At 42.8% G+C, this 288,358-nt stretch overlaps 1 protein-coding gene across 9 annotated transcripts; it reads right to left on the bottom strand.

Annotated features, from left to right (window-relative positions):
* Nucleotides 1–13,727: 13,727 nt before the first annotated feature.
* On the bottom strand, nt 13,728–182,245 carry Btrc (beta-transducin repeat containing E3 ubiquitin protein ligase). Of its 9 annotated transcripts, none has more exons than XM_069994931.1 (16): nt 181,977–182,129; nt 146,943–146,999; nt 137,901–138,008; nt 103,268–103,345; nt 83,203–83,292; nt 42,770–43,001; nt 39,059–39,245; nt 33,210–33,306; nt 32,584–32,721; nt 31,845–31,963; nt 29,170–29,419; nt 28,456–28,574; nt 25,982–26,092; nt 24,446–24,524; nt 20,161–20,353; nt 13,728–18,310 (listed from the first exon to the last, which is right to left on the bottom strand). In XM_069994931.1, the coding sequence occupies exons 1-15, from the start codon at nt 182,022–182,024 to the stop codon at nt 20,192–20,194; spliced, it is 1,875 nt and encodes a 624-aa protein (XP_069851032.1). In that variant the 5' UTR covers nt 182,025–182,129; the 3' UTR covers nt 13,728–18,310; nt 20,161–20,191. The 9 variants fall into 9 exon arrangements, with proteins under 9 accessions (XP_069851032.1, XP_069851041.1, XP_069851080.1 ...); XM_069994940.1 differs by lacking the exon at nt 181,977–182,129 and adding an exon at nt 149,212–149,404; XM_069994979.1 differs by lacking the exons at nt 146,943–146,999; nt 181,977–182,129 and adding an exon at nt 182,138–182,245.
* Nucleotides 182,246–288,358: the final 106,113 nt, after the last annotated feature.

The following is a 288,358-nucleotide window of genomic DNA, read 5'->3' on the forward strand; positions in this document are numbered from 1 at the left end:
TTGGGAGCAGAGACCAGAGGCCTGCTGGATTAAGAGGTGAGGTGAAGGAAGGGGGCTCCCTGACCAGCCCTTTGCCCTCAACCCCCTCAGCAGCCACATGCAGCCACTTGCCACGTGCAGCCTGCAGGAAGATTCTTTGTGGTGAGTAGGACCCAGAAGCAGCTGTGGTCTCTGACTGACGTCGTCGGTGCTCCTCTGCTCCTCGCAGCCCAGCCAGCTGGATGGGTGGGCCTCTTCCTCCTCCTGTGCCGAGCTAGCTGAGCTGAACGCTGGGTGGGTGTAGTAGATTTTTTTGTTTTGTTTTTTTGTCCATCGTGGGGCTTGAACTCTGGGCCTGGGCGCTGTCCCTCAGCTCTTCAGCTCAGGGCTAGCGCTCTACCACTTGAACCACAGTGCCACTTCTGGTTTTTTTTGGTGGTTTATTGGAGATGAGTCTCAGGGACTTTCCTGCCTGAGCTGGCTTTGAACCACGATCCTCAGATCTCAGCCTCCTAAGTAGCTAGGATTACAGGCATGAGCCACTGGTGCCCCGCTATCTTTTACTCATCCTCCACAGAGCCCTTCAGAGGTCAGCATGGAAATGGTTCTGCTCTTCTCTGGGCAGTAGAACCCACTCCTGCAGTCTGGTGCCACAGTTACGTGAGTCCTGGGAGGGGTATTCCTATTTCATCCAGCTCCTTTCCCCATTTACAAATGAGGAAACTGAAGGCCAAAGATGGCCAGGTGACTGGCCCAAGGCCTCCCATAGATCAGACGGGGACTATGTGGAGGCTGAATATGGTGGGGCAGAAGTCTAAGCAGTGACTCTTGCCTTTCTTTTATCTCCTCCCTTTTGAGCATGAGTGGAATCTTTGACTTTTTAAGTCATGACTCTTGTGTTATGTCACATTACATGGCAAAAAGGACATTATCTGGGTTGCATCAAGTCTAGCCACATGAGCCCTTGAAAAGCAGAGCAGATTCAGAATATAAGAACAAGAAAAGGTCAGACCCTCTCTAAGGAGCTGACAGCCAACCAAGGAAGAGCAGAAACTGTAGTCCTGCAACCACAATGAACTGAATTCTGCCAGCAACAAGAATGAACATGTAGTAGTTCTTCCCAAAAACCCCAAAGAAAAGCCCCAGCTGGCCAGGACCTTGACTTCAGCCAGTGGGGCCCTGGAGAGAGCTCAGCCTGGGTAACCATAAAATGTGTTTATATAGGGGCTGGGAAGTTGCTTCAGTGGTAGAGTGCTTGCCTCATATGCATGAGGCCCTGGGTTCAATTCCTCAACACCACTTAAGCAGAAAAAAGCTGGAAGTGGTGTTGTGGCTCAAGTGGTAGAGTGCTAGTCTTGAGCTGAAGAGCTGAGGGACAGTGCCCAGGTCCAGAGATCAGGCCCTATGACCAACAACAACAACAAAAAGATGTGTTATACAGAGTAGGAACAGGTAAACAAGGGAAAGGGGTCTTAGGCCAGAGTTTTCAAAAGTACTTTTTTCATGGGGCCCCGGTGGATGCTTTGGATTTCCACTGGGGGGCCCAGCTTGCTTAAAGGTTGGGGAAGAGCAATGAATATTATGCAGGTTGTAGGAGGAGCCTCCAGTGAGGAGCCCCAAGTTGCTATGCCGTGTGTCTGCCTTATGTGTTGGTTGAAAGCTCAGTCCAGCCCGGCTACATGTAACTCAGCCCCACACATGGCTTGTATCATGTACCCCTTTGGGTATTTGTAGGATCCCCATGTTTTACATGAGGAATGTGAGGCCCAGAAAAATTCATTCACAAGTCTTGAGGCACATAGTATGTGAAGGTCAGAGCTGGGTGTTTCCTAAGATCATAGCAGATTTCTCCGCTCCACCATGGGACTGGCTGTAGTCTGGATCTAACTGGGCTTTTTGTCCCAACCTCTCCCCCCCCCTCCTCTCCCACAGAGCTAACTCAAGGAAAGTTGAATTTCAGAGTCTGCAGCGGGATCTTGATGCTAATGTTGAAGGTCACAGTCCCTAGCCCTGGAACCTGGGTTTATGTGCTTTTTTAGACTGGGTCTTGTTCTATGTGGCCAGCTCAGTCTGGCCTCAAACTCAGAACTTTCCTGTTTCAGCCTCCCTAGTGTTGGGATTACAGATGTGTATCCCCCATGTCTGGCTCATACCTGGAGTTCTGAATCAGCATTGTCTACTGCCCTGAAATGGGATTCCCTGACCTCACCTCCTCCATTTTAGGGAGTTAGTATGTAGGGTGGGGGGGAGAACAACCCTCAGGAATTAAGCCCTGACCTTGCCAGGGGTGTGTCCAGGCTCTGTGGGTACACATACCTCTTTGTACATGCTTCACTGGTCCCTCTTCCCCTCACAGGGCCTCTGTACACACTTGGCCCCTCAGCCCCACCTCCCCTTACACACACACACACACACACCCCTGTTGTGTTTCACAGGGATTACCACAGTACTGATGATGGTGCATTGCTAGCCCGAGACATCCTCCATCTCAGGCTTAGTACGTGGGCCTTGGTTAAGTCTCTCGCCTTGCCTGCCAGCTAGACCCCAAAGTGGAAATAAATCAGCCTCCGTTGGCTTCCCTTCGTTTCAGGCTACCCAACGGGGAGAAAGTCCAGGCCCCTCAGGGTGCAGTTTTAGGGGAGAGGATCCAGAGGCTGAGCCCTGTCCCTCTGCCAGCAAACGGTCCTGGGACATTGGGCAGCCTGGCCTTCCTCCAGTGAGGAAGAGGAATCCGGGAAGCCTCCGCCGCCGCCCAAGCTAAGAGTGAATCTGGACTGCAGATCCCCCGCAGAGCCTGGCTCCCAGAGTTCAGTACTCTGTTCAGTTCCACTGTGAGCAAGTCTGGCTTTATGGCCCTCGCTCTGTCCACCCTCAAGGAACGAACAAGCCTTCGGAGTTAAGAAGAGGATGGGAGTGGGGGATGACTAGGCTGGGAAGTCCCCAGGGTGGGGAGGCCTCGGGCCAGGCCTGGCTGGGAGGAGGTGCCAGGGTGCCAGGTGCGGGGAATGGGGGGGGGGAGGGTGGAGGGGGGCTGGGGACGGGGTGGCATTGAGGCTGAGGCGCGCTTCCCGGACACTGCCAGCAGAGGGCGCCTGAGGACCGGCGAAGAGGCCGCACAGGGCCCTGAAGGCAGGTGGGGTGCAGTGGGGCCTCTGAGCGGAGGGGGTTTGGGGGAATCCCCGATCTGCAATGGGCTTGAGGGGACACCCCACCCCCACCCCCGACCCGCCGTCTCCTGGAGTTCTGGAAGCGCCCAGACCTCGCTGCCACGGCGCGGGCGTGGCGGCCGGACGGGTCCTTCCTCGGGGCGCCCGGCCGGGGAGCAGGGACTGCCGATCCGAGCCTAGTGGCCTAGCGTGCAGGATCGAGAGCGGCCCCCCCCTCCCCGGTTCACCTTCGCTTGGGACTCTGTGCCTCAGTTCCCCCTGAGGGAGTTCTGTCCAGGCTCCTGGAAGCCCGGAACTGGGGAGCGCGGTGGGTGAGCGAAACGGCAGAAACGGGCGCCGGCCCCTTGTGGGGGGAGCGTGGAGGAGTGCGCGCCGCAGGGAGAGGCCGACCGACGCCCGGAGGAAGGAGGGACACACGCAGGAGGGACCCGGCCTTCCTCCGCAGATGAGCCTGCGGCCCTCGGCGCCCCTCGCGGGCTGGGCTTTGCGATGGATCCCGGGATTCTCCGCTCCGTCCAGCGGCCATGATTTATGGCTGGGCCAGGCCTGGTGACCTTGGACGGATAACTAATGCCGAGTCAATAACGCTACAGAAAAGTGACCTGGGAAGGGTGAGAGGGGGAGGCCTTAATGAGCCTTTCCCCAGGCAGCTCCCCTCTAAATCTTGGTGCTTTTCCCTGCAGTTCACTTGCTTGGAGCCCCCAAGGCCTCCTGACAGGTTTGAGAGGTGATGGTTAACATCCGCTGAAAGGGAGTGGCAGACCATAACATCTTAGAGGGGGGGGTTCACCTGAGAATGAGGGAGGCTGGGGGGGCACGAGGAATGCATCACCTCGGGCTGAAGACAGGACAGAGTCACGCGTGGGGAAGCAAAGTCGGTGGCTCGGATTCCTGCCAGGCCGAGGCAGAGCACCGCTGGCCAAAAAGAACGAAGTGAGGTGACCCAGTGCCCTCCACTTCCCTCCACCTGGCTCCTGCCCTGGCCATGTCCTGGTGTGCTCTCCCATTCCGAGCTACCCCAGGACTGTTTTTTTTTTTTTTGGTCTTGGGGGACTCCCTCATTTGCCCCCATGGCCTTCATGTGCATGAGGTTTGTGGAAGGCAGGCCAGTATCTTAACTCCTGTGTCATCTGCTTCCTATTGGGAGTGGACCAGAGCGGCCTCCTTCTCCCCGTCTAGGGGTTACCTGAGTCATCTGGGGGCCCTAGTCTATTTTTGACAGCTGAAGGAGAAAGCGGCCTTCCATGTCTGAGTGAGTTCATCACCCTCTGCTCACAGAAGCATCCTGGAGGCAGTGCGATGCATTCCCATCTCCCAGACCCGTTCTGTGGCTGAGCAGCCGAAGGCTAGACAGGGACACAGCCGAGGGAGGTACACACCTCATATTGACACTGGTGCCTGTGTATGTACACAGGTGAACTTGTGTGTGTACATCCATCCAAGCAATTCACATATTCATTCAACAAATACGAGCCACATGAGGGAGCTTGTATTCTAGTAAAGAGAATACATGAAGTAGTTGTCCACTATGTATCAAGGGGCATCGTTGTGGGTGTCTAAACTCGTTGCAGAATAGAAAGAACCATCGGCAGAGGGTATCCAAGACTGCAGTTTAGGAAGTGGAAATCCCAGGTCTTCCCCATCGCCACACTCCTGCCTTTCATTTCCAGCCGCTCACAATCCCCCACCCTGAAACAAAGTCCCCATCTTCCATAGAAGAAGACCACCCTGGCTCCAAATGTGGCTGCATAATTCTGCAAAATAAAAAGCCAGGGCTCCTTGAATGATTGCAAGACAGAAACAACAAAGCATTAAACCAATCACGAGGTTCTTGGAAATGCAAGGCTCCATGGGATTGCCCAGGTCACATGCCAGTGAGATCAGCCCTGCATGTTGCCTTGCTCAGGCTTTACTTTCCTAAACCATGACTTCCTGCTGGACTGGCCCAGCCCTTGTGGGTCTCTCACTGGGATCTGCTGGGCTTCCTGGTCACAAATCTGGGAAATCTCATTCCCACCACGCTCACCCAACACTGTTCACCTGAGCTCCTGGCCCCTAAGATTCTTGGCCCCTCCCAACACTCCCTACACTTTCTTGGTTCCATATCTTCTGTTTAGAATTCAATTCTTCTAGAAAACCCACTCTTCCAGCCATCTATGGCTCATGCCTGCAATCCTAACTACCCAGGAGGCTGAGATCTGAGGATCATGGCTCAAAGCCAGCCGGGGGCAGATTAATCGCCAACTAACCATCAAAAAGTTGGAAGTGTAGGGATGGTTCAAGTGGTAGAGTGCCAGCCTTGAGCCAAAAAGCCAAGCAAGAGCAAAAGTCCTGAGTTCCAGCCTCAGTACAGTTTGCACATGTAGAAGGGAAAAGAGAGAGAATCCACTTTTCCATTGGTCATCTCCTCCAGGAAGATGCCTGATTTTCCACATCACAAACTATGTGTTTGGGTCAAAGCACAAATCTGCCTTCACTCATAGCTGTGCAGTAAACATAGCATTCTAGAAGAGAGGGATAGTCTCATATCATTGTAATTCCCCTGCCCCTAGCTGACACCACACGGTGAGGGCTCAGTATTTGTTGAAAGAGCTGCAGACATCTTTCATCTGTTCATGTGGCTGTGTTTGGACACCATGAGCCGGGTTCACAGAGAAGAGTGTACATGGCTTGGGTACAAGCATCTCCTGTGGGTGCACAGTTCCCCAGGAGTGCATGTGCACTGGCGTTAGGGGCATGCATGTGCACTGACCAGGGGCACTTCCCTCTTCTTTATCTGTTTTGAAGCAGGGTCTTGCCATGTAGCCCAGGCTAACCTGACCTCAACTTAACCATCTACTGCCTCAGACTCTCCCCGCTGGCATTACAGGCATGCCTCCCCAGGCCTAGCTCCTGAGTAGTTTGGGTAAGCATGGGCATGTCACAGGCATGCCTGGCTGTGGTGTGCGTGGATTTCTGGTGGTGGACGTGTACCCAGACCCAAGCTTGGCACAATGGGACCTAGATGGACGATGGGCGCAGTCCCGTGAGGTCAGGGCTGTGCCCGGGCAGGGCTGCGGGCGTGCTGTGCAGGCCGTGTGCGTGCACAGCTGCGTGGCGTGGCCCCAGGCAGGTTGGACTCCCAGGGCTCCCCCGTGTGAGCGGGGCTGCTTTGTTCCTTTGCCGCGGGCAGCCACGAGGTTCTCGGGGGCTCCCTGGCTTGGGTGTCTCGGGCCCCGCGGCGGCGATTGGTAGCCCGGGCCCCCTCCCGTTCCGAGCGCGGGGTGGGGGGGTGGGGGGGCGCGAGGCCATCCATCTTCTGTTATTACAGCGTAATGGGGCTGCTCGGGCGCCCGCCCATTTGTCATCGGCCTCGTTCGCTGATAACGGGCATTTGTCATCACTTTCCTCCGCGCCAATGTCATCAGCGCGCTGACAGCGGGGGAGTGGGGGATGCGTGCCTGCACTTGGCCTGCCCGACGCGCGCGCCGACACGCACACGCGTGCCCGCGGGACGGGGGGGGGGAACGCCGGTCCTGGGGGGTACATGTCCCCGTGTGCGCGGATCCGAGCCCCTCGGAGATGGACACACACACGCAGCTGCGGCTTGGAGCAGCCTAATCCGTCAAGCAGATATTCCCAGCTGCAGATCCTTTTTCCCAGCCAGGAAGGGGGGGGGCGTGGTTAATGGCAGCTTGTGTGCAGGTGGCTCTGTGCCAGCTCCCCGTGTGCACACGTGTGACATCCGCCGCCAACACTTATCAGGCCCCCACGGGGCTGTGTGTCCTAGTGGCAACACAGAGAGGATTGGGGGAAGAGTCCACAGGGCGGGGGGAGGGGGACGGGGGGGGGGGGGAGGAGGGTGGAATGGTGGATGCCAAGGGGATAGTAGTAGTTCCGGAAATGCCTTCCTCAAGAGTCCTCCAAAGGCCGCACGGCCCAGCTGTCAACCTAATACTCAGGCTGATCTGCAGCAAGAGGGACTTAGGAAAGACTCCAGGAAGAACTTCTCAACAGTTAAGGGTACAAGGCAGATCTGGGCATGAAGCCACTGGTAGGTAAGAGGAGGGCTCCTTTATTTCTGTCCTGTGCCCTTTGGTGGATCAGATGCCCACCGGGGACATGGCTATCTTCCCAATGTTGCTTTCTAGCATGTTTACCTCAAGATGGCAGAGGGGACTCCTTTGGCCCTTATTAAGCAGAACTCCACCCCCCCCCAACACTCCAGCACATATTAAGTGCTCAATAAGCAGCTGCTGCATGAGTAAATGACTGGACATTGGGGGGGGGGAGTGGTTCTTCCCAGTGCCTTTCACAATGGCCACTGCTGCCACTGGCCCAAATCTCATCACACACCTTCCCCCTGACTCTTCTCCTCAATCCTGCAGCCCCCCAAATTTCCCCTTCCCTGGCCTTTCCCTCCTGGGCAGAGGAGGAGGGGTGGAGGAGGGTCCCCTGGCAGAGCAGGGCTCGCTTGTTCCTTGTAAATGAAGACCATAATTAACATTAAATTAAGGTAATACAAATGAAGGCAACATAGAGGCTGACAAGATGAGCGTTTGGGGAGGCAGTGGGGAGAAGTGATTCATATTTTTAATTTACTGTACGGATGGGCCGTGTGGCTGGGGAGCGGGCGGCTCTGGTGGAGGGGGTGTCGCCCCGCGATGTTTGCTTGGGCTCTGAGCAGCACACAATGACTATTAAACTCAACTGTCCATATAATGGGACAGATTCCACAGGACGCCCACCGGGGCACCAGGAGCCCAGCCGGCCAGGCTGTAAATCCTGCCCACCTGCCTGCCTAGCTGGCCAGGCCTGGGGCCGGCACACCTAGTCCCCAAGCAGGTGGAGGGGTGTGTGTGGCCAGGGGGGGGGGAATCCTGGAGCGCTAGGGGGCCAGGCTCCTTTCCCTGCTGCACGGAAGGCTTGGGGCATGTGCTGGGGTGAGGTGGGTTCTTGTCCTCCATGCAGGTTGAGCCTCAGTGCATTCTGGGAATGGAAGATTCTAGTGTCCCATTCTAGAGAGGGAAATTAGCCCTCATTATCATCGTCCTCCTCCTCGTTGTCATCACTGCTTATTACACTTACCAAACACCTCCTCTGGACCAGCTTCTAGGCGGATCTGAGTGAGTCCTTACGTTGAGAGGATGTCAGGTGGGCGCCGGTGGCTCACACCTGTAACCTTAGCTACTCAGGAGGCTGAGATCTGAGGATCATGGTTCAAAGCTAGCCCTGGCAGGAAAGTCCATGAGATTCGTATCTCCAGTTAATCACAGAAAAAGCCAGAAGTGAAGCTCTGGCTCAAGTGGTAGAGCACTATCCTTGAGCATAAAAGCCCAGGGACAGCACCCAGACCCTGAGTTCAAGTCCCAGGCCCAACAAAAAAATAAAAACACAAAAAAGGATGTCACCATGCTTTTCACATGGAAAAATGCAAGAGACACAGGAAGCGTGTGGTCATGGAATTCGTACACATCTGGGGCCCCACTGGGTACCTCCACCCCGTCCTGGGGTGCCTTTGATCCATCCTCAACCTCCACACAAGGCATGAAGACCAGGATCACACACACCTTCCCTTTCTGGATGCTGGGGTCACAGTCTCAGAGCACTGAGGACTGGGGGGAGGTGCGGGCAAGGGTGTGGCTGTGATTACGTGCACCCCCACCCTCCCCCCTTTTCACTTCAGCCAGAAGAGAGGTGCCAAGAAATCCCTGGCGGGCAGAGGGATTCCTGCTTACTCACTCCGCAAACAGCCAAAAGATGAGCGTCCCTGGGATGAGAGACGCAAGTGTAATTTAGGTTTTGATATTATGAAAGTCTCGCTGCTCTAAAACAGCGGGGCACTCGGTGCCTCATTAATAAAGGATAAACTCGGAGTCTATTTACAAGGCGCTTTTTGGGGTTATTTACTCTCCAATATACATACGTAATGTTGCTCATACTTACCGCTAGGTACAGCTCATCCGTCCAGCCTGGGCCTCCCAGCCATCCTGGGGAGGGGTGAGGCGGCCTTTGGAGGACTGAAGGACCACTGGGGAAGAGCTGGTGCCCAGAGGCCACCCCTGGGAGCAAAGAGGCTCCATGGGCAATGCCAGGCTTCACAGGGCATCACAGAACTGGGAAGCAGAGGTATACCTCTCTGTCCCCCTCTAGTCCCTGCTCTTCCCAATACCCCATTTCTGCAGCCAGACGTGCTATCTCCAAGGCCAGCTCTCCTATGGAAGAGCACTCCTCTGCCAGACATTTGAGGTCCTCTCTGCCCATACCCATCCTGGTATCAAACCAGGGCAGCTCCGTGCCTCCTGGCACCGCCCTGGCAGGATTGGCTTATGCTAAGGAGGACTGCATTCAGTTTCTTGTCAAACAGCAAGTTCTTCTCAGAAGGATGTTCAGGGCAACACTGCAGCCATCCTACACCGGTCCCCGCTCTGCCATCCCTTTCACTCTGTGTCCAACAGTGTCTGGAGTTGGCAAGGTATTCCTCCAACCAACAAGGAGCCCGTCTTCTGGCTCCTGGTGCCCATTAGTACAGCCACAATGGGAATCATAGCCGCCCAGCGCCCCTCGTGCCCTGCAGTGGCCATTAGTCTATATTCTTCACCTAATGTGTTGATCTCAGCAGGCATCCTCTGTGTTGGGGTATTTTTCTGTTCTCATCTTCTAAGTGGCCAAAGGTCAGGGAAGTCATCCAATGTTACTGAACCAGTAAGCAGTAAGGCTCTTACCCTTAGAAGCCTCCTTGAAGTTCCTGGATCTTCACTACCAACCAGCCTGTGGCCTCAGTGAGAGGCGATTTCCTTTCATTGATGGACTCAGTTTCACTGAGACACTCAACACGCCACTGTAGCTTTGTGTCTGGGCAAGGTGTCGTAGGTGTTGTGGGAGTGTAGGCCCCTGCCTTGGTTGGAGATCCTGGTAATTCAGAGGAAAGCTGGGCCACTCGGGTTTGTGCAGCCATTTGGGAATTGTGAGACTTTCTATGCTTAGCAGGTGTATGGTCCAGGGACCCATCTAGGGAGGGTAATGGGGGTATGAATGGGCACAGTGATGCTGGGGTCAGGGTGTCTATGTGGGAATGGGGGTCTGGCCAGGAGACATCTGGTGGCCGCTAGGAGACCTGCACCCTTTCTGCGTGTGATCTAGGTTTCAGGTCTAGCTTAGGGGTCTGAGAAGACATCAACACCCATGAGTTGGAGCTCTAGGCAGCTCCAGGCCATTGTGCCTGGGTTGCAGTGGGAAGACTGCTGGTTCTTGAATCTTCCCATCCTTAAAGCCAGAGGAGAGTTGACCTGGGGGTGGTGGGGGGGAGGGGGAGGGAGGCAGAGGAGAGGTCTAGATAGAGGGAGGATGGCAAAGAGGAGAATCCGATCCATCATTGTTGGTGGACAATGAGCCGTCACCACCCTAATTAAAGACATAATTGCAGCAAATACATCCTGGGATGAGAATGACAGAGGTAGAAGGCACCTTGTGACTAGTGGCTAAGAGATGCTGCTCTTCAGAGCTGGGGAGCCCACCCCTGAGCACCCCAAGCTAGTTGCAAGGAACCCTATGTCTCCAGACAAGGAGGACTGAGACAGGAGTGGGGGGGGGGGAGTGAAGGAGCAGGGATGGGCCTGAGGTGAATGAAGGGCAGGAAGGCAGCCATGAGGCCTGGCTGAGACTGGGCTGCTGGCGTTTGGGGTGAGCAGCAGTGGGGGGGGGGGTTAGGAGTGAACATCTCTGCCAGTGAAACAGTACAAAGTAGGATTTCTGGGCACACCTGTTTGCAGGTAAACCAGGCCCTTGCCAAGGTGGCAGATGGGTGCAGGGGCTAGGCTGGGAACTTACTCTATACACACAGAATTATAACAAGGCACAGGCCATGTTAGCTTTTGGTTAGGCTTAGACTTCAGAGACCAGGACAGGATGGGGTAGGGGACTGTCCTGAAGGCTGGTGTGCCCTTTTCTGGGCATCAGGATACAGACAAATGACCCAGCACTGGAAGGCAGACAAGATGGGCTTTCCTTAGCAAGATGTTTCTTCTGCTCCTTCCTTTATCAGGAAGGTGGAGCCACCCCTTACTCTCTGGCCTCCTCGGCTATGGATACTGATGGCCCCAGAGAGTCTTGACACTTGGGGTGCTGTTTCTTCTCCTGAGGGCTCCAAGGCCTGCCTGTTTACCTGGGCCCCTGAACCCTCTTACTCACCAAGACCAGAGCACAGGGTCAGGTGTTCAGGCACAAAGGCCTGCCCTAATAGGAAGCTTGGTGGCCCTGCTTCATGGCTCCATTTGCTGTGGCGGCCCCTGGCCAGGTCCTTCAGGGTGTATGGACTGGCCCCAGGGGAGTCAGGGTGGGTGGGGAATGGTGGGGAGTCGGGAAGGCAGGCAGAGAGGGAGGGAGGGAAGGCTACTGACAGCAGAACAAATGCTTGTAATTTTATAACCAATCTCAGCGAGTCCGTGGGGGGCCGTTTGTGCCTCCACTCAGGACCAATCAGCCTGACAGAGCTATGAGTCTGCCTGAGTGAGTGTGAGCAGTTCCCCCCAATGCCACTTAACTGCAATCTCATTACCCACCCAGCCCAAGACCGGCCGGAGCTGAGGGGCTGCAGCAAGGGGGGGACCCCAGCCCAAATCAGAGCAGTGCTAAGCCTGAGCCAGACCCCTGCCAGAGTCCAACGGATGGGGGTGCCAGGGACCTAGAGACTGAGAAGAAAGGAAGCAGAATCTGAGGAAACAACACTTAGTAAGCACCATTGGGTGCTGAACGCAGGGGCACAGCCCCTGCCTGCAAAGGGCTTGCAATCTGCTCTGAGCAGCTGGAGAGTTTACAGATGAAGAGCTCCGAGGAAGGCACCGATGTAAAGAGGCAAGAAAGAAGCTGAAGGACAAGCAAGATAGGGCAAGAAGGGCGATCTAGCGTTGGGCCAGGGGCTGGAAGGAGGGAGGGACGGGGGATGAGGGTGCCGTTGAGTGCTGGAAGATACAGAGCTCGGAGGGAGGGAGATCGTCACCCACGGGAGAGTGAGGAGGGGCAGCTGGGGGGAGGGCGGCTGGCCAGCGATGGATATTACAGGCCTGCCTTGCTGGATATCTGGCTCTGGGGATGGCTGTGTGCCCATTAGTCTCTCTAATTGTCAAAAATCTAATTTAGTGTCTGGAGCCCAGGCCGGCCTCGGGTTAAATGGAGGGAGGCAGGCCTAGCTATAAATCTGCCCTTCCAGCCTGGGATGGTGCTAATTCTGCAGTTAAGTGAGTGGGTGAGGGCGGCGCTGGAGAAAGGGTGTCCTTGGTAACGCTGTGTGCCAGCCTCAGCCGGGTTCTCTGCTCCAGCAGGAGGGGCTTGGCTACCCACGGGAAGTGCCTCAAATCTAAGGACTAGTCTCTGGGGATCCATAAACCATCAATGCTCAAGGGCTGGGCGGGGGGCGGGTAAGAGGCTCTGGGTCCCATCTCCAGCACCATAAAAAGACAAAACAAAAATCAAACAGGTAAACCCATGAGCACCAACTTCATAACCCCACTCTAGGTATATGATTGATTCTACTCTCTCAAAGCTCTGGGGGGCAGTGAGGTGCCTGGGAACCTGAACAGGCCCCTCAGGGCTGCCTGTGGTGAGGGCTCTGGACCTGGGCTCCTAATGACCTCACTCCCCTCAGAGCTGCTAATTGAAAGCAAGGGGTGTGGTAGGCGCAGCGGGAGAGACTGGGAGACCAAGAGGCCTCAGCTTCCATGGAGGGAGGAAAACAATTTCTCCCAGCTTCAGCTCCATCTCACCAGCCACCACCCAGCTTTTCCTGCTGCTAACCGAGTGCCTTTAATTAGCAGCCTAATAAAATGCTCTTAATTGGCAAGAACCAATCAGGAGGAAGGGAGGTCCTTTCCCCAGTCATTGCTGATGGCACCACAGCCACAGAATTAAGGGGGAGAGGGACCCCAAGTCCAGCTCAGCATCAGGAAGGGCAGCTGAAGGGCTGTCTTCAGGTACACCGGGGACCCCCATCCCTGAGGCAGGCCAGCACTGGGTTTTCAGCGAGGCCTACCCTCCATCAGGAACTCGTAGGGTCAGGCCAAAATAACAGGTGTTGGTGACCCCAAAGTTGTTGTCTCGACTGCCCAACACCAGGGGGGTTATGAATGTGGGTCCCTTTTCTCCTGTTCATCACCTGTAAAAGGTTGGGTTTATCTAAGGGACATTTCCCCATCTTTACTCGGAGTTCTGCACAGAGCCCCATAGTGACCACAGCCTGGACTACCTTAGTCAGTCCAGGTAAGATCAGGTCCAGGCCCATGGGCTCATGGAAGACAGGGAGCCTGGTCAAGTCGATTATGAAAAGCCCAGAGGTGTAAGCAAGGACCCACAAGAGCCCCGCTTGTGATACCAGAGTGGGCAGGAAGTGGTGTCCAACTCCTGACATGGTTTAGGGGGAGCAGAGGGGCCACTCCCTCAACTCAGCCAGCACTACCTCAGATAACACTTCTGAAGGTGAGCTCGTTCATCTCTGATAGGAATGCAGAGGAAACCTTATAAAACATGACATGCATGCCAGGAACCATGCATTTCTTCCCATTATTTACGTCAGGTATGCTGGGTCAAAGAGACAAGACACTTAAAAAGTTCACTTTAATCTTATATTTGTAATTTAAGTTACTTTTTTTCTGAACAGTTAAAAAAAACAAAAACACACTCTATTACCATGATCCTAGGTTATGAACATATTGATACAATGACTACACATCACCATAACATAATCACAAAAGTCAAAGCAGTCAGTATTAAGAATCTAGAGAATGAACAGCTGAACCAGCTGAAAGCTCTCAGGGGAAGCTCACGTGTTGGCAGGCCCTTTTCCACCAGTGGAGTCCACTGAACACCCCTTACATGAGTCAGGCTGGGTTTGAGTGGTCACTGTTTTGGGAAAATGTTGGTTTCCTTGGTACACAGGAGTCTGACCTCCTGGTTGGTCTTTTCCTTCAGTGTTCAAGAATAGGAAGCTTTAGGAGGTAAGTGAAACACACGCGTGCACACACACAGACACACACAAAACCAATCGGATTAAGTCAGCTAGGCTGACTGAAGAGCACATATTTTAGAAGTCTCTTGCCTCCGGAAAATTTTAGATCATAGGCACTGGACTTCCAACAGGAGTTTCTAGTCATCAATGTAGTAGTTCTACCCGAAAGCAGGCAGCCATGGTCATACTGTTTTGGTTTCTCTCCTCAGTGCTAAGGATTCTGATATCATAAATGAAATAAAATGGTGAAAAATAACCAGAAGCAAAGCTCACTTTTATTCCCCTGAGATGGCAGTCTTTCTGGTACTGATTGAAACTGGGGGTTCTGGACTGTCAGTGATCAGATATGTGGGATGAGGCCCCGGGAGATGAACCCAGTGGGTTGTGTCCTAGTCTGTTCAATTTACCCAAGAAGATAAAGAGATCAGCAATGTGGATTAAAATTATACAGTAAACCTCATCACCAAAAACATGACAGTCTCAGAGATCAGATGTTTATCTGCAAGTACCCTGGATTACCTACTTCAGTCTAACCCTCAGGGCTGCACTGTTCTGGGTTGGACTGCTTCTACTTCTGAGCTGGAAGGTGTTACCATCTAAGGCAAAAGGAAGATGCTAAGGTCAATAATATTGAGGTATCCCAATTCTAGGAAGGAAAATGATAGCCCCAATTATTTCCAATATTCTTCACTCACTTCTTACCCCAAACCTTCTTCTACACACACACACACACACACACACACACACACACACACACACACACACACACACACACACACACACACACACACACACACACAAAATAAGCAGCAGACCAATGGCAGCTGTTCAAACAATAGTAAGGAAAGATGGCAAGGGATGAGTGCCTAGTTCTTCTCTGCAGCTTTAGATAGTAAACACACACACACACACACACACACACACACACATTTTTTTTTTTTTTGAATGATCTAGGAGTCTCAGTGACTATTCCAGTTCAGAAACAAGTTGAGGGCCAGACTTTATTACTTGTCAAGAGTCTATGTCTCCAAAGTTAGGACAAATCAGAAACAACTTAGTCAAGGAATAAGTGTTAAAAGGCCTCCCCCCATCCATAATTCACATCCACTTTCAAACTGCACTTAAGAAAGTAAAAGGATGCTTTCAGCAGTGACATACACACAGGGGCAAGGCATGCTGGTCTTGTGCAAGCAGTTAGTGTGAACTGAGAGGTCACACATGTGCCCAGCAGGTGCAGCCATGTGTACACATGCCACACCTGCTTAAAGGGTTTTCAGCCCATCTTGGGAAAGGTGTCTCTCAGGCCCTACATTGAAAAGTGGACTTTAGTGAGAAGAGACTCATCTCATAAGAGGACGCTTCATTTCAGAGCCAACAGACACTTCAGCTCCTTTTCTAACATTCCTTTAAATGCATTGAGACTTTGTTTCTTCTTTTTAAAAAGGTCAAACTTTACATTTATTCTAGCCCAGTTGGGGATTCGTGATAATCAATTCCCACTGAAATCATGCAGAGATGGTAAGTGCGGTTTACCTTCTTTGGAAATGAACTTCTACTTACCTGATTATTTCTTCTACAATCAACTGGTAAATGACCCCCAGAGCTGAGAAATGCGAACGATTCAAGTTTTTCAGACCACTTAACTTCATTCCCATTTCCAGCAGAAACAGAGGGACAACTTGGGAGGGCAATCTCAGCGAAGCTACTGGCTCCCTATCTGCAGGGTCCATCCCTGAGCTCGTCCAGTGGGCTGGATGAGCTTCACCACTGGCTTAGGGATAGTATACTTTGAGCTGAGCCTAGATGGGAGAGCAAAATCCTGGGCACCAGTGAATATTCAACAGCTCCCACTTTATTATAATTTTTTGCAACGCTAGGGACTGAATTAGGGCGTCACACAGCCAGGTAAGTGTTCTACCATTGAGCTGTATCCCTAGCCCTGCTCCCACTTTAGAATAGCAGCATATAACAGAAGGGCTACTAGTTATGGCTATCAGACAGTATTTGAAACAGCTTGAAACCCATGCCTTTTCATGTCTGACCTATATGTTTTTTAGGGCTGATATCTGCTGCAGAGTCCTTAACCAATCAAAGAGCTATTAATAGTCAACACAAGAAACAAGGAAGCCTGATAGTGGCTAAGTAGAAAACAATTCTCTGTAGCATCTGGGTAGTGGGAAAGTCAGAAAGGGAATTATACTGAGAAAATATTTCCCAGGCAACAGTGTATCATTACACTGGGAAATATTTTCTAAATGTAACTTGAGACTAAAAGCATACAAGTACTCATAAAGCAGGGAAGGAAAACTGACCCTCAATATGCAACATGGCCTAGATGTATTTTATGAAGGGAACACCTTGCAGACCAGTGATGCCTTGCTCTCCCCTCAGATGAAATAAAAAGGTGGTCTCTGGCTGTAGGCTACTTTTAACAGGCTCCCATTCTTCTGTTTTATAGCAACTGGCTAAAAAGTAGCTTTCTTAAACTCAGCTGTGTAGATTAAGAGAACAATGGGTCTGACAGCTCAGCTACCAAAGGACCTGGGAGACTGCACTGCGGCCTCAGAATTTGAGGGTGTGCCCAGTCACCGCTCGGCAGGCCCACTTATGCCCAGGGAGACAAGCTGCGTATGCAGTCACAGTGCTCCAGGCTGGTGTGGCACGTATGCCCTTGCACCTGGAGCCCGCTGGCGAGAAAGCCCACACAGCTACCTTCCAAGTGGCCAGGGCAGCCTGGCTCTTGGGCAGGTCCATTTGCTTACATTGTTTGCCAATTGTCAATGAAATTTTATTGGTTGGGGAAAGTGGAAAGTAAAAATAAGGCCAGGAGGAAGAAGAAAAGGAAAGAGAAGGCAGTGTCTGCCCTATTAGTAAACCCTGTGTGCCAAACTTCACCCTGGTACTCTCTCTGGTAGCTTTGCCTTTTTGCAAATACTGAGTTTGGGAGAAGCAGAAGGAAGGTTCTGCAATACAATGTTGGGATGGTTAGACTGACTTGTAAGAGATGACATTTACTGACCTAGACGAAAAAGAATCAGCTTGCTTTCCCAACCATTTGTTAAGCTATTCCACTTGAGATCTGGGCTTTTACCGGCTCAGATGAGGACATGGAGATAAGAGCCATGATAAGAATGCACTGAGCCACTGGCTCTGGCTATTTCAAGCCTTTCTGTAGGCCAAGCCTTGCCAGTGATTGAAGATGAAGCACAATGCTTTTTATTACACATCTAATTGTTAATGAGAGGAAATGCAATCAGCAGCTCCTTTCCACACTCTACATGGAATCGAGGAGACTGCTGAGTCCGGAGGAGATGCCCAGGCCATTTCTGTCCCCTTCCCCCATCCCCCTAGGCAGGAGGAAGAAGGACAAGGGAAGACTGGCAGATATGATGAGAGTGTCATGTCTGCAAATCCACTGCTGCCACAGAGTCACTTACAACAAAAACCTGGGCTTGAAATCATGACTGAACACACTTGACTCTTCCAAGTGTCACTTTTTATAGCAGATCCACCTCATGCAAGTTGAAGGACACTCTCTTCACAGCTTCCCAGGTTGATGTAGGGTTGAGGGGAATAGGGAAGGACAGAAACAGTTGAGGGAGGCAGCAGGCTAGGTCTTCCAGTATGTGCTTTCCTTTTCCCTCTCTTTTTCCCTTTCTCCCCAGGGTGGTACAGGGAGCCCCACAAAGTGGCCTGAGCTGCTCTGGCCAGTTGCCAGTCACTCCTGTAGTTAATGGGGGGGAAGGGGGAATCACGGGCTGTTTGCCTGGAAGCTGCTCTCCCCAGTCCCCTGGAAGTGGGCCATATGGGGAAAGTAGTTCTTCTGCTTAATGGTAAAGCAAGAGAGATTCTGGCAAAACACTAAATATATTTATAAGTCATCTTTTGTCTGGAACTCAGTGAGGGAGAAACAGGTGCAAAGGGGAAGGAGGAGGAGAGAAGAGGGGAGGGTTAAAAGTTCCAATCATTCACTCAAGATAGAAGACATCTTCTGATAGCAGCACTGAAGCAGTCGGCTATGCTGAGCAGACCATCTTGATCTGCTGCAGACCAACTGGGTCCCAACAGGAGTCTCAAAGCCCTGCTCCTCGCTGGTCCGGGGAAACCGGGTAGGAGTTTGTTTGTTGCTGTTGTTGCTCATCCTGGTCTTGGCAGATATGTTAAATACTGCAAGTTTTAATGAGTCCTGTGTGCAAACAGAGTGAAGTCCATTAGTCCTTTTTCCTATATTTCCTCACTTACTCAACGAGAAGAAAAAAGTGCTCAGCCAATTGGGAAAAAGGCTGGCCATGGGGTTGCCGGAGCTTCTGCCCGAGGCTACTTGGCTTGACTGGGACCACACACAAAGGGCACTTGTGCTCAAGCAGAGATGTCTTGAGGGTGACCCACGGTTTGGGTTAGTGTGCAGCAGCTAGGAAAGCCAGAGGGGCAGGAGCACAGTGGCATCACTGCCAACGGTAGGGAGATAGGAGAAGCTGGCCAGGATCTGACTAGAGGAACTATGTGTGGGAGCACTGGCAGTGCTCCTGGCACTTTCAAGGACAAATGAGTAGGGGGTAGCTAGAAATTAAAGTGGCTAGAGATTAAAGCTAACGCCTTGGGAAAAGACAAGGCTGACAAAGAAGGGAGCTTAGACAGAAATGCCAGAGACAGACTTTTAGGGGATGTCTGTGTTGTAGCAATGAGAGGAGAAAGGAGACATAAACAGGAAGAATAAATAGTACAAATTGAAACTGGGGTGTAGGTCACTTGTTAAGCATGTGCTATATAAGGCCCCAGGTCCAATATCTAGTAAACATCAAAACCTCAACGTCGCCGGGCGCTGGTGGCTCATACCTGTAATCCTAGCTACTCAGGAGGCTGAGATCTGAGGATCGTGGTTCAAAGCCAGCCTGGGCAGGAGAGACCTTGAGACTCTTATCTCCAATAAACCACCAGAAAACCGGAAGTGGCGCTGTAGCTCAAGTAGTAGAGCGCTCGCCTAGAGCTGAAGAGCTGAGGGACAGCGCCCAGGCCCAGAGTTCAAGCCCCACGACCAACAAAAAAACAAAAAACAAAAAAAACAACAACAACAAAAAAAACAAAACCTCAACGTCTCTAAATAAAAGGAAACATAGGCAAAGAATGGATAGGTAACATGATGATCCATAACAATGGCCAAGGGCTTATTATGTGCTAGACACCAAGAATTTTCCAACACAGTACTCTCAGAGAGAGGTAGGCCTGCGTGGTGCCTTCTGCTCCCATCATCTCATTCTTTGGGTCTGGTGAGATCAGAGGAATTGAGCAGAGGCCAGCTTCACAATCACTCTGCAGAAGCTTAGTGAATGTGTATTCCGATCGTAAGAATCCTAAGGATCGTGATGTTCCCTACTAGTGGATGCCATAGTTCCCAAATCCTCATTCACCTTATGAATTTGATGAGGCTGGACACCAGGTATCATCTGAACATGCTCTAATACACTTGGATCTGGGCATTTTAGGATATGCCTATCCTCTCTGAGGGCTTGCAGATCTGAGGGAGAGGATACAGAGTCCCCACCAACTTCAGAGCTACTGTCAAGATAAACAGGTATTCTTTTTTATGAAGGGGATGGAGAATGGGATGAGGATAAGGAAGCTCCCTTTTATATCCAATGACACTGACAAAGGAGAGCCATGAGATGTCAGCTGGAAATTTCACCAAGAGGTACTTCCATTCATGTTAGATTATCTGCTAGGTTTAAAGGGACTCTTCAGGCTATAGCCTATCACTTAGATCTCAAACTGATTCAAATCTCATTTCATTGTCATGCCATCCTGAAGGAATGGTTAGTTCTACTATACAAGGAGTCCCCAGAATCCTCTAAAATAGGGGTTGGCTGGCTTGGTGAAGGCAGTGTCCACTGGGGCAGCCCCCGCTATGTCTCACACCGTCTGTGTCACCTGTCTCACAATGGGCCAGAGGATTAGGAACCTTCTTTCTGGAACTGGAAACACCTTACAGCCAATATTCCATCACCACCCATGGTGCCGCGTCCACAATTCTTTCCATACCTGGACAAGTATGAGGTCAGTGTTTGGTTATTTATCTGGAGATGTAGGTGTATGTTCGAGATGGGGAGCGGGGAGGTTCAGCTTGGGTAGCTGGGTCATTCAGAAAGTCCCAGATGAGGATTGTGTCATCATGAGAACTACTGACAATCTGGAATTCATCAAACTGTAGTCGGAAAACTCTTCCTGAATGCTCCTGGAAAAGAAGAAAAAAAAAAAGGGTAAGAATTTCAAGGAAGTGAAAACCAAAAAGCACACAAATTCAGCAACATGTTCAGAAGAGCCTATGGAAAGGCTATCTATGGTGAGTTGCTTTCTCTCCACTATTTTGTGGATTCAAAAAACTGTCGGGCGTCAGTGGCTCATGCCTGTAATCTTAGCTACTCAGGAGGCTGAGATATGAGGATTGTAGTTCAAAGCCAGCCCAGGCAGGGAAGTCCGTGAGATTCTCTAAACCACCAGAAAACTGGAAGTGGTGCTGTGGCTTAAGTGGTAGAGTGCTGGCCTTGAGCTGAAGAACTGAGGGACAGCAACCAGGCCCAGAGTTCAAGCCCTACACTGACCCCCCCAAAAAAACAAATTAAAAAAAAAGTGAAATACTGGGTAGCTGAACAAAGTGAAGTGGTGTTATTAAGGTAAGCTAGTTGTTTCTCACTGCCAACTCTCATTGCTTAGGCTAGAGGGAAAGCATCCTTCATACCTTCCTGGTATTCTCTCTATAACTCTAAATTTCTCAAGGCCTAGGGATGGTGAGCAATAATAAGTGGTATAATGGAAAATTACTTATCAAACTTCTCCAACCATTAGCAAGGCCTCCAACTCTACTACTTGAGCCATATCTTCAGCCTTTTTTTTAGGGGGGGGGTGGGGGGGTCCGTTCATGGGCCTGAACTCTGGGCCTGGGTGCTGTCCTTCAGCTCTTCAGCTCAAGGCTAGTGCTCTACTGCTTGAGCCATAGTGCAGCTTCCGGCTTTTTTTTTCTGCTTATGTGGTGCTGAGGAATCGAACCCAGGGCCTCATGCATGCAACGCAAGCACTCTACCACTGAGTCACCTTCCCAGCCCACCCTTTTGTTTTTGTATTTGGTTTTGAGATAGGTCTTGCAAAAATTCTCAATCTTCATGCCTCTGCCTTCTAACTATCTAGAATTAGTGTGCATCCTGCCAGGGCCATTGGTAGATTTTTTTTTTTTTTTTTTTTTTTTTTGGTCAGTTTCCATCTCTGAGTTCTTTTGCTCAAGGCTACGGCTCTACCACTTTGAACCACAGCTCCACTTCTGGTTTTCTGGTGGTTAATTGGAGATTAAGAGTCTCATGGACTTTCCTGCCTGGGCTGTTTGTTTTTTTTTTTTTTGTCGGTCGTGGGGCTTGAACTCTGGGCCTGCACGCTGTCCCTCAGCTCTTCAGCTCAAGGCGAGCACTCTACCACTTGAGCTACAGCGCCACTCCCCCTGGGCTGGTTTTGAACTGCAATCCTTAGATCTCAGCCTCCTGAGTAGCTAGGATTACAAGTGTGAGCTACCAGTGCCTAAGATTTTTTTTTCAAATGGTATACAAACTCCTATTACAATTACCCATGTATAGTTAACAAACTAGCACAATTCATGGTGGCTCTTGTAAGTGTATGTGAGTCTGGTCTAGCACATCATGGGCAGTAATTGCACAGATGAAGATGTAAAATATTTCCAGCATTCTAGAAAATACTCAAAACCCGTCCTAGTCAATATACCATCCATATTAATTTTTTTCCTCTTATTTATTTATTTTTGCTGGTTCCGGGGCATGACCTCAGGGCCTAGACACTGTCCCTGAGCTTCTTCTGCTTTAAGACTAGCAATTGAATCTTGAGTCACAGCACCACTTCTGACATTTTTGGTAATTTATTGGAGATAGGAGTCTCATGCACTTTCCTGCGCAGGCTGGCTTCAAACTGCAATCCTCCTATCTCAGCCTCCTGAGTAGCTAGGATTATAGGCATGAGCCACTGGCACCCAGCCAGATTTTTCCTATTCTTGAAGTTCATGCAAATACATCCATATAGTATATATTCTTTTATGCCTGGCTTCTTTTACTCAACATTTTAACGTTCCTTTCTACTATTAATTATAAAACATTTTATTCCTGGGGCTGGGTGCTGGTGGATCATGCCTGTAACCATAGCGACTCAGGAGGCTGAGACCTGAGGATCATGCCAGCCTGGGCACAAAAGTCCATGAGACTCTTATCTCCAATAAACCCCTAGAAAACCGGAAGTGGTACTGTGGCTCAAGTGGTAGAGTGGTCGCCTTGAGCTAAAGAGCTCAGGGACAGTGCCCAGGCCCACAGTTCAAGCCCCACGACCAACAAACAAACAAAACAAAACAAAACAAAAAGACCATTTCAGGGCTGGGAAGGTGGCTCAGTGGTAGAGCGCTTGCCTTGCATGCCTGAGGCCCTGGGTTCGATTCCTCAGCACCACATAAGCAAAAACAAAAAATTCGGAAGTGGCGCTGTGGCTCAAGTGGTAGAGCACTAGCCTTGAGCTGAAGAGCTGGAAGGACAGCACCCAGGCCCAGCGTTCAAGCCCCATGACTGGACCCCCCAAAAAAGACCATTTCATTCCCTTTTTTTTTGTTGTTACTGGTTGATATTCTAACTTTCTAACATACTACTATTTATCCTCCCATTAGTGGACTTATGAGCTTTTGGCTGTTGCAAATGAAGCTGCTAAGTGGGCATGGTGACACACCTTTGAATTTAGCACTTCAGAAGGCATAGGAAGGACTGTCAGCTCAAGGCCTGCCTAAGCAACATACCAAGACTATGACCTCAAAACAAAGCAGCCAGGGGCCAGTGGCTCACACTTGTAATCCTAGCTACTTAGAAGTCTGAGATTGAAAACTGTGGTTTAAAGGCAGTTCAGGAAGGAAATACTTGACACTTTTTTTGTTGTTGCTGTTGGTCGTGGATCCTTAACTCTGGGCTTGGGTGCTGTCCCTCTTCAGCTCAAGGCTAGTGCTCTACCACCACTTGAGCCACAGCACCACTTCCAGCTTTTTCTGCTTATGTGGTGCTGAGGCATGGAACCAAGGGCTTCATGCTACGAGGCAAGCACTTGACCACTGAGCCACCTTCCCAGCACATTAACTACCAAACAGCTGGAAGGATCTGTGGCTTAAGTGGTAGAAGTCTAGCCTTGATCAAAAAAGCACAGGGACAGCACCCAGGCCCTGAATTTAAGCCCCAGAACTGTCATACACACATAATAAAGACCGGTGTGAAGCATGCAAATGAAGTATGTTTGCTACTGAAATAATGTGATTTATTTGTTTGTACTAGTACAGAGAGTTCAGGACTGTGGTCTGAACTTAGGGCCTCCTGTTCCCACTTGGCTTTTTTGCTCAAGACTGGCACTGTACCACCAGTTGAGCTACAGCTCCACTTCTGGCTTTTTGCTGGTTATTTGGAGATAAGAATGTCCCAAACTTTTCTGCCTTGCTGGTTTTCAACCAAAACCCTCATATCTCAGCCTCTAAAGTAGCTAGCATTATAGGCATGAGCCACCAGTGTGCAACTAGAGATAATGTGCTTTAAACCCAGCAAGGAAGGGCTGAGACTGCCTAAATGTTGATTCAGAATTTAAAACAACAGACTTGAAATATTTGTTCTCATATTTTCCTTGAGATTCTGTTTGGTGCACCACTTTCTATTTGACTGAAGTGGTATTTGTTAATCTGGCTAACAATATGATAAAAAATTTAGTGTTTTTGAAGGTGACATTTCTTCTAGGACTCACTTCTTTCCTCAAGTGTTCAGACAAGGGGATATACATGGAATAGCAAAGATGGGATTCAAATTGCTGGAGGCAACATCCTCTGAATGGGATGCTGAACTAAGGGCTGACTACTGGGTGCCTGGGTATTCCCACGGCACGTTTAACAGGCACAGGTGTGTTAGGTCCTCTGATTCTGGACAGTTTCCAATTTGAGTAATTACATTATCTCTCCCTTAGTACCTCCTGCTGTTTCTAGTGGATACAGAATTCTTATTTACTTCCTGTATTGCACTGTTAAGAGAGCTGCCATGCAGCTGTTAAACAGCTGCCACATTCTTTACCATATATAGTCTCTAAAGCACTTTTGGATGAAAGGCACTAAAATGTATCTTATTGTCATGTACTGGTTGCCTTTCAACTTAATAGATTTTCTGAGATGCTAACTATAAAAACCAGGTCTATATTCCATAGCACATCAACATTCAACTTCTTCCCATATACACTCTCCAACCGTCTTAAATAACGGAGCTCATACCACAAGGGTCCGTAGACAGAGAGTCCCTGCAGGAGCACGGGGGTCCAAAGCAGCCATAAGATCCCAGACTTTAATTTTTCTAAAAACCAAAAAGAGGACCACAGCCTTAGTTAAAAGCAAAATAAAGGGAATACAAGGATCTAACAGCAAAAAAGTTAGGGACATAAATATGGATGGAGAATAGAGTTCAAATGATAAAATCGAGTTCTCAAGGTGTCTTCACAAGCAAAAAAAGTGACAAGAGTCCTTCATAAGTAATACATTTTGTACTTTTTTTTTTTTTGTCGGTGTAGGGCTTTAACTCTGGGCCTGGGCACTGTCCCTGAGCTCTTCAGCTTAAGGTGATTGCTTTACCACTTGAGCTACAATGCCACTTCTGGATTTCTGGTGGTTAACTAGAGATAAGAGTCTCACACACATTCCTGTCCAGGCTGGCTTTAAACCACAATCCTCAGATCTCAGCCTCCTGAGTAGTTCCGATTATAGACGTGAGGCACCAGTACCCAGTCCAATGTACACGTCTTTTGTATTTAGTATCATTGAACATGGGATTCACTGACAACACAAATGGTGCTATCAATACTGGAAATTAAACCGAAGAAAATAAAGGACCCATTGTAAATGAAATGCTAGAAGAAATGATGAGACCTACCATTAAGAATCACTTAGAAAAGATGAATCAAATAAGTAAAATTTAAGATCTTAGTACTCATCTAAGCCGCAAAACTATTGCCCTCTAGTGTTTTCTTTTTTTTTTTTTCTTTTCTTTTTTTTTTGGTCATGGGGCTTGAACTCTGGGCCTAGGCGCTGTCTCTCAGCTCTTCAGCTCAAGACTAGCGCTCTACCACTTGAGCCACAGTGCCACTTCTGGTTTTCTGGTGGTTAACTGGAGTCTCATGGATTTTCCTGTCTGGGCTGGTTTTGATCCTTCTGAGTAACTAGGACTACAGGTGTAAGCCACTGGCACCTGTCCAGAGTTCAGTTCTCTTTCTCTATTTTTCTTCCTTTCTCCCTCCTCCTCTTCTTCTCTTTCCCTCCACTTCCCTCTCTTTACTTCTCTTCTCTTTCCATCCATCCGACCATCTGACTGTCCATCCACCCACCATCCATCCATCCATCCATCCATCCATCCATCCATCCATCTATCCATCCATCCATCCATCCAAAAATCTTACTATATATAGCCCAGGCTGGTCTGGGACTAGCTATTCTCTTGCCTCAGCATCCCAAGTAAGGGCTGGGATGACAGGTATATTCAATAACATCTGGCTAGATTTTATTTTTAATTTTGTTAGCAAGGGCTGGGAAGGTGGCTCAGTGGTAGAGCGCTTGCCTTGCATGCCTGAGGCCCTGGGTTCGATTCCTCAGCACCACATAAGCAAAAAGAAAAAAGCTGGAAGTGGTGCTGTGGCTCAAGTGGTAGAGTGCTAGCCTTGAGCTGAAGAGCTGAGGGACAGCGCCAGCGCCCAGGCCCAGAGTTCAGGCCCCACGACTGGACCCCCCACCCCCACAAAAAAAATTTGTTAGCAAACTCACCCATCATAGGCGCCACTGACTATTCTTTTGTTATCAAATCGAATACAACGCACCAATTCTTCATGGCCTTCTAACACCCGTAAACAAGCACCACATTCTATATCCCATAATCTGAAAGAGAAAATTGAGTAAGGAAAACTTTTATGTATTAATTTCTAAATGTATTTCATATAACTATGAAAAACCCTCAAAGGAGCTAGATGATGGCTCAAGTAGTAGAGAGACTGCCTGGCAAGCAGAAGGCTCTAAGTTCAAACCCTAGTACCACCAAAAATAAGTAATAATCCACAAAAATAGTATATGTTTGGGTGACAGGTATAGCAAATTTGTTAAGTCTGTAAACTTCAGCTGAATTTCCTAAGAGAAATAGAAGGCCCTATCTAAATCCATTTTATCCTTTGAAATGGTAAAAATCTGGGAACTTTTCATGTTTAGGTAAAGACAAAAGAGAGCAAGGCATGTAAGACAATATCAAGTCCAGAAGGTTGCCTGTGTTTCGGGTGGCCCTCACCCATCATACCCACCTAGAATCATTGTCTAAGTTAGATTAAGAGTTGCTTGATGACATGGCATTATACATTTTCCAAGCTTAAAAAGTACAAAAGCTACAAATGGAAACTGCCATTTTGAGTTTTTAACTCCCATTTCCTCTCTGGGGAGAAGAAAATGTTTCTTTTCCGTTTCTCTGTACTTTAAGCATATTCTACAATAAATTCTTGCTAAGACATTAAAAAGATCCACAAAGATAAAATCAATCACTACACATATTGCTTCCAGAATAATTTCCTTTTTTTGCCATACAACCTGGGCAGAAAAACATATGATTTTAGTTCAAATATATGTGGGATAGCTGAGAATGTGGCTTCGTGGTAGAGTGCTTGCCCAGCATGCATGAAGCCCTGGGTTCTAATCCTCAATATCACATAAGTAGAAAAAGCCAGAAATGGTAGAGTACTAGCCTTGAGCAAGAGAAGCTCAGGGCCCTGAGTTCAAGCCCCAGGACTGGCAAAAAAAAAAAAAAAAAAAAAAAAAAGAAAGAAAGAAAAAGAAAAAAAAATAAGTCTATAGCATACACTTTGCTTGAAAAAGAAATGACTAAGTCATGAGAAAAATGCTTTCTGAAATCACCAGTGAGAATAAGATGTATGGGTTTTGTGGCCCTCGCAAAACATTGTCATCTCTGCCATAGAAGACTCTCTGTTTTTACCCACTGTACAGGAAAGTTGTTTTCATATAACAGGAATGCAAGGCCAATTCTCAAGAAGTTTCCTGTAATAATTTAAAAAACTGTATGCTTCCAGAGCAATCGAAGTGCTTTCTAGAAATGATAATTTCCTTAGAGACGATAACAGCTTTGGTTTTTGGCAATAGGGAAGTTTGTGAACTCAGGACCTGACTAGGCAGACACTCTACTACTAAGCCCCTCTGGCCCTTAACAGTTGCTTCTTTTTGTCCTGGTACTAAGATTTGAACTCAGGGCTTCATACCTGCTTGGCTAGCATTCTGCCATTTGAATCAGGCCTCTAATCCATATTTTGCTGGTTATTTTAGGGATAGAGTTTCATGGACTTTCTTCCCCAACTAACTCTGAAGCATGATTTTCTATATATTAGCCTCTTGACTTAGGATCATAGGCATGAACCACTGATGCCCAGCAATGGCTATGTGTTTGTTTCAGATACATCTACCAAATTCTAATCTGTGATATTCGTGAAGGGATTTATGGATTAAAAAAGTCTTACAGAATATTAATTCTCTGGCCAATTGTGTAATATGAAGAAAACAGTGCTTAATTTCTAAGTAGGGACACAACTCTTTTTTTCTTTTTCTTTTTAACAATAGTGAGTAGGAGAAAAGGCTTTTATTTATTATGACTTTTCAAGTGGAGACAAAAGAAATGTAAAAAAGATGTTACTGGGCAGAGTACCAATGGTTCATGTCTGAAATTCTAGCTGTATGGAGGCTGAGATCAGGAAGACTGCTGTTTAAGGCCAATCTGGGGGAAAAAGTTTATGAGATCTTTTTCTCAACCAACAGTTGGGTTTGGAGGTATATAGCTGTCACCTATTGTAGATAAATAAAAGTGTGAGCCCAGGAAGGAAGTGTGAAAAATGGTTGAGGTATGACTTAGTGGTGAAGCATCTAGTATGCAACTCTGAGTTCAAATCCCAGTATCACCTACCCCCTCTGAAAGAAAGGAAGAAAACAAGCTCTTCAGTGCCTCCATATGGCTGTCTTCCTTACGTAAGTAGTACCTCGGATATAGATTTACAGGGTGATAAAACTATTATGGGAAGGAGAACACAAAGACTTTGTTGTGGTGCCTGTCTGAATAAGGAAAATTTTGGCTTGCAAGCTACAGAAAGGAAAAAAAAATTGATTATCAACATAGTTGAAGATCATAGGATCTGTGCACAAATAGCAAATGGGAGGGTAACAGTGATCCCTTTGGGGAAAGAGCTCCTGCTGCTCACCTGATAGTGTTGTCAGAGGAACCACTCACCACCAGCCTATCTCTGTACTGCAAACAGGCAATGCCTCGTTTGTGTCCATTTAGGGTCCTTACAAATTCACATGTACTTGTGTTCCATACCTGAGACAGAAATTGATATTACGAGGTTGATTTGGTGTTTTACCCAGCAAAATCTATGGCAACTGGAGTCCGATATGCAGAAACAGGACTGAGCAGGGATGGGGAATTTTTTTTTCTGCTCAGGGCCACTTAGATATTTGTTATGTAACTTGAGAGCCATAAGAAATTATCAGTACAGGCAGATGGCCACGGGGAGTAGATGAGAAGCATTTATTTCTGTCTCATCATGTACCAAATAATATGGTGGGTCTAATATAGTCTGCAAGCTGGACATTCCCCAACTCTGGCAGTGTCAACTTCACAAAGAGAACAAAGCAAAAGACATCAAATTAATGGCAGTATAGGGCTAATCTGAAGCTAGATGCAATGAGACTATTGAGGATAATCTGATCTTGCAGGTACATTTTATTAAACTAAAACATTTTTCTTCAGCCAAAATTGTTGCACACAGTCATCACCCTTTTACACAAACCAGACTTTGAACTTAATATTACACTATTTTATAGTGATGCTTAAATATGCAGTTGTCCTTAATCAAACTTTTACATAAACTTCCTATTCCAAGATGGAAACTTAGTGAAAACTGTCTTACTACCTTTATAGTTCTATCCCCAGATGCAGAAACAATATACTTGTCATCAAAGTCTACAACGTTGACAGCAGCTCGGTGTCCAACCAGTACCCTTCGGAGGGTGATGTCAGTTGGGGAGGCCATATCCCAAACCGCAATAGAACGATCTTTGGAGCAGGTCACCATCATACCATTATTGAAACGCAAGTGCAGAACTGCTTCACAATGGTGAATCAACGTGTTAAGCATTTCACCTGTATTTACATCCCATACTCTGGAAGAGATAGCTGAGAGTTAGATGGTATTCAAACTACACAATATGTTAACTTTATTAAGCCAAGATGTTCTCCATCTCCCTGTACTTTCACAGGAAATGTAATATTCCTTTCCTTTTGCAGCACTGAGGGGGAAATCTGATAGACCACAGAGAAGTGGTAGACAGAAAGAGGATTAGATAGGAACAGAAAGAAAAGGAAAGGGATGGGAGTGCTGTCAGGGTGGAATCCTTAAAGCTTAAAATCTGGTTAAGCTGTGGAGGCCAGGGAGAGAGTGGCAGCTACCATTATCTGACAATTTGGCCCAGACAAACAAATACTTTCATTAGTTAGTTCTAGATCAGCTTGGATAATATATCAAGATCCTGTTTCAAAAAAAAACAAAACAAAATGAAACTTGTGACATTCAATTTGACACCCAAAAGAATATATATTTTATGTATGATATATGTATATATGTATCCATGTATGTTTTTTTCTGAGACAAGGGTTTTGTTAATGCACTCAGGCTGGCTTCAAATTCCCTAGGTAACTCAGAGTGGCCCTGATCTCACAATCCTCTTGCTTCTGCCTAGATACTGTCCCTAACCTTTTTCTCTCAAGGCTGGCATTCTACCACTTGAGCCACATAAAGCTCCACTTGTGGGTTTTTTTTTTGTTGTTGTTGTTAATTGAAGAGTCTTAGGGAACTTTCCTGCCCAGGCCGGCTTCAGACTTCAATACTCAAGCCTTTTGAGTAGTTAGGGTTGAGGCTGGTTTACGGAGAAACACTATAAATGAAGAATCTGATTAATAATAATAGCATTAGTGTTCATTCTCAGGAACCAGAACTGGTAAGGACCAAGACAATTCTGTCACAGACTTACATTGTCATGACACATTTTATTTTATCTTGACTATTTTTATGTATTGATTTTGGTTTTATAACATTTTATTTCCTTCTTCCAGTTTTACTTCTGCTCCCCTTTAAAAAAATATCATTTTCTAGGTTGGGTTGTGACTAAGTGAGGTCCTGGGTTCAATCCTAGTACCATGGGGGGGAAATAATTTTCCCCTTACCCTATAAATGATGCAGGCATTTATAATGCTTCGGCTCCTGTGAGGTACTCCATAAACACTGATAAATGTTCAGTGTTGACAACTGCAAAGACCAAATTTGCTATGCCTTAAAAAAGTCAAAAGACAAGAAGTAGGGAGTTACTGTTTTTATTCACAAAGGGTAATTTATAATGGTAAACATTTAACTTCAGAGAACTTAACACAGTTAACTACTTTTTGATCCAAAGGGTTTTTTTGTCTTTTTTTTAAAGTTACTTTTGATGCATTGTTTGCTAAATCCTTTAGCTTAAGGCAAAACCTCTAACAGAGGTTTCCAGCAGTGTTGCTAGTACCCAGAATTTGAACTGCACTGGACTCCAGCAGCATAATGGCTGTGTCATCAAATCACTGAATGCATCTGGAAATTGAGGGCCCCTCCCTGAGTGAAGCATGCAATTATACACTGCAGGAATAACAGAGTCTGGAGAAGCTGGCAAAGACAGAGAGCATTGCTCACCTGTACACACTTTAAAGAGATAATGCATGCCTCTGCCAAAGTTATAACCACCTGACAGGAAGGTTTCACTCCATTCCTGTCATTTCCCCTTTGAGGTAATGTTTGTTAAGAAATGCAAGATTTACCATAAAGGCAAGTTTCTATAATGGACGATTCTCCAAATTAAAAAAACAATATAACGCCAAGCCCCAGTGGATCATGCCTGAGATCCTAGCTATTTCAGAGGCTGTGATCTGAGGATCATGGTTCAAAGCCAACCAGAGGAAGGAAAAATCTGTGATTTTTATGTCTTATTAACCACTAAAAAGGTGAAAGTGGAGCTCCAGGACTGGCCTTGAGTTCAAGCCCCAGGACTGGCAAAAATAAAAATAAAAATAAATAAATAAATAAATAGAGCCAGGCACTGTTGACTCATGCTACTCAGGAGGCTGAGATCTGAGGATTGCAGTTCAAAGCCAGCCCAGGCAGGAACATCCGTGAGACACTCATCTCCAGAGTTAACCAACAGAAAACTGGAAGAGGCACTGTGGTTCAAGTGGTAGAGCGCTAGTCTTGAGCTGAAGAGCTCAGGGACAGTGCCCAGGCCCAGAGTTCAAGCCCATGACCCACAAAAACAAAACAAAAAAGAAAAACCATAAAACATATAAAAATTGTTTCTTTATTGTGCAAAAATGTAAACTTACCTCAATTATTCCTTTATCAAGTTTACTGATCTAGATTAACAAATGGTGTGTGTATGGGAACTGATGATTAAGTCTTCTTTTGTTTCAATATTATATTCATGCATTATATATAGAATTACTATCTATGACAAAGAATAGAGCAGATCTGAGGGTTCACAATTCAAAAAATAATTTGAAATTTTCTACCTGACTGTGGAATCCGATGATCCAGTTATGATCACTCTCTCATCATACTGGAGACACAGGACAGAACCTGTGTGGCCTGTGAGAATTCGCTTGCATTCCAATGTGCTTTTATCCCAGATCTAGAATGGCAAACAAGATCCTTTTAATCACTGTGATAATGGGGTGTTGTGGAGACTTGTTTGCTCTCTTATGTGTTTGATTTCCCCAAAGCATGAAAGCCTGGAGTGGCAGTGGAGTGCATTCTTTTCTACAGATATAGTTAAGCACCTGTGTATATATAGCTTCAGTTCTAATGCAAACTTGATCCTTTTCATTAAGGTACAGGGAGAGCCTATAATTATGAGGGCCAAAGAGTAATGGTCCCCTTAGTGTACTTCAAGAAGGGAATTTAACCCTAGGACTACTATTTGTGTGTTATCCTGGTAGAAAGCAGACTCTGTCCTTCAAGAAAATTATGTTGATGGGGGGAGGGGGGAGTATGGGAAGGGATGGGAAGGGGAAACAAAGAGGAGGCAACAATGCTTGATAAGAAATGTACTCGCTATCTTGCCCATATAATTGTAACTCCTCTGTACAGTATTCTCACAATAAAAAAAGAAAAAAGAAAAAAAGAAAATTAAGGTGATTTTGGTACTTCCACCAGTATAAAAGTTTTTATTTTCTAAATGCTTGGGGTTTATGGCTCAGGCTGTTTTGTAAACATGATCAATATTGCTCCCCTCAATCAATGAGACCTCACCTTGATTGTGTTGTCCCGAAGGCCGCTTACTATTTTCTGGTCATCATACTGTAAACAGTAAACTCCTTTGCTCGTTTCACTTCGGCAATGGATTCTCTGTAAACTGTGTCTTCCACATCTCCAATTAGATTCTATTGTCTAAGAAGAAGAAAAATAGGCAGTTCATGAGGAAAGAATCTGAAGCAAAGTCTTTCTTAGGTGACATCAATGGCAACCCATGGCTCATTGTGCAAAAATGTGAACTTACCTTTAAGGTAAACTTGAAGGTTAACTAAAAATATATGTACTAAGTAAGGCTGTATACTTAGTTCTCTTTATACATATATGGTGGCCATTTCTACCAAGGAACTCCAGGGAAACTCAATTCAAAAGACAATATTAGCTTTGGAGTATAAACTTAATGGTCTTACTGCTATTGGAAGAAATCTTATGTATATATCATTAAAAACTTTCTTAAAGCTTTACAAAATTTGGCTGGCAATTTATTACTGATTCTATTCACTTGTAAAGATATTGGTTTTAACCCACAATGATAAACTAATGGTTTTCTGTAATAACACTGTAACTAAAGAATACTAATGATTCTCTATCATTTGGTAAACATCCAAAAATACATAGATTCTTACCTCAATATCTTGTATAATTTTAGGATAAAGTGCTCTGTAAAAAGAGTTGGGAGGAGCGTTCCCATCAGGGGGTTTGTTTTTGAATAAATACTGTCCCCTAAAAAGCAAAAATGTTTCCAATGAATCGTAATATCATACATTTACAAGCAGCTTCATATTTCTTCAGTGTTTCACTAATATTTCTTCTAATATCCATACTATCCTGTCTAGTCCCATGTCAAGAAGGAGTAATTTTCTGGGCTCTAAGGAATTTGACTGACAGTGATTTGCTTTTGGGTAAATCATAGTGCAGAATATAAGGTCTTCTGGGATATTATCATGTCCAGAGAGTATAAGTGCGTGAGTGCATGTGTATATCAGAATTTTTCCATTAGTCTATTAGACAGACTCTGCATAGATCCACTGGCCTATCTTCTGAAATTTTTGTTAGTAATGGTAATGCTAGGTAAACACTCAACATTGAGCTATGTCTCCAGCCTATTAGTTTTAAATGAGGACAGGCTCCAGTCTTTTACAAGTCAAGTTATGCCATGTTAGAGGAACATGGAGGGTAGTAGAGGTGCCTGTCAAAGAGATCAAGTTTCCAGGTGTTTATCAGGTGAGGTAAAGGTGTGTTGCTGTCTGTTCAGTCACTTAGGCTGTTTAAGATCAGCATGGTGGTAGTCTTTTTTTTTTTTTTTTTTTTGCCAGTCCTGGGGCTTGAACTCAGGGCCCAGGCGCTGTCCTTCAGCCGTTGTGCTCAAGGCTAGCACTCTACCAGAGCCACTTCTGGCTTTTTCTGAGTAGTTCACTGGAGATAAGAGTCTCATAGACTTTCTTGCCCAAACTGGCTTCAAACTACAATCCTCAGATCTCAGCCACCTGAGTAGCTAGGATTACAAGTGTAGCTCCATAGTAGTCTTCTAAAGGGGACAATTGAGCACACTTCAATAGAAGGATTACACAAATGTCCAGCAGCAGAAATGGAAGAAAAGAAATGCCTAAGAGCCTGTATCAAAACTATAAAACTTACTTTCACAGGTAGGTTCCCAGCTACGTACACACATACATGCATTTATTGCCTTTCCTTGATTCCACTGAGCTGCATTTGTTAGATCTCCTTCCTTATGACAGCACATTTCTGGAATACTCATATCCCAAGCTAGATCTTTGGTACCAAAAAGCCCCCAGTAAATGGCAATCACTTCCTGCTGGGTAAAAAATTTAATTCCTCATCCTGAAGTTAAGAACCCACCAAACACGGTGTGGAAGCTAGTAAACCCCACTATGGGTGTAGTAACTGCTGTTCTCACTGGCACAGTGCCTTGAAAAGTGGAGATAGGCAGAAATGCCTCTGAGTGTAATCCTGGCACCAGAGAATCATGTTTTCTCTGGGCCAACCATCCACTCCTCCTCTACAGCTCCATTAAAATATAATTAATTGTTCAATGTCTACAGGAGTGCTTCTTCCCTGCCCTCTTCCTATTATATACTTTGAAAATTAGTTGAAAAATTTTCCTATCAGGAAGACAGTGTGTTCTGACTTTTGTGATATTTTTGAAAAGAAAATCTACAATGGGTGTACCCCCCCACATGAGTGCGCGCGTGTACACACACACACACACACACACACAGAAAATCTACAATGGTGAAGTGAAAATAACAGTTTTTTCAAAGGTGACTAATGAAACATGATATACTCACATAAAGAAAAGGCCAAACAAGATACATTATCCAACAACTCTGGATTAAAGAAAGACATACTGAACAGTCATCTATTTTTTAGTTTTCAAGTATTTAAAAATTTCTAAGTTCTATGTATTTTATTTTGCAAGTGTTTAAAGTTATTGAACACTTTACATTCAAATAACAGACTTTATTTTAATTTTTGTTGGTTGTGGGGCTTGAACTTGGGGCCTGTGCACTGTCCCTGAGCTCTTTTTTGCTCAAGATAGCATTCTATCACTTTGAGCTACAGTGCTACTTCCGGTTTTCTAATAGTTAATTGAAGATAAGAATCTTACAGACTCTCTGGCCCCGGCTGGCTGTAAACTGCAATCATCAGATCTCAGCCTCCTGAGTAGCTAGGATTGCAGGCATGAGCCACCAATGCCTGACAATTAATAGATTTTAAATGGGAAGCTTGTAGACAGACCTACTCCAGAGGCTCCATTCCTAACTACGTCAAAGCCATCATTCCTGATTCCTGTCTTCCTCTCCATCTTTGGCACTCTAAGATTTCTTCATATGTAAAAATACTTGGCTAAATCCTTAGGAAACAAATCATATGAACTTCTGATATTTTTTATCATGACAATAGATTATCTGAATTTCTTCATCAAAGGTGCTACAAAAGGGATGGCTAGATATTGAAAACTTGTTTCTCACTCTGTACGTATGTTTTCAGTAAATCTTCTACAATGTAAGCTCTTGACAACAGGGACCACTTCTATGTGAAATGCAAAGTACATAGGAGAGTGGGAGTACATGATAAATGTGAAATATTAAATTCAGAATGTTATAATAAAATGTGATCTGCTGATTAAGAAAATGGACTTTTCCCAGGTGGTTTTTTATTATACTTTTAAGAGATACCATTAGAGAAGAGAGAGAAACATATTCAATATTATTCAAGGAGAAAGTGGCAAAGTTCATGCCCTAGGGAGCAGACTGTCAAATTCATCTAGGTATAAAATAAAACAGTAAAGTGGTAAGTTAAATCTTAAGAGACTCAAAAAGCTTTATTGGACAATTATATTTACTTATTTATCACTAGTTGGAAAAAATGAAAAACACTTTTAGAAACAGCATATGGGGAAAGATCTAATAGATTTTATCGACGTCATCAGGCTTCAAAAGAAAACAAGAACCCCATCATAAATAATTATTATAATTTTATATTTTAAGAAAGAAGAAGACCAAGAAATGCCTGCAATTGTAGCACTCAGGGGGCTGAGACAGGAGGACTGAGTTTGAGGCCAGTCTGGCCTATCTTTAAAAAAAAAAAAAATCTACAAAACCCATCAACAAACAAAAGGGAAGATCAATTAACACAGGAAGCAAACTGAGTGGACAGGTAAGTATTTGTGTATTCATGGGAATATATACCAAGTTAAGTGGATAAATGTGGCCAAAGACGGGAATTCAGAATTCTGAATCATAATAAAAACAGCATAGTGGATTTCTTGGTTAAAGAGGGGAAAGAGTGGTAATTACTGAATCCTGAAATATTTATATATCTTTATATTCTCTGTAAAAACACCCAAAAGCTTTAAAGATTTTTATTTGATTTATTTATTTTTTTAGTGGTGGTTACTGCCTTTGTAACTAATATAAAAGATCTTGCTGCTCAGAGTAGAGTTTATTAAGCAAACTTGTAGTCTACTTTACCTTTGGTATTTTCCCATTCACATAGCCCAAACCGTACTTATTTCTAGTTCTTCTTGCATTCTAGAAAAGACTTAATAAATTTCCAATGTCTGGTGTAGATTTACTGTCATTTACAGTCTAACTAGAAAGGACCAAACCTTTACAGCTAAGTTGTATTCTTTACAGTGCATTTTAATGTCAGTCAGTAGTTGTGTGGAAGAGAGTTCCTTGTCTTTTTCTAGAGGGCTAGAAAAAATTTCCCAGCTGCCCCTCGCTCTATTCTTTTTTTTTTTTAATCGGTTGTGGGGCCTGAACTCTGGTCCTGGGTACTATCCCTCAGCTCTTCAGCTCAAGGCTAGCATTCATTCTACCACTTGAGCCACAGTGCCACTTCCAGCTTTTTCTGCTTATGTGGTGCTGAGGAATCGAACCAAGGGCCTCAAGCATGCAAGGCAAGCACTCTACCACTGAGCCACCTTCCCAGCCCCCCCTTGCTCTATTGCCAGTGCTGTTCTTGGCACTCAGCAATACGATGAACTGTGAATGTCATGTATTTGGCTATGTATATTACAAGGGAGTTTATTTCCATAGTACAAAGTTAGTTATGTAAGATTAAATTTCTATTTTTCTACATAATGAAACAAAGTAGCAAAGACATCTGGGAAGAATAGCAATTTGAATTTATTTTTACAATTATATAGACAAAAATTATTTGTATTTTGTTTCTTTAACCTTTTGAGATAAAAGGTTTAAAAAGTCTTTCTGAAAGCCAGAATGGCTAAACCCTTAACAATGAGGTATCTTTATATTTAATGTGCTAATGAATTTCAAAGATACTAAAAAAAGACAGCTAATCATATTTTGATAAAAATTCCATGAGGAATTTTATTTTGTAGCATATATACAACTCAGGCTTGGACTTAAACTCTTGATTCTCCTGTCTTTGCCTCCCACGTGCTAGGATTATAGTGTGCAATAGCATACGGGGCAATCTTAATATTCTTAACTGTTTTGCAGTTGACAAAACTAATTTTCAAGGCTTTTACTGAGCACACTTATGCCATTTATTTTCTATCAAATATAAGACTTAATATGTCACCTTTATTTATGATCTACTCAAACTTGATCTTGTGTGTGTTGGTAATAAAGCTTGAACTCGGCCTTGAGCTCTCCCTAAGCTCTTTTATGCATAGATGGCACTCTACCACTTGAGCTATACCTCCAGTCCAGTTTTATTCCCCCACCTGGTTAACTGGAAGTAAGAGCCTCTTGGTCCAGGTGCTGATGGCTCAAGCCTATAATCTTAGCTACTCAGGAGGCTGCCTGGGCAGGAAAGTCTCTTATCTCCACTTAACCATCAAAAAACAGCTGGAAGTGATAAATACTAGCCTTGAGCAAAAAGAGCTCAGGGACAGTGCCCAGGCCTAAGTACAAGTCCCAAACTGAGCCCTCTTTTCCCCCCCAAGAGTCTCTCAGGCTTTTTTCTGCCTGACTGTGTACCTTGCACCTAGTTTCAGACTTTCTTATACATTTTGAAACAAACAAACAAAAATCTTCTAGAAGATCTAATGAAATAGTATCATTATATTAAAAGAACACCAACATTGTTGAACTCTTTTAGGCTGCTAACTACATAATACCTTATGGAATTCAGATTTCAACAAGAAAAGCTAAAGAAAATATGAGTCTTAAGAAGAAACAAAAGGCTGGGAATGTGGCTTAGTGGTAGAGTGCTTGGCTAGCATCCATGAAGCTCAGGGTTCGATTCCTCAGTACCATATAAACAGAAAAACCTAGAAGTGGCACTGTGGGCTCAAGTGGTAGAGTGCTTGCCTTATCAAAAAAAAGAAGCTCAGGGACAGTGGCCAGGCCCTGGAGGGAGGGGGAAGTGGGAGGGGGAGAGAAAGAGGAGAAAGAGGAGAGAGAGAGAGAGAGAGAGAGAGAGAGAGAGAGAGAGAGGTAAAGAAACAATGATTTATACCAAGTATCATTTTCATTCTTTTTGGTAGTTACAGTTCTTATTCTAGATGGGCATAAAAATAGTCTTTGATTACAAAGGTGATAAAATGCCATAGGCATGGAAAAAAAACATCTTCAGGAGAAAAGTCATTTGTCTTAGATTAGGAAAAAGCTAGATATGATTGCGTGTATCTGTTTCAAAGCCATCTAATTGACTAATAAATTGCCCATTATCCTCTTTGCAGAATACCAATTTGTACCCAGAGAGCAGAATGTTTTAAGCAGGGGGCAGTTAGCTTTCTATTATTATTATTTTTTTTTGCAAAGCACTATTAACATGGTACTCTGTCATTTTATGATTGATTCATCAGAAGAAAAACTGGTAAGTATATGAAGTATTCTTTTACATTTTTTAGTTACATACAAATCAGCAAAATAACCACATTAAATGATTAGTGGTCTTACTCGATCCCACCAATCTTCCCATGATTCTGAATGGCCAGGTGTGGAAACTCTAACAGGAAGAAAGTTAAAAGGCTCACCACCCTCTTCGTTCTGCCAGGCCTTTCCACAGAGAATCTGTCCTGACCATTCTCTCAATGAGCTTCTTCCATAACATGCCATCTGATGTCACGCGGTACCATTCTTTACATACAAGTTCAGCAGCACATAGTGATTTGGCATCCAAGTATGACAGAATGTTCTCAGCAATATGATCCAAACCTCGAGCTTTCAGTGGGAGGAGGGGAGAACAAAACAAAAGAAGAGAGGTGGTGAATGATTTTTTTATACTTTTTGCTGTTCTGTCATTTAAAACAGAATAGTACTCTTCAGCTATGAAGACATACTATTGTCCCTAGTGCAGTCCAGTTTCTTTTTCAAACAGAGGCTTGGGTAAAATGAGTGTCAATAATTTTTCCATAAGGTTACAGAAATGAACAGTATTTTCCATCTTCCTTTAGATAAGGAAGTTAAAGCTAACAACCAGCAAAACCCCCAAGACATTAAAAATAAAAAGGATTCCAGGAAACAATTCACATCTATCTATATGGATTTCAGCACTAGGGGATGTTCTATGGATGGCATCTCAAACTCTGTGATTCAGACTCCCCCAAATCTTGATATTAGGTCCATTTCTCATTCTGTTCCTATTACTGCTGCAGTTCCAAAGCTATTCAGTAAAAGAAATATCCTTGAAATGTACTGAGGGAGAAACACTAAGTCAGAATGTGCTGGGTTATAGAATTTTGGACATGTAGAAAGGAGAGAAGGAGGAAATGCAGACTGGTAAAGAAAAACCCTGAGAGGAAAGACATAGAGGTATCTTTTAAATTCAAGGATTTTAACTTCATGTTAAAAGAAACTATATTTGAAAATTACTACTATTACAAAATCTAAATGACAGGTGACCAAAATGAAAAAAAAAATTCTACATCAATAGATAACTTGGCTAAGCATTTCAGAGAGTATTGTGTAGGATGTGCAAAGGAAAACACTGGCAATTAGATCTTGAGCTGTGTAAAGTGAAGTTCTTCCTAATTAAAGTTCTTCACTACTCAAATCTATTCTGAGGCCTTGATGGAAAGGACACCCCTTGTAAGATAGGATAACTACACTAATAGGCTTATTTTTTTTGGCTGTTGCTCTAAGTTTACAAGTAAGGGAGACAAAAATATCTGAAGTTTTTCCTCTATGAGGAAAACTTAACAGGTTTTGTCAAGTACAAAAGGATTTCCTGGGGCTGGGAAGATGGCTCAGCGGTACAGTGTTTGCCTTGCATGCATGAGACCCTGCGCTGAAACTGGTGCTGTGGCTCAAGTGGTAGAGCACTAGCCTTGACCTGGAGAGCTGAGGGACAGTGCCCAGGCCCAGAGTTCAAGCCCCACGGCTGACAAAAGAAAAAAAAATTGACTTTGTGCTTTTCTCCTGAATTATACAAAGAGACACTTGCATGCTATTAGTAACAACACAAATATGTTTATTAAGCATAATTCTAATTATAAAAATTATATGGCTATCTGTCACATTCTCCAGCAGACAGGGAAAAGAAATGGATCTTGTTTGGCTTGCATCACATGTTCATGTTTAGGCATAAACAGATGGAGGCATCAATCACCTAATTCTTATTAAAGGAACATGACTAGAAGCCAATTAAAAATATAATAATTAGTTCTTCATGCAAAATACAATTATGGTACAATTCCTGAATCTATTGAAACTTCCTACACCATCAGAAGTTTCCAAAGGCAGTCCAATATTTTTAATGGCTGCCATCAAATTGCTCTGATCATTTACTATGTACCTGTAATAAGTTGTTGGAAGTAATTTCACCTAACACTTGAAACAAAACCATTACATTAATGCATTACAGGCATTTTTTGAAGTAGTTTGGTTTACTAAATGTAGCCAGATGGTGGAGGTTTAGAAGTGTAAATGGCCAGAAAGCATTAGACATGATTTAATACCTCATAAGAGTGGTCAGCAAATACACACTAGGGATCAGTATTAGGCAAAATACACTGGTCTAATCAAGTCCTGTTCAATTCTTAGTGGTATAAACTTGAGATAGTAGCATGTCTCAGTGATTGGGGAGAACACAGTAATAGGTACAGTCAGATTGTCTGTACAAAGAAAACTGCCTGTGGCTAAAACAAAATCCAATGTATTACAAGAGGGCAAAATCTATTCTATTAACAAAAAATACAGGTAAACTTCAGTTTTAAAATGGTTCTAAGATATAAATAAGCATTTCTTTAATTTTCAAGGACAATTTAAATTTCAAGTTTAGGAAAATAAAAAATTTTTAAAGGTGTAACGAGCAACTATTAAAAGTCACAGTATGCAGGAGGCTATTAAATTGGTATCCTTTTTAGCAGATAGTCAGCATGTACTAAAAGTTCCAAAATGTTCTAACTCTTGGGCTGGGGGGAACAGATCTGTGATATAGCAATTGTCTAGTATGTGCAAGGTTCTGCATTTAATCCCTACTACTGAAGAGAAGACAGAAGAGAGGACTGGGAAAGGAAGGAGAGAGGGGAGGGAGAGAAGAGTAGGTAGGCTGAAGGATTCATACTCTTTAATACAGTAATTTCCCTTCAGGTATTTCTCTCAGTAAGATATTTGCAAGACTAATACATATGACTATCCTCCATGGCATAGTTTATAATAGCAAAAAAAACCTCACAAAACTACTTAAAATATTCAATAAAGGGGTTAAATAATGAGTTTTAAACCATTGGGGGAATATTAAGGGAGCTAAAAAAAATCTAGATAAAATTTTAAGAAGTTTTAAAAGAGCATACTTAGGAAAAGCATGTTAATATATTTAATGAAAAGACAGGACTGGGAATGTGACTTAGTGGTAGAGTGCTTGGCTAGCATGCATGAAGCCCTGGTTCCATTCCTCAGTACCACAAAACAGAAAAAGCTGGAAGTGGCACTGTGCCTCAAGTGTTAGATGCTAGCCTTGAGCAAATGCAGCTCAGGAACAATGTCCAGGCCCTGAGCTCAAGCCTCAGGACTGGCAAAAGAAAACACATTATGAGAATACATTAAGAAAAGGAAGGGGGCGGGGAAGAAAGGAAAAACGGTTAAAAACATATCATAGCTTTGTAGGGAAATATATATATATATGTATATATATACACACATACACACATATGTATACACATACATATATGTGTATACACACACCCATACCTGAACAAAAGAGCTATATGCCAAACTACTAATTAACATTAGTAGTTCTTGGGGTGGGGGGTGGGGGAGTAAACTATTTTTTTTGGGGGGTCCGGTCGTGGGGCCTGAACTCTGGGCCTGGGCGCTGTCCCTCAGCTCTTCAGCTCAAGGCTAGCACTCTACCACTAGAACCACAGCGCCACTTCCAGCTTTTTTTCTTTTTGCTTATGTGGTGCTGGGGAATCAAACCCAGGGCCTCATGCATGTAAGGCAAGCGCTTGCTCTACCACTAAGCCACCTTCCCAGCCCCTATTTTTATAGTTTATAATTTGTTTCTTCTAAATTTCCAATAACTTCTATAATCAGGAAACAACAATCAAAAGGGAAAAGATGGGTAAAGGGGGGATATCTTTGTTTTTTAAATTTGATTTTTCTTAAACTTTTATGAACAAGGTGCAATTAAAACAATATGTAAAAGTCAAGCTAATAAAGACTTTCATAAGAGGAATATAAGGCTGAAGACCCAATGGCATTACCACTCTAGCAAACTGATTTATAGATATATCTACACATACCTGGCAGAGCAGTTATGAAGTCCCTCTGCAACATAGGTTTAAGGTATGAGTTGATGTGCCCATGTTGGTAATGACACATTTGGGATATAAGATGTTCCACAAATTCCACTTGATCAGACTCTGACCACTGCTCAAAATATTTGACACACAGTTCCTTTTCCTTCTCATAGCTTGCTGAGAGTTTCCGCTGCTTGGGCACAATCATGCTGGAAGTGCCATTGGCAAGTTTTGTCTGTGGAAAGAAGGATTGAAGAAATGCACAATAGTGACTATTAAAAATGAAGGAAATATATGTAATTTTCTAGCCTGATGTATTAAGTTGTGTCTTTATCATTTTGCCCCTCTGTTATTTTCCAGTAACTGGACATTGTGAACCACAATTACATGGAAAGCCTCAGAAATACCAGAGTAATGTACATTGCAGGAAAACTAAACATTCATTTCCAAAAGTTCACAAGAAAGCATTCTTATTCTACACAGATGAAAACTGAAAGCCAAAAGCATATTATTATTAGTAGTAAGCAAAAAAGCCAATTTGCGGGGCTGGGAAGGTGGCTCAGTGGTAGAGCGCTTGCCTTGCATGCCTGAGGCCCTGGGTTTGATTCCAGCACCACATAAGCAAAAAGAAAAAAAAGCCGGAAGTGGTGCTGTAGCTCAAGTGGTAGAGTGCTAGCCTTGAGCTGAAGAGCTGAGGGACAGCGCCCAGGCCCAGAGTTCAGGCCCCATGACCGGACCCAAAAAAAAAAAAAAAAAAGCTAATTTGCTTTGTTTATGTATAGCAATTACTGGATATTTACAAAACTACTTGCTTACAACTTATTTTTAATAGTCAAATAAGTCCCCCATGCAAAGAAGGCCAATGATTATTTTGAGACTATGCCACCTTGGAAAGTAAAGCTTAAATAACTCTTTTTTTAAAAAATCCACTTTCATAGCCATCAAAATTACAAGCCATAGTTATTAACTGATTCACTCAATAAATATTTACCAAGCATCTACAATGTGTCAAATATTATCCCTGTTGCTAGGAATAACAATGAGCAAAACCAAAAGCCTCTTATCATTTGGATTTTCTACTAAAACATAAACAACCTGGGTGCCAATGACTCACCCCTGTAATACTAGCTACTCAGGAGTCTAAGATCTGTGGATCCTGGTTTGAAGCCAGTCCAGGCAGGAAAGTCTGTAAGACTCTTCAATAAACTACTCAGAAAAAGCAGGAAGTGGTGCTGTGGTTCAAGTGGAGGCTCAGGGAAAGTGCCCAGGATCCTCAGTTCAAGACCCAGGACTGCCCTTCCCCCCCAGACATAAACAAGTAATTAGCAAATATAATCTAGATAGTGCTATGAAGTGTATGTTATCATGGTAGGCATTCTAAGATGGTCTCCCCAAGATTTCCATCATACATGTGGTTCCCCTCAATCATTCAAACAAACACTAATGTAGGTACTATTGTGGTTAAAGTAGGGGCTTCAAAACAGTTAACTTTATGATAGAATACTAAATATGGCATAGTGGTGTGTGGGCCTGTCCAAGCACGCAAGAGGCTAAGGCAAGTGGGTTGGAAGTTTAAGGCTAGCCTGGGCTATGTATACAGTCTCTAAAACGAAAAAAGAAAAAGAAAAAAGGCTTGGAGGGGGGATGGGGGAGGGTTAGGATTACTTAGGTGGGTCTGACCTAATTACATGAGGTCTTTAAACTGGAGAGGTTTTTTTCCCTCCACAATTCAATGGGTAGAAGAGGAAGGGGATAGGACATGTGGGTAAGAGGAAAATGATCAGATTCTTGGAGTTAAATGACCTGAGAGGATTTAGGAGGTTCCACATTGGGCTGGGAAGGTGGCTCAGTGGTAGAGCACTTGCCTTGCATGCTCGAGGCCCTGGGTTTGATTCCTCAGCACCACATAAGAAAAAAAAAAAGCCAGAAGTAGCGCTGTGGCTCAAGTGGTAGAGCACTAGCCTTGAGCCTGAAGAGCTGAGGGACAGCGCCCAGGCCCAGAGTTCAGGCCCCATGACCGGACCCCCCCCCAAAAAAAAAAGAATTAGACTAGCCAACATAGTGATTTAAGACTTGTGATACCCTGAGCAACAAACACAGCTAAGCTGGGCCAGACTTTCTACCTGTAGAACTCAGGGCCTCAGGCTCTCGATTGGCTTTTTGTTCAAGGCTGTAACTCTATCACTTGAGCCACAGCACCACTTCTTGTTTTTTCTTTTTTTTTTTTTTTTTGGGTCCAGTTGTGGAGCCTGAACTCTGGGCCTGGGCACTGTCCCTCAGCTCTTCAGCTCAAGGCTAGCGCTCTACCACTTGAGCCACAGCGCCTCTCCCAGCTTTTTTCTTTTTGCTTATGTGGTGCTGAGGAATCGAACCCAGGGCCTCAGGCATGCAAGGCAAGCGCTCTACCACTGAGCCATCTTCCCAGCCCCCACTTCTTGTTTTTTCGTTGTTTAATTTGAGATAAAGTTTCATAATTTTTCTGCCCAGGCTGGCTTCAAACCATGATCTTCAGATTTCAGCCATCCTGAGGATCTAAGATTGCAGGTGTGAGCATGCTTACCTGGCAGTGAGGGGAATTTTGACAGCAGAGGTCCTAGTGTGACTGGAATTGAGTGAACAAGACATAATCCGAGTTGTGTTGTCCAGGTCAATCAGTAATGGTAAATAACTTCTGGAAGTGTCTCCAAACAATTCTAGCTCCTTCTCTACACAAGTGTAGCTCTTTCCACCAGGAATGAACTTTATGGTGTCTCTGCTGACTCTGGGCTTTGACTAATAAGATATGGACACTAGATCAACCAAGTAACAAAGGTGTGGAGGATGAGAGCAGATAGGGACAATCAGAGGCATGAGATACATGTAAGCATGAAAAGACCTCTGCTGTGAGAACAAACTCAAGGGGACAGGAGTGATCCTAAGGAGGGCAACTAAGAGATTACTTATATTTCAATTTTCCACAAAAGACAAAAGAATCTTTTGGACTAGAGAGGCAGCTGTAAGGTGGAGGGAAATAACTGGGATTCAATGTATTTTGAAGGCAGATTCAATTGAATTTGTTGATGGATTGGATAAATTGAGACAATGAACATATCCAAGTTTGAAGTTGGAGGACACTTGGAGAAACAACAGAAATTTCTAATACACTGAAGAAAAATATGCTTTGAAACGTGTTGGATCTTTGGTTATTTGCCTGAGATGACTCCAATCTGGTAGGGAGATCCATGTTACTCTAGAATGCATCTCTACCTACACATTTAAGTGCAAGATATAGAAAATTTGGCTAATCCGCTATTTAAAGGTAGTTTGCCTCTTTTTATCAATATTAAGCCTTATATGCAGACCTTTTTACAAATGGTACCTGAATACACAGCAGAAATCAGTGTATTTCAAGAATAACATATAAGTTGAGCCCATGCCTGTAAGCATAGCTGCTAAAGAGGTTGAGATCTGAGGATAGATGCTCGAAACCAGCCTAGGCAGGAAAGTCTGTGAGATTCTTATCCCTGATTAACCACCAAAAAGCCAGAAGTGGTAGGGTGCTAGCCTTAAGCAAAACAAAACAACAACAAAACCTCAGGGACATTACCCAGGTGCTGAATTCAAGCCCCAGGACTGGCCAAAAAAAGAACATGTAGTCATCTGTTTATAAGGAAAGAGCTAAAACCAATAAACAACAAGCTGGGATGTGCAGCTGGAGGTTGTCTAGCATAAATGCCCATTGTCTATGAAAAAGACTTAAAATGATTGAGAAGAACTTTGTTGAACACAAGCCTTGGGGACTTCAGGGATGCTTTTTGTGTAAGGTATTTGTTTGCATCAGAGCAAAGCAAAACTCGTGAAATGTGGTGTAGTTTAGAGGGCTAACAAATATGTGAGTTTATAAGCTTGACCAAATGCCACTTACTCATCCCAACAACCAAAATCACTTTGTTTTTGTTTATGTATTTTCTCATCTTTTAAAAGGTGGAAATGGACCTGAGTTCTGTATTAAAATCTTTGCTGGTTAAAGCACAAAAATGCCAAAAGAAAGGTAATAAAAATGATTCTGCTTTTTTTTTTTGGGGGGGGGGGGTCTGGTCGTGGGGCCTGAACTCTGTCTGGGCCTGGGCGCTGTCCCTCAGCTCTTCAGCTCAAGGCTAGCGCTCTACCACTTGAGCCACTTCCGGCTTTTTTTCCCCCTGCTTATGTGGTGCTAAGGAATCGAACCCAGGGCCTCATGCATGCAAGACAAGCGCTCTACCACTGAGACACCTTCCCAGCCCGATTCTGCTTTTACTCTTAACAAACCAGGTATTTCTATAATCACAGGAAGTTATTCTTTCATCAGTGGCTCTCAGATTAAACTGCCTAAAGATTTAACAAAGTTCTTTATTTTGCTGTAAAAGCTAACCTTCATTCAAGACTTTGGTACCTTTCTTATGATTTCATAAGTAAGACATAAACGTTTGGACATTAGAAATAAAGAGTAAAATGTAATCCCATGTATTTGCCAATTATTCTAGGTGATTTTATCAACTTTATAGTCACTACCCTTCCAAAAAAAAATAAAGAGTGTCTCCTCATAAAGAAAGAAATATATTTGAGAACCCTTGTTACTTCAAATAGCTACTTCTAAACACAACCCCATACTGCGCTGTTTTAAAAGCTTTACTTCAGCAATGGAAAGACCTACTTTCAAATTCTATCTCCTCAATTTACCAGTGGTGTGACATAGAATAAATAACTTCATCTTTCAGTGTCTATTTCTCTCATCTATAAAACAGGGGATAATACTAGAATGTAGTTCATAAGATTTTTGTGAAGATCAAAAACAAACGAGCCAGGTGCTGGTGGCTCACGCCTATAATCTTAGCTACTGAGGAGGCTGAGATCTGAGGATTGAGGTTCTAAGCCAGGCTGGTCAGGAAAGTCTGTGAGATTCTTATCTCCAATTAATCACCAGAAAACTGGAAGTGGCGCTATGGCTCAAGTGGTAGAGTATTAGCCTTGAGCTGAAACGCTAAGGGACAGTGCCCAGGCCCAGAGTTCAAGCCGCACTACCCACCAAAAAACAAAAAACAACCCCCCCAAAACAGGAATGTACTGGAGTAGTCAAATGATAGAGCACCTGCTTAGTAAGTGTAAGATGCTGAGTTTAAAGTCTAGTACTACAAAATCAAAACAAAAACACAAGAAAGCAAAGAATACTTCATGAAAAGCACACTTTGCACCCCACCTAGCACACATAGAAGTGCTCAATAACTCCCAGGTCTCATGTTAGGGATCTAACCAAGTACCTCTTGCAAGATAGGCAAGCACTCTATCATTGAACTATATTCCAAAACTATAAATCTACACTATTAAAAACTTAACTCAAGGCTTCATATTTATTCGGCTGACTTGTTTAGCCAGGCACGCTGTCAGCCCAGCTTTTTGCTTGTTATTTTGGAGATGTTAACTCAGTGCCTGGGCCCTATTCCTGAGGTGTTTGTTGTTGTTGTTGTTGTTTTCTTTTGCTTAAGGCTAGCACTCTACCAACTTAAGCCACAGGTCTACTTCCAATTTTTTGGTGGGTACGTAGAGATAAAAGTCTCATGGACTTACCTGTCCAAGATGGCTTCAAGCAGAAATCCTCCAGATCCTAGCCTCCTGATTAACTAGGAATATAGGTGAGATATTGGTGATTGGCTTAACACTATTAATAATTTATGACACTGAATTAGGCTTTTCCCCTCTTTTTGCAGCTCTTGTTTCTTCTTACTATATAATATAAACTTTTCCATTTTGATTTTTATTTAAGTATAATATACACAAAAGGGCATAATGTTAAGTGTACAGCTCAATGAATTTTCATAGGTGCACATGGCCCATGTAGACAACACCCAAGTAAGATAAGGAACAGATCATCCTAAATTTCACAGTCCCTTTTCAGATCACTAAATACCTTAAGACTAAACACTGACCCATGCATTGTTGGCTCACATCTATAATCCCAGCTATTCAAGAGGTTGGGATATCTCAGGATTGTGGTTCAAAAGCCAGACCAAGCAAGAAAGTCTCTGAAATTCATATCTCATTAACTACCAAAAAGCCAGAGAAAAGCCAGAAGTGAAGCTGTAGTTCAAGTGGCAGAATACTAGCCTCAAGGGGGGGGGGGGGGGAAGTATTCATTTCACTTTTGAGACAATCATGCTGACATTAAGGTTGCAACCCTCCTCTATCTTAGCCTCCAAATGTGTGGCACAATACCTTGAGAAGGTATTTTTTAAAACCATGGCCCATAATTTATAGAACAACAAAAATAAACCAAGAAACAAATGTATAATACCTGTAGAACTATAAAACATTGTGAGGAAAATTTTAAAGAGATTTAAATGAATGGGGAGATATATTCATAAATTGGATTCAATATTGCTAAATGCTCATTCTTTCCCAATTAATTTAAAAAATTAGTATGGTATCAATCAAAGTCTCAGCAGGCAAACTGACATACTGATTCTAAAAATCTGTATAGGAATGTAGAAGGTTTGAGGGGAAAGGGCAACGAGCATGAGTACAGGAAAGGAGGAAGGGTAAGCAAACTCAGGCATTATATTTATTGTACATTATGTAAAAATTGAACTATGTAATTTGAAGGTAGGGATGGGAGGAAGAAAAATGAGGAATGATGGAAGGGTTGGTATTGTTCAAATGCATTCTACTAATACATGCCATGGAATTGTAACCTCTTTGTACAACTACTTAATAAAAACTGCAAAGGAATTACATATAGCAAACATGCTCTTGAAAAATAAGTGATAGAAGGCTCACAATACTGAATTTCAAGGTTTGTAATAGTAATCAAGACAGATTAATTTTTGTGAAAGGTCAAAGTATATTACCAATGGACCAGAACAGAAACTCTAGAAACATTCATATATGACCAGTTGATTTTTTTTTTCTTTTAATGTTTTCTCTCTCTCACTCTATAGCCTAGGCTGGCCTGCAACTTACTATGTGCCCCAGATTAGCTTTGATTTAGGATCATCCTGAGTGCTGGGATTACAGCTGTACACAATCAATCCTGGTTTCAAACCAGGACCCTTAGCCGTCAGCCTCCTGAGTAGCCAGAAGTACAGGTGTGAGTCACAACTGCCCAGCAGACAACTGACTTTTGATAAAGATGCCCATGGGGAAAGAGTTGGAAGATGCTGCTTAACATAATTTGTTTAACAGAAATTTTTTGCCACCCCTACACATCTTCACTGCTTTTTTTGTTGTTGTTGTTCTGGTCCTGGGGCTTAAATACAAGGCCTGGGAGCTGTCCCTAAGCTTTTTTTTTGCTCAAGGCTGGTTTTCTACCATTTAAGCCACAGCTCAGCTTTTTTTCTTTTCTTTCTTTTTTTGGCCAGTCCTGGGACTTGAACTCAGGACCTGGACACTGTCCCTGAACTTCTTTTGCTCAAAGCTAGCACTCTACCACTTGAGCCACAGTGCCACTTCTGGCTTTTTCTGTCTATGTGGTACTGAGGAATCAAACCCAGGGCGTCATGCATGCTAGGCAAGCACTCTACCACTAAGCCTCAGTCCCAGCCAGCCTTTTTTTCCCCCCTAAAGTGTGGTGTGGGGAAGGGGGTGAGGGTAGTTAACTGGAGAGACAAGGAATTTCATGTACTTTCCTGCCTGGGCTCGCTTTGAACTGTAATCCTCAGATTTCAGCCTCCTGAATAGCAAGAACAGCAGTGAGCCACCTGTGCCTGGTTTTCTACTGCTTTTTCTTTTATAGTTAACAATTATCTTGGGATAGAGGGATGGAAGAATGAGTGAATGATGGATGGATGGAAGAATGGGAAGGAGTGTAAGAAAATGGGAAAGAGCTGTTAAGTCAGATGATAAGCACACAAAATAAAGAGAGTTAATTATTACTAGGACTTTCTTCCAGCATAGTTCACAAAGGCTAAGAAGTAAACCCCCTCCCTCCAAAACCCAAACAAACAACAAAACCAACCACATGACATGTACTACTTAGTTTCAAAATGACCAATAATGTCCCTGTAGCTGCTGCCTAAGTCAGGAAGAGAAAGCGCACATTTGTGTATACCAACTGGCCTAATAACTACAACTGTAAAATTAAGTGTGTTGATTTTGCTGTCATGTACAGACTGGAAAATATATCACAGACTGGCTGAACTTCATGATGAAATGACAAATGTTTATAGTTTTCATGAACCCCCTGCTTTGAGAAGAAGAATGGGGTAAATAAAAAAGGACACTGTCTCAGACATAGGACACCATTTGCATCTGCATTGTAAGAACTAGATGAAGGGACTATAACAAGTGAAATACAAATGATTAAAGACATCTAGGGATTCTACTTGGCTTTCAGAAAGGTTCTGGCATTGAATACTATGGAAGGAGAAAGGGGACATTATGATTAAGGTGATGAATTGCTTCATGAATAAAGGAGCAACGGTTGTGCAAGGGATGAAGATGCTCCGAGGAGGGACAGAATAAGAATTCCCATTAAGGCTGAAACTTGGACAGTATCAATTAACCAACTACCACTTACTGAGTGACTACTCTCTATGCTGGACACTTTACCAGATGCTAGGGGGAACTTCAGTGAATAGGTACACAGTTCGTCTTCTTGGGGGAAGTTGGTGTCAAATATCGAAAAAAAATATGACAATTTCAGAAACTAATATGTATTGTGAAGAAAGAATAATAGTCCAGCCAACTTTAACTGGGACATTCAAGAAATAATGCTGAAGGAGGCAACATTTTAACTGATATCTGTATGAGAAAGGGTCAGTCTTGTAAAGACTTGGTGAAAAAGCCTTCCAGACAGAAGACTGAAGGCTACCTAGATAGTTCAAGTGAAGAGCTGCAAGAAAGCCGATGTAGTTGTTGCAGAGTAAGTAATATGGGGCAAAGTGGTAACAAATGAGGCAGCCTTGGGCTAGATCTTCTAAGACTGCTGGACCTTCATAAGGAGTCTGGGTTTCTTCTGAAGTGTAAAAGAGCTTGAGAGGTTTTTGAAGTCATTACATGTGACATTACCCTATGTGTTTCATATCAATATCTACACTAGGGCTGGAGGTATGGCTTAAGATGGGGCTGTAGGTAGGTACCAGTGGCTCATGCCTCTAATACTAGTTTCTTAGGAAGCTGAGATCTGAGGATCACAGTTCAAAGCCAGCCCAGGCAAAAAAGTCTGTGAGATGCTTATCTCCAACTAACCATCAAAAAGCCAGAAGCGGAACTGTGGCTCAAGTGGTAGAGCACTAACCTTGAGCAAAGAAGTTCAGGTCCTAGTTTATGCCCCAGGACCAGCACAAAACAAAACAAAATAACGTTATAACTTTCAGTGATCAAGGAGTACTACTTAACTGGGTGCTGTGGGCCTATAACTTTATTCCTAGGTACTTGGGAGACAAATAATAGAATGATCATGGTTTGAGGCCAGGCTGGGCATAAAAATTCTCAAGACCCCTTCTCAACCTATAGCTGGGCTCAGTGGCATGCACTATACGGGAGGCTGAGATTGGGAAGATCCAGGTTACCCTAGGCAGAAAAGTCCACCAGACTCTATCTTAAAGGAGGGATGCTAGCCTGACAGTGTAAATGCTTGCCTAGAAAGCATGAGGCTTTGAGTTAAAACTTCAGTACTGGGAAAACAAAAACAAAGACAAGTATAGTCCTTTACCTTTTGGAGGATAGGAAAGGGAGTGGGAATCCAAATAAAAAGAAATTATGGCTAAACATATAAAATGGGCCATACATTTCAGCAGAAGTAAACATCATATTTCTCAGTGGAATTATTGTATTAATATTTTAACAGCTTCTTCTAAATATGATTACATATTAGGTGAACTCATAAATATGTCAGATCTGATTAGTGAATGTGGAAGACAGGAAGGGGCAGATTTGTCAGCACAGAGAAAGTTCACATTATGAATATGACTAGTTTCTAATAACCAACAAGACAAAGCTTGCAATCATTCCAATTGTGTTAAATAAAATTCACTAAGAAATGAACTCACAATGGCCCAGTACATATATGATTATTTAAGGATGAGACACGGGCTAATCTTTTTTTTCTATCATTTTGGTTGTTTCCTAGTTTTTGATCTAGATAAATTGACAGGTTGATTCACAGTTTTAGGTTTCAAAACTGAGACTTGTTTCCTTAGTGTGTTCCCTCATGCAACTTTATAGCTTCCAGGGTGATGGGTTCTTTTGTTCTAACCCAAGAAACTCACAGCAGTTTAATTTACTGCTGCATTACTATAGCTACTAACTACACACACCTCCAAGGCTGGTAAACCCACTGATGTAGACAGTGCCACCTTAAAAGGATTTTTTTGGATGGGTCCTAGTGAAGAAAGAAAAAAAAAAGGACATAATGTTTAATTATAAGAAATGATTGAAACAGGCACAGACATACCCCGGGTGCCTCTGCACTGCAGCAAGCTCTAAACTTGTTATCGTTAATGGTTTAAATTTCACTGTGCTAATCATTTCAGGACACAAGCCTTTCTTGATAATCTAATGAATTATTCCAACATCCTTCAGCAAAAAAAAAAAAAAAAAAAAAAAATCCTCCATGACAGCACTAATTACAAGACGTTTTCCCAGTGCTTATGTAAAATATGACAGAGCAGCAGCTTAGGGAATTGCAGAAAACTGCTTCTAATTTCCACTGAGAAACTGACAAACACCTCTCTTTCATCTCTCCCAGCTCTCAAGTAAGATTTAACTTTCTCATTTAGTTAATTACCGAGTGAGGATCATCATTTCCCCGGATCGGAGCGGCACAGAGCCTTTATCGTGTTAACTTGTGAACTTGATCGATGGCTGCTGCTAAAACTTAATAACTTCACCCCCTGGCAAATTGTAAGATAAATATAATAGGAGAAACTCTGACAGTAAAAACCTGCCAGAAATGAGCGCTGTGTTTATGTTTCTTTGCAGGCAGCAAAAAAACAACCGACAGCTTATTACTGGTTGCGTGTTACTTATATTTAAAAGACTCCAGGCAGTTAACTTTCTGTGTATTGTTAAAACTTTCCTCATGAAATAGTCAAAAAACAGGGGGAAAAGTGCAGCAGACTTGGGGAAGTAAGTGATGAAAAAACAGAGAGAAGCAATACAAGGGGCCAAAGACATTACATAAGATCTTTTAAAATGTCACTGTCATATAAAATATCCAATCAGCATAAATAGGCATAATACCCTCTTAAAAATAATTCTTGCCTTATAAAACAATGCATAAACTAGAAGCAAAGCAAGAGAATTTTTGCTCACTCAAATTTTTTCAATGACCATGGGTCTATGCCTCAAGAATTCAATTAACAGCTGAATTCCTACATCTCTTTTCAAAAACCCCTGCAGCTAAAAAACCATTCACTAACTCTACCAGTTAACCCTTTAGTGAAACAAGGAGTTCCTATATCTAGGAACTGAAATAACCTAAGTCTAAGTCAATCCATTAAAAAAAAATCTAATTGTGAGCTAGGAATTCAAACATTTAACTGTGGCAGGGTTGGTATTGTGGATAAGTCTAGCATGAATTTTTTTTAAACAACAGTTCACTAAAGATAATACATAAAATGTAAAAAGGAAGCATAATAACACTAGAACTGCCTTTCACCAATACCTGTTCCTCCCACTCCCAAGACTGATCATAGTAATGAAAACAAATCTGTATATACATTGCCAAGACTATCAGACTAACCATACTCATAATATACAAATATTATGGGGAAAATTAAATTTTGGGGGAGGATAAACCCAGAGGAGGTCTTATAGGACCCCAGTTTTGTGATTGTATTTAATATCCATCATGTGCTACACCAGTACCAGTGAACTGAAGCTTAATGCTGGCAGACTAAAGGGTCCCCATTTGGAAAGTTGAGAGTATCTGGAAAACTGAACATCAAAAATAGCAAACACCTCAGGAGGCTGAAACTGGGAGGATAGCAGTTCAAGGCCAGCTCAGGCAAACAGCCCTCAAGAAACCCATCTCAACAGAAAAAGCTGTGGTGCATGCCTGTTGATGAGCAGCATAAATAGAAAGATCTCAATCCAAGATAGCCCAGGCAAAAAGCAAGACTATTTGAAAAATAACTAAAGCAAAAAGGGTGGAGGTATGGTTCAAGTGGCAGAGCACCTGAGTTCAACTCCCTTTCCTCCACTGAAAAGAAAAAACAACAATAAAAAAGTACTTCAACAAACAAAACCATAGGTGCACAATCACATCCAAAGCTGCTGCTGCTTTTTTTAGTGGCAGTACGAGGGTTTGAACTCAGAGCCTTGTGGGCTTTCTACATAAGCAGCATGCTAAGCCTAAAAGCTTCTTGAGTGAGAGGAGGTAAAGAGAAGGAAGAGAGGAAGGGATCATAGGTCTTAACGCCTGAGAAGACGTGTGGGAGTCACTGGAAGCCTTGTGTAACTGCTTAGGAAGGATCTGAGGGGAGAGATCCAGAGTGCCCTCTTATGGGGAGAAGTTGTATACAAAGAGTCTTACCCTATCACATTCAATAGAGAAACACTGATCTGAAAATAACTATTTGATTAAGAATTAGTGTTCAAGGATTGTCACATGTTTTCTCTTGATCTAAAGTAAAATACAGAATAGGTTTAGTTAGAAATTTAGTACCTTTAAAATTTTTGTTTGGCCATTTTGTGCTTTGACTTCCTGAGACAATCAATTGGCTGAACTCCTCCTATAGAAGTAATCCATGACACATTTTTTTTGTCTTTTTTTGTAAAACATAGTCATGTCCAACTTTATCTTAGAAACAAATGATCAATTCTTTAAAACAAAAAACAAAACACAATAGCCCGGCACCGGTGGCTCACGCCTGTAATCCTAGCTACTCAGGAGGCTGAGATCTGAGGATCCAGGTTCAAAGCCAGCCAGGGCAGGACAGTCCATGAGACTCTTATCTCCAATTAACCACCAGAAAATGGCAAGTGGTGCTGTGGTTCAAGCGGTAGAGCACTCACCTTGAGCTGAAGAGCTGAGGGTCAGCACCCAAGCCCAAGTTCAAGCCCCATGACCAATCAGAAAAAAAAAAAAAAAGGACAATGGATAAAATGTAACTCACTCTTCTTTGTTTTTATTTTCTTTAAATAAGAGTATAGAGGGTCAAGAGGAGATTCACTGATTTTTGTTTTGTTTTGTTTTTTGGTCCTGGGCTTACTCAGGGCCCTGGCTGCATTTCATCTTTTTCACTCAAGGTTACATACGGCCTGAGTCACAGCTCTACTTCTTTTTTTAGTGGTTAATTGTAGTAAGGAATGATAGAGGCAGGACTGGTAGAGGAAAACACATTTAAAATGCAAAAGGGTATGTAGGAAAAATAAGGAGGTGATTTTTTTTTGGGGGGGGGGGTGGGGAGAAGTGGTCCTGGGGCTTGAACTCAAGGCCTGGATGGTGTCCCTGAGCCAATTTGTGCTCAAGGCTAGCCCTCTACCACTTGAGCCAGGTGTCACTTATGGCTTTTCTGAGTTTATTGGAGATAAGAGTCTTATGAGCCAGTGGCTCACGCCTATAATCCTGGCTACTCAGAGGAGGCTGAGATCTGAGGATCTTGGTTCAAAGCCAGACTGGGCAAGGAAGTCCAATTATCTCCAATTAGCCACAAGAAAACCAGAAGTGGCATTGTGACTCAAGTGGTAGAGCACTCCCCTTGAGCTGAAGAGCTCAGGGACAGTGCCCAGGCCCAGAGTTCAAGCCCCATGATTGACAAAAACCAACAAATAAACAAAAAAAGTTTCATAAACTTTTCTGCCCAGGCTGGTTCAAACCATGATCCTTAGATCTCAGCCTCCAGAGTAGCTAGGATTACAGATGTGAGCCATCAGCACCCTGCTGAGAGTTTTAAATAATTTTAAAAAATCTCATCATGTGTGAGTTCTTGGATTTTCATGTCTTATGTAAGAAGATCTCAATGACTTAGTAAAACTTGCTCCTGAAGAACTTAACTCAAAGTCTGCCCCCTCTTTGTTTTTGGAGGGGAGGGACAGGATCTCAAGAAGCCAACTCAGCTTTCTAGAAGAAATTCAACTCTTTCCAAATGCTTGTTAATGCATGTTAAATGCAGCAAGAAATAATCCTATGAGGCAGCAGCACAGGCCTCTCTTAGCTGCAGTGAATGAAGTAAATGACTTGTAACTTCTGGAAGTCTTGGTTATCTGCAGGTAAAACTTTAATAACCCTTGGAGCATCAAGGGACTAAAGACATTTCTCTCTGGAATACTTTGGTAATTGTTTTCTTAATTTATCCAGGAAAAGCTTAGTTTGGATGTAGCATCTGTTTTTTTTTTTTAGCAGAGGTGATCAAAATAACTTGCTTAGATTCATATAAATTAGCAGAGTTCAGACTAAGTTTCAAAATGCCATTGTTATATAAGCTGTAGTTTTCCTAAAATGAAATTCTGGCTCTTTTTCTTTTTAATGACAATGTAGCTAACTCAAGATTCAGAGTAAACAAAGAAGACCAGGACTGTTTTGCATAGATGGAGAAACACATTTTCTTTTTCTTCTTCTTTTTTTTTTTTTTTTTTTTTTGGGGGGGGGGTCTAGTCCTGGAGCCTGAACTCTGGGCCTAGGCGCTGTCCCTCAGCTCTTCAGCAAAAGGCTAGCACTCTACCACTTGAGCCACAGCGCCACTTCTGGCTTTTTTCTTTTTGCTTATGTGGTGCTGAGGAATGGAACCGAGGGCCTCAGGCATGCAAGGCAAGCGCTCTACCACTGAGCCACCTTCCCAGCCCCGAGAAACAAATTTTCTACAGCCAAAAGAGGGTTACTTTAGCACCACAAATATCACACTTAAGCCAGCCCAAATGAACCTTTGGAGCTAGAGGCAAGGCTCAAAAAGAAGAGTGTCAGCCAAACAAGCTCAGCAAGCATGAGGCCCTGAATTGAATTCAAGCCCCAGAACTGGTGGGGGTGAGGGGCGCAAACAAAAATATACCAACTCACCAAATGTCTCCTTGAAGTTTGTTAATGTAAGATATTGAAACAAAACCACCATCATTGGACACCAGTGGCTCATGCTTATCATCCTAGCTACTCAGGAGGCTGAGATTTGAGGTTGAGGTTGAAAACCAGCCCAGGAGAAAAAGTCCATGAGACTCTTATCTCCAACTAATCACCAAAAACCGGAAGAGGAACTGTGGCTCTCAAGTGATAGTGTGTCAGTCTTGAGCAAAAAAGCCAGGCCAAGTTCAAGCTAAGTTCAGGAACATATACAAAGAGAAACACATCCTGCCCCCCTGAAAAAGTCCCAGCCACCATTATGATTATCCCAGCATTTCCACTTACTTGGTGTGTGATCTTGGGTAAGTCAGGCACTCTCTGTGCCTCAAATTCATTATCTGTAAAATGCTGATATTTATAATACTTAGCTAGAAGTATAAATGTTAAGATAAACATGCTTCATATAAATGCACTAAAAAGAGTACCTGATACACATAAGAGCATAGGGTGCCACTACGATTTTTAATAGGATACATTCCCCACAAAGTTGCTGGTTATAATCAGCTTAATACTTTATTTTCATAATAATTTTATGTTTAAACCTTTGCTTCCAAACTAGATTTTAAGCCATGGAGAGCTATATAAACATAGCAGCAGCTCAAAAATATCAGTAAACTGAAATTTTAATCCAAACAAAGCTAAGGCATAGATATTGCTTGGGGAGGACATATTATGAATGGGGTAAAAACATACTATGAAATTTGCCACTATCAATGCATTGATCTATTACGTATAGGTAAATCTCACCATCTATAACCCATTTGTTATAATAAGACTGTTTTTCATCTAATACAATATTTAGTATATTATTTTGCAAAAATAATTTTATTTGCATACAGTATTTGTACAATGTTAATATTTTCACACATGTACACAATATATTCTTATCAATCTCACCTCCTCTATCACTCTCCCTTAACCCAGTCTCCCTTTTTAAAAACAATTTCAACAGGCTTAGCTGCTCTATTTTCATACTTGCTAATGAACACTTCACCCATATTCATCCTTATTCACACTGTTAGCCCTCCTTCCTGTTGTTACCTACTCCCCAAAAGAAACTGCAAGAACTAGTAGTTTTTTGGTGGTATAGGGTTTGAACTCAAGAACTATGTTTCCAAGAATTCTACCACATGAGTTATGCCCTCAGCCTTTTTTGCTTTAGTTTATCAAGAGAGGATCTTGTGCTATGGGCATCAGATCAACTATCCTACCTTTGCCTCCTACTTTGATTCTTTTTTTTTTGGTCGGTTGTGGGGCTTGAACTCTGGGCCTGGGCACTGTCCCTCAGCTCTTCAGCTCAAGGCTAGTGCTCTACCACCTGAGCTATAGCACCACTTCTGGTTTTCTGGTGGTTTATTCGAGATAAGAATTTCACAGCCTTTCCTGCCTGGGCTGGCTTTGAACTGTGATCCTTGGATCTCAGCCTCCTGAGTAGCTAGGATTACAGGAGTGAGCCACTGGTGCAGCGCCCAGCCCTATTTTGATTCTTAAATTGTTTTTTTTTTTTTTATTCTTAATAATCCCATATACTCAGGAGGCAGAGACTGGGAGGATTACAGTTTAAGGCCAGGCCTGGACATGGTGGCATATGTCTGTATTCCAAGCTGGGCAAGAGGTATAGGTAGGGAACATCATGGGTCCTAAGGTTGAACCCAGATCCTATATTAAAAAAATGAAAGCATAAACAAATTAATACATAGGATAGGGGTGTGTGGTTCAAATGGTAGAGATCCTGCCTAGAAAGCAGAAGGCCCTGAGTTCAAACCCTAGTAGGTTTGCCTCTACAAAAAGTAAAATTAAACTTCCATAAGGAATGAGGATACTAGGTGAATATTCCCATGAAATTTAACTGGATAAGACAGAAAAGAGCAAAAGGAAATCTTGAAATATTTTTTTTTGCAATCTGGATTAAAAGACTTTTGCACACTGATTCTGTTTCCATAATTTTCAATCTTTCAAAACTACTGCCAAAACACATTTCCTTAACACCTAAAGTTAGTGAAGGAAGAACAGTAAAGAAACCATCCAGAATGCGAACTATACCCTCACTGCATTATTCTAATTTTAAAAAATCTACCAGAGAGCTAAGATCCTGTAAGACAAAGAATATGCTTCACTTTCTTCTGACCTCCTACTTTTAGTAATGAGCAAAGCAAAGCTAGGCCGGAAATCAGACTAAAATTCTAGCTGCCAGGAAAACCCACCCTAAGTTTATTACTCTGAGTAACAAGGGTAGGAGTGAATGGAATACACTGTAAACATGGGTGTGTGGAAATATAACAATGAAATCTCCCAAGGTATAATTAATATAATCTAATCTTAAAAAAACAACAACAAAAAAACACGACAAAACTGAGCCGAGCACCGATGGCTCAAGCTTGTAATCCTAGCTACACAGGAGGCTGAGATCTGAGGATCAAGGTTCAAAGCCAGCCCAGGCAGGAAAGTCTGAGATATTCTTATCTCCAAATAACCACCAGAAAAACGGCTCAAGTGGCAGAGTGCTAGCCTTGAGCCAAAGAGCTCAGAGACAGTGTCCAGGCTGTTCAAGCCCTGTGACTGACAAACAAAAAACCTGGCAAAACAAAACCTATTCCTTAGTTGTTAGACGATTATTTACATTCTCCCTACATGTGTGTGTGTGCGTGTATGCAGGTATGCATGCCCAAGTACAAGCACACAGCAATTCTGGGGCTTGAACTCAGGGCCTGGGCACTATCTCTGAGCTGCTTTTGCTCAAGGCTAGTGCTCTACCACTTCAGCCACAGTTCTACTTTTTGCTTTTTTGGTAGTTAATTGGGGATAAGAGTATCACACACTTTCCTAACTGAGCTGGCTTTCAACTACAATCCTCAGATCTCAGCCTCCTGGGTAGCTAGGATTGCAGCAGGAATGAGTCACCAGTGCTAGGCAATTCACTCAGCTTTAAAAAAAATTGGTTTTAGGGGCTGGGAAGGTGGCTCAGTGGTAGAGTGCTTGCCTTGCATGCATGAGGCCCTGAGTTCGATTCCTCAGCACCACATAAGCAAAAAGAAAAAAGCCGGAAGTGGTGCTGTGGCTCAAGTGGTAGAGGGCTAGCCTTGAGCTGAAGAGCTGAGGGACAGCGCCCAGGCCAAGATTTCAGGCCCCACGACCGGACCCAAAAACAAAACAAAACAAAAAACAAAAAAAATTGGTTTTAGGCTGGGACTGTGGCTTAGTGGTAGAGTGCTTGTCTAGCATGCAAGAAGCCCTGGGTTCAATTCCTCAGTAGCACATAAACAGAAAAAACTGCAAGTGGTGCTGTGGCTCAAGTAGTAGAGAGCTAGCCTTGAGCAAAAGAAGCTCAGGGACAGTTACTAGGCCCTGAGTTCAAGCTGTAGCACTGGCCACAAAATAAATAAATAAATAAATAAATAAATAAAACAAAAATTGGTTTTAATAGAGGTATCTCTGAATGTTTTACATGGGCCATCCTTGATTATTATAAACCCCCCAATCTCAGTCTCCTGAGTAGCTGAGAAGCCACCAGTGCCTGGCTTCAATTGGTCTTATTTAGGGCTACATGAAGAGTCTATACACATTTACATTAAAAAACCTATTAGTCTTCCTGACAAGTTCCAAGCTAGCCCAGACTACATAGGAGGAAGGGAGGAAGGGAGGAAAAGAGGGAGGGAAAGAGGGAAGGAAAGGAAGAAGGGAGGGAAGGCAAGTGGGAATCAAAGTGACTATATATTCAAGATGGATTTTACCCATTATAATAAGCACAGGACTTTTTTTTTATTGTGAAAATACCGTATAGAGGGGTTACAATTACATGGGCAAGATCTTTCTTGTAATTTTTAAGAATTATTTCATTGAAAGTTACAAGAATTTCTGGCATGTCCTTCTATATGGTGATAGCATTTTTTTTGATAGTGAGCAATCTAATATGCCTGCACTCTATGCAAGGAAGACTAAAGAGGTGGGCTGACAGTAGAATGAACATGAATTAGGACAGTGAAAAATGGGGGCTAGGGAAAGACAAGGACTTAAGACACTTAGAGTCTTAACAAAAACATTAAGGAGTCAGAGCATTATTTGTGGAAGAAGTAACAGTTTTCCATATGTAACCCAGGCGGGCCTCCAACTCACAATCTTCTTATCTCAGCCTCTGGAAGGCTAGAATTATAGGCACGAAATCCCATAGCTAGTGTGGTATTGAAACAATGTATATCAACAACTGAGTAGTTGTATTAGAACCTACCTATCAATCTTAACAAATGGAGCATTATTTTTGGCCTGTTGTTTGTTTGTTTTTTTTTTTTAGTAGATAAGGACTATATAGCATAGGGTGGCCTAGAATTCAACGTAGCCAAGGCTAACCTCCAACTTGTGATTCTCCTGCTTCCGACTCCCAAGTTGTGCGATTACAGGTAGTATATCTAGCAAAACTAAAGTTTTAATGGAAACTTCCTATCAATTTCCCAGGAAAGGGAATGAGTTGTAACACTTTTTTTTTTTTTGTCTGTCACGGGGCTTGAACTCTGGGCCTGGGCACTGTCCCTCAGCTCTCTAGCTCACGGCTAGCGCTCTACCAGTTGAGCCACAGCACCACTTCTGGTTTTCTGGTGGTTTATTAGAGATAAATCTCAGGGACTTACTTTCCTGCCTGGGCTGGCTTTGAACTGGGATCCTCAGCTCTCAACCTCCTGAGTAGCGAGGATTACAAGCTTAAGCACTGGCACTCACCTGAGTTGTAATGCTTTTACAATATGCTAACTTAAATGAGATTAAAGACAGAACTGAGAAAAAAGAAGAAAATTTAAGATGTGTGTTAGACGGTAAAAAGTAGTTTAACAGAACCAAGGGTCAAAGTGGACAAAATCAGTGGAAACCACAAATTTAAGTAGTGTGTGTGTGATTTTCTCTCTTCCTCCAAGCAGATTTATGCGTGAGAGCTTTCCATGTATAAACACTATACTAGACAATGCAAAGGTTATATAGAAGGGAAATACTGACAAATTGATTCTAAATATTTACAAGTAAATGTAAAATAGCCAAGAACCCAGGTAATTGTAAAGAATAACAAAGCTGCCAGGCGCTGGTGGCTCACGCCTGTAATCCTAGCTACTCAGGAGGCTGAGATCTGAGGATTGAGGTTCAAAGCCAGCCCGGGCAGGAGAGACCGTGAGCCTCCTATCTCCAATAAACCACCAGAAAACCGGAAGTGGCGCTGTAGCTCAAGTGGTAGCGCGCTTGCCTTGAGCTGAAGAGCTGTGGGACAGCGCCCAGGCCCAGAGTTCAAGCCCCACGGCGGACCAAAAAAAAAAAAAAAAAAAAAAAGAATAACAAAGCTGTAGGATTTACCAGAGCTCAAGATTTTGATAAAAAGTTCCATGTATACAGGGTCACATAATTTATGGCAAAGGAAACAATTTCATAGAATCGGAAAAACATACTTCAGTAAGTGGTGCTAAATCAATATCAAGTAGATATTACACTGAAAAAAGATCATATCTATGTCCCTTATACTACACCAACAATTAAATGGACTTTAGAGTTATATATAAAAGGCGAAACTATAATAAAGATGTAAAAAAAAAAAAAAGGAATCTCATGACTTTGTACCGCAAATTTATTTTTATGATCAGTCATGGTGCTTGAACTCTGGGCCTGGGCGCTGTCCCTCAGCTCTTCAGTTCAAGGCTAGCACCCTACCACTTGAGCCACAGCACCACTTCCAGATTTTTCTGCTTATGTGGTGCTCAGGGAGTGAACCCAAGGCCTCACGCATGCAAGGCAAGCACTCTACCACTGAGCCCATTTGCCAGCTCCCCAAATTGATTTTTAAAATTCCTTTAAATCCTTAATAAAGATATAAAACTCAAAACAAAAAAGATCAAAATGTGACTTTACAGTTAAACACCCAGTCAATATAAACAAAGATACCCGAGACCTTAGTGTTCATGCATTGTATTCATAAACCCTACATATAACTACTTATTTTTTAATTTTTAATTTTGTTTTTTTGGCCAGTCCTCAGGCTTGAACTCAGGGCCTGGGCACTGTCCCAGAGCTTCTTTTGCTCAAGGCTAGTGTTCTACAACTTGAGCCACAGCACTACTTCCAGCTTTTTCTGTTTATGTGGCACTGAGGAATCAAACCCAGGGTTCCATGCATGCTAGGCAAGCACTCTACCACTGAGCTACATTCCCAGTCCTCCACACAACTATTTAAAGATAATTTTAAAAATAAAACAGATTTAAAAAATGAAAATGCTTTAGGTAAACACACACAAAGATATCTGACTTTAAATAGATATAACAACAACAGTATAGATATACTTAATGTTACTGAACTGTATCCTTAGAAATGGTCAGATGGGCTAAAAAAGCCCAAGAACAGTACTCAGGCCCTGAGGTCAGGTCCTAGGACCAGGAAGGAAGGAGGACAAGAGGGAAGGAGGGGAGAGAAAGAAGAAAGAAAAGAAAGAAAGAAAGAAAGAAAGAAAGAAAGGAAGGAAGGAGGAAATACAAACAACACCAAGCCAAATCCTATAGTATGATATCCAATACTTGTACACACCACCAGAATGCTACAATGAAAAGGTCAGGCAATACCAGAGGTTGATTAGTGAGGAAAGGAACAATGGAACTCTTATTCTCTGTGTCAGGAGGATATTTGTATATGAGTTGAAAATCTGAGTTCTGTTCCTAACTGTGATACTCACCTTTAATGAAATACTGCATATCAATGAGAGCTAACAAATTACAAACTATAATACAACAATGTGAATGGCTTTCAAAAACACTGTATCTCATGAAGTCTCACACAAACCATATGGTTAAAACCAGACCAAACTGATATACACTGTTAGCAGTAAAGGTAATTTCTTGGCTTAAAAAAAAAATCTGGGTAGTAGTTATACAGCTATGTTTACATTGTTTACATTGTGAATATTCACTTAATTCAGAGCACTGCTATGAGAATATATTCCTAAAAAAGGAGTTAAGTCTGAAAAGTCTTGTTAGGTTACTAATAGATCAACCTACTTCATTTTCTGATAAAGGAAGCAGAGATTTCTAATAAACAATTTAAATTTTTGCCACAAAAAAAGCCTGAGCCTCTATCTTTATTTGCAACCCTGTGGCCACATACAGACAATTGTTCCCACATTCCATTGTGCTGTACAAGGTTAGAGCTCCCTCTAGCACTTTTAACTAAGGAAATCCTACAGGCCCTTACAGAGCTGACACAGTTTGGTGCTGCCCATGGTTAACTGCAATATGGCGATTTTTATTTTTAATTCGCTTTAATTGTTGCTATGATATGAATAATTAATAGACTGCCTACGCCTGTTTTGTAAAGTTCACAGTAGAGAAAGCCAGGAGAGAAATATCTACTTAGGAAGGAAGCTTAAAAATGGTTATAACTGCTATAATATTAGTGAATTCAGAATATTTATTCATGATTTGTAGCAACATTATATTCCCCCAACAAAGAAACATGCTACTAAAAGCGTTTCCTACAAAAAAATCTTCCATCTTATCTATTTTTCTCTTCATGGCTGCATAACCACTGTAACTATAATATGGTACTGTGTATAAGCAAAGTAGGTCAGTGGTAGAAGAACCTTGCTCTTTGGTATAGGAGAATAGGAAGGTCCGGCTGTAAACACAACCTTGTTACATCTATTTAAAAAACCCCTGAACAACAGAAACTATTCAACGTGAAGCTTGAATCATTTCCCCGTGTTTTGCAAACACCTTTTTTCACTGACACTTCAACCTTTGGAAATTATGACAATATCAATGCTTGTACCCAATGTCTACTCTCTATTTGGGTTAACACTAGAAAATATAATTTGAGCACAATGTTGTAATCCTACACAATTAACACAGAACATGAGCAGGTGCTAAATGTTCAATGATTATAATATATACAATCATTCTGGGAATGTAGTTGGAAATAAATGGAGATTCATTTTCTATTGTTGGATTTCCAGTCTCTCCTTTCCTGAACAAAACACTGCTTTTAACATTCTTGTTAAAATCAATTCATATAGAAAGCTGCTATTTAATAAGCTTTTTGAGTCAAGGAGCAGAAAGGATAGAAAAAATATAGTCACCTTGCATTCTCAAAATTAAGAAACAAACAAACAAAACATTTATGTGCATATATATACATGTGTCTTATGTTTGCAACAGTACTGAGGCTTGAACTTGGCTTGGACACTGTCTAGTAGTTTATTTGCTTTAGACTGGTACTCTACCTCTTGAGTCACACTTTTACTTCTGGCTTTTTGGTGGTTAACTGGAAATAGAGTCTCAGAGTCTCACAGACTTTCCTGCCTGAGCTGACCACCGATGGTAATCCTCCAATCTCAGCATGAGCATGAAACACCATCTTCTGGTGAAATTATTTTTTGAGTTATAGTATGAAACAAACATTTTTGTTTACTGAGACAGAGGCTTACTATTATGTAGATTAGCCTGGTCATAAACTTGCTTAGACCAGGCTAGCCTCAAATTCTTATTCTTAATCTTTGGAATGCTGATTGTGAACTACCATATCCAGCAAACATGTTATCATTTTTTTGGGGGGAGGGGGGTGGGTTTGGTCATGGGCCTTGAACTATGGCCTGGGCACTGTCCCTCAGCTCTTCAGCTCAAGGCGAGTGCTCTACCATTTGAGCCACAGCACCACTTCTGGTTTGCTGGTGGTTTATTGGAGATAAGAATCTCATGGACTTTCCTGCCGGGCTGGCTTTGAACTGGGATCCTCAGATCTTAGCCTCCCTGAGTAGCTAGGATTACAAGTGTGAGCCACTGACACTTGGCTTGTTATCATTTTTAAAGCATATGGATTCCTTGCAAAGTATATCCACAATGAAAGTAGGTTTTATCAATTTTCAAATGAAAGAATTTTTTTTTACAATTTTTTTTGTTTTTGGTGGGTGGGTCCAGGTGTTGCCCTGAGGTCTTTTGTGCAAGGCTAGCTAACTACTTTGAGACAGCACCACTTCTGGTTTTGTGGTGGTTAATTAGAGATAAGAATCAGAATCTTATGGACTTTTCTGCCCAGTCTAGCTTTAAACCACAAACCTCCTATCTCTTTGCCTCCTAAATAGGTAGGACTACAGGCATGAGCTACCAGCGCCAGGCACCATTTTGGTTTTTAGCATTAGAAATTAAGATTAGTACCAGTCAGTATGACTTCTATAGTGCTCTAGTTTTGGACCTGCACTCTCTGGATCTTTTTGCATATACCATTAAAGCCATGATGGAAGTTGCCACCTTAGTTTTGTGTCGTGTCTACTGGTCACATTTAGTACAGCTACACTCATTTCAAGAGCAGCTCAAAGTAGGGGTGAAATATTGTCTGAAAGCAGTTATTCATTAATCTACCGAGAGCATCAATCATGAGTTGTGTTCTTCCTAAAACAGGATTCACTATAGCTTCTTTTTCAGTTCACCTACTATCTGTTGGGAGCTGTATATCATGAATTAGAACAAGAATGACAGGTCTAAATTAACACGACAAGAAAGCAATTGGATGCTGCTTCTTGGTTTCTCCATTTCTTTCTCTTTTGCGGCAACCAAAGGCTTCAGAGCACTGGCATTAATTAAGCAACAGTTTTATTACACACAATCAAAGCCTGAAAAGAAAAGCCTAACAGACAGCAAGAGAAGATTACAAGGTTCAATTAACCACTGTAGCTTTTTTGTGGTTGCTAATTGAAGTATTTTTAATTTTTTCATCTCATATGAAATGCTGTAAAAGGAAAATACTTTGCATGCAAGAGACGAGCAAACCTACAAGGTCTTAAATGGTAATTTCATCTAACCAATTTGCATATTGATATGATTTCCAAACCTCAACTTATTGTCAATAAACAACATTTCATAGGTGCCATAGAAGTCTTTAGTTGATTCCCCTACTTACTATATAGTTAATATCTATGTTCTAAAATTCATAAGCAATGGTTAAAAGCATAAGATCATGTAGTAAGACTATCTGGTTCAAAATTTCAGCTCTACAAGCTTACAATATTACTTTGGTCAAGTTGCTTGATCTGGGTTCTAGTTTATCCATATGTAAAATGGGATGATATGAAGTGAAACCCCTAGCTCAATGCTGGCACACTATAAATATCAAAAAATGGCACAAAAAAGTTATTAAATTTGATGACAATCACTGATTTTAATACTTGAACATGTCTCACAAATTTTGTTTGAAATATATGATTAACTTCAAATATAACTTTGTTATATTTCTTTGTTAAATGAAAACTAATCCTACTTAAACCCTGCAACTTCCCTTTGTGACAATTCACCCTTCATAAGTAACTTGACTAATTTAGGTGAAGCAGGGAGTAACCGACAATCTGAATTTGAATATATTAAGAGCACTAATGACAGTTTAACATACAGCTGACTAAATAATCACAATAAAATTCTCAGTACTTATCCTTACTCCAAGTTACCATGGTAGAATGTTTAGATGACTTCTATAACACCCAAAGCAAGATGTCAAATTTACATTATATAGTGCCCAAATCCTTTAAAGCAAACCACATTAAAAAAAAAAAACTTTATTACTGTATATGGAATCTACTATAATTGGCCATGTGGTATGTGTACTTCCTCTATTTTTCAGAACAAAGTAGAAAAAATAACTGTATTCCATGGAGATAATAGATTATAGAAACCATCATTTTTGCCTTCAGTTACCCAGAGAGTTAAGGAAAACTGTTCCTTCTTGTCAATTTTAAATCTAAAATGACTTAAGTATAAAGCAAGACATTTTTTAAAGTTCCCTAATTAAACTGTCAGGTTTGTAATAACTCCAATCACAAGAATAAGAAGAGACATACAAACTGAAAATGAACCTCACACATAGATGTAAATAAAGACACTCTTTAGGTTGCCCATTAATCCACAAGTGGCATATTCATCTTATTTACAGTATTATACCCCCTGCCAAGATATTCCATTACAGAGTCACGCTACAGACTTCATAGTTAACACTGTAGGAACCATTACTTTTTAAACATGTTTCTCTCTCTGTATTTCCCTTCTGGTTTGCTCCTAGGTTAAAAAAAATAATGTATATAATTTAATTTCTTATGTTCTCAGATATTTCTAGAATATGTACTAGAGAAGTGTGGTATTTGACATATAAAACAGTTAAAATATATACCCTTCTACAAACATAGATTGTTTCAGTTCATCATAGTCTTAGTGCTCTATAGAAGCAAGTACTTTTACATACTTAAAAAAAATTCAGACCTGGGCACTGGTGGCTCACACCTGTAATCCTAGCTATTCAGGAGGCAGAGATCTGAGGATCATAGTATAAAGCCAGCACCAGCAGAAAAGTCTGTGAGACTGTTATCTCCAACTAAACACCAGAAAACTGGAAGTGGCACTGTGGTTCTAAGTGGCAGAATGCTAGCCATGAGTGAAAAAGCTTATAATAGGACAGTGCTCAGGCCCTGAGTTCAAGCCCCATGACCAAAACCCAAAAAAAATTTAGTGCAGGAAATTAATTAGCTGTCAAAAATTGCTATTTTTCCATGAGAGAATACCCAAGAATGAACACACACACACACACACACACACACACACACACACACACACACACACACACACACACACACACACACACAGAGTCTTTTTATTTTCAGAAATCAATTTATTTCAATTGGTCGTCTTTGTCTCAAGCTTTTTCACTGAAAGGATTTCAAAGTCCAATTAAATTCTGATACCCTTACCATTTCTACATAATCACCAGACTATATAGAAATATAAATAGAAATATAAAAACATTTGTTGAAATGTAATCAGACAGGCCTGAGTTTTAAAAAACTAGGGGACACTTTTTAATTGACAAATAATAAATCTTAAGTGGGAAAATAATTCTTTGGTATGAAAGGAATGATGATGTATGTTAATACTTCAAGTCTTAACAGACAAGAGGATGAGAGATGTATACCAGAACAACTCTGGAAACAATTACCAAACTGTTAGCTACCACCTTAAACTTTTCTAATAAAATATTTCATTTTCTATTCAAAATAACTTAGTATAAAGTCATGACATCATCTTAGATCCTTTAAAGACTTGTATACTATGTTTATAAATATTATTCAATGAGTAGCTAAAGCCCTTTAGTTATTGACTAGGTAGCACAGAAAAGATATAGTACATGGCCTAGATCATCTCTTCAAGATTTTATAAGCAGGGTGAGAGAGAGAAAAAAACAAACAAACAAGGAAATAACTTTTGTCAGATGTCAAAAGTACTACAGCTAAGGCATGGTGGTGTGTACCTATAATCACACAATGCGTGAGGCTGAGGCAGGATTGCAGTTTGAGGCCATAGCAACTGATTCAAAAAAAACAAAACAAAACAATACAGGGGCTGGTAAGGTGGCTCAGTGGTAGAGTGCTTGCCTTGCATGCATGAGGCCCTCGGTTCGATTCCTCAGTACCACATAGGCAGAAAAAGCCGGAAGTAGGGCGAGGCTTAAGTGGTAGAGCGCTGGTCTACAGCTAACGAGCTGGGGGACAGTGCCCAGGCCCAGAGTTCAGGCCCCACAACCAACAAACAAAACAAAACAACAACAAAAAACCAAAATATAAAAGTAGTCAGGTGCTGGTACCTCACACCTGTAATCCTAGATACTCAGGAGGCTGAGATCTGAGGATACTGGTTCAAAACCAGCACAGGCAGGAAAGTCGTGAGACTCATCTCCAATTAACCACCAGAAAACTGGAAGTGGCAGAGCGCTGGCCTTCAACTGAAGAGCTCAGGGACAGCAACCAGGCCCAGAATTCAAGCCCCCCACAACTGCCAAAAAGAAAAAAAGAAAAAAAGTAAGGTCTGACTTCTCTTAATCTTCAAGTTCCTCATCTGTAATATAGGGGTAATATTCATCCCATGAGGTTTGCTTGAGGTTTGAAACAGATTAACACACAGAACTAGCACTAATAGTGTCTAAACACTGGGGCTCAATAAATATTAATATGTTCTCTCTTCTCAAACTTTTTGGTAAGAAATCAAAAAAAAATCTGAAGGTATATGAGGAAGAAAGTGAACATTAAAAAAAAATTATCATATGGGACTGGGTATGGTGGTTGGCACCTATAATCCAGGAACACTGGAGTGAAGCTGAGATGAAAAGGTTGGAGAGTTTGAAACCAGACTGGGATACATAGTTAAGATCCTGTTACAAACAAAATAAACCGAAACCGAAACCAACTAAACAAACCCCAAACCTAATTTACATAAGAACATATCCCCCAAAAAAGTGCCAAGGAGAGGGGGCAGAAAGAAAATTTAGGATTATAATAGGTACAAAGACTGAACTGTTTCTATACAGAAGGTACAAGGGGTTACTAGGTGAACTCTAAAGGACAAATGAAAATTTCTCCAAGGTAAGCCCAGTGATTTACATTGAGATTAGTGGAATTTAAGATGATCTGGTAATTTACCCCTACCAGGAAATTACAAGGGAGTTTCTTGGTCATTTGGAATAAGTTAGACATTGAGATTATTAATATAAGTAAATAACAACCAAAAAAATGCTCTCTCAAAAATGGAACATCTACTTTTAACACTGATCTGAAGGAGCAACTCTTTCTGGAAAAAGAACCCTAGCAACAGGAACAAATATTGGCACAATCCCAAGTCAGCAGAACTACAGACTCTCAGGGCAAGAAAGAAAATGCTATTTTATTTGTGTACAAACTTGGCATAGAGTGGGAATATCATTTAAATTCATAGCCTATTTGCCTAAGCTGAAGTCATAATACAAGAATAAAATTTTGCACGTATGGATCCTGAGCTCATTGGTACTAAAGGTTCAAAAAGGGGTTCGGGTTTCACAAGCTTTGTAAGTGATCTTTTTATACCATATGACTAAGAACATATTTATTCATGGAAAGCTTATGAGCCCAGGCTTCTGAAGCTATCAGACTAGGAGAGGGGAAAATGTTTACACCCATAAACAGCCACAAAAGTCTGCAATAGCTTTAAGAATAATTTATCTTCGAGATTAAGTAATAGTGAAAAAGATCTTATAATTACAAGTGAGCTTTAAAACAGTAATATTAAAATGTGTTTGGAGGAGTCCAGATATTATTTACTAGCATGTCATTGTCCTAAAATATTAATCTGCACATTAAATTAATCAGAAAAAATCAGAAAATGAGAAAAGCTCACTGATGCTTTAAAATTTTTTTTTTGCTGTGATAGAATGCCAAGCTGTATTAAAAAAGTTTTTGTAAAGGAGGAATAGAGACACAGTACGAGGGGAAAGAGAAGTGTGAGTTTTGCATGGGATCATATTAGGGACCTTTAAGTTTCTGTGTATGCAGTATCTCACAGGTGCAAAGCTGGAGAGTTATACACTGTATGACAGGAATAATCCACATTAGTTATAAGTATGATGAAACAAGTCGAGTTATATACTGTATGACAGAAATAATCCACATTAGTTTTAAGTATGATGAAACAAGTCCTATTAACAATAATGAGAAAAATTCATCTTATATCTAACCTAAATATTTCATACTATATATATATTTTTCATATTAAGTCTATACTCAGATGGATATCTGATAACCAGCTTGTATTAAGTAAGTCAATTAACAATACTGAGAAATAAAATTTATTTTATATGTTTAGAAATTATATGAATTGCTGGGCACCGGTGTTTCATGCCTGTAATCCTAGCTATTCAGGAGGCTGAGATCTGAGGATCGAGGTTAAAAGCCAGACTGGGCAGGAAAATCAGTGAGACTCTTATCTCCAATAAACCACTCAGAAAACTGGAAGTAGTACTGTGGCTCAAGTGGTAGAGCACTAGCCCTGAGCTGAAGAGCTGAGGGACAACGCCCACTACCGACAAAAAAAGAAAAGAAAAGAAAAAGAAATTACATGAATTAATTATATACCTCATTATATTACTTGCTTTTATAATTAACTACTAAGCTTAAAGTAAGTAGCCCGCCTCACATGTCGATTTATTACATGCAATTCTGACCAAGGGTGACTAAAAAAATTTCAGTAACAAAAATTAAATTCTTAGTTGGGTGCTGGTGGTTCATGCCTGTAATTCTAGCTATTCAGGAGGCTGAGATATGAGGGTGGTAGTTCAAAGCAGCTGAGGAAGGAAAATCTGTAAGACTCTTATCTCCAATAGACTACTTAGAAAAAGAAGTGGTGCTGTGGTTCAAGTGGTAGGTAGAGCACTAGCCTTGGGCAAAACAAGCTCTGGGACAGCATCCAAGCCCTGAGTTCAAACTCCAAGACTGGCAAAAAAATAAAAATAAACAAATTCTTCACACACAGTACATAATTTCACTGATGAGTTTTCAGTCACTCATACATTATTGTCAGTTGTGATCTGCTGAATGCTTGTTTCCTTACCTTCATTAAGAAAAAGCAAACAAAAAATGCCTCCCAAAAAGAAAATGGTGCCCTCAAATCAAAGTAAATATTATAGTATTCCTCCTAGGACAAAAGGGGCATATATGTGACAAGATGAGAATTTAAGATTTATTGAAAAGCAGCATATTTTTAGTGGAAACTGGATGGCATTATGGGAGAAAGTACAATGCTGAACTCTATGCATTCAGAAAGATGAGGGTTTTCCCTCTATTGTGGTTTCCTTGGAACTACATGGAGATGTCAAAGATCTATTTTATAAAGATTAAAATACTGTGAGTGGGTCTGGGAATACGGTGGTAGAGTGCTTGACTGCCATGCAATGAAGCCCTGGGTTTGATCCTTCAGTACCACATAAACAGAAAAAACTGGAAGTGATGCTGTGGCTCAAGTGATAAGAGTGCCAGCCAAGAAACTCAGGGACAGCGCCCAAGCCCTGAGTTCAAGCCCCAGGACTGGCAAAATAAAATTAAATACTGTGAGTGCTGATGGCATCACACTCTTTCCCAAAACGATGTCGAAAACATGCACTGATTTAGTTTAAAAAGTTATTCATCAATATCTTCTATCACTTTATATCTTTTTTTCCCCCATCCTGGGGCTTGAACTCAGGGCCTGAGCACTGTTCATGAGCTTCTTTTGCTCCAAGCTAATGCTCTACCCCTTGAGCCACTAGTTCAAAAAGCCACTTCTGGCTTTTTCTAAGTAGTTTGTTAGAGATAAGAGTCTCACAGACTTTCCTGCCTGGGCTGGCTTGGAACCATGATTCTCAGATCTCAGCCTCCTGAATAGCTAAGATTACAGGTATAAGCCACCAGCATCTGGCTACCACTTTTCTATTATAAAGATGATTAACAAGGTTGCAATTTTAGCATAACTGCTCTTTAAATGGATGATTCTGCCTTTAAATGAATAGATTTTTCCCTTTTATAAACACACTTGATTGATATTCAATTCTCAATTATATGAATTGAAATAACACAGCACCAACACTGAGGAGTCAATGGCACAGGAAATTAAAAAAAAAACAGTATATTTCCTAATACACAGAATAAGGAAAGGGACACAATTTAAATATTCCATTGCTTACCACACAAATTGTATTCCTCTTTTAAATAACTCAAAGTAACAGAAGTCTTCCAAACCAGAAAACCTTCATGTTACTTGCAAGAAAAACTCTACATTGGAAAGATAATTGGAGGGTGGAAGAGGGAGAAAGATTTGACAAAGTAGAACTTTACAAAATTTAATTCCTGACTTTATAAAAATCAAAATGTAAACCCCAAAGTATAATGCTCCCCCCAAAACCCACTAGTAATCAAAATCCTAAATGATTCATGATAGAATGATAGTCCATAGATTATTAATCAACCACATTTGTGTCATTATTTTGACAAACAGGTAATATTTTTTTAACATTTGTAAAGACGCTGTAGGGTGCAAATGAAATGCCTAAACACTGCAGGAAAAGGCAACATGAAACCCATAGCTTTTCCTTTTCCTTTCAGAAACTGTGCCTGGCACTGTGCAGCTGTGGTATTGCCTTTATCATGTCCTCCATTTCCAGTCTTGCTAATTAAAAGGTTGATCACAGCACAATGCTCTTCTCATTAATTTCAGTGTTCCGATTGGGCAGGATCCCTGCTTACCCCACCTGATCTTTTCACACTGCTGAAGTTAATGTGACAGCAGCCTGAAGATGGATTACCTGCTGCCATATTGCCCATCGCCTCCAATCAGGAGCTATCTGTGTAAACTGATTGTTCTAATTTGCTCTCATTATTTTTACAATATCAGGAGAAAATAACGCACACAGCTCACTGTCAAAGTCATGAAAATCATCCATTAGTTAAACCCAGACACTGAGTGGCTTTATTAGAGGCACTGCAGTTTATTGATGTAGCTCCAGTCCAACAAGGCAGCACTTGCTCCAGTAGAAGGAAATGTTTATAGTGAAAGTAAATATTTATTATGATAATACCCATAGCAACAGGATATTTTGAAGAATCCTGTTTTTATTTTAGAAGTATGGTTTGACACAAATTATACAGCAAGGAAAGGTTGAACTGACATAAGAAAGTAGGCAACATTTAATACATGTTCAGCAGCATGAAAAATCTGTCTACAAGCTCAAATCTGTAAGCACTCTTCTTCACCTCCTATACCTTTGTATAAATAAGACACCCAATTCCATGACTATTAATGCCAACCAATAAATAATGGTAGCTCTAATCTGTGCTATAGAGGATTTCACAAAACAAATGTTGGCAAGGAATCAAAATTATTTTATAATGATCACTGAGTTTTAGATTAAAATTTTCTCGTTATACAATATTAAGTTTTTAACAATATTTGTAATACTAGACTCACAGATATTCACAATATATATTTTGAATTAGAAAACAGCACAGTAAAGCAGGCTAAGCAAACAAGCTGTGCTTAAAACCTTGTAGCAAGTAATGGTTTCTTAGAGCACAAGGCAGAACTCTACAAAGCAGGTTAGTATCCAGTGAGATACTATGTTTAAAAGGTTTGCCGTCCAAGGCATGAAGAAAAATACATTTTCGTATTACAAAGAAAATGTTAAACTTCCGAAGACATCGATTTAAACCTGGCTTTTCTAGGCTTGAGTGGCTCAGAACATTTTGTAAAAATGTTAGCTAAATGCTTCCTGAACAACATTTTAGGGAGCCAGAAAGGAGGGTATAAATAATAGAACTGATGTCTTTTAAATAAAGGAATTTAATCCACACACTTCCCCCGAATCTCCCCTCTTCATTAGAAGGGAACACAGCTTCCTTCTGTTTTCTTTCTACACTTAAGATTTCTAGGTAATGTGAAGGCAAAAGAGTATGCCCTTCTTGCTGCTTCCCTTTTAATGGCCACTTTTCTTTTTCTAAGAAACATGTGCAATGCTTTTCTCCTTAAAATTCCTGCACTAAAAGACTGCACCATACTGCACTCCGCAAAACGTGCTGATGGCGCCAATTACAAGCCCCCAGCCGAACACTCCAGCCCCCACCATTCGGGCAGATTTATGCGGACTCTTGCCGACGTTATTACAAGTCAGAGTTTATTGGGAAATTGTTACATTATGCGGAGTGTCTAACAAATTGCTTATGCTGCTATAATTGGATTACAACAGCCGCTTGCTCCCACCGGTAAGATTAGGCAAGTAGGACTCCTGCCGATCTCTGAGCGTTAGCAGTAATTTTATTTGCCTTGCCTCTCTCTTTCCTAACAACATGCCTCTCTCCCTGCCAGCTGTCTGCTGAAAAGGCACAGGCTTGTTCCTTGGCCCTAACAATGCAATTACAGCCCCGCAGATCGCACTGTTTGTGCATTAAGTACAGAGCCAAAACGAGGCGAATTGATCGTTTGACTTTTGGAGAAACCATGTGATCTCTCTGTGCGGGTGATCCGACATGCATCAGCAGGCAATACTGCAGTCATTCTTGATGAAGAACTTTCTTCTTTCACCCCTGTTGCCCCTAACCTTTCCTTTTTTTTTTTTTTTTTTTGCTGAGGAAGACACTGACTGGGCTCATCTCATGCTAATCTAGATCAATCCACAAAGACAAACTCAATCTTATTAGCTCCCTGGCTAGATAGAAAATGTGAATAGGTTCTAGAATCTTGAAATGCCTCAGTCAGATCAGTGGTTCTCAGTAGTTGAACGGCTGCTGCTAAACCAGAACAAAAAAGGTTCAGAAACAGTTCATTAAGAAAGAGTTTACAAAAACTCTTTGTAGTTCAAAAGAACTACAAAACCTTAGGTTTTATCAAACAAAATTATCTTGGAATGTCTTCATCAAAAGTTGTGTCTATCTGGGTGCCAATGGCTCATGCCTGTAATCCTAGCTACTCAGGAGGCTGAAGAGCTGAGGAGCAAGGTTCCAAGCCATCCCAAGCAAGAAAGTCCTTAAACTACCAAAAGCCAGAAGTGGATCTGTGGCTCAACTGGTAGAGTGCTAGCAAAGTATCTCAGGGCTGCGAGTTTAAACCCCAGGACTGGTCCATAAAAAAAGTTGTGTCTATATTAAGGGTAAATCAACAGCCTGCACTAAAACTTACACCCTCCTTTTCTGTACAGTTCTGGTCTGCTAGAAGATGTTACTGGGCAATGTGCATCATCAATGCCAAGTTTTTAATACATTTTGTGTACAACTTTCAGTTTCTTGTTTCTTTTATGTTTTCAACAATGAGTATCAATAGCAAGTAGACCTCTAATTCTAAGGCATTTATAAAGATTCAGGGCTAGAATCTGGACTGATTACATAACAAATACAGTCAATTCTCTGATCCATTTTTGGATTTCATATGTCTATATTCTTAAATACCACACACTTCTACAAGAAAATGTATTTATACATCCTTAACCTGACAGATGGATCTAGTCTTAATAATTCAAAGTGATCTAGCTGGGCACTGGTGGCTCATGCCTAGCTACTCAGGAGGCTGAGATCTGAGGATCGTGGGTCAAAGCCCAAGCAAGAAAGTCCAAGAGACTCTTATCTCCAATCAACCACCAGAAAACAGGAAGCTGTGGCTCAACTGGTAGAGCTCTTTGCCTTGAACTGTCAAGAGCTCAGGGACAGCAGCCAGGCCCTGAGGTTCAAGCCCCATGCGGACCAAAACAAACAAAACATAAAAAGTAACCTAGACAAAGTCAACTTGCTATATATTTCTTAAAACTTCTGAACTATTAGCACATTTAAATCCATAAGAACAGTTTCTTTCATTTAAAGATGAGAGAAAAAAAATTTACTTCTGAAAGCCGGGCGCTGGTGGCTCACACCTGTAATCCTAGCTACTCAAGAGGCTGAGATCTGAGGATCGCTGTTCAAAGCCAGCCCGGGCAGGAGAGACTGTGAGACTCCTATCTCCAATAAACTACCAGAAAACCGGAAGTGGCGCGTAGCTCAAGTGGTAGAGCGCTCGCCTTGAGCTGAAGAGCTGAGGGACAGCGCCCAGGCCCAGAGTTCAAGCCCCATGACCGACCAAAAAAAAAAATTTTTTTTACTTCTGAATATAACTCCTGGCTTCTTGAAACAGTGATAAGCCTAACACATAACATGTTACACTCTAGATTTCCCAATTTACATCAGCCTTAATGATACGGTTAAACCTCACTATATATCCCACAAAGCAAATATGTACACCTGAACAGAGGCAACTTTGAACAGACCAGCTGACACACTACTTGTGGAAAGGTATATTAAAGAAGCCTGTTAACATGTAGTCTAAAACTCAAAAGAAACTCTGAACAGCTGAAATGCCTTATAAATAGCGCAGACCCAGAGGAAGTGCAAACGTCTGCATTGTGAATTGTAGATCTTAATTACCGACAATGGCTGGTACAGCAAGTAGCAGGGAAAAAAAAGTGAAACAGTTGCACTGTTCATGGTTGGCAATAATTCTTCAGGAAAATATTTACTATCAATCAGTTATGAGAAAAGGGACTCTGTGCTCGTAAAACAGCACGTTGCTTCTCATACCAGGACCATTTTGCTTCAGCATAATCTGAATTTAAACAGCTTGTTTCCTGCGGATATAATTTTGGAAATAAATAAAACAAGTCTTCTATCAAAATCTGGAGTGAGTGAAAAGGAACATCACATTTTCCTGTCTCAGTCAGTTTGAAGCAGATTATTAGTCTCAAGTAAAAAACAATAGCAACAAACAACAACAAAACAGAACATCTACACAAGACAACTGACTGAGTTTATTTCCAAGCATAAACAGAACTACTCCTATCTAGGTCAGGTACTGAGATAGATATATTCAAGTAATTCAGTTTAAATGTAGGGACTTGTAGGGATGTTTGTAAATGTAAATTACAGAAAAGCCTAAAACCAAAAATTTTAGTAGTAATTCAATAAAATCAATAAAAATAATATAAAAAAGAACAGAGTTTTTCAGTTTTCCAGTTAGTTTTCTTTCCTAATTAAAAAACATCACGAAGGTTGACAATTAGGTACAATGTAATTATGGATTTTAAAGACTAAGTTGACAGTCAATAATGACTATCCATTTAAAGCTACAATAAATATAGAGCTCATCCTGTTACAAACACAAATCTCATAAACTACCGAGCTATAATTAGAAGAGGCTTTCAAAAAATATAAATAACATTCCAATGCTACCAATTATTACCTATATTAAATTATACTGATAAAATACCCCTCCCCATTTTTATTTCTAAATCTTTTTTTTAGGACTCTTTCTTCACTTTGGAGATTCAGCAGATTATTGTCAATTTAGGGTATCTTACAGCTTACATTTGCTCATATTCTAACAAGGTACACTTTTGTAAAGCTATTGTAAAACTAAGGTATCTGGCAAAGGAGTTATATTAATACTAAAGGGATCTGAAGATAACATTTTTGCTTTTAAGAGAATAACTGATATTAAAACTCTAAAATTCACATAAGCAATGTTCAATAAAAAGGTTTTGAACTGTAATTAAGATCTCAATCCAAACCAAAATCACTCCGATCAGAATCTGAACTTCATAGGAACAAAATGATTTGCCATCACCATGTTATAGTGTTCTTATGTGGTGAGAGCTGAACAGCCAGACCACTCTGGAGCACAATCAGAATCAACAATAATTGCTGTTATATCAAGTTTGATAGAAAAACCACTGCAATCATATCAATGTTGCAGATGAAACTGTTAAGGGCTCAAGGTGTAGAACAGGAAATAGGGAAAAACTTGCAGACCTACCAAAATAATGATCTCTTTTCAAAGGTCATGCAATAAATGAACCCAAAAGAAACAGTATGGAATTATGAGACAGATATAGTGCATTTATAAAGGAGGAGAAGAAGAGAGCTATCCCTGAGCTTTTTTGTTCAAGGCTAGCACTCTAATAGAAGCCACAGCTCAAGTGTTAGGGTTTTTTGGTGGTTAAATGGAAATAAAAATTCCAAGGACTTTCTAGACAAGGCTGGCTTTGAATCATAATCCTCAGATCTCAGCCTTCTGAGTAGCTAGGATTTCAACTATGAGCCACTGATGCCTGGCTTCAGCTATGTATTTTTATTTGCTATGGATCAATGGATTATTTGGCTCAAATTGGAAACAATGAACTGGAAGACAAAATACGGGCCAATAAAAGGAACCTGGAAGTTAGCTGTGCTCCAAATGGGAATTATAGGACTAATTCCAGGACTACAGAGTATTTACAGGATAAAGGAAGGAAATTAATATCAGACTAAAGTTAAAATACACCAGAATAGAAAGAGAAGATCATTGTTTGGGAACAAGTGAAACACTGATGAGCAGCAATGAGCAAACTTATTTCCTCACCCAAGAGCATGGAAGGAATTACACTGCTATGCCAGATGCCAAAGATCTCTAACTATGTACCACCATAGTACAGGGTGGGAGAAGAAAAACAAACCCACTCCACATCAAACAGACACACCAACAAAATTATGTAACTTAGATACTAGCTTACAAAAAAACAGGAAAAACAAAAGGAACAGATGCTCATTTGGCCAGCTCTCAATGACATTCATTAAAATTGTCACCCTGTCCCTGGATTAGCATTCATGTTAAAATTTTACCTTGTTGAGCCAGAAGTCACTGGTTGGTGCACAAAGTGAGAACATTAAGGCCCAAAAAGGGAAAAACAATAGTATTTACTTATTTATTTATTTGCCAGTCATGGGGCTTGAACTCAGGGCCTGGGCACTGTCCTTGAGTTTCTTTCGCTCAGGGCTAGCACTCCACTACTTGAGCCACAGCGCCCCTTCTGGCTTTTTCTGTTTAATGTGATACTGAGTAATTGAACCGAGGACTTCATGCATGCTAGACAAGCACTCTGCCACTAAGCCACATTCCCAGCCTGAACCAATGTTTTTTTTTTTTTTGGTTTTTTTTTTGGGTCCGGTCATGGGGCCTGAACTCTGGGCTTGGGCACTGTCCCTCAACTCTTCAGCTCAAGACTAGAGCTCTACCACTTGAGCTACAGCGACACTTCCGGCTTTTTTCTTTTTGCTTATGTGGTGCTGAGGAATCGAACCCAGGGCCTCGAGCATGCAAGGCAAGCGCTCTACCACTGAGTCACCTTCCCAGCCCATACCAATGGTTTTTAAAAGTCCCAAATAGTCACACCCCTCTCTCCACACAAATGCTAAATATAAAATAAGGTCAATTAGCAAATGCTAATCTTGACTGAAAAAAGAAACGTGTAACTTACATTAATACATTTTGTAGCAAATTAAGATACAACTGATGAATTTTATCTTTTGTAACTGTACTTGTAAACAAATTCTGGTATTTCTTATATAAATCATTACAATGATTATTTAGTGTATGACAATATTCCCAGTTAATGAATATGCAAAGACTATAGCATATTGTAAGAAACAAGATACAAATAATAAAATTACTATGGTTCATATGGTTGGAATGTTTGTACTTTCCCCCCAAAGAATCTACAAGCTCAAAGAATTCAGAAATAAAACTGGTATTTTTTTTTTTTTTTTTGGTCGGGTCATAGGGCTTAAACTCTGGGCCTGGACGCTGTCCCTCAGCTCTTCAGCTCAAGGCTAGCACTCTACCACTTGAGCCACTGTGCCACTTCCGGTTTTTTTCTTTTTTGCTTATGTGGTGCTGAGGAATCGAACCCAGGGCCTCATGCATGCAAGGCAAGCGCTCTACCACTGAGCCACCTTCCCAGCCCAAAACTGGTATTCTTAAAGCAAAGAAACAAACAAATTAACTGACTAGCTAGCAACCAACAAAATAAAATGAAATGAAATCTCAGAGAGCATGGTTGGTCCCTCCCATCATGAGACTATAGAAGAAAGGTGCTATTTATGAAGCACAGTGAGCCCTCAACTAGACAGCAAATGTCCTGGACTTTGATCTTGGACTTGCCAGCATTTAAAACTATAAGAAATAAATCACTGTTGTTCATAAACCATCTAAATTTATGGTATTTTTGCTACAACAGCCCAAAAGGACTAACACAGTTGCCCTTAGATTTTGTAGCAAAAGGTGGAAACAATATGACACCAGTTTTGGCTCCAACACTAAGAGTAAGTATGTGGCTGTGTGTATGAGCCAACAGAATCAATTAAAATGTTAGAAAAGTTGTAATGGTGAAAAATTCTTAAATGGTAATAAAGTCATTATTTTTTCAGATTAGTGAAGTAAAAGTCTAGAAGCATACCCCATATTAAACATCACTCTTGAGATAACAAAAACAGCATTCCAGATTTGATTAATAGATGAAAGCAAAAGCTCCTGATCTCTAATACTGAACATTATTTTTACGTTTACGATAGAGATATAACATGTTTATACATGAACAGGCAGCACATATGCAGCACCAAACACACTTGTCCACTCAGATCAAGAACACTAAAGGCATTATTTCTTAACATTAGCCACTCAATAAACTAGTGACCTAACGATTTTTCTGTAGTGTATTTCACATTTCTTGCAATGATATCCTCTATACTTATATTTGAAATTCTTACTTGTATTTTAAAAACATGAAAAAACTTATAAAAGCAGTTGTACATTCTTATATAGATCTTACTGGTGATAATCTATAACTAGTGTCAAACAATAAAAATGAATCTGTTTAAAGTAGGACAAGAGTACACAAATGATTCTGTTGGGAATGAAATGATAGAAAGTACAACTTGTGCTCTGTATAAAATGATGTCTTTACTCAGGAGGCTGAGATTTGAGGATCGCAGTTCAAAGCCAGACCAGGCAAGAAAGTTCGTGGAAATCTTACCTCTAATAAAACACTAGAAAACTGGAATTGGCGCTATGGTTCAAGTGGTAGAGTGCTAGCCTTGAACTGAAGAGCTCAGGGATAGCACCCAGGCCCAGAGTTCAAGCCCCAAGACCAAAAAAAAGTCTTTTTATTCTTTTCTTAAATATATAATCTTACATAGTAGTCTTTAATAGCAATAGGGAGTAAAGCAGTATAGACACAGAAATATTTTGATGTATAATATGCATTTTTGAATAATATTACTTACTTTGGCCACACAATTTTCAGTCTTCATAGCAGTGCTTGCTAGGCATACTGTTTCCTGGTTTATGCAGAGTCTGGCACAGCTGTTGTAAGTCTGTAAGGATAATTTTTTTTATTCAGATTTTTTTTCTGGATATTGAAATATTGGTATATTCAATGGTCAAATTCTGCTCTAGTTTTCAAAAGCAATACACAATATATCCTATTTATAAATTCCAGATTGATAGGAGTTGAAGGACAAGGCAAAAGGAGGGTTGTCAAAGACATTTAGAAAACCTAATGGTTTCCTCATGGTTCCCATGAGGAAGTATGTGGACTTCCTATTTCATTGTATGTATGGAAAGTGGTTATGAAGAGTCTTTTAAATCCAAGTATTAGGAACTTAGGTTTATTTAAAATAGTGATTACTGTTCTGAGATGTTCATTTTTGTTCCTTTTCCTTTAAAACAAAACAAAAAACATCAAGCCAGGCTCTAATGGCTCATACCTGTAATCCTAGCTACTCAGGAGGCTGAGGTCTGAGAATCCAGGTTCAAAGCCAGCCCAGAAACAAAAGTCTGTGAGACTTTCATCTCAATTAACCACCAGACAACTGGAAGTGGCGCTGTGGCTCAAGTGGTAGAGGGCTAGCCTTGAGCTGAAGAGATGAGGGACAGTGTCCAGGCCCAGAGTTCAAGCCCCACAAATGACAAACAAAACAAAACCAAAAATACTGAGACCTGAAAGGATGGTTTGATCTTCAGCACTGAAGGAAAAAAAAAAAAAAAAGACCAAAAAGAAAAAAAAAGGAAGAGAGTATTCATTTAGAACAGATTTAAAATGTTCAAGACAAAAAGGTATGATTGTACATGCCTATTGTCTTAGCTACTCAGGAAGCAGATACCTGAGATCAATTCAAGACCAACCTAGTCAAAGACTTAGTCAGTGAGATCTCCATCTCAACAAATACCTCAACAAATAAACTATACGTGGTGGTATGTACCTATAATCCAAGTTATGTTGGGAGTGTAGGTAAAAGAACCAAGGTCTAAGACAATCCTAAGTAAAAACACAATACGTTCCTAGAAGGAAAAAAAAAAGAAGCAAAAAATTCTAAACCAATCACAAAATATTTTAAAGAATCTCAATACAAATATATTAAGCTTTGAATTTTTTTGTGTATATGTGACAGGTCTAGGGATTGAACTTAGGGCCTCTCAAGCACTTCCTCAGCTCTCTTATTCACAACCAGTAGTCTACCACTTGAAATTGATCAGACTGGCTTTGAATCAAGACCCTCCTAGGTCTCACACTTACAAGCAGCTAGGATATTACAGATGTAATCACCAGTGCCCAGTTTAATCTTTGAATTTTTTTTTTTGCACAAAAGATATATAAAAAAATCGAGAGCTGTGCTGGCAAAGGTGACTCATGCCTATAATCCTAGCTACTCTGAAGACAGATCTGAGGATCAAGGTTTGAGGCTAATCCAGGCAAGAAACGTCTGTGAGATTCTTTATCTTCAATAAACTACCCATAAAAATCGAGAAATGGGGCTGTGGCTCAAATGGTAGAGTGCTAGATGAGTAAAAGAAGCTCAATTCCCAAGACTGGAAGAGGAGAGAGAGAAGAGAGAATGGGGGAGATGGGGAGGGGAGGAGAGGAGAGGACCTAAGAAATTAACTTGGCACTAATATAAAATACAGACCTTCTTCAAGGTTTACCAGTTCTAACACTTAAGCCAATTTTTTTTCAAAATCTAATTCAGGATACCACACTGCATTTGTCACATCTCCTTATTTTCCTTATACCTAGGACAATAATTTGTCTTTCATTACTGACACTGGGAAAGTACTAATAAATGTAGTATAGATTAACAATCTACAGTCTATTACAGTGGTAATGTACCTCAAGATATTGTGGTAAGTATTTCTGGTGATATTAACCTGATGACCTGGCTTGGGTTATGTCTGCCAAAATTCTTTTAAGTTATTATTTTTCTGTTACTATATATATATCAAAGAAAATACTTTGGGATTATAAAAATACTCTATTTCTATTTCACCCTTTGCATGCTTGTTCCAGTGTACCATTAATTGGTCTTGCCTACTGTAATCCTTATACTGTTATACTCTAACAATATACTTTTTTGTAAATTTTTTTTTTTTTTTGCTTATGTGGTGCTGAGGAATCAAAGCCAGGGCCTCATGAATGCAAAGCAAGTACTCTACCACTAAGCCACCTTCCCAGCCCCTTTTTAGACTTCTTTTTCCTTCTATATTAGGCTCCCTCTATAAGAAAGAGTTGTGCCAGGTGCTGGTGGTTCACACCTGTAATCCTAGTTACTCAGGGAAGATAGTGGTTTGAAGCCAGCCTGGGCAGGAAAGTCCATGAGACTCTTATCCCCAATAAACTACTCAGAAAAAGCCAGAAGTGGTGCCAAGTGGTGCTCAAGTGGTAGAGGGCTAGCCTTGAGCAAAAGCAGCTCAGGGACAGTGCCCAGGCCTAGAGTTCAAGCCTAGACTGGCAAAAAATAAAGAAATAACGGAAGCAAGGAAGGAGGGGAGGAAAGAAGGGAGGAAGAAAGGAAGGAAGGAAAGAAGGGAGGGAGGGAGGGAGGGAGACATCTTTCACACTTATTTATTTATTCGTTTACTTGTATCAATATGGACAAAAAGTTTAAAGAATTTGGTTTTATGGCCATCTTTTATTCCTTGGAAAAATAGATATACAAAAACAAAAATAGTTTTTCATTTATTCTCGGAATAAGACTGACGCCAGAGAATTGCTTTGAGCTTGTAAGTTCAAGGCAGGCCAACTCAAAGACAAAATTAAACCAAACTAGGCTAGGCACTAGTGGCTTATACCTATAATCCTAGCTACTCTGGAGTCTGAGATCTGAATATCATGACTGGAAAACACTCACCACACACACACACACACACACACACACACACACACACACACACACACACACACACACACACACACACACACACACACACACACACACACACACACACACACACACACACACACACACACACACACACACACACACACACACACACACACACACACACACACACACACACACAGTTCCCAGGGGCCATGAGTTTTAAATTAAGACTGGGAATGAATGTGGCTTAATGGTAAGAGTCCTTGCCTAGCATGCAGCTCTGGGTTGGATTCCTTAGGACCACATACACAGAAAGAGCCAGAAGTGGTGCTGTGGCTCAAGTGATAGAGTGCTAGCCTTGAGCAAAAGAAACTCAGGGACAGTTACTAAGCCCTGAGTTCAAACCCTAGGACTGGCCATAAATAAATAAATAAACAAACCCAAATTAAATAAAAAATATATAAGGCAGGTGCCCTTGGTTCACGTGTGTAATTCTAGCTACTTAGGAGGCTGAGATCTGAGGATCGCAGCTTGAGTCTGCCTGGACAGGAAAATTGTGAGACTCTTCTCTCCAATTAATCACAGAAAAAGCTGTAAGTGTTGCTGTGGCTCAAGTGGTAGGTAGCACCCTAGCCAGGGACAGCATGCCCAGGCCCATAGTTCAAGCCCCAGGTCTGGCAAAAAAAAATGAGAACGGAAAAAGGGTAAATTTTAGTGGAGTGACATAGCCCCCAATGGGTGCTGTAAACTTAGTTTTCCTTTTAAGTTTTTTGTTTTTGTTTTTGTTTTTTTAATGATGGCCTTATGCTTGTTAGACATGTGCTCTAATGCAGCCCTTAGGTTCCACCTTCCCCTCCATTTTTTTTGTTCCCGGTCTTAGGGCTTGAAAAATCAGGGCCTAGGCACTATCCCTGAACTGCTTTTGATCAAGGCTAGTGCTCTCAACACTTGAGCAACAGCTCTACTTTCAGAGAAAAAAGACCTCAATAGCATGGACTTTCTGCCCAAGCTGGCTTCAAACAGGGGTCCTCAGATCTCAGTCTCCTGAGTAGCTAGGATTACAGGCATGAGCTCCAACTGTCCAGCTTTATTTTTCTTTTAATTTTTTGTGCAGGTTCTAGGGCTTGAACTCAGGTCCTAGGCACTTGTCCCTGAGCTTCTTTTGCTCAAGATTAGCACTCTACCACTTGGCCACAGCTCTGCTTCCAGCTTTTTGGTAGTTTATTGCAGATGAACATCTCATGGACTTTCCTGCTTGGGTATGTAATAACAATCCTCAGATCTCAGCCTCCTGAGTAGCTAGGATTCTAGTATGAGCCACCTATACGCCCAGCAACTTTTCCTTTCAAATAATTTAGATTTCAAAACATTTATCCACTAACTTAAAAAAAAAAAAGTTTGTTTTTAGTGCCAGTCCTGAGGCTTCAACACTAGGCCTGGGTGCTGGTCCCTAGCTCTTTTGTTCAAGGATAGTGCTCTACCACTTGAGCCACAGTTCAACAGCTGTTTTTGGTTGTTGTTGTTGTTTATAGTTAACTGGAGATAGGATCTCATAAGCTTTGGTGCCTGGGCTGGCTTTGAACCCAATCCTCAGATCTCAGCCTCCTGAATAGCTATGATTACAGGCATGAGCCACTGGCAACTGGCTCCACTTAAACTTTTTGTCCTCTTATCATTCAAGTTCAAATTATTTCAACATATATGAAAAACAGAGCATTTGAAATTAAAGTAGAACATAGGGACTACTGGTACAGATAAATTCTGGGCTCAAAGTTCAGTATTTTTTTTGTAACATAAACATTTACTGTATGTAGGTACAAAACAAATGTTTTTAATAAAACACTGTTTTTAAAAATGCACTTATGGGGGCTGAGAAGTTGGCTCAGTGGTAGAGCGCTTGCCCTGCATGCCTGAGGCCTTGGGTTCAATTCCTCAGCACCACCTAAGCAAAAAAGAAAAAACCCGGAAGTGGCGCTGTGACTCAAGTGGTAGAGCGCTAGCCTTGAGCTGAAGAGCTGAGGGACAGTGCCCAGGCCCAGAGTTCAGGCCCCACAACAACAACAACAATAACAACAACAACAAAAACATATACACACAGAGAATAAGAATACAGAAAAACCCTACACACATACACACACACAGAATGAGACATACAGAAAAACCCTCCACACACCACAGTAAGATGGCAGTTCAAAAAAATAAGAATTCACCAGTTAGTGCATTTGGCACAAGATGAGTAAAATTCACAGTGAAAGCTGCAGTCCATGGCTTGAAATATCAAAGCTACAGTTCAAGATTGCCACAGTTGCTGACAATGGAAAAAAAGCCTAGAGAATCACAAGAAAAGGAGGAAGTCTCAGAAAATACATACAAATGCTCCTCAAAAGCATGGCTAACCCACAAACAACAAAAATCAAGGGAGGAACTCCAAGAATTCAAATGGAAAGCAACAGCTGGGAGATGAAGGACTTAAGCCGAGACTCCAGCTGCTGCCCATGAATGCAGACAAAAGTTCAGAATTTGATTCCTGCCAAATTAGAGAGATGTAATAAGCATCTCAAGATTTCCATTGAAACTAGCTTCAACCTCTGGCTGAAGGTAAAGAGAATGTCTTAGGACAAAGGATACCTTGGAAATGTGGGCAAAACCAAAACACTTTCAACATTATCAAATGTAACACTAATTCTCTTCAAGAACAGTAATTGGTTAGTAATTTAATGAGATGAAGATAAAAGAACTGAGGTTTTTCAATGTATCATTCATCACTATAAAATAAAGTTACCAGACTTGTCAAGCAGACAAGACCATCATAGTCAAGAGAAAAATGAATGAAGATGACCTACCTATGAAAAATTGCACTTAAAAGGCTCTAAAGCTATAATATCTTCAGTGCAATAACTTAAATAAGAATCATAGTGGGCTGGGAAGGTGGCTCAGTGGTAGAGTGCTTGCCTTGCATGCATGAGGCCCTGAGTTCGATTCCTCAGCACCACATAAGCAAAAAGAAAAAAGCTGGAAGTGGCACTGTGGCTCAAGTGGTAGAGCACTAGCCTTGAGCTGAAGAGCTGAGGGACAGTGCCCAGACCCCACCTCCCCAAAAAAGAATCATAGTAAGTAAACAAATGAGAATATTTCATTGATGGCTCAATGGTAGAATGCTTGCCTAGCATGTATGAAGCCCCAGGTTCGATTCCTCAGTACCACATAAACAGAAAAAAGCCTGAAGTGGCATTGTGACTCAAGTTGTAGAGCACTAGCCTTGAGCTAAAGCTCAGACCCAATGGCAGGCACAAAGAAGAAAGAAGGAAAGAAAGAAAGAAAGAAGGAAAAGGAGGAAAAAAGAAAGACAGACAAAGAAAGATCAAACATAAAATGAACTGAAGAGATATATAGAATTCAGAAGTATAGATTATGAGCACAGTCCTACTCAAAGAGTGTTTATATAGCATGTACAAGGCCAAGTTTGACTTCTAGTGTCATAAAAAGTACATCGATGCTGGGCGCCAGTGCTCACGCCTATAATCCTAGCTACTCAGGAGGCTGAGATATGAGGACCACAGTTCAAAGCCAGATCAGGTAGAAAAGTCCCCATGAGACTCATCTCCAATTAACCACTCAAAAACTGGAAGTGGCACTGTAGCTAAAGTGGTAAAGAGCTAGACTTGAGCAAAGGAGCTCAGGGACAGTCTCACAACCAACAAAAACAACAACAACAACAACAAAAAGTATGTTGTCTAAAATTTTAAATTTCATAGATTGGAAGAGTCAAATGGGCTGGGCCGTTGGTGGCTCACACCTGTAATCTTAGCTATTCAGAAGGCTGAGATCTAAGGATCCCAGTTCAAAGCTAACCCAGGCAATAAAGTCCATTAGACTCCTATCTCCAATGTAGTTGTGGAGATGGGAGAGAAGGGATGGGAGGTGAAAAACAACAAAGAAGCCACAATGCTTGGTAAGAAATGTACCCATTACCTTGCCCATGTGATTGTAACCCCTCTGTACAGTATTTTCACAATTAAAAAACAAAACAGAGAGCAGGAAGTGGTGGTGTGGCTCAAAGTGGTAGAGTGCTAGTGAGCCTAGAGCAGAAGAGCTCAGGGATACTGCCCAGGCCTGGAGTTCAAGCCCACAATGTTTAAAAAAAAAAAAAAAAGTGACCAAATTATTTCCCAAACCAGAAATCCCAAAGCAGATAGATTATAGAAAATTCCTAGTCCAAATATCATCAAAATGCTGAAAACCTGCAGGGCACTGGTGGCTCTCCCCTGTAATCCGAGCTACTCAGGAGGCTGAGATCTGAGGATCACGGTTTAAAGACAGCCCGGGCCGGAAAGTCCATGAGACTCTTATCTCCAATAAACCACTAGAAAACCGGAAGTGGTACTGTGGCTCAATCGGTAGAGCGCTTGCCTTGAGCTGAAGAGCACAAGGACAGCGCCCAAGCCCAGAGTTCAAGCCCCACGACCAACAAGAAAAAAAAAAAAGCTGAAAGCCAGTAGCAAGCACAAAACTCTATTTGTAACTCTAGCTAGTTACAAATAATGGCAAGCTTTTTACCATCAACAATGAAAAATGGAAGACAGATATATGACTCAAGTGCTAGAGCAACCAACCTTGAGCAAATAAGCTAAGGAAAAAGTACAAAGGCCTGAGCCCAAGCATCAGTACTGGTGTACATGTGCATATACAAGACTAAGAGCGAGAGAACATGTACAGAAGCTAGCTAACAAGGTTCTCATTAGCACACTTGAAACAATCTGATTTTCTGGTTTGTTTTTTGGAAGAACTGGGGTTTGCACTCAGGACTTGGAACCTGTTAGGTAGATGCTCTACCACTTGAGGTATGCCTACAGATTCTTTTTTTATGTTTTAGTTATTTTTCATATAGACCATTGCTTTTGCTCAGTCTGGCCTGGTCTGCAATCCTGTTTAATTCTCCCACATAGTTGGGATAACAAGTACATACCACCACACACACAGCTTTATTTACTGGCTGATATTGGGGTCAGAACTGGCCTGGAACTGTGATCCTTTTAATTTCTGCCTCTCAAGTAGCTGGGATTACAGGCATAAGCAACCATAGCTGGCTTAAAAACAAAACAAAAAACAAAACAAAACAAAAACCTAGTAGAGTTTAAACTCAGGGCCTTGGGTTTGCTAGGCTGATACTCCACTAGTGAAGGTATGAGGCATTTTCTGCTTTAATTATTTGTGAAACCCATCTCAATTTAATTGTTATATGTGTGTGTAGTAAAGTTTGGGATTATTTGTGCCATCCTTTTTTTTTTGTTTTTTGTCAGTCCTGGGGCTTGAACTCAGGGCCTAGGCACTGTCCCTGAGCTTTTTGCTCAAGGTTAGCTCTCTACCACTTGAGCCACAGTGCCACTTCTGGCTTTTCTGTTTATGTGGTACTGAGGAATCGAACCCAGGGCTTCATGCATGTTAGGCAAGCACTTACCACTAAGCCACATTCTCAGCCCTTGTGCCATACTGTCTTTCAGATTTTCTCAAATCAATTATAAGGGAACATTTAAGAAAAACCAGTTAAATGTGTGCATATAGTCTATTTCTGAACTGAAAAGGCTGTGGCTGTATATAGTGGAGTGTGTGTGTGTCTCTCTCTAGCATCCTGGCTAACCCTAATTCAAACCCCCTATTTTTGTCCAGGGCCAGCATCAGACCAATAAGATAGTAACATGTAACACTGCAATAAATGCTGAGATTTAATATAGTACTGTCCCTCTAAAACTGGGGACAAGGTGAATGTATTTTCTTACTATACCAATTTAACATTATATTGGAGGTCAAAGTCATTAAAATAAATCAAGAAAAAGAGACAAAAGACAAATAAGTTTTTAAAAAGTAGTAAACTGTCTTTACCCATAAATGTCAGGAACTGATGCCAACAGTAAAAAAAAACCTGTGTTTCTACATTTTAGTAACAAGAGAATGAAGTGAGAAATATATTAAACTAATTTTTGTACAAGCAAACACTGTTTAGGAAACTGCTTAGGAAAGCCTTTAAAAAACCAAAAATAGGGGCTGGGAAGGTGGCTCAGTGGTAGTGTTTACCCTGCATACATGAGGCCCTGGGTTCGATTCTTCAGCACCACATAAGCAGAAAAAGCTCGAAGTGGCGCTGTGGCTCAAGTGGTAGAGCACTAGCCTTGAGCTGAAGAGCTGAGGGACAGTGCCCAGGCCCAGAGTTCAGGCCCCACAACTGGCAAAAAAAAAAAAAAAAAAAAAAGGCTATGAGTCTATTTATATGACATTCTAGAAAAGACTACTATTCTAAAAATAGTGAGAGAGGGTTGACCATGAAGTAGCATTACAAGGAAAATTCAGTATCAATAGACCTGTTTAGTATTTTGATTGTAGTATAGTTATACAAGTTTATTGTCAAAACTTACAGAACTATACACTAAAATGAGACATTATTTTATGACCTTGGCTTGATTGTTTTGGTAAATACAGATTTTACTTTCACAGGCTGTCCCTCAATTTGAGTTAGTTAGATGTTTTCTTTTTAAAAAATCGTTTTTTATCTTTTGTTTTTATTAATGGATGTGCTGGATGTCTAATTTTGTTCAGATGACTGCAGAACCTGGAAAAGCTGTTGCTGCTATTGATGCATAACATACTGCTATTATTGGTCTTTTTATATAAACATAAATATATATATACATATATATAATTTGAATTTTTGGAAACTTTAGCTGTGTTGTCAACTTTGGAAAAAGTATCCCAGTTTACTGTGTTGAGTTGGCATTGTACAGAAATTAATAGCCATATTGGTCTAGAAATGTTAAACTTAATTTTTTTCCATTTGTACAGGGGTAAACGCACTGTATTAAATATGTAAGGTCTTATCTACATGGGTTTGATTAGAGAAACGAATAAAGTATTCTCTAAATAATGAAAAAAAATTGTTTTAGGGCTGGGAAGGTGGCTCAGTGTTAAGAGTGTTTGCTTTGCATGCATGAGGCCCTGGGTTCGATTACTCAGCACCACATAAGCAAAAAGAAAAAAGCCAGAAGTGGCACTGTGGCTCAAGTGGTAAAGTGCTAGCCTTGAGCTGAAGAGCTGAGGGACAGCACCCAGGCCCAGAGTTCAGGCCCCACGACCGGACCCAAAATAAATAAATAAATAAATAAATGAAGACATACTATTTACCATCAAAAAGACTCAATATTGTTAAAATGTTAACTTTAGCAAGGAATTGGTATTTTAGGACTATAATCCTAGCTACTCAGGGAGGCTGAGATCTAAGAATCACAGTTTGAAGCCAGCTCAGGCTGTGACTCTTTTCTCCAATTAACAATTAACATTCTTAGGTAAAGAAAATGATGTACATATTGATCATGTTGAGGTAGTCAAACTTCTTTTATATGATTCTTTTATTTTTTAAATAAAACATAAAAAGTATATGCAGCTAACATTTTAGGGGCAAAAGAAGTGTAGGAAATGGAGACGTGAGTTTTGTTGTTGCTGTGATGGTAGTATGTTTGTTTTTGCTTTTGGGTTGGTGAGTTTTTTGTTTGTTTGTTTGTTTAGACTGGGGGTGGTGGAAAGAACTGAAATGGAGGGAGGAAGAGTCATAGTATTTGACATGTGGGAAAAAAAAAAAAAGGATGGCACAAATAATCCCTAACTATACAACTTGTGGCAGGTCCAGGAAGGCAAAAGTAAAGGAAGGGGTGACACTGTCCAAAAAGTATCATACTCATCATTTGACTTATGAAACCCCTTAATAATGATAAAATTATCTTCTAAAAGAAAAAAAGTATAACATGGGGGGGCTGGGAAGGTGGCTCAGTGGTAGAGTGCTTGCCTTGCATGCCTGAGGCCCTGGGTTCGATTCCTCAGCACCGCATAAGCAAAAAGAAAAAAGCCAGAAGTGGTGCTGTGGCTCAAGTGGTAGAATGCTAGTCTTGAGCTGAAGAGCTGAGGGACAGCACCCAAGCCCAGAGTTCAGGCCCCACGACCGGACCCAAAAAAAAAAGTATAACATGGGCACTGGTGGCTCACATCTGCAATCCTAGCTACTAAGGAAGCTGAGATCTAGAATCATGTGGTTTGAAGCCAGCCTGGGCAGGAAAGTATGTGAAACTCTTATCTTCAATTAAAGACCAATATGTAGATACTGTGTTGTTTAGCCCCAAGGCAGCCTTGCTCCTTATGCTATATTTATGTATAATGTTTTGATGAGGCTTGGTCTCCACCAAACATGTGGCTGTGGGCTGTTGTCTTTAAAAGCTTGGTACAAACTCTGTTTGGGGCTGCAGGTCTTTGTAATAATTGGCTGTCTGCAGACCACTACTGCTCCAAGAAAGACTCCAAAATCTGACCTCTCAAAAAAAAAAAAAAAAAATAGCCCGGTGTCAGTGGTTCACATCAGTAATCAGGAGGCTGAGATCTGAGGATCGTGGGTCAAAGTCAGCCCCAGCAAGAAAGTCCAAAAGACTTATCTCCAATCAACCACCAGAAAACAGGGAGCAGAGCTGTGGTTCAAGTGGTAGAGCACTAGCCTTGAGCTGAAGAGCTGAGGGACACTGCCCAGGCCCAGAGTTCAAGCTCCACGACCAAAACCAAACCAAACCCAAACAAAACCACAAGCCAGAAGTAGAGCTGTGACTCAAGTGGTAGATGGTCACTAGCTTTGAAAACAGAAGTTTAGGGACAGTGCCCAGGCCCTGACTGCCCAGGCCCCATGAGTGATGCGTGTGTGTGTGCGCAAACGCACACCCACATACACACAATGTATAACTTATTCAGGAGAACATTACATAGATTCAGGAAACCCATTCAAGGTCTGAGAGAGTTGCCAGATTGTAAGCAGAAGCTAAGGATGTAGGCTTTTTAAAAAATCTGTAAAACGGGTCTATGTGTAGCTCATCTGTGAAGTAAGTAACAGAACTTGTCATAGTACTTTGACCACTATGGCACAAAAAAAGCTAAAATAGTCAATATTTTACTGTTTTAAGGCTCCTTTCAGCTGAATTCAAGGTAGTGAATACAATAGCTGCAGACAAGATGGGTTCTGTCCCCATGCAACATTTGTAAAGGTAGCTTCATTGCTGAACCAGAAGCATAGAGTTTTGTGTTGGAGTACTTTAATACGTTTTTATATTGCATATAAAGTACATAAGCATAAACCAGTAAGATGCCTTGCTGAAAACTACCTTCTTTGTGAAAGCAGGCTGTAATTCTGAACAAGTTTTCAATTTTCACACTGCTGCTAGGGTAAAACATTTTAAAGAGTTTAATTTTTTACAATGGAGTCAATGACATAGGATTATCTAACAAAGTAATGGCTAATCAATAGAAGGTTTAGTTGTCAGGTGAAACATATAACACACTAAAAGGGATTGATTGCCAGGCTTCTCCTTATTTACTAGAAGGTATATATTTAAAATGACACACTTGTTACCAGGCTGCATTCTTTTAACCTTGCAAAAAGCTGCTTAAGAAATCTGTTCAGCAGCCCTATAGCAAAGCAAGATATAGTATAATAAAACTAGCAAGTGAACGGGGGTGGTGTGGTAGAAACAGGGACCTTCAGATATATAGCAACATCATATCATGTCCCTAGTAAGAACGTAAGAAAAAAAACGGGACATCCAGGGAAGCTGAGACTGAGCTTTAAAAATGTCACACAGATGCTACCAAATCCTTTTCAAAAATAAGAAGCTATATATATTGATCTTGGTTCCTTATTTTGCCAAGGACAGATTTTTTTTTTTTGGACTCCAGCGTTAGGCACAGTAGGCTCCCTGCCACACACCCCCACTTCCCTTTTCTCTCTTCCTTTTTTTTTTTTAGGTGATACATACAGATTAAGCACTAAACACAAAATGAATTGGGCCCATATTGACTTTGACCAGCATATAAGCTATTTCTTTCATAATTTATTCACAGATCTCAACTCTATATGAAAATACACTTTTTATGGTCATTGCAACCCTGGAGTTCAATAATATTTTTTCTACTAAGTCAATGATTACACAATTTATCAAAGAATGATTACACCAGAATAAAAATAAAACAAAACACCAACCCCCTATACAGTCTTCTTTCCTCAAAGTAATTTTAAGAAAACTGGTTATTAAACCGCTTCTTTTTGAAGAAGGGTTTTGTAGCTAGGCACAAATTGCCAAACCATGTTTAAAAAAAAAGTTATTAGACTCTGAAGGATTCAGCAGAAGTGGGAAGTTATATAAACAAATCACTTCATCAGATTCAGAAAGATCACTTTTGTCTTACTTAAGAGACCTACATTAATTACCTTTAAGGTCTTTTACATGGACTATTTAAAATATGTACAATTTATTTATTTATTTCAAATGAGGTGCTTCTTCCAAAGTATTAAATAATGTCTAAAAATGCAAAAGCATTTTTATAAATAGGTAATTAAAACAGATGACTAAAATTAAGTCAAGCTGCAAAACATTACCCAGAATGCACTATGATTTTTTTTTTAATAAACATTTCAGGCAATTTTTTTCCCATCCAATGCCCAAAGCACTTCGGGGGGGGGGGGAGGTAGGAAGTTTCATGGGGTAAAAACACACAACACATATATAATGAAATAATGACAAACCCTAAACTAAAGTATTTACAAGATACTCCCTTAAGCACAGTTTGTCATATTGCAATTACACCTTGCCTACTGCCAAAACCAAAGTGCTTACTATTGCCACTAGAGGGAGAAGCATCTTAACACAAAGCAATGGCATACAGGGAATGGCTTTTCTTGAGCAATTATCAGAACAAAGCTCCCTTGGCTGTGTGTACCTTCTAATTACTCAATACAATTAAAATGACTAACCTAAAACAAACAGAAAAAAATGCCTGCCTGATAGCAGGGACTTCATTAAACCTTTTCCTCCCATCAATCAAATCAGAAAGAATGAAATGTCAACATATACCAACAATACAGAGCTATTTAAAAAAGAAAATTATGTGAAGTTAAATTTTTTTTTTTTTCATGGAAGAAAATGACTCTTGAAAAAAGAAGTGTCATGGTATTTACCCTTCTGGCTGCTTCTTGAAAACAAACTGTCCTCTGAAGAACAGAAATACAGAATGTTTTCTCTCAGTTCACTGGTTTATGAATGAGTTTTTGTTGTTTTGTGATTTTAATACACACTATAATGTCATTTTCTGTGTCCATGATGTGCTTTTTCCTCCCACTCATCCAACTGGAGAAAGGAGCTATACCCGTCAAGCTTCCATGCATATATTGGCTGATTTAACTTTAAGATCCTCATTGGTGGTTTTTTGTAGCTCTACTCTAAGGTGATGTTTAGAACAACAGAAATTTTTTGAGGGGAGTGGGAATCTGATAGGGTAATGGAAAACAGTCCCTTATTCCTTCTGAAAAGCTTATGGAGTTCCTTTTATAAGGCCAGGTCATTAACAGAAAATGACAACAGAGTCATTTTTCTTTCAGCTGACAATTGTGACATTTTTCCAGCAGTGTGCAAGGTGTTGAAAACCTGGCAGCTGTTACCTCCTGGGATGAAGATACTTTTTTATCCTCCCTTGACAGTTTAACTCAGTGGGTCAGCACCTTTAAAGACTGCAAAGTATCCTTGAAGAGGATGGAAGCTTGAATTACTGCTCCCTCTCTAATCAATGTAAACCCTCACTGCAGGTGAAGTCTCCATCTATAGAGGTGCATGGGGGAGGAAAATGTAATGCCCTGAGCCAGATGGTTTTTATCTTGTTTTTAAAGAATAAAGGAACAAGCTAACAAGGGAGACAGCTACTTTGTTAGCTTCTTGGCCTCTCTCATGGCTTTGCATCCCCAGGGTTCCAGCTACACAAGAGAAAGAATACAGGAAAACATAAACACTTAAAGAAATATAACTAGAGGGCTGGCATCATGCTGCTTTCAAAGAGTTGAGAAAGCTCTACTCAATGCTTTATTTATCACTGCCCACGTTCTCAGGGTGGTAAGTGGACTCATACACAAAGAGGATGGGGGATGGAAGAAGGATTAGGCAAGGGTCACAATTTACTCAATTACAGAGAAAGGCAATGCTGACAGATCCTATTAGCACCAATGTGAAGTAAAGAAAAGTTGCATGCTATAATGCTACATTTTCAGAAAGCAATGAGTACTTTCATGTATCCTCCCAGGCCTTTGCCCTCCATAACAAATATGAATAAAAGGTGGTTATGGTCTTTTTGGCTTCACATTTTAGAAGTAGAAAGAAAATTATATCTACTTTATAATACATTTTTTAAGTTCTTAAAGCTAGGAGAAAGGATTATCCCAAAACTAAGAAAATTAACTTTCTCCAAAAGGTTATGGTTCTGCTTTACCCCACTTTCTCAAAAAAAATAAATAAATAGAAGAGCAGGTTTATAAAATGATTTTGAAATACAGAGAGATGTGTTTTCTCTTCTGCTTGTTTGTAAGGTTCTGGAATTACTGTTATCATGGCCCATATAAGTCAGTAAGTATTCATCCTTCTCTATTTTCAGAAAAGGTTTGCATAGGATTGCTATTACTCCTACCAAAAAGAAATGTATTCTTTACCTGATTATGTAACTAACACCTCTGTATATCACCTTCATAGTAACAATTTAAAAAAAAACCTTATTGAATTTGCCATTAAAACCATTTTTGATAATTTAATTAAATTTTTTATTTAATAGACACAAGGCACTTAAACATTTTACCTTATGTTCACTTAGTGAGCTGAATTTTTCAAGGAATTTGTACAATTTTCAGAAAAAGTTATTTACTAATAGTCTATTATTGGTCTGTTAATACCTTTGAAAATTATAATAATGACCCTTCTTTCAGCTCCCCCAATATTTAAAGTTTTCCAAATTAACATGGGATGGCTATATCCTATAAACAATGGCAAAACTTTTAAAATAACCTATTATGTATAGTAGTTTAAAATAATCCTCAGTTTTCAGAACATAAAACTTTTTTATGATCAATGGGAAGATTTCCTAAAATCCCATTAGAAATATCTGAAAATAAATCTCAAATTAAGAGACTAGACCACACAACACAAACGCTATTTACATCAAAACTAAGTACAAGGTGGTCTTAACAGCTTTTTCTTGTCAAAAACAACCAAACAGACAAAAGAGCAAGTGGCACTTTCTTACTGTCATATGCCACAGAGAAGAGAAGTTCAAATAGCTTATATGTTATGTCCTACCTTAAAAAACAAAAACAAACAAACAACAACAAAAAAAAACAACCAGGCAGTGGGGTAATCAAGTTCAGGGCCTGGACAGCTGCCCTGTGACCTGCTTCTATTGACCTCTGTTATTCATCACTCTTTCCTGAGATTGAAAGGGCAAGCTCCTAGGGAGTGACCACCACAATAGACAGACACAAGCCAACAGAAATCTGGTTCCAGCAAAAAACCAGATGGCACTGCAATAAATTTACAAATCTGCATTCATGGGGCTGTTAAAACACCCAGAAGCTAAAAGACTGAAAGCCCCAGGAGGATCTCCCTACTTCCCTGTTTCTAAAGGCCATTTCTCTTTCCAAGAACACTGAGTTCATGCTCTTCACAAAGAGAATGGAGATAAAACCTTTTACAAAGGGGGTTGGGGGAGGAGGGGGGAGCCTTGTGACCTAATTAATCTCCAGAGCTTGGATCTCAACACTGAGTGACAGATATTAGGAAAAACATTTTGGAGCACAAGGGGGGAGGGGGAAGAGGGAGGGTTAAAATGGGGGAAGGATAGTAAAGAGAATCTGCTAAAAGTGCAATGAAAAAAACAGCATTAAATCTCTTTCAAATACTGCACACAGCAGATCTTGCAAGTAGAAAATGATTCAATAATGTATGCATTTATTTTTAAAATGAATCAGATTAGTCCCATGTGTGACCTGCTGGTCCATCTGTATGTGCTGGACTTAATAGGCACGATTCTCTCTCTTGCTTCAGTTTGAAGTATGAGAGAGATAAATTTAGTTTAATTTTCAACAGATCAGCCTATCCATTTTCCAAATGGACCATCTGGATCAGCCTATTAAAATTAATTTATAACTTTGCAGAGTGAAAATTCGTTTGTTAGCTTAAATAAAGTTGCCAAAACTTTTTGTTGTATCATTGTTTTCTGACAGTTGTTTCTGTATAGTGGGCAGAGTATTTTCATCTCTAAATTTATCTTATTCAATATTATTCTACCAACTTGGCTTTACAGATCAGGTGTTTATCTCCAAATAATTAAAACTAAAACTGTGTTAACAATTAGAGATCATTTGTTCATTTGTTTACAAAGCTTTGAGAACTGACTCAATTTTATTTAAAACAATTAGTTTTATCAACAAAGGGGAAGTCTGTAATCCTAGATACTTAGGAGACCAAAATCAGAGGAATCAAAGCCAGTTCCAACAGGGAAGTCCTTGAGACTCTTATTACCAACTAACCATTTAAAAAAAAAGGAAGTGGAAGCTGTGACTCAAATTGGTAGATCCCTAGCTTGGGATAATGACTAGTGACAAGGCCTTTATTTAGTTCAAGCCCCCAGTACTAGCACCAAAAAAAAAGGGGGGGGGGAGGGAGTTGGGGTGGATAGAAGAGTGCTGGTTGCTGGTGGCTCACATCTGTTATCCTAGCTACTCAGAAGGCTGAGATATGAGGATTCAGGTTCAAAGCCAGCCTGGGCCAAGAAAGTCCACGTGACTCTTTTTTTGTTGGGTGGAGGTGGGATGGGGTGGTCCGGTCGTGGGCCTGAACTCTGGGCCTGGGCACTATCCCCTCAGCTCTTCAGCTCAAGGTTAGCGCTCTACCAGTTGAGCCACAGCGCCACTTCTGGCTTTTTTTTCCTGCTTATGTGGTGCTGAGGAATTGAACCTCATGCATGCAAGGCAAGTGCTCTACTACTGAGCCACCTTCCCAGACCTGCATGTGACTCTTATCTCCATTAAAACACCAAAAAGCCAGAAGTGGAGCTACAGCTCAAGTGGCAAAGTGCCTTGAGCAAAAAAGCTTAGGGAATAGAGCCTGGGCCCTGAGTTCAAACCCCAGGACTGACACAAAATAGAAAAGTGAAAGTGCCTATTCAAAAAATGTTTACAGCAGGTGGCTCACGCCTATAATCCTAACTACTCAGGAGGCTAAGATCTGAGGATCCTGATTCAAGGCCAGACCAGGCAGGAAAGGCCGTGAGACTCTTTTTTTTTTTTTTTTTGGGTCCGGTCCTGGGGCCTGAACTCTGGGCCTGGGCGCTGTCCCTCAGCTCTTCAGCTCAAGGCTAGATCTCTATCACTTGAGCCACAGCGCCACTTCCGGCTTTTTTCATTTTTGCTTATGTGGTGCTGAGGAATCAAACCCAGGGCCTCAGGCATGCAAGGCAAGCACTCTACCACTGAGCCATCTTCCCAGCCCCTCGTGACACTCTTATCCCCAATAAACCACTCAGAAAACTGAAGTGGCGGGGCTGGGAAGTTGGCTCAGTGGTAGAACGCTTGCCTTGCATGCCTGAGGCCCTGGGTTCGATTCCTCAGCACCACATAAGCAAAAAGAAAAAAGCCGGAAGTGGCGCTGTGGCTCAAGTGGTAGAGCACTAGCCTTGAGCTGAAGAGCTGAGGGACAGTGCTCAGGCCCAGAGTTCAGGCCCCACAACCGGAAAAAAAAAAAATTATAAAAAAAAAACAAAAACAAAAAAAACTGAAGTGGCACTATGGCTCAAGTGGTAAAGCTTTCCCCTGGAGAGAAGAGCTGAGGGACAGCGCCCAGGCCTAGAGTTCAAGCCCATGACTAACAAAAAAAAAAAAAATAGAAGAAGTGGCGCTGTGGTTTAAATGGTAGAGCGCTCAAGAGCTCAGGGACAGCACCCAGGCCCGAAGTTCAAGTCCTACGATCGGAAAAAAAAAATTGCCAGGCACTGGTGGCTCATGCCTGTAATCCTAGCTACTCAGGAGGCTGAGATCTGAGGATCCAGTTCAAAGCCAGCCTGGGCAGGAAAGTCAATGAGAAAATCTTATCTCCAATTAGCCACCAGAAAATGGGGAGTGGCACTGTGGCTCAAGTGGTAGATCACTAGCCTTATGCTGAAAAGCTCAGGGACAGTAGCAAGGCCGAGTTCAAGACCCACAACTGACAAAAAAAGAATGTAAACACTATGCAAACTGTCAAAAGGCAGAAGTAGAAACATCTTGGCAACACAGAAGTCTAAGAAGTCTACGTCAAATCTAATCTTTTTTTAAAAATTTTTTTATAACTTTTATTGAGATTAAAGGATTACATAAATTTCACAAATTCACAGTGTTGTGTTAAAGTCACAAACACATTTTAACCTTCACAAGGCAAATTGTCATGATCTTGATCTATAATGTTTGTGAATTCTATAAGCTTTGACAATACAACTATTTCTTACACATTGGGTGATATGTACCAAATCTAACCTTTTCTAGGCTTCACTTTCTTCACCAACAACTTGAAGATAAGATTTTCTCATTCACTTTCCTGCCCAGGCTGGCTCTGAACTGGATTCTCAGATCTCAGCCTCCTGAGTAGCTAGGATTACAGGCATGAGCCACCAGTGCCCGGCAAGTTGGCAGTCATTGTGAGGATTAAATAAATATGTTCATGATGAGTGCTGAAAAAATATTAATTAATATTAATGCCTTACAGCTCCTACTCTAGAAAAATGCCTTAAGCTTATACAAGTAAATTAGAATTCTTTTTACTAGCCAGGCACCAGTGGCTCAAGCCTGTAATCCTATCCTCTCTACTCTGGAGGTTGAGATCTGACAGTCATGGTTCAAAGCCAACCACCACCAAAATGCTAGAAGTAAAGCTGTGTCTTAAGTGGTAGAGTACTGGCCTTGAGCAAACAAGCTCAGGGACAGGGCTTACTTAGGTCCTGAGTTCAAGCCTCAGGACTGGCACATACACACAAAAGAAAGCCTGAATTTATGAAGGAAAATATGGCTTAGCACCAATTATTCATTTTTCCCAAACAAGAAACTATTTTGTTTTAGTATATAGCTAATTGACTATTCTGTACTTGATACCTAGAATGTTTTTGAAATGATTAGGAAAGTGTGTTACTTGATTGAAATTGATGACTATGGCCAGAACAATTTCAGAGTATAGTACTCTTAATTTAAGCTCCAATGTTTAAAGAATAGTAAATCAAGGGTTTCCTGTATTTTGTCATTGGAAGCTTTTATTTTAAGTAAGACTGAATTTCATACCTGTCTAAGTGAATTCTTCTCTGGTATTATCTTCCTAGGGGGTTCGCCATTATTACAATCTTCTCTCTCTGAGGAATTCTGTGAAAGAAAGTAAGCTTTAATTCAGTTCTCATTATCTTCAATCTTATTCTGTGAGAGTAAATTGAATTACATTTCTAATTCTAAGCTAGAATATCATGTATATTTACTCATTTGAAGATTTATATACATACAGACATACACATATGGAAAGGGAAACATATGCCCATGTATGTAAATAAATGTATGTAGGGATCTAGGTGGTAGGTATTTCACCTACTGAAGCACTGCCTAAGATTACTACCTTCTCTTTTGAGTAATTAGTTTTTAACTATTGTCAATATTTGAGTGATAGAGATCCCCAAGTCTAGGTTCTAAAATATAAATCTTCCTTTTTTTCCCTCAAATTTGATCTCTTTTCTTCAATAAAAGCAGCATAGTTCGTTTTTGTGTATGTCTATCAGTTCCTAGATTTTGAACTCAGGACCTGGGCACTGTCCCTGCAAAGCTTTTTCTACTCAAGGCTAGTTAGTATACTACCCCTTGAGCCATAGCTTCACTTTTGGCTTTTTGGTGGTTAATTGGAGATAAAAGTCTCACAGACTTTCCTGTCAGGGATAACTGAACCATGACCCTCAGATATGAGCCTCTTGAGCAACTAGAAGGTGTGATAGGTGTGAGTTATCAACATGAGGCTCCAAGAGACTCATCTCTAACCAGCAAAAAGCAGGTAGCAGAAGTGTGGCTCAAGTGGTAAAGAACTAGCTTCACATTTTCACAATAAAAAAAAAAAGAACTAGCTTGACAAAAAGGTAAGTGTGAGGCCCCAAGTTCAAGCTCCAGTTTGACCAAAAATAAAAACAAAATACAGCACAACTGTTATATACAACAGGGGTAGGAATGTGAAAAACAAGTCAAGATACTGGAGCCAATGGACAGACGCTATCCTAACAGTGAAAGGGAGATGAGTATGAGATGAAGAGCTCTAGTTTTTTGTTTTGTTTTGTTTTGTTTTTTGGGTCCAGTCGTGGGGCCTGAACTCTGGGCCTGGGCGCTGTCCCTCAGCTCTTCAGCTCAAGGCTAGGCTAGCGCTCTACCACTTGAGCCACAGCCCCACTTCCGGCTTTTTTCTTTTTGCTTATGTGGTGCTGAGGAATCGAACCCAGGGCCTCGAGCATGCAAGGCTCTACCACTGAGCCATCTTCCCAGCCCCAAGGGGCTCTAGTTTTGAGAGTAGGAAGGAATGACGAAATATCAGCAGTCACCCCAGTGGTCTGAAAAGCCTTTCCAACCAACATCCAGGAGAACTCAGTCACACACTCATACTAATTGCATCCTTAGCTATGGGGAAACCCAATAAGCAAGGTGTGTTTAACCTGGGTTGACAGGCTAAGTTATATCCAATAAACTCTAAGGGTACAACTAGTTGAAACAAGCAAGAATTGTGGATGGATGCTAACTTAGCAGGTGAAAGCTTTACAAATAGCAAAACAGTTACATAATCTCAATATATCTTTCATTAACATATAAGAAAAAATAGAAATCTTAGAGAAACATGATGAACCTATTAATATGATATACTGAGAACAACACCCAAAATCCTACTCAAAAGAAAACATCATGGGGCTGGGAAGGTGGCTCAGTGATAGAGTGCTTGCTTTGCATGTATGAAGCCCTGGGTTTGATCCCTCAGCACCACATAAGCAGAAAAGGCTGGAAGTGGTGCTATGGCTCATGTGGTAGAGCACTAGCCTTGAGCCGAAGAGCTGAGGGACAATGCCCAAGCCCAGAGTTTAAGCCCCACAACTGGCAAAAAAAATTTTAATTAAAACAATTTTTTTTGTTTTTTGGGTCTGATTGTGGGGCCTGAACTCTGGGCCTGGGCGCTGTCCCTCAGCTCTTCAGCTCAAGGCTAGTGCTCTACCACTTGAGCCACAGCGCCACTTCCGGCTTTTTTCTTTTTGCTTATGTGGTGCTGAGGAATCGAACCCAGGGCATCATGCATGCAAAGCAAATGCTCTACCACTGAGCTACCTTCCCAGCCCTAAAACAATTTTTTAAAAAGAAAACATCAAACTAACTCAAATTGAGGGACAGCCTGTGAAAGTAAAATCTGTATTTACCAAAACAATCAAGCCAAGGTCATAAAATAATGTCTCATTTTAGTGTATAGTTCTGTAAGTTTTGACAATAAACTTGTATAACTATACTACAATCAAAATACTAAACAGGTCTATTGATACTGAATTTTCCTTGTAATGCTACTTCATGGTCAACCCTCTCTCACTATTTTTAGAATAGTAGTCTTTTCTAGAATGTCATATAAATAGACTCATAGCCTTTTTTTTTTTTTTTTTTTTTGCCAGTTGTGGGGCCTGAACTCTGGGCCTGGGCACTTTCCCTCAGCTCTTCAGCTCAAGGCTAGTGCTCTACCACTTGAGCCACAGCGTCACTTCGAGCTTTTTCTGCTTATGTGGTGCTGAGGAATCGAACCCAGGGCCTCATGTATGCAGGGTAAACACTCTACCACTGAGCCACCTTCCCAGCCCGACTCATAACCTTTTGAATTTGGACCTCTTTTTCCCCTCACTTAACCACTATTCATGTTGTTTCATGAATTAGGACCTTTTATTTTTATTGCCAAAACAGTATTCTACTGAGAGTGTGTTGCTCTATGTAATTCCCTGATTTTGATCTTTTGTATTTGTGTGTGTCAGTGCATGCACCTGTGTGTGGGGGGCAGTACTGGGTTTGAACTTGGCCTCACACTTGCTAAGCAGTTGCTCTATCTCTTGAGCCAGGGTGCCTGCCCTCTACTGTGGTGTGGCTGTTTAAGACAATGTCCTTGTTTATAGAAACATTAACAGCAAAGAGACATTATATCTGTAACTTTCAAATGGTTTAAAAAAATACATAAATGAATATATGTGGTAGTACATGTGTTTGGATAAAGATAATAAAATGTGGCAACATTAACATTTACATGAGAAGTATGAGAGGAATCTTTGTATTTTTCTTTCAATATGTCCACAAATCTAAAAGTAAGTAAAAATTAAAATTAAAAACTATAGCTGGACACTGTTGGTTTATGCCTGCAATCCTAGCTACTCAAGAGGCTAAGATGTGAGGATTGTAGTTCAAAAGCCAGTCTGGGCAAAAAAGTCTATGAAATTCTGATCTCCAATTAACTACCAAAAAGCTGGAAGTTGAACTGTAGCTCAAGCAGTTCAGTGGTAGCCTTGAGCAGAAAAGCTCAGGGACAACACCCAGGTCCTGAGTTCAAATCCCAGGACACACAATAAAAACTTAAAAGAGAATGGGGGGGACAAAGGGTGAACAAATGCAGTACAAGTCATACACACTGGACACTATGTTGAAAATCAACTATACAATTTATGGGTGGAAATGGGAGGGAAAAACTGGGAGAGAGTAAGGGAAGGGGTAACACTGTGCAAAAAGAAATGTATTCTTTAACTGACCTATGTAACTATAACCCATCAGTACATCACCTTTATAATAACAAGATTAAAAAAAAAGCTAAGTCAAATCTAGAATGAAACATTTTGAAATGAAAAAAAGTTCAATAAGTAAAAACCTCTATAAATAAGGGAGGAAACCTCTATAAAATATAACTTATATTCTATCATAACACTAAACCTTAAGGAAACTTGACTGCTACAACCAACACATACTCAACACTCAGATCAAACATTATTTTAGAATAAAATAATAAACAATATTTTAGAAAATAATTTGCTACATGTTTGTAGTCCTTGAGTAACCATGATCTAAAACAAACATTCTATTAAAATACTTTTTTTTTTTTTTTTTTTTTTGTCGGTCGTGGGGCTTGAACTCTGGGCTTGGGTGCGCTGTCCCTGTGCTTTTCAGCCGCTTGAGCCACAGCACCACTTCCTTAAAATAACTTTTGAAAAAGACTTTACATAACTTGTTACTATTTATATTCCCTCAGATAGTTTTTCTTAGCTTAGTTAAACAACTTTGAATGAAAAGGAACACAATAAAAAGTTTTTATTTCAGACAACTTTAACTTGAAACTGGAAGCTTTCAGGACATGAAGATACAGCAAAGTTTAGGGAGGTTAATGTCAAAGATGAAATACTGGTACAACACAGGCAGGACATCTCAGAAAGTCCTTCTTTTCTTTTGGCAGACTGGAGTTTTGAACTTGGGCCTTCCATTGGCTAAGTAGTGCACTCTACCAACTTGAGCTACTCCACCAGCTATTTTTGCCTTGTTTATTTTGTGAGATAAGGTCTTACTTTATGGTTAGGCTAGCCAGGACTTTGATCCTCCTATTTGTGCTTTGCTGTATAAATGGGATGATAGGCACATGCCACCCCATGAAGGCATTGATTGAGATAAGAATCTCATGAACATTTTTTGCCCAGGTTGGCCTCTAACCACAGTCACCAGATCTCTACCATCCAAGCAGCTGGGATTATAGGTTTTAAGTCTTCAGTCAGTTTTTACTCACTGCTTTTCTTTGGAGCATATCCAATTAGTTTCTAGTTTATAATTTTTCCTTCCAATTATCTACTTAATACATTTGATCCTCATCTTGCAACTTAACTGCCTGTCCTCTGGTCCAGACCTCCAATACCCCTTACTACTGTCATAAGCTTCTAACATCTTAACTTTTTATCTAAAACATTCTATATACTACTGTCATCTCTTATTGAGATGAGAGGTCTCCCTAACTTTTGCTTGGGCTGGCCTCAAACCAAGATCCTCATGTTCCACCATAGCTAGGTTTATAGGTATAGACACCATCCAGATCCAAACTAATCTTAACACAGAATACCACAATCTGGCCAATTTAATTTTGTATCAAAATCTCTGCACCATTTATATTCCAATATCTACCATTCATCAAAACAAGCACTCATCCCTGTGCTTTTAACTCTATATTTCCTTTCCCCTTCTTCCTCCTTCCTCAGTGCTAGGATTCAAGGAGTGTGCTACCTTGCATGGCTCACTTTTGCTAATTATTTTTTTTTTGAGGTGGGGGGGTCAGTCATGGGGCTTGAACTCTGGGCCTGGGTGCTTGAGCTCTTTAGCTCAAGGCAAGCGCTCTACCACTTGAGCCACAGTGCCACTTCTGGCCTTTTCTGTTTATGTGGTGCTGAGGAACCGAACCTCATATGCATGCGAGGCAAGCATTCTATCACTGAGCCACCTTCCCAGCCCCCGTTTTTGCTAATTCTTTTACCACTGATATATATTACATTAGCCTTCTTTCATAATCCCTTTATCTAGCAAAAGAGTCAACTAAAAAGATCAAAGAATTTTATTTTTTGTAAGTTGTAGACTTTGAACTCAGGGCCTGGGTACTGTCCCTGAGCTCTTTTGCTCAAGGTTAGTGCTCCACCACTTTGAACTACAGCTGTTTTTTGAGTGGTTAATTGAAGATACTCTTACAGACTTTCTTCCCAGGACAGCTTCAAACCATGATCCTCAGATCTCAGCCTCCTGAACAGCTAGGATTACAGGTGTGAGTCACCAGCACCAGCCTCCAAGTAATCTTTTTTAAGTGCCACTGACATTGTGATTTTTTTTTCCTTTAAAAAAAGTGGAGTTGGGGATTTAGCTCAGTGGAAGAGGACTTGCCTAGCAAATGCAAGGCTAAGTTCAATCCTTAGCTGGGGGGGGGGTAGGGGAGGGAAGAGAGGGGGTGACGGGGGAGAACAGGCATCACTGGCTCATGTCTATAATCCTAGCTACTTATGAGTCTGACATCTGAGGATAAAGTTCAAAAACCAGCCTGGGCAGAAAAATCCATTAAACTCTTACCTGCAATCAGCCAGTAAAAAGCCCAAAGCAGAGCTTCTACTCAAGTGGTAGAATACTAGAGCCTTGAAAAAAGCTAAGGGACAAAGTCCTTCATTCAAGCCCAGTAGTGCCACACGCACAAAGCAAAACAAAAAGCCTTAGTGGCTCTTTGAAATCAAATGTGAAGTTCTAGACTTGGTTTTCAAGGCTGCCCAGAATTTTCTGCCGTGTTTCATTGCCATTTCCCTCAACATGTGTTTTGTCTCCATGAAACAAGGTCTCTTAAAAAAAAAAAAACTCACAAAAAATGTGATCTTGAAATTAGGCTGGAAGAATCTAGTCTAGTTCACTTGACGATTTATAAACACAAGATTATTTAATTTATTCAGGTCCTATATATTCTTTAAATGATGTTCAACTGTCATCTTCTCTAAGAAACTACACAATTATTCCTCCATCTTATGATACTAGGAATTCCTTAACATTTTAGTGTCTTGATTCACAAAATCTGGCACCTTGACACATTTCTGCATTGTTATTCTCAACGAACAGTAAGAATGAAAGCTTACTGGGGAAAGTCTTATAGCTCTCTCTACCCCTCAGTACATTATGACATAACATACAAATAAAAGATGCTCAATAAATAGCTCAAAACGTGAACAGACATCATCTAGCTGGCTTAAAAGTAGTTTCCATTTCTAGTGGCGCTGTGGCTCAAGTGGTAGAGCACTAGCCTTGAGCTGACGAGCTGAGGGACAGTGCCCAGGCCCAGAGTTCAGGCCCCACGACCGGAAAAAAAAATAAAAAAGAAAAAAAAAAGTAGTTTCCATTTCAAAGAAACTTCAGTGATAGCACAACTACAACATTATCATCCTACTATTTATAATGTCACTGTGATCATTTACATGCCAAAGCAGCTGCCTTTTTTGTTTTGTTTTGTTTTTTGGTTGATCTTGGGGCTTTGAAGTCTGGGACTGGGTGCTGTCCATCAGCGCCACAGCACCACTTCTGGTTTTCTGGTCATTTATTGAAGAAAAAAGAGTCTCATGGACTTTCCTTGCCGGGGCTGGCTTTGAACGGTGAGCCTCAGATCTCAGCCCCCTGAGTAGTTAGGATTATAGGCGTGAGCCACCAGCGCCCGGCTGCAGTCACCTTTTATCTATAGCAGCCAAGGTGAGTAATCACAACAGGAGGCCTCCTCCACCCATAAAATACTTTATAGAAAAAAGGTTGCCAAATCTTGATCTAGGATGTAACATTCTTTCATGGCCAAAATACTTTTATTTCCAAAGGTTTGGGGTGGCTTTTTTTCCCCCTCAAAAAGTAAGTATTTTTATGGTAGCATTTGGCAGGGTCATAGAACAATATTCTCCAAGACTTAGAAAGTAGCTTATTTACTGTTTTCAGTTATCTATTTGAACATACAATTCCTGATACTAAGCTAATTTACTCAGTGATGTAAAAAGTCAGTCAATCATAATGGCTTAAAATAATCTTTGAATAAGCACCTGGATAGCCTATTTGAACAAATATCTGTTATAATCAGTTCCAAAACTAGGACTAACATTTTTCACCAGTATCACATTTTTCATTGGAAAAGATGGGATATTACCATTTCACCAAAACAAATAAATTGTGATAAATTATAACACTGAGTCTGAGTCCATTTTAAAAACTGAATCTAACTGCTTGTCATCATGAAGATTGACAACCATGGGAAAAAAATTGAGACTAATTTCTAATAATTAGTTGGACATAACATAAAATGAACTTTACTAGCACGTAAAGTAAACTGGATTAATCTTTTTTCCCATTAACTTAGATGACTTTAAACTAATTTTAGCCTCCAGACAAGACATAATTTGCAGTTTATAAAAATAGGAACAATTAATTTTTAGCAAAATTAAAAGATAGTTTATCTAGCTGAATAAAATCATGAAAAAAACTCTTCAATGAAAGGTGACATAAAAATACTGTGTGAATGTGTATACTTAAACAAATTTTAATTAATCCTTCTAAGATACAAAAGAAGACACTTGAATGAGTTGAAAAGCTAAAGGCCTGTTGTTCTGTTGTATTTCCATGCACAGTGCTTTTCAAGTACATTTTGTTAAGCCACAACCACATCAAAACTTCCATATATTTCTAAACTTCAACTAATCTCCCAGTTAAAGCTTTCAAGGAGTACTATTTTCTAACAATACGCTAAAGTAAGTACAGAACTAGAAACTGTACAGGATATAAAAGCATTCTCTGATACAAACAAGATTTCCATTATGACTGCCTTATTCCCTGTGACAGAAGTCAAAAAACTGCCAAGTAGGTTTTTCCCTGTTACACTGTCCAACACTAATTATAAAACACTACAGATGCAGCCTTTCTCAAAATGCAAAGGGATTGTGTGTATCTGCAAACAACTATTTTTTATGCTTCCAAATTCTTAATCCTGTTTGGAGCTGTCAGTGGGGGTTAATGGAAGCCTTGGATAGGAGAATTCCAATCTGGTTGGCAGATGGATAGGTTGGTTATAGCTGCATAACTATGTCTTGCCTGCAGGCACAATTCAGAACACTGTTAAAGCAATATAAAGTCTCTGTCAAGCTGAACCATTTGGATCAGTAGCAAGGAGAAATAATAATAAAAAAGAAGTTCATTTCTAGGCCTTGTGCATTTATGCTAGTATGCAGAAACTGATTAATTGTCATAGTGTGCTGGTCTTCTATACCTCAGATTTCTACTTCTGGAGTAGATTTTGCATGCTAATATAATCATTCTCCCTCTTGAGACATTAGCAAATAATCAAATGAAAAACAGGATCATAATTTACTGAGATTCGAGCAATTCTCTATGCAAATTTGACTTGTTATTGCTGCTGCCTCGTTAATCTGAATGCCTTTGACAAACTCCTTTGATTTATGAACTCATGACAACTCCAATGTGTATATATTTTGCTAGATTGACATTATCATTAAGAGTGGGTGGACTGAGCTCACATGAATGGCTGATTTTATTCGCTGGTGTCTGCTGCTCAACAGCTGAGCATCTCCTCCTCACAAAGCCCCTGAGCGGCAGGCTCTTCCCATCTTCCCATCCATTCATCATCTCGATGTTAATTGGCCCAGGCTTTAAGCAAATTTTCAACACGATTTAAAGGCACGATGACACTGATTACTGACCCTCTGCCATACGGTGCCTATTGATTAACCTGACAGAGATGATGAGCTTGAAGGAAACTAGGTGTGTGGGGACCTCAGGGGGGAAAATATATTGTCTATGCAGGCAAACACTTGTCATTACCTCACAAGCCAGAATTTGCACAGCACACATTCTTAAAAGATACTACTGCTCTAACACCTATAGCTAATACAAAGCACTTTCTGTGTTCAGAGATGTTATAAATGTCATGTCAAAACATATGACACATGAAGTATTTAGAATTCCCCAGATAAATGGCTACCTTTTATGTTTGTAGTGGCTGATACATACATACATAGACATACACAGACACATGCACATATATACACACATACATATATGTGGTGTATCTGTTAAAGGTTAAATTAAAAGTACTAGGTCTGGTAGTACCACACATAAAACAGTAACAACAGAGAAACCAACTAGGATCTTGAAAATAGAAGAAAGGAAAGATTAGAACTATCTGCTGCTATCCTACCATTACTTACAGTAAGCTGCCATACTAGAATTAAGAGAGATAGTCTTAAAGTATCAGCCTGATTTCACATATTTTGTTCTTTTTTTAAATACTGCTACCTGATTCCAACTGCCAAACCATTCCTAATACAGAAATTAACAATATTTTAACATAAAGCAAAACAGTATTTTAACAAACACAGCCCTTAAATTCTTGCTTACCCATATCTAATAACTATTATACAAATTGTTTACTTTGGGAAATTGTGCAGAATCTGTGACGTTAAGCTTTATAAAATCTAAATGCTTCATTATTAAAGGAAGACATAAAAGTTCATAATAATATAATAATTATTATATTAGTCAATGAACAAAAATCTGCTTTATGATACTGCTAGGTCTGCAAATTTCCACAAAGTCAGGCAGCATACCATCAAGGATCTGACAAAAACCATCTTTAGATAGAGATTACTATTATTTCAAACAAGCCAAGAAAATGCTACCACCACCCCTGGCCACATATATCACCTTGTTTACTTACGAGTCCTTGGGAGGGGGGGTGGCGAGGGGGACAGCCAATATACAGTTTTATACACGAAGACTGTGGAGTAGCACTAACTGTTATTTCAAAGGTAAAATAATAGAAAACTGTACAACAACTCAGCTATAGTCCCTATTACAGTGACATGGGCTGTTAATGTAGGAGATCAAATGTTTTTCGCATCAAAAGCATTGGTGACTGTTATACTGGAACATGTAGCTTACTCCCTAAAAGACTGCCTCCTGCTCTTTTAAGATAAACAGGCTCAACTGAGCACTGAGATGCTCTGATAAGGACAGAAGAGATGAACTGTACCAGGGAGTGACAAGGGCGGAGCATGAACGAGCAATGTTGCTTCTGTTAACTCTCAAGTCAGAAAACATCTCAATATAACATTTTAATATTTTATCATTAAAAGTGTAGCTACCTGAGAAAGACAAATTCAGCAATCAATATGGGGGAACCCTACCCCAAGCAGCTAGAACATTATGTCTGTTTTGGGAAGAGGAGCGATATCACACCATTGTCTGAACCTATTTCCTTTGTGACTTTTTTTTTTTTTTTTTTGGATCTGGTCGTGGGGCCTGAACTCTGGGCCTGGGCGCTGTCCCTCAGCACTTCAGCTCAAGGCTAGCGCTCTACCACTTGAGCCACAGCGCCACTTCCGGCTTTTTTTTCTTTTTGCTTATGTGGTGCTGAGGAATCGAACCCAGGGCCTTGAGCATGCAAGGCAAGAGCTCTACCACTGAGCCACCTTCCCAGCCCCCTTTGTGACTTCTTAATGAAAGGTTTTAACAGCAAATTAACAATGACTAAGTATATAAAAGAATTTATCATGTTAATATGTTCCACATCAGAAGCAACAGTCCATTTAATTTCTAAAGTTTTTTTTTAAGCTCTTAACTCTTGGCTTAAAAATGAAACTTACTATCTTACCAGTATGTAGATTTCCCCTCATTTTTTGTGCTTAAAATGACAATACAACAAATGGGTTACAGTTGCATATGTCAGATAAAGAATACAGTTCTTTTTGGAAAAAAAAATGACAATACAATCACCAAACTAGTAACTATTTATAGTAATATGGGCTTAACATTTTACTATCCCAAATAGGTTTACAATGTAGGCCCATATATATAAGCACTGGTTGTTGTTCTTGTCAAACTACCAGTCCTTAAAAAGTTTCTTACATGGTTATCTATTTAAACTATAACAATGCATACTGAACCAAATAAGCATAGTGAAATAAATATAAATCCACTGGGGGAGGGATTAGAACAGAAAGCAAAACAGACAACATGTGATCAAAGAAAAAAATTAGCTTCTATGTGAATGCTACCTTTCAATCTAAATATTACCCCCATGATTGTGTTCAGGACATGATTCTCTTTGCTGCCATAATTAATATTTTATCCAGTGACCATCATATTCATCCTAGTTGAATTAAGAGGCAAATATCTGCATCTACTAAGGATATCTGGTTATTTCAGTAACTCAAAGCATTATGTAGACTTTTCTGATTTCTCAGAGAAGGATGAGAGTCCAAATTCATTTTTGCTAATGAAATATTATCTTGTTATCCCTTTTTCTGAGTGTTTTCTGGGGTTTGATTTTGTTTCTTGCTAAGTGACTTTACTCATCTTGGATATCTTCCTTGCTTTGTTTTTATTTTACTTCAGTCCAAATATGTCAGAAACAGATTTCTTTAAACTGATAAATACTGTGGTCCCTAAATGTCTGCTATTTTGGAATGAAAACTGTCCTACATGAAAATATATTGTGGAAAAAGCAGACCTGGCTAGGTTAAGATTTATGTCTATATCACTATTGTTGAACTGCCCCTTAATTTAATCATTTTTTGCCTTATTAATAGTCATTTCATCATCTTGTTATTATTCTGTGGCCATAGAACCTTATATAGTCTTTTGTTGTTGGTGGTGGTGGTTGTGGGACTTAAACTCTGGGCCTGGGTGCTGTCCCTCAGCTCTTCAGCTCAAGGCTAGCACTCTACCACTTGAGCCACAGTGCCATTTCTGGTTTTTTCTGCTTATATGGTGCTAAGGAATTGAACCCAGGGCCTCATGCATGCAAGGCAAGCACTCTACCACTGAACCACCTTCCCAGCCCCCCTTATATTGTCTTTTGGCATCAGTGGCTCATACATGTAATTCTAGTTATTGGGGAGGCTGAGATCAGAGGACTACAGTTCAAAGACAGCCCAGACACTCTTATCCCCAATTAACTGCCAGAAAACCTAAAGTGGCACTGTGGCTTAAAGTGGTAGAATGCTACCCTTGAGCGAAAAAACAGGAACAGTATCGAGGCCCTGCGTTCAAGCCACACAACAGACAAATAAATAAATAGATAGATGGATGAATAAATAATATTGCCAGGTGCCAGTGGCTCACGCCTGTAATCCTAGCTACTCAGGAGACTAAGATCTGAGGATCATGGCTCAAAGCCAGCCCAGGCGGGAAAGTCTGTGAGACTCTAATAGCCAATAAACCACTCAGAAAACAGGAAGTGGAACAGTGGCTCAAGAGGTTTAAAAAATACTAGTTTCAGATGTTTACAAGGGGCTGGGAAGGTGGCTCAGTGGTAGAGTGCTTGCCTTGCATGCATGAGGCACTGGGTTCGATTCCTCAGCACCACAGAAACAGAAAAAGCTGGAAGTGGTGCTGTGGTTCAAGTGTTAGAGTGCTAGCCTTGAGCTGAAGAGCTGTGGGGCAGCACCCAGGCCCAGAGTTCAAGTCCCATGACCGACAAAAAGAAATGAAATCTACATTAGTTTCTTTTCTCAGTATTATCTCAAAAGTCTTAATGAAAGAGCAAGTTTTACCATCATTTAGTAGGAGTGGAGTGGATATTAATGATCTTTTGTTGATTAAAAAAAAACAAGTTAGAAACATTAATTCAACTGTTCCTAAATTATTCTGGTTTTCATTTTAAAGTGACCATTTAATTTAATAATCATTTTACCACAAAAAAATCAAACTGGGCTCATTTTGATCAATGGTCTGTTATTAGCTATTACCAAAATAATTTGTTGTATAGAATTTTAAAAAGTGTTCCATTAACTTCAGAATTTGATGATAAGAGGTTAATTTCAAACATTAATTTTAATACCACAGCACTTGTTCTTTTTTTTTTGGGGGGGGGTCCGGTTGTGGGGCCTGAACTCTGGGCCTGGGCGCTGTCCCCCAGCTCTTCAGCTCAAGGCTAGCACTCTACCACTTGAGTCACAGCGCCAGTTCCGGCTTTTTTCTTTTTGCTTATGTGGTGCTGAGGAATTGAACCCAGGGCCTCATGCATGCAAAGCAAACACTCTACCACTGAGCCCCTTCCCAGCCCAGCACTTGTTCTTATAGTACAAAGTTTTTCATTTCATAACAGACAATTTTGGAATTAATTTCTGTGCCAAGATTCACTCTTGTAAAAATAATGAATTATCTTTTGGTCCTGAAGACAATGGAGAAATAGTGGAATGTAAAACCAGTTACCTATCACTAACTGCTATAACAATGTATCCATTCTGAGTGGATACTGGTCAGTAAAGAAAGCCTAGACATTTCTAAATGCCAGTGGTTCCCAACATCTCCTTTTCCTCTGAGTAGAATGAAGTCTGAGAGTACTGACTGGTGGGTCATTCAACCCACCAGAGCCTTGAAAGGTTTCAAGAATAACAGAGGTCATGTAATTGCCAAAAGAGCATTAGCCACTCAATCATAATGGATAATTAAATGACCTACAGGATTCTTGAAATAGCTGCTCTATATTTGGTCTATTACTTGTGTCCCTCAAGATAAGCTAGTGTTTGGTCTGTCTTGACCTGCATAAGTCCAACCTGTGTCTGAAAACTAGCTGCAGTCTTCTCTATTGCTTTGTAACCCCCACCACACTATATTTTCAAGAGGACACACATTTTTTTAAAAAATCAATCTTGTATCCTTCTCCCCATTGTGCTCTCTAGAATACAAATTATTTAAGCAAAGAAAAAAAGTAAATTCCTAGCTCTGATCTTTGGGGGACAGAATAAAACACAAAAAGTATACAAAGGAAAGTCAAGATGACATTTTAAAACAAGTTTTGCTCATAAGCTTTCAAGGACTTTACATTTGATTATAGCTAATGTGAGATTATTATTACTATTATTATTTTGTGTTGGTGTAGCTAGTCATTAAAACTCCAATTGCCTAAACGCTTTTTTTTTTTTTAATCTTTTAAGTAGTTGTACTAGACTGCCTTTTTGATAGTGTGGGCTACTGGGCTATTAAGACTCTCCTGGTCTAAGTTTTAAGTCTATATAGAAAGCAAATTGCCTCAACAAAATGAAATGTGTGTGTGTGTGTGTGAATGTTTACATAATAGTAGCAGCAAAACGAGTAAGAACCTCACTTCAAATTTTTATCTGAATAGTTTAACAACCACACAATAATACTGGCCTGAAAAATACAACCACATAGAAGCAGCTGCATGAAATAACAAAAATATACTAGAGAATTTGCTTCTTTAGGAGAAAAGTGTCTGCCTGTGGCCCTAGAAGTAATTGTATATCTAGCAAGCACTACAGAAAGAGGCAAGGGACAAGTAACCAAACACAACCCCACAATAATGGCAAGGAACAAGGGATGTGAGGGACAAAAGAGCTCACATTTAGTATACCTTGGAGGCTTGTAGGATTTTTCTGTTTCCACAGGAAATTATGTCTTTTGAGGCTACTGACTATCATGATCTCTTACGAGTACATGAATGGCTTATTAAACCTAGAACATATCTGTTTTAGTTAACTTCTGGGCAGGGAGGGGGCTAGAAGGAGAGAAAAGAACAAAATGTACTTAAATGCTGAATCTTTTCTCCAGGCTGAATGCCTTTCATCCAATAAGACATTCAAAGCAGTGACCCAGCAAATGGATTGAAAAAGCAATCTTCCGTCCCAGTGCCACATTATCATTCCTATTCAGTATTCTCCATGAGATATCTCAATCAGCTGTGTGTAAGTGACAACGCAGCCCATTGCTGGGTTAATTAAACATTTGACTTTAACACCCTCCCCATCATTAAGCAAATAAAAACAGATAATTCAAACTGCACTTCATCCTCAGGGTACACAACACACATGTCAAAATTAAGAGAGTCCAAGGCCTCTAGGGAATTCTGCTGGGGCTATAATCAGTTTAAATCTTATCTGGTTTATCAATTATTCTATTGATTAAACCAAAGTGATTACACACAACTCCTCTGCCACATGGGATTGATGTCAGCAGAGTAAGAAAATAACTCCAGGAGGTTCCAAACTGATTTAAAAAGAGACCAACAGACAGACCAATAATAGTCGATTATTACATACCAGTGATCCATAGACTGAAGAGTTGATTCTTAGTTTCAGGCGGGTGAAGTGAACTGTTTCCAATCACTATGTTTCTCTGATATACCTTACAGTTAGCTTGAGTAAATTTATGTTGTGGAAGATCAACATATTTTCTACTGATTTAAGCAGAAGCTAACATGGTCAGCAGTTGAAATATTTTTATAGATACAAACACTTAGCTGTAACAGAAAGAAGCTAAAACATGGAAGACTAATATTTTTCTGATTTTAATACCTATATGTAGATGGCCAATAATATGTATAGAAAAAAGACAAGAAATGTTTCTCCTGAAAAGATGCACTCATGCAATCCTAAAATACCAAGTTCCTATAAAACAGAATCTAAAACATCAGAAAAGATCTTACCCCAGATAAGTCATGATTCCTTTATTAATTCCAAGGGCAAATATCTTCAAAGCCAGGCTGAAAATATAGAGCTGTACCTTCAAATGGAATGTTGATGCCCAACCATAACACATTGGAATTTCTACCAGAAAACTGTAATCACAACTTAGATATCCTCCTGCCCCATTCATTGTGTGATTTCAAATGTCTGGAATCCTTATCACCTCAACGTCAAGCATGCCCTTTCTCTCTATGAGTAAAACATTAATAAATCTACTAACGAAATCAGGAGAGGAGAGACATAAGACACACCTGAAATCTGTGTACTACTAGCCATGTTCTTCAGAAAGGCAATGTGTGCACTATTATGTTGACACCACATGTGCATTCAACCATAATTTAACTTATCTCCTTCAGATTTGTTTTCAGGCAGGCTAAGAAACCTGCATTAGCATGCTGTATTCTACACTCACCACTAGAAATACTGAGGGTGCTATTTGTAATTGTATTCTTTTTAAGAGGTTTGTTCTCTGCAGCTGTTTTCTGCTTGCAGTGTATTTTGTGTAATCAGCACATCATCATAAATACATTGGCTGTTCCCCTGAGGGTAGCTGTCAGTGTTTAATTTACAGAACAACCTGGCCAATGTGAATTTTAACACTACAGCACTATGGCAAGGAGTTACCACATTCTGTGAAAAACAAGTTTCTATGAATTTTTATATCAAAAGCTGGTCCCAGGACAATTTAGACTCCAGAAAATAGACTGTTTAAAGAAGTACTTTATACCTTATATGCAACAGACTCTCCCAATGATAAACTTAGCAGAAGCCCTAATCTATAACTCCCAAACCCCAAGTGGATACTACCAACACTGGAGACACAAAGATTAAGAATCTATTATCTAAGCCAGTGCCAGTGGCTCTCGCCTATAATCCTAGCTACTTGGGAGGCTGAGATCTAAGGATCACGGTTCTAAGTTAGCTGGGGCCAGAATGTCCATGAGACTCTTATCTACAATTAACTAACAGAAAACTGGAAATGTTACTGTGGCTGAAGTGGTAGAGTGCTTGCCTTGAGCTGAAGAGCTCAGGGACAATGCCCAGGTACAGAGTTCAAGCCCCACGACTGACACACATACTAAAAATAAATCTATTATCTACCAGCAAATATTATCCTCTTCAGAATCATCATTGCTCTCTTAAAAGGTATGTAAAGTGTCAAATACCAGCCTTGAGCCAGAGGCTCACACTTGTAATCCTAGCTATTCAGGAGACTGAGATCTAAGGATCACAGTTTAAAGCCAGCCTGGGCAGAAAAGTCCATGAGACTCTTATCTCCAATAAACCACTCAGAAAACCAGAAGTGGCACAGTGGCTCAAGTGGTAGAGTGCTAGCCTTGAGCAGAAGAGCTGAGGTACAGTATTCAGGGCCCAGAGTTCAAGGCCATGACCCCCCCCCCAAAAAAAGTCAAGCACCAGTAACTCATACATGTAATCCTAGCCACTGAGGAGGCTGAGATCTGAGGAGATTTTTTTTGGGGGGGGGGGGTGGTCCAGTTGTGGGGCCTGAACTCTGGGCCTGGGAGCTGTCCCTCAGTTCTTCAGCTCAAGGCTAGCCATCTACCAATTGAGCCACAGGGCCAGTTCCAGCTTTTTTGTTTTTGCTTATGGGGTGCTGAGCAATCGAACCCAGGGCCTCATGCATGCAAGACAAGCTCTCTACCACTGAACCACCTTCCCAGCCCTCTGAGATTTTTTTTTTTTGGGGGGGGGTCCGGTCGTGGGGCCTGAACTCTGGGCCTGGGCACTATCCCTCAGCTCTTCAGCTCAAGGCTAGCGCTCTACCACCTGAGCCACAGCGCCACTTCCGGCTTTTTTTCTTTTTGCTTATGTGGCGCTGAGGAATGGAACCCAGGGCCTCAGGCATGCAAGGCAAGCGCTTTACCACTGAGCCACCTTCCCAGCCCTCTGAGGAGATTCTTAATCAGCCATTAACCAACAAAAAAACAGAAGTGGAACTGTGGCTCAAATGGCAGAACACCAGCCTTGAGAAAAAGCTCTGCGACAGCACCAGGCCCTGAGTTCAAGCCCCAAGACTGCCACAAGAATAAATAAAATAGCCGGTGCTGGTGGCTTATGCCTATAATCCTAGCTACTCAGGAGGCCGAGATCTGAGAGATGAGGTTCAAAGTTAGCCCAGGCAGGAAAGTCCATGAGATTCCTATCTCCAACTAACCACCAGAAACCTGGAAGTGGTGCTTTTGCTCAAGTGGTAAAGTGCTAGCCATGAGCTGAAGAGCTCAGGAGATATTCAAACTTCCTCAAAATTATAGTAAAATTTAATTTTAAATGAGTAGAGATTCTTAAAACGTAATTATTTATATGTAAGATTTTCTAACATCTTTAAGCTGACTGGCCTCAATATTTTTAAACTCAGTGATCAATTTTATTACAGCTAAAATTGATATACTTTTGCATAATCAAATTTTTTTGGGTGGGGGAAGGTCTGGTTGTGGGGCCTGAACTCTGGGCCTGGGTGCTGTCCCTCAGCTCTTCAGCTCAAGGCTAGCGCTCTACCACTTGAGCCACAGCGCCACTTCCGGCTTTTTTCTTTTTGCTTATGTGGTGCTGAGGAATTGAACCCAGGGCCTCATGCATGCAAGGCCAGCGTTCTACCACTGAGCCACCTTCCCAGCCCTATAATCAAATTTTTATCTTAGCTGGGCACTGGTAGCTCACACCTATAATCCTACTCAGGAAGCTGAGCTCTGACACAGTCTGAAGCCAGTCCAGGCAGGAAAGTCTGTGAGACTCTTATCTCCAATTAATCACAGAAAAAGCCAGAAGTGGCACTGTGGTAGAGTGCTAGCCTTGAGCAACAGGAGCCCAGGCATAGCACCCAAGCCCAGAGTTCAAGCCCTGGGACCAGCTAAAATAAATAAATAAAAATAAAAATCTAATTTAGCATAATACAGAATTTCATCTAATCCAGGTTTGTTAACTGACTCAATAATGTACTAATGATGTACTCTGTAGCCTTTATTCCTGTCCATTTTGCAATCTAGTCAAGGATTGACTTCAAAATTTCTGTTAACCAGAAAGAAGCACTGCTACTTAGGAATGCAAATAAACCATGGTCAAATTCATTCTTTTAAGACATCTCAAAAGAGTAATTTTTTGCATTTATGTCACATGAAAGGCAAAGTGAAAAAGGCTAGAAAATTTTCGATCAGTTCAATATTTGTATCTTAGTCGTTCATAAAAAAACTCCATGCCTAATCAAACAAATCTCAATTTTAAATGAAGAAATGTATTACCATGCTTTATCAATTTAGAATTTCAAAAATAAATTCTAGGACCTTTTGAACTAAACTGGATGGGGTTAGACTAAGGTCATGATAGATCAGATGACTGTATTTTCTTCCCTGGAGACCATGTAGTAGTTCCATAGGCTGCCATTAGATAGCAGCACAGTACACACCATCAGTCATGCCTCTCATAATCTCTCAGTTGAAGTAGTGAGAATTACCTCAGTTACACACACACATACCACACACACACACACACACACACACACACACACACACACACACACACACACACACACACACACACACACACACACACACACACGCACGCACAGATTCTAATTCAATTAGTGCAGTCGGCAACTCCAGAAAAGAGTAATTCAATTAGTGCATTGTGGAGCTCTACAATACCTCTAAGCAGATGTTCACCATCTTCAGGAACGCAGCTAGGTTTAAAATACCTGTACCATTCAGATATGCCACTACAGTATGTCATTTGTCAAAGTGCTTACATATGCTTTACTGGCTTCAAAGAAAGGGCAAGAGAACAAACAGGCTATACTCCTAGAAATGGCTCACTATCCATATCAAATAAGCATATGCAACTTTAGGCTGCAATAATTAAATTACATTGTCCTAATAGTGTTTAAGACAAAATGTATCCTGGCACTTCAGAGGTCGGAGCAGAAGAATTTCAAATTGTTGCCAATGTAGACTATAGTAAGACACTGTCCTAAAAGGAAGAAGGTATATGCCGGTGGCTCATACCTGTACTCCCAGCTACTCAAGAGGCTGAGATCTGAGGATTGCAGTTCAAAGAAAGCCTAGTCTGGAAAAGTCTGTAGAAACTCGTATCTCCAATTAACTAGCAAAAAGCCAGAGTGGAACTGTGGCTCAAATGGTAGAATGCTAGCCCTAAGCAAAAAAAGCTCAGCAACAGCAGCAGGCCCTAAATTCAAGCCTCAGGACCACCACACACACACACACGCACACACACATGCACACATGCACACACGCACCCACGCACAGTATATTATATTATTATACACTCAGCAGCAGGTCCTAAATTCAAGCCTCAGGACCAACACACACACACACACACACACACACACACACACACACACACACACACACACACACACACACACACACACACACACACACACACACACACACACACACACACACACACACACACACACACTATTATATTATTATAAACTCAGCAGCAGGCCCTAAATTCAAGCCTCAGGACCACCACAAACACACACACACACACACACACACACACACACACACACAAAGTATATTATATTATTATACACTTTTTTTTCATACTATTAGTGCTTAAAAAAAAATTCTCCCAAGGCCAGGAGCTGGTAGCTCACGCCTGTAATCTTAACTACTGAGGAGTCAGAGATCTGAGGATACAAGTTCCAAGCCAATCCATACAAGCCCTAAGATTCTTTATCTCCAATTAACTACCAAAAAGGCTGGAAATGGGTGAACAAATACAGCAGTGGTACTCATTAGACATTATGTTGAAAATGAACTTGTGGGTGGGAGTGGAAGGGAAAAACTGAAAGAGAACAAGGGAAGGGGTGACACTGTTCAAAAATATATTCATGCTGGACGCTGGTGGCTCATGCCTATAATCCTAGCTTCTAAGGTGACTGAGATCTGAGGATCACAGTTCAAAGCCAGCCCAGACAGGAAAGGCTGTGAGATTTTTGTCTTCAATTAACCACCAGAAAACTGAAAGTGGCACTGTGACTCAAAGTGATAGAGCACTAACCTTGACCAAAAAAGCTCAGTGACAGAGCCCAGGCCCTGAGTTCAAGTCCCATGACCAAAACAACACACACACACACACACACACACACACACACACACACACACACACACACACACACGTCTATATATTTAAAATTTCTAGATTACTTATGATGTAACACAATTGTTATGTTGCTATACAATATTATTTAAGGAATAATGACAAGAAAAAGGTCTATTACAAGTGTAATTACATTTTATCTACAACTAGATAAATTCCCAACTGTGAATCCAAGGTTATAGAGGATCACCGTTATATGAAAAAGACAACAATTGCCTTATATTATTACAAAGGGCAGAAGTAGAACCAGTGAGTGAACAGAATTTGGCTTGGGCTGGAAATGTGGCTTAGTGATAAGAGTGCTTGCCTAGCATGCACGAAGCCCTGGGTCCAATTCCTCAGTACCACATATACAGAAAAGGCCAGAAGTGGCACTGTGGCTCAAGTGGTAGAATGCTAGCCTTGAGCAAAAGAAGTTCAGAGACAATGCACAGGCCCTTCGTTCAAACCCTATGACTTGCAAAAAAAAAAAAAAAAGAAAGAAAGAAAAAGAAAAAGAAAAAAAAAAGAAAAGTTTGGCTCATTCTTTTGTGTGTGTGTGTGTTTTTGTCGGTCATGGGGCTTGAACTCTGGGCCTGGGGCGCTGTCCCTCAGCTCTTCAGCTCAAGGCCCCTCAGCTCTTCAGCTCAAGGCAAGCGCTCTACCACTTGAGCCACAGCGCCACTTCTGATTTTCTAGTGGCTTATTGGAGATAGGAGTCTCACAGTCTTTCCTGCCCAGGCTGGCTTTGAACCATGATCCTCCTAAGTAGCTAGGTGAGCCACCAGTGCCTGCCTGGCAAGTTTGGCTCATTCTTTTTTTTTTTTTTTGGTCCGGTCATGGGGCCTGAACTCTGGGCCTGGGCACTGTCCCTCAGCTCTTCAGCTCAAGGCTAGCACTCTACCACTTGAGCCACAGTGCCACTTCTGGCTTTTTTCCTTTTTGCTTATGTGGTGCTGAAGAATCGAACCCACGGCCTCATGCATGCAAGGCAAGCGCTCTACCACTGAGCCACCTTCCCAGCCCCTGTTTGGCTCATTCTTAAAGGAATTATTTAAAAAAAAAAAAAAATCAAGAAGTTGAGCTCACTATAAAGGTGACTGAGCATAGATTAGATGTCCCCTGGCAAACATACTTGATAACAGATTGCTGTATTAAGAAATGTATGTGACTACATGGCCCTCTGATATACCTTTCAATGCTGAAATCCTATGGCTGTATAAACAGGCTGATTTTTGCACACGAGGTAAGCCTGTAATATAAATAATAAAGCTAATTATTATGGGGTGTTGGTAGTATAAAAGCCCATAGGTTCTGACATGTTTTCAACATAATACATTAAGAATAAATAGACCAAGAGAAAAAGAAATTTTGTAGTTTCTTCTCCATTAGATTTAGAAGATTCCATAAATGCATAAAATTTTGTCTCATTTCTTTTTTTTTTTTTTTGCCAGTCATGGTGCCTGAACTCTGGGCCTGGGCGCTGTCCCTCAGCTTTTCAGCTCAAGGCTAGTGTTCTACCACTTGAGCCACAGCACCACTTCCAGCTTTTTCTGCTTATGTGGTGCTGAGGATTCGAACCCAGGGTCTCATGCATGCAAGGCAAGCACTCTACCACTGAGCCACCTTCACAGCCCTTGTCTCATTTCTTGAATAAATACTTGCACCTGCTGGGCGCTGGTGGTTCATACCTGTAATACTAGCTACTCAGGAAGCTGAGACCTGAGGATCGCGGTTCAAAGTCAGTCTGGGCAGGAAAAGTCCATGAGCCTTTTAGACCCAATAAACCACCAGAAAACTGGTAGTGGCATTGTGGCTCAAGTGGTAGAGCACTCGCCTTGAACTGAAGAGCCGAGGGACAGCGCCCAAGCCCCGTTCAAGCCCAATGACTGACCAAAAAAAAAAAAAAAAAGATTGAAAAGAATGGTTTATTTTCATTCATCCTCTAGAAATCAATGAAAAGTCAATATCTAGAAGAATAAGTTTTTGAACACTCCCCTACTAAGCTATGACAGTGTGTTCTTATAGCTTACATGCAAACGTACATCAATATTTATGCTTTAAAACTACCGAGTAATACTTAAAAATAGTAACTAGTTCTTAATATACTCCCTTTTGTCTTACTTTCTGAGCACTGTATTTCTAAGGGAGGATGGTATATAATTCTATATGCTACATACTCCTTCCAGCATAACCACAAAGTGGAAATTAAGAAATGTCAGAAATGGGCTGGGAAGTTAGCTCAGTGGTAGAGCGCTTGCCTTGCATGCCTGAGGCCCTGGGTTCGATTCCTCAGCACCACATAAGCAAAAAAAAGAAGCTGGAAGTGGTGCTGTGCCTCAAGTGGTAGAGTGTTAGCCTTGAGCTGAAAAGCTGAGGGACAGCGCCCAGGCCCAGAGTTCAGGCCCCACAACCGGACCCAAAAAAAAAAAAAAAAAAAAGAAATGTCAGAAATTACTATCACCATTTTCCCGGTTCATTTCACTACGTGTTTGAGATACAGAAAACTCTTGATTTACACATTTGCAGAGAGGGCTAGTTGTCCAGTAAGAGTAAAGTCAAGTACCTTAAATATAAACATGTTCTACATTCCAAAAGAATTGCAATTAAAACATTACTTGCAAGTTCTATGCTTCCAAACTAAATGAAAATAAAGAATGCATTTCATAATAGTATTAAAAATATTTGTTTTTAAAATGTACCTCATTTAAAACAATCAAACAGGGCTGGGAAGGTAGCTTCATGGTAGAGTGCTTGCCTAGCAGGCATGAAGTCCTGGGCTCGATTCCTCAGTACCACATAAACAGAAAAAGCTGCAAGGGGCACTGTGGTTCTAGTGGTAGAGTGTTCACCTTGAGCAAAAGGAAGCTCAAGAACAGTGCCCAGGCCCTGAGTTCAAGTGCCAAGATGGCAAAAAAAAAAAAAAAAAAATCAAACGAAAGAAATCTCATTCTTTCCTTGAAAATATGTACCAAGAAATATAGGTAGGCTTTGTTGTTGTTTTATAGTTTGAACTCCTGGCCTCTAGCTGTCACTTGGCTTTTTTGCTCAAGGCTGGCACTCTACCACTTGAGCCACGTCCAGCTTTTCCCTGGTTAACTAACGATAAGAGTCTCTTGTAAGCTGAACGCCGGTGGCTCACGTCTATAATCCTAGCTATTGAGGAGACTGAGATCTGAGGATCACAGTTCAAAGCCAGCCTGGGTAGAAAATTCCGTGAGACTCTTTATCTCCAATAAACCACTAGAAAACTGGAAGTGGCACTGTAGCTCAAGCGGTAGAGCGCTCGCCTTGAGCTGAAGAGCACAGGGATAGCACCCAAGCCCAGAGTTCAAGCCCATGACTGACAAAAAAAAAAAGTCTCTTGCGTTTGTCTGCCTGAGCTAGCTTCAAACTTTCATTCTCAGACCTCAGCCTCCTGAGTAGGTGTGAGCTAACCAGCACAAAGCCTATGGGTGTTTTGTTTTGTTTTGACAACAAAGATTTTCTATTCATATGCCATTAAGCTGAACTATTATAAGTATATTATTCTTCCATATTACCTATTTATTCATGAACCCTCTTACTATAAATACACTTTTTAAAAATTTATTTTCCTTACTAAAATTTTACTCTTTCATAATTTGACCACCTGTCAAAAGACACTGGATAATTGGAGCAGTAAATGAAATAGCTGGAATAATTCTGATTTGACTGGCAACACTGCCATATAGTAATTGCCATATAACTAACAAATGATAGCACCACACCTGTCATCTATATTATCCACCACATCTTTCCCAATATCCTGGCTCCACAAAATGGAACTGGGACCCAAGGTGATTCTTCATAATCAAGGTTGCCTAAACCACAATATTCATGTACTAACCCAAATTTAATCTCCCTCACCCATGCCACACAGCTTGCATTTATGCTATAGTGTGAAGTTTACTTAGCTCTATTGGCACCACTTCTCTTTAACATTGTCCCTTTCCATGAATTTAAGGCAACTACTTCCAACCCTATCAATGAAAGCAGACAAATGGGGGAGAAAGGAATGAACTGCAAACACCTCAAACAAGAAAGGTTGCTTAAAAAACCAAGTGTCACATTCTGACAGTTCAATATTTCATAGCCAATACAAGGAATGTGCACCGACACTGCAACTTTAAATCTTTTCCTCTATGTCAGTCTCTCTTTCTCTCATTGTAATGCCAAAGGGAACAGCAATCAGAGTGGAGATGTTCAACGTGATAGAGGTCAGGACACCATCGGATCAACGTACCAGAAACACGACCTTGTTTATTTTTTTTCCACAGTATTATTGTTTACAGGGTGCTTTGCTCATGTACCTTGTGGTTCTTAGCTAAAAGATGAAATTACAGCCCAGGATGAAGCGCTCAGGCACACATCCAATTTGTGTTTCCATCTCAGAAAACAAAAAGCTTCTAAAGCCCTCAGGCTGCCATTCAAACTTGGAGGCTGACATTTTTAACAGCATGAACCAGAGACTGGCAGAGAGAATGATCTAATACATTTCTGACTTGTCAATCAAAGATCTCACCTCTGCTGTCTTGTAAACAGTTGGGGGCCATCTAACTACATTCATAAACCTAGGGAGAGCTTACTGCCAGCTGGGGTGCTGGAGCCACATGCACTGGCTTCTATTCACCAAAATCATGATTCAGTTTTATAATCTCACTCTAAATAGTCCACAGGCACATTTCCAGAACTACTGGAATAGAACTGGAGTAGGGAATACAAAGAGATTTGGTCAAACACTGTGGTTATTCTCAAGCTATTGGAATCTTGTACCCATTTTATCCTCATCTTTCCAATTCCTCTCAAAGGACTGCTTTATGCTATAACTGAAATGCTTAAGAAAATTAATGACCTGCCCATTAAAAAATTATAAGGGAAATATTATACTAATACTGTATATTAATAGTACACTAGAAATGTCCCTGCAGGTTTATTACCAGTAAAGAAACTGGTACTCCCCTCCCGACCCCAACAATGACTACAGCAAAAGGAAGAAACTATAATCAACAATAGAACTCTTTTTTAGTAAAGCTGATCATGAGCTTTCATTCAAATATGAAACTTCACATTCATATGCAAACTTTGTTATTTCAGAAGTGTGGAACTGTGTGTGTGTGTGTGTAACATGAGAATATAAAAATCATACTATTAAGCTGGGCGCTGGTGGCTCACACCTGTAATCCTAGCTACTCAGGATGCTGAGATGTGAGGATCGCGGTTCAAAGCCAGCCCGGGCAGGAAAGTCTGTGAGACTCTTATCTCCAATAAACCACTTGAAAACCAAAAGTGGTGCTGTGGCTCAAGTGGTAGAACACTTGCCTTGAGCTGAAGAGCGCAGGGACAGTGCCCAGGCCCAGAGTTCAAGCCCCATGACCACCAAAAAAACAAACAAACAAATAAACAAACAAAAAACATACTATTAGCTGGGTGCTGGTGGCTCAGGCCTGTAATCCTAGCTACTCAGGAGGCTGAGATCTGAGGATCAAAGTTCAAAGCCAGCCTGGGCAGAAAAGGCTGTGAGATTTTTATCTCCAATAAACCACTCAGAAAACCAGAAGTGGTGCTGTGGTTCAAGTGGTAGAGCACTAGCCTTGAGCTTAAGAGCTGAGGGACAGTGCCCAGGCCCAGAGTTCAAGACCCAGGATTGACAAAAAATGAAGAAGGAGAAGGAGAAGGAGAAGGAAAAGGAGGAGGAGGAGGAGGAGGAGGAGAAGGAGGAGAAGGAGGAGGAGGAGGAGGAGAAGGAAGAGGAGGAGGAAAAGAAGAAGGAGAAGGAGAAGAAGAAGAAGGAGAAGGAGAAGAAGAAGAAGGAGAAGAAGGAGGAGAAGAAGGAGGAGAAGAGGAAGGAGAAGAAGAAGGAGGGAGGAGGAGGAGGAGGAGGAGGAGGAGGAGGAGGAGGAGGAGGAGGAGGAGAAGGAGAAGAAGAAGAAGAAGAAAAAAAAATCATACTATTAGCTGGCTGCCAGTGGCTCACGCCTGTAATCCCAGCTATTTTGGAGACTGAGATCTAAGGATAGTGGTTCAAAGCCAGCCTGGACAGGAAAGTCCATGACACTCTCATCTCCAGTAAGTCATAATGAAAATAGAACAATAAGCCAGGCGCCTGTGGCTCACACCTATTATCCTAGCGACTCTGGAGGCTGAGATCTGAGGACCACAGTGAAAAGCCAGCAGGAGCAGGAAAGTCCCCGTGAGACGCTCATCTCTAGTTAACCACTCAAAAACTGGAAGTAGCACTGTGGCTCAAAGTAGCAAAGCATTAGCCTTGAGCAAAAGCTCAGGGACAGCCCACAACTGACAAAACAACAACAAAATGGCTCTCATCATCATCTTAACGAACTCAACAGACAGAGCAAAATGGTAGTACACATTTATAATCCCAGCTACTTGGAAAACAGAAACTGGGAGGACAGCCGAATGAGGACAGCACAGGCAAAGCATCAGCAAGAAGCAACAAGCTGGGTATAGTAGTAAATGTTTGTGATCCAAGCTACATAGAAAGCATAGGTAAGGGCTGGGAAGGTGGCTCAGTGGTAGAGTGCTTGCCTTGCATGCATGAGGCCCTGGGTTCAATTCCTCAGCATCACATAAGCAAAAAGGAAAAAAAGCCGGAAGTGGCGCTGTGGCTCAAGTGGTAGAGCGCTAGCCTTGAGCTGAAGAGCTGAGGGACAGCGCCCAGGCCCAGAGTTCAGGTACCACAACCTGATCCCCCCCCCCCTCCACAAATAAAGCATAGGTAGCCGGGCGCTGGTGGCTCACGCCTGTAATCCTAGCTACTCAGGAGGCTGAGATCTGAGGATTGCGGTTCAAAGCCAGTCCGGACAGGAGAGACCGTGAGACTCCTATCTCCAATAAACCACCAGAAAACCGGAAGTGGCGCTGTAGCTCAAGTGGTAGAGCGCTCGCCTTGAGCTGAAGAGCTGAGGGACAGCTCCCAGGCCCAGAGTTCAAGCCCCACGACCGACAAAAAAAAAAAAAAAAAAAAAAAAGCATAGGTAATAAGAACACAGTCTAACTAAATAAATAAACTTGATATCACTGTATTGCATATATTCACTAAAAAAAAAAAAAAAAGAACACAGTCTAAGGCTAGTGACAGGCAAAACCTTTCCTAAAAAATAAGTAAAGCAAAAATAGTCTTGAGATCTAGCTGAAGTGGCAGAACACCTGCCTAGCAAGCACCAGGCCTTCTTGAGTATAACATTCTGTTCTGGTTTGCAGACTGAGGCAACCTCAGGTTACCTGTATAATCATTAGGGGTATTGATGGAGTTAGGACAATGGGGTAAATGGATTATTCAACATAAAATAAATAATAAATCCTTGGTGATTTTAATGTTAGAATCACTGTGAACAATAAAACAGGAAATCACTGTCTCACAAGCAAGATAATTTACTTTAAATATTAGATGTCATGGTTGGGAATGTGGCTTAGTGGTTGAGTGCTTGCCTAGCATGCATGAAACTCTGGGTTTGATTCCTCAGTACCACATAAACAAAAAAAGCCGGAAGTGGCACTGAGGCTCAAGTGGTGAAATGCTAATAAAAAAAAGAAGTTCAGCTAGTTCAAGCCCCAAGATTGGCCAAAAAAAAAAAGATGTCATATATTAGCTTGTAAATAAACATTACTTGCATCACAGACATGTCAAAATGCACAGGAAGAGAAGAAAATATTACCAAATTTAATTAGGAGCATTAAAATAACCCAACAGGGATGGGAAGGGATGGGAAGGGGAAACAAAGGAGGCTACAATGCTTGATAAGAAATGTACTCATTATCTTGCCCATGTAATTGTAACCCCTCTGTACAGTATTTTCACAATTAAAAAAAAAAAATAACCCAACAAGTATCTAAGAATATCAGTCAGTCCCAAATGTGACTTCTCCAAATTAGACTATTTCCAAGTTAAAGTGAAATGTAGCCAATTCAGGCCATCACTATTGTTTGTATTGAAAATACATATAAACAAAATGAAAGCACTGAAGCTTAAGTTTATACTTTTTTGGGAGGGGGCCAGTTGTGGGGTTTGAACTCAGGGCCTAGGCACTGTTCTTGCCCTTTTTTTTTTCCCCCCTCATGGCTAGCACTCCACCATTTGAGCCCCAGCTTTTTCTGTTTATGTGGTGCCAAGGAATCAAACCCAGGTCTTCATGTATGCTAGGCAAGCACTCTACTGCTAAGCCACATTCCCAGCCCCTTGACTTGATTTCCAGTAATATATTTTAAGACTTGATTTCCAATAATATATTTCCAACACTCTGTACTTTAATACAGGATCTGATCAAGGCTAAAGGAGCACTAGTGTAGATAATAATTTATGTATTTTTTTCTAGCCTGCTGATATCACTCAACATTTAAATTTTCCCAGTGTCTATTCATATCTATAGAAGAAAAGTAAAATGCAAAAAAATAATTGTACAAGCATACACTGCTATGATGATAAAGAAAGGTGTTGACTTCATTGAAACTGAACTGTTAGCTGGTTGGTAGAGTCATTACTTTGAAATGTGCATTTGTATATCAACAACAGTCCAAATTCAACATACAGAATCCAATTCAGAGGAGATCATCATTCTGTGGGTGGTATGAAAGCCAAATATCAAATTTGAAGACTAATCATAAATCAGACTCAGTATTACGGGTTTTTCCCCATACAAATGTGTGGTTTTTGGAACTATGATTTCTTTCTTTCTGAATACAGAACTTCCGTCAAATATCAGGAACAAATCAATGGTTTCTCTCTTCCCATCCCCTATATGCTACTTGATAGTTTTCTTTGAATTTTATGTGTCCATTCATTAACCTTGCAAAAATATAAACACTATACTTACAAACACTAGATATAGGCAATGAATAAAACATAGTTCTACCTTCAAGGCAAACTATTACAAATACCATATTAAAATTTTGTAAAACATTTTTCAAGAGGATAGTGTCAAAATTGACTGAGCAGAGGCAAACACCAAATAGCTTTCCTGCTATTTCACAGAATATATCATGTATATATGTACTAAATAAAAATTTGGCTGATAGGGCTGGGAATGTGACTTAGTGGTTGCCTAGCATGCATGAAGTCCTGGGTTTGATTCCTCAGTACCACATAAACAGAAAAGGCCGGAAGCAGCACTATGGCTCAAGTGGTAGAGTACTAGCTTTGAGTACAGAGAGGTTCAGGGATAGACAGAACCCAGGCCCTGAGTTCAAGCCCTGAGACTGGCAAAAAAAGGAAATAAAAATTCAGCTCTGGTGGTTCCACTTGTAATCGTAGCTACTTGGGAGGTTGAGATCTGAGGATCACAGTTTGAAGCCAGCCCTGGTAGGAAAGTCTGTGAGACTCTTATCTCCAATTAACCACAGACAAGGCCAGAGTGGCTCTGTGGCTCAAGTGGTAGAATGCTAGATTAGAGCAAAAGGAGCCCAGCCCAGGGACAGCACTGAGGTCAAGTCCTAGGACGAGAGGTGGGGGGTGGGGGTGGCAAATTTGCTTTTCTATTTGTATATAAAATCAGTAATTCTCCAAGGAGTTGTGACTCTTATGTAGTGAAGAATTAAACTTTAAGGAGAAATCTGACCTTTGCACTTTGGCTACTGGGAGGAGGATTCTTGGTCCCAATAACTTCTAGCCAGAGTGTTCTTGCTTACCTAGGGATATTAGCTGCTGGATAAATGTAATCTCTATTAACAGCTTCAAACCATGTTTAATTAGTTCCAAAAGCAAGAAGAAATATAACAATTAAAGGCATTTATGTGTGTGACCTATAGAAGGGGCTGGACACTAAAGATCAGCCATGATGAGACTAAATGATTGAGCCTCAATAAATTCTCTATACACCATGGGCCTTGATAAGCTGGCAATAATGTCATATTATATAGTATATATTATATGTATACATTATATGTGTGCATATATATTATATTGTATGTATATTGTATGTATTATATATGTATATAATATATACATATACAGCCAGGCGCTGGTGGCTAACGCCTGTAATCCTAGCTACTCAGGAGGCTGAGATCTGAGGACCGTGGTTCAAAGCCAGCCCGGGGAGGAGAGACCGTGAGACTCCTATCTCAAATAAACCACCAGAAAACCAGAAGTGGCGCTGTAGCTCAAGTGATAGAGCGCTCGCCTTGAGCTGAAGAGCTGAAGGACAGCGCCCAGGCCCAGAGTTCAAGCCCCACAACCAAAAAAAATATATATATATATATATACATATACATATAATTGTCATAGGATGGCAGAATTTCATCCATGATTCTGTGGGAACAGGATGGTAGACATCTCTACATTTTACTCCTACATTTCTCTTCTTTTGACTAATTTAAACTAGAATCCTTTCTCTGTAATAAGTCATTCCTTTCAGAGAGTTCTTTAAATTCTTCCTAACATGTAATTAAACTTGAGAATGGTTATGAGAGACCCTATACTTGCCAGTGGTGTCCAAAGTGGGGATAGTCTTAAAAGGATTCTTCAGGTGGGGCTGGTGGCTCATTCCTATAATCCTAGCTACTCAGGAAGCTGAGATCTAAGGATCAAGGTTCGAAGCCAGCCTGAGCAGGAAAATCCATGAGACACTTCTATTAACCAACAAAAAGCCAGAAGTAGAGCTGAGGCTCAAGTGGCAGTGTTAGCCATGAGCTTTAAGCTCAAGGACTGAGAGCTCAGGCCCTGATTTTGAGTGCCAGAACTGAAGCAGGCGCACGAGCACGCACATACACAGACACACAGACATATAGACACACACACACACACACACACACACACACACACACACACACACACACTCACACAAGACTTCACTCAGACTGCAAATGGGCTAAAGACACTACAACTTTTAAATGGTTAAAAAAACAATAGTTCATCCAGAAATAGTGGTATACATCTGAACTACTGCATTATACAGTAGACCACTGGTATCTGTAATTCCAAGGAGTCCTCTAATGAGAAAAAAATTAAGAATGCCCCATATGTATAGTTTAAGCAAAATGACAATATATGCGTATGACAGAGTACATCTCTGCATCAACTGAGCAAATTAATGTATGTGGATGCCTTTTTATTATCTGTGACATTATTGGGGTAATAATGAATAACAACAGTAGCAGTAACAGTTATGGTAAGAACAAAAGCAGCAACCATTACCACATGTCCTTTCTATGGTTTCCATTTACAGATGTGGAAAATAAGAATTAGAAAAATTAGTAACAAAAAAAAGTATTTAAAACTTGATTTAACTATTTTTAGATTCACCATACTTTATTATATTGCATCTCAAAGTAAGCAAGGAAAATTAGTATCAAACTTTGCAAAGAAAAATGGAAAAATCATCATTAAAATAGTATCATTATAAGGACTGGGAAGGTGGCTCAGTGGTAGAGTGCTTGCCTTGCATGCATGAGGCCCTGGGTTCGATTCCTTAGCACCACATAAGCAGAAGAAAAAAATAAGCCAGAAGTGGCGCTGTGGCTCAAGTGGTAGAGTGCTAGACTTGAGCTGAAGAGCTGATGGACAGCGCCCAGGCCCAGAGTTCAGATCCCATGACTGGACCCACCCCCAAAAAATAAATAAAATAGTATAATTATTAAGACTAACAATAGACAACACTTAAAGTTCTCTGTTAAACCAAGATTGAGCCATAAGCATTCTGACACTTTAAGGTTATCTTTTAGTTTCTTCTAAATAGACTAGATTAGGTTAAAAATAAACAAGCTGGGTACAGATGGGTAATGTCTATAATCCTAGCTACTCAGGAGGCTGAGATCAGAGGATTGAGGGTTGAAGCCAGCCCAGGCACCAAAGTCCATTAAGACTCTTATCTCCAGTTAGCCAGCAAAAAGACCAAAGTAGAAGAAACATGGCTCAAGTGGCAAAGTGAAAGGCTTGAGCCTTAAACTCAGGGACAGCACCCAGTCCCTAAGTTCAAGTTCTAAGCCAAGCACAGACACAGACACACAGACATACACACACAGATACACATACAGACACATACACAGAAGCTGTAGACAATAATATTAACTTCTCTATCCCTCAGTGTCATCATCCATTAAAAGGTCTTAATAGGGCTGGGAAGGTGGCTCAGTGGTAAGAGTGCTTGCCTCGCATGCATGAGGCCCTGGGTTCAATTCCTCAGCACCACATAAGCAGAAAAACTCCGAAGTGGCACTGTGGTAGAGCACTAGCCTTGAGCTGAAGAGCTGAGGGACAGTGCCCAGGCCCCCCAGAGTTCAGACCCCAGACTAACAAAAAAAGGCGGGGGAGGTTAGTAATAGTACCCACTGAATTAAATAATGTATGTAAAGTGCTTAACACAGCTTGGCACACTGTTAAATGTTCAATAAATGTTGACAATTATTATAACAATAAGCAACTAGTACTTGCTTTGTGTTAAGTAGGTTATCATGGAGGTTAAGGGCTTGAGGTTAGGAAGTTAGATCAGCTGAGCCACTTGCCAACTTTGTAGACTTGAAAGTCATAGCCTCTTTGAGATTCAGTTTCTCATCTCTAATGGGAAAATGGTCTTTAGTTCAGAGGGTTGTTGTGAGAATTACTTAGGCTACTCAGGACCTGGGTTCAAGCTTCAGTACCAGCACAAAAGAAAAATGAAAAAAAAAAAGCAAGCACAAAATACATGCTTATAAAATGCTAAATCCAAGTTCCAAATATCTAAGGTAAATAGCTAACAATAAAACCATTATGTATATAGTACAGTCTAATCTATAAACAATGAGGGGCTGGGACAGTGGCTCAGTGGTAGAGTGCTTGCCTTGCATGCATGAGGCCCTGGGTTCTATTCCTCAGCACCACATAAGCAGAAAAAGCTGGAAATGACGCTGTGGCTCACCACTTGCGCCACAGTGAAACTTCCAGTTTTCTGGTGGCTAATTGGAAATAAGAGTCTCATGGACTTTCTGGCCCAGGCTGACTTTGAACCACGAGTCTCAGATCTCAGCCTCCTGAGTAGCTAGGATTTCAGAAAGGCATAGCCACTGGCGCCCAGCCTCTACCCAAATATCTTAAGGAACTTTCCATTTTGAAACTAGAAATGTTAATCAATATATAAATAAAACATAATTCTTATAAACATACATATTTTTATAAACATGCATCATAGTATAATAACCAAGAGACTCTTAAGAGTACTAATTTTTACTAATCAGAAGAAAAACATAAGATGATCATGCCACAGACTGCGATTAATTACATTAATTAGTTTTATAAAGTCCAGAGAAAAATATTTCATTTTGAATTGGTATTTAATGAGATTTCTTACTTTAAAAATTACTTTTACTAAATGTGAAAAACAAAAATCACATTATGCAATCTATGCCCATTGTGACAAACCAATCATGATAAAAATGTCTTAAAAGAGTAAATCAGGTGAAGGGCCAGTGATAGAGGGGATGAGATTGATTAGAATGTATTATAAACACGTATGGAAATGTCACTATGAAATCTCCTTCTATATAACTGTGTCCTAATTTTTTTTAAAGAGCAAATAAGTCTAGATCTACTTTAAAAGAATGTGGAGTGATATGAAAAACAGGCAATGATGGAAAAAGGTACATCATAAGTCAAACATAGGAAAAAAGAGGGAGGAATATTAATGAACTAGATACACACACACACACAGAGAGAGAGAGAGACAGACAGACAGACAGACAGACAGACAGACAGACAGACAGACAGATAGACAGACAGACAGAGAAAGTACCTGGAAAGCTGTGAGTGCGCCAGTCCCTGGGTTATACAGGCACCGCAGCGAAGGCATGCTGTCCGCCAGGCTGGAGCAGCCCAGCCACAGAGACCTGGGCATAGAGCACTGCAGAGAAAGGACAACTATGAGATGGGACAGTATGAGACAGAATGACACAGAATACAAGAATTTTCAAGGGTTGGCTGAATGCAATATTTCAGTTGCAGCTAGCTTTTATGACAAAAACATTTTCAAGAAACACATTACTTATTGATTCTAAACCCAGAGAGAAATTCAAAAGGAACACTAGTAGCCAAAAAGGACAAAAATCTATCAAAAACTCTAAATATTTGCAAAAGAAAAAAATTGCTCCTATTCTTCTATGTATGCATGTGAAGGAAATCTACCCCTTTACCCAAATGATCAATTATTTTCCCTTGTGTGTTTTAACTCATCTCCTATAAAGTTACCAAGGTTAGGCTGCGTGCCGGTGGCTCATGCCTGTAATCCTAGCTACTCAGGAGGCTGAGATCTGAGGATCACAGTTCAAAGCCAGCCCAGGCAGGAAAGTCCATGAGACTCTTATCTCCAATAAACCACTCAGAAAACTGGAAGTGGTGTTGTGGCTCAAGTGGTAGAGGGGTAGCCTTGAGCTGAAGAGCTGAGGGACAACACCCAGGCTGAGCTCAAGCCCCATGACAACCCCCCTCCCCCCAAAAAATGATCACAGGTGAAATATTGTACAGACTAAGCAGATAGGTGAATATTCTGTGGTAGTATTACAATATTAGGAACGGAAAATTAAAAAACAAAATAACACAAGGAAGTTGAGTGATTTTTTTTTTTTTTTTTTTTTGCCAATCCTGGAGCTTGAACTCAGGGCCAAGACACTGTCCCTGAGCTTCTTTGTGCTCAAGGCTAGCACTCTAACACTTGAACCATAGTGCCACTTGTGGCTTTTTCTATTTATGTGGTTCTGAGGAATCGAACCCAGGACTTCATGCATGCTAGGCAAGCACTCCACCATTAAGCCACATTCCCAGCCCCTGTTGAGTGTCTTTGGAAGAAAAATAATGCATCTCCAGGGTACTTATTGCAAACAACTGTAGAGTTTACATGTTTTATGTAGTTAGTCTGTTATTCATTAACCAAAATGCATGGTTACCATAGCAGCTGCCTCTTCATCTTTCCAGATGGATTAAAGGGGGAGGGAGAGGTGAAGCGAGAAACTAACCAACCAGCAGAAGAAACAAAAAAGGAAAACAAGGGCAGAAAGGGAAAGAGAACCCAAAAAGCTGTAGTGTTAAATCTTCTAAACAAATGAAAAAGTGTGTGTATAAATACATTGTATTCCATTGCAAAAAAAACAGAAAAACCAAAAAATTAGAAATCACAATTTCTAGTAACACTATTATTATTATTATTGCACTTAAGAATTTTAGAAACAGGGAAGGGGTAACACTGTCCAAAAAGAAATGTACTCATTGCCTGACTTATATAACTGTAATCCCTCTGTGTATCACCTTTAAGTAACAATAAAAAGTTTTTTAAAAAAGAACTTTAGAAGACACTACACATTAAAGAAACATTTTTGTATTGTTCATGTTTCTCTACAAGTATTCCAGGGCTGAGGTTTTGTACATCAACTCAAGTGCTGTTATAATCTAATAACTACAATATTAACCTAACATACTCAACAAATACATTTTTAATAAAGAAGCCATTTTACACAACACTAATCTTTACATTACAGACTTTGAAAATTTAATGTCATCATACTTTTTAAACACTCTAGTGAAAATTAATACTAGGAGGGAAAATATGATATTCACTGTTCACATCTATAATTGATACAATTCATGGCAAAACAAAAGATGATCTGACCTAGACTATTGTCTTCAGATCATTATCCTCATACTGAGACAAAATTAGGTATACATCTGATGTGCTCATGAATTTAGAAAATAGAGAAGTAGAGACTAAAATCCAGACCTATTGCTACCTAGGCACAGAACTTCTTCCTTCTGGCCCTGTGTTCAAGCTCCACAACCCATGGGGGGAAAGAAGATGTAGAAATTAAAAAAAAAAAAAAAAGAGTATGAAAATACAGAACAGGAAAAAGAAGGTAAAAGATAATGATAAAGTAGGAATTAGGAGACAGCTTGTTATTTCTCCCACATGCTTTCAGGGAGGTCAGTGGCTCACACTCTAAGCCATGCTGAATTATGCACAGCACAGCTGTGTCTAGAAGCTAACCAGACAGGCTTCATTCACAGACTATGGGACTCATCTTACTTCTTAAAATATACATTACTTAGCCGGGCGCTGGTGGCTCATGCCTGTAATCCTAGCTACTCAGGAGGCTGAGATCTGAGGATCGCGGTTCAAAGCCAGCCCGGGCAGGAGAGACCATGAGACTCCTATCTCCAATAAACCACCAGAAAACCGGAAGTGGCGCTGTAGCTCAAGTGGTAGAGCGCTCGCCTTGAGCTGAAGAGCTGAGGGACAGCGCCCAGGCCTGGAGTTCAAGCCCCATGACCGACAAAAAAAATATATATATATACATTACTTATTCCTATTTGTGAGTATTCTGAGGTAAGTTTTCAAGGTATTCCTCATGTGAACTGTCTCGCCCATTTTACATAATTCTTATTATGAGCTTCCTTTTTGTTATAATTCTAAGGCTTTTTCTCATTACTGCATGCCTAACCTCCATCAAAACTACTCTAACAATTAAAAATTTGAAAGGGCTTATCCTATCCCCTAAAATTAAAATTCCAAAATAAAATTTTGATCAATAATAAATCACAAAAAATTAGGGAAGCAACTAGAAAATACCAGTGTGATTTCCAAAATAGCATTAACTAGCAAACACCACACAGAGGATGCATTCCCTGGTATTACAAGACAATTGGTATGAGTATGAAAACTGCACTTGAATATAGTCAGATGTACACATTACTGTAAGATTTTATATATTATGGTTCAACTTAAAAACTAACTTTCAGGGGGAGGGGGGAGGCGGGGAAGGGAAGTGAAGGGTAAACAAAGGAGGAGGCTGCAATGCTTGGTAAGAAATGTATGCATTATCCTGCCCATGTAATTGTAGCCCCTCTGTACAGTATGTTCTCAAATAAAATAAAATACAATTAAAAAAAAAAAACTAACTTTCAAATTGGTTAGTATTGTAACAATCTTACCTATACTGGTAAATGCAACTTAAAATTTTTGGCAAAAAAATATAATTAGGCTGGGAAGGTGGCTCAGTGGTAGAGCGCTTGCCTTGCATGCCTGAGGCCCTGGGTTCAATTCCTCAGCAACACAGAAGCAGAAAAAGTCAGAAGTTGTGCTGTGGCAAAGTGGTAGAGCACTAGCCTTGAGCTGAAGAGTTGAGGGACAGTGCCCAGGTCCAGAGTTCAGGCCTTATGAACGACAAAAAAAACAAAAAACAAATAAACAAGCTAGGTGCCTGTAATCCTAGCTACTCAGGAGGCTGAGATCTGAGGATTGTGGTTCAAAGCCAGCCACGAAACTCTTATCTCCAATAAACCACCAGAAAACCGGAAGTGGCACTGTGGCTCAGATGGTAACCTTGAGCTGAAGAGCTCAGTGACAGTGCCCAGACCCAGAGTTCAAGCCCCATGACTGACAAAAAAATAATAAATAAATAAATTTTATATATATATATATATATATATATATATATATATATATATATATATAAGTAAACTATAAATTCTACTCTAGGGGGCTGGGAAGGTGGCTAAGTGGCGGAGCACTTGCCTTGCATGCTTGAGGCCCTGGGTTTGATCCCTCAGCACCACATAAGCAGAAAAAAAAAAAAGCCGAAGTGGTGCTGTGGCTCAAGTGGTAGAGCGCTAGCCTTGAGCTGAAGAGATGAGGGACAGCGCCCAGGTCCAGAGTTCAGGCCCCATGACCAGACCCCCCCCCCCAAAAAAAATTCTATTCTACCTTTTTCCCTTCAAAGTTAACAGCATTGTCACAATGAAGGGGTAAAAAATTCAAAGCAATAAGTAAGAGTGGAAAGGACTACCATTTTGGTTGCTATTCCCATATACAATCTTTTTTTTTGGGGGGGGGGGGGCTGGTCATGGGGCTTGAACCTAGGGCCTGTGCACTGTCCCTGAGCTTTTTTGCTCAAGGTTAGCACTTATCACTTTAAGTCACAGCTCCACTTCTGGTTTTCTAGTGGTGGATGATTGGAATAAGAGTTTCAAGGACTTTCTTTCCTGAGTTGGCTTTGAACCATGTCCTCCTGAGCAGCTAGGATTACAGGTATGAGCCAACCAGTGCCCAGCTACATCCTATATCTTTTACAGCCATTCTGATAGAGCAGTCTTTTTTTTTAATTTAATTTTATTTTATTTGTGAACATACTGTACAGAGGAGTTACAATTACATGGGCAGGATAATGCGTACATTTCTTACCAAGCATTGCAGCCTCCTCCTTTGTTTACCCTTCACATCCCTTCCCAGCCTCCCCCCTCCCCCCCCAATCCCAATCCTTCTCCTTCCCCCCCCCATGATAGAGCAGTCTTTTAAAAAAAAAACAAAAAAACAAAAAAACAAAAAACAAAACTTGCCCTACCTATCTTTCATCATCTAATAAACATGTCCTCTAATACAAGGAATCATAATGAAAGCTGTTGAAAGAGAAAAAAGCAATAGAAAGGGTTCTTCACAGGAGGCTGGTAGCTCACACCTGTAATTACACCTAGCTACTCAGGAGGTTGAAATTTGAGGACCAATGTGAAACTCCAGACAGGGCAGGAAAGTCTATGAGACTTTATCTCCAATTAACCATTGTAGCTCAAATGATATAGTACTAGCCTTGAGCAAAAAAAAAAAAAAGCTCATGATAGCACTCAGGCCCTGAGCTCAAACCCAGGACTGGCACCAAAAAAAAAAAGGTGTGTGTGGAGGGGCAGGGGGTAATTCTGATATACACATACACATATGCAAATACCATGTTAAAACTCCATGATACAATACATAGTTTAAAATATTAATGATAGGAAAGTAAAATAGGCTCTAGCTGGTGAATAAGGATGAATATAGTTAAAGCGGTTTGCATGTATGAAAAAACAAAAAAAGGTGTTGGAATTGTTTTAAGAAGGGAGATATGGGGCAAAGAAAAATGTGGAGAGGGTAAGTTTCATCAGCATACATTGTACACATGTGTGGAAATATAACAAACCCTCCCCATACAACTAATGTATGTTAATATATATGTCCTTAATTGATTTTGGGGGGAAGGGAGTCAGTCACAGGCTTAAACTCAGGGGCTGGGCACTATCCCTGACCTCTCTTGCTCAAGGCTACTTTGAGCCACAGTGTCACTTCCAGTTTTCTAGTGGTTAGCTGGAGATAAAGAGTCTCACGGACTGGGGCTGGGAAGGTGGCTCAGTAGTAGAGCACTTGCCTTGCATGCATGAGGCCCTGGGTTCGATTCCTCAGCACCACATAAGCAAAAAGAAAAGAGCCGGAAGTGGCTCTGTGGCTCAAGTTGTAGAGCACTAGCCTTGAGCTGAAGAGCTGAGGGACAGCGCCCAGGCCCAGAGTTCAGGCCCCACAACTGGACCCAAAAAAAAAAAAAAAGAGTCTCACAGACTTTCCTGCTTAGGCTGGCTTTGAACCACAATCCTCAGATCACAGCCTCCTGAGTAGTTAGGATTACAGCTATGAGCAACCAGTGCCTGGCCTTTTATATCTTTAAAAAGTTTGAAAAGCATAGTGTCTAATGTAAAGCTTTAAGCGTCCCTTGTTTCTCCTTGTATATTATATTTAAATTTCTAAAATCTCCCTGGACGTGGCGCAGTGGCTCAAGTGGTAGAGCACTTGCCTTGAGCTGAAGAGCTGAGGGAAAAGTGCCGAGGGAAAAGTGCCTAGGCCCAGAGTTCAAGCCCCGCAACAAAAATAAATAAATAAATAAATGAATAAATGAATAAAATCAATCTCCCTATAATTGTTTGCTTGTTAGGAAAGAGGGAATTAGGAATACAATTCAGTGTTTCATGAATGCTGGGTAGGAAAATGCTCTATTATTGAGCTACATTTTCAGCCCTCAATATTTTTTATTAAAAATAATAATAAATGGTTAAGGTATACTCCAGAACCAGCAACTAAATTCTCAGGTTTAAATAAATGTAATTTCTAACTTTTAAAGAACTTTAAGATACTCAGATGGTTCTTCTAGGCAATCTCAAAAACTACAACAAAGTATGATTAGTTTATAGGTCTCTACATAGTTTCTTCAGATCATTTTCCAACTAACCCCACCCAACTGACTCTTTTCTATAAAACTAAAGAGAGAGACTAAATAATTTGAACTGCATTTTTATCCAATTAAAAGTTCACAGGCTTGCTGGTTGGATGCTGGTGACTCACACCTTACAATCCTAGCTATTTGGGAGGCTGAAATCTGAGAACAGCAGTTTGAAGTCATACAAGTTTGTGAATACAAGTTTAAGAGACTCTTCCAATTAACCAGCAAAAAGTATAACCCCCCCAAAAAAGAAAGGACTGGGAATATGGCTTAGTGATGGAGTGCTTTTAGCATGCATGAAACTCTGGATTTGATTCCTTGGTAATATATAAACAGAAAAAGCAGAAGTGGTGCTGTAATTCGAGTGGTAGAATGTTAGCCTTGAGCTTCAAAGCTCAAGGATAGTGCCCAGGCGCTGAGTTCAAGCCCTAGAACTGGCAAAAAAAAAAAAAAAAAGACAGAGAAAAAAAAAGCATATATTACATGTATGCGTTTACATTTCTATTTCTATATTTCCAAGAATATAGTATTCAGTGTCTATCAGATTCAGTGGTACAAATTCACTTATACAAAGAACACTGAAAATCTCTACTCCTCCCCCAATACTTGACTGCCATAAGTAATGTCACAGATCCTCTTCACTGATTGAAGGCCCTACAGGCAAAGGGCTGGCCTCAGCATTTACTATATAAAAGCTGAAAGACAAAATCTCCTAAACTCAAGTCCCTTATGGTCAACTTCTAGGAGTACTAGAAGCTATAATAATCAACAATAAAAAGATTGCTGCATTGAGAGTTTATGTATCCTTAAGCCATAGAATAGAAGAATTCCCTTTTCACTACTTTATCAACTAAAAAAATCCAGGCCAAGGAAGTGGCCCTGTGGCTCAAGTGGTAGAGCGCTAGCCTTGAGCACAAAGTAGCTCAGGGACAGCTCCCAGGCCCTGAGTTCAAGCCCCATGATCGACCAAAAAAAAAAAAATCCTGGCCAAGAGAACTGCTTCTCCTGCCATGCATTCATACTCCAACCTATACAAATTCAGTAACTACCTTTTAAGAATTCCTATTCAATTCATCCCAAAACTGAAACTCTCGCCTGTCATATAGGATGAGTATATCTCACATAGAGCTACTGCACAAACTTATGTAAAACTAAATAAAGGCACAGTGGCATCATTATTTATCAAGAATAGGCTGACAAGAATATCACTTATATTTTGAAATATTCTGAGAAGACACTATAAACTAGTACCCATAAAAACAATACTTATGGGAAGGTGGCTCAGTGGTAGAGCGCTTGCCTTGCATGCATGAAGCCCTGGGTTCAATTCCCCAACACCACATAAGCAAAAAGAAAAAAAGCAGAACGTGGTGCTGTGGCTCAAGTGGCAGAGTGCTAGCCTTGAGCTGAAGAGCTGAGGGACAGAGCCCAGGCCCAGAGATCAAGCCCCATGACCAGACCCAAAAACAAAACAAAAAATCAATACTTATTTTTCATGTCTGAAGTACACAGATAAGATAGAACCAAAAACTATCAAGTAGCTGGGAGCTGGTGGCTCATGTCTGTAATCCTAGCTACTCAGGAGGCTGAGATCTAAGGATGAAGGTTCAAAGCCAGCCCAGGCAGGAAAGTCCATGAGACTCTTATCTCCAATAAAAACCACCAGAAAACTGGAAGTGGCACTGTGGCTCAAGTGGTAGAGTGCTCACCTTGAGCTGAAGAGCTTGGGGACAGCGCCCAGGCCCAGAGTTCAAATCCCATGACTGACAAAACAAAAACAAGAAAACTATCAGGCAAAAATGATTTGCCAGGCATTATGTACATTATTTATGTATACTATTTCACTTAACCATTACAATCTGAAGATTGTAATATATTAGTTTTATTGTGTTAGTTTTGTGTATTACTTTAATAGAACAAACAAATTTAGATAAGTTATATACAACACATCTCTAAAATCCATAGATTCACTATTACAAATCCCTGCTCTTAGTTATTTTTCACTCCATTTAATTTTTTTTTTCCTTTTTTGGTACTAGAAATCAAAACCATCACTATATGCTAGCTACATCCCCAGCCACAATTTGTCTTCCCAGTTTAGGGAGATAAATGAACACAAATAGTAAATACAGGAAAAAATATAATACACTAGACTGGTTTGATATAGACACTGTAATGTTAAATTATTTTACTATTAAGAAGAGTTCTACTATTAATGTTTGCCAGGCATTGGTGGCTCACACCTGTAATCCTAGCTACTTAGGAGATGAGATCTGAGGATGTGGTTCAAAGTCAATCTGGACAGGAAAATCCTGCAAAAAACTGCAAAAAAAAAAAAAGAAAAGAAAGTAGAGCTGTAGATTAAGGGATAGAGTGCTAGCCTTTGGCAAAAAAAAAAAAAAAACCCTCAGGAACAACAACATTAGCCCAAGCCCTGAATTCAAGATCCAGGACTGGCACCAAAAATAATCATAATCATAATCATAAACTTCAAAAATAGAAATTAAGAATGTACTAATGCACTAATATATTAATGTAGTCATTATATTCAATGTACATTATGTAAAAATTCAACTATATAACTTGACAAAGGAAGAGATGACACTGATCAAAATAACATTGTGCTCATAACTTTACATAGGGAATTGTAAGCTCTGTACAACTACTTAATAACAAAAAAATAGGGAAAAGAAGAATGTATTAGATTGGTTTAAGAGAAGATTATAGATATAGAGCAAGTGAGAATTCATAAACATGAAAATCAGAAAAATCACCTTGCTCTCCCTGCCTTTGAGCCCCCTCGGCATCTGGGTGTGGCACCAGGGGTCAGGCTGCAGCAGAAACAAAAAAAAGAAAAGAAAGAAAATCACTATGCTGAACCAGAGATCAAAAATGGGAAAATGACGAAGACAACCTAACATACAGAAAATCACAGAATGAACATTTAGAATCCTGTAAAGAAAAGCAGGGTGGGCAAAAGTAACTCAGGTAACCATAAAGAGATACAACCACAAGTTTTCAAAAAAGTTGATGACAATTGTGAAGTCTCTCAGCTTTTTCTACTCTGAGCTGGGACTCTTTTGTTTTTTGTTTGTTTTTGGGTCCTGTCGTGGGGCCTAAACTCTGGGCCTGGGGCACTGTCCCTCAGCTATTCAACTCAACGCTAGCGCTCTACCACTTGAGCCACAGCGCCACTTCCGGCTTTTTTTTCTTTTTGCTTATGTGGTGCTGAGGAATCAAACCCAGGCCTCATGCAAGCATGTAAGGCAAGCGCTCTACCACACAGCCACCTTCCCTGGGCTGGGACTCTTTATAGCTTGAGCCACAGCTCCATTTTTTTTTGCTGGTTTTTTTTTTTTTTTTTTTTTTTTGTGGATTTATCTGCCTGTGTTGGCTTGAAATGGCCACTGATTAGAATCAGCACCCACCTACAGAATTCCTACAAACATACAAAGCAAGCAATTTTACTGTACCTTGGCAACTGTTGTTGAGGTCATCTACTAACATTTTATCCTTTCCCTTTTCAATGTTGTGAAATAGCTCCAAGAGAACTTTTTATGTGAAGTTTTTTACTTAATGTAAAAATTTTCCTCTGGGAAATCTTCATATTCTTTTTTTATAACCAATTTCCTCACTTATTTAGGCTAATAAATTCAACTTTGCTAACTTCCTCTGAATATCTGGAGACTACCAAATGATGGCAGTATCAACATCACTGTGGTCAGCTATTTTTTCTTTGACTTCATCTTTCACTCCAACTTCAATATTTAGCCAGGCCAGTGGCTCACAACTGTAATCCTAGCTACTCAAAGGTTGAGATCTAAGGATCCCGATTCCAAGCCAGCCCAGATTTTAAAATCCATGACACTCAACACTTCTATCTCCAATAAACTATTCAGAAAAAGTTGGAAGTGGCACTGTGGCTCAAGTGGTAGAACATTAGCCTTGAGCACAAAGAGGCTCAGGAACAGCACCAGGCCCCAAGTTCAAGTTCCAGGACCAGCAAAAACAAAAACAAAACACAAGAAAACACTTCAAGTTTTGTTATTATTCTTCATCTTTAACTAATTCCCACTTTTATCTATCTATTTTTTGCAAAATATCACAGAAGGAAACAGTGAATCTAAACACTGGCATCTATATATGAACTTGATTAACAGATGTTAATCTGTTTATATCAACAGACTGGACTAACTGACTGATCACAACCTACATCTGTTTGCACATAGTGATTTGTGGACTCAGAGCTAGCAAATAAGTTTTTTCTTTACAAAGTTACAGTTAACATACTATGGCAGTTGAAAGTTGAAACATATTGGTGGAGAAAGAACTGATATTATTTAAGTGCACTGTGTTAATTGAAATCTGTGTATAGTCAAACTAAGCAAAATGAGGACATAGCATACTAAATGAGTAGGAGCTATGAATAAAAGGTTTGGCTTCCACCACAGGATATTAACTGTATCAAACTTGGCCTCACACCATAGATTAAGCCGTATATTAAGGAAACCAGATAAAATGTGTGGGGTATGGAATATGTATTTTAAAAACTGGGGACTAGCCAGGTGCTGGTGGCTCACACCTGAAAATCCTAGCTACTCAAAGGTTGAGATCTGAGGACCGCAGTTCAAAGCCAGGCCAGTCAGGAAAGACCATGAAACTTCTCCAATCAACCACCAGAACACCAGAAGTGGCTCTGTGGCTTAAGTGTTAGAGCACTAACATTGAGCTGAAGAGCTGAGGGAAAGCACCCAGGTCCAGAGTTCAAGCCCCATTAACAACAACAAAAATAAATAGGGCGAAGGAGGGGAGGAGGTGCCACTGGACCCAAGCTTCAAGTGATAGAGCATCAGCCTGTGAGCACAAACGATAGATCAAAAGTTTGAATTCCAATCTCAGACAAGGAAAAAAAAATGGACTATAAACAATGCAATCATGTAATCCCTGATGGAAGGAAACAAGATAAAAATTAAAATGTACTATATCCTTTTATATGGGGTACTTTCCAGCCTATAAAAGAGAAAAAATAATGCAGCTACTTACCAAAAGAAACAGAAGGATGGGAATGTGGCTTAGTGGTAGAGTGCTTGACGCCTAGCATGCATGAAGTCCTGTGTTGAATTCCTCAGTACCACATAAACAGAAAAAGCCAGAAGTGGTGCTCTGGCTCAAGTGGTAGAACGCTAGCCTTGAGCAAAAGAAGCTCAGGACAGTGACCAGGCCCTAAGTTCAAGCTCCAGGACTGGCAAAAAAAGAAAAAAGAAAAAAGAAACAAGAATTTATGGGGGACTAGAAGAGGTATAAAACACACACACAGGACTGGGAAGGTGACTCAGTGGTAGAGCGCTTGCCTTGCATGCATGAGGCCCGGGGTTAGATTCCTCAGCACCACGTAAGCAAAAACAAAAAAGCCAGAAGTGGTGCTGTGGCTCAAGTGGGAGAGCGCTAGCCTTGAGCTGAAGAGCTGAGGGACAGCACCCAGGCCCAGAGTTCAGGCCCCACAACAACAACAACAACAACAACAACAACAAAACATATACACACAGAGAATAAGAATACAGAAAAACCCTACACACACACACACACACACACACACACACACACACACACACACTCACACACACACACACACAGAATGAGACATACAGAAAAACCCTCCACACACCATCCAGATATATTATAAAAAGCCATCCAGATATATTGAAAAAGTACTTTATCATCAAAGTACAAAATAATCCTATGGTAGAAAATAATTGATGCAAGGAAGAATGTGAATGAAAAATGAACTCGTGCATTATTGGCAGGAATATAAAATGGTTCAGCAAAAGCAAAAAATGTTTGGCATTTCCTCAAAAAGTTAAACATAAGCCAGTGCCAGTGGCTCACTCCTGTAATCCTAGCTACTTAGAAGGCAGAGATCTGAGGATCGTGGTTCAAAGCTAGCCCCTAGGCAGGAAAGTCCATGAAACTTTTTTTTTCTTTTTTTCTTTTTTTTTTCCAGTCATGGGGCTTAAACTCTGGGGGTGGGCGCTGTCCAATGAAACTCTTTATCTTCAATAAACCACCAGTAAACTGGGAGTGGCGCTGTGGCTCAAGTAAGTGGTAGGGCGCTAGTCTTTAGCTGAAGAGCTGAGAGACAGCTCCCAGGCCCAGAGTTTAAGCCCCATGAGTGACCAAAAAAAAAAAAAAATGTTAAACATAGAATCTCCATATGAGCAGTCCAAGCAATTCTCATTCTAGGTATATTCTCAAAAGTATGTAATAGTTACTGAAATACATATAACACATATGCTTATAACATCTTTATTTAAAACAGCCAGAAATGCAAAAAATGTCAATGAACAAATTTTAGTGTACGTACAATGAAATATTAGACACAAATTCAGACACAAAAAACAAATGATACACTACAACATTCCTCCAACATGTTATGCTAAGTAATTTACGCCAGACACAAAGATCAAAGATACAACCCAAAATGTGCTTTTGTTTTTATTTTTTTGTCAGCCTTGGCGCTGTCCCTCAGCTCTTCAGCTCAAGGCTAGCGCTCTACCACTTGAGCCACAGCACCACTTCCGGCTTTTTTTCTTTTTGTTTATGTGGTGCTGAGGAAACGAACCCAGGGCCTCATGCATGCAAGGCAAGTGCTCTACCACTGAGCCACCTTTCCAGCCCCCCAAAATTTATTTGCAAACCAAAAAAGAAGAAAATTTCAACTGCCATCAACAAATTCCAATACCTAAATGATACATACATTGGAATTAACTTCAAAGATAAAGGGTTTAATGTAACTAGGACTAAGAAGTTACAATAACTAAGGGCAATATTTTTTTAAAGAAAATGTCTGGGGCTGGGAAGGTGGCTCAGTGGTAGAGCGCTTGCCTTGCATGCACGAGGCCCTGGGTTCAATTCCTCAGCACCACATAAGCAAAAAAGAAAAAACCAGAAGTGGCACCATGGCTCAAGCGGTAGAGCGCTAGCCTTGAGCTGAAGAGCTGAGGGACAGCGTCCAGGCCCAGAGTTCAGGCCCCACGACTGGACCAAAAATAAAAAATTAAAAAAAAAAAAAAAAGAAACGTTGCTTAGTGATAGAGTGGTGTCCAGTATGCATGAAGCCCTGGGTTCCATCCCTCAGTACCATATAAACAGAAAAATCTGGAGGCGGCACTGTGGCTCAAGTGGTAGAGTTGAGCAAACGAAGCTCAGGGACAATGCCCAGGCCCTGAGTTCAAGCCCCAGGACTGGCATAAAGTAAAAAGAAAAGAAAAAAAAAAGTGTCAGCAAAGACCACAAGAACTGAAAATAAGTGAATTTTTTTTTTTTTTTGGTCGGTCATGGGGCTTGAACTCTGGGCTTGGGCGCTGTCCCTCAGCTCTTCAACTCAAGGCGAGCGCTCTACCACTTGAGCTACAGCGCCACTTCCGGTTTTCTGGTGGTTTATTGGAGATAGGAGTCTCACGGTCTCTCCTGCCCGGGATGGCTTTGAACCTCGATCCTCAGATCTCAGCCTCCTGAGTAGCTAGGATTACAGGCGTGAGCCACCAGCACCCCCCTAAAATAAGTGAAATTTAAAAATTGACTGAGGAATGTAATAGAAGAATTACAAACCAAGAACCTTTGTAAAGATAAAAGCAAAAGTCTCAACAAAACCCTCAATAAAATCCACCAGCAGCCAGGCACCAGTAGCTCTAGCCATACTAGCCTATTCAGGAGCCTAAGATCTGATGATCATGGTTTGAAGCCAGCATGGGCAGGAAAGTTTGTTTAACTAATCACCAATTAAGTAACCTAAAAAATCCCAAAGTGGAGCTGTGACTCAAGTGGTAGAGCACTAGCCTTGTGCACAAAAGCTCAAGTACAGTACCCAATCTTTGAGTTCAAGTCTCAGGACCCGCACGTGTGCACACACAGTCCAGCAGCAAACGGACTATATACCAAGACCAAGTGAGATTTACCCTAGGAATACAAAGTGGCCATCTTGAATGCTAATGTTGGGCTCAGGTTCCTTGTGAGGACTGTCAGCTCCTTTAGTTCCAAGAGCTTTATCTGTATTATTAAAATGCTTGCCCCTTCTTGTTCCAAGGGAAAATGAGCCAAACCATGATCTAAAACTGTGTGTTATTGATGAAGACAGAGATATAACTCCAGAATGAATATTATCCACAAAGCAGACACCTTGGGATGCTGTAGTTATACCAAAACAAAGCCCTCAATTTTGGGAAAAAATTTTTTTAACTTTGCAAATCAAACTAGGTTAACTCTGAATATTGAAGATTATAAACTAGTAGAAAAAAGTAAAATTTAAATGCCATACATTAGCATAAATGCTACAGAATTCTAGGCAAATGAGGATTATTACTACTTTGATATTATTATTGTATGTGCATCTTACAAACACATATTGTTTTTTAACTTCTGGAAGACTAGAAGTATGCAAGAAGTCTCTAGTGAAATGAGCTGTTAGATTATTATGACAACTAAAAAAAAACGCACAGACTAATTAATCCATGAGTGCAGACTTTTCCTCAAACCAATTATATGAACTTGAGCAATTCACCTAATTCCTATGCACCTCAGGTTCAGCACTGACAAAATGGATTAACTAATTTAAGTCTATCTCTAATAACTTCTAATAAGGATTTTTAAAATAGAAATCATTGATCTCACCACACAACTTCATCTAAAGGGATGAAAATGCTGCTAAACAAGAAGGGGGAGAGAGAAAAGCTCCCAGTATATTCAGAACCATTAAAATTCAAACCTGGATGCCATCTAAAATAAATTTCATTGAATTATTAAATATACAATTAGTCAAACAGTCTGATAAACTAGAATTGTGAACAAACAAATGCTTTAAAATTCTAATAACTATGCATTAGCGGTAAATTTTTCTTACTTGAATTTCTACTGCTGTGTAGAACAAGGCTACTAAGTACATAATTACATAAGAGAGCCACCCAACTTCCAAAGGAGCCATTCCAGTGAATTGTGTAAATAATATGCTTTAAAAAAACATAACCTCCTCACATATGAATTTAGATTTGCCAGATATGGAGTAGCTGTGTACCTGTGAGACTAGAACACAGTCTTAAAAAGGCCTTCCTAATTATAAATTTACCACAGAGACTAAAATGACCCAAAGCAAATTAATATACTTTTTTTCCAACTTTCTATAAAGACATTTTCACGATTCTGCTTTAGCAAAGAAAACAAAAGGTCTTAAAAGTCATTGACATGAGTTTCAAAGAAAACCTCAGAAACATTTTAAAAAGCCTTTGATACATGAAAATATATTTTATATAAAATCTTGTGTAGCAATAAAAATTGTGTGATTACTCAAAACAAATTATACAAAATGTCTTAAATACAATTCATTATGATTTAAAAAAAAAAGTCATTGACATGAGATAATCATTACAAAGTACAAGACAACCCAGTTTTTCTAACAACAACATTCTACTTTTCTTAGTTGCCAAACACAACTGTGCTTCGTTTTGATTTTATTTGCATCAATGTAAGTTGTATCCTGGTTTATGTCTGATTTTACTATAAACTGTTGAATTTGAAAAAAAAAATTGTACCCAGGTCCTGGGGTTTGAACTTAGGGCTTGGATACTGTCCCTGGACTTTTCCCCAGCTAAAAGATTAGAGTTCTTTTTTGTTTTGTTTTTGTACAGGGGCTTGGACTCAGGGCCTGGGTGCTGTCTTTTAGGTTTTCTGCTCAAGGCTAGTGCTCTACCAGTTGAGCTACTTATGACTTTGCTGACAGTTAAATGGACATAAAGTCTCAGGCACTTTCCTGCCCTGGCTGGCTTTAAACCATGAGCCTCATATCTCAGCCTCCTGAGTAGCTAGGATTACAGGCGTGAGCCTTACTCTTTAAAGAAAAAAATTTTTACTTGTACTTTATTTGCCACATTGTTAACAATTGTGTGACGTAGATAGACTGCTGTAGTTTTGAAGTAATCTTTGGTAATGGTCGATCTTCAATTACTTCAGATTAAATTTTATAAACTCAACTGCCTCTAACTGTACTTAAAGGTCTTTTAAATCATAACACAATGGGGCTGGGAAGGTGGCTCAGTGGTAGAGTGCTTGCCTTGCATGCATGAGGCCCTCGGTTCGATTCCTCAGCACCACATAAGCAGAAAAAGCAGGAAGTAGGGCTGAGGCTCAGGTGGTAGAGCGCTGGTCTACATCTGAAGAGCTGGGGGACAGCGCCCAGGCCCACAGTTCAGGCCCCACAACCAACAAGAACAAAAAAAAAAATCATACCACAAAAAAACTATTTGTAGCCGGATACTGGTGGCTCACACCTGTAATTCTAGATACTCAGAAGGTTAAGATCTGAGGATCAATGTTCAAAGCCAGCCTGGACAGGAAACTCCACGAGAAACTTATCTCCAATTAAGTATCACAAAACTATAAGTGAGCTATCACTCAAGTGGTAGATCACTCACCTTGAGCATAAAAGCTCAGGGACAGCATGCCCAGCCCTGAGTTCAAGCCGCAGGGCCAGCGAAAAAAGGTTATACTGAAAATTCACTGCACTGAATTCATGTTAAATCCCACTGCAATAAGCTCTAAGGGACTGCCCAAATTCCTTTATTGCCTTAGGATTTATTGCACTAAATATTATTTGAAAGAAGTAGGCCACCAGCTGAGGCCTGGGAATCATGGGGTTACAACACAATTTTTGATAATGTGAACTTGGCCTCTACACAAATTTTAAATGACCACAATGCTCATTGGAAAGATTAGACATTATATATTTCTGAGAGATGAAGGATAGAAAAGGTGGGAAGGAGCAGCAAGGAGCAAACAAAACTACGTAAACTTGATTTTAACCAGAAGAGTTTTAAAAAAGTTGAAGCAGTCTTCCACTTTGGAAAAAGGTATTTGAACCATTCTTACATGTTTGGGGCAGTTGCTATAACCCACCAAAGAATAGTACCATGTTAATAATCCACATACTCATTTAGCCCTTTTATCCCTCACTTTCCAGGCAAACAGCAAAATAAGACACAGTAGCCGGGCCTATAATCCTAACTACTCAAGAGGTTGAGATCTGAGGATGGCGGTTCAAAGCCAGCCCGGGCAGGAAAGTCCATGAGACTCATCTCAAATTAACCAACCACCAGAAAACCAGAAGTGGTGCTTTGGTTCAAGTGGTAGAGAGCTTGCCTTGGGCTGAAGAGCTCAGGGACAGACAGGGCCCATGCACAGAGTTCAAGCCCCAAAACTGACAAAAAGAAAAACGCAGTAAAATCTTTTGTTAGGGAGAGAAGACAAACCCCCATACTTACAACAAATCTTCCTCTTTTATGAATATGTTTGCTCTGACAACAAGTTCAAAAGCTATTTTGTTGTTTTGTTTTTTGCCAGTCCTGGGGCTTGAACTCAGGGCCTGGACTTCTTGTGCTCATTCTAACACTTGATCCACAGCACCACTTGGGGCTTTTTCTGTTTATATGGTACTGAGGAATTGAACCCAGGGCTTCCTGCATGCTAGGCAAGCACTCTACCACTAAGCCACATTCCCAGATACCCAAAAGAATTCTTGTTGTTGTTTTGTTTGCAGTTTCTTGAGGGCATTTTTGGTGCCAGTAAAGGGGCTTAAAATTCAGGGCCTGGCCATTGTCCCTTAGCTTTTTCATTGAAGGCTAGTGCTTTACCACTTGAACCACAGCTTCACTTCTTGCCTTGTGATGGTTAATTGGAAATAAAAGTCTCAAGCATTTTCCACCAGGGCTGCCTTTGAGCAGAGATCCTCAGATCTCAGCCTCCTGTGTAGCTATGACTATAGATGTGGGCCACTGGCACCCGGCCATGAATTCTATTCTTAAGGAAAAGGAAAGCCTATTCATGGAAGGATCCCCTGATATCAAACAGTATTTCAATGGCTGCAAACCAAGTCTCCTAGGTACTCCTTAATTTAACTTTTGTGTGGGAGTAGAGAAAGGAAAAGTACTTGCTCATTAGAAGGAATAAATGCCTACATAAATAAATATAACCATATTATATCTGATTTCCTGGACAACACAAACCAACAGAGGGAAGAAATTCATTTTCAGCAGAATGTTTATTACTTCAGTATTTGCAAATCTCTGATTGGCAGCTACAATATATGAAATAAATAACTATTTCAAAGACTAAGTGTCATGTTCTCTGGTAAGTAACAAAAATGAACATTATCTACTCTCCCAATCCAGTATATGGAATTTAGCAGGAGAATAGGTTTATTGGCTATTTGACTGCTTGATATGTTGTGAGGACATTTTCTGTGATGGTCTGATTATTACTAAGGTTAAATAAAAAAAATTCTCCTCTCTCAGGACATTAATATTAAGAGTTACATATTCACAAGAAGGATCCAAAATGAGTATTTTGGAATCAAGTGAAATGTGACAAGAAATTGTGAAATGAGGAATGATGAATATACCAAATAATCTTTGTTCTTTCAGGAAAATAAAGAACATGATTTTTCCAATCCAATTTATCATAAGCCAAGATGTAAACTATATCTAAAATGCACAATGTGATACTATTGTCCACTTTTGGACTCCAATCTAAAAATCAGACATTAATGTAATACATTTTTATAGATTTACAAACTAGCTTTAATTAAAAACATGTATTCCAAGACAAGTTAAAACAAAAGATTAAATGACAGGCATCATTATGAGATATGATACAATACCAAAGCATGAGTACATAGTAAGGTTGACTGTAAATTTCCAAACTCTCAACTCATGGAGTCTTTGAGCTGTCAGCTGTGTATTGGTATCATTTGGTAGCCTAATCTTTGTGACTTACACGAGTCATATAGGATCTACCATTTGCTGTTGCAGAGGCAATTTTATTTTTCACAAATCCTTCAAAAAAGAATCACTGGGTCTCCCTCCAATCATATCTAGTTGGGTTTTTTTTTGGTTTTTTTTTTTTTGTTGTTTTTTTTTTTTGGTTGGTCATGGGGCTGTCCCTGAGCTCTTCAGCTCAAGGCGAGCTCTCTACCGCTTGAGCCACAAAGCCACTTGCAGTTTTCTAGTGGTTTTTATTGGAGATAAGAGTCTCACGGACTTTCCTGCCCGGGCTGGCTTTGAACTGTGATCCTCAGATCTCAGCCTCCTGAGTAGCTAGAATTACAGGCATGAGCCACTAGCCCCCGGCTCCTAGCTAGTCTTAAAATAAAAAATAAAAACAAAAACAAAGAAAAGATTTCTTTCCTAAACCTATATGTGAAAGAACATATTTTGGTTTGTCAGGCAATAATAAAATATAGAGGTAACTTATGTAAATCAACTTATCTGTAACAAAATCAATATTAGTATTTGGATTGAAAGAAAATGTTCAATTTCTTTCTTTAAAATACTGTCCTTATGGTTAGTATTATTTCTTATAATTGGCTTTTCTGAGGGAGAAGTAACACTAAATCTTACACAAGCTAGGCAAGCATCCTGACACAGTCACACCAATTTTCATCTACAACACAAGAACATTAAATATGAAAACTTCTCCAAAAGGGTTTAAATGCAAAAGCTCTAATAAAAAGTTAAAACTAATGGTATTCGTGTAATCACTAATGCTCATGTAATGTTCAACAACAAAATGAGAATGAAAATATGGGAATTTAGACATGAGTTTTCAGATAAAAATCTTCAGTTTTATGGAATATTTATAGCATGTGTCCATGCCCAGTCTTGCAGAACTCCATCTTCTCCCATCCCATTTGTAATATAAACTGCTCTTCAACCACTTTAATACATTGCTACTGGGATACTTCATACCTACCAAGAAGCAGATCAATACTCTAATATAGAGATGCCGAATCCATTACTACAAAAACCTGTGCAAGCAGCCAGCTGCTGAACAAAGAACACAGCTTTCATCAGGTTTATTCCAAACATGTCTCTACTCTGCTAGATGAAACATTTTGCTTTAATGGGCAAGTAGAAGTTAGAAATAAATAATGGCACTTAAAATAATATTTAAGAAGCTCTAATTACAGAGAAAGTTTGGAAGATATTGAAGATATATCTAAAATTTAATTCCTTTACACATAAAGGATGCTTATCATTTACCATCAAATCTATCTGTTCATTTGCAATCATAATGCTACACTTGATACTTCATAAATGGCCATATTAGTTTTTGTTGAATTTACCACTTAGTTCAAACATGAGCAGCAAGAAGGTTAAAAAATGAAAATGAGCACCAGTAGCTCAAGCCTGTAATCCTACTCAGGAGGCTTAGATTTAAGGGTAACAATTTAAAGCTAGCCGGGGCAGGAAAGTCTATGAAACTCTTATCTCCAATAAACCACTAGAAAACAGAAAGTGGCACTGTGGCTCAAGTGGTAGAGCACTAGCCTTGAGCTGAAGAGCTCAGAGACAGCGCCCAGGCCCAGAGTTCAAGCCCCACAAACAACAAAAAATAGAAAATGAATTCCAGGAAATGGAAAAGGGGGCTTCTTTTTTCTTTTCTGTTTTTTGGTTTTTTGTTTTGTTGGTCGTGAGGCCTGAACTCTGGGCCTGGGCGCTGTCCCTCAGCTCTTCAGCTCAAGGCTAGCGCTCTACCACTTGAGCCATAGCACCACTTCCAGCTCTTTTCTGCTTATATGGTGCTGATGAATCAAACCCAGGACCTCATGCATGCAAGGCAAGCACTCTACCACTGAGCCAAAGAGGCTCTTTTTTTGTAGCTGTTTTGATTTTTTTTGTTGTTTGTTTATATGTTTTAGGAAGGGTAACCGAGTTGTCTTGTTTGTTAGTTTACATGTCTTTGGGAGTGTAAGAGGAGGCACAGAAATGGAAGAACAAAGGGTGAAAAATGCAGCAGTGGTACTCACTAGACACTGTGCTGAAAAATGAACTATACAACTTGTGGGGGGCAGGGGTGCAGGGAAAAATGGAGAGTGAAGAAAGGGGTGTCATGGTCCAACAAGTAATGTATTCTACCTGAGTTAAATAACTGTAACCCCTCTGTACATAACCTTTATAATAACAATAAAAAATTTTAAGATGTTAATAAAAAGAATGAGAATTAAGCAGTAACTTACTGAATAAAATAAACGATGGAAAGAGGAAAGAAAGGAAAACACTTTTAAAGAAGTCATTCTGCTGGGAGCCAGTGGCTACCATTATGCCTGTAATCCTAGCTACTCAAGAGGCTGAGATCTAAGGATTATAGTTCAAAGCCAGCCTGAGCACAATAGTCGGTGAAACTCTTATCTCAATGAAGTTCCAAAGAGTCAGAAGTAAAGCTACAGACCAAGTGGTAGAATGCTATTCTTGAACACAAAAGCCAAAGGATAGCACCCAGGCCCTGAGTTATAGCCCTAAAAGCAGCGTGCGCGCGCGCGCACACACACACACACACACACACACACACACAGACACACACACACACACACACAGAGGGGAGGGGAGAGGGGATTTCTTTCTAAATGTGCTAAAATGCTAATTCATAGCATTTTCATATAGTTATTACAGTTAGCCAGGTGACACTAGCTCACTCCTGTGATCCTATTTAGGAAGGAGGCTGAGGCCTGAGGATCCCAATTCAAAGTCAGCCTTGGGCAGGAAACCCTGTGAGACTCATATCCAATCAACCACCAAAAAACCAGGAGTGGGACATTGCTCAAGTGGTAGAGTGCCAGCCTACCACTTATTATTACACTTATCTTTCCTTCATGTCACCATTATGACCTGAGGTAATAAAACTGAATTGAAATATAATTAGAAAGGACTGAGACTTGTCTATACACAATGATAATAGTAACTGTGGCACCAGAAGGACTAAACTTTTGTCTAAAACCAATTTTCTCTCTTTTTCTTATACCATTTACTTTCAATAGACTACAGCTGCACTATATCCTTTCTAGACCAGCTTCAATCATTTTCACAACTATGGTTTCTATGCCAACAGGATGCAGCTTAGCTGTGCTGTTTTCATTTTCCCCATTTGAGTTGCTGTAACAACACATCATTCTGCTTTTCTCCAATATGTAACAATTTTATATTAGGACTGTGTTCTTCAGAATACAGGATTTCTCCATAAAGAAAGAAAATATCAGAATTTAATTTTTAATTAAATGTTAATATAACTTTAAAACATTTTAGGGTCTGGGAATGTGGCTTAGTGGTAAAGTGCTTATCTAGCATGCAGGAAGCCCTGGGTTTGATTCCTCAGTACCACAGAAAAAGAAAAGGCCAGAAGTGGGGCTGTGGCTCAAGTGGTAAAGTGCTAGCCTTGAGCAAAAGAAGCCCAGGGACAACGCCAGGCCCTGAGTTCAAGTCCTAGAACTGGCAAAAAAAAATTACTGCCCTTTTACTTTTACCTTTTACTGCCCAGGCTAGCTTTGAATTGTGATCTCTACCTCCTAAATAGCTAGGATTATAGGTGTGAGCCATCAGCGGCTGGCCTAACCAGCCATGGGGTGGGGGGGGGTGGGGGTGGTAATCAGCCATGGGGCTTGAACTCAGGGCCTGGGCGCTGTTCCTGAAATCTTTTTGCTCAAAGCTAGCACTCTACCACTTTTGAGCCACAGCTCTACTTCCAGTTTTCCGGTAGCTCATTGGAGATAAGAGTCTCATGACTTACCTACCCACGCTGGCTTCCAACAGTGATCCTCAAGCCCACAGCCTCCTGAGCAGCTAGGATTACAGGCATGAGCCACCAGTGCTCTGCTCTACTTCTAGCTTTTTTATTGTTCTTGGTGGTGGTCATGGGGCTATGGCTGCTGTCCCACAGCTTTCTTACTCAAGGTTAGCAATTTACTACTTAAGTCACAGCTCTACTTCTTGCTTTTTTGGTGCTTAACTGGAAATAAAGAGTTTCACTGAGAGCTGGGAAAGAGGCTTGGTACAGTGCTTGCCTAGCATACATGAAGCCCTGTGTTTGATTCCTCAGTACCATATGCACAGAAAAAGCTGGAAGTGGCACTGTGGCTCAAGTGGTAGTGTGCGAGCCTTGAGCAAAAGCTCAGGGACAGTGCCCAGACTGAGTTCAAGCCCCAAAACTAGCCCCCCCAAAAAGTCTCACTGACTTTGCTGCCGGGCTGGCTTTGAACCACAACCCTGAGATCTTAACTCCTGGAGTAACTAGGATTACAGGCATGAGCTCAGACTTTTAGGAGTTTTCAATCTCACAATGCTTTTATGTCATTGTAACCCCTCTGTACATTCCCTTTATAACAATAATTAGATTATTACAATACTTGAGTTTGACAAAGACTTTGTGTAGGCAAAAGAATATCTCTAACAGCTTCAATCACTGTTTAGATCCTTTGTAACTTCAATTGGCTAAGAAAAAAAATTAGAAACTTTTCCCATCCTATAAATAGCCAAAGATACTTATATTTGTTGTTTACAAACAAAACAGAAATATTACTCCCCATTTAAGTAAAATTATACCCAGGTGCAGTTCGTTTATGGCTATAATCCTAGCTACTCAGGAAGCTGACATGAAAATCTCAGTTCAAAAGCCAGTTCAGGCTGTAAAATCTGTGAGACTCTTTTCTCCAAATAGTGACCAAAAAGAAAGCCAAAAGTGGAGCTGTGACTCAGGTAGTAGAATGCTGGCCTTGAGCAAAAGAGTTCAGGAACAGCGCCCAGGACCTGTGTTCAAGCCCCAGGACCGCCCCCCCCCCAAAAAAAGAGAAAGCCAAGCAAGAAAAAATATATCAGTATTACTAAATTTCCCACTGGTGCCTTAGAGGCAAATAAGATTTACAAAACTGTACTATTTTTGCAAGATAACTAATTTTGATATTAATACAACAAGACACATCTTAATTTTAATTACAATTGAGGTAATTTAATAAATGTTATAGTATGCAATCAACTGAAAAATATAATTTATTTAACCAAACCTAAGAATAAAAATATTTAAAGCTTTTGATGGCAATCAATTTCTCAATTTCATCTGTTAAAAGTCAAAAAACCCACTGGTGTTTCAAAGTATAAATAAATTTTAACTGTGGAAGTGAATGGAAGAGAAAAACAGAGCAAGGGAAGGGGTAACATTATCCAAAAAGAAATGTACTCTTTGCCTGAGTTATTAACTGTAGCCCCTCTGTATGTCACCTTTGTAACAATAAAAAAAATTGTGCATGTTAAGACTTTTTTAAGGGTTTGTAGATATTAAAAACTAAAATAGGGGCTGGGAAGGTGGCTCAGTGGTAGAGCGCTTGCCTTGCATGCATGAGGCCCTGGGTTCGATTCCTCAGCACCACATATGCAAAAAGAAAAAAGCCGGAAGTAGCGCTATAGCTCAAGTGGTAGAGCGCTAGCCTTAAGCTGAAGAGCTGAAGGACAGCGCCCAGGCCCAGAGTTCAGGCCCCACGACCGGACCCAAAAAAAAAAAAATTACTGAATCCTAATTTTTTTCTGTAGTATTTTTTTTTCTGCAGTCAGGAAAATGTAGACCTCCAAAGCAATAACTATAAAAACAAAGGAGCGTGATCAAAATAGCAGGTACACTATTTGGAGGTAAGGCTGGGAAAAAAGGAATAGCAGCACAAAGAGTATTAAAGAAAAAGCAAATAAATAGACAAGAATAATATAGACTCTGATGATAAGTGTCCTAGCTAGACCCTCAAAATAAAAGCCATCAAACCCTGATCCACTTTTTGAAAATTCTTTTACTTTGCAATGACATCTAAATTAGTGGAAGCTGGTAGGTTCTATATTGTAAGCAAGATGATGCAGTTTTATTAGAACCTAATAATGTGAATTTAGGTGATAACAATGCAGTGATACACTTTGAGAAAATCAGTAAACTGCTTGTACCTGCATGTCCCAGCATTCTTAGTAACTACTATGACTCATTCAGAACACTGCTTAACAAAGAGCCTCTAGGACTGTCTACATGAGTGGACAAGTGTTCAGATCTGTACTACTGCTGTTATAACTATGGGAATTCAGTGATCTGACATGCCTAGACAGGTATTGGCATAGGGTATTTAGGTTTTTGGGGATTTATACTTCTGCCACCCTTCTCAAGAATCTCAAGAGTGGAAATGCAAGGAGATATGACAAAGTAAACAGGACTCAAGAAACAACGGACTTCTACTTAATTTGTCCTATCATTTCAAAATGACTCCATGTTCTTGACCACATCTATGGGGGGGGAGGGGGGGAGTGTGTGTGTGTGTGTGTGTGTGTGTGTGTGTGTGTGTGTGTGTGTGTGTGTGTGTGTGTGTGTGTGTGTGCGTGCGCACACATCTGAGGGAAGCTAGGAAGAGGGCACAGAATCAGAGGGAAATGGGAAAATATACAACAGAGAGGCCAGTCAGCTGCAGTGGACATGGATGAAAACAAACTAAGCAACTTGAGGGCAGCTATGGGAGGGAGGGAATGAATGGGAAAGAGGGAACAGCTTATACTAAGCAAAAGGAAAGAAATGTACATATCACCCAATGTGGAAGAACTAGTTGTACTGTCAAAGGTTATATACTATACAAACTTTATAGACCATGATAATGACAATTTGCCTTATGAAGGTTAAAACGTGTTTGTGACTTTAACTATCACTACCCACAATACTGTGAAATTTATGTAATCACTTAATCTCGATAAAAAATTATTTAAAAAAGAATCTTCACCTATATCTTCTCTGGTCAAATGCCATCCGTGTGTTTCCCTTTTTTCCCAGTTTTTGTTTTACCAAAACAAAACTATTTTGTGGCAAGGGGTAAAAGTAGAAAAACTTCTTTTCTTTGAAACAAGATTACTGAGTCTTAAAAACTTTTATGTCAGGGGGCTGGGAAGGTGGCTCAGTGGTAGAGCGCTTGCCTTGCATGCATGAGGCCCTGGGTTCGATTCCTCAGTACCACATAAGCAAAAAGAAAAAAAGCCGGAAGTGGCTCTGTGGCTCAAGTGGTAGAGCACTAGCCTTGAGCTGAAGAGCTGAAGGACAGCGCCCAGGCCCAGAGTTCAGGCCCCACAACTGGACCAAAAAAAAAAAAACTTTTATGTCAGGAATGAACTAATGTCCCTAATAGATATGAAATCCACAAGCTAGGCAAAGTATATAATACAAAGAATAGGTCTTCAGGGATGGACTAAGAGTTCTGTATATACTTACGATACATATAATGTCCCTCACCTACCTTTATAAATACTTGTAGTACTCTAGCTACTCAGGAGGCTGAGATCTGAGGTTCACATTTAAAGCTAGCAGGGGCAGAAAAGTCTTTGAGACTCATCTCCAATTAACCACCAAAAAACTAGAAGTGGTGCTGTGGCTCAAAGTGGTAGAGCACTAGCTTTGAGCAAAAAAGCTCAGGACAGTGTCCAGGCCGAGTTCAAGCCCTATGATGGACAAAAAAAAAAAAAGTCTCATGACTTTTATGCCTGGGTTAGCACTGAACCTCAATCTTCCAGGTCTCAACCTCTTGAATAACTAGGATTACAGACATGAGCCCCTGGTATCCAACTCTGTATCAGATGTTTTGAATACCACATGTGAGTAGAAGCACACTCACTCTTTCCTTTTCTCCAGCACTAAACACTATTCTGTTTTTTTCAAGGAAACAGGCACATTCAATCTCTTACCCCAACATGAAAAGTCCACATGAACTTTCTGAAATGGCTGATTTTACAAAAGAATTTGAAATTGCTTCTAATCTTCCTTGAAGCTTTTTTCCATGCTTGCATTTCAAATAAGATGAATAAATAGGCACTCTTTCCATTCCCCCCAAAGAATAAAAGCATGCATAAGCAAAAATAAATAATTTTAAATATAATTTTATTATTATTATTAAGGTGTACAGATAGGTTATCATTTCATAAGTCAGATAATGAGTACATTTTTCTTGTTGGACAATGCTGCTCCTTCCTTGTTTTCTACTTCCATCCCTGCTTGTAACTTAGTTCCTTTTCCACAAAATGTATACTGAATAGCATGATTGTATTTGCTTGCTTATCTTCCCCTCCCTCCTTTTCTGTATCCTCCCTTTGCTCCCTCCTAAATAAACCCAAAAGCAAAAACAAACACTAACACCATAAACAATAACAACAAATATTAAAAAAAAAAAAAAAGCTGGGCAATGGTGACTCACAACTGTAATCCTAGCTACTCAGGAGGCTTAGGAAGAATCACAATTTGAGGCCAACTCAGAAAATTTCTGGAGACCTTATCTTGAACATTACCTGGAAAGAAAAAAGAACACACAGCTCAAGCCAGGCGCCAGTGGCTCACACCTGTAATCCTAGCTACTCTGGAGGCTGAAATCTGAGGATCACAATTCAAAGCCAGCCCAGGCAGGAAAGTCCATGAGACTCTTATCTCCAATTAACCAACCACCAGAAAACCACAAGTGGTGCTGTGGCTCAAGTAGTAGAGCACTTGCCTTGAGCTGAAGAGCTGACAGACAGTGCCCAGGCCAAGTTCAAGCCCCATGACCAACCAAAAAAAAAAGAACACACAGCTAGAGGTGTAGCTCAACTGGTAGAGCACCAGCCCAACAAGTGTGAGCCCTTTCAAACAATAAAGCAAACTGAGCAAAAGGTGTAGCTAAACAGCCAGACCACCTACGTAGCCAGTATGAAACCCTAACTTCAAGCTCAAGTACTAGCACGTATGCATGCAAAATAAAAACTACAAATAATCAAGATTAAAAATAGTAAGGTATGAGAACGTATTACAAAGTTATGTGGAAAAAAAAACAGTTTAGCAATAACAAAAGATGTGATGGAGATCGTACTGCAGAGAATTCCTATTCTTCTAATAAATTATATTGGAGGTCACTGGAATCCAAGGGAAAAAAAAGAGCTGGGCATGGTTGGCTCATCTATAATCCTAGCTACTCAGGAGGCTGAGAACTGAGGAACACAGTTCAAAGCAGCCCCAGCAGGAAAAATCCTTGAGATTCATTTCCAACTAACTATTGAAAGTCAGAAACGGTGCTGTGGTTCAAAGTGGTAGAACACTAGCCTTGAGCACAAAAAGCTCAAGAACAGTGTCCCAGGCCCTGAGTTCAAGCCCCAGAACCCCTCCCCTTCCCTTCCCCCCCCCACACACAATGAAATCCCTTCCTCATAACAAATCCAAAAAACAATTCTAGATAGACATGTTCTCAATGTAAAAGGCAAAACTATAAAACTTCTAGTAGAGAATGAGATGCTTAATAAGCTTAAGTAAGGAGGCCTTCCTTAAACAAGTCACCAAAGTGCACACACTGCACACTGAAGTCCACATTTGGTGGAAGAAACAACCAACCATAAACAAAACAAAAAAGTTTAAAGAGGAAGTGGCGCTGTGGCTCAAGCGGTAGAGCACTCGCCTTGAGCTAAAGAGCGCAGAGACAGCGCCTAAGCCCAGAGTTCAAGCCCCATGACCAACAACAACAAAAAAAAAGTTTAAAGAGCAGCAACCAAGCTTACACCTGTGACTTTGGATAAACTCTACAAGTCTTCAGGTCTCCAATTGCTCCTTTTCTAAAGGAAAGAATATTACATGATACTTTTTACTAATATCACATAAAAATACATAAAAATTATTTTTCCATGTAGTCTGTGATATTTACAAAGTAAATTCTAACCAAGCAAGTCTTTTTGATCAAGAGTATACTGCTCATCTAAAAGTGATCACAAACTACTTTTTCTTAAATGAGCTAACTAGATGGATAGCATTCTGTGTGCAGATACCTTAAGAGGATGCAGAAAAAGAGAAGATAAATGTTTGCAAGTCTCCCAGAACTGTAGAGTATAAATAACTGAACATGCTGACAGTGTTTAAGGTTGACCTTGATAGAATAGTCTATTTCAAATGCTCCTAGATATAAAATGCACTCACTGGGGTAAACTGACCTTGCTGGGCATTTTGCTTGGTCATACTATTTCTCTAATAAAATGCATAAAAGCAGAAGATCCTGGAAATATCACTAGCACAGGAATCAAAGAATTTAAGCATATCTATCCACATACTCCTGACAAGTAAAATTTCATCATCCTAGACAGGGATAAATTGTGGCTGCTTGCCTGAGTAGCTAGGGGAATGAAAATATTAAGAACAGGATGTTCCAGTAGGATTTTTTAATAACCACCAGCCAACTCATCTTTGTACCATTTTCTGTGACACTACCAAACAACCAACCCAACATTTCATTAGCTTCCCAATGACATTTTATGATTCTTAGACCTTACAGCCAGACCCTTATTAAGTCATAAATAGTCATATTAAAATGATAATTAACAAAGGCTTTGTAGTAACTACATTATGCAACTATCAAAAAATAAGACTAATTCAGGGAATCTTAACCTAGGCTTATACGATTCAGGGACTGCTGAATCTCTTGGAATTATGTGTAAAATACATGTACATGACTGATGGAGGATCTTATTTATTTTTTATTTTATGGGTCCGGTCGTGGGGGCCTGGGCTCTGTCCCTCAGCTCTTCAGCTCAAGGCTGGCGCTTGAGCCACAGCACCACTTCCGGCTTTTTTCTTTTTGCTTATGTGGTGCTAAGGAATTGAACCCAGGGCCTCAGGCATGCAAGGCAAGCGCTCTACCACTGAGCCACCTTCCCAGCCCTGATGGAGGATCTTATAGCACACAAAAGCTTTTTTTTTAGGGAGGTCTCTGACCCAGAAAAGTTACTGGGTACTGGTAGCTCATGTCTGTAATCCTAGCTAATCAGGTGGCTGAGATTTGAGGATCATGGTTGGAAGCCAGACAGAAACAGGAAAGTCTGTGGGACTCTTACCTCCAATTAACCACCAAAAGAGCTGGAAGTGGAGCTGTGGTTCAAGTGGTACAGTTACACCCTGGAGCAAAAAAGCTCAGAAACAATATCTCACCATAAAAAAAAATTAACTAATTAAAACTTAAATTAAAAAAAAAAAAGCCAGAAATGGAGCTGTGACTTAACTGGTTGAGCCCTAGTCTTGAGCTTTTTTTTTTTTTTTTTTTGTTATTTTAAAGGTGATATACAGAGGAGCAGCCTTGAGCTTCTTAAAAACTCAGGGACAAGCCAGGCGCGGATGGCTCATGCCTGTAATCCTAGCTACTCAGGAGGGAGATCTGAGGATCGAAGTTCAAAGCCAGCCTAGGCAGGAAAGTCCATGAGACTCTTATCTCAAATAAACCACTAGAAAACTGGAAGTGGCGCTGTGGCTCAAGAGGTAGAGTGCTCGCCTTGAGCTGAGGGACAGCGCCCAAACAGAGTTCAAGCTCCACAACCAACCCAAAAAAAAAAAACAAAAAACTCAGGGACTCAGGCCTTGAGTTCAAGCTCTAAAACTGGCACTAAAACAGAAAAAAAAAAAAAAAAAAAAAAAAAGACAAACTTACTAACAAGAACTAAAATTTACCAACTACTACTCATAAGAAATTACAGTTCTGCTGACTGGCAAGTAATTTGCAAAGCCAGATCACTTTAGCTACATAAAATAAATATCCACCTGCACTTATTAGCTAATCAGGGCATGAAATTAAACTTTTTATTTGAAAAGAAATAGCTGCTTCAAGGCTGCGATTTAGTCTGGGAAGCAAATATTAAGGTCATCCTCTTCTCAGTGATGTTTATAGTATTTCTGATAGAGGAGACAAGAAAGAAAGCCAATTGGCAAACTTATATGAAAGAAAAAATACCTGTGACATGAAAAATTTGCCACTTGCCTTTACTAATTGCAGAATCAACTGAACCAAGCTCCTGAAGAGTATAACAGAGATCACTTACATACCTGAAACGTTCCCCAAAGTAACCACTATAGATAACTACCCAATTTGGCTTAAACTGAGAGGGTCAGGTTTGTTTTTGTTATTGTTTTGTTCTGTTTCAGCCAAGTAAAGAAAATTCAACAAATATGAATGCTAAAATAGCCAGGCGCCAGTGGCTCACACCTATAATCCTAGCTATTCAGGAGGCTGAGATCTGAGGTTCACAATTCAAAGCCAGCCCAGGGAAGGAAAGTCTGTGAGACTCTTATCTTCAATTAACCAACCACCAGAAAACTGCAAGTGGTGCTATAGCTCAACTGGTAGTGCACTTGCCTTGAGCTGAAGAGCTGAGGGACAGTGCACAGGCCCAGAGTTCAAGCATAACCTTAAAAATAAAAAAGGCTGTTTTTAAACTTACTTTAGCTTTTTATTTGGGGAGGAGATGTGTCAGTTGTGGGACTTGAACTGTGGGCCAGGGTGCTCTACCACTTAGGCCATAAAGCCACTTCCGGTTTTCTGGTGGTTAATTGGAGATAAAAGTCTCATGGCCTTTCCTGACCAGGCTAGTTTTAAACCATGATCCTCAGATCTCAGCCTCTTGAATATCTAGGGTAACAGCCAACAATGCCTGGCAAAAAAGCCAATTTTGATTAGCCAGTTATCAAAATTTCCCCAACGTCTATCAAAGTCCACTAGCACAACTTCAATTTAGACTGGACCAAATAATCTATAATAAAGAATTGGCTTAAGCCACTTGGAAAGGTGGCTCAGTAGTAGAGTGTTTACCCTGCAAACATGAGGCCCTGGGTTCCATTCCTCAGCACCATAGAAGCAGAAAAAGCCGCAAGTGGCCCTGTGTGCTAGCCTTGAGCTGAAGAGCTGAGGGACAGTGCCCAGGCCCAGCGTTCAGGTCCCACGACTGACAAAAAAAGAAGAGGAAGAGGAGCAGGAGGAACACGAAGAAGAGGAGGAGGAGGAGGAGGAGGAGGAGCAAAAGGAGTCGGTAGCAGCGGCTTAAAAGCTACTCAGGAGGCTGAGATCTGAGGATCATAGTTCAAAGCCAGCCCAGGCAGGGCAGGAAAGTCCGTGAGACTCTTATCTCCAATAAACCACTCGAAAACCAGAAGTGGTGCTGTGGCTCAAGCGGTTAGAGCACTTGCCTTGAGCTGAAGAGCTGAGGGACAGCACCCAAGCAGAGTTCAAGCCCCACGACCGACCAAAAAAAAAAAAAAAAAAAAGGTATACAGTGGTTCCCAAAGTGTATGGCTGAATAATCTCATACCCCCATCCAACAACTAAAGAACGAAAATTCCAAAAGAAGCCCAAGCAGCATCTCTTCAAAAATGTTTCCCCAAGTAATACAAATACATCCGGAAAACATCTGTCTGATATAAACAAAGGAAGAAAAAGGGGCTAGAAATGTGGCTTAATGGTAGAGTGCTTGCCTAGCATGAATGAAGCCCTGGGTTCAATTCCTCAGTACCACATAAAAAGAAAAAGCTGGAAGGGACACTGTGGCTCAAGTGGAAGAGTGCTAGCCTTGAGCAAAAGAAGCTCAGAAACAGTGCCCAGGCCCTGAGTTCAGGCCCTACGACTGAGGAAAAAAGAAGAAAAAAAAAGAACAAGAAAAATATGAATAAGAAAATATGGGGGCAAATACATATAATCCCAGTCCTTAGAAGGCTGAGGCAGCAGGGTCATGAATTCAAAGCCAGCCTGGATTACACAGGGAGACCTTGTGTTATTTTATAATAGTTCTTTGAAACAAAAGTAGGTATTACCTTTGCGTTCCAATAAGGAAAGCAGAGGTTAAGCAACTTAATGTCTTAAGACTTCTAGAAAGGGGCTGGGAAGGTGGCTCAGTGGTAGAGTGCTTGCCTTGCGTGCATGAGGCCCTGGGTTCGATTCCTCAGCACCACATAAGCAGAAAAAGCTGGAAATGACGCTGTGGCTCACCACATAAACAGAAAAGGCTAGAAGTGGTTCTATGGCTCAAGCAGCAGAGTGCTAGCCTTGAGCAAAGAAGCTCAGAGACAGCACCCAGGCCCTGAGTTCAAACCCCAGGACTGGCCAAAAAAAAAAGAAAGAAAGAAAGAAAAAGGAAAAGGAAAAGAAAACATACTACTGGAGGAGGCTACAATGCTTGATAAAAAATGTACTCATTATCTTGCCCATGTAATTGTAACTGCTCTGTACAGTATTTTCACAATAAAAATAAAAATTTTTTTAAAAAGAAAGAAAACATACTACTAACAAGACCGGTGAAACTCCTATACTACTGGTTATAAACAAATCACCATTAGTCCACTCAACAACACAAAAGTCACTTGGCAGAGTTTTGATATTTTCCTTAAATACCTTTGAAAACAAGGATCAAAAATATGAACTCTTATAAAAAGAGCTTTATTGTATTTTTATAGCTTATTACATACCTTGTAACAATCATTTTGTTAAATGTGAATGTCAGTTTTATTTTCAGTCCCTTTTTTCCCTGGCTATTTACAAGCTTTGTAAGAATCATTCCTTAATTAAGTCTAAACATAGTTTTATATAAATGGATTCCTGGAAATAAAACGTTCAGACTTAAGAAATGATTGTTACAGAGACAGTAACAGGCCGTAAAAAAACGAATGCCACTTTAAACAAAGATTTCTCATTTTAATTAAAAAGATAATCATCAGAACATTCCTACACTTAACAGAAGCATTTCAAGGAGCGTCTTTGGAAAAAAAAAAAAAAAGGAATATCTTATTCAGGCTTCCATATTTAAGTCAAAGTTTCAGTTGCTCTGATAAGAATTCTAATGTACTCTACATACATTTTAGACACAGATTGATAAAGAATATGTCCAAATGAGATCAACCTTCTAATTCCATTTTTTTGTTTGTTTTGTTTTGTTTTTTGTTGACCATGGGGCTCGAACTCCGAGCCTAAGCCCTGTCCCTGAGCTCTTCAGCTCAAGGCAAATGCTCTATCACTTGAACCACAGCGCCACTTCCAGTTTTCTGGTGGTTAATTGGAAATAAGAGTCTCATAGACTTTCCTTGCCCGGAGTTGGCTTTGAACCGAAATCCTCAGATCTCAGCCTCTTAAGTAGCTAGGATTACAAGGTGTGAGCCACCAACACCCTGCCTAATTCTTAAATATGAAGAGCCTAATTTTTTTTTCTTTTTGTCAGTAATAAGGCCTGAACTCTGGACCTGAGTGCTGTCCCTCAGCTCTTCAGCTCAAGGCTAGTACTCTACCACTTGAGCCAGAGTACCACTTCCAGCTTTTTCTGTTTATGTGGTGCTGAGGAGTTGAACCCAGGGCCTCATTCATGCAATTGATACAAGCACTCTACCACTGAGCCACCTTCCCAGCCCAAATAGCCTATTTCTTAAATATGAATGCTTCCAAAAGATATCTTTCTATAAGATACTGATAAAATTCATTTAACAATACTTACTTTTTGTGCTGGTACTAGGGCTTGAACTCCAAGCCGGGGTAAGGTATCTGATCTTCTTTTTGCTCGCACTTCTTTTTGCTAGCACTCTACCTATCACTTGAGCCACAGCACCCCTTCCAGCTTTTTCTGTATATGTAGTACTAAGGAATCAAACACAGGGCTTCATGCATGCTAGGCAAGCACTCTACCACTGAGCCACATTCCCAGCCTAGGAGTTTGAACTTGGCCTGGGCACTGTCTTTTTAATTAAACTTGAGCTTTTGTGTGCTAGTACTCTACCACTTGAGCTACAACTCCACTTCTAGCTATTTTGGTAGTTTTAATGGGGATAAGAGTCTCAAGGACTTTTCTGCCAAGGCTGACTTGGAACTGCAGATCTCAGATCTCAGTGTCCTGAGTAGCTATTGGCATGAGCCACAGGAGCCCAGCTCCACTGGTTTTCTAAATGTCATGCCTAGATATGGATAGATGGTTTGAAAACTGTTAAGAGGTGTAATTCCATGAGGTTTTCAATCAACTCATTTGACATTTTTTTTTTGGGGGGGGGTCCAATCGTGGGGTCTGAACTCTGGGCCTGGGCGCTGTCCCTCAGCTCTTCAGCTCAAGGCTAGCACTCTACCACTTGAGCCACAGGGCCACTTCCAGCTTTTTTCTTTTTGCTTATGTGGTGCTAAGGAATCGAACCCAGGGCCTCGGGCATGCAAGGCAAGCACTCTACCACTGAGCCACCTTCCCAGCCCCTCATTTGACTTTTAAACTGTTTTCAACGCAAAGCATGAAAAATTTAAGCCTTCCAAGGTAACGCTACTGTAATAATGAACTGCAATGTGAAAAACAGATACACCATTTACTTAGGTCCTCTATTTAAAGTCACTTTGTTTAAATTACACTGAGCCCTAACCTGAATCACTCTACTTGACAATATTTCTGTATCAACACATAACTAAAAAATTGTTTCAAAGTAAATTATATCTACCCATGGAAAGAAATAATAATAGGGAAGCTATTTTCCAAACTTGGCAAATTAAGTACTGACACAAGACTATCCAAAGATTTAATAACTAGAACTCTACAATCATTAATGAAACTATGTCCCAACTTCATAAAATGAGAGTTACATACATATATACACACTGAAACTAAAATTGGCAAGAGAAATAAATAGGCTCTGTGTGGAGATGGGTTACTAGCAGGAGCAGGTTAGGCTAACAAGAAAGTAAGGATATATATAGTCCAAGTTCTTTGGTTCCAATCATGAAAACAAAATAATTGCTACAGAAATTGCTATAGAAAGAAGAGAGGAGAGTAAAGAAAAGTGATGAAGTGAGACTGATTGGAATACATTGTATAAAAGTATACAAATGTCACAACAAACTCCCCCCCCCCACTCTTATAAACATCTAAAAATAAGCCGGGTGCCAGTGGCTCACATCTGTAATCCTAGCTACTCAGGATCACCAGCCCAGGCAGAAAAATCCCAGAGAGACTCTTATCTCCATTATCTGCCCAAAAACCAGAGGTGGTAGCTGTGACTCAAGTGGTAGAACAGTAGCCTTGAGCACAAAGAGGCTCAGAGACAGGCACTGAATTCAAGCCCCACAACCCATCAAAAAAAAAAGAAAGAAAGAAAGAAAGAAAGAAAGAAAGAAAGAAAGAAAGAAAGAAAGAAAGAAAGAAAGAAAGAGAATGAAAAAAAAGGACATAAAAAGCATAATTCCAGGCTGGGAAGGTTGCATGCATGAGGCCCTGGGTTTAATTCCTCAGCACCATATAAAAAAAAAAAAAAAAAGCCATAAGTGGTACTATGACTCAAGTGTTGAGTACTGGCCTTGAGCTGAAGAGCCGAGGGACGTGCCCAGGCCCAGAGTTCAGGCCCCATGACCAACCAAAAAAAAAGCATAATTGCTCCATATTCATTAAACAAGTTTAACTTCTAGCTAATACCCAACTAAATAATCACTGAAACATTGAATTATCAATCATTTAAATTTACCACTTTTATAATGGTAGATGATGGATGATGAATGAAATAGACCCTAGTAAAAGGGATGGGGTATACCTCAGTGGTACAAGCACATTCTTAACATGTAATAGGCCCTTAGTTTACTTTCCTGAAATTCTCCTTTAGTTCAATTTAAAAAAAAAAAGACTGAAATATGCCAAGTGCCAGTGGCTCACACCTATAATCCTAACTACTCAGGAGTCTAAGATGTGGAAATTGTCAGCCCAAGCAGAAAACCATGAGATCTCTCCAATTAATAGCAAAAAAAAAAAAAAAAAAAAAAAAAAACTGGACTGGAAGCATGGCTTCAAGTTGTTAAGTGATAGAGGGGAAAAAAAAAAAAAAAAAAAACAAGCGAGAGCTCAAGGCCTTGAGTTCAAGAGCAGATGCAGTATAGTACACCCTTGAGTGCATCTGGTCTACAAAACATTTATCCCCCTGGTATAATTCCCAGGTATGTCTGTCTCTATGACTTTTCTATAAACCCTCAAAGTTTCTCAGACATATAAAAACTTTAGCACTAGATCTCTGTAATTTTAAATTTTGATGTAGAGACGGAATTAAAAATCTCTAATCTTGCTACCAAGGGAGTTGTTAGAGCACTAGTATCCTACTACAGTTCAAATTCTGTTACTAATGCCTTTGAAGTAACATCAATAAGACTTATCCTGCCTAAAATCAGAACACTATGATCAGCCCAACTTTTCTTTTTTTGCTAGTCCTGCAGGGCCTAGCACTCTACCACTAAGCTACCTTCTCAGCCCAAAAGGATAAAGGGTTTTGAAATGTAAGATTTTGTCTTAAGGGCTGGGAAGGCGGCTCAGCATGCATGAGGCCCTGGGTTCCATTCCCCAGCACCACATAAGCAAAAAGAAGTAGCGCTGTGGCTCAAGTGGTAGAGCACTAGCCTTGAGCTGAAGAGCTGAGGGACAGCACCCAGGCCCAGAGTTCAGGCCCCACGACTGGGAAAAAAAAAAGATTTTGTCTTAAAATGGTTTCTATTCAAGATGGAAGACACACCTCAGATTATTAGGAGGATGTAGGTATACGTGTACACACGTACACACATACACACGTATACATACACACACACACATACACACTTGTTTTTTTTTCTGGTCGATCACGGGGCCTGAACTCTTGAGCCTAGGCGCTGTGGTCTCTCAGCTCTTCAGCTCAAGGCTAGCCCTCTACCACTTGTGCTACAGCACCATTCTGGCTTTTTCTGCTTATGTGGCACTGAGGAATTGAACCCAGGGCTTCATGCATGCAAGGCAAGCACTCTACCACTGAGCCACCTTCCTAGCCCATGGGTATATATTTTGAGATTACTTGAATATGATTACTGATTTCAATGTCACCTATGTAAATAACTTTTAGTCCATTCAAACTAGCCAATCAGAAACAGACTGTGAACCTGAGCTCAACCAAACTGAGCAGAGGAGCAAGGCTTGCTGTCCTAGGGAAAGGCACCCTGCCTGCACTGTGGACTTGTTTTGCCAGATTTTTATTGGTGGCAGATCCTTCTACAGAAATACATTTTGTGTTGAGACAATTCATGTTCCTGTCTACCATTGTGATTCCAATGGTTCTTGGAAAGCATATTCATAACGTTGAGAAGTTAACCTCCAACAAGAGAAGTCTCCTTCACACATTCTTTCTGCTACTACTCATAAACTATTTGTATTTTAGGTCTGACTATCCCAGTATAAGCATAACTATAGCAGCAATTCTCTATTACATAAGCTCTCTTTAATATTAATAGAAATTATTTCCCTTCATTCCTATGTCATGTGTGGGGGGGGGGGGGAGAGGGAGAGGGAGAGAGTGTATGTCATGGGACCTGAACTCTGGGCCTGAGTGCTGTCCCTCAGCTCTTTAGCTCAAGGCTAGCTTTCTATCATTTGTGCCACAGTGCTACTTCTGGTTTTTTCTGCTTATGTGGTGCTGAGGAATCAAACCCAAGGTCTCATGCATGCGAGGCAAGCACTGTACCACTGAGCCACCTTCCCAGCCCTCAACTGGATTTGATCAAAGTGGCAGTGTGTGTGTGTGTGTGTGTGAGTGTGAGTGTGTGTGTGTGTGTGCACGCGCGCGTGCACAGGCCCATGCACTACTCCTGGGTTTGAACTCAGGGTCTGTATGCTATCCCTGAGCTTTTTATGCTAGCACTTGAGCCACTGTTTCACTACCACCTTTTAAGTGGTTAGTTGGAGTCTTTCCGGTCTTTCCTGCTTGGGCTGGCTTGCAAACAGTCCTCAGATCTGAGCCTCTTGAGTAGCTAGGTGTAAGCCACTAGAGCTTGGCCATAGTGGCATACTTGCTTTGTTTTCCTTTCTTGGACTTTCCAATCCAGGACTTAAAAAAGATTGGCAATATCTACTTCCTACTTTCTGGAAGTAGGAAGTACTCCACTACTTGCAGTACAGTCACCATGTTGGGAAAACCAAGCAACCATGGAAAGAACAGCTCATAGATAACTGAAAGACTTTTAAACCTAGCTGAATTTGCAATCAGTAGTCAGCCACATGAACCCAGTCACAGTCTGAATTCCAGCCACGTGGGCACTCCAGTCAATACCAAGTGAAGCAGAAAATCCATCAAATTTAAGAGAAATAAGACATTGATTTTTTTTTAAGCTACTAAGTTTTGGGGTGGTTTGTGTCATACTTTCTTTCTTTTTTTTTTTTTTTTTTCTTTTGGGTCTGGTCGTGGGGCCTGAACTCTGGGCCCAGGCGCTGTCCCTCAGCTCTTCAGCTCAAGGCTAGCACTCTACCACTTGAGCCACAGTGCCACTTCTGGCTTTTTTTCTTTTTGCTTATGTGGTACTGAGGAATCAAACCCAGGGCTTCATGCATGCAAGGCAAGCACTCTACCACTGAGCCACCTTCCCAGCCCCTTGTGTCATATTTTCTATACTATTTCATCTATAAAAAAAATTATCTCACCGGGCACCGGTGGCTCATGCCTGTAATCCTAGCTATTCAGAAGGCTGAGATCTGAGGATCACAGTTCAAATCCAGCCCGGGCAGGAAAGTCCGTGAGACTGATCTCCAATAAACCACTAGAAAACCGGAAATGGTGCTGTGGCTCAAGCGGAAGAGCACTCGCCTTGAGCTGAAGAGCTGAGGGACAATGCCCAAGCCCAGAGTTCAAAGCCCCACAACGGACAAAAAAAAAAAAATTATCTCTTAAGCCCAGTTGCCAGTGACTCACACCTATAATCCTACCTACTCAGGAAGCTGAGATCTGAGGATCACGGTTCAAAGCTAGCTCAGGCAGGAAAGTCTGAGATTCTTATCACTAATTCACTAATAAACTCAGAAAAAGCTGATGTGGCTCTGTGGCTAATTATTTCATACCAAAAAGGAGGCGCAGAAATGGAAGGAGAAGAAAGGTGAACAAATGCAGTCATGGTATTCAGTAGCCATTATGTAGAAAATGAACTATGAAACTTGTAGGCAGGGAAGGAAGAGAATCTGGGGAAAAGCAAAGGAAGGGGTGATATTGTCCAAAAAGAATTGTACTCAGAGCCAGGCGCCAGTGGCTCATGCCTGTAATCCTAGCTACTCAGGAGGCTGAGATCTGAGAATCAGGTTCAAAGCCAGGCCAGGCAAGGAAAGTCTGTGAGACTCCTCTCCAAATAACCACCAGAAAACTGGAAGTGGTGCTGTGGCTCAAATGATAGAGCACTCACCTTGAGCTGAAGAGCTCACGGACATCGCCCAGGCCCAGAGCTCAAACTCCACAACCAACAACAACAAAATTGGGCTGGGAAGGTGGCTCAGTGGTAGAGTGCTTGCCTTGTATGCATGAGGCCCTAGGTTCAATTCCTCAGCACCACATAAGCAGAAAAAGCTAGAAGTGGTGCTGCGGCTCAAGTGGTAGAGCGCTAGCCTTGAGCTGAAGGACAGTGCCCAGGCCTAGAGTTCAGGCTCCATGACCAACAAAAGGAAAAAAAAATTTACTTCATCCAAGTTTCAAGCATTCCCTCACTTAAGTCTTAGGACTGGTTAGACAAGAGTACATTTACTCTCCCTTAAAAAAAAAAAAAAAATCAGCCGGAAGTTGTGCTGTGGCTCAAGTGGTGGAGCACTAGCCTTGAGCTAAAGAGCTGAGGGACAGCACCCAGGCCCAGAGTTCAGGCCCCATGACCAGATCCAAAAAAAAAAATCATGGGGCTGGGAAGGTGGCTCAGTGGTAAAGTGCTTGCCTTGCATTCACGAGGCCCTGGGTTCAATTCCTCAGCACCACATAAGCAAAAGAAAAAAGCCGGAAGTGGTGCTGTGGCTCAAGTGGTAGAGCGCTAGCCCTGAGCTGAAGAGCTGAGGGACAGCGCCCAGGCCCAGAGTTCAGGCCCCCTGACCGGACCCCAAAAAAAAAATCAAATTCTTCCATATATATTTAAGGACGAAAAGACAGGCTGACTCTATAACAGAACCTATATATATATTCCCTCCATCATTTTTATTTTCCTGCTCAAATTATCTTCCAGTTCCTGCTTATAGTTCTGTTGACCAAGGAAATATTAGGAAAGGTCCTTGAGGACTTGCCAAAACTGAAGAAGAGATGTCAGTGTTCCAAGGTTATTTGTTATCAATTGTTTTTAGAAGGTAAACAATTTTCTTAAACTAATTTTCCCAATTATTTGAAAATAAGCTTTTAAGTCTATAGACTACCTGTGAATTACGGTCAACTCAGAATTGACCATTAACAGCATTTCCTTATGGACCTAGTCAAAGCTCTATATTAACATAACTAGTAGACTCAAGAGTGAAGACATTTCATATTGATTTCCTAAACAAATTTTACCTTTGACGATTTTAAAACTATGGAAATCACCATTGGTTCACATCTGTAATCCTAACTACTCTGGAAGCTGAAATCTGAGGATCAAGGTTCTAAGCTAACCAGAGCAGGAAAGTCCATAAGACTGATTTCAAATTAACCACCAAAAACAAAAAACAAAACACAATGGAGCTGAGGTTCAAGTAGTAGAGCCTTGAGCAAGAAAGCTAAAAGGATAGTGCTGAAGCCCTGAGTTCAAGCCTAAGTACCAGTTTTTTTTTTTAATCTGACTGAAAAGATAACCCTTCCATGTGTACTGTGAATGAATCATTTGATGGAAACTTAAACAATATATCTTATCACAAAATGAATGAATAAGCATACATATTATAGCAGGGTAAACGGTATCAAAAGGAAGTTGTGACTTACTCAGATTCATAATAAGGCTGCTACTGAGCTGAAAGAGAATACCAAATCTATAACTCCCCAAAAACTTGCTTCATTTATTAAGGTGTCATTCCTGGTGACTTCTTCTAGTTGGCCTTTTCTCAAACAGTTGCCACAATAGCAAGCAAGGTCATAAATTTAAATAGGTAAATCTTTTGTCATTGGCTTCTTCCTGTGAAGACTGATTCAACATTTAATAAAATGGAAGCCCCCAAACTGAAAACTACTACTTGACCATCTTCATGTCCACTTTAACTCAATCAAGATGTCATTTTTAAAACGTAACTCGCTGGTACATAGCAGAGATTAAATACTTCAGAATGTTCCTAAGCTGAGGTCTAAAAGGGAGTAATAAGGATGATCTCACAATGTCTCTTTATGATCTGTAAGCCACATTGTTCCATAAATCTGACACAGGTGTCAGGATTAAGTCAACTCTCTAAATAGGAATACAAAATAAGCAGTTGGCACTTTAATGACTTAAACCTAGAAGCTTGTAGAGAACTAAGGCAACTTTCACTTAGTTCTAACACTCCCCCCCCCCAAGAAAAATTCAAAAGTCACTTCTTAATATTTTTAAATTTCAACAATGAGAAGAAACCAAGAAATATCTTCAAGTCCAATAGAATTTTGTTAATGATACACTTGAATTTCAATCAGGTGTTTTTTGAAGGTACTTACACAAAAGTTTTTTTTTCATAAGTCTCTGAAATAATCTTTAAAAATTTGTACATATATATATTTTTTTTTTATTTTTTTTTTTTTTTTTGGTAAGTCATGGGGCTTGAACTCTGGGCCTGGGCGCTGTCCCTCAGCTCTTCGGCTCAAGGCTAGCACTCTACCACCACCACAGCACAGCACTTCCGGTTTTCTGAGTGGTTTATTGGAGGTAAGAGTCTCACGGATTTTCCTGGGCTTTCCTGCCGGGTATGGCTTTGAACTACGATCTTCAGATCTCAGACTCCTGAATAGCTAGGATTACAGGCATAAACCACCGTCGCCCAGCTAAAATATTCTTGTAAAGAGCAGTTAAAGCCTAAATTCAATAGGATTTGTATTTATATTTAATTTGCTGTTGTACTTCAGGCAAAGAAACAATATTAAAAAAGGAGTAAGTTTTAGCATGACAAGTCATAATTACTTCTGATAAAGACCTTACTACAAATAATAGCATAAAGGCCTCCTGTTAAACTGAAAGTCTGTGCATTCCATTATTTGTTAGCTGTAACCAGAGTTAATTTACACCTATCCTAGGTACAGTAGAAGCATCAGATTAAAAGCATCAAGTATCACACTAATCAAATTTGCCAAATATAACCATAGCAAAATGTAAATCATGATACAAAGTGAAAGGAACAGGATCCAAGGGGTTTAAACCTACCCACAAAATCCAATCCATGCTCACACTGTGATTCCATCTACTACTGACAGGTAACTACCAATCCTGACTTAACTCACATCTCCCCAATATTGGCATCTTTTCATCTTCTAAGTTTCTGCACTATCTCATCACTTATGGGTCTTTGCAACCCTACTTTCCATGGCTTTTCCTCTCTTACAAAGTGATACAGCACCTGGCCTTTTTTACCTCACCATTTAGGTCTAAGTTTTGTTTTGCTTGACCCTATTAAGATATTAATTTTGCCTCCAGTTTGATGTTTCCATGACCAATTAGACTCTTACTTTTGTCACTTTGTCCTTCCTACAAATAATTTAGCCTCCCTCTTCAAATTAAAGTAACTCTTCTCCAGGCATTTGTAATTCTGACTCACGGTCAAGGAGATCTTCCTCTTCCCAAGGAGACTTTCACTACAGACCTTGGTCTTCGCCCTTATCTTCCAGAGTATGCCTTCCTCCCCGAGTTTGTCAACAGTAGTTGGACTGTGGTGGGATTCTGGACTCTTCTCAGTCAACAAAACCAGAAGTCTCCCACAGCCTGGGCCTGCCCATCCACCCAGGCCTGCCCGTGCCTCCACCCCCACCCCCCGGCCTCCCATCTGGCTTCTCACTTCGCCGTGTTCCCCACCATTCCCTACTCCGGAATGCACCTCCTCTCCCAGGTTGTACCCGTAACCCTGACACGGGGAAGGCCCTGCCAGTGGCCCCTCGGCGTCTCTCCCCCGGGTTTCCTCCGTTGTTCAGTAACTGTCCCCACGCCTTCCTTCCAGGGCCCCGCGCGCTGCCGGGAGCCCCCTCCTCGAATAAGCTCCCGCTGTCACTTGGCCTCTTTTCCACAAGATGGCGGAGCTGCTCCCCACCCCCTCCCTAGGTCCCCCTCTGTAACCCTCTGCCTCCTACCCGGACCTCAGGTCTCGTCCCTTCAGCCGCCCGGCCGCCAGCCTCCGCCCGGGGTCCCGCTGCCCGCTCCTGTGGTCGGCGGACAGCCCAGGCCCGAGCCCACCCACACCACTAACGCCACCGCCTCCACTCATCCTCGGCCTACACCACATCCTTACCATAAACTTGAGCGCTTTCTCCTGCAGCACCGCCTCTGCTGGGTCCATAATCGCCGAAGCCACTGGGTCCGCTCTCTGCCGGGGCCGCCCCTTTGGTGCCAGGCCGCAGCCAACGCAGAACCCGAATCCCGCCTCCTCTTCCTTCCCCCGCCCTCTCTTACCTCTCCTTCACAGGCCGGGGGACCCACGAGGCGGACCAGCAGTTCTGCGCATCCGCGACGGGTAGCCTTACGGGATTTGTAGTTTTGAAGCGTCCCGCGGCAAGAGGCGAAGCTATGCAGGGAACCTCAACTCCCGCGGGTCACTGCGCAGGTTCGCGGCAGCCGCCAAGCCAAATCTAGACACCCCCCCCCACCACACACACACACACACACACACACACACACACACACACACACACACACACACACACACACACACACACACACACACACACACACACACACACACACACACACACACACACACACACACACACACACACACACACACACACACGCGCGCGCACGAGATGAAATGGACTGATGGGAAGTGTAGTTTACATTACAGCATCTACGGATGGAAAAGGGGGGGCGGGGGCGGGGTGTCTCCATGGTTACCGAAAGACGCTAGTGGCGGCTTGCCTGGCTTTTAATATCAAGATGGCGGCCCGTGCCTTACCTGTATACAAAATTCTGGGAGAGTATTCAAGGGTCCTCAGGCCTCTCTACCCGTGATGTTAGAGAACCAGACCCTTCCAAATTTCATATATCTGGTGCTTTCAGGAGGATTGCGACCTACAGGGCTTGAGCCAATGGACACGTGGCAGGAGCTCATACAAAACCAATGCAGGTTTCCAAGGTCCTTCTAAGTTACTGACTCATATATACATATACATATATATATATATATATATATATATATATCTTTTTTTTTGGCCAGTCCTGGGGCTTGAACTGACCTGGGCACTGTCCCTGAGCTGCTTTTGCTCAAGTCTAGCACTCTACCACTTGAGCCACAGTGCTACTTCTGGCTTTTTCTGTTTATGTGGTACTGAGGAATCAAACCCAGGGCTTCATGCATGCTAGGCAAGCACTCCACCACTGAACCACACTCCTAATCCCTGCCTCATATTTCTGAAGAGCCTTTTCTCCTCCACAGCAAGTCAGGGGCAGAAGCAACAACTTAGCTCAAGAAGTTCTCTGTGCTTAGCATTTAGAAAGCATGGCCTACTATGCTTTCTAAATCCTGCACCAAAAGTCAGACAACTACTTACATCCATTCAACGGTGGAATATAATCAACATCCAGCAAATAAAGTATGTAAACATTTTCAATGGCCTTGAAAGGACAAAATGAACTTTCTTCTGAAATTGAATGTTATTGGGTAAAAACTAGAACTGGAGCCAGTCTGCTGCTGGTGGTGAAATTCTAGTCCCAGTCTCTGATCTAAAAACAAAACAAAAACAACAACAAATTTTTGCTATTGAATTTTATTTTTTATTTTTATTTTTTAGTCAGCTGTGGGGCCTGGACTCTGGGCCTGGGCGCTGTCCCTTGGCTCTTCAGCTCAAGGCTAGTGCTCTACCACTTGAGCCACATTGCCACTTCTGACTTTTTCTGCTTATGTGGTGCTGAGGAATTGAACCCAGGGCCTCATGCATGCAGGGCAAGCACTGTACCACTGAGCCACCTTCCCAGCCCCGCTATTGAATTTTAAAGGTTAAACAATTCCACAGAAATGTACATGGAAACTTAGAGCCTATTGGTGACTATCAGAAGTGTATAAAGTTGCTTTTGCTGAAAATTACTGACTACTTATTTGACTGGGCCCAGGAGATAACTAAAAAGGAGAAAAGCTAGGCGTACCTGCCATCATTTTGTCTGCTTTAGGCATTCTGCAGTCACTTTATAATCACCTTTCCTTTAAGGAAGCACAGAACTAGTAGATAACGTCTTTATGACAATGGACAGAAACTTACAAAGCTTGCTTTAGAAATACCTTCCTATCCAGACAAGATTACTGATTTATTTGGGCCACTAATGACAGCAATTACAACTTCTCTGGAGCCTCTGCCTAAGAACTTAAATAATAATCAATTAGCCATACTTTGGCTTGAACTGTTTAAAAATATTATACATACATTTCCTTTTCTCCAATTCCTTGTCTATTTAAGGCTAAAGTTTATGTCTGTTCCCTGCAGATGGCTTAAGTGCTGTCTTCCCAATGACATGCTTGTGACATGTAATAAACCTTTTTCTGAGCCAGGTGCCTGGGCAGCTCATTCCTATAATTTTAGCTACTCAGGAGGCTGGGATTTGAGGATCATGATTTGAAGCCAGATAGGGCAAAAAAAGTTCCTAAGACTCATCTCCAATTAATCATCAAAAAAGCCAGAAGTAGGGCTGGGAAGGTGGTTCAGTGGTAGAGCGCTTGCCTTGCATGCATGAGGCCCTGGGTTCCATTCCTCAGCACCACATAGGCAGAAAAAAAAAAAAAAAGCTGGAAGTGGTGCTATGGCTAAAGTGGTAGCACGCTAGCCTTGAGCTGAAGAGCTGAGGGATAGCACCCAGGCCCAGAGTTCAGGCCCCATGGCCGGACACCCCCCCCCAAAAAAAAAAAAAAGCCAGAAGTAGCCGGGTGTTGGTGGCTCACACCTGTAATCCTAGTTACTCAGAAGACTGAGATCTGAGGGTCACGGTTCAAAGCAAGCCCAGGTAGGAAAGTCCATGAGACTCTTATCTCCAATAACCACCCAGAAAACCAGAAGTGGCACCCTGGCTCAAGTGGTAGAGCACTAGCCTTAAGCTGAAGAGCTGAGGGACAGCACCTGGGCCTAGTGTTCAAGCCCCGCGACTGACAAAATTTTAAATTTTTTTTAAAAATAAAATTTAAAAAAAAGCCAGAAGTAGAGCTGTGGCTTAAGTGGTAGATTGCCAATATCCTTGAGCAAAAAGCTCAGGGAACAGTGCCCAGATGCAGAGTTCAAGCTTCAAGACTCGCGCACGCACATGCGCGAGCACACACACACACACACACACACCTTTTTCTGCCCTTCAAAAGGGACAAGTGACTGGTCCTGCCTGACATTGGGAACTTCTGGAGTTTGAACCCTGGGTCTAAAAGCTCCAATTTCATAACCAATGTAATTACTAGTAACTAAGTTTGCTTTTGTGTATATTTTTAAAGTGTTAATATAACTTCAAACTTCCAAGAAACTTGCAAGTACAGTCACAATTCTGAAACATTTCAAAATATATTTTCAGGGCTGGGAAGGTGGCTCAGTGGTAGTGGGCTTGCCTCACATGCATGAGACCCTGGGTTCAATTTCTAAGTGTAAGGTATATTAAATAGGTAGGTTTCATTAGATAGCCGATGAAGAGAACACCATGCGCTAGTCAGCAAGACAAGAAGTTTATTTACCAAACTGCTGCCCTGGCCATGCATGGTGGTAAGGCATGGCTGAAAAGGAAGGGCCTACCCACCCCTGGGCCAGGACTTATCTAGGCCAGGGACAGGAAGAGGTGTGACAGGTGGGAGAAAGGTGTGGCCACACTGGATCCAGATGAGACTTCAGGGTCTGGGACCCTCCTAGGTCAGTTGGGAGCCATGTGTCCAGAGGTGGCCCAGGATGTGACCTAGCTGGAGGGGAAGGTGACTGCTTGCTTGTGTGCCAGTTACCTAGGTAACAAATCCTGGGCAGAAACTTAGCCAAGAGGTAGGGAGGTGTCCCTGTGTAGACCTTACACTAAGCACCACGTAAACTGAAAAAGCTGAAGTGGTGCTATGGCTCAAGTGGTAGAGCACTAGCCTTGAGCTAAAGAGTTGAGGGACAGTGCCCAGGCCCAGAGTTCAAGCCCTATAACCAAAAAAAAAAAACATATTTTTTTTTCAACTGGATATTAGAACCCCACCTACCCATACTTTACTATTTCCTATAAATCAGTACACTTCTATATTACTAGTATATTGGTATATAGCCATCAAAATTAGGAAATTAATATTGATAATTATCATTTTATCTTTAGGCTCCACTTAATTTTTTCAGTTGTCCCCATAATGTGCTTTAGAACAAAAGGATCTAGCTCAGAATCACCCATCACATTTGTTTTTCATATTTCTTTGCCTTTTTATCTTTTTTCTTTTTTTGGGGGGGGGGGGGTCCAGTCATGGGGCCTGAACTCTGGGCCTAGGCACTGTCCCTCAGCTCTTCAGCTCAAGGCTTAGCGCTCTACCACTTGAGCCACAGCACCACTTCTGGCTTTTTTCTTTTTCCTTATATGGTGCTGAGGAATCGAACCCATTGCCTCATGCATGCAAGGCAAGCACTCTACCACTGAGCCACCTTCCCAGCCCATGCTTGAACTCAGGACGTGAGCCTATCCCTGAGCTTTTTTTTTTTTTTTTTTTTTTTTGCTCAAGGCTAGTGTTTACCACTCCTTTTTTCTTGGGGGGTGGGGGGTGTTCAGTCATAGGGCCTGAACTTTGGGCCTGGTCACTGTCCCCTCAACTCTTCAGCTCAGGGCTAGCACTGTACCACTAGAGCCACAGGGCCACTTTTTTTTTTCTGCTTATATGGTACTGAGGAATCAAACCCAGAGCCTCATGCATGCAAGGTCATGCATGCAAGGCAAGCACTCTACCACTGAGCCACCTTCCCAGCCCCCTGCTCTACCACTTTGAACCACAGAACTACTTCTGGTTTTCTGGTGATTAATTGAAGATGAGAGTCTTATGGACTTTCTTTTTTCTTTTTTTTCTGCCAATCCTGGGACTTGAACTCAGGCCCTGGGCATTGTCCCTGAGCTTCTTTTGCTCAAGGTTAGCGCTCTACCACTTGAGTCACAGTGCCACTTCTGGCTTTATTCTGTTTCTGTTGTACTGAGGAATTGAACCAAGGGCTTCATGCATGCTAAGCAAGCACTCTACCACTAAGCCACATTCCCACCCTCATGAACTTTCTTTCCTGGGCTGTCTTTGAACCATGATCCTCAGATCTCAGTCTCCCAAGTAGCTAAGATTATAGGCATGAGCCACAAGTGCTCAGCCTCCCTGAGCTTTTAGTACTCAAGGATAGTGCTCTACCACTTAAGCTACAGCTATACTTCCAGCTTTTTTGTAGTTAATTGGAAAAAAGAGTCTCACAAACTTTCCTGCCCCAGCTGTTTTGAACTGCAATCCTCAGAGTTCAGTCTCCTGAGTAGCTATGATTATAAGTATCAGTCACCGGTGTCTCTTTAATTTGGAATCATTCCTCAATCTGGCTTCAACTTTTATGACCATGATACTTTTTTCTTCAAATTTAGGATCGCACTGCCTCATCCTCCTGAGTGCTAGGATTATAGATAGCAGTGTTTTACAACACTTGACAACTATGACACTTGATTTATTGTGTAAATCAGATTGATTCTGCTTCATCCTTTCAAGTGCTAGGATTACAGCCATGTACCAACAATGTGCCCTCTGAATATGACAACTTTTTTTGGGGGGGGGCAGTCATGCGTCTTGAACTCTTGTGGGTCTTGAACTTTGGGCCTGGGCACTGTCCCTCAACTCTTCAGCTTAAGGCAAGCATTCTACCTCTTGAGCCACAGCACCACTTCTGGTTTTCTGAGTAGTTTATTAGAGATGAGAGTCTCATGGAGTTTTCTGCCTGGGCTGGTTTTGAACCATGATCCTTAGAGCTCAGCTTCCTGAGTAGCAAGGATTACAGGCATGAGCCACCCGCACCGGGCTGAATAGTACAATTTTTGAAGACTGTATATAAGCCAGTTCTTTTGTAGCATGTCTCTTTTTGTTTCCTCCTCCTCCTCCTCCTCCTCCTCCTCCTCCTCCTCCTCCTCCTCCTCCTCTTCTTCTCCTCTTCCTACTCTTTCTCCTTCTTTCTTCTTCTTTTTCTTCCTCCTCCTCCTTCTTTCTTCTTCTTTTTCTTCCTCCTCCTTGCTTTCTTCCTCTTCCTCCTTTTTCATCTCTCTGCTGTCCTTCCCCTTCCCTTACCTCTCTCTTCCTCTCAGTCTCCTTATTCCCTTCTGCCTCCCTCCATTCCTCTATCCCTTTCTCTCTCTCTCTCTCTCTCTCTCTCTCCCTTTCCCTTTCCCTCCTCTATCCTTCTCCCTCTCCCTCTTCTCTTGATCTTGAACTCCTGGGCTCAAGTAAAGCTCAGTCTTCCCACTAGCTGAGACAGATGTTCCTTAGTTTGAATGTATCTTCTGTTTCTTTATTAGGTCTAGGTTATATATTTTCATTAGTTAAAAAACCCTCAAAACTTAGTAGCTTAACAGCTTAAAACAATAATAAACATTTATCTTACCTGTGTCTGAAATTCAGGCTAAGGTGAAGTTCTACCCAGTGTCTCTTGAGACTACAGTCAAGGTTGACTGGGACTGTACCCATCTGGGGCTGGAGAATCTTCTTTCAAGATCCATGTAGGATAGTTTACTCGGGCCCAAGATGGCTCAACTGATAGTCATAGTGGTTTGGACCTCTAATCCCAACACTAAAAATTGACACAGAGTTTGGAGAGTTTGAGGCCAGCTTGGGCTACATAGTAAAAGTATCTGAGGAGAGAGTACTAGGGGAAAAAAGAGACAGACAGAGAGAAAAAAGATTACTCATTTAGTTTCCAATTCAGTGCCTACTTGGCAGAATGCTTCGATTCCTTGCCATTGGAACCTCTCTGTAAGTACTACTTAAGAGTCTTCAGGCCAGGCACCAGTGGCTCACGCCTGTAATCCTAGCTACTCAGGAGGCTGATATCTGAGGATCTCAGTTTAAAGCCAGCCTGGGCAGGAAAGTCTGTGAGACTCTCATCTCCAATAAACCACTAGAAAAAAACCCAGAAGTGGCGCTGTGGCTCAAGTGGTAGAGCGCTTGCCTTGAGCTGATGAGCTGAGGGACAGTGCCCAGGCCCAGAATTCAAGACCCATGAGAGTTCAAGACCCATGACCGACAAAAAAAAAAAAGAAAGAGTCTTCAGGTTGGGCACTGGTGACTCATACCTGTAATCTTTTTTTTTTTTTGGGTCCGGTCGTGAGGCCTGAACTCTGGGCCTGGGCGCTGTCCCTCAGCTCTTCAGCTCAAGGCTAGCACTCTACCACTTGAGCCACAGCACAACTTCTTTTTTCTTTTTGCTTATATGGTGCTGAGGAATCGAACCCAGGGCCTCAGGCATGCAAGGCAAGCGCTCTACCACTGAGCCACCTTCCCAGCCCTCATACCTGTAATCTTAGCTACTCAAGAGGCCGAGCACTGAGGAAAGTCTGTGAGATTCCAATTAAGCACCAGAAAACTGGTAGTAGCCTGGAGCAAAAATGCTCAGAGACCAAGCCCTCAGTTCAAGCCCCATGACCAGCAACCAAGAATCCTCACAGCTTTGTACCATTGGCTTACACCTGCTCAGAAGGCCAAGATCTGAGAATCAGTTTGAAGCTAGCCTGGGCAAGAAAATTTGTGAGATTTTTATCTCCAGTTACACACAACACACACACACACACACACACACACACACACACACACACACACACACACACACACACACACACACACACAGATGTAGAGTTGTAGCATAAGCAGTAGAGTAACAGCTTTGAGCAAAAACGTATAGGACAGGTACCCAGGTCCTGAGTTCAAGCCCCAGTACTAGCACACACACACACACAGACACACAGACACACAGACACACACACACACACACACACAAGTGCTCACACTACATTGTCTAATATCCCCCGAAACAAGTGATCTAAGTAAGGTAGAAGCCACATTATCTTTCACATCCTAACCTTCAGGAGTTACCCTCCATCATTGCTGCAATCTTCTGGAACTAGAATTCTCTTACTGAAGAGCTTAAATGTAGTTAGTAGTGTCTCATTTATTAGAGTAGTATCCAAAAGCAGAAATTTTAGTCTAAACAGAGTAGAAGAGTGTTCACTTGGTTGATACATGATTTTCCCAGTTTGGAAGATGAATCCATTTTCAGCCTTTTGTGCTGACTAAGCTAGCTTTTCTAAAATGTCTGTACTTCATTTTGTTTGACAAGCAATATTTATCCCTTCAGTCTTCAGATTTTCATCAAAGTTTGTACAGGTTATTTCCCCTTTAACATCTTTATCAGACCTCAGCACTACCATTCCTTCAAGTTGACAATTCTTTTTATCTGGCTGCTATCACTTCTCCAACATTTACATCATCTGCAGTGATTTTTCATTTGATCCCCTGTTTCCCAAAAAATGTCATTTGAGGAAGAGATGATCAAGACTAGGATTAGTTCTATCAGAGTATTAAACACTCAATTTGTGTCTATCTTCCTGCAGATAAGTAAGAAATGAGCACTATAAGAAGCACTTTATTTTGTAGAGGAAACAACATAAATCTCTATATATGAAAAAAAAATCTCTGTATATGGCACTGTGACAACAGTGTGGGCCCCTTTCGGTCACAGAAAACCTGTAAACTTGGGCTGGGAAGGTGGCTCAGTGGTAGAGCATTTGCCTTGCATGCATGAGGCCCTGGGTTCGATTCCTCATCACCACATAAGCAGAAAAAAAGCCGAAAGTGGTACTGTGACTCAAATGGTAGAGCGCTAGCCTTGAGCTGAAGAGCTGAGGGACAGCGCCCAGGCCCAGAGTTCAGGCCCCACGACCGGACCCAAAAAAAAAAAAAAAAAAAAAAAAGGAAACCTGTAAACTTGATTAATTTGCAAAGCACTAGATTAGAGGCCTGTTTGCAGGGTCATGGGCAGGATTTAGGGATACCCTCAAGGACTAATGAATCCTCTTGAGCTAGTAACAGGCCTGGGCTAGGGGAAAAAAAATGAATCCTAAGAAGACAGCTATGGGGGATAGGGGAAACTTAAAATAGCTATGGCTTTCACAGTAACTCTGCAGGAAGGCATTTGGAAAAATCTTTTTTTCTTTTCTTTCTTTCTTTCTTTTTTTTTTTTTTCATCAGTTATGGGGTTTTAACTCAGGGCTTGGTTGCTGTCTCTGAGCTTCTGCTTTTTCTTTTCCTTTTTTCTTTTGCTAGTCCTGGGACTTTAACTCAGGGTCTGGGCACTATCCCTGAGTTTCTTTTGCTTAAGGCTAGCACTCTACCACTTGAGTCACAGCACCACTTCTGGCTTTTCTGATGTGGTACTGAAGAATCAAATCCAAGACTTCATGCATGTTAGGCAAGCACTCTGCCACTAAGCCTCATTCCTAGCCTCTTGACTCCCTCCCTCACCCCATCCCCACCCTCCACCCCCAAGGCTATCGCTTGACACTTTGAGCCACAAAACCAGTTCTAGGTTTCTGATAGTTAATTGGAGATAAGAGTCTCTTAGGGGCTGGGAAGGTGACTCAGTGGTAGACGGCTTGCCTTGCATGCATGAGGCCCTAGGTTCAATTCCTCAGCACCACATAAGCAGAAAAAAAAAGCCGGAAGTAGTGCTGTGGCTCAAGTGGTAGAGTGCTAGCCTTGAGTTGAAGAGCTGAGGGACAGCGCCCAGGCCCAAAGTTCAGGCCCCATGACCAGGAACCCCCCCCCCCCAAAAAAAAAGAGTCTCTTAGACTTTCTTGCTTTGGCTGGCTTTGAACTGCAATCCTCAGATCTCAGCTTCCTTAGTAGCCAGGATTACAGGCATAAGCCATTGGCACTCTGCTAGGAAAAAGTCTTATCACCACATTCTTTCCTGTGTGCACTGATTTTATTATTTCTCCTCCTGGCCAAAACCAAACAAAAGCCACAGGGCAAAAACCTTTTATTGTGTGTGTGCACACTTCTTTTAACCTCCTCTGGGTTATATTGGTGCAAACCTCAGATACCATAATTTTATCATAAATACATCCATCACTTCAATGTACAAGGTTATAAAATTCTGTACTGATTTCTGTTCCCTAAGCTTTGCAGAGCATGGGGTTTGCTTATTCTAATAGAATATCTTTCTACATAGTGTCCCAGACAACCACCAATCTTCATTTTATCCCCAGCTCTTGTGTTCTCTCTACTGGTTTCAGCACTGGCCTGAGGTCTGCCTCCGTTACAACCTCAGGGATTGACCATCTGGTTCAGGCTCAGTACAAATTTGACTGGGGCCAAGCTGCTGGTGACTCCTGCCTGTAATCCTAGCTACTCAGGAGGCTGAGATCTTGAGGATCATGGTTCAACACCAGCTTGGGCAGAAAAGGTCATGAGACTCTTACTGCCAATTAACCAACAACTGGAAGTGGAGTTGTTGTTCAAAGAGGTAGTGCACCAGCCTTGAGCAAAAAAGATCAAGGATAGCACCCATGCCCAGCATTCAAACCCGACAGCAGGCAAAATACCAACAACAACTATACCATCACCAAACAAATTTGACTGGGCCAGAAAGAGATGATTCATGTAGGGCCGTTTGCTCAGGCCCAGTTCTTGGTAAGGACTCCGGAAATGCTATATGGTAGTGATAATTGATGATGATGGTGGTAATGTTGATGATAAAAATGACAAGGGGCTGGGAAGGTGGCTCAGTGGTAGAGTGCTTGACTTGCATGCATGAGGCCCTGGGTTCGATTCCTCAGCACCACATAAGCAGGGGGGAAAAAGCCGGAAGTGGTGCTGTGGCTCACGTGGTAGAGCACTAGCCTTTAGCTGAAGAGCTCAGGGACAGCACCCAGGCCCAGAGTTAAAGCACCATTACTGATCAAAAAAAAAAAAAAAAAAAAAAAAGAAAGAAAGAAAGAAAGAAAGAATCCTCTCCTGAACAAAACAATGAGTAGATTAAAGAAAAAGTAAGGTGCTGGGAATGTGGCTCAGTGGTAGAGTGCTTGCCTAACATGCATGAAGCCCTGGATTCTATTCCTCAGTACCACATAAACAGAAAAAGCCAGAAGTGGTGCAGTGACTCAAGTGGTAGAGTGTTAGCCTTAAGCAAAGAAGTTCAGGGACAGTGCCCAGACCCTGAATTAAAGCCCCAGGACTGGCAAAAAAAAAAAAAAAAGTCTGTAATCCAAGTGACTTAGGAGGCTGGCAATCTTGAAGCCAGTATGCACAAATTCCAGAAACTCATATCCAATTAACCACTAAAAAGTAAGAAGTGAGTAGAGAACCAATCTTGAGGGGAAAAAGCAAGAGTACAAGGCCTTGAGTACCAGTACAAAAGGAAAAAAGGACAAGTTTTCATTTTTTCCTTTTCTCCACCTCACTAAGAATTGAAGCTTGTAGTTGAAGGATTCCACACATCCATCCCAGGGGACCACGCAGAGGCAGGCAGGCACAGGAGGAAGATTATTATTAAGTTTAATAGAGGAGCCATATTTCCCCCAAGAGGGAGTACATGGCACCTGTCCCTATCCATGTAGCAGGAGAGTCTGGGAGATAGGAAGTGAGGTAGACAGGAGTTTAGGTGGGTCTGGGTGGAAGAGGGAGAGGCCAGCTGTAAGGTGGGTACTCCAGGAATGAGAGGGGGCCCAGGTGTGGGTGGAGCTGAGGGCCAAAGGTAAGCATAATACTAACAATAGTAATGATCCAGTATTTGGTGGCATAAAACAAACGGCAGGGTGGATTGTTTCATTTAAAAGAAGGTGAACTATCTGGCACTGATGGCTCACGTCTGTAATCCTAGCTACTCAAAAAAGGCTGAATCTGAGAATTCTGGTTCAAAGCCAGCCCAGGTAGAAAAGTCCCCTCCAATTAACCACTCAAAAACTGGATGTGGTGCTGTAGTTCAAAGTGGTAAGTGCTAACCTTGAGCAAAAAGAGGACAGCACCCAGGCACTGAGTTCAAGCTTCACACCTGACCAAAAAAAAAAGAAAAACAGTGAACCAGGTAGAAAGCTGAACCTGATGGGAGGAGGCTGGAGAAAGGCCATGGAGGTCAGGGAGAAAGATTCTCCTTTGAGCTCAAGTAGGAGATCTTCCCCTGACTTTTTTTTTTAATCTAAAATGTTCTTTCCTCTATCACATCTGACTCCTCAGCTCCTAGGCATTGTTTAGGATGTGTCATTTGAAATTTGTAATTATTATTTGCTTACTTGTGTTTCATTTGTCTCCCTACAGGAGCTTGTAAGTGCCAAGAAAGCTGGAACCAGGTTTATCTTGTTTGTCATTATCTCCCCCAGCAGCTGATAAGTGCTCAGTAAATATTTGCAGATAGAAAGGGGGGGGGGGGGGAAAGAAGTGAGAAGTATTTTACGTGGGAGAAGCTTTTACTAGGAGAAATCTTTAAGGCTTGTCATGGAATTTTTGCTGCTCCTTTAAGAGATTAAAGACTAAAAATATTCTTCAGTGCTATTTAAGGTCAAATTTGTGTTTTAAACAAAAAGAGGCTCCATGCTGGCTACATTGGTGTATTCATTTGGAAAACATTCTTTGAGTATAATCTTATTATTCTGTATATATGTGGCACTTAAATAAAAATTACATTAAAAGGGGATGGTCTGGGAGTGGAGCTCAGTGATAAGAATATATATTTGGCAGGAAAAAGGCTCTGGATTCCAACCTCAGCAAAGCAAAAAGAAGAGTGAGAACTGGTATAAGTAGCTCAGGCCTGTAATCCTAGCTACATTGGAAGCTGAGATCTAAGTTTAGCAACATCTAAGAATTGATCTAATCCTTGAGTGAAAAAGCCAAAGGACAGTGCCCAGGCCTGAGTTTAAGTCCCCCCCCCAAAAAAAAAAAAAAAAAAAGAAAGAAAGGAAGGAAGGAAGGAGAGACAGAGAAGAAGACCCATTAGAACCAGCCAGGTAAAACACATATATAGGCCAGCAGTAAAGGTGTTAGCAGTGGTTACTGCTCCTGATATTCTAAATGTTCCCCAGTTCTTGTATACACTATGTAAGATTAGGGCATTACAACAGGTACAGCAAAAGAACCAAGAAGAATAAGATTATAGTAAAGAATTACCCATTAGCAAAGCAAAAATACATTTGAAGGGTAGCTTTTTGGGTTTTTTTTTTGTCGGTTGTGGGGCTTGAACTCTGGGCCTGAGTGCTGTCCCTCAGCTCTTCAGCTCAAGGCGAGCACTCTACCACTTGAGCTACAGTGCCACTTCTGGTTTTCTGGTGGTTTATTGGAGATAGGAGTCTCACGGTCTTTCCTGCCCAGGCTGGCTTTGAACTGCGATCCTCAGATGTCAGCCTCCTGAGTAGCTAGGATTACAGGCGTGAGCCACCAGCGCCCGGCGCTTTTTGGTTTTTTGTTTGTTTGCTTGATGTTGGTCTTGGGGCTTGAACTCAGGGCATGAGCATTGTCCCTAAGCTTTTTTGTGTTCAAGGCTAGCACTCTGTCACTTTAAGCCACACTGCACTTCCCATTTTTTTGGTAGCTAATTGGAGATTAGAGTCTTTTGTGCTTTCCTTCTTGAGATGGCTTTGAATCAGGATCCTCCCATCTCAGCCTTGTTAGTAGGGAGGATTACCAGAGTGAGCCACTGGTATCTGATCAGGGTAATACTTTTGTTTGTTTGCTAGTTTTTGCTGGTACTGGGGTTTGAACTCAGGACTGAGCTCTTCCTTAGCTTTTTGCTCACGGCTGGCATTCCACCATTTAGCCACAGCCCCACTTACAGCTTTTTGCTGGGAATTTGGAGATAAGAGTCTCAACCTGTCAGTGGCTCCCACCTGTAATCCTAGCTACTCAGGAGGCTGAGATCTGAGGATCACGGTTCAAAGCCAGCCTGGGCAGGAAAGTCTGTGAGACTCTTTTTTTTTTTTTGTCTGGTTGTGGGGCCTGAACTCTGGGCCTGGGCGTTGTCCCTCAGCTCTTCAGCTCAAGGCAAGCGCTCTACCACTTGAGCCACAGCGCCACTTCTGGGTTTTTTCTTTTTTGCTTATGTGGTGGTGAGGAATCGAACCCAGGGCCTCAGGCATGCAAGGCAAGCGTTCTACCACTGAGCCACCTTCCCAGCCCTCTGTGAGGTTCTTCTCTCTAATAAACCACAAGAAAACTGGAAGTGGTGCTGTGGCTTAAGCGCTAGAGTGCTCGCCTTGAGCTGAAGAGCGCAGGGACAGCGCCCAAGCCCAGAGTTCAAGCCCCATGACCGACAAAAAAAAAAAAAAAAAAAAAAAAGAATCGCGAGACTTTTCTGGTTTGGACTGGCTGGAACTGTGATAAGCAGATCTCAGTCTCCAGAGTAATTAGGATTACAAGCAAGAATCACCAGTCTCAGCCCAAGGGAGGGGTTTTATCCAATGCTGTGGTTTGAACTTTAGGTCCTACCCTTGTAACTCCTCCTTAAACAGATTGATTCAGGGCAGAGGTTGCCTGAGTATGGAAAGGCGTGTCTTGTGCATTTAATCCTCCTTGTCCTACCCAGTGTTTGGTCGCCCATAGAAGGTCACATAGCAGACACTGGCCTTTGAAGGGCACACCTAACCTTTATAAGGGAGAGAGCTTCAGGAAAATCTATGGCCTTCTAAAGTTTTAGAATGAAATCTTGTAGCCCAGGCATTTTCCCATTCCTGCCTCTGCAAACAAAAGGACAAGCTTTGGTGACAGTAGGGACTTGTGTGAATTGAAACAAAATTAGGAAGAAATGAATGAGAGAGACTACCAAGAGCTAGAGGCTTGGAGGTAAGGGCTTTCTATTGATAGTTTATAATAATGGTTCCCAATTTTATGCCTACGTATTTTTAGGAGAGTTTAATGAAAAGCAGACTTAAGAGTTCTTTTTTTTTTTTTTTTTTTTGCCGGTCGTGGGGCCAGAACTCTGGGCCTGGGCGTTGTGCCTTAGCTCTTCAGCGCCAGGCTAGCACTCTACCACTTGAGCCACAGCGCCACTTCTGGCTTTTTCTGCTTATGTGGTGCTGAGGAATTGAACCCAGGGCCTCATGCATGCAAGGCAAGTGCTCTACCACTGAGCCACCTTCCCAGCCCGACTTAAGAGTTCTATATGCAGAGATTCTTATCAAAAAGATTGGATGGGGACTGGGGATGTGGCTTTGTGGTAGAATGCTTACCTAGCATGCATGAAGCCCTGGGTTCCGCTCCTTAGTACCACATAAACAGAAAAGGCCAGAAGGTGCACTGTGGCTCAAGTGGTAGAGTGCCAGCCTTGAGCAAAAGAAGCTCAGGGACAATGCCCAGGCCCTGAGTTCAAGCTCCAGGACTGGCCAAAACAAAAGATTGGATGGGACTCACAAATCTGCATTTTAGCCAGCTCCCTAGAATTTAGATAAAGCTTATCTTCCCATTTTATATCTATCTCTAATGTAGGGCCTCATGCATGCAAGGCAAGCACTCTACCACTGAGCCATCTTCCCAGCCCCTTATTATCTATCTCTATATCCATAGATCTATCTATCTAATCTCTATAACTATACCCCTGACCTCTTCATATGATTATCGTAAGAATTAAGTGGAATATACTTTCCATAGTACTAGGCAAATAGTAAAGGGACTTTTTTTTGGTAAACTGATTATATAATGACGGTAATTGTTGTTTCTTTGAAATCCTTTCCTAGCCCAATATCCTCCTGGGTCCCCCTATACTGAGTAATACAATAAAAAAGTACTGGAGTAGTAATTTGGTTTTAGCTTTGCAGACCCAGTCCAAAACATCTTATAGCCTCCCCAAACTCTTTTTTCTCTTACAAAATACTCTATGCTGCCCCCATCCCCACATCCCTACATCCCCACCTTGTTCCAGGGCAACCAGGTGGAGAGAAAAGAAGACTGTCCTCCAGAGATCTCTATTAGCACCTGTGTGAGAGAAGACTTCTACTAAAGACCCTTCCTTGCTATTTCCTAGCTGCCCCCAGACTACACAGCTAGATCACATTGCTTTTAGGCTCTGAATTTGTGGCTCTAGATCAATGAAGGAGTTGATATAGTTGTGCCTCATAAGCATATAGTCTTATCACAAATTGTCTTCTTCAGGAAGTTGAGAAATCAGTGGAAACCAGGAAAATTCCTTGGAGGTAACCAGAAGGAAGGACTTAAGATGATCACCTCTTTTCTATTTTTTTGATTGTTATTTGTTTGTTTTTAGGAACAAGATCAGTACCATGTGCTAAGAACCTTATGAGCTGGACCTTATGAGCTGAGAATGGCCAGATGTAGAACTACTCTCCCTCCCCATGGCTGAGCTTCAGAGAGTGATCTGGCAGTTAATTCATCAATATTATTTGTTGTTAGCTTAATTGTAGGAAAATTGAAAAATATAGTACATAGCCATGAAACCCTTAAGGCTGGTTAATCTTTTTGGATTGTAACTAATGTGATTTTTATTAGCTGATCCCATCTTGATTATAATATGCAGAGTCCTAGAAAAGCTGCTGAAGGCTTCAAGTTATGCTGTGCGCAGGGAACCTACAGACTCCAGTATCTGCATTTGCTGTCAAGGAGAGAGATAAAAGATAGAGGGGGCTAGACTGAGTAATTAGGGTTTGGGATACTGTGGGGAGAGAACTATCTCTAGAATGGTTGCAGAAATAATGATGGCCATTCCATGGGTCTAAGGGTTAGGCCAAATTCCTTAGGTCCTGTGCCTTATATGCTGGGATGATCAGGCTCAGCACGTGCTGAAATTAAAATATTTAAGTAAGAGCCACAAACTCAGAATTAGGTTTCAATAGAAGAAGCTGAGGGTTGGGAATGTGGCTTAGTGGTAGAGTGCTAGCCTAGCATGCATGAAGTCCTGGGTTTGACTCCTCAGTACCACATACACAGAAGTAGCCAGAAGTAGCACTGTGGCTCAAGTGTAGAGTGCTAGCCTTGAGCAAAAGAAGCTCAGGGACAGTGCCCAGGCCCTGAGTTCAAGCCCCAGGACTGGCAAAAAAAAGAAGAAGCTGACATAAGTCTAGAAGGCCAAAGAAAGCACATTTCCTTTCCATTAACAGTGGTTTATTATTTGCTTATGATTAGTTAGGGAGGTCCTATTCTTCAATATTTTATTTTAAATAAAACGTTTTTGTTTTATATATCTATTATATATATATATATATATATATATATATTTAGTTAGTTAGTTAGTTAGCTTTAAGGAAAATCGTCCTAGGGCTATGAACTTTAGGGCCTTCCAGGACCCAAAAAAAAAAAAAAAAAGGATCTTGAATTCTTTTTGTTGTTGTTGTTGTTTTTGCCGGTTGTGGGGCCTGAACTCTGAGCCTGGGCACTGTCCCTCAGCTCTTCAGCTCAAGGTTAGCGCTCTACCACTTGAGCCACAGTGCCACTTCCACTTTTTCTGCTTACGTGGTGCTCAGGAATCGAACCCAGGGCTTCATGCATGCAAGGCAAGCACTCTACCACCAAGCCACCTTCCCAGCCGGGATCTTGAATTCTTATACATCTCTGGTTTCAGACCATTCCATCTTCCAAATCTCTCCCTTATAGTAGCTTGGATCACAGGTGTATACCACTACTCCTAGCACCCCTATTCCTCAGCTTTGTAGTTCAAACACAGTGACATCTCAAATCAGAAGTATATCTACAGTATCTCTGAGAATTTGGAATTTGTAAAGGATGAGCGTAATGGTCTCTGGTTTCCCCCTCTGGACTTTGATTTTCTGCACCAAAGAATAGGGAATAGACATTCTCATCTATTCTGCTACCCTTTTCTTGGCTGTGAAATATGAAAGGGCCTCATTTTCTGCTTTGGCATCTGCATAGAGAAGGAAAAAGCTTCACCTTCCTTTGGGTACCTCTAAATATTCAATCCAGCCATGAGCCTTTTGTGAAGATTTGAAGTTGGAATACAGGAATATTGAGATTCTGCTGACATTTGACTGATTTTTTTTTTTACCCTCAACCATACTCCCCAGCAAATGAGCCAGCGGCTTATCGCAGATAAATGGGGAGCCGAGAGGTAGCATGTGGACATTTTTTTTCTAACCCTTTATGAATATAAATATTTAGTGCATGGTGTTTTGCAGAATTAAATCTCTGAGCTTAGATTAGCCTGGTAATATTATTATGTAGATGCCAGGGATGAGATACCTGTGACTGCTGTGTATCTTCTCATTCAACGATGCCTGTGAAGACTTGATGCACTTTAATTTGCCAGGGCAATCATTAATTGCATATGAAACAGTTGGTGTTTGGCTTTAAGGGAAGCTGATTGGGTCAGTCACCCAGTGTTTGGCTCAATGATCTACAGCTGGCTCTTTGCTCCAGCAAGCCTGCTTTCTTTTCAAAAGCATTCTCACTCAGTATTTTGGGGACCCCCTGAGGAAGAGACCGCGAAACATTGGGGGTTTTAATCTGTGTTTTCCTTTGGGCATTATAGCTTTAATTTTAATATTTTGGATAATAAAGAATGATTTTAAATTAAATTTTCAAGTCTGCCATCTGTGATTGTTTGGACTTTTTTCCTCCTCTCTGGCAGTTCTTTGACTTAATTCTCCCTGAACAGGAGCTAGTGTGGAGTGTGAGGAGGAACAAGGGACAAAATGGCAGGCAGATAAGCCCCCTGGAATGTAAAGAAACAGAGGAATGCCTTGCAGGCTGGCAGAAAAAGTTAAAGCCCAGAGTCAAAAAGCACAAAAGTGATGAAAGCTGAAATTGCAGCTTCCTGTTGTCACCTCTTGATTGAATTTTGAAATGCTAATTGCCAAGGTTTTACCTCAGTTGTCCATCTGTAAGAAAATTGTTTTATTAAATTACTTTTTGGGTGGCAGTACTAGGGTTGGAACTCAAGACTGCAGTCTTGCTAGGCTCTACTACTTGAGTCACATCTCCAGCCCTCTTTGTTCTTGTTTTTGTGCCCAGACTGTGATTCTCCAATTTACACTCCAGTCATAGCTTGTATAACAGATGAATGCCACCACATCCAGATTTTTCTGTTGAGATGGGGGGGGGTGTCTCAAGAAATTTCTTTCCCCAGGCTGGTCTTGAACCATGATACTCCTGACCTGAGCCTTCCAAGTAGCTAGGAAAAACAGGCAGGATTAACACTGCCACCTGTTAACTAGAATTAACATTGGTAGATATTAGGTTTAAAAAGGAAAGAAGAAGGGGTAGTGGTGATGGAAGAGGAGGAGGAGGAGGAGGAGGAGGAAGAGGAGGAGGAGGAGGAAGAGGAGGAGGAGGTGGTGGTGATGGAAAGAGCCCTCAACACCAGCAGCACAGGTTTATGAGGAAGAAGAAAGCCTATGGAGCTTAACCCAAGTGGCTCATGCCTGTAACCCCAGCTATTCAGGAGGCTGAGAGCTGAGGACTACAGTTGGAAACAAGCTAGGCAAGAAAGATTGTGAGACTCCTATCTCCAATTAACCACCAAAAAGTCTAGAAGTGGACCTGTGGTAGAGCACTAGTCTTGAGCACAAAAGGTCAGAGACAGCATCCAGGCCCTGAGAGTTCAGCCCCAGTACTGGTGCTAGAAAAACAACAACAAAATACCTATAGAGGGGAGCCTTCAGGCAATGCTAGAGACTCACCCTCTCACTCTCAGGCTGGGGTATTTGCAGTGGGTCTGAGAAATGCTAGAGTGTGAGTTGGTACAAAAGTAACTCATGGTGAGGCATAACAATGTGTGAAATGGGTCACAGCTGGAGAAAAAGAGGAAGTAAAGTGAAGGGTCAGCACAAACCCCTCGTGTAGGGGCTGGGAAGGTGGCTCAGGGGTAGAGTGCTTGCCTCACATGCATGAGGCCCTGAGTTCCATTCCTCAGCACCACAGAAACAGAAAAGGCCGGAAGTGGCACTGTGGCTCAAGTTGTAGAGCACTACTAGCCTTGAGCTGAAGAGCTCAGGGACAGTGCCTAGGCCTAGAGTTCAAGCCCCACAACCGATCAAAAAAAAAAAAATCAAACAACAACAACAACAAAAAACTGGTGTGTTTCTAGCCAAATGGGTTACAGTCAGTTAAGAGAAAGGTGGAAGTCTTTGTAAATCAAGGCTCTAATCTAGAGCTTCAAGACAAGGATAGCTGACTATTTGGACCTAACAGCACCTGTTTTGTTTTTGTTTTTGTTTTTTGGGTCCGGTTGTGGGACCTGAACTCTGGGCCTGGACGCTGTCCCTCAGCTCTTCAGCTCAAGGCTAGCGCTCTACCACTTGAGCCACAGCACCACTTGCAGCTTTTTTCTTTTTGCTTATGTGGTGCTGAGGAATCGAACCCAGGGCTGTGAGCATGCAAGGCAAGCGCTCTACCACTGAGCCACCTTCCCAGCCCCTTGTTTTTGTTTTTGTTTTTATTTTTTGCCAGTTCTGGGGCTTGAACTCAGGACCTGGGCACTGTCCCTAAGCTTCTTTTGCTCAAGCCTACCACTCTACTACTTGAGCCACAGCAGCACTTCTGGGTTTTTCTGTTTATGTGGTACAGAAGAATGGAACCTAGGGCTTCATGCATGCTAGGCAAGCACTCTCCCAATGAGCCCCATCCCCAGTCCCCCAGTATTTATTTATTTATTTATTTTTCAGTGCTAAGAACCCATACTAGGCATGCAAAGTGTTTTTTTTTTTTTTTAAAGGACTAGCTCACTGAGATGCCCTTATAATTTCCACACAATTCTTCCTGTGAAGACACCTGCTGGAACCTAGGGCATTATCATTATCCACTGAAAGCTAAGAGCGGTCTGAGGACGTATGTGTGTTTCCAGATCTCAAATGAAATCTGAGAAGTCTCTACCTACACACATACTCTTCATGTTGTCAGTGAAACCTGGGGGTGGGGGGAGAACTTTCTACTCTTACAAGGGAAGTGAGGACATGTCATCACCACTGCAGACTGACATTAATGAGTCAGACAGACAGACAAATGCTGAGTGAATGCCAGGATAAAATGAAAAAGCACCTGCCAGCAGAGCAGCAGGGATGACAAGTGAGTAAGCGAGGGAAGGCAGGAGAATGGGATTTATACAGCCAAAGCGAAGAACTCTCCGGCCTGTTTAGTGAAGGGAGACTTCTTAGATGGTCGGGTTTTTGCATTTTGGGAAGAGAATGAGAGTTTGAGGAGCTATCCAGGCTGAAAAGAAGCCCTAGCGAGAAGAGAGCATTGTGACCAAGCCTGGGTCGGCTGAGTGAGTGGAAGGAGCTGGAGCAGGGGAGGGAGACACACATGGGGGCAGGGAGACCACCTTAAATGCTCTCTGGCACAAGAATGGGGCACCCAAAGCTGGATACTGGTAGCTTGGGCCTATAATTCTAGCTATTTAGGAGGTTGAGATCTGAGGCTCGAAGTTGGAAGCCAAGCCTGGGCAAACAAAGCCAATCTCTAACCGGCGAAAAGCTGAAAGTGGAGGCGTAAGTGGCAAAGTGCCAGCCTTGAGCAAAAAAGCTCACCAAGAACAGGAGCCCTGAATTCAAGAATGCAAGCCCGAAGCTGGGGAAGGTGGCTCAATGATACAGTGCTTGCCTTGCATGCATGAGGCCCTGGGTTCAATTTCTTAGCACCACATAAGCAGAAAAAGCTGGAAGTAATGCTGGGGCTCAAGTGGTAGAGCGCTAGCCTTGAGCTGTAGATCTGAGGGGCAGCACTCAGGCCCAGAGTTCAGGCCCCATGACCGGGGAAAAAAAGAAAAGAAAAGAAAAAAAGAATGCAAGCCTCAGTACTGGCACGTGTGTGTGTGTGTACACACATGCATCCTCCCCCCCCCCACACACACACAAGGGGCATGCAAGAAATGCTGGAATGTGCTGGAGCCTCCAGTGATGTGTTAGTAGGAGTTTTTGTTTTGTTTTCTTTTTTCTTTTCTTTTTTTTTGGGGGGGGGTCTGGTTGTGGGGCCTGAACTCTGGGCCTGGGCGCTGTCCCTCAGCTCTTCAGCTCAAGGCTAGCGCTCTACCACTTGAGCCACAGCGCCTCTTCAGGCTTTTTTCTTTTTGCTTATGTGGTGCTGAGGAATGGAACCCAGGGCCTCATGCATGCAAGGCAAGCACTCTATCACTGAGCCACCTTCCCAGCCCCTTTTGTTTTGTTCTCTGAAACAGGGTCTTGTTATATAACACATGCTGGCCTTGAACTCATGACCCTCCTATTTCAGTCTCCCTACTGCTGGGGAAACAGGTATGTGTCACCATGTCCTGTCTAGTAGATGACTTTGTTAGTAACAACGTGATTTCTCTTACCTCTGCTGACTTCCCCCAAATTCTGCTTTTATTAAATTGGGGGTACAGTTACCTCTGTACACACAGAAAGGTCAAATTCATTGCCCCACAGGTAGGTCAGAGGGCAAAGGTTCATGAAATGACCTTGAAGATCTAAGAGGCAGTATCTATGACTTTGAGTAGGATGGAAACTCAGATAAATATTTATCATATTTTCCCCCTTTTTTTGGATGGCTGAGGGGCTTGAACTCAGGGCCTAGGTACTGTTCCTGAGCTCTAGTGCTCAAGTCTAGTGCTCTACCATCTTGAGCCACAGCACTACTTCCGGTTTTCCAGGGGTTATTTGGAGATAAGAGTCTCATGGACTTTTCTGTCTGGGCTGGCTTTGAACTGACCCTCAGATCTTAACCTCCTGAGTAGCTAGGATTACAGGCATGAGCCACCACCAGCACCCAACATATTGATTATATTTTTAAGACCTCATATGACTATCCTTTGTCCTATTCGACTCCTAAACTGAGATAAGCTTGGGATCTCAATCTCTTTCACTCTTTTTCTTTTTCTATTTCTTTCTTCAGACAATACACACAGAGTCTGCCTTGCTTTTCCTCTCTAAAAATCCCTCCTTCCCTCAAGTAGATACAACCTTGGTAGCCACCCCAGCCCCCGCCCCTCCCAAGTAGAAAACAACCCCAACAAGTGCCTTGGAAAAAAAGCCTTTAAGACTCATGAATATTTAGCTCATCCTCATGTAAAATATATGACTTTGTGTAAGGATCAGGCGAACGAGGTGCATGATTTTTTTCTGATTTATGGGCCTGGAGACGGATTATTCATAGCAGAGCAGCTGTGTGGAAAGATTCATCCGCTGCAAAATGTGATTGTACATCAGGCAGTGTGTGGGAACGGAGCTATGACTAATGGCTGCTTTACATATAAATGAGAAGGTTTGTGCTAGGAACTGTAAAAAAAATACAATCACTCAGCTGACGGGCGGGCTCCTTATCGTGGGTGCAGGAGAGGGACCACAGGAAAAGGTAGATACCGGAATGCCTCCCCCTACCCCCCAACTACTCAAAAAGACTGAGCCAGGTGATGGGGAGAGACATAATGCAGGAGAAGGGTTGAGGAAGTTTGGAAAAACAGCCTCCTCCTCTGATCAGTTTGCATTTGACTCCATCTTCCAGGCTCTACTATGACCTCTGAAAGCTTGTCCTGGCAGAGGTGCAACCCAACAAAAGTGACTGAATGTTCACATATCCAAGGGCAATGACCATGCCCCAGACACTTCTGAGATTGGCTTTGGGTTGCTGAGGGTTTGGGGTCCATTTCAGAGCATTGAATGCAATGAAAAAACAAGACTATGCAAATGTGAGACTTCCCTCTGCTGCTCCTCACATCTCTCTTGCTTTTCCCTGATCATCTCTCTCCTCTCTTGTAGCTGAGACAGGCTGTCTAGACATTGCAGATGTGGACAGATGTTGGGTCTGTAATTTATAACAACGGCCTCCAGAAGGCAATTCCAATTTGTTTCGGTAAGGCTTTGAGTTACAGGCAGAAAAAATATCCTGTAAATACCGTTGACTTACATGGTAACTACACCAAGGCTTTACTTAGTGAACAATCACCAACTACAGCATAATTACACATGCCTGCAGATTACCAGAGAATTTAGTGTCACTAAGCAAGCAATGACCACCAGGCTTTGGGAGGGCCTGGAAAATAAGGGAGTTGATTCACCCGTAATAGGAGTTTATGCCTATTTCTTCAAATCATTAATTAATCTTCATTTTGAGGGCCCTTCCAGTTGTATTTACACCCTGATAACCCCTAGCCATCATACCAAACTCTAATCAGGTTCGAAACTTGTGATTGTTTCATACTGTCACAGTTTTAAAGCATGCCATATCTATGAGTACTCAAAACTCCCAGACAATCTAGGAGGCCAGGCAATTATCTTCACAATTATCATAATGGGTCACAGACTCAGCAGCAGGGCTAAGAGGCACTGAGCCATCCTCACTTTCCTGCTGATGACCGATAACTCAACAGCTGTCTAAACTAACAGTGAGGCTGACTAGCCCACCCAAGATCATGTTAATCCTTGGAATGACTCTATTTGGATCTGGTCATTATAATGGGAAATGGAAAGGTGAATTTCTAGAATACTTTTGCTAGAACTCCAGGCTGCTTCTTACTATCTAGGGGTGGTATGAGTAAAAAGAATACTGGCAGCTGAAATTAAGACCAATAGTACACAGAGAAGAGAAATAATCTATACTTGCGTAGCAGAAGCCATATTTTCACTGGGGGTCTACAATCTCTGAGAATTCTGACCAGCTGATCCCTTTGAAATTAGGGGATCAGAGTTGGCTGGCAGCTGGGAGCTCAGCTTCCCTGGATATAAAGGGTTACAGCTGAAATAGCCATCAAAGTATCACTTGTGTCAGTCCAGGCATAGGGAAAAAGAAAAGGGGGTGGGGAAGAGTAGGTAGAATAATTTGGAAATCAAACACATAGGTTGCATACTCATTTTTAATGCATTACCAACCTCTTCTAGTTCATTTGTTCTGTATAATTTCTCTTCCTCTTCTTACCTGTCCAAAGATGATCAGGAAAAACATTATATAGGTCTAGACCTCTGGGTTTACAGAAACCTAAGAAAAATGCCATATACCCCTTTAAGAATAGATGTCATCTGGAGAATGCCTGATTCTTTGTAACTGTTGTTTGTGTTCTCTGTCATTTCTCCCTCCCCTGATCATTTACTGAATCCTTTGTATCCATCCAACTTGACTGATATCTTGTTTCACCTGAAGAAGTAGATCTGGTTTAGAATGACAGCAGAGCCACAGAACTGATCACTAGCTGGAAGGGTAGAGCTTTTGAGCCAAAGGAAATGACTTAGGATTATGACCAAAACTGTATTTCTCTGGCAAACATTAGCCACTGGATCTGGCCTCAGTCCCTCATAAGAAAAAGTGCTTGTGGAAAGGGATGATAGAAAGCAATTTGTGTCTTTGAAGCTTAAGGTTTTGCATACAATGTCTAAAGGGACTCCTGAGACTTATTTTATGAGGACTTTAAAAAATATATATGAGTGAATGCTGCCTGCTAGGAATGATTGAGATTTTTTTGTCCTACTGAGAGATATGGATAATGATGGCCTGGAGCCCTCTAACCCCAGAGCTCCTTCACAGTGCTCCAAGCTTAATGCAGCTTCCTAGCAAGAGTAGGCTTTCTTGTATTTCCAACTCTAGGAGAGCTGTTGATAGAAGGTGGACCACCCTCTAGTCAGGGAGGGCAAATGAGTTATGATAATGTTAATAGCAAAAAAGCTTGAGAGATTACATCCTGCCAAGCATATATCATCTTTTTGATGATCTATCCATGGATTAGCTCTTTGATAAAGAAACTATTACTCTGGCTGGTCATGTTGGCACATGGTTATAATTCCAGTATTCAAGAGGCAGAGGTAAGAGGATCACAGTTTGAGGCTAGCCTGATCTACATGGCTACAGCCTATCAAGAAAGAAAGAAAGAAAGAAAGAAAGAAAGAAAGAAAGAAAGAAAGAAAGAAAGAAAGAAAGAAAGAAAGAAAGAAAGAAAGGGAGGGAGGGAGGAAGGGAGGGAGGAAGGGAAGGAAGAAAGAAAGAAAGAAAGAAAGAAAGAAAGAAAGAAAGAAAGAAAGAAAGAAACAAACAAACAAACAAACAAACAAACAAAGAAAGGAAGGAAGGAAGAAAGAAAGAAGGGAAGGAAGGAAGGAAGGAAGGAAGGAAGATGGGCGCTGATAGCTCACGCCTGTAATGTTAGCTACTCAGAAGACTGAGAGCTGAGGATTGCAGTTCAAAGCCAGCACAGGGAGGAGAAAGCCCATGAAACTTTTTTTTTTGTTTTTTGTTTGCTCGGTCGTGGGACCTGAACTTTGGGCCTGGGCACTGTCCCTCAGCTCTTCAGCTCAAGGCTAGAACTCTACCACTTGAGCCACAGAGCCACTTCGGGCTTTTTCTGCTTATATGGTGGTGAGGAATCAAACCCAGGGCCTCATGCATGCGAGGCAAGCACTCTATCACTGAGCCACCTTCCCAGCCCCTCCATGAGACTCTTATCTCCAATTAACCACCAGAAAACCAGAAGTGGAGCTATGGCTCAAAGTGGCAGAGTACTAGTCTTGAGTAGAAAAGCTTAGTGACAGCACCCAGCTTCTGAGTTCAAGCCCCAAAACCGACTAAAGAAGAAGGAGAAGTGGCTGGGAAAGTGGCTCAGTGGTAGAGCGCTTGCCTTGCATGCCTGAGGCCCTGGGTTCGATTCCTTAGCACCACATAAGCAGGAAAAAAAAAGCCAGAAGTGGCGCTGTGCCTCAAGTGGTAGAGCGCTAGCCTTGAGCTGAAGAGCTGAAGGACAGTACCCACGCCCAGAGTTCAGGCCCCACGACCAGACCCAAAAAAAAAGGGGGAGGGGAGGATGAGGAGGAGGAGGAAGAGGAGGAGGAGGAGGAGAAGTTGAGCTGAAGAGCTGAAGGACAGTACCCACGCCCAGAGTTCAGGCCCCACGACCAGACCCCCAAAAAAAGGGGGGGAGGAGGAGGAGGAGGAGGAAGAGGAGGAGGAGGAGAAGTTTCCCTGTTGGGGAGCAGAGATAGCCTCAAAATAAAGGGCAGTATGTATCATGTGGTCTGTGAGTATTCACTGGAGGATCAAGTATAAGTATAGTCTGTAAAAGTGAAAGATAGAAGCAAATGGAAAGGGAAGCAACAGGGACCAAGATCCATCGACACCTGTAGAAAAGCAGCTTTGGTTACGCTCAGTGCTACATCTATGGTGAGTCCATATCACTGGGCTATGAGAAAGCCAAAGAAAAGATGAAGCGTATACTTGTGTATACTTGTGTAGACATATGTACATATAACATGCACACATGGCTATATCTCATCTGGTGAGTAAACAACTTTGAATTCATGAGTGGACCAGATAACTCAGACCCAAGGGACATATTTCAAAACATGCTTGCACTGGAGGCTCAAGTGGTACAGTGCCTACAGTGTGAGGTCCTGAATTCAAACCACAGTAACACACACACACACACACACACACACACACACACACACACACACACACACATGACATGCTTGATTCTATACACATAGGACTGAGATTCCACTTACCATATAAGACTCTTTCACAGGCCTCTTGACTGGCTAACCCAAGCCTGGGGTATTGATGGAAGAGTGAGCATCAGAGAAAAGGAAAGGGCTCATTTTATGCATATTTCCTAGAGGGCTTAAGATCTGATATTCTCTAGACTCAGTCATCCTGTCTTGTCCAAGCCTGGTATCTGCGGTGTCATACATATCTGTGAGAAAGCCATAAGTGGACAAAGGGTCTAGATCATGGGACATACATATTCAGTGCCCAAAGCAGGTCTTTTATTTTTTTTATTTTTGTCAGTCATGAGGCTTGAACTCTGGGCCTGAGCGCTGTCCCTGAGCTCTTCAGCTCAAGGCAAGTGCTCTGCCACTTCCAGTTTTCTGGTGGTTAATTGGAGTTAAGAGTATTACGAGCTTTCCTGCCCGAGCTGGCTTTGAACCACAATCCTCAGATCTCAGCCTCCTGAGTAGCTAGGATTACAGGCATGAGCCACCATGCCCGGTTAACCACCTATTTTCCTTATATTGATTCTAAGGGTTGCAAACTAATGCTTGGGATAGGGTAGAAAGATGAAGAATTTGGGCCAGGGTGCAGGTGTCTCATGCCTGTAATCCTAGCTACTCAGGTGGCTGTGATCTGAGGATCACAGTTCAAAGCCAGCCCGGGCAGAAAAGTCACTGTGAGACTCTTATCTCCAATAAACTACTCAAAAGAGCCAGAAGTGGCAGCATGACTCAAGTGGTAGAATACTAGCCTTGAGCAAAAAAAAGGCTCAAGGACAGCACCCAGCCTCCTGGGATGATAGGTGTGAGCCGCCAGCATCTGGTCCTGTACTAGCTTTTGAACAAGTTATTTAAACTCAGGTAGCTAACTTCACTCTCCCCTTTTTAAGCAGGGATAATATACCTATGTATTATAGTTGTGAGAATTATGTGAAATGAGGTACTTGCACACAGTCAACATTTAATAAATTAATTCACGTTTGATAGCTGGGCACTGGTGGCTCATGCCTATAATCCTAGCTACTCAGGAGGCTGAGATCTGAGGACTGCAGTTCAAAGCCAGCCAGGGCAGGAAAGTCCCTAAGACTCTTATCTCAAATTAGCCTCTCAAAAACTGGAAGTGGAGCTGTGGCTCAAAGTGGTAGAGTGCTATCCTTGAGCAAAAGAGCTCAGGGACAGGGCCTAGGCCCTGAGTTCAAACCCCAAGACTGACAATAAAAATAAAAATAAAATAAATGTTTGATGATATTATCACTGATAATTCGAATTATAACTCTCTAACATTGCTGGCATTCCCCTCCTAAAGGTGCTAATCTGTACCTGGGAGAAATTTAGGGAGAAGTTTGTACAACCTCAGGGAAGCAACTCCTTCTTAGGTGACTCCATAGTGAGTGAAGTTGTGACTCTTCTCTGAGTGAGGCAGCACACCACAGGCTTGGCACCATGGTTATCTTCTTTGCTAACCTGTCTTTCACCAAATTGTGAGCTCTTTATGGGCTTGGACTATGTCTTTACATGTTGAGGATGGGGGCCACAGAACCTTTGACAATGCCTGAAAGACACTCTCCAGATGTTTGTGGAAGGAAGGAGTGAACCAGGCCTCTAGCACTGTCACAATTGTGCAGGAATTGTGCAGTGTGTGCTGGCAATGGAACAGGGTGGTACTGCTGCTACTGACAAGGAGAATCTTCCAACGACAGTAATCTGGTATGTACAATCCCAGTAACTCCTTTCAATACGGTCAATTCAGAAAACAGGATTAGGCCAACATGGTGGGAGCATGGTTTGCTTGGGTCTTTGGAGAGGTAGGTTTCTGTCTTTAGCTCAAAAGCAAGGCAACATCACAGCAGAGCTTTAGGTTGGGAGATGTAGTAATGACATGATCACTGCACAGCTGAGTTAAGGGGACAAGAAACACACAGGGAGACAAGGTAGGAGGGTTTTGAGTTCTCCAGACAACAGATGGGATGGCTGTGACCTTGGACTGGGATAGGAATAGGGATAAACATATATTCTAGAGTGAATTGAACAAGCTCACTGATGGTGTGGGACCTTGCACATGCAGGTAAGGGTGAAGGAGGAGGCACAGATAACTCCTCAGTTTGTTATCTACCTGCTCTTTGGTGACTTTTATGAGAGGTCTGTCTTCTCATTCACTAGCTTGTTTCTATGTGATAGCCTTCAGAGATAGAGTTCCACTTCTAGGAGCCCTGCAGAATTTGGGAGATGATGAAAGGGTCATCCCCCTCCTCCAAGCAATCCTTTGCCATTTAGGTACTCATAATCATGTCTCCTATTCAGTCAAACTCAAGCACACATACCCTCTGCCTTGTCAGACATACACTGACTTCCAAGACACTCCCCAGACCATTACATCCTGATCTGATTTATCCTCAGCTCCCCAAAGCCTGGACTTCCCACTCTTCCCCTCTCCTCCCAACCCTCTGCCCCAGCCCCTGCTTCCACTTCACCCTATTAAGAAACAACCACCCCACAGAAGCCCCTGCCCCTGGCGGCTGCTCCCTGAGCCCCGCCTGCTCTCCCTCCTCCTGCTCCTCTCCCTGACAGATGCCTCAGAGCCCCGGGCCGCAGTTAAGGTGACGAGATGCAGCAATTCTTTATGAACATTTCATTCCTGCTCGCTACACGACGTAAATTAGATGGTGTGTTACATTCGGGCAATAAGAGAGATATGTCACCACAACGCTGGCCCATTGGATGGAGAGGGTAATCCTGCCGTGAATTTCATTACTGCTTTTATATAGACAGAATTAGCTCGGTGACAGCGAGCCTGATTGTCTTTCACTAGGGGTTTGGCGAAGAGCTGAAAGGATTTCACCCTGATGTGCACACTACTGAGTGACCCCGCTTACCAGCGGCTCCGATGATTGCTTTGCACCTTGCAGAAGCCCACAATTGGCTTAGCCTCTCCCCGCCTTGCCTGCCTCACCTCCCTCCCATCCTCACCCCTCCCCGACTGGCTTTCTCTTGAAGGAAAAAAAAAACAAAAAACAGACCTAATGGAGGAGTCACAAGGTCATAAAGGGGAATGTATATGTTGGGAGGGGCAAGGTGACAGAGCTAAAAACAAAACCCCAAACAATCCCTTTCAGATCAAGCTTTCCTAGCTAGATTCTGTCCCCACTCACTCTTGCCCTCCAGAAATGGGCAAGAAAGACCATGTCCAGCAAGGTGTCAGTGCTCATGCTTATAATCCTAGCTACTCAAAAGGCTGAGCACAAAGGATCAAAGCCAGCCTCCACAGGAAAATCTGGAAGATTCTCTCTCTTTTCTCTTCTTTCTTTCCTTCCTTCCTTTCTTTCTCTCTTTTTTCTTCCTTTCTTTCTTTCTCTCTTTTTTCTTCCTTTCTTTCTTTCTTTCTTTCTTCCTTTCTTCCTTCCTTTCTTTCTTTCTTTCTTTCTTTCTTTCTTTCTTTCTTTCTTTCTTTCTTTCTTTCTTTCTTTCTTTCTTTCTTCTTTCATCTATCACAGGGACTGAACTTAGGGCCTAGGAGCTGTCTCTGAGGTTTTTTGCTCAACATTAGAGCTCTACACCAGGCATTGGTGGCTCACACCTGTAATCCTTGCTACTCAGGAGACTGAGATCTGAGGATTGGGGTTCAAAGCCAGCCTGGGCAGGAAAGTCCATGAGACAATTATCTCCAATAAACCACCAGAAAACCAGAAATGGTAAAGCACTAGCCTTGAGCTGAAGAGCTGAGGAACAGCGCCCAGACCCAGAGTTCAAGCCCCACAACCAAAAAAAAATTAGAGCTCTATCACTTTGAGGCACAGCACCACTTCTGGTTTTCTAGTGGTTAATTGGAGATAAGAGTCTCGTGGACTTTCCTGCTGGAGCTGGCTTTGAACCACAGTCCTCAGAAGTCAGCTTCCTATGAAGCTATGATTACAGGCATGAGCCACCAGCACTTAACTAGAAGACTATTATCACCAAAAAGTTTGAAGTAAGTGTCATTTCTTTAAAGCAAAAAAGCTAAGGGACAGTACCCAGGCCCTTAGTTCAAGCCGTAGTACCAGCACACAAAAAAGACCCTTTAAGGCAAGAGCTGGATTTCCCCATAAAGACATGAGTTCTGGTCCTTTGTCCTCCTGAATCTCTGGGTCCTTCAAGAATGGCGGTCATGGGGCTGGGATGTGGCTTAGTGGTAGAGTGCTTGCTTAGCATGCATGAAGCCCTGGGTTCCATTCCTCAGTACCACATAAACAGAAAAGGCCAGAAGTGATGCTCTGGCTCAAGTGGTAGAGTGCTAGCCTTTAGCAAAAGGAGCTCAGGGACAGTGCCCAGACCCTGAGTTCAAGCCCCAAGACTGGGGCGAAAATAAAGAATGGCTGTCATACTCAGCCTGTGGGTCCAGAAATTTCAACCTAAAGGCAAGAGGGCCCCTCACTCTAGTTCTCCCAAACAGCTGATCCTGTCATGCCCCCGATACACTTAGCAGTGACTTCCCTCATGTTTAATAGGCCCTAGATGGTCCAATTCTCATAGCTTGCAAACAAGCACAGACCAGCGGATTCCTTCCCCACAGTCTATGTCTGTGGGTATGTAATTTTTTTGGCGGGGGGGGGGGGGGGGGGGGGGGAGGTGGCTGGTCTAGAGACAGCCAAGGCCCTCCTTGTTTCTTGGACTCTGCTGTCACCTTGTCCATTCCCTGTTGTTCCCTTGGCCTCTGCTGAATCCTTAGCAATGGCCTTCTGCTAGACTTTTCTGAGCAAGGGGCTGGTAGGTTTAACATTGCTAGGCCCCTGTGCACCACTCTGTGGCCCTTCCCATAAGCCCTCAGTGTTCCTCTCTTAGCTTTAATAACTTGGAGACTCAGGGCATCCAGTAGACAGCATAATCTCCACAAAGCCCCTTGTCTTTTGGTCAATCCGATACATCTGTCAGGAAAGCTTCTCTCCACGGCCCACAAGAGCCAGTGCAGTAGCCTCTGTGCTGGGAGGGATTAAGGTCACAGTCTCTGTTTTCTACAGCAGTGGGGCTTCAGAGACCTTGCAGGCTCCCTGGAAATCTGGCACAGGGTCTCTGTAGTCTGATTGTCTCTAGCCAACTAAGCTTCCCTTCTCAACCTTCCAGCCCAGGATCCTCAACTCCAACTGCCTGAGCACAAGCATTTCCCTCAGTAAATGGCTCCTGTCATGAATGAAACACTGGAGTTTTATAGAATAGCCCTTCTTCATGCTTCACATTCACTCTTACCTGGCTATATGATGGCACTATGACCAGTCAGGACTTCTCCTCTCTCTGGACTTCAGTTTCCTCACTTAAAAAGTGAGAGTGCTAAGTGCCGTGGTGGGTGCCACCATGCAATGCCTTCAGAGCTGGAAGATGTTTACTCTGACTGCTGCCATTATCAACCAGCCTGTTTTGGATTTGCCACTGATAAAGAGAGCTGCTCTGCTAACCTTTACTTCTCTTTCCCAGAGCAGTCTGACTCTATGACTGGCATCATGGGCATACAATGTCCACCCACCCTCTCTCCAGTTTATGATCATTTTCTGAAGGGTCATTCCTGCTCCAGAGTTCGAGCTGGAACTTGAACTCAGGGTTTCAGGCTCTTGCCTAGCTTTTTTGCTTGAAGCTGGCACTCTACTGCTTGAGCCACCCCTCTACTTCTGGCTTTTGACTGATTAGTTGGAGATAAGAGTCTCTTGGATTAGCTAAGATTATAGGTATAAGCTACCGATGCCCAGCTAAGTCATTTTTGGGAAACCTCAGCCCAGTCCAATATCTCTCTCTGCTCAGTCTTGCTTTCTTCCAGTTCTTTCTCAGAGCAGTCCCGAATAGTTTCTGCACAGAATTCTCCATTTCAGTATGCTTCCTGATCCCCCTGAGGACATTTCCTGCCCTGCTCACCAGAGAGCCTACCACAAGGATTAAAGTATTGTGTAAAGCCTGGCACTGGTGACTCATGCCTGTAATCTTAGCTACTCAGGAGGCTGAGATCTTCAGCCCAGGCAGGAAAGTCTTAACCACCAGAAAACTGGAAGTGGGGGCTGGGAAGGTGGCTCAGCAGTAGAGTGCATACCTTGCAAGCATGAGACCCTGGGTTCGATTCCTCAGCACCACATAAACAGAAAAAGCTGGAAGTGGTACTGTGGCTCCAGTGGTAGAGCACTAGCCTTGAGCTGAAGAGCTGAGGGACAGCGCCCAGACCCAGAGTTCAGGCCCCATGACCGGCAAAAAAAAAAAAAAAAAAAGAAAACTGGAAGTGGCACTATGGCTCAAAGTGGTAGAGCCTTGAGCAAAAGAGCTCAGGGACAATGATAAGTCCCCAGGACCAGCAAAAAAAAAAAAAAAAAAGGTTGGGTAAGGTATTGTGCCATAAAAGCAATAGTGACTGTGACTGACTGCCATGTTAACATCACTTTCACCATCCTCCTTCTCTTCTCCCTCTTCCTCTTTTTTCACATTGCATATCCAAGCTGATACAATAGAATAAGCAGGGTTGGGAAGGTGGCTCAGTGATAGAGTGCTTGCCTTGCATGCATAAGGCCCTGGGTTCGATTCCTCAGCACCACATAAGCAGAAAAAGCCAAAAGTAGTGCTGTAGCTCAAGTGGAATGCTAGCCTTGAGCAGAAGAGCTGAGGGACAGCACCCAGGCCCAGAGTTCAGGCCCTACGACTGACAAAAACAACAACAACAATAAACAATAGAGTAAGCATACTTCAGCCAGACTGTGAAATAAATGTGCCCAGCTTTCTTTATTTACTCTAAAGTTGAGGTCTTTTGAATTCTGACTTTTTCTTTTCTTTTTCTGTCAGTCATGAGGTTTGAACTCAGGGCCTGGGTGCTGTCCCTGAGCTTTTCTGCACAAGGCTAGCACTCTACCACTTTGAACCCTATCTCCACTTCCAGTTTTCTGGTGGTTAATTGAAGGTTAGAGTCTCATGGCCTTTTCTGCCTGGGCTGGTTTTGAACCGCAATCCTCAGAGCTCAGTCTCCTGAGTAGCTAGGATTATAGGTGTGAGTCACCAGCTCCTGGCAAAGCTCATACTTTCTTACCATAGATCAAAGCCTCCATCCTCCCTGGAAGAGCAGAGAAACGTCCCCAGGCAGGACTGAAGGAGGAATCTTCCTCTGCTTTGAGCCAAAACATTTGGGCCTTGTGTACTGGTTCCCCAAATAAAAAGAGTCTAAGATTCCCAATCTCCTAAAGCAATAGAGAATAGTATAGCCAATGGTCTGAAATACTATTCCTCTTAAATGTGTCTACACTGTTTCATTCCCAGGCCCACAGCCTCACTGACATTTTGGAATGACATGGCAGGTGGAAGCAATCCCAGGTGAGTGAGAGCTCCAACCCAGTGCTTGTTCTTAGGCTCTGACCCCAAAGGCAATGGCTTGCCTCTCTTCCTCTGAAGCTTTCTTTTCCAGGCTACAACCACAGCACTAGAGCCTGGGAGATGGGGAAGATGGAGTTCCTCACCCCACCCCCACCTTCCTTTGATGTCATAGCCCTCACTTCTTGACACTAATTGGTTGCCTTGGAAACAAGTTCCTTAAAGTGTGTGCTGACTTGATGTATGTAGTGGGAGGCAGAGGCCTTAGGAACCAGCCCTCCACAAAGAGACCACAGAGCCCCTCAGAATCAAGCACTGTTGCTCAGAGCCCTCTTGGTTGCTGGTTTGCATACCTGGCATGCAAACAGCCATGTTTACCAGGTCAGGAAAATGCCTCAGGAATGGGCCACTCAGATATCTCAGCTTGCATATAGCCAAGACTATGTAAAGGCAATTCTCATTCACCTTGTCTACAATTTCTTAATTTATTTGGGAATATTTCTGGTCCTTCAGTGGGGGAGATCTTGCTACCAGAGTTACAGCTCAAAGCAAAATAAAGCCAGGCACTAGTGGCTCACACCTATAATCCTATAATCCTAGTGACTCAAGAGGCTGAGATCTGAGAATCAGGGTTTGAAGCTAGCCTGGGCAGGAAAGTCCATGAGACTCTTATCTTCAATTAACTCTCACAAAACCAGTGGAGCTGTAGCTCAAATGATAGAATACTAGTCTTGAGCAGAAAAGCTCAGGGACAGCAACCAGGCCCTGAATTCAAGATCAGTCATAACTGGCTAAAGAGAGACAGACAGACAGACAGACAGACAGACAGACAGACAGACAGAGAATGAAAGAGAGAAAAGAAAAGAAAAGAAAAGAACAATCAGCCAGCTACCCTGGACCAAATATATAATACGTAATCTGGCCTCTCTCTTCCAGTGCCAGATCAAAAGCTATCTCTTCTAAGAAACTGTCATTAAGTAGCTAATCTCCCATTGCTATCTACACTCACACTCACACACACACACACACACACACACACACACACACACACACACACACACTTTACCACTTATACTAGAGTTCACACATTTCACCAAAAACATACCTCTCCTATGTGGTAGATTCCTTGCCAGTCCTTAAGGGTACCTCCTGGAGCTGACAGCCTTGAACTTATGGAGCTGACAATGTACCTCATTTGTGTGTTTGTGTGTGTGTGTGTGTGTTCGCATGCACACTTGTGCAGTGTGCTTGTACTAGTGCTTGACCTCAGGACTTAGGCACTGTCCCTTCGTTTTTACCCTCAAATCTGACAATCTTCTACTTGAGCCACACCTTCACTTTTTGCTCTTTCATGGTTAATTGGATATGAATCTCATGGCTTTTTCTGCCCAGTCTGGCTTTGAACAGTTATCCTCAGGTCTCAACCTCCTGGGTAGCTAGGATTACAGATGTGAACACAATGCATATCTCATAACAAGTCCCTCTATACTCATGTTTATCTCCTTACTAAATATCTCTTTCATTCTGGTTCCTAAACCTTGCTAGCTTTTGTGGCTGTTAGGCTGAGATAAAACTTGCTTACCACCCTCTACTCATGGGGTTTCAGAGAACCTTGTATCTGTTAATGCCCATCCTTACCTGACGCTAAATTCCAAAATTTCAGCCCCCTTGGGCTGCCATATAATTGCACTGATTTTTAAATCCAAAGTACAGGAATGAGCCTTCCAAGGAGCCTAGAGTTCAAGGGTGAGGAGCAGAGAAATGTTTGGTTTTTACAGATAAAAGTAGAAAGGTGTCCTGTTATATGTCTGCTGGAGTTCATGCCTGGGTACTAGTCACATTGCCACGCTTCCATGCATCTGGGTCCTGCCCCTATACTTGTGCACATTCCTTTTTCTTTTCTATTCTTTCCTCTTCCTTCCTTCTTTCCTTTCTTTCTTTCTTCCTTTCCTTTCTTTCTTTCTTTCTTTCTTTCTTTCTTTCTTTCTTTCTTTCTTTCTTTCTTTCTTTCTTTCTTTCTTTCTCTCTCTCTCTCTCTCTCTCTCTCTCTCTCTCTCTCTCTCTCTCTTCTTTCTTTCTTTTTTCTTTTTGTTTGTACAGGTAGGGTACTGGAGCTTGAATTCAGGGCCAGGGATATTCTCCCTTAGCTTTTGTGCTCAAGGCTAGTGCTCTACCACTTGAGCCACAGTTCCACCTCCCAGCTTTTCTCTAGTTAATTGGAGATAAGAATCTCACAGACTTTTCTGCCCAGGTCTGGTTTCAAACTTTGATTTTCAGCTCTCAGCCTCTTGAGTAGCTAAGATTATAGGCATGAACCACAGGCACCGTGCTCTTATGCACATTTTTTGGACCAGAACCAGTATCTGTGACTTCTCCTAAATCGGCCAGTGAGGGGTGCAAGCATGTGTGTGATTCCACTTATGAGCGTGAGTGAGCATGTGTTCAGGATAAGGGGAACTTAGGGCTATGTCTCTGTGTTTTTTTTTTTTTTTTCCAAATGCTTGGCTTTTTTCAAAATGGCTTAGAGCACTACTGTCATTTATGGGGTTTAAAATGTCAGAACAGGGCCCGCGGGGAGGCAGGGGAGATTAAACTGCAAACAGTGAAGGTTATAGATGACGTTTCTGATAGGCTGACAGGCGGACTCAAATGATACTGCACTTTAGCAATCATTTAAACACACACATGCTCACACACACATGCACACACACCAGTTCATCTTTCCATATTTTAGTGGCATATTCAGAAAGCTAGTACCTTAAATCCCATGTCTACCATGTTTAGAAAACCACAGGTCTGCTTTTGGAACATATCCAATAACTGTGGGGTGTATGTGTATATTCAAGTGCACCTACCTAAAGCACATTTGTTTCTTTTTTCTTTTCTTTTAGTGTGTGTATTTCACCCCACTTCCACCATACTATCTTAATTGTATAAAACAAAACATATCACATCAATTAGGGTACCTGAGCAGCAGGCAGATTTGAGATGTACAAATATAAGGAACTGAAGCTCAATGAGGCTGATCGTTCTCAAGACCAACTCAAAATCTGAACATCAAATCCAGGGTCTTCTGCAACTATACATTAGAATCATCTAGGGAGGAATTAGAAGAGTGACTCAGTTGGTAGAGTGCCAACTAGAAGCAAAAGCATCAAGTACTTAGCTTGAGTCCCAATCTCAAACCAGAAAAGAATCATGTAGGGAGATTGATTTATTTCTTTTATTTGTGTCAGTCCTGGGACTTGAACTCAGAGCTTAGGCACTGTCCCTGAGCTTCTTTTTTTTTTTTGGAGGGGGGTTCCAGTCGTGGGACCTGAACTCTGGGCCTGGGCGCTGTCCCTCAGCTCTTCAGCTCAAGGCTAGCATTCTACCACTTGAGCCACAGGCCACTTCCGGCTTTTTTCTTTTTGCTTATGTGGTGCTGATGAATCGAACCCAGGCCTCATGCATGCAAGGCAAGCGCTCTACCACTGAGCTAACTTCCCAGCCCCCCTGAGCTTCTTTTGCTCAAGACTAGCATTCTACTTCTTGAGCCACAGTGCTAGTTCTAGCTTTTTCTAAGTACTTTTTTGGAGATAAGAGTCTCGTGGACTTTTTGACAGGGTTGGCTTTGAACCACAATCCTCATATCTCAGCCTCCTGAGTAGCTAGGATTATAGGCATGAGCCACCAGCACCTGGTTTTATCTGGGGAGCTTTAATGACTATCAATGGCCCTGAGATTCTCATCCAAAGATCCAATGGTTTCAGATCCAGGTTTCTGCCTGGGCTGGCTTTGAACTGCAATCCTCAGATCTTAGCCTCCTGAGTAGCTAAGATTACAGACGTGAGCCCCCAGAGTCCAGCTTTGCTGTATGTTTTAAAAGCCTATGTAACTTAGGAGGGTTGAGTTACATGGCTTGGAGACCAGACTCAACATCACCTCGCTGTGAATATAAATTCTAGCTTCATTCCTCCTCAAGATGTTTCTCTGTATCTCCTGCCTCACAGACTTTTTCCCAGAAGGATCAGATCTTTGGTTTCTTCTGCCCTGCTTCAAAGACTGTTCACTCAGTTCAGGCTGGCCACGAAGCATCTACTGGCCAGCTGCCACACAGTGTGGCCACCCCCATGTATAAGACTTTGTTGTCTTTCCTACGAGAGAGTAAAGAGGGAAGGGGAAGAGCTGAATACATGGAAGTTTGCCCTGACCATCTAGCTGCTAAAGCTCATATCTTGCTTGGAGTTCTGCTTGACAGGCAATATAGCACAGGCTGGGTAGTGACCTATCCAGGCTTTGTATGTGGGGGGATGGGTGGGGGGGTTGTGGGACTTGAACTCTGGGCCTGGGTGCTGTCCCTCAGCTCTTCAGCTCAAGGCTAGCGCTCTACCACTTGAGCCACAGTGCCACCCCCAGTTTTCTGGTGGTTTACTGGAGATAAGAGTATCATGGACTTTCCTGCCAGGGCTGGCTTTCAATTATGATCCTCAGATCTCATCCTCCTGAGTAGCTAGGATTACAGGCGTGAGCCACTGGCACCTGGACTATCCAGCTTGAATCCTGGTTTCTGCTTACTAGATATGTGAGTTTGGGCAAGTACTTAATAACACTGGGCCTGAGTTTCCTTATCTTTAAAATAGCGATGCTGATGATGATAATGATGATAATACCAGCCTCAGAGTCTCTGGAAGGATTCAAAAGTTCATGTAAAGCCCCTAAACTGTTGTAAGTATTCCAAGGGAGTTAATCTTTATTATTCTGCATAATTTGATGCTCTTATATTCTCCCTTCATGCCAGGTGCTGGTGGCTCACACCTAGAATCCTAGCTACTCAGGAGGAAGAGATCTCAGGATCAAGGTTTGAAGCCAGCCCAGGCAGAAGAGGACTCTGCATAAGATACTTATTTCCAACTAACGATCAAAGAGCTAGAAGTGGTAAAGCACCAGCCTTGAGTGAAAAAGCTAAGGTTTAGTACCCAGGCTCTGAGTTCAAGCCCCAGTACCAGCATAAACACACAGAAGTTCTCTCTTCATACTCCCTCTTTTACTCCATAATGGCCTGCTTCCCTGTCTTCATTTTTGAGAACATTCCTTCTCAGTATCTTTTACAGGCTCTATTCCTCTGCCCTCCCCTGATTCCATATAAGATTCAGTTGGTTTATTGGAGGGCCCAGACACTGTTGTTTTTCATGTCCCCAGATGATCCTGATACACTGCCATAGTTGAGAGCTAATCTGGGTGTTGCTGCTCCTGAGGCTCTACTTAACCTCTTTGTCTTTCCTAAGTAACCAACTTCCTTCATATGACCTTCATTATCATCCATATTTCAGAGATAGGACAGTTAGATGAGGCGACAAGAAAGTTTAAAATAATAGGAGCTGGGTAAAACTAGAAGTGGCGCTATGGCTCAAGTGGTAGAGCATGAACCTTGAGCTGAATTGCTCAGGGACAGCTCCCAGGCCTAGAGCTCAAGCCCCACGACTGACCAAAAGAGAGAGAGAGAGAGAGAGAGAGAGAGAGAGAGAGAGAGAGAGAGAGAGAGAGAGAGAGAGAGAGAGAGAGAGAGAGAGAGAGAGATCTTTCATGCGGTTGTTTCTAACAAATTTATAAGATTATTTCTTTGTTGCTTTGTATGTCCCTCCCCCATGGTATAACCCCTGCTTTCACTATATATGATGTTGGTGGAGGGGAAGGGAAAAAAACAAATCATTAAAACAGGGATACAGGAGGACCTATTGCAACAATGAGATGTACAAGTCCTTATCTCGAAAAACGAACTTTACAACTTTGGTGGAGGGACAAGGGGGAGGATGGGAAGGAATGGGAAGAGGAAACAAAGGAGGAGGCTGCAATGCTTGATAAGAAATGTACTCATTATCTTGCACATGTAATTGTAACCCCTCTGTACAGTATTTTCACAATAAAAAAATATGTTTATAAAAAAATAGTAGCTGGATGCCGGTGGCTCACAGTAGCTACCAAGGAGGCTCAGATCTGAGGATCATGGTTCAAAGCCAGGCTGGACAGGAAAATTCATGAAACTCTGATCTCGAATTAACAAGCAAAAAGCCAGAAGTGGAGCTGTGACTCAAGTGGTAGAGAACTAGCCTTGAACAAAAAAGCTCAGGGACAGGATCCAGGCTCTGATTTCAAACCTTAGAATGGGGACACACATTTAAAAAAATTCAGGCTAGGAATGTGGCTTAGTGGTAAAGTGCTTGCCTAGCATGCATGAAACCCTAGGTTTGAGTCCTCAGTACCATATACACAGAAAACCAGAAGTGGTGCTGTGGCTCAAGTGTGTTGATCTTATGTTTCTGTGATTTTTCACTGAAATTGGAAGCTGAGGAAATACTCTTATTCAGTGATACTTTGGTAACTCCCAAATCTATATACAGAAAAAAAGAAAAACATTTCTCTTTTGAACATCATATAACTATTTTCAGCTCTCTATTGGACATCCTCTAAAAGTATAGAGATAAAGTTGTTCTAATGTTCTTTTAAACTCCTGAATATCTTTAATTGGAGATGAGCGCCTCAGAGCAACTTTTCTGTGCAGGCTGGCTTCAAACCTCAAATCTCAGCCTCCTGAGTAGCTAGGATTAAAGGTGAGAGCCACCAGTGCCCAGCCTTGAATATCTTTATTGAAATGTACCCTAGCCATTCCTCAGTCAGGTGTATATCCCAATCAGTAGTAAGCCACTTACACCAGCTTTTTTGTTTTTTCCCGGTTGTGGGACTTGAACTCTGGGCCTGGGTACTGTCCCTGGGCTCTTCAGCACAAGGCAAGTGCTCTATCACTTGAGCCACAGTGTCACTTCCAGTCTTCGGGTGGTTAATTGGAGATAAGAGTCTCACAGACTTTCCTGCCCAGGTTGGCTTTGAACCGTGATCCTCAGATCTCAGCCTCCTGAATAGCTAGGATTACAGGCGTGAGCCATCAGCACCTAGCTTACACCCAGCTTTTTCTTTTTTTCTTTTTTTTGTTGGTCATGGGACTTGAACTCTGGGCTTGGGCGCTGTCCCTCAGCTCTTCAGCTCAAGGCGAGTGCTCTACCGCTTGAGCCACAGCACCACTTCCGGTTTTCTAGTGGTTTATTGGAGATGAGAGTCTCACGGAGTTTCCTGCACGGGCTGGCTTTAAACCGAGATCCTCAGATCTCAGCCTCCTGAGTAGCTAGGATTACAGGCGTGAGCCACCAGTGCCCGGCACCCAGCTTTTATAGATAGTATTCTTCCACCACACTTGCTCTCCCTCCCCACCTGGCTCTCTAGATCCAATGGACCACTCTCTCCTTTGGTACCCCTTCTCCTGAACCCTGTAGTTATCCATAACATGACTCTCACTTGATTCTGACTTATCTGTGTCATTCCTATCTCCCTCCTGGAAGGCCTGGACAATTTCTTACTCTTGGAGCAGAGGAACAAGGAGCAAAGAGGAGACCGGACTTGAGTAGTGAGTTTCCCAGTAGTTCTGCTCCCTTGCTGAAGCACTTGGGTAAGAATGATTTTGCTGCTACAAAGTGGCGCTGTGGCTCAAGTGGCAGAGCGCTCGCCTTGAGCTGAAGAGCGAAAGGACAGGGCCCAAGCCCAGAGTTCAAGCCTCACAACCGACCAAAAAAAAAAAAAAAAATCAAAAACAAAACAAAAAAAACCCAAACAAACAAGAAATTCTTCAGGGGGCTGGGAGGTGGCTCAGTGGTACAGCGCTTGCCTTGCCTGCCTGAGGCCCTGAGTTCGATTCCTCAGCACCACATAAGCAAAAAGAAAAAAGCTGGAAGTGGTGCTGTGGCTCAAGTGGTAGAACGCTAGCCTCGAGCTGAAGAGCTGAGGGACAAAGCGCCCAGGCCCAGAGTTCAGGCCCCACGACCGGACCCCCCCCACAAAAAAAGAATGATTTGGCTGCTGGGTGCTTGGTGGCTCATGCCTATAATCTTACCTACTCAGGACGCTGAGATCTAGAGGATGGAAGTTTGAAGCCATCTCAGGCAGAAAAGTTTTATTAGCAAAAAGTGGGGCTAAAGGCTTTGCTCTCAAGTGGAAGAACACTAGTTTAGCAAGTACAAGGCTCTGAGTTCAAATTCCAATAACACACACACACACACACACACACACACACACACACACACACACACACACACACACACAGTAGCCAAGGCAGACAGGCCAATTATGAAGGCAGAGACTCAGATTAGCCTCTGGTCAGACATTGTACCCCTAGGTCTATCTCAGTGATGTTGGCTTCCCAGTTCCCCAGGTCTGTTTTACAATAATCACAATACTCAAGGCTGGTTCTCAGCTGGACTGAGACAAGGAGAACTTTTCTTATACAAGATCAAGTTGGAAAATTTCCAAGGAATCTCTCTCTTTTTTTTTTTTTTTTGTCAGTCATGGGGCTTGAACTCTAGGCCTGGTTACTGTCCCTGAGCTCTTCAGCTCAAGGCTAGCACTCTACCACTCGAGCCACAGCACTACTTCTGGCCTTTTCTGTAGTGCTGAGGAATTGAACCCAGGGCCTCATGCATGTGAGGCAATCACTCTAATGCTGAGCCACCTTCCCAGCCCTGGCTCCAAGGAATTTTTAGAGAAAATAAAAGAAAATAAAAGAGGTAAAAAGCAAGCAAATATTTAGGTTCTTTTTTTTTCTTTCTTTCTTTCTTTTTTTTTGGGTCCGGTCGTGGGGCCTGAACTCTGGGCCTGGGCGCTGTCCCTCAGGTCTTCAGCTCAAGGCTAGAGCTCTACTACTTGAGCCACAGCGCCACTTCTGGATTTTTTCTTTTTGCTTATGTGGTGCTGAGGACTCGAACCCAGGGCCTCATGTGGTGCTGAGGACTCGAACCCAGGGCCTCATGCATGCAAGGCAAGCACTCTACCGCTGAGCCACCTTCCCATCCCCTCTTTCTTTCTTTTCTTTTTCTTTCTTTTTTTTTTTTTTCCACCGAGTCCTAGGCTTGAACTCAGGGCCTGGGCAGTGTCCCTGAGCTGCTTTTGCTTAAGGCTTGCACTCTACCACTTGAGCCACAGCTCCACTTCCGACTTTTTCTGTTTATGTGGTACTGAGAGCTTCATGCATGCTAGGCAAGCACTCTACCGCTCAGCCACATTCCCAGCCCACAAGCAAATATTTAGAAATATAGAACAGATAGAATGAAGATTTGGATTCTAATCACCTCGGCTTAAGAGAGGACATCCAAGAACTCAGGGCCTAACATTCAATTTGACTTTTTTGCTCAAGATTATTGCTCTACCATTTGAGCTACACCCCAGCTTTCTGGTTTTGCTGGTTAATTGGAGATGAGATAAATCTCTCAGATTTATAAACCAACCCAGGCTGGTTTAGAAAACCACAATCTTTAGATCTCAGCCTCTTGAGTAGCTTACCGGCATGAGCTACCGGTGTCTAGCTCATCTTCTAAGCTGAACACAGTGGCATGCACCTGTAGTATCAGCTACTATGGAGGCTGAAATGAGAGGAAAGCTTGAGTAGTGAAGTTCAGGAACAGATTGGGCAACAGAGTGAAACTCCATCTCCAAAACACAATCACCTTCTAGACATTGTCACCCATACCTAACAGAGCACATTCAGGAGTTATCTTCTCTCATGACCCAGGGAAGAGACGGGACAGGAATCTTCATTTTACCCCATGAAAGCAGATAATGGAAAAAAGTATGATTCTTTCAGTTAGAGAAGCTGAAGCAAGTCCTCATCCTGCATAGGAATAAAGGTCAAGGCCACCAATGAACTAGAGCAACACAGAAAAAAATCAGGGCCTAAACCTTAACCCACAGAATGTGATCTCTAGGATACCAGGGCAATGTTTGCCTCTTTTGCTGCTGGATCTATAGGCTGACCTTTACTTGCTAATATTCCTAGAGCTGGGTTCTGGTGGCTCACACCTGTCATCCTAGCTACTCAGGAGGAGATCTGAGGCTCATAGTTCAAAGCCAGCCGGGGCAGGAAAGTCTGTGAGACTCATATCTCCAACTGACCACCAGAAACCCCAAAGTGGTGCTGTGGCTCAAAATGGTAGAACATAGCCTTGAGCAAAAAGCTCAGAGACAGTACCCAGGCCCTGAGTTCAAGCTCCATGACTGACAAAAAAAAAAAGGAAGGAAGAAAGAAATCAGTGCAATACCAAGCTCTAGAGTAGTCTAAGTAATCCCCACAGTAACCCTCTGAACTAGAGACCATTTAGTATTCCCCTTAGAGATGAGAAACTGAATCTCAAAGAGACTGTGACTTCCCTAATTCCACAAAGTTGTCCTGTGACTCAGCTGATCTAACTTCCTAACCTCAAGCCCTTAACCTTCATGCTATCCTGCTTTAACACAAAGCAAGTGATTGTTCAATGTTTGCTGATAGTAATATTAATCCTCAACACTCTCTGAGCATGTAACAATGTGCCAGGCTCTGTGTTAAGCATTTTATTTTTTTCAGTGGGTAGATACTATTATTCAGACCTTTTTGTGGCTGATGACACTGAGGGGTAGAGAAGCTTAAGGTTATTCTCTTATGTCTCTAATCTAATAATTGAAACAAATACAATGGCAGGAGTACAGATAAATGAATGACCAAACCAAAACACTCACCCATCAGCATGACTACCAACCTGGAGAATACCCACAGAGGAAGGAGAAGCCTTCTCCAGGAGTTAATAAGGTACCATGACATCGATCAAGGTTCTACAGGCTTTTTATCAACATATCCTGCCAAAGTCAGCTCTAGCCTGGGCCGCGGTGCCAGGCTCTGGACTGAGCTGGACTCAGAAGAAATCCTAAAGGGCTGAGTTAGTTCTCCCCACCCTTTTCCTAGGCCTCTCCAGAGCGCCCTTCCCTTGGCTCTATTTACTCATAATACTCTAATATTGGGAATTTGATTGAGTTTCTCCCCCCCCCCCATATCTAGAAAGTCAGAGACCCTCAGGACTTTCTCCTAAACAGAAATGCTTCAAATCTCCCTAGCTGGATCCTTGGGTTCCTGGGGTTCCTGCTCTGGCATTTGTGATGTACATCTTTGCAGAGCTATCCTGTTACCTAAGGGAAGAGAGAGGGAGGAGACAGAAGAGAAAGAAAAAGAAAAAGCCATCATAGCCTCCCCTCCCCTTCCCATCTCCTCACCTTCTCCAGATGCTTAGCAGGCCACCCCCCACACCCATCAGCAGACTCTCACCTTCAGGCAAAGGCAGATGATGGCAGAGCTGGGGAGCAGAACTTAAAGGAACCCTGGGGGCACAGCAAATCTCCGCCATTAGTATTTAGGAATGTGAGTCCCAGAGGTAGAGAGAGAGAGAGAGAGAGAGAGAGAGAGAGAGACAGAGACAGAGACAGAGACAGAGACAGAGAGACAGAGAGAGAGAGAGAGAGAGAGAGAGAGAGAGAGAGAGAGAGAGAGAGAGACTAGAAGAGGAAGATGGAAATGTTCAGAGTAGCAGAGATAGAGAGATGGAGACTGTTACCGGGAGGGGTTGAGCAGAGACACAGGGAGGAGGCAATGAGGGAAGAAAAAAAAAAAAAAGGAGAGAGGAGGGTGGGAGAGAGGCAGAGAAAGGGAGAGGAAGGAGGGAGGCAGAAAGAGCCAGTTGCTTTATTCATGGCTGGTGATATTATAGACTGAGTGAAAATCACATTATCGTAATGGGAAAGTTAGAGTTGCTGAGATGATGCCCTGAAGCCTCAGCGCTGATTGGGGTGTGATTGCTATCTGTATTTATATGTAGAAAGCAAAGTTCACTGCCAGTTCAAGATGGTGGCGGCTGCTTTATGCAACATAATTCTTCAGTAGGGAGACGCCCCAAGCAAGCCGAGCAACCCGGCTAGGGAGTGAGAACACTAACCCAATGGGAGCCCAATGGGAGTGAAAGCCTGGGCAGACGCTACCAGAACAGGCACTGGAGCCTGGGGTGGAGCAGAAAAGAGCTTGAGGACAGACCGAAGACAGAGGAGTCGGGGCTGGTGGCCTGGAGTAGTTAGGCCTGAGTTTAGGGCCTAATAGATAAACAAGGAACAGCTCCCAACTTTGGAACCCCCTATATCCCTGCCCCCCTCCCTGAGTTTGGCCTTCCCTAAGGGAAAGGTGCTAGAGCTGTGGCTCCAAGGTAGGTTCTCAGCCTTGCGATGGTGGCTCACACTTGTATTTTTAGCTACTCAGGAGGCCAAGATCTGATGATCACGGTTTAAAACCAGCCCAAGCAGAAAAGTCCTGTTTCCAGCTAGCCACCAGAAACCCAGAAGTGGAGGCTGTGGTCCAAAGTGATAGAGCACAAGGGACAGTGCCCAGGCTCTGAGTTCAATCCCTATGACCAACAAGAAAGAAAGAAAGAAGGAAAGAAAGAAAAGAAGGAAGGAAGGAAGGAAAGAAGGAAGAAGGAAGGAAGGAAGGAAGGAAAGAAGGAAGGAAGGAAGGAAGGAAGGGAGAAAAAAGAAGTCCTAACCTTAAGTAAGTTTTACTCTTGACCCCCCCCTCCCCCACACCCCACACACACACTGTGGAATTCACTACTACAAGCAAGGTCTTGGGAGTTTTAATTGTTTTTCATGACCGCTGTTTGATACTTTTTTTTTTTTACATTTCCAATTTCTTGATTTTAATTTTACATTTCTTTTCCAGGGATCTCTGTTAAGCTAGTGACCCACTTATGGTCTGTTCTGTCTCTTAAGGGTCAATCATTGTTGATGTGGGCATGATCTCTGGTTTTCTCAGTGGGAAAGTAGGGAACTGAGTGAGGGTTTGCACCTAGAATCCCACTCCCAGCCCGACTTTACTCAGGAAGGGAGAAAGGGGCTTCAGGGACAGCCTGAGTGATCGAATGAAGCTCACAGCATCTCTTATTTGGGTATTTTTCTCAAGTCTTGGGGAGATGGGCAGGGGTATGCCTGCCTGTGACTCTATTCTAGAAGTACCAGACAAAATATAAGACTATTTGGATTTCAGATAAACGAAAAAAAAAATTTTTTTTTGTCAGTCCTGGGGCTTGAACTCTGGCCCTGGCCATTGTCTCTGAGCTCTTTTATTTATTTATTTTTTGTTGTTGTTGATCCTGGGGCTTGAACTCTAGGCCTGGGCACTGTCTCTCAGCTCTTCAGCTCAAGGCTAGCGCTCTACCACTTGAGCCACAGAGCCACTTCTGGTTTTCTGGTGGTTTACTGGAGATAGTTTCACTGACTTTCCTGCCTGGACTGGCTTTAAACCGAGATCCTCAGATCTCAGCCTTCTGAGTAGCTAGGATTACAGGCCTGAGCCACTAGCGCCAGCTTCTGAGCTCCTTTTTGCTCAAGCTTAGCACTCTAACACTGGAGCCACAGCACCACTTCCCACTTTTTCTGGTGGTTAATTGGACATAAGGGTTTCATGGTCTTTCCTGTCCTGTCTGGCTTCAAATGGTGATCCTTAGATTTCAGCCTCCTGAGTAGGTAGGATTACAGGTGTGAGCCACCAATATTTGACTTAATGCATGTTTTGTCTGTCAGGGGTTGGCTTTAAAATTCCTCAGCTCTCAGCCTCTTCAGTAACTAGGATTACAAATGTGAGCCACTGGCGCCTAGCCAAATGCAAAATTTTGGTACAAGTAGCTAGACACCAGTGGCTCACACCTGTAATCCTAGCTACTCAGGAGGCTGAGATCTGAGGATCTCTGTTCAAAGCCTGCCCGTGCAAGAAAATCCATAAGACTCTTATCTCCAATTAACCATCAGAAAAACAGAAGTGGCACTGTGGCTCAAGTGGTAGAGTGCTAACCTTGAGCTGAAGAGTTCAAGGACGGCACCCAGACCCAAAGTTCAAGCCTCACAACTGTTAAAAAAAATAGTACAAGTACATAGCATGCATTATGGATCCTTTTCTAAAACCTGTGTATTTGAATTTCAAGTTTAAGTAAACATCTTTTATTTTTAAATTTGTTAAATCTGAAACTCCTGCTCATTGATTTCACATGGATTTACTGAGAAAAGCAGTGGCCCTGATTTAAATTTGCCACTTAATAGCTATGTGGCTTTGAAGCAGCTTTTAACCTGCTAGAACTTTGAATACTAGGAGATAATAATACCCACCTCACTGGATGGCTGTAAACGTTTAATGAGCTGTAGTGTGTAAAATGCCTAGTCTGGGATGGGAGTGTAGTTCAATGGTAGAATGCTTGCCTAGCATAAGGCTCTAGGTTCCATCCCACCATTGGAGAGTTGAGAATGGGGAAGTCTGCTACCTGGCACAAAATATAAAATTCAATAAACATTGACTCATATAGTCCCTCTAAGTCACCCTTGCTTCCCTTCCCATCTCTTGGCTTTTGGAAAGTCAAATAAAAGGGTTGAATCAAGATTTCTGGCAGCTACTGCCTGATGGGGTCATACCAGGAACAAATCTGGTCTCAGTATTGAACCCTTTCTGGTGGAGGTCTGATCTTACAAGGTTGGCTGAGAGTTTTGGGAAGCTAATTGAAAGAATGAAATCAACACTAAGAATAAGCCTATTGTTTTGCATTTCACTCTATTTCTATCTCTTTTTTTCTATCTTTTTTTATTTTTGAAACAGGTCATCCAGGTTGCCCTCTTACTCTGAATCCTCCTGTCTATACCTTTTGAGTGCCAGGATTATAGTTGTATACCATCACACCCCACTTCCCAGCTACTTCTAGAACAAAATAGACTTACCTTCCTTTGGGTTGCCAAGATGGGCAGAATGAAAGCCTACCTACCTGCTTACCTGGAGACCCCACAATGAGCCATTCTAGCAACCAGTATGCCCAATAGCCATTCCATGGTGGTCAAAATTTGTCAAGTCAAATCCCTCTCCATCAAAAAAAAATCATAGCTTCAGGAAAATTATATAAATATAAAGAAGACAGTGAAATGCAATAAGGAATGGTAGAGTCTGTGACTATATCTCAAAAACACAGCTGTCGGGGCTGGGAAGGTGGCTCAGTGGTAGAGCGCTTGCCTTGCAAGCCTGAGGCCCTGGGTTCGATTCCTCAGCACCATATAGCAAAAAGAAAAAAGCCGGAAGTGGCGCTGTGGTTCAAGTGGTAGAACGCTAGCCTTGAGCTGAAGAGCTGAGGGACAACACCCAGGACCAGAGTTCAGGCCCCACAACCGGACCCAAAAAAAAAAAAAAACAGGTGTCTCTCCAAGGCATTCAGTTTCCTATTCGTTTTCTATTCCACACAATGCTTTTGAGGTTCCGACAAGAAGGCCATTACCAGCCAGACACTGGTGATTTACACCTGTAATCCTAGCTACTCAGGAGGCTGAGATATGAGGATCCTAACTTGAAGTCAGCCTGGGCAGGGAATTCTGTGAGACTATTCTTTTCTTTCCTGCAGATCCTAGGGCTTGAAGTCTGGACCTGGCCCCTGTCCCTGAGCTTCTTTTGCTCAAGACTAGCACTCTACCACTTGAACCCCAGCACCACATCTGGCTTTTTCTGAGTAGTTTATTGAAGATAAGAGTCTCATGGAGGGGGCTGGGAAGGTGGCTCAGTGGTAGAGCGCTTGCCTCGCATGCCTGAGGCCCTGGGTTCGATTCCTCAACACACATAAGCAAAAAGAAAAAAGCCAAAAGTGGTGCTGTGGCTCAAGTGGTAGAGCGCTAGCCTTGAGCTGAAGAGCTGAGGGACAGCACCCAAGCCCAGAGTTCAAGCTCCACGACCAAAAAAAAAAAAAAAAAAAGACTTCTGTCTTGTTCTGTCTTGTCTTGGTTATTAAGTCTTTGAGGATGCTTTTTAGACATTCCCAGTGGTAGGAGATTTGACTGGCCACTCAATTATTCAGATTCTTTCTTCCTCCTCCCCCCGCTGCCCCCGCCCCAGAGTTGCCATTCTGAGCATTAATTCTTTTTTCTAAATTTTATTTTAATTATTTTATTGTTGTTTTAAAGGTTATATACAGTGGGGTTACTTTTATATATGTCAGGTAGTAAGTACATTTCCTTCCTTTTGCATAGTATCATCTGTTCCCTCATTCTCTCCCATTCCCTCCTCCCATCTCTGTCCATGAGTTGTATGGTTCACTTTTATCAATGTCCAGTTCAGCCAGTGGGCTACACTTTTTCACCCATTTCCCACTGATTCTGTGCCCTCCCCCAACCTTCCCTTAGCTGTGCTCGTGTGTACACTGTATATAAGGTAAAGAATACAGAGTCATCTGAAAACAAAAGGACAAATTAAGAAAAGGTCTTTTGCTTCCTTATCTTTTTGTTGTTGTTGTTGATGATGATCATGGAGCTTGAACTCCACAGCCTGGGCGCTGTCCCTGAGCTCTTCAGCTCAAGGTGAGTACTCTACCACTTAAGCCACAGTGCCAATTCCAGTTTTCTGGTGGTTAATTGGAGATAAGAATCTCACAGACCTTCCTGCTCAGGCTGGCTTTGAATTTCGATCCTCAGATATCAGCCTCCTGAGTAGCTAGGATTACAGGCGTGAGCCACTGGTGCCTGGCTTGTTTCCTTATCTTTAAAGTTCGTTTCGGTATATATATTATTTTATATACATATGAAGAGGCGCTTGGGTATTACAAGTTGGTGATTTTCTCCTCAGACTATCCTCTTTTAGTCTCACTGTATATGGGTGTCTAGAATCCTGTATAATTTGTCATATCCCATTGCGTTTTAAATCTAACTTCTGTATATCAGGGAGAACATATGTCATTTGTCTCTCTGATCTTGTCATAACTTGCTCAACATGATATTTTCTATTTCCATCCATTCCCCTTCAAATGACATTATTTTATATGTAAAATTATTTTATATGTAAACTTCCATTGTATATAGGTACTACATTTTTTTGATTCATTTATCTGTAGTGGGACATCTGGGTTGTTTCCATATCTTCTTAGCTATTGTGAATAGTGCAGCAATGAACATGGATGTACAGGTGTCCTTGTCATATTCTGGTTCATGATGCTCAGGGTAGATACCTAGGAGTGGTATGGCTGGGTCATAGGGAAAACTTATGTTTAGTTTTTTGAGGAACCTCCAGACTGCTTTCCAGAGTGGTTGTATTCATTTACTTTCCCACCACCAGTGCAGTGGGGTTCCTTTTTCTCCATATCCCCACCAGCATTTGTTGTTGTCTGAATTCAGAATATTAGCCAGTCTAACTGGGGTAAAATGATATCTGGGGTTGTTTTGATTTGCATTTCCTTTGCAGCCAGTGATGATGAACATTTCCTCATGCTTCTTTGCCATTCTTATCTCTTTTTCTAAGAAGTCTCTTCTTAGCTCCCTTGCCCATTTAGTGATTGGTTTATTGGGTTTGGGAGGGGTTAGTTTCTTGAGCTCCATATTCAGATTTTTTTTTTTTTTTTTTTTTTTGTCGGTCGTGGGGCTTGAACTCTAGGCCTGGGCACTGTCCCTGTGCTCTTCAGCTCAAGGCTAGTGTTCTACCTCTTGAGCCACAGTACTACTTCCAGTTTTCTAGTGGTTTATTGGAGATCAGAGACTCACAGAGTTTCCTGCCCGGGCTGGCTTGGAACCGTGATCCTTAAATCTCAGCCTCCTGAGTAGCTAGGATTACAGGCGTGAGCCACCGGCATCCAGCTATTCAGATTCTTTTGAGATTCAATATTTTATGTCTCATTTGGGCTGAGTCAGAGCAGCACGTTGGGGCTGATCCCTAGGGTGACTTGGTCAGAGGAATTTAGATTTGGCAGAGAACATTCCACTTGTGGTAGAGGAAAGAAGGATGAGGCACCTGCCCCAGAACGACCACCCCACCCCCATCAGAGGAGAGCAGAAAACAGCCCTGTGGTGCTAGGATAGAGGAAAGGGCTAATCTGTCAAAAGCTGGAGGCAGGATAAAATGACCCCTGCTGGGGAAGGATGTCAAAGAAATGTCTGTAGGGAAATATCATTCCATTTCCCTGGAGGGCCCTGTTGGTGGCGGGGTTGGTTGGTAATCTACCCACCTCTTGCTACTCCCCCCTCCTCCCCTTCCCCAACACACACACACACACACACACACACACACACACACACACACACACACACACATATAAATCTTAATTGTGTCCGGGGCTTTTTACAGTGTTAATTAATCATATTTAGGGCTGTTTCCAGCTGTTGCTGAGGGAAAGAAGGTCCCACACGCCTGTGACTTAGGGTAAATCCAATCAGGCAGAGGAATTCTTTGATTTTGCAGAAGCAGAGCCTGGGAAAGACACCTCTAATCCCTAAGCTGCCTGGACCCCTGCCTGCCACCTCCCCCATCACTGCCCTTGGAAACTGATATGGGCTGAGAGGAGAGGGGAGAGTGGCAGGAGGGACAAGGGCCTGTGCAGGGAGCTGAGCTAGCTGCCTCTGGATCTGCTTGAGACAGCTGAGAGCTGGCTGGAATCTTGGGTTTGGGGCCTGGTGCTCATTTGGAACGCCTGTCCCTGTACTTGGGGCGGTTTAGAGGGCTCAGGAGAGCCTGCGAGTCCTGAATTGCCACTAGGCCTAGGAGTTATTACAGAAGGCTGGGCCTGGACTAGTCAGACCAGCAGGTGGCCAGCACTGACCTAATTACAGTTCTGCACAGCCCTTGTGGTCTGAGGAAGGGCCTTGCCCCAGCCTTTCTGCTTTGCTGTGACTTTTCCCAAGTCCCTTTCAGCATTTCTCAGAGCCCTAGGCTCTGCATTTCAGCATTTGTCTTTCTCTCTTTTCCTGTCGCTGGAGCTTGATTTGATTTCAATCAATTTCACGACCTCTGAGATCCTAGGGCACCATCTCTTATGTCACAGAGATGCACCTTAAGATATGGTGACATCTTAAGGGAAGGAGCAAAGTCTGTCTGGTGCTAATGAGGCCTTCTTTGGTTTTTGCTAGTAGCCCATTAGGTACTCTTGTGGGGCAAATGGAAATGGACTGTCTCAGCTCTTGTGTATGGGGGGGGGGTTCCCCAAAGTGGAAAATGAGAATGTGGAGGGATGTAGAAAGGCCAATAGTTATTACCCTATACTTCCCCTATGGGTGACCCTACTGCAACATACTCCCCTGTTGAGGCCTTGTGGGTCTTGGCCTAACTGGGCCTAAATAATTGAGAAGCCCATTATAGCCTTGCTGTTTCCTCACTGTCAAGTGTAAACGCAGCACTGGTTGGGTGGGGAAATGGGACTAATTTGAATTGATAATGGGAAACGCAGGGAAAAGTCATCTATAGTGAGTGAGGAGCGAGCGATCCCCGAGCAGATGCTAAATCTTGTATAATGAAAGAATCTGCCGATGTCAATTATGTACGAGCGTCTTTGCAGTGGTTGGAGGCGGTGGGCGGGTGAGGGAACGGAGGGCTGGGTGCATCCCATAAACCCAAACACCCATCAAAGCCTCATACATATGGAGCGGCAGAGATTACAGCATAAATTTGAATGTTATGAATGTGCATGAGGGACAGGCAGGAAGCCCACCTCGTAAGAGTAAGGAAGGGACTGTTTTTCAGTGCATGTATACAAGAGAGCTTTTGTCCTCTTGGCTCCTCAGCTGTGTCCCCTGTGCACCCAGTTGTGTCCTAAGATGAGAAAAAAATAAAGTCAGGATGTGGGGGTGGGGGGCATGGAAAGGTCAGCTGTGTCTCTGGGGCCCTGATGGGAATCTTTGGGGGCTTTGAGCCTGAACTACCCTTGACCCAGTCTGTGTGCAGGCAGGGTGAACTCTAGGGATCAATATGGCCATAGAGCCAGACAAATATTTGACTTATCTGTGATACAAATAATAAGCTTTCCATCCTGCCTATGGAAGAGACAAGAGGGATGATGTAGACAGAGATGCCCACTACAGAATGGGCAGAGGCTCCTCCCCTCCTATTTTTTGTGGTACTGGAGATCAAACCCAAGACCTCATGCATACTAAGCAAGGGTTCTACAACTGCCCTCCATCCCCAGCCCACAGGATGGGCAGTAGGATCCTGGCGGTTTGACAGAGGAGGCCAGTGGCTCAGAATGACGCCAGGGGCACATCTTTCTTTTCCTAAGTATAAGTCCCCACCACACATGGGAGTGTGTGAGTGTGCACATGCATACACACCTTGTAATGGGCCCAGACCCCTCCATCCATTCCCAACCTGCAGCCGTTTCCTGAGCAGACTCCTGTGATTTGTAGTGCAGGCCACCCAGGGACTTTAATCTTCACCGTGACAAATGCAATAAAAGGAACAATTTGGAGATCGGAGCTAAGGAAGACACATTTACAAACCCTTCCCCAAAGGTTGGATGGGGCTGTCACCATGTGATTTGTGCTGGAGATGAAGCAGGGAGGGGGAGAGGGGGAGACAGAGAGCTGGAGAAGGCAGCAGGGTAGAGGAAGAGCAAGCATCCTGCCACTCTCCCCCTCACCCTCTCCTGGATCACAGCTGGGAAAGGACCAAACCCACAGGCGGCCACTGCCCTCTCCCCCGTCACTTCACAACCAAAGAGCACAACTCAATTACCAAGAACACAGAGCAGAACCATGAAGCCTCAAAGATTCATCTCAGCAGTTCTAGGGCTCTGTCTGGGCGGGGGGGAGGGGGGGGTTGTGAGGGAGCGGTGTGGAGCGGGGGGGGGGGGGGGGGGGGGAATCAAGAAGGGAAGGAAGCAGGCAGAATGGGAAAGACATTGTAATAGGAAGACCATGACATCACAAGTTGCAAAGGAAGCCTCACAGAAGTCCCAGGCTGGGATAGGAAAGGAGAGAGGAGGTGTCCCAACCAGACTCCTTGGTGGAACAAGTGTGGGAGGAGCCAAATATAGCAAAAATGGGGCTGAGAGAGCTTAATCTGAGAAGAAATCTTGGGGCAGATAGGCAGATCAGCCTGCTGCTCCATGGGAGGAGGCCAAATTGGGATATGAGAATGATGCTGGCTGATGGTGGTAGTGTTGGGAACCCAGGAACTTAATTCTCTGAATCTTCCTTTCCCTATCTGTAAAATGGGTGGTAGATGGGGTGGCCTGGAAGGTTCATGTCTTCAAGTGTGGTAGGGAGGGGAATGTGTATAGGCTGAGGCATTAGGGCTTCATGTCATTCAAGGTCACACATCAGATCTCCATGTTGCTGCTCCCTGTGCTTAACCCCTAACACAGGACTTTCTTCCTGGGAAGTCTATGCTGCCGCCAGGGCCAGACTGGTTCTCATACCTATGGCCTACTGAGTGCCTAAGTGGGAATAGGGGAAAGGAGACATCAATTAAAGTGTCATTAGAAATTCCCTAGGGAGGAATTACCTAGCGTGGTTATGGCACAGTGGGCACAGGGCTGGACTCCTTGTCTGGAGTGGTGATAAGGCTGGGCTATGGGCCTCAAGAAGATCTTGGTGTTAAAGAGTTCAGTAAGCTGAAAAATGTAAGGAGATGGAGAGCAGACAAAAGTGTTTTCTGCCCGGCACCAGTGGCTCATGCCTGTAATCCTAGCTACTCAGGAGGCTGAGATCTGAGGATCATGGTTCAAAGCCAGCCTGGCCAGGAAAGTCCATGAAATTCTTATCTCCCATTCACCACCAGAAAACTGGAAGTGGTGCTGTGGCTCAAATGGTAGAGTGCTGGCCTTGAGCTGAAGAGCTCAAGGACAGTGCCCAGACCTACAGTTTAAGGGGATGGTGATGAGAAAGAAAGAAGACAGGTTAGCTTTCCCCTCTTCATCAAAGTTAAAACTGTAAAAGCTTCCAACCAGTGGACTCTCTCCACGTGGACTCTACAGTGGACAGAGGACGTGAAGGGAACTGAACTATTCAGTTAGATGGGGCAATTCCTATGGTCCTCTGCTGCCCCCCTCTGGAGAGGGCAGGAGGGGCGCTTCCCCCTTATTCTAGCTCCTCTTCATTCTACCCACCCCATCCAGCTGTGGATGTTTTTGGTGGTACTGGGGTTTGAACTCAGCTGGGCTGGCACTTTGCCACTTGAGTCATGCCTCTAGCCCTGCTTTTCGCTGGTTATCTTGGAGATGGAGTATAGAGAACTTTTCTGCCTGGCAGGACACTTTGTGTCCTGACTAGCTGGATTGTAGGCAAAAGCCCATGGCTTATCTCTAGATTCTGACACGCTTCATCAGGGTTCTCCAGAGAAATAGAACTAATAGGAGATATAGATAGATACAGAAATAGATACAGATATAGATTTATTATGAAGGACTGGGCTGGGAATGTGGCTTAGTGATAGAGTGCTTGCCTAGCATGCATGAAGCCCTGGGTTCGGTTCCTCAGTACCATATAAACAAAAAAGGCCAAAAGTGGCACTGTGACTCAAGTGCTAAAGCGCTAGCCTTGAGCACAGAGAGGCTCAGCGACAGTGTTAAAGCCCCAGGACTGGCAAAAAAAAAAAAAAAGACCACTTTATTATAAAGGACTGGCTCACTGATGGTGGGGGCTGAGAGATCCTATAATCTGTTATCTGTGAGTTGGAGGCTCAGGACAGTTGGTGTTTTGGTCCAGACTGAAGCAGAAAGAGCAAATCCCTTCTCCTCTCCTTTTTCCTTCTACTCAGGCTTTCAATAGGTTGGATGGTGCCCACACACATTGGTGAGAGTAGATCTTCTTTCTTGGTCTACTGATTCAAATGCTAATCTCTGGACACTCTCATAGACTTACCAGAAATAATATATGACCAGTTATATGGGTATCTCTTCTTTTTTTTTTTTTTTTTTGCCAGTCATGGGGCCTGAACTCTGGGCCTGGGTGCTGTCCCTCAGCTCTTCAGCTCAAGGCTAGCACTCTACCACTTGAGCCACAGCACCACTTCTGGCTTTTTCTGCTTATGTGGTGCTGAGGAATTGAACCCAGGGCCTCATGCATGCAAGGCAAGCATTCTACCACTGAGCCACTTTCCCAGCCCTATATGGGTATCTCTTTGCCCAGTCAAAATTAATTATCACAGACTCTAGCTCATCTTCCTGATACTCTCAACTTAACCCAACCCCAGAGATGGCATTGGATAAAAAGTATACTAGTAATTGAGCAAATAGGGAATCTGGGATCCGGGATCTTCTCTATTTCCTCTCTGCCTCTCTTCCTTAAGATGCATTTGCAGCACCACCCCTATGGGTGGTCTGAGCTGGAGTAAGAGAAGTGGGCTTAAGGCAGTCCATCCATTATGCACTCCTCCTTTGCAGGAAGCATGGCTTTACCCAGGGTTACCACCTGTATCAGCCAAACCCAGGCTGTGTCAGCCAAGCCCATGCTTGGTAGGGGTTTATGTTGACTAGTAGGTCACTGTCTTCCAGTACTCTTCTCCCCCTATCCCACTAAAAGATTGAATCTGGGAAATGCCTGACCCCAAACTCTGCCCACTGCCTACTAAGTTTGGTCCATTTCTGTACTAAGTTTGGTCCATCTCTGAGAGGCCTGAGAACCAAGATGGTGGGGAAGGAGGGCCAAAAAAAGTGCTAGGAATGATTAAGAGGTCATGTGGGCTGAAAAGATGTGCCTAGTCCTTAGATTCCATCTAGCAGACATGGTCCATGGACAAGTAAGACAGTCAAGGAGAAAATTATTTTAGGTCTTTCTCCTCCTGTAGAACTGATTGTACAACACGTACACATATATACACACACTCAGCTGAGTTATATCCAGAATTAATCTCACATAACAAATTATAGGGTGGGGACCAGTGTTGAGGAGGTAGGGTAGAAAGTGCACATCAGGTGTTTAGGACATCCAGCTGAGAGGCAGGAAGCACATAGAAGCAGGAGAGCAAGAGCCCTTAGAGAGGGAGATGAACTGAAAAACAGGAGGTCAGCCAGAGGCTAAGCAAGTCTGCCTCCAAAGAGAAGAGTGTGGGTAAGGAGCCGCTCTAGCAGAATCCCATGAGTGGGGAACCAGGCCTTGGGTCTTTCATTATCTGTCCTGAGTGCACAGTAGGTCTGCACAGGTGTCACCCCTATAGGAAAGTCAGGGGCCAAGAGTGCTTCTTCTTCTCATTATTGTTCTTTCTTTCTACTCTTCAGTACATGGCACATGTGGGAATTGGGCAGCTTATCTCCATTTCCCCCCTCCCTCCCCCCCAAAAGGGTGGACTCTCCTAAATTCAGTCATCCCTTGCTGAGACCCATACTGCCACAGTAAATTTTCCTATTTCCTCCTAATGTGTTTGTGTGTGTGTGTGTCTGTGTGTGTGTTTATATGTGTGTGTGGGGGGGATGATCAGACTAAAGCAGATTTTCTCTAGCGTGCTCCAAATTCTAACTTAGTAAGGCTTAAAGTAGAAAGAATCAAGAGGGGAGGGGAATGTGGCTTCCTGTCCATTTTTTTATTTGCCTGGGCCTATTTATGACCTCTTGCCCTATAATAGAATTTAAGGTCAGCCCAGGTAGGAGGGTGGGCATTTTGACCTTGGGAGGATTGCCTCTGTCTCTATCCCCTGCCAACTCTTGGTGTCCTTTGGAAGTTTATAGTCATATAAATCGCAGAGTCCCATGCCAGGCTTGGAGCCTGTGACTATAAATAGACACGAGGTAAACAAGGTGGCAGATGCAGGGGCTTGGGACAAGACAAGATCTACTCCTCTGCCTGATCAGAGGCCAAGGCACATTCGTGGAAAGGGATATGTTTCCTCCTTGCTCCTTACCCCTCTTCCCCTGCCTGCTGGCTTCTGGCTGCCTATGCTCTGGGCTTCTAGTCTTTTCCCTCTGGGGAGTATCACCCAAGGCAGCTTTCTGCTCCAAGTTTCTCTGGTGACATGATCTGTTTCATCTTGCCAAATAAAGATGGGGCAGGGGATGTCTGCATTACACTCAGTGTCCTCCGCTGTCTTTCTCCACCAGCTTTATCTTTGTCTCCAGTTCCTCTAAGCAGAAATCTTTAAGGTGTTGCTTCTGTCAACTATCAGTTTCTGCCACTAGGGGCGCCCTAGTCACTCTATTCGAATAGACAAAGTATTGCTAATGAACCTCAAGTAGGAAACAGTCACTAAGAAACTAGAGAAACAAAGCAAAGACCCTCCTTAACCTCCTAGCCATTTCTTGCCAAAGCACCAAATACAAGAGTGCATAGAGTTACTGTCATTCTGATTGATTGATAGATGCCTGGCTACTTGAATTTCCACCCATCAACACTGTGCTTTGCAAGCTGGATCCTAGTCAGACTCAACTGGAGACAGACAAGTTAGGTGGCCCTCAATCTATCCCCGTATTTCCTCTGCTTTAGGGATGGGCTGCTTTCTGCTCTGTACTTGTCCTAATTCCAACAGGGATTATCCCCTGAGAAATTTCAGGCCCCATTGGAACCACAATTACCTCTCTTCATCCCTCTTGGAAGAGTTTACATCTTCAGCTCTGAAATTCCTTCTTTCATGACAGGCTAGGGTTACTCACTACATAGTCATAGAAATTAGAACTGAAATTGGCTGTCATGTTTTTATTTTAAGATGAGGAATATGAAGCCCAGAGAGGTTAGCTGACTGATCATGCCACATAGCTGCTCCATTTAGACCTCCTTCAACCTTTTACCTCCTGATAGCTTCCTTTGTGTCCTAGAAATAGGTTTTGATTTTTCAAAGGCCTATTCTTTTTTGAGCCCTACCTCCAGGCAGGAGATCTCAGATCTTCCCTAGGGAGAGGAAATGGACAGTCTCTGTGAATGGTTGAGCTTTATATGGTGGCTTTGTTGCCTCAAACCTCCACTCCTCCACGTCATTGGCTTACTGGGCAGATGATCCTGGAGAAATAACATCTGTCTTCATAAGGCCTGGAGGCGCTAGAGCCACCCTTTCCCCTGTTGGGAGCTATTTCCCTACATACTCCTTTTATTTATTTATTTTTATTGATTAATTAGTTGATTGATTAATTAACTTATTTTTGCCAGTCCTGGGCTTGAACTCAGAGCCTGGGTGCCTTCCCTGAGCTTCTTTTGCTCAAGTCTAGCACTCTATCATTTGAGCCACAATGCCACTTCTGGCCTTTTCTGTTTATATGGTGCTGAGGAATCAAACCCAGGGCTTCATGCATGCTAGGCAAACACTTAGCCACATTCCCTGCCCCTATTTATTTCTTTAAAATATCAATTTCCTAATTTGGAAGGCAGGGTATGCTCAAGGCTACTCCATAAATGGTGTTCCAGGGTACGTAGTGCCTGATTGGCACACATCCATACAATGCATTCATACACATGCATTCTATGTTCTTATCACCAGACTATTCAAGAATATTTAGTCTTTACCTGATACCATAACAAAATATTTTAGGTTGGGTACATTCAAACAATAGACATTTATTCCTCACATTTCTGGAGGTTGGGAGGATCAAGATCACAAACAGATTTGGTATCTGGTAAAGACTCCTGAGAGAGAGAGAGAGAGAGAGAGAGAGAGAGAGAGAGAGAGAGAGAGAGAGAGAGAGAGAGAGAGAGAGAGAGAGAGAGCTCGCACTGGAGTTGAACTCAGAACCTCTCATTCTTGCTTAGCTTTCCCCCTCAAGGCTGACACTCTACCATTTGAGACACATCTCTACTTTCTCTACTTTTGTCTGGTTAATAGAGCCAGCACCAGTGGCTCAGGCCTGTAATCCTAGCTACTCAGTAGGCTGAGATCTGAGGATCACAGTTGGTTCAAAGCCAGCCCGGACAGGAAAGTCCATGAGACTTTTATCTCCAATAAACCACCAGAAAACCAGAGTGGCACTATGGCTCAAGTGGTAGAGGGCTAGCCTTGAGCTGAATTTGCTGAGGGACAGTGCCCAGGCCCAGAGTTCAAGCCCCACAATAGACAAAATAAAGTGTCAGATTTGTGTGCCTGGGCTGGCTTCAAACTGAGATCTCATTCTTCTAAGAAGCTAGCATTATAGGTATGAACCACCAGTGCCTGGTTTGATAAAGATTCCTTGTCTGCTACATAGATGCTACCTTTTGCTGTGTCCTCATATGGTAGAAAGAAGACATAGGCACCCCCAAGTCTTTTTCTGAGGTCTAACATCAGGACTCAAACTCAGTACCTGCCACTTTTGCTCATTGGCTAGCTCTCTACCAACTGAGCCATGTGTCCAACTTCTCCTCCCCTAAGTCTTTTGTACAAGGGAATTATTCCTATTTGTCGGGCCCTTATGACCTAGTTATCTCCTAAAGGTCTTACCTCTTAATATTATTTCACTGAAGGTGAAGTTTCAGCATGGATTTTGGAGTGATACAAATATTAAAACTATAGCAGCATCCTCAGCTAGAAGTAAGACCAGAATCTCAAGGTCTATGTGTCAAATGAATCACAAAGACGAAAAAAAACAGATATAGAACACATGTTCCTGTGGTTTTTGAGGGCAGAGGTGCAGGGGAGGCACAGGTATCTAAGGCAGGTGCTAGTGGCCTTATTCCCTGACAGCTGAGAATGGGCTCCTTTTCCAGTAGGCTCTTAGGATGAATGTGATCTATAGGCAAGAGGGAAGATGTTGATAGGAGTCAGAAAGGGAGAGTTTTGGAAGGGAATCCAGTTACCTAAGACTACTCCAATCCTACAGCTGGACTGCAGTTCCCAGGATGCCACCATCTGGGAGTGCTTGGGATGTATGGGGGCAGCTGGAAGGATGACTATGATCTATCCAGCACCTGTCCTCTCCAAAGCTGATGATGTAACAGTAAAACAATGTGGCAGAGGATGGGGGGCTTTGGAGTGTTACTCTGGGGGAGGAATGGTCCAGCTTTCAGTGGTATGGCTAGAATAAGGCAGCTGTTGACTATTTTGTGCTCAGAACCCCTGCTCCTTCAGTGGGCAGTTTGAGCCTAGGTCAACTATCCCAATTCTAGTTCTTCAGCCATGATGGCTCATGAAAAGCTCTCTTTTAAAGGAATAGAAATGATCGGCTATAACTGTCAAGACACCTAGACCCTAATCATCCTAATCACACCCTAATCAGGCACAGAAAAAACCTTGCCCAAGACTGAAATGGAGACCTTCTTATGATAAACAGGACATTCAGACAGGAGAATTTTTTTTCCTTTTTTTTTTTGTGCTGGTCCTAGGGTTTGAACTCAGGGCCTGGGTTCTGTCCCCAAGCTTTTAGGCTCAAGGCTAGTGCTCTTCCACTTGAACTACAACTTTACTGGTGGCCTCTTTCTTCCTTCCTTCTTTCCTTCCTTCCTTCCTTCCTTCCTTCCTTCCTTCCTTCCTTCCTTCCTTCCTTTCTTTCTTCCTTCCTTCCTTTCTTTCTTTCTTTCTTTTTTCTTTTGTGCTTAATTGGAAATAAAGGTCTCACAGACTTTCCTGCCCAGTCTGGCTTTGAACCACAATCTCCTCAGATCTCAGCCTCCTAAGCAGCTAGGATTATAGGTGTCAGACACAAGTACCTGGCTTTTATTTTTATTTTTTTAATTTAATTTATTTGCCAGCACTGGGGTTTGAACTCCAAGCCCATGTTTATTCATTTTGCTTGCTCCACTAGCACTCTATTGGGACTCTACCACTTGAGCCACACAGTCAGCTCTAGACACTGGAGAATCTTTATCCTAGGCTCCCAAACATCTACTCTTTGCTCACTTTAGTTTGGAGACATCAAAGATTTAAAGATTTGGTCCTTCCTGATAGTGGGAGGTAGAGGAAAATTTGAAAGGTAGGTCATAGTGTAAGGTCATTAGTTCATAGGTATGGGGGAGGTCACCTCACAGGAGAATGTCAGGACCTGGAGCTTCTCTTGGCTTTTCTTGCTAACAGCTGGTGCTCTACCACTTGAGCCACAATGTGTGGCCACTTTTGTTTTTTTCCTAGATTTTTTTTTTTCTTTTACTGGTCATGGGCCTGAACTCTGGGCCTGGGCGCTGTCCCTCAGCTCTTCAGCTCAAGGTTAGTGCTCTACCACTTGAGCCACAGTACTAGTTCCAGCTTTTTCTGCTTATGTGGTGCTGAGGAATCGAACCCAGGGTCTCATGCATGCAAGGCAAGCACTCTACCAATGAGCTACCTTCCCAGCCCCTTCCTAGATTCTTATTTGTCAATAAGAGTATCATGGATTTGTCTTCTCAGGATGACTTTGGATGGCATTCCTTAGATCTCAGCCTTCTTAGTAGGTGGATTATAGGTATGAGCCACAGGCACCTTTTGATTCTTTTTGGAGGGATGGGGGGTGTCATGGGGCTTGAACTCTGGGCCTGGGCTCTGACCCTGAGCTCTTCAGCTCAGCTCGAGGCTAACACTCTACCACTCGAGCCACAGTACTACTTCCAGGTTTCAGGTGGTTAATTGGAGATAAGAGTCTCATGGACTTTTCTGCCTGGGCTGGCTTTGAACTGCCAACATCAGATCTCAGCCTCCTGAGTAGCTAGGATTACAGGCATGAGCCACTGGTGCCTGGAGATTCTTTTTTTTTTTCTTCCTTCTTTTTCATTTTTCTTTATAGTGATGGAGACTGAACTCAGGGTTTTGCACATGCTGCTGGGCAAATGTTCTACCACTAAACAAAACCCACAGTATCCATTTTTTCTTGCTTCCTGTTGAAGTGTTTTATGTATGTATAGCCTCTTGTATGTGTATATAAATAGTATGTATTGATGTGCCATTTGAGCCATGCCCCATGTGGTGAGTGATTTTTTGCACTAATACACTCCACACACCCACCTCCCATCTCCCTATTCTTCCAATATCCCTATCTGTCATGATCTTTCCTCTTAGGCCTACCCCAAAAGGCTCTTCACAAAGATCATCTTGTCATCTTTTACCTGGTAAAAGGCTTCACCTTGTTCTTGGATGCTCTAGAATCCTAACTGTCCAGAGATGCACACCAGGATTCCTTGCCAACATTTTGTGTGTGAACTGGCCTACAGACTCAGTAGCCACTTATACCAAATTGGTCCCAGATGTTCTGGGACCAATTCTTCTTCCCAATTTAACTGACTTCCCTTTCCTTCATATAAGCTCTCCTACTGGCCAAGTCCTAGACAAAGAACCTTAGCACCAACTAAACCTACCTTTCCTTTTCCCTCTCCCTTAACTTGAACCCTGCTCCTATGCCATTCTCCAAACAGATTGTCCTTGAAAACAGCAGCCATGCCTAATCTACTCATTCCTGTGCCTCAAACATGATATCTCAAAGGTAAAGGTTCAGTAAATACTGAAAGAGTCAGCACTCAGATTTCTCCAATCTATTGCCTTCTTTTTTCAAGCCCCTGACAAACATACTTCTATTCCCCAAACTGCTTTTGAGGAGCTGTTGAGAGTCATTAACCTCTTTCAGTCCTAGATGATGAGAAAGAAAGCATGAATGTCCAGGTTGGGGACCAGGAGTTGAGCCCAGAGGCTGCCTGCTTCCCTCCCCTGAGCCTCCCTGCCCCAGGCGAGATTGGGATCGTCTCGCCTCACTCATCCTTGCCGCCAAGACATCCTCGCCTGTATTTATATACACTAAAGCCTCTGCCCGAATAAAACATCCATGTAAAATCCAATTTCCTCAGAATCTCTTTGGAGCCTGGGCCTGAGATAGAGTAGGTAACCCTGGCGGTTACCGCCTGAACCCCTCCTGCTGGCTGCAAAGGTGAGGCCCATTTTTCAATTATCTATCTGCTGTGACAGCAATGGTCCAGCCAAGGAGCTAAAGCAGGGGGGAGGGGAAGGCAGCACCGGAGAGGCGGGAGAAAGAGGGCAAGGGCATGATCCCGGAGGAGAGAAAGAAACCTAGGCAGAAGCACCCTGGGAGAGACCCTTACACGTGGCGCCCAGTAGGTGCTCAAGGATTATTTGGAAAAAGGAATCAGTGGAAGAGTGAATAGGGTGGGAAGAGGTGAGAGAGAGAGAGAGAGAGAGGAGGGAGAGAGCTGGAGGGAAACGGAGTGGATGGAGAAAGGGAGGAGAGGGCGGGGAGGGGGAGGGGGAGGGGAGGCAAGCGTGGTTGGAGCCAACAAGAGGCTCCTGTGTCAATCCGTGGAAACGGGAGGCAGAGTGATGCGGTCACAGCTCCTGCCATCAATATCCTCTAATATAAATGTCAGTGATGCTATTTTCCGCGCAGTCATTTCGCACACTGCTGATTACATTAACGTATAATGGAGGGGCGCCGGCTCCACTGCTTTCTCCTCTAACCCTCCCCCCGGTGATGTGTCAATAGCCGCCTCCATGAACAAGTCAATTTTCTGCAGGCTTGGCAGCGGAATAAATCTGCCCGGCTATGGGGAGAGCTGGAGATATTTATATACCCAGCGCCTGCCTTCCGAGTGCGCGCGTGCGTGTGCGCGGCGGGCGCGGGCGCGGGTGAGGGCCCGGGCTGGGGGGGGGGGGGAGGGGGAGAAGAGGGGGGAGGGGGGGGTCCTGGGGCGCGCCGCCGAGCTGAATGATTTCCAGCCCCGACTCAATAAGAGGAGAATTTAGAGCGGTCCCTGAGCTGGGCTCCCAGAAACAGCCTTACACGTTTATTTTCCTTAGCTGAACAGGAAAGGCGAGAATTATATGTGGATTTATAGGACAGGCGCCGCTCAACCCAAATGCTCCCGCTCGGGGGGGGGGGGGGAGGGAGGGAGGAAGGGAGGGTGGTGGTGGGGCCAAGCGCGGGCCGCTGGGACCCCCGCTCGCGCTAGTGCTGGTAGGGGCGCACCCCCCTTGCCGGTCGCTTTAATTACATTTGTTCTTGTCCTTCGTGAGGGCGAGACTTCGGCGCGGCCCGGCTTGGGGCGGGCGCTGGGGGGGGGGGGGAGGAGGAGGCCAGGGCTTCTTGGAGATGGAGGGAGGGAGAGAGGGAGGGAAAGGGGCGTCGGGAACAGGGACAAGGGGAGATGGGGGGGACGCTGTCAGCTTCGGCTCAGAAGCGGATCAATAGTACGAGATCTAATGGGCTAACTGCCAAGCGGGCGCACGGAGGCGCTGCCCCGCGGGGGCGGGGGCGGGGGGGGCGAAGGACGAGAGAAAGGAATGGGGGGGGGAGGAAGGAGGGCAGGAGGAGGGGGAGAGGGAGAAAATGGGGAGGGGAAGAGGAGCAGAGAGGAAGGGATGGAGAGAGCAGCCAGGGAAGGGCCAGGACTGGGCAGTCTGGTGGTGGGGGGCGTTTCTTCAGCATCCTTCGCCCCACTTAATCCTAGAAAAGAGGAACCCATCCCGGAGCGCCCCGACCCCGCAGCCACCGCTTCTCGAACTTCCACTGTGCTACTGAGCCGCCAGGGGGCGGCGGGCCCCTGTGCTCTCCAGGAGGATCTATGCCTCATCCGTGGGGCCTCCAGTGAACTGTCGCCTCGGACACCTGGTACCCGTGTAGAGCCTTCTGCCCTTCTCCAGAGGCGCTCCTGCGTGCCACGGGTGGGCACAGCGTCGCTCTCCAGTGCCCGACGCGAACAGAAGGAACCTTCTGACTTTCAGGGTGTTGAACAGGGAACGTTCCCTGGGAGTCCGGGGCGAGGGGCGAGGGGTGGGTTGGGGTGGGGTGGGCCTGGAGCTGTTTAGGGCCTAGAGGATGGGTCACTAGGTCTAAGGCTGATCAGCATTTTCTGAAAACACCAGGGTAGCTGTGGCAGATGCAGCTTCGAAGGCAGTGTGGTATTTGGGCCTTCACATCCAGTCAAGGATCTGGACATCCTGGTCTGTGTGGACAACTAAGGGGACCTGACCAAGGTCGCTGGGGATCAATGCCCAGTTTTAACTCTTTATGTTCCTGGTGAATGCATCTGACCTCCCACTGATGTATCCTTTCCTCAGTCCGTCCCTTTCTAAACTGAGTAAGAAAATAAAAAACAGCCTAGAACCCTTGCCAGCAAGTTCTGCCACCCAGGAGAGACTGATGGCGCCAGTGCAATGATTCTCAACCTCACTTCTTGTCAGAATTACTTGAAGGGACTTTTCAACACCAACATTTTTACCCACATAACTTCTGTATAAGGGAATGCATATGTACCAACAGACATCCTGGAAACATGCACTTGATCTAACTTCCCCAGGTAATTCAGATACATTTCCACATGGACCAAGCCTAAAGAAGGACATTAATATTGCATTTTCCCTTATGTTGGGTATTTGCCCTCATAGAAGTGCTTTTATGTTATTATGTGCAAATGTCAGGTACCCGTGTCATTGTGTGAGCATTGCTTTATTCATCTCTTTGTGCATCCTCTGTATGTGGATGTCACTCTGTATGCATCTTCCTGTGTCATCGGGGCCATCAGCATTCATATAGAGAACCTATTGTGTGTGTGTCATTGTACATGCCTGTCCTGATGAGAGTGAGTGCGAGTCCCCTGGTGTGTTTGTGTCACATTGAGCACGTCTCTGTGGGCTCCATTGTAGGGCACAGCCATTGTCTTCATGTCATTGAGAGTGTGTGTGCTGGCAAGAGCTCGTGACACAAATGGAACGAAGTTGATCTGCCCCAGAAGCAAAGGCGGCAATGACCTTCTTTTTCCAATTATATCCTGGTCAGAGGTGAATGACCTCTCCCCACCGAGGCGGCTTCTTGTCATGCAAACCTCGCAGAAGGATGGAGATTAGAGGAATGTGACTCCCAGTCAGGAGTCACGTGTGAAAACAATCAGCTATCAATGGGCCCCAATCAATGTCCCAGACTACAGATGAGTCCTGGGCAAGCAGTCACTTTGGAGTTTTTCCCAAGGTGGGGAAAACACACAGTGCCCAGGCAAGCTACATGTCATGTGCCTCAAGATACTCTCTCCTACCCATGCACTGACACAGCCTGGGGGCAGGTAGGAAGTGGGTTGGGGGAACCTGGGCAAATAAATGGTTACCCTCTCTAAATTGGTGGGTAACTATTAGTGTTACTCGGTGGTTCTGGTTGTTTTTTTTTTTTTTTTTTTTTAGTTTGCTTTGTTTTGCTTAAGATGCAACCTTTATTTAGCGGTAGCGGGAAGTGTAAAAGCTTGTGCTGAGTGCTTTCTATTTTAGGTCCGGAGAGTTAAGATTCTAAGTGGGTCACCGGAGGCAGTGTGGGGATTTGGAGGAAACTCTTATGTCAGGAACAGGAACAATAGAGGGCTTGTGTGGAGGGGGTGGCAAAAGAAAGTCTTTGGTCAGCTGGGGGCCTGGGAGGTGTGCGGCAGAGGGAGGGGCTCCTGGCACTCAGGACAACTTGAAACCAGGCTGCAGGGTAAGGGATCCAAGCTTCTGAAAGGCAGAGTAAGCCCTAATCACAAATATGCTGCAGGATGACAGGCAGGACTGAGCTCTGTGGGTAGCTAAGGCCTCGTGAGGGAAGGGGCTGTCATGAAGGTCCACTAGTCTCTGGAGGAAAGGAGGGACCAGCATTTGAAGATTCTGTGGACTAGTTGCAGTGCCAATACTAGGTCAGCACCCACAGGGTCTAAGGAGACCAATAAGAAGATGGGAAGGGGGCTGGGAAGTTGGCTCTGTGGTAATACTTGCCTCGCATGCATAAGACCCTGGGTTCAATTCCTCAGCACGATATAAGCAGAACAAAGCCAGAAGTGGCGTTGTGGCTCAAGTGGTAGGGCGCTAGCTTTGAGCTTTGAGTTGAGGGACAGCACCCAGGCCCAGAGTTCAGTCCTGTCCCCAATGGACAAAAAAAAAAAAAAAAAAAAAGATACTGGAAGGGCCACAGGATCTCACCAGACCTAGCTTTAGAGTTGCCGAGCCCACCTCTGGCTAGCAATTAGTGTTGCTGAGTCTGGCATACCGTCAAGGTCAAGGCAACTGGAGGTATCTTGTCTTCTGTGCTAGGGGTTGTGGTAGGCAGTCCTCTGAGGTTTTGACTTGTTTTTAGAATTGATTAGGCATATGCACTTATGGATATTCCATTTCACCTTAGCCTTATGGTATAGGAATGCAGTGATGGGCAAGAATGTCCATAGAGAATAAAGAATTTAAAGACTCCAAACTTGCTTTTTTCCTTTTTGGAAAACCATGCTGCATAAGAGCCTACTGCCTGGAATTCAAATCCCAGCTGTGCCATTTACCAGCTTGAGCTTATTAGTTCTCAGGTTCTCCTTTCCTCCATCTGTAGAATAGGCCTATCTACCTCTAAGAACGGTTGTACAGATTTTAGGTGGAGTCTATGGCCATGCTACCTTGGAAGTGCTGGCTCTTCTCATTTCTCCTTTCAGCTTTCTACGACAGTGCAGAAATAAGGTGAGCAAAGACTTGTTCACACCTGAGACAAGATGATGGGGTGAAGAAAAGCCCCCTGAGAGCCTAGAGTTTGGGGCTAGGGCAGAGGGGAGTAGAGGTAGGAAAGGGGCAGCAGGAGGAGGGTATGGGAAATCTGGTATCCATAGCCAGACAGCCTCTTTCTAAGAGGGTTGAGGGAGGGTGGAGCCCTGACAATGGGCAGAGCAACTGCCCATTGATAGAACTCAACCTATAGGATGGTTCAGTGTCTCTTAGTCTCCTCCTCCTAGGAAGGTAGTCCTTGATGGATCTTCTGGCCCCTAGATGTCCATCACATCACCAGATTCTCAGCACCTTTGTTTTCCTAGGACCAACCTCTCCACTCTTCTGTCTCCTACCACTTGACCTTAGTTACAGCAGCCCCCTCTGCTGGTCTCAACGAAGTTAAAACTGGCCTGGCCTCTGTCTCCTTTCCTTGGCTGGCTGGCTCTGAGAGGAAATCACAGGTTAAAGCTGTCCCAATCTGTAGACTGGGAACTGGAGGACCAGAGCATACCTTAACTGGGTCTACTCATTTAGCCAGATTTAAGTAACACTCAAGAAAATCTGTGCAGACTGCTTAATAAACAGTGGGCTCCAGAAACAGTCTCAAGTTTGAGTTCAAAGTCTGATTTATACACCTAGGCAAATCCTTATTAAGCTCAGTTTCCTCATCTGGAAAATGGGAACAACACCACTATTTTTGCCAGGATGCTGTGTAGATGAAATAAGGCAGTGTATTTTATCAAGTATTTGCTACTGACCACTAAGTCAGTGATGAAGTAATTCTCCACGAATTTGTCCAAAGAGAAACTTCCTACTGTGGCAGAACTTCTGGGTATCTTAGTCTTTGGGTGTAGATTGCTGGGGCCCTCACTATCTCAAGTTTGTTTGTTCAAATCCAAAAGTGCCAAAATGGCTGAGCAGCTGCCTGAATCTGCTGCTGCTTTATAGGACCCGTAGGAAGGATGAGCTAGGGGCAACTTGCTTACTTTGCAGGGTACAAAGGGTTAAGGCAGGTGGGGAGGTGTGCTGGCTTAGGAGTGGGTCACCTCTTCTTTCTACTTCCATTGATTATTCTCCTCTCCAGGTGTTTTTTTTTGTGGCCTTTTTCCGCCTCCCTTGGGGAGGGAGTGGGGGATGCTGGGTCCGCTTCGGGCTTAGTTATTGTTTTAATTTTGGTGCTGGCTCCCTAGTGCCCAGAGTGGATAATGAAAGAGGAAAAGAGAGGTCAGGGTGGTGCCCAGGCAGCAGATTTCTGCCCGTCAGACTGGGCCAGGGAGGGTGGGGAAGTGGTGGTGTGTGTGTGGGTTAAGTTAATATCAATAAAGCAACTGGAGTCTCAGAAGTGAGGAGCTGCAGAGCCAAGCACAAAGTCTTTGTGCTCTGGGAGCCTAGAGGGGCACTTTGCCTGTTCACAATGAATCCTCCGAATGGGGCTAAGCAAAGGAGTAGGAGTACAGCAAGCACACAGGCAGGATGGTACAGCTCAGTGGCAGCAGTGACAGTGTGACACAGAATGAGTGTGTGTGTGTGTTTGTATGTGTGTGTATATGTACCATTATAAGAGTTTCAACTAAGGGCCTGGGTGCTGTGCTTTAGCTTTGTTGTTGTTGTTGGTTGTAGGGCTTGAATTTAAGGCTTGGGCACTGTCCCTGAGTTCTTTTACTCACAGCTAACATTCTACCACTTTGAGCCACAGTGCTACGGAAGTGGCGCTGTAGCTCAAGTGGTAGAGCGCTTGCCTTGAGCTGAAGAGCTGAGGGACAGCTCCCAGGCCCAGAGTTCAAGCCCCACGACCGACAAAAAAAAAAAAAAAAAAAAAAAAGATAAGTCTCACTGACTTTCCTGCCCAGGCTGGCTTTGAACCGTGATCCTCAGTTCTCAGCTTCCTGAATAGCTGGGATGACAGGTATGAGTCACCGGCGCCTGGCTCTTTAAGCTTTTTCACTCAAGGCTAGTGCCCTAACCACTTGAGCCACACCTTCACCTCCAGTGTTTTGCTGGCTAATTGGAGATAGAAGTCTAGGGACTTTCCTGCCAGGGATGAAATGATCCTCAGATCTCAGCCTCCTGAATAGCTAGGATTGCAGGTGTAAGCTACTGGTCCTGGAGAGAATAATAGTCTTAAACGCTGTATTATGCTCAGACCATACACTTGCTTTTCATTCTTCATTGCCCTACTGTATACAGTCAAATCCACGGGGTGAGTTGGAAGAATATGATGTTGTGAAGCTACTGGAGATGATGGCAAATAGATAAAGGAATCAGGATAGTCAAGGGATGATGAAAATTTGCTCTCAGACAGGCCTGGGTTCCTTCCTAGTCAAATTCTGCTTATTGGTAATGTGACCTCTGTGTGTGTGTGTGTGTGTGTGTGTGTGTGTGTGTGCTTGGCAGTACTGGGGTTTGAACTCAGAGCCTTGTAACCATTACACCACTTGAGCCATCCCTCCGGTCATTTTGTTTTATGTTATTTTTCAGATAAGATCTTAAAGCATTTTGCCTGAGCTGGTCTCAGACTGTGATCCTCCCAATCTTGACCTCTCAAGTAGCTGGGATTTCAGATGTGATCCACTGTATCTGATCCTGCTGTGTAACTTTGAGCATTACGGAACCTTTTCAAGCATCAGTTTCCTCTTTGGTTTGTTTTTGCTGGTCCTGGGCCTTGAACTCAGGGCCCGGGTGTGATCCTTGAACTATTTCTCCCCCCTCAGTTGTAGGGCTTGAACTAGGCCTGGACACTGTCCCTGAGCCTCTTTATGCTCAAGGCTAGCACTCTACCTCTTGAGCCGCAGGACCACCTCTGGTTTTTGAGTGGTTAATTGGAGATAAGAGTCTCAAGGGGACTTTTCTGCCCTGATTAGCTTCAAACTGAGATCCTCAGATCTCAGCCTCCTGAGTAGCTAGGATTACAAGTGTAAACCATGGGCACCCAGCTAAGAGACCCTCCCTCCCTCCCTTCCTTCCTTCCTTCCTTCCTTCCTTCCTTCCTTCCTTCCTTCCTTCCTTCCTTCCTATTTTCTTTTTCTTTTTGGTCCATTGTGGGGCCTGAACTCTGGGGCTGGGCACTGTCCCTCTTCAGCTCAAGGCTAGCAATCTACCACTTGAGCCACAGTGCCACTTCTGGCATTTTCTGTTTATGTGATACTGAGGAATCTAACCCAGGGCCTCATGCATGCTAGGGAAGCACTCTACCACTAAGCCACCTTCCCAGCCCTAGTTCACTCTTTTGTAGGATAGCACTAATAGTACTGTTGACCTCAGGGGGTCATTGACATTATTCTTGAGAACTCAGCACAGGGACTAGTGTGCAGTGAGCATACAGTACATGCCAGGGACCCTATCAAGCTTCTTTGCCACAGCTGTGAAATGGGGATATCAGTTGTAACTTCCCTGTAGGGGTCTTCTGGGGAGCAAATTAGATAAAGCCTGTAACATGCTTAGCACAATGCCTGGTACATAAATAAGCCCTCACTACATGTTAGCTGTTGTTATTATATTATTTTTATTTTTAGTGTTCCCTGCTGTCTTGGAGCTGGTGATTTAGTTGAGGAGACAGGCCAGGCCACTCCCTTCTTGGCCACCTAAAGTACAGGCTCCTTTGCTAGGGACTTCCTGAAGTCCAAGCCCACCTAGAGAAGGCTTCTGATTCTTCTTTTACTAATCCAACAGACAGAAGTCTCTAGGAGCTGGGATGACTCCTGGACTTGCAAGAGAATGGACGGCCACAATCCCCTCTGCCCTAGGAGAAGCTTACCAACAAAATGGCTGGCCATGGAAGGGCCATCTGCCTCCCTGTGAGCAGCCCCTGGAGTTCAAAATGGCTAGGCTGAGGGATGCTTACCTGTTTCCCTGAGGAAGGCTTGGTGGTCCTATCAGAGAATGTGGGTCTCAGAAACCCCTATCTTACCCCATTCATGCTCCCCCAAGTCTGTTTCCAGTTTCTTCCCTGGGGGATGGGAGTGGGGATGGAGTAGATCAAGAAAGAGGGTAGTTAATGGTTCCTACTTGACCTTTCTCCTCCCACCCCCATCTCACCCCCACCTCAGCAGGCGGGCAGTCTGAGGGGATGAATGGAGTAGAGGGCACGATTTTCACATTAATGGCAGCATATGTTGTGTTTATTGACACCGCAGGGTCGGTGTTTGTGGTGGTTGGGGGTGGGGGGGGGAGGGGGGAGCGCCTAGGAGGACACAGGCAGGAGGGGCAGGGGAAGAGGAGGCAGAGGGGAAGGCTGCTGGCAGGGAGGGGGAGAGGGGAGCCTGGGGCCTGGGGAGGAGGGAGGGAAGGAGGCAGGAGCAATATTGTAGCAGGAGCACACCAGGTGCTTGCTGTCAGCCTGAACAAAAAGGAAGAGTCAGCAACTCTGGGGGGGGGGGGGGGAGCTACCGCCTGCTCCAGCCCTGGCTGCCTCTCCCCATTAACCCCTGCTCTGCCATGCCACTGTGCTGTTTGTGTAAAAGCGGGGAGGGGGGTTATAAGGAGCTGTCCCTAGGCCCTGGAACATCTCACACCACAAACTCTGGCTTCTTTAGAGATACCATGTTCCTTTAGTCATCTGGGGAAAGAGGTTATTTTTGTGGCAAGCAGTGGCAGAATTTTCCTTTGCTCTCTCCAGAGTAGAAAGGAAAAGCAGCTCTTTCCTCTGTTCTAGTCTTCCCATGATAGAGGAGCTTAGGTGATACTGGCAAAGTTGGCAGACTAGGGTTCAATGACCAGAGTGCCAGGGTTCAATGACCTTGAGTTGGTTGGGGTTTTTTGTTTGTTTGTTTTACTGGTCCTGGGGCTTGAACTCAGAGCCTGGATGCTGTCCCTGAGTTTTTCTGCCCAAGGCTCTATAGCTTTAGCCATAGCCCTACTTTCAGGTCTTTCAGTAGTTAACTGGAGATAAGAGTCTCATGGACTTTCCTGCCTAGGCTGACTTCAAAGTGAAATCCTCAGATGTCAGCATCCAGAATAACTAGGATTACAGGCATGAGCCACCAGCAACCTTGTGCTTTTGAAGGCAGGGCAGTGTGTGTGTGTGTGTGTGTGTGTGTGTGTGTGTGTGTGTGTGTGTGTGAAGAAATACAAAAGGGTGATTGGTAATTGTTTCTCTGTTGGGAGGTGCCTGCAAAGATCCCCACATCTCTCCCTCCCCCCCCCCCCCCCCCTTGCACTGCAGATTCATTGCCTACTGGAAATCTCTATGGATCCTGACCTGGGGCAGCAGGAGAGAAGGGAAGGAAACAGTCTGTTCTGTAGAGATGGCCCTCAGTTGACTGGAAAGACTGGGCTTGGCAGCCTCTCTCCAGGAAAGATCTGGGGTACAGAGGGTAAATAACAGAATGGGTTTCCACCTTGCACCCTCATTCTGGAAGAGGCTTCTGTTTCCTGGCTTGGGAGCAGAGCTGCAGGTGTGTGCTCCTGCACATTCCTCCCTTCTTTCTCTCCCTGCAAGATCCTGGCAAAAACATGGTTTGGGAACCTCACCGTGTATGTGTATGGGGGGGGGGGAGGGGGGGAGAAGAAGTGGGGGGGGGGAGAAAGAAAGGACCTGTAGGGAGAAAAGGGATTGCCTTTTTAACTCCAAGGAGGCAAGTTGGGGCTTATGCCTCCACCTCTGTATGCAGAGTCTGATCTAAAATTCTGGAACCTTCCATTTGGGCATTAACTTTTGCCTTGGCTGTTCTAGAGCCCATGTGGTGGCTCCCCACACATGTCCCTGGAGAAGGGCTAGTAGGGGGAAAGGGTGTCCCTTCTATATTCCCATACTCTGGTCCATCTCTATTGGGCCACCCCCCACCCACCCACCCTCCTCGGTGAGTTTAGGCGCAGTGGCCTGAGTGATGGCCCCACCCAGGCTGCAGGCTAGGCAGGCACGAAGGCAGGCCAGCAGGAAACCTTTCTCTGCCAGCGACTTTGGCAGTTAGGGCCAACTCCTGGTACCTGGTCCTCGCAGCCTAGGCCACACGAAGCCCTTGGGCAGATCCAGCCAAGCCTTCTCGCCCCTCTTGTCCCTGCGCCGCCTCCCGGGGCTCCGGGCCCTGTCCGTGCCCCCTCCCTCTTCCTTGGCCCTCTCGCCCGGGCTCCAGCTGCGCATGGAGCGGTCCCCGGCTCGGCTCCAGCTCCTCAATGGCCCTACTCCCCCATTACCCTGATGTCGGCCCCTCTCCCCCTCGGCTTTATCGGCTCTCAGCCGGCTCCGCCAGGGTAATGAGGGCCCTCCTAATTACCATTGCAGAAACTCCACTTACATTAACGGCTCCATCCGAGGAGCGGCAACATCTGCTGTGCGCAGGCAGGCGCGCCTCCCCCGCCCCTCGCCCCTCGCTCCCGCCCCTCGCTACTCCCCTCTTTCCCAGCCCTTTCCCCCGCGACCCTCCGAGCCACACTCTCTGGCTGCCCTCTTCAGTCCTCCTCTTCTCATTTCTCATGCTCTCCCACCATCTTACCGAGGTCAGTATCCCAGGATGAGAGAGACAGGGCCCCAGAGAGAAGGAGAGAGATGGAGATACTCAACTCCAAGAGACCTATAAACTCAGGATCCCAGGAACACAGCCAGAGAATCCAGGAACAAATAGAAAATAGAAGCAGCAGAGATTGTGAAAGAGTTGGAGTGTGCAATGGGGCAAACTGTCTATGTGTATGGGGGGTGGGGGGCTCTGATGTTTACCAGTGGTATGTGCATGCTATGCACACGTGTGCATACACGTGTCGTGTTTCCAATGCTCACTTCTTCAAGCATCATGTATAGACTATGTGTGTGCCTCTCTTTACTTTCATGCATATGCATCTGCTATGTGCATGCATGAATACGTCTATTATGCATTTTTGTCATATCTACAACTGCGTTCATCGACATGTATCACTGTGCTTGCATTTAGCAAGCATCTATCTGTGTTTATGCATATATTTGAGTTGTATATATGTGCAATTTTCTATTCAGTATGACTTGTGCACATGTATGATCCAGATTCAAAGTCATGTGTGCACATGTGTGGATTCTAAGTGCCTCTGGGAGTGTTTGCACTTCTGAGTGCATGCCTATGCATGTGTGTATCATCTGTGTAATTATTTGATGAGAGTGGGAGCATGTGTGTGTTCTTGCTCCATGGGGGATGACAGGCAGTTGGGAAGACGCTGAGCCCATTTTATCTGAGGTTAACAGGGGTCACGTTTCACTCCTGGAAGTCCCCCCCCCTTCTCCCCATCCTATACAATTAAGCCTCAGTGTGGTGGAAAGACAGCCAGCAGACATTAAGAAAGGTCAACAATATTATCAGCTCCTAATCCAATTAGTTACTGTTTATTTGGGAATCAGCACCAGGTCAGCTTCTAGGGAGGAGGCCTGGGAGAGAGGAGTGTATGTGAAGAGGAGGAGCTAAAAGAAACTATGGAAGGGCAAGGGCTGAGGGGGACCTGTCTCTAAAGCATCACCTGATCAGGCACCTCTCACTAGTTATTTTGAGCTGGGCAGCTCTGGGGATGGGCCTAAGTTTCATAGGAGGGACCAGCATCTGGGTTTCATTTCCAGAAGCTGGAGTACAAGAGATTCATGGTCTCCTTGTCCTGAGAGACTTCCCAGTCCTGGGATTCCTGAGTAGGACTGGGAGCTGGACCTGCTGCTTCTGGGCCACAGCCAGCTTTCCCTGGAATGGGAGAGTCAGAGGAGGAGATGTTGGTAAATGCACTATTAGCTTCTGAAGCTACTTCATTAATCCTGCCCTCTGTTTTATTTCCTCTCGATCTTCCCACATGCTTTTCTTAGCTGAAATAGGACCTCTACTCCCTCCCACTCCAGTACATGCAGGGGCCCTAACTTAGTCCCATAGGTTTATCAGATCCCCTCTACTGAGTATAAACAGTAGGAGAACCTAAGAAATTGCTCTCACGGTCTTGAATGGAGAACAGACAAGTGGACCCGAAGGCCTGGGGAGAAAGGGAGTTGGTGAGGTGTTCTTTGTGCCTTGGATTTTTCAGAGATGGTCACTCTCTTGTGGTACTCAGAATAGGGAAGATAAGCTAACAGGAATGAAAGAGTTAAATGGAAAAGAAGAGCTAACAGCAATGAAAGAGTTGGCTGTAGGGGTTTTGAGGCCAGATCCCCAGGTGTCCCCCTGCCCCCCAGCTCAGCTGTCAGGATAGACAAGATGCGACCATTCCCACACACAGCTGTGGCCAAATCAGGATGCTGGGAATAGCTATGCTCTTCAAAGAGCCAAGTTTGGGGATCCTTTTTCTGGCGTGTGTGTATCAGAGTCTCACACTCAACTTGTTTCTGCTCATAGCTGGTATACTACTGTTTGACCCACACCTCTATTTCCAGCTTTCTGCTGGCTAATTGAAGACAAAAGTCTTTACCTCAGCAGTTCTCACCATAGTTGAGCATTGAAATTACCAGAGAAACTCTTAAAAGATGTCCATGTCAAATCAACCTAGGGCTTCAGGGTTGAGTCTTGGAATCTATATATTATAAGGCTCCACAGATAATGGTTATAGTTTTAAATTTTTATCTATCTGAAAATTACAATTAAGCAGCACGTGGGAGTCTGAGAAGGGAGGATTGTGGGTTGAAGGACAGTCTGGGTTAAATAGAGTAAACATTTCCAACAAACAAAATCTTTATGATTTTTATATGACAAAACACTTTATCTCACACTCGCATTTAGTCAGGACAGTATTATGATTTCCATTTTACAGATGAGAAAACTGAGGCCCAAGTGATTAAGAGCAGTGAGTGACTTTTCCTCTCTTCTTTCTTCCCTTCTTCTTTCCCTCCCTTCCCATCTCTTTCTTTAAGAACAGGTCTCAGGCTGGGCACTGGTGGCTCAGGCCTGTAATCCTCACTACACAGGAGGCTGAGATCTAAGGCTTGTAGTTCGAAGCTAGCTTGGGCGGGAAGGTCCCTGAGACTCTTATCTCCAATTAACCACCAGAAAACCAGAAGTGGCGCTGTCACTCAAAGAGATAAAGCAGTAGCTTTGAGTGGGAAAAGCTCAGGGACAGTGCCCAGGCTCTGAGTTCAAGCCCCATGACTGACAAAAACAAACAAACAAACAGGTCTCCTGATTTCTACCCACTACAATCAGATTGGGGTTAAAACAGTTCTCCAGGGAGTCTGCCCTGATGCAATAGCTCCCCCCTCTGTGCTGAGCACAGCCTCTTCATGAATAACAATTTATTTAACTTAACAATCCTTTATTAAGTGCTTACTGAGGCATCTCAATTCCCAGAAGAATAAGATAAGCTCCCTACTATGTGCCAAGAGAGAGGCTACAGAACATATCTGGACAGTGAGGTAGTTCTGCATTCATATTCTGCTTCTATTATTTACCATCCATGTCGCTTTGTCCAATTTATTAGTCACTCAGTGCTTTACTTATAAAATGGAGACAGTAATACCTACTTTCTGGAACTAGGAGTGTAGCTCAATTGTAGAGCACGTGCATAGCATCACAAAGGCCTGGGTTCGATTTCTAGCACCAAAATAAAATTTTAAAAATTCAGTAATGTAGCTGGGTACTGATGGCTCATGCTTGTAATCCTAACTACTCAGGAGGCCAAGATCTGTAGATCTCAGTTTGAAGCCAGGCCAGGCAGGAAAGTCCATGAGATCCTTATTTCTAATTAGCCAGCATAAAGCTGGAAGTAAAGCTATGGCTCAAGTGGTAGAGCACTAGCCTTCAGCTAAAAAGCTCAGGAACAATGCCCAGGCCCTTAGTCCAAGCCCCAGGACCAGCACCAAAAACAAACAAACAAACAAAAAAATCCACTAATGTCTCCTTTTGGAGGGAAAGAGCAAGGAAGGGGGAAAAAAATCTACTTTCTAGAGTCATGGGATTAAAGGCAATGAATGCTAAAGTTCTAATGTCATGTCTGATCCAAAGGTCATAAATAAACATTATTATTATGAAATATGAAGAAATAGCCATCACGTTTGCTAGAATGGCTAAAAAGACTAACAGTAAGGGAGCAACCAGTGGCTTTCCTAGGATATAAGTTGTTAGAGTCACTGTGAACACATGTTTGGCAGTATTACAAAAGATAAGCATATGTGTATCTTACCCTCCTGAGTATATACTCATGAGAAATCAATGCTTATAGCCAGGAGCCAATAGTTCCTGCCTGTAATCCCAACTTCTCAGGAGACTGAGGCCTGGAGGATTGTGGTTTGAAACAAGCCTTGGCAGAAAAGTCTGTGAGACTTCACCTCCAATTAGCCAGCAAAATGCTGGAGTGGAGTCTTGGCTCAAGTGGTAGAGTACTAGCTATGAGCAAACAAGCTGAGAAAGCTTAAGACTCTGGGTTCAAGTCCTAGTATCAACATATACCAAAACAAAACAAAACAAAAAAACAGGGATGATAATAGGGCTCTGGGATCCTAGGTGCCAGGGCTGTGCTTTAGAGGAACCAGAGCCCAGTGAACGAAGTGGTCAGGAGAAGTGGGCATTAGGAGAGGGCTCAGCAGAGAGCATAGTCCTTTGAAAGACAGCTTCTTCTCAAGCCCCTGCTGAGGACATCTGCTGCTTCTGTGTTGCTTTATCCCTTGGCAAGAAGATTGCCCTCTGGCCCTTGCCTGCAAGGCTTTGGGAAGCTGGGCCCTGGAAAGCTCTTCTCTCTATCTGCCTTGGGCTTCCAGCAGGACCTAGTGCTGTGCTAGGGACAAAAGTGGGTAGTAAACATGTACAATGAGAATAATAGAGGTCATATCCAACTAAGACAGCAAGTAACTATAGGAAGCCCACTAGAAAGTACTTGGAAAACAGAATCATTTTAAGATTGGGAAGCAAGTGTCATTGCCTGAGTTTGCTACCTTCCTTTACCACTTTTCTAGCTGTACAGTCTTGGGCAAGTTATCTTCTGTGCCTTGCTGCTTCTAAAATGGACATAACTGTTTCCTATGAGGATTAAATAAAAATAAAACATCCAAAACATTGCAATAGTCACACTTGTTAAGAATTTTTACTAAATGGTGGTACTGGATAGTGTGTGTGTGTGTGTGTGTGTGTGTGTGTGTGTGTGTGTGTGTGTGTGTGTGTGTGTGTATGTGTGTGTGGTCCTGGGGATTGAACTCAAGGCCTGGGCATTGTCCCTGAGCTAGCACTCTATCACTTGAGTCACAGCTCTACTTTTGGCTTTTTGGTGATTAATTGGAAATAAGAACCTCACAGGCTTTCCTGCTAGAGCTGTCTTGGAGCTGAAATCCTCAGAGCTCAGCTTCCTGACTAGCTAGGATTACAGGTATGAGCCACTGGCACCTGGCTTCTGCTTTTTAAATTTCTTTCTTCCTTTCTTCCTTTTTTTTCTTTCTCTCTTTGTTTCTTGCTTGCTTCCTTCCTGCCCGTCTTTCTTCCTTCTCTCTTTCATTCTTTCTTTCTCTGTAGTACCAGGGTTTGAATTCATGGCCATGACACAGATTTATTTTATTTTATTTTATTTATTTTTTTGGGGGGGTCCGGTCAGGGGGCCTGAACTCTGGGCCTGAGTGCTGTCTCTCAGCTCTTGAGCTCAAGGCTAGCGCTCTACCACTTGAGCCACAGAGCCACTGGCTTTTTTCTTTTTGCTTATGTGGTGCTGAGGAATCGAACCCAGGGCCTCAGGCATGCAAGGCAAGCGCTCTACCACTGAGCCACCTTCCCAGCTCCAATTTATTTTTGCTCTAGCTATTTTTTAGTTATTTTTGCTTAGGACTGGCCTTGGACTCCCACTCTCCACCCAGGCTCTTACCTAGTTGAGATCATAGGAGCTTGTGAGTGAGTGAACAGAATTATTTGTTGAAATGGGATCTTTGCTAACTTGTTTGTTTGGTTTTTTTTTTTACACAGAATGGTTTGAACTTGATCCTATCAATCTCTGCCTCCTGAGTAACTGGAATTACAGGCATCAACCACCAGTGCCTGGCTAATAGCCCCTTTTTTAAATAATCATTTATTGAGCGCTTACTAGATGATAGAGATTTTGTACATTATCATAGACTGTGACCATGATCCTGCAGAGTAACTACTAATACCTGATTATGACACCACTCTGAAGAGTAATTTACCCAAGGTATTAGGAAGGGGAGATTTGAGGTGACATCTGTCGACTTTCCAGCCTATTTTCCACAGGCGAGATACAGGAAATACTCCTGCATGAGGAGGCTGTGTAGTCAGTCAGGTGAGCAGGCTGGAATCTCCTACCCAGGTAGGACCTGGTCATAGGGACCTCCTTTCTCCTATCCCTTCTTTTCCCCCAGGTATCTTAAGAAACTGTTGGCCCCTTGGAATTGTCCCCAGATCTCCCTAAAGGCGGGCAGCAGGGATTGGTCCCTTACTCCAGCTCAATCAACACCCCCTCCTCCATTCTGTTACCCTAGCTGCTGACACTTCCTCCCCTCCCCCACCTGCCATCACCATCCATCAGCAGCATTTTAAGCTCTCCCTCAGCCCCTTGAAGTTGCTAAATCCCCTATTTGTTTTAGTTCCACTCCAGCTCTCCCTGCACGGAGGGACCCAATGGGACACAGGGAAATTATACATGTAATAAAGAACTGGTTTGCTCTGATAATTCTGATAATGATACACACCTCACCCCTTCCCATGAACACACATGGCCATACTTGCATACACATATCATGCTCAAACTTCCCATGGCACGCCCACCTAAACATGGTCCTGCCTGCTGCCATGCAGCTCATGACCCATGATGCTCTCCAGCCCAGTGTCCTTATTCCCCTCACTAAGGAACATACCTCCTTCTCTGGAAATTCTCTGGTCACCCAGTCTGTTCCCAGCTCACATAAGACACGGGGCCACTCCCCCATCATGGCATTTACTAGGTATGTCCTAATGGCTTGATGGGAAGTAGGAAGAGAGCCTGTATGGTGTACTGATGGTAAGTAGGAAGAGAGCCTGTGTGCTGCACTGGGTTTTGTCTTTTTTTTTTCTGTCAGTCCTGGGTCTTGAACTTAGGGCCTGGGTACTCTCCCTGAGCTTTTTTGCTCAAGGCTAGCACTCTACTGCTTTGAACCACAGCTCCATTTCCGGCTTTCTGCTGGTTAATTGGAGATAAGAGTCTCATAGACTTTCTTGCCTAGGCTGGCTTTGAACCATGAACTTCAGATCTCAGCTTCCTGAGTAGCTAGGATTGCAGGTATGAGCTACTGGCACCCCCCTAGTTTTTATCTTTTACTTACACACACACACACACACACACACACACACACAACATATGATGGGTCCACTCACCTCTCCTAGTGAGTACTCATAACACACTCATGAAGTCCATGGAATGTTGTCAACTGCTGCCTGGAATTCTCCTGGGCTGGGTGTGTGGGGAGGGGAGAAGGGGTTAGGAGGGAACATGTGTTAGGCAGGAATGTGTGTGGATGAGCGTGTTTGAGTGGATGTGAGAAAGTGCTCCACAGGGAGCACACATGTGTGTGAGTACTCTGGGCGTGCACACATTGGTGCATGAGTAGTGTTTGGGAATGAGTATGTATTTGTGTCTACATACATGTGTACATGGTCGCACAAACTCACTTTATTCCCCACACTACTAAAAGATATTGAAAAGCTTTATGGGATTCTAATCAGATTTCCTCTTCTCTCTCCCACCCTACAATCTGGCTCATGTTTTCTCAGCCTCCCTATTTTTCTATAACCCAGGGAAGTTTAGAATGAAGAGTGGAGATGCTAGGGGAGAAGGGGAGAAGCTGTGAATTCCAGGTCAGCTTTTCTCCCAGCATCTTGGTCAATAGTCCACCTGCTTCCACTTCTTACCAGTTCTTCCCCACCCCATCCATATCCATGAGAAAGTACAATCACGCCAGGGAAAAGGGTGAGCCAAGAGCGTCAGAGCCTTCCAGGTTTGCTGAGTATCCTAATACAGCCACTTCTCTGTCCCCACTCACTAGCCCTGGTCACTGCAGCTCACTGCTCTTTCTGGTGGTCCCCTTCTCCATTCTGACAGGATAACGTTGCCATTGCCCCCAGCTGCTTTTCTTCCAGCCATAACGGGGCTTTCCCAAGCCCCTGTCCTTGGACATATTTTCTCTGGGGACTACAGTGTTCACTTGACTCCTTGGGACACAGCCATTTTCCCCAAGGTGGAGCCCTCTTCTGGGAAAACATGGTTACTGCTGCAGCTTCATATCTATGAGGGACTTAGGTCCTGCCTCTTCTTCCAAATTGTAGCTGCGTGTAGGGCCCAACACTTGGTTACTCTCTGGGTCACCTCCTCTGTCATGCAGAAGTCCCCCTTGTTCCTTCTCCTTGACTTATCCTTTGATCTTCAGGACCACCTCCTCCCTTGCAGCTTTTCTGTGCACCCCAGACCTTCTCCAGGCACCTGCAAAATGGCCTTAGTTAGACTGCCAATTACTGGGCCCTAGAAGGTTCTTGCATTGCTGGGAATGTAACTTAGTGGTAGAGTGCTTGCCTAGGATGCATGCAGCCCTGGGTCCAATTCCTCAGCACCACATACACAGATAAGATGGAAGAGATGCTGTGGTTCAAGTGGTAGAGTACGAGCCTTGAGCAAAAGAAGCTCAGGAACAGTGTTCAGGCTCTGAGTTCAAGCCCAGAACTGGCAACAAAAGAAAAAAAAAAAGAACCACTTATAACCAACCATCACTCACAAGTGCCACACTTGTTTGTTTTTAGAACACAGATCTGCTTATATCATAGCTGGGTACACAGCAGCTTTCTCTAGGATAAAGGTACAAGCCTTCTACAACCTGCTGGGCTCTGGTATATTTTGGCCTCTACTGACCTCCCTGCCTCCACATTCTCCAAAATCCTAGTGACCAAGCTACATGGGACCTTCATGGACTCTTCACCTCTGGGCCTCTCTAGGACTCACTTGCAGGTCATGGGGCCTTGCTCTGTCTGAAAGGCTTTTTCTCTCTTACCTATTTAACTCCTTCTTCCCTTTCAGAATCAGCCCAGCTGTCACTTCCTCAGAGCAGCCTTGCCTGGATTTCTAAACCAGATAAACCTCCCCACTACTGTCTGCCCTCATGGCATCAGAAACATCCTCCTTGTGGACTTGGGACGCTTGTACTGTTATGACGATATGATCATTTCATTTAATGTCTGGCTCGCCCACTAGAGGATTGTAAGATGAGGAGTATGTTTTTGTGCATCACTGAATCCACAGGACAGTATCTGCTACATTGGGACTGTTGATAAATATCGGAGGGATTAATGAACTAATTAGCAGTCTCAGGCTGGACTAGGATAGAATTTTCACCAGGTGCTACCTGCTCAAGTTCTGAGTTCTTCTGACATGTTACTTACTTGTTCAAGCACTTTCTGCAAGGGAGGATATTTTTAAAGACAAGAAGGTAGTAAATATTATAAAAAAATACATGATATGTATGCATGAAAATGTCACAATGAAACTCTTTTTTTTTTTTTTTTTTGGTCGGTCGTGGGACTTGAACTCTGGGTTTGGGCACTGTCCCTGTGCTCTTCGGCTCAAGGTTAGCGCTCTACAGCTTGAGCCACAGCACCACTTCTGGTTTTCTGGTGGTTTATTGGAGATAAGAGTCTCATGGACTTTTCTGCCCAGGCTGGCTTTGAACCTTGATCCTCAGATCTCAGCCTCCTGAGTAGCTAGGATTATAGGCATGAGCCACGGACACCTGGCTTGAAACTCATTTTTTTGTGATTAATATATGCTAATAAAAATTTTTGTATGTGTGCCAGTCCTGGTGCTTGAACTCAAGGCCTGAATACTTCCCTTTGTTTTTTGGCTCAAGGTTAGTGCCCTACCCCTTGAGCCAAAGCTCCATTTCTGGCTTTTTGGTGGTTAATTAGAAATAAGAATCTCATAGAATTTCCTGTGGTCCTCAGATCTCAGCCTCCTAAGTAGCTAGGATTATAGGTATGAGCCACTGTTGCCTGGCTTCATGTTAACAATTTTTTGTCAGTCATGAACTCAGGGCCTGGGCACTCTCTTTGTGCTCAAGGTTAGTATTTTGAATCACAGCTCTACTTTTAGTTTTCTGGTGATTAACTGGAGATGAAACAGTCCCATGGACTTTTTTCCTGTGATCCTCAGATCTCAGGCTCCTGAGCCGCTAGCACCTGGCTATGTTAACAATTTTTTTTTTTTTTTGGTCAGTTGTGGGGCTTGAACTCTGAGCCTGAGTGCTGTCCCTCAGCTCTTCAGCTCAAAGCCAGCGCTCTACCACTACAGCGCTCTACTACTACAGCGCCACTTCTGGTTTTCTGAGTGGTTTATTGCTTATGTGGTGCTGAGGAATCGAACCCAGGGCCTCAGGCTTGCAAGGCAAGCACTCTACCACTGAGCTACCTTCCCAGCCCCCTGAATGGTTTATTGGAGATAAGGGTTTCACGGACTTTCATGCCCAGGCTGGCTTTGAACCGAGATCTTCAGATCTCAGCCTCTTGAGTAGCTAGGATTATAGGCATGAGCCACCGGCACCCAGCAACAATTTTTTTAACTGTATTTTTTTGGTCTTTTTTCTTGCTTTTTGGTCCTGAGTATCGAACCTAGGACATTGTACTGGCTAGGCAAGTACTTTGCCACTGAGCTATATCCCAGCCCTGTTAACAATTTTTTTTTTTTTTTTTTTGTCGGTCGTGGGGCTTGAACTCTGGGCTTGGGCTCTGTCCTTCAGCTCTTCAGCTCAAAGGGAGAGCTCTACCACTTGAGCTACAGCGCCACTTCCGGTTTTCTGGTGGTTTATTGGAGATAGGAGTCTCACGGTCTCTCCTGCCTGGGCTGGCTTTGAACCGCGATCCTCAGATCTCAGCCTCCTGAGTAGCTAGGATTACAGGCGTGAGCCACCAGCGCCCGGCCTGTTAACAATTTTTTAAGTGTACACTTCAGTGGCATTAATTACATTCACTGTTGTGTTATTGTAACCATCATCTAGCTCTAGAAGTCTTTCCAACTTCCTAAACCCAAGTTTGGTACCTATGAAATGATAACCCCCATTCTGTTCTCTACCTTAGCCCCAATTCCACTGTCTACTTCTGACTTTGTGAATTTGATTACCCCAGACATGTGCTACAAGTGTTTGTCCTCTTGTGACTGGCTTATTTAGTAGACGTCCTCAAGATTCATCTATGTTGTAGCATGTATAAGAATTTCCTGGGCTAGGAAGTTGGCTCAGTGGTAGAGTGCTTGCCTTGCATGCATGAGGCCCTGGGTTCGATTCCTCAGCACCACATAAGCAAAAAGAAAAAAAATGGAAATGGCGTTGTGGCTCAAGTGGTACAGCACTAGCCTTGAGCTGAAATGCTGAGGGACAGCGCCTAGGCCCAGAGTTCAGACCCCATGACTGGACCCCCCCAAAAAAATAAAAAAGAATTTCCTTCCTTTTAGAAGTCAAGTAATATTCTTGATTTTCTTTTTCTTTTCTTTTTTTTTTTTTTTGTGCTGGTCCTGGGGCTTGAACTCAGGCCTGGGTGCTGTCCCTCAGTTTGATTTGCTCAAGGCTAGTACTCTACCACTTGAGCCACAGCTCCAATTCCAACTTTTTTTGGTAGTTTATTGGAGATAAACTTTCCTGCTTAGGTTGACTTCAAACCTCAATCCTCAGATCTCAGCCTCATTAGGATTTTAGGCATGAGGCACCAGTGCCTGGCTAGAAGTTGAGTAATATTCTATTGTAGATATATACCATTTGTGATATATACATTTTGTTAGTCTCTTGCTGGGCACTTGCATTTCTTTCACTTTTTTGAATACTGCAAATAATACTGCCATCATCATGAGTGTAAATGAAGTTATATATTTTACAATAGCCTAACTTAACTTTGCATAATAGATTATTTATGCTGTAACCAAAACAAAAAATCTTTTTGTGACATACATCAATTACATGACTCGTAGCAGTATGATATTATGCAAAAATAAAAAATACATATGCAAGGCTGGGCACCGGTGACTTACACCTGTAATCCTAGTTACTAAGGAAACTGAAATCTGAGGATCGAGGTTCAGAGTCATCCCAGGCAGGAAAGCCTGTGAGATTCTTTTTTTTTTTTTTTGGGTCCGGTTGTGGGGCCTGAACTCTGGGCCTGGGCGCTGTCCCTCAGCTCTTCAGCTCAAGGCTAGCGCTCTACCACTTGAGCCACAGTGCCACTTCCGGCTTTTTGCTTATGCGGTGCTGAGGAATCGAACCCAGGGCCTCATGCATGCAAGGCAAGCACTCTACCACTGGGCCACCTTCCCAGCCCCGCCTGTGAGATTCTTATCTCCAATCAACCACCAGAAAACCAGAAGTGGCACTGTGGTAGAGCATTTGCTTTGAGCTGAAATGCTCAGAGACAGCACCCAGGCCCAGAGTTCAAGCCCCCTGACTGACAAAAAAGAAAAACATATGCAGCCTGGTGTTGTTTTGAATAAAATTAAAACCAGTTAAATATTTTGATTTTGAGACAGAGTCTTATTCTGTATTCCTGGCTGGCCTCTTAATTCTCTATTTAGCCCCAGATTGGACTTGAATTTGAGATTTTCTTGCCTCAGACTCTTGAGTTGAGGAGAAGGAGGAGAAGGAGGAGGAAGAGGAGGAAGAAAAAGAGGAGGAGAAGGAAGAAGAAGAGGAGAGGAAGAGTAGGAAGAAGAGGAGAAAGAGAAAGAGGAGGAGGAAGAGGTTCTACCAATTGGTTCCACCAATGAGTCAGGTGCCAGTGGCTCACACATATGATCCTAGCTACTCAGAAGGCAGAGATCTGAGGATCACAGATTGAAACCTGGCCAGGCAGAAAAGTCTCTGAGACTCTTACCTCCAATTAATTAGCAAGAAGCTGGAAATAGGGCTATGGCTCAAGTGGTAGAGTGTCAGTCCTTGAGCTAAAAAAAAAGCTAGATAGTGCCCAAGCCCTGAGTTCAAGTTCCAATACCAGCACTAACACACACACACACACACACACACACACACACACACACACGCTTAAAAAAAGAACCAATGATGAGTGAATTATGAATCAATAACTTTGATTTATCTATTTCTGTGAACCCTAGTTCTGATGGAAGAAAAGAGGGCTAGAAAGAGAATTCACAAGGAAAACACTTTCTGTGTGACTCCATGTGATTTAACATCTTGTCAATGCACCATCAGGGATTACCTGGCTTTCTGCCAGAGGTACAGCTCCCTGGATAAACAACTCTAAACCAGTGGCTGCCTACTCGCCCTTTCCTTCTTCTCCTCCAGACTGGAATTACAGGTGGGTTCCACCACACCCTGCCTAAGTTTTCTAACAAACTTCATGGGATTAGGCTGGGAAGGTGGCTCAGTGGTAGAGCGCGTGCCTTGCATGCCTGAGGCCCTGGGTTCAATTCCTCAGCACCACATAAGCAAAATGAAAAAAGCCGGAAGTGGCGCTGTGGCTCAAGTGGTAGAGCTCTAGCCTTGAGCTGAAGAGCTGAGGGACAGTGCCCAGGCCCAGAGTTCAGGCACCACAACGGGACCCAAAAAAAAAAAAAAAAAAAACAAAACAACAAAACTTCATGGGATTCAGATTTCTTCTCAGAAACCAGTTTCTCACCTAGCTTGCCTATTATAAATATGATAAATTTTATTCAGGCATTGTTTTTGTTTTTTTGTTTTTTTGCCAGTCCTGGGTCTTGAACTTCAAGGCCTGGGCACTGTCTCTGAGCTTCTTTGGCTCAAAGCTAGTACTCTACCACTTCAGCCCCAGAGACACTTTTGGCCTTTTCTGTTTATGTGGTACTGAGGAATTGAACCCATGGCTTCCTGCATGTTAGGCAAGTACTCTATCACTAAGCCACATTCCCAGCCCTCAGACATGATTTTTGAGTGTTTATTTTAACAATGGTTAGTTCCTGCAAATGTGTCTCCCAAAAGATAATCTTGAGTTGGCTTCTCACACATTTTTTTCACTTATAGTAAGACTGAAATAAAAGTTTGACATGTGCTCATAAATAAATTGTCTAAAGAAGCCTTTTTTAATGTGTGAAGTTTTTCTTTAACACGACTTAACACTTGAGGGTAGGCTAAAATTTCTTAGTCATATTGTTATTAACTCCCAGCTGGGATTAACTGGGACTTGTTGGTCTAGACTTAGGCTCTGATCAGACACTGTCTTACCTTGACAGAATCCGTGGTCTTGAGAGCCCTGGGGCTGGGGTGGACAGGACTCAACTGCAAGCCAGAATGTCTCTCCCAGTTCTGAACCTCAGCCCTTCTACTGAATCTTCAAGCCATAACCTGTTACTGGGGCAGAACAGTAGACCCTTTGGGCAGAGGCTGAGTCTATTGCATCTGTTCTGGTTTTAGGGGCAGAATTTGGGAAGAGCAGGGAACACCGGTCCCTAGGTTGCTGTTTGGCAGACTCAGCCCCTGAGCCTGGCCCCCATCCAGCTCAGAAATGAGCCCCACCTCCCATTGGACACGGATGGTCTCCTGGCACAGCTGACTCCCAGCTGCTGACCTACCCTTCCCCCGCCCCCCCCCCCCCCCCCCCCCCCCCCCCCCCCGTGGGCTGCCATCAAGGGGGCCAGCCAGATTACCCACACTGGAGTGTAGGCTGTGGGCCTGGGGGTGGGGTCTGCAAAAGTTCTGGGTCTATCTTTGAAGTGACACCTTAATCCCCAAATCATTATCTTGTTTTCTTAATTTCTTAAATTCAAAATATGAAAGTTGATAGTAGAAATTTTGAAAACTAAAGAAGGACAAAGGGTGCCGGGAATGTGGCTCAGTGGCAGAGTGCTTGCCTAGCGTGCATGAAGCCCCAGGTTCAATTCCTCGGTACCACATAAAGAGAATAAGCCTGAAGTGTCACTGTGGCTCAAGTGGTAGAGTACTAGCCTTGAGCAAAAGAAGCTCAGAGACGGTGCCCAGGCAATGAGTTCAATCCCCATGACAAGCAAAAAAAAAAAAAAAAATAAGAGAGAGAGAAAAAAGGACAAAGAAAAGAAAATAATAAGCCAGGCACTGGTGGCTCATGCCTATAATCCTAGCTACTCAAGTGGCTGAGATCTGAGGATCTCAATTCTGAGCCAGCCCAGACAGGAAAGTCCGTGAGACTCTAATCTCCAATTAACCACCAGAAAAGTGGCACCGTGGCTCAAAGTGGTAAAGGACTAGCTTTGAATAAAAAAGCTCAGGGACAGTGCCCAGGCCCTGAGCTCAAGCCCCATGACTGACAAGAAAAAAAAGAAAAAACAATCACTATCTATGTTTGGTCTTATTTCAATCTTCTTTTTAAATCTATGGATTAATTTTTAATTTTTGTCAGTCGTAGGGCTTGAACTCAGGGCCTGGGTGCTGTCCCTGACCTCTTTTGGGGATTAAGCCACCAGCTCCCGACTCATAGATTTAATTTTGTTCCATAGGTGAGATCATTCTAGAACTAATGTTTTGTATTCCTATTTTTTTCTTATTATGTCTTGAGTATATTCCTCTGTGATTAAACGTTTTTTATAAATCAGAATTTTAGTAGCTATGAATTACCATAAGACCTACAATCTATCTCTCTCTTAAGCATAACCCTGGCCCATTGTTTTCAAGAGCTCCTCATATGTGTAGCTCAGCTATTATTCCTAGGGACTTGAGACTTCTTTGAGGGCAAGAGGAGAAGCAGACTAGGCTACTGGGGCTCTTTAAAAAAAGAATTATGCTGACACTGGGGTTTGATCTCAGGGCCTCGAGCTATGGTATTCTCCCTCAAAGCTGACTTTCTACTACTTGAATCACACCACCATTTCCAACTCTGTGTGTGTGTGTGTGTGTGTGTGTGTGTGTGTGTGTGTGTGTGTGTGTGTGTGTGTGTGTGTGTGTGTGTGTGTGTGTGCGTGTGCGCGCGTGTGTGCTGGTCCTAGAGCTTGAACTCAGGGCTTTAGCATTGTCCTTGAACTTTTTTTTTACTTGACCCACAGCTCTACTTTCCACTTTTAAGTAGTTAATTGGCGATAAGAGTCTGATGAACTTTCCTGCCAGAACTAGGCCCCTAAGTAGCTAGGATTTCAGGTGTGAACCACCAACACCTGGCCACTTCCAGCTTTCTGGTGGTTAATTGGAGAAAAGAGCCATATGGAACTTTCCTGACTGGGCTGACTTTAAACCCAGATCCTTAGATCTCAGCCTTCTGAGTAACTAAGATTACAGGCTCAAACCAGTGATGCTCTTAAACCAGCTGTGAGGCAGACTCCTTTCACTGTCTAGACCCTGCTATAGCTACTCCTCATACCCAGACATGGAGACTTGAGAAGGAAATTTATGCTTTGGGGTCATCCTCTCACTCTAGTCATACACAATTCCATATTCCATCTCCTTTCATTTCCATTTTCTTTAAGAAGTGAGATTCCAGAGTTTCTGAGGCTGACAAGGTAGTTCTGGGTTACTTTGATCCACTTTAACTATCCCTAGCCACCTGCTTCCCCTTGGGCTCAGGCTGCCTTTCTTAGGCAAAATTAGTGGGTGATTGAATGGAAAACAATGAGGAGTCAGAAAATGAAAGTAGAAGGCCAGGTGCTGGTGGCTCACACCTGTAATTTTAGCTACTCAGGAGGCTGAGATCTGAGGATCTTGGTTCAAAGCCAGCCCAGGCAGGAAAGTCTGTGAAACTTTGTCTCCAATAAACCACCAGAAAACCGGAAATAGTGCTGTGGCTCAAGTGGTAGAGAGCGAGCCTTGAGCCTTGAGCTGAGGGACAGGGCTCAGGCCCAGAGTTCAAGGCCCGACCAAAAAAAAAAAAAAAAGAAAAAGAAAAAAAAGAAAGAAAATGAAAGTAGACTTGGAGCCAATGTTTGATGTTTAGGGTTTTAATAACCCACCTTTCCTTAGCTGGGTAGCTGTTGGGAGCCTCAGAATGGCCCCTGCCTTCAGTGAACTCTGGGGAAGGAAGGATTGGCAAGGCCTGGGAAAGGAGATTCCTTGATTTAGCAGAAACAGAGGCTGTTGCCTCTCCCTTTTCTCTTCCTCTGTCCCTCAACAAGTCCTGTCCAAGGCCCTTTTCCAGTACCCCGATCACTGTCCTGACTGCTCACTTTTGTGAGTCTTTCTTAGGGTTACACTGTGGACCTGTGACACCACTGGCCAGTGCTAGAAGCTTCCAAAGTCTCCTCTTCTTTTCCTTCTCCTTCTTCTTCTTCCTCTTTTTTGTCAGAACTCTGGACCTGGGCACTGTCCCTGAGCTCTTCAGTTCATGGTGAGTGCTCTACCATATGAGCCACAGTGCTACTTCTGGTTTTCTAGTTTTTTAATTGGAGATAAGATTCTCGTGGACTTTCCTGCCCCGGCTGGCTTTGAACCGTGATCCTCAGATCTCAGTCTCCTGAGTAGCTAAGACTATAAAAGCGTGAGCCACCAGTGTCCGGCTAAGTCTTTTCTTCTTGAAGGAGGAAATCTCTAACCCCAGATCCACAAGCAGGCCAAGGACAGGTACCCAGCCTTACCACTCAGTTTAAGCTGACCCTAAGGCACAAGTTTTGAATCTTGAGGCTAGGTCTCCTGCCCTAGGGCAGTTGCTGTTTTTTTTTTTTTTTTTTTTTTTTTTTTTGCCGGTCCTGAGTCTCGAATTCAGGGCCTATATGCTGTCTCTGAGCTTATTTTGTTCAAAGTTAGTGCTCTGCCACTTGAGCCACAGCACCGCTTTCAGCTTTTTCTAAGTAGTGTATTGGAGATACGTCTCACAGCTTTTCCTGTCCAGGCTGGCTTTGAACCATGATCCTCAAATCTCAGGCTCTTGAGTAGGTGGGATTACAGGCCTGAGTCACCAGCATCCAGCTGTAGGCACAATTCTATACACAGCTCCTCTTGTGCAATACTTTAAGCAGTGTCTGTTCAAATGTATCTTCTCATCAGATTGGCTAACATTACTAGCAGGTAAGTAGGCTAGGTCTTATTTTCTGTCTTATGTGTTTATTTAAATTTTTGTGCCACTACTGGGACTTGAACTCAGGGCCTCACACTCTCCCTTAGTTTTTTCCCTCAAGACTGGCTCTCTAGCACTTGAGCCATACCTCCACGTCTGTTGTTGTTTTTTTTTTGCTTGTTTACTGGAGATAAATATCTTCTGGATTTGTTTTCTAGGGCTGACTTTGAATCTCAATTCTCAGATCTCAGCCTCCTGAGTAGGTAGCATTGCAGGCATGAACCACCAACATCTAGATTTTTCCTTCTTTTATAGATGAAAAAACAGAGGCCTGATCTTAGATGGTTGCTAGTCAGAACCGGATCCCTTGGTCTGTGGCACCTCATTCCAGCTTACCTCCTATCCCCAGCTCCTCTGGACCCTGAGAAACCAAGGTCCTTATGTCTTGGTTTTCCACACCTGCAGGTTTTAGACTGAGGCAGCCTTTGGTTCTTGTGCTCCCCAGCACAACCTTGCTTCTCCTGATTATGGCTTCTGCCTGCTTATGGCTTTCCCTGGGTAGCTTGTTGGGAGGTAGAAAGAGGAGCTTCTCATTTCCAAACCTCTCCTAATTGATTTCTCTCTGATGAGAGGCCTTAATCCTTTCTGGCTGCCCTTACGGCTTCTCCAGTTTCTTCATACAGACTCTCCATATTCTGCCTCCCAGTCTCTTGCATATTCCATGGGCTGGAAATATCTTTCTGGATTTTAGTCTTGGCAGCCATTACCCATGATGCTTTGTGCCCCACATGTCCATCAGAAGAGCCTGTCTTCTTCCCCAGAGCCCTGCACACAGGGACATACAGTTATATACAGGTGTACATACACATCCTTTGTTGTAGCAGGATTTAACATGTTCTGCCTTTTCTACTAAGCCAGACTAAGAGGGCAAAAGTTTTAAGGATAGATTTAAAATAATTCTGCCTGAGGTGAGTCCTTTCTTGCCAAATCTATCAGTGGCTTGTGGGGGGGGGGGGGCGTTGAGGAAAGGTTCAGTACTTGCTGTTTGTTCTTTGTTCAGCCTTGGGATAGCTAGGAGAGACAGGCTTTCCTGGCCACCCCAACTCTCTGACTAAGGAAGTAGATGTCAAGACCCTCAACCCCTTCACAAGGCCCCTGCCTGAGAGGAGAGCTGAAGAGAATGGGTAAGGTAAGGTACCTGCATTGGGCCCTCGCCTCTTCAGGGCTAAGCTAGATCAAAACTCAAACTGTTCTGCCTTTCATTTTGTCCCCCTTCATCCTGCCAGCTCTGGGGGATGGAAGGAGGAGATTGGCTGGGTGCAATGCGGTGTTTCTGGGGATGGGGGGGGTAGGGGAGTCCATTCAAATTGACAAAAATAGAACATCAGCCTCATATCATTTTTCTCAAAACAAGATTTATTGAAGTTCTGTCGGTGAAAATCGCTGCTGTGTGGAACGCTTAACTTATAGATTAGATTACTCAGTCGTGCCTTACTACATTTTTCATTAGAAAAATATTGGCTGGGAGAGTTTGACCTCATAATCTCTGCATTTTAAACAATAACCAGAGGAAAACCAAATAGAAGGCACAAGTTAACGGGTTTTATCCCCCCGGCAATTCCCCCTGGGAGAAATCCAAGCGAGGGCTGAGAAGGGAACAGGAGAGGAATCTGCTGCGTGAGCAATTCCCCATCTCCAGGCCCAGTCCCCAGAGGCTGCAGGAGGCACTGGGGGTGGTGGGTGGTGGGGAACTGCACTGCATACTTGGGGTATAGGCCCTGGCAGCTCCCTGACTGGGAGCCCAGAGTTGGGTAGGGCTCCCAAGTGGAGTAGTAGATTAAGAAGTGACTGGCCTTTCCTCTGAAGGGGCCGAGAGACAGGAGTATCTGGAGAGGAAGAAAGGCTCTTTTTTCTCTGTCTAAAGGAGCCCCCTCTCCCAGTTTCATGAGGAGACAAGAGCAATAATGATCTGGAAGATTCTATCAAATCATCACACAGTACACCTTGAATATATTCAATCTTTATTTGACATAGATTAAATATTGTTTTAAAAAAGAATCTAGAATCTCAAGGCACCTGTGGGGCTCCATGGGAGGAGAGAGAGAAAGACACCCCCCCCCCCCTTTTCCTCCAAGCCCTGAAGTGGAGATGTCTCTTTCCAGAAGGTATTTTATGAAAGAGGAAGGAATTCTAAGGCTAGGCCAAGCTGGGATCCTGTAGCTGGCCTTGAGTGTTCTGACCATTTTCTGCTGCCCAGGAGCAAGACAAGCCTGGGGATGCTGGCTGGTTCCAGAGGAAGCAGGAGGCCACCCAGTGCACAGATCCTGGGCCATTTTTATGACTTCTGATCCAATTCCTTGGAGAGCAGCACCCCCAATCCTGTCTATGTCTCAGTTTCTACTTTCCAAGGCTTTGGTGATTTCTAAGTTCTGACACAGTCATTAGTTACAAAGAGCAATTATTTTTTTTTTGTCATTAAGTCATTTTTTAAATGGCTCCAGGCGACATCACAGAACAAAGAAACAAAATATCCATGAAAAGACTTAATCACAAATTACTAATTATTTCACCCACCTCCTCCCTCCCCAAATCGTGAAATCTGAGCCCCATGAAAAGGGAGAAGGTCTCCCCTTCCATGAGCTCGCCATGGCTCTTAGCCACCTAATCCATCATGGGAGGGGGGGGGGGTGCATTTCCTGGCCCACTCTGAGCCCTGGGGGAGGGAGTAGCAGGGAGTCCCCTATTCCTGACCTTTGAAGTCTACTTTTGCCTAGAGATAGAGCTTCTATGTCAGTGGGGAGAAGGGAAAAGTTTGAAAATGAAGGGGATCACATCCAGAGCCCCTCATACCTTGGACTGACATTGCTTCCTCTTCCCAGGGCAGCAGTGTCCTGGCTGAGGCATTCCACTCCTGGTCCTTTGAAGCTTGTGGGCCACAGAGGAGGAGCCGCCCCCTGCCGCGGGGCTCCTAGAGTCTCCAGCTGGAAAACAAACCGGAGGAGGAAGTAATCCTGGAGGGAAAGCCCCTGGGTCTCCAGACGTGAGGAAATAAAATGTGTTTGACACCAAGATGTATGAGAGGAGGGGGAAGTGGAGAGTATGGGCCCCTCTGCCAGTCCAGGCCTTGTCCTAGGGCGAATTGTGGCCTCCTTATCTGACCCTGACTGAGAGAGAAGACACTGCATGGAGCAGGCAGCAGTGGGGGTAGTCTTTTTAATCTGAAAACAAAGCAAGGAGATAGGTATTAAGCGAGGCTAGCCTTGCAGGAAATACCCACATCTTGCCCCATTGTTCTGCCTAACATGTCTAGTTCATCAGGAGCAAACTCACCCTGAGCTGAAATGACCAGCTCAGCAGCAGTGGAATGAAATATCCTGGCAAGGATGGAGCTGCAGGTCCAGAGTCTGGGTCATTGAGAAAGAGGTAGCGGTAGAGATGGGGGCAGTTATGAAGTCCTCAAGTTCAAAACCCAAATAATCTCCTATAGGCTTCGTTCACAGTTTAAACTTGACGCCAGAGCAAAGCCAACTCTATTCACTTTTCCATTTAACAACTGCTCTTCAGATTCTTATTATGTGCCAGACATCAAGAATACATCTATGAACGTGATGGATCTAGGTCCTATCTTTATGGAGACCAAGTTTATCTTTCTTTGAAAATCTTTTCCTTAAGGCCTGTATGGAAGAGAAATTCAAAGCTAGGCCCAATGTGCCTGGCTCAGTCATTGCTCGTTTCATGGACAATTGTCTTTGGTTGTTTTCTAACTTCTTAGTCATACCACTCCCTTAAATATAGGCCTTATATGTCTCTTAGGTCCACTTTTCTGCTAGCACTAGGCACTAGGTACTAGTGGAAAAGGTATAGGTAGAACGAAAGCAAGCAAGTGTGTGTGTGTGTGTGTGTGTGAGAGAGAGAGAGAGAGAGAGAGAGAGAGAGAGAGAGAGAGAGAGAGAGAGAGAGACACGGGCATGAGTGTAAGGTACCAACCAGTTCTGACGCTTGAATTCAGAGCCTGGGCACTGTCCCTGAGCTTTTTCGCTCAAGGCTAGGGCTCTGCCACTTGAGCCATAGAACCATTTCTGGCTTTTTTTTTTTTTTTTTTTTGCTGACTAATTGGAGATAAGAGTATCATGGACTTTCTTCCCTGGGCTAGCTTTGAACTCTGATCTTCAGATCTTAGCCTCCTAAATAGGTGGGATTACAGGTGTGAGCTATCAGTACTCAGCCCCTTTCCTTCCTTCCTTCCCTTCCTTCCTCCCCCCTCCCTCTCCCTTTCTCTTTCTTTCTTTCTTTCTTTCTTTCTTTCTTTCTTTCTTTCTTTCTTTCTTTCTCTCTCTCTCTCTCTCTCTCTCTCTCTCTCTCTCTCTCTCTCTCTCTCTCTCTCTTTCTCTCTCTCTCTCTCTCTTTCTTTCTTTTCTTTTCTTTTCTTTTTTCTGCAGGTCCTGGGACTTGAACTTAGGGCCTGTGTGCTGTCCTTAAGCTTCTTTTGCTCACGGACAGTACTCAATCACCTGAGCCAATGTTCTACTTCTGACTTTTTCTAAGTAGTTTAATGAACATAAGAATCTCACAGAGCTGGGCGCCGGTGGCTCACGCCTGTAATCCTAGCTACTCAGGAGGCTGAGATCTGAGGACCGTGGTTCAAAGCCAGCCCAGGCAGGAAAGACCATGAGACTCTTATCTCCAATAAAACCACTAGAAAACCGGAAGTGGTGCTGTAACTCAAATGGTAGAATGCTAGCCTTGAGCTGAAGAGCTGAGAGACAGTGCTCAGGCCCAGAGTTCAAGCCCTATGACCAACCAAAAAAAAAAAAAAAAAAAGAATCTCACAGACTTCTTTGCTCAGGCTGGCTTCAAAACATGATGCTTAGATCTCAGGCTCCTGAGTCTCTAGGATTATAGGCATGAGCCACTAGGGCCCAGCTCAGTCCTGTTTTCACTGGTTACTTTTAGAAGAGGGTTTCACTTTCTGCCAGGTATGGACCTGATCTCCATTCAATCTACTTTTAGCTTCGCATAGTTACTGTGATAGGCACAAGCCACCACATCTAGCTTCTCTCCATGAACAAAGTCTCATGGACTTTTCTATACTTGCTGGCTTGCAACCACAATCCTCATATTCTTAGCCTCCCACATAGCTTGGGATAAGCATATCCCTGTACCAAGCTATGGGACTCCCAAGCTTTTTTACTCAGGCTGGCCTTGAACTGAAATTCTCCCATTCTTAGCCTTCTAAATAACTAAGGTTATAGGCATGAATGCCTACTACCTGTCTGCAGGTAGTACTTAATAACCATAGTCTGCTTAAATGCTTGGAGACATTGTTCCTGTGCTCTGTGACCAGCATAAACCTTAAATATCAATGTCAGGGCTGGGAAGGTGGCTCAGTGGTAAAGTGCTTGCCTCGTATTCATGGGACCCTCGGTTCATTTCCTCAGCACCACATAAGCAGAAAAAGCCAGAAGTGGTGCTATGGCTCAAGTGGTAGAGCACTAGCCTTGAGCTGAAGAGCTGAGGGACAGTGCCCAGGCCCAAAGTTCAGTCCCCATGACCAACAACAACAACAAAAAATCAATTTTCAAAATATTGAAGTCAGAGTCATTGCCCAATAAGAAAATAGAGATATCAAATGCCATACATTCCGTCTCCTTTTTCTTTCTAGTCAGACTGTCAAGATATTGCTGATTTATTCTTTCTTTCTCTCTTTTCAGTTCTTTCTCTTTTTCAGTTTTTCTTTTTCAGTTCTGGGGCTTGAACTCAGGCCTAGGCACTATACCTGAGCTTCTTTTGCTCAAGGCTAGCACTCTACCACTTGAGTCACAGTGCCACTTCTGGCTTTTTCTGTGTATGAGGAATCAACTCCTGGGCTTCATACATGCTAAGCAAGCACTTTACCACTAAACCACATTCCCAGCCCTTTCCTTTTTTTCTTCTGATTAAAATCCACAAATGTTACCTGAAATATGGCTATCCAGATGAAAACTACATTTCCCAGACTCCTTTGCAGCTAACTAGGTCCAGGTAACTAGATTCTGGCCCATAAAGGAAAAGCAGAAATAGCGTCTATTTTTTGGGCTCTGCCCTTAATAGAAGGAGCTGAGTATCTAGATCTTCTCTTCTTCACATATGATATAAAATGGACACAGAAGTAGAGCAGCCAATATAGAAGGCTTGTGTTGAGGATGGTAAAGACATAATGAAGAAAGAGCCTTGTGCCAGGCATTGATGTAATCCTAGCTACTCAGGAGGCTGAGATCTGAGGGCTCAATTCAAAGGCAGACAGCCCAGGCAATAAAGTCTATGATACCCTTATCTTCAATTAACTACCAAATGGCTGGAAGTGGAGCTGTGGTTCAAGTGGTACAGCACCAGCCTTGAGCGAAAAGCACAGGGACAGTGCCCATGCCTTGTCCCAAGTTCAAGCCCCAGAATGGGTACACAAAAAGGAGCCTGAACCTTTGACCCTGCGATGCCGCTGCCTATATATGTCTCCACATAATTCAGCTTACAAAACAAACTTACTAATTTGTTTTTTGTAGTTAACATACTTATTTTTGTTTGTTTGTTTGTGGTTGTTAGTTTGCTCTATGGTTGAAGCTCACCACACCAGAGTGCAGTATTCTCCTGGGCAGTCCACCAAATATTAGGGTTACAGGTGTATGCCTTCATTTCTTTCCATTTTCTTCTTTGGGCAAAGGAAAAGCAAATAAGCACAGGCAGACCTGTACAGGGTAATGTGAACTGCATATGATGTTTTAAATCATGTAGTAGACACATCAAGAAAATAAAAATAGGGCTGGGAAGGTGGCTCAGTGGTAGAGCGCTTGCCTTGCATGCATGAGGCCCTGGGTTCAATTCCTCAGCACCACATAAGTAGAAAAAAAAAAAAAAAAAGCCGAAAGTGGCGCTGTGGCTCAAATGGTAGAGTGCTAGCCTTGAGCTGAAGAGCTGAGGGACAGCGCCCAGGCCCAGAGTTCAGGCCCCACAACCGGACCCAAAAAAGAAAAAACAAAAGAAGAAAATAAAAATAGCTGGGTGATCGTGGCTCACGCTTGTAATCTTAGCTACTCAGGAGGCTGAGATCTGAGGATCACGGTTCAAAGCCAGCCTGGGCAGCAAAGTCCATGATACTCTTATCTATAATTAACCATTAGGAAACTGAAAGTGGTGCCATGGCTCAAGTAGTAGAGTGCTAGCCTTGAGCTGAATTGCTCAGGGACAGCGCCCAGGTCCAGGGTTCAAGCCCCATGACTGACAAAAAAAGAAAAGAAAAATAAGCCTGGCATGGTAGTACACACATATAAACCCAGCACTTAGAAGGCTAACGCAGAAGGGAGGACTGCAATTTCTTCTTTTTCCTTTTTTTGTCAGTCATGGGGCTTGAACTTGGCCTGAGCGCTGTCCCTTAGCTCTTCAGATCAAGGCTAGCGCTCTACCACTTGAGCCACAGTGCCACTTCCAGTTTTCTGGTGGTTAAGTGGAGATAAGAGTCTCATAGACTTTCTTGCCCTGGCTGGCTTTGAACCATGATCCTCAGATCTCAACCTCTTGAGAGGCTAGGATTATAGGCATGAGCCACCAGCGGTGTGAGATTGGTTTTAACAATATATTTATTCAACTTAACCCAATGTTTACAAAATATTACTTCTTTTTTATTTAAATTTTATTGTAAAGGTGATGTACAGAAGGGTTACAATTACATAAGTCAGGTAATGAGTACATTTCTTTTTGAACAGTGTCAGCTCCTCCCTCATATTCTCCCAGTTTTTCTCCTCCCTCCCCCCAATTATCTTTTATTGACATGTGCATAATACAGAAAACTTATTAAAGAGAGTTACATTCTTTCCTTCAATCTAAGTGTTCAAAATCCAACATAGCTTTAGCACTAACAACTCAATTAGACTAGAGGTGAAAGAAACTGGCCAATCCAGATGTAAGGGACTTGCTAAAGGCTGAAAAACAGTTAAGGACTGAGGGCCTGTTCTGAATTAAGAGTAGCCACTGCTCTCATTGCTGCAAGGAGGACCTTTTGGCAGTTACTCTATTTCTACCAGGAGCTTGGCATACCTAGCGTGTTCTGGCTTCCGCCCAATGGCAAACTCCACTATGCCTTAGCTTCCTATATTGGACCCTGAGGCAGGACTATCTTAGGAAGCAAGGAAATGTAGAAGCAGAAGGGAAAGCTGGAATGTGGGTTACTTTCTAGTCTCCACTTTGCTTTTGATCAGAGTACAGTGGGCCAGAAAATGCAGCATCCCTGTGGCCATAGAAACATTAGACTCAGGAGAACTGGGGCCATTAAATGTTTCTCCTGAACTCACTTAAGGAATCAGGTTTATCTCATGCATTTGAAGGATTAAAAAGAGAACAACACTCCCACATGAACAGCTCAGATTTATCAAAATAATCTTACCACCAACCTTACTGTCACTTCTATGTGTGACCATAATTATTCTCACTATCATCTAGCAATGTGATGTCAATCTCAAGAATTCATTGTTTCTATTAGGCTAAGCTTCAATATCACCACCATGATCATAGTTATCACCGTGTACACCCTTTATCACTATGGCAATCTTCATTTACAAAGCCCCATTCACTCACCACCCACATGCCAGCTATTGCTATAATCACTACCAACCTCAATACACATGGCAACCCATCCCCCATGTCTATCATCCTATAATAAGTAGGACCTCCAACATCTCCACCGCCTTAGCCTATAAAGATACCCCAGGTTTTCTCCTTCTGTCTAGAAGTCTCAGAAAACATCCATAATTTCCAACTGGTCAAAATAACCTTACATTCCCCTTGGTCCCCAGAATCTTCCAACACTCAATCCTTCTTGCCTCAGATCAAGTTTCCATTGTACTATTTGACCTTTGGTGTTCTGGCCTCTTGCCTGCCATGGACAGTATCTATTGAAATTTGTGATCTCTTTCTCTGTGCTCGGATGCTCATTTTTAGGTGCCTGGTTTACATTTAACCTATGGCTGTTGATCTCTAACTCATGGATACTTGGCTCTGGCTACTCTGTTATCAGTTTCAGAGGTCTTCCTGGTTTGGCTGAGGGAGCTTGGCAGTGCTTGGTCCTCTCAAGGGAATGAACATCCTGCCAACATCTTTTCTTGGAGTTTTGCTGAGCAAAAACAGGCTGTGTTTGTATAGTTGGTCTCTGACGGCTGATTTGGGATTCCCAAGCCCAAAGGAAGCTGGGAAAGAACATTTCCTGGCAGGATTTACCAATGTAGAAAACCTGGTGTATAGAAATATAAAGCTGGCAGGCATGGAAGGGGTAAGAGTTCTATCTCAAGGAGATTAGAATGGTCTTATTCTAGCTCATATATTTGCCATGTTGTTCCCAGAAAGACACTTGGTTCTATGGTGGAGAGAGATCCTTTGTAGCCTTTGTCTTTCCCATAGGCAACATAAGATTTGGGGGTCTGAATATCCCAAGATCTTAATTGAGGGGAGGGTCCTTCTCCACTCTTACTGATGGCATGACTGTGTCAGAGGTAGCAAGATCTGAGCACCAGAGTCTCCTACACTCGGGCCACAGCTGCTCCTATTACCCTTTTCCCGTCCCAGGGATACACAGGACATCCAGGTTTTTTTCCTTCTCTCCTTTCCTCCTCCCTCCACTCCTTCCTCCTCCCCTCTCCCTTCTTCATTTCCTTCCTTGTACTTGTTAAGCAAGTGTTCTACTACTTGGGCCATGCCCCAGTCCAGTACCAGGTTCTCCAAAAGCAGTTGAGCCCTTCAGCTGTCTTTGGCTCTCTTCCCCGTACAGGGAGGGAACCCAGATGTGTTCCCAGATGTGTATCTGGATTAGGTTCAGATTCCAAAGTGCATCTCTTGATCTGAGTGTATAAACCAAAAGGTAAGGGTCACTAACCCCTAAATCTGAATAAACTTGATAGAGGGATAAAACAGAAGGGATTTATATCCTTAGTGTATATATTTTAAGACCCAATCCCTTCCTAATGCCTGGCACTGGGGTCTGCCCAACGTAGAGCCTATTTGTAGAGAGGATGGGATTGGTGTAACAGGTACCCAGGATGCTTATAGTTTGAGAACAGCTCGGCGCTCATTAATAATGGCCCCTCTAACCCAGTGCTGGGCAAATGGGTTGTGAAGTGACAGAGGTAAGCCCAGGTATGAGGGAAGGAGGCAGCTTCCCCAATCTACCTGCAGAAAGCCTATGGCATAGACATGTCTGCCTTCACCACAGAGCAAAGGGATGCAGATCTCCTATTATTTCCTTCCTTCTTTCCTTCCTTCCTTCCTTCCTGCTTTCCTTCCTTCCTTCCTGCTTTCCTTCCTTACTTGTTGTCCTTATGGAGTCTCCAGTCTGATCAAATCATTGCTGAGAAGAGAGGAAGGAAGAACAAATGGTGGTCCTTCTGCTTGTCAAGGGTCAACTGAACACTTGAGCCAGTCTCCTGAGGGGACTGTGGGTAAGATCCCAGCAAGTAATGGATGATCTCAGCTATGCCCTGACAGGGGCATTACCTGAAATTGGTTCCAGTCATGTATGGAGCCAAACAGATTTAAAACTTGGGGGAGAATGATGACAGAGGAAAACAAGCCCAACCCCTCTATCTCTAGTCTGAGCTTAGACCCTGTCCTGTTCCCTTTGGAGGCAGAAAGATATGCATACCGAAGGCCTGGGACAGAGCCAGTACCTTTTACTTCTTTGCTTGGCTGGGCAGGCCTCTGCATAGGCTGGAAACTGTGATTAAGGAAGCATTGAGGGCCCTAGGAGAGAGGGCAGAAGCCAGAAACAGAAGATACCTTGTCCTGAGGTCAGATTCCTGAGCAAACAGCAAAATGTCTGCCTTTTTTGATGAGGATGGCGGGCTGAAGGGAGAGTAATAGTTTAGTCCCTAGCTAGGGGAGGGAGCCCCCGGGGCTTTATAGGCACCCCCAGGACCTGTGCTTGAGCTTTTTCTGGGTAAGTAGAGGCTAGGGGCAAACAGAGGGAACATAGCCCTCTGATTTTGGCACAATAATTAGAGTCCTTTTTTGGGGGGGGGGTTCCGGTCATGGGGCCTGAACTCTGGGCCAGGAAACTGTCCCTCAGCTCTTCAGCTCAACCACTTGAGCTCTACCACTTGAGCCACAGCGCCACTTCCGGCTTTTTTCTTTTTGCTTATGTGGTGCTGAGGAATCAAACCCAGGGCCTCAGGCATGCAAGGCAAGTGCTCTACCACTGAGCCACCTTCCCAGCCCAATTAGAGCCCTTATAGCACAGTCTAAACTGGAGGAAACCTGGCAGAGTACTTCACCCTGATACCTAATTTAGAGGGAGAAACTGAGGTGCAGGTCACACAAGGACATCCATTAGATTGGGTCTGTCGTGGCCAGCCTGTCTGTGGTTCCTGCAGCTACTCAAAGCTGAGCATCTCTTTCTCCAAGGGACTCTTTTAGTACATTTCTCCAATGGAGCAACTTTCTGCTTAGGTCTTAAGAGGACCCGTGTGAATGGACCTCAGGGACAGTTCCAGATTTTAGAAGACAGCAGTGGGTTGTTTGAGTTGATGGCTACCTGCTGACCTCTCAACTCCTCCCATTCTTCCCCAGTTCTCACCGAAGACAGGGTAAGGCCTGGGTTCCTAGACATTTGCCTCCTGGTCTGCCTAGAACTTGTTTGGCCATTAACACATTGCCTTTTTTGTCCTCTTTGTGCTTTCTTAGCCCATTTTCTCTCTACTTTCCTGCCACCTTTCCCACCAGATGTCCCCAAGCCAATCCTTTTTCAACCCTGTCTCCTCCCATGCATACCTCCCTCACAACCCAGGGTACAGCGCTCTCCTTCCTAGGGTTAAGGCCATCCCTAAGGCTAGGCTAGTGTGGCTTTGGAGACTGTTGCCTTCAAAAAGGCAAAAGAATCCTACATATACCTGAGTGAGTCAGGGGAGAGACAGTGGATCAAAGCTGGCCCTGAGATGGGGCCTAGAGAGCTTGGGCAGGGGTTTCTCCTGAATCAAGCCTCATAAACACTGCCAGGATCCTATCCAACCTAGGGAAATGCGGGGAGAGAACATGTAGGATACAAGGGGAGAGGTGACTCCAGCCTGTCCTAGTTAGCAAACCCAACTTCACCACTCTCTCCCTATTGCCCCACCTCTGTACAGAGGGGCATTGGCCTACAGGCCAATGGAGACAGGAGAGGAAAGTGTTTGAGGAATGAGTGACTCAGGCCTGCAACTGCCTGGCTCAGTCCACACATCCACATGCATAGGCACTTACACACAAACACAAGCTCTCTTTGTCTTATTCAACCAATACCTAGTTACCCAGCAAAAAGTTATGGAGCATCTATTTGATCCTAGGCCCTGGATTACAAGCTGATATCACAATCATGAACAAGACAGACCTAGACATGTGGTCCTAGGCCCCATGAAGTTTATAGCCTAGTGGGGGGTGAGGGGCATCAAACATATTGACCTGTAAGTCTAGCTCAGGAGGATGAGATCTGAGGATTCTTTGAAGGCCAGCCCCAGCAGGAAATTCTATGAGACTCTTAACTCCAATTAACCACCAGAAAACCAGAAGTGGCACTCTGGCTCAAAGCGGTAGAGTGCTAGCCTTGAGCTTAAAAGCTCAGGGATAGCACCCAAACCTTGAGTTCAAGCCCCAAGGCTTGAAAGCAAAAGCAAACAAATAAAAAAACTACATTGACATAAAATAGTTAAAAATCACAGTGACATAATAGAGAAAACTCAATTAAACTGTAAGAAATGAGAGTGGGGGCCAGGTATGATGATATTTGCCTGTAATCCCAGCATTCAGAGACGGAGGCAAGAGGATTGTGAGTTCAAGGCCAGTGTGAGCTATATAACAAGACTGTGGAGGCAGGCAAGGTCTCCCACTTCTCACCAAGGGTCTTCATGGAAGCTACGAGCCAGTCTAGGCGGGCCTGTATGTATTCTGTTATCTCTCATACCCAGTCTCATAGAGTTCAAGGCCAATGTCAGCATTTATCCCACCATCACAAACAGTGTCACACAATACCTTTGTATTGCACAATCGCCATGTATATTGAACATCATATGCAGACTCACATAGGTTCCAATATCCTGATACAGTCATGACTTACATACCCAGACACATGCAGATTCTCACAATTTGCACACAGCCTCCTGACAATCTCCCCTATTGTTCACATTCCATCATCTATCATTTCATATACACCATGTTATCCACACACTCACTACTTCACTATAGCCGCAGAGTCCCTCGTGCCCTGGCGCATGTGTGCATGTGTGTGTACACACACACAGAATCCCTTGTGCACACATGCCGCCATGCTCC

The sequence above is a fragment of the Dipodomys merriami genome, unplaced genomic scaffold (assembly GCF_024711535.1).
Source record: "Dipodomys merriami isolate MVZ:Mamm:240054 unplaced genomic scaffold, mDipMer1.0.p SCAF_102, whole genome shotgun sequence".
NCBI lineage: Eukaryota > Metazoa > Chordata > Mammalia > Rodentia > Heteromyidae > Dipodomys > Dipodomys merriami.

Excerpts from the sequence above, each read along its gene's own strand:
- Btrc (XM_069994931.1), bottom strand. The coding sequence starts at position 182,024 with ATGGACCCAGCAGAGGCGGTGCTGCAGGAGAAAGCGCTCAAGTTTATG. Across the intron at positions 31,964-32,583 it reads TTCGGGACAACACAATCAAG|ATCTGGGATAAAAGCACATT; the intron begins GTGAGGTCTCAT and ends TTGCCATTCTAG. Across the intron at positions 29,420-31,844 it reads TCATCGGATTCCACAGTCAG|AGTATGGGATGTAAATACAG; the intron begins GTAGAAAATTTC and ends TATCTCTTCCAG.